At 44.4% G+C, this 220,980-nt stretch overlaps 4 protein-coding genes and 1 long non-coding RNA gene across 10 annotated transcripts; 3 read left to right on the plus strand and 2 right to left on the minus strand.

Moving 5' to 3' along the window:
- Positions 1–63,418: 63,418 nt before the first annotated feature.
- On the plus strand, positions 63,419–93,042 carry PPP2R2D (protein phosphatase 2 regulatory subunit Bdelta). 2 transcript variants are annotated; one of them, XM_040563679.1, is made up of 10 exons: positions 63,419–63,565; positions 63,863–63,952; positions 77,972–78,069; positions 81,228–81,393; positions 83,048–83,160; positions 85,641–85,818; positions 86,904–87,068; positions 88,513–88,682; positions 88,767–88,858; positions 90,879–93,042. In XM_040563679.1, exons 1-10 carry the CDS (start codon positions 63,559–63,561, stop codon positions 91,156–91,158), a joined length of 1,359 nt encoding a protein of 452 aa, XP_040419613.1. In that variant the 5' UTR covers positions 63,419–63,558; the 3' UTR covers positions 91,159–93,042. The 2 variants fall into 2 exon arrangements, with proteins under 2 accessions (XP_040419613.1, XP_040419614.1); XM_040563680.1 differs by lacking the exons at positions 63,419–63,565; positions 77,972–78,069; positions 81,228–81,393; positions 83,048–83,160.
- A 3,579-nt stretch (positions 93,043–96,621) lies between these two features.
- Positions 96,622–104,069, minus strand: BNIP3 (BCL2 interacting protein 3). Its single transcript, XM_040563997.1, has 6 exons — positions 103,892–104,069; positions 102,890–103,073; positions 101,999–102,083; positions 99,600–99,706; positions 99,343–99,492; positions 96,622–97,607 (listed from the first exon to the last, which is right to left on the minus strand). Exons 1-6 carry the CDS (start codon positions 103,926–103,928, stop codon positions 97,556–97,558), a joined length of 615 nt encoding a protein of 204 aa, XP_040419931.1. The 5' UTR covers positions 103,929–104,069; the 3' UTR covers positions 96,622–97,555.
- Positions 104,070–105,920: 1,851 nt separating this feature from the next.
- On the minus strand, positions 105,921–109,552 carry LOC121073200. The gene is made up of 3 exons (XR_005821543.1): positions 109,493–109,552; positions 108,114–108,232; positions 105,921–106,702 (listed from the first exon to the last, which is right to left on the minus strand). It is a non-coding gene; the product is annotated as an uncharacterized LOC121073200 (long non-coding RNA).
- On the plus strand, positions 109,222–198,741 carry JAKMIP3 (Janus kinase and microtubule interacting protein 3). Of its 4 annotated transcripts, XM_040563955.1 has the most exons (25): positions 117,599–117,755; positions 133,286–133,431; positions 143,159–143,388; positions 146,600–147,097; positions 158,220–158,435; positions 160,086–160,205; positions 161,141–161,287; positions 162,199–162,330; positions 162,826–162,861; positions 164,303–164,362; positions 165,414–165,542; positions 167,079–167,207; positions 168,917–169,000; positions 170,885–170,947; positions 171,315–171,413; positions 172,472–172,570; positions 172,660–172,719; positions 174,367–174,432; positions 174,922–174,990; positions 175,094–175,171; positions 177,860–178,063; positions 178,427–178,492; positions 179,772–179,813; positions 180,420–181,624; positions 196,363–198,741. In XM_040563955.1, the coding sequence occupies exons 3-24, from the start codon at positions 143,254–143,256 to the stop codon at positions 180,561–180,563; spliced, it is 2,676 nt and encodes an 891-aa protein (XP_040419889.1). In that variant the 5' UTR covers positions 117,599–117,755; positions 133,286–133,431; positions 143,159–143,253; the 3' UTR covers positions 180,564–181,624; positions 196,363–198,741. The 4 variants fall into 4 exon arrangements, with proteins under 4 accessions (XP_040419887.1, XP_040419886.1, XP_040419889.1 ...); XM_040563953.1 differs by lacking the exons at positions 117,599–117,755; positions 179,772–179,813 and adding an exon at positions 109,222–109,555; XM_040563952.1 differs by lacking the exons at positions 117,599–117,755; positions 179,772–179,813 and adding an exon at positions 109,675–109,913.
- A 480-nt stretch (positions 198,742–199,221) lies between these two features.
- Positions 199,222–215,820, plus strand: DPYSL4 (dihydropyrimidinase like 4). Of its 2 annotated transcripts, none has more exons than XM_040563956.1 (14): positions 199,222–199,542; positions 201,749–201,837; positions 202,275–202,459; positions 203,257–203,421; positions 204,834–204,895; positions 204,993–205,073; positions 206,486–206,554; positions 206,680–206,800; positions 207,511–207,667; positions 209,070–209,211; positions 210,168–210,338; positions 211,775–211,954; positions 213,861–214,032; positions 214,757–215,820. In XM_040563956.1, exons 1-14 carry the CDS (start codon positions 199,222–199,224, stop codon positions 214,846–214,848), a joined length of 2,007 nt encoding a protein of 668 aa, XP_040419890.1. In that variant the 3' UTR covers positions 214,849–215,820. The 2 variants fall into 2 exon arrangements, with proteins under 2 accessions (XP_040419890.1, XP_040419891.1); XM_040563957.1 differs by lacking the exon at positions 199,222–199,542 and adding an exon at positions 200,210–200,307.
- Positions 215,821–220,980: the final 5,160 nt, after the last annotated feature.

Genomic DNA, 220,980 nt, shown 5'->3' on the forward strand with positions numbered 1-220,980 from the left:
CACATAACCCTAGCTGATGCAAGCAACTGCATGAACTTGAGAACAGAAAGCCCTAAGCCCCTGCCTTCCTCCCTGAAGTCCGTATTACCTCCATCTAGACCCTCTACTGCTCAATCTCACCTCACGTACAGCCTGTTCAGTCTTCCATTTCTGCCTCTGATATGAGCTCCACCTCCTTTTCACTCACGCTGTTCTTGTTTCACCTCAGAGCGATATGCTAAGAGTTTTTATTACTTCTCAAACCTTCCACCTTTCTCCCGTTTTGTCCTTTAGCTGCACTCACATGAGCTGCTCTGGGTGCAGAGCTGAGCACCTGCGGCTGGGGCTGCCCCGTGCCGCACACACCACCTCCGTGTGGGAAGGGGGGGCTGGCCCCAACAGCTGCTTGTGGCTCCCACCGGCCCCCAAATCCTCAGGCACCAAAGCAAGAGCAACCTCTGCTCTGTTCGCACATCTGTCAGCAATGGAAGTCATTTGAACACTGGAAGGCAACTGGGTCCTAATCCTACCTTGTCAAATTAGTTCCATTTGTTAAATAATGATCCTTTGTCTTCTGTGTTAATAACTCTCCAGGCTCTGTAAAATAGGTTACCTCTGCGGGTAAGCTGTTTTCTTCAGAAAACCAAATCTCCAAATCCCAGTATTTCCTGTGCTGTTTTGTTCATCTCCCTTCCACACTTTTTTTTTAATTTGTGTAACAGATCAATCAGTTCTTGCCTTATTTTTCAGTCTTTGCATTCCTAAGGACTTGCATAGATATGTAAGATTGAATTGTGCTTAGATACAAAGCACATAATATAAGAAACCTGTAAAAGTAGCACTTAGTTCACATAAGTGAAATAAATATAGCATGGCTAGATCAAGGTTAGAATCTGTAGTTAAAGAAGACCTAGAAAAATGTGAGATTTACATGGATTTTGCAAAAGACAAGGTTAGACAGAGATGCCTGCTGACGGCAGTCAGCACAGTGGAGCAAGGAAGACGTTGCTCTCACTGCAAGCAAAGGCAAACACTGAAATTCCACATTCACTTCTTTTTTAATGAAGAAAATCTTTTCCTCCATTCAGCAGCTTAATGCCAACTATGAGAGCTTAAGAGTCAAGGTTTTCTACAAGTTGTTACTGAAAAAAAGGGCACATGCTATCACAAAATGCGAGTGGTGTATCAGGAGGCAGATTCAATACCTAGGAAGCAGAACAAGCCAACCAAATGGGCAATAGCTTTCTGTGAATGAAGGTCTGTATCACTTCTGCTTATTTGTCTATTTGTGAGTGCAGAGGAGTCCGAGGGCTTCTCCTTGCTGCCCGCTTACAGTTCAGGCTCTCACTTTGCTTAACTTCACTCGGTGAATGCAATGGTTCAGATTTTGAACTCCAGCACATGCTCAGGTTATAGTAGCTCAGAGAAAACAGGTGCCAAGAAGTAAATTTTTGCTAATGCAGCACTAAGTATCAAAATGCACCCCACCTTCTAGATACGGGCATACAGCCCCCAGACACACCGTCAGCAGCCATGACAATAATCCCACCTGACTTTCGGCTCTCCGGGACTTCCCCGGGCCCAAAGCTCCCGTAAGCCAGCACATGCAGGGCTGTGACCCACAGCTGCCCCAGGGGGACCAGCGCAGAGCCCAGCCCAGGGGCTGGTGGCCTGGGACTGCAGGAGCTGGGCACCAGCTGTACCCCAAACTCCCTGGCACCAGGGCACATCTTCTCCCACAGGGCCACCAGAAGAGCCAAGTACAGACACAAAAGTGAGGTTAAACACAGAAGCCCTCGCTGTCCAGCAATGGCCATCACCACCAAACAGCCTGGCAAATCTGCTCTCCTTCTGACGTCTCTGCCCTTGGCCTGCTGACCTCAATGGCCTTACAAGTACCCAGACAAAACCCAGGTTCAGAGCTGGGTAATATATCCTTTACAGCCTTTCAAGAGAGCATTCAGCTGCACAGCCCTCAGTGAGTTAGCAGACTGATTAATTAATAGCAGCCGTGGCCCAGACCTGTAAGGTTTCTGTGTTATTGGCTTCATCTTACTTGCAATAAACACAGCTCTGCTCCTTCCCACCTCTTTTGACCTCCGTAATTATTAACCTGGGTTTAGTATTCCAAAGCAGTGGGTTGCAGGTACCACAGATACCACATTCCTCTCAGCAACACCTTCCGTATGCAAACACTGCACAGCTTGCAATGTGTCTGGAGAGGCTACACATTGGGAAGCTGGCACATCCAACTCTGATCCTGGCTCTTGGGCAGGATATAATGAACGGTGAAGATCGCCAAAATATGTGCTCCTAATAGAGGTCTTGTTAGGAAAAAAAGAGTATAAAGATGTTAAAAAATATTAATATATTGTGATGAATATAAAGCAGAGCCCTAATAAGGAGCTATAGAGGGAGGTAAAGCTTTGTGCTGATAGAAAGCATGCTGGGAAGACCACACATGCTATATGCTCTCATCTGGAACAAACACACAACCTGAAAAAGTCATATTGCAACAGCATAGACTGAATTGCAAATAGATTTCAAGAATTAAAACACAGAAAATGAATTATTTTCCATTTAAAATTTGCATGAGATATGATCCCCACTAAATACAGACTGATAGGTTTTTAGGTGGAAAATGTCATTTGGCATGAGCCTCTCAAGCCATTCCTCACCCCCCATCATTTCTTTAAACTCAGTATTCCACATTTGGAAACAAAACTGACAAACTGTTCTTCTCTGGAGTCACCTGCTATGTAAAAACAATTAAATCCTGTAACAGTCTCTATTTACATACCTTACTAACACAACAGCCAAACAAGCTTAGTTCCAAAACTTTTCTATCAGGTCTGACAACCTCTCTTTCTTCCTCGACAATTAACTTGACTGTGTAAGCACAACTGCCAGTGCATCTGTGACAAAGATGGATAATTAACAGTCCTGGGAGGAACCTGCAAAAGTACAGTCTTCTCTCCTGCCTTTCATGTCCCTTCAAATAACTGCTACAGGGATCCCAAATACAAACAGCTCGTGGTTCCCAACAGAAGCTGTGGCAGGAACTGTGCGCCATCGCTTAGAGTCAGGAGCCTGTGCTCAAGTTCAGAGAGTAACTTGGAGTATGCTTAAAATTATCCTGCTAGAAAAACAGTTTAAAATACACTTGCATTGGTTCCTTGGTATGGTACCAATATGCCTCTTAATGAAGTCTGTAGCTTCTGGACTATGCACAGCTGACTGCTCATTCCACTTTTTTCTTTTATTCTGGACTATTTTACTCAAAGAAATATCACCTGTCAGTAAGCCCCAAACTGTCAAGGACAGGTTCATTTTGAACGGAAATGCTGTGAACTCAACACAAACCCATATTTAAGTATTTTTGCCTAAGAATAATTTGTATTTTCTCACAGAATCATTCAGGCTGGAAAAGCCCTCTAAGATCACCTAGTCCAACCTTTCACCTGGTACTGACAAGTCCACCACTAAACCCTGCTACTAAGTTCTACAGCTACACATTTCTCAAAGACCTCTAGGGATGGTGACTCGACCATTTCCCTGGAAAGCCCATTCCAATGCCTAACAACTCTTTTAGTAAGCAAATTTCTCCTAATATCCAACCTAAACATCCCCTGGTGCTACTTGAGGCTGTTTCCCCTCGTCTTCTCAGTTTTTAATGAATATATCCCTCTTTTCCTGTTCATGGAATTGGTGGGTGGGCTGATTTGGTTCCATTCCTTTGCATTTCAGTGGAAGAGCTGTATATTTAGATGTACTCAGGTTAGAACTGTTAAACCAGGAGCTCTGCGTCTCTTATCTTAGTTTATGCTACACTACAACAGTAAGCGAGTTCCTGGTCTTTGTAGCTGTGCTTATCCCTGACTGTCACACAGCAGATCAGGTACATTTTAATGAATTAACCTACAGTAAAGACACTTATCTGGGGGCATGCTTACCGCAGCAGGATGCCATGGTGTTTTGCTGTGTAAGGTAGCATCATGCCACAAATACTGCATGCCCTGAGCCACAAGAATGCACTGGCAGGGAAAAGAACAGAAGAGGTGCAATAGTAAACTGCTGGTGCCATGGCATGGGGAGGCGGATGGGAGGGAGCTCTGGCAGTGTCACAGGTACTGTTACTGTAAGCACACAAGTGTATGTGGCAAGGAGAGGTATCGCCAACAAGCAGCCAAGCTGAAAGGCATGCCTCAGAAGTTACAGGAAAAAGTGCTTACTAATAAAGTTTTCTTATAATAAATTTCATAGTTGGAAGGTGAAAGAGGCGTCACATGAGACTTCTTGTCCCATGCAGTTTCCTCCTTAATAAGATGTATCACTTCTCTTGGACCTCCAGAGAAGCATCGGATATAGATAAAGGAGACACTGGTTACCTGGATCTGAGGCCAACGAGACTTACAGAGCCACGGAACGGAGGAGGTGGGCAGGGACCTCTGCTTCCCTCTGCCCCCCGAGCAGGGTGCCCAGCCCCACGTGCAGGCGGCTTTGGGACATCCCCAAGGAGGAGCCCCCACAAGCTCTGCAGCCTGTGCCAAGGCTGCGGCACCGCACAGTGCAAATAAAGCATTCTCTGATGTCCAGACGGGTTGTACTGCACAACTCCACTTTGCATCTGTTTGGTTTTGTCGCCTTCAGAAAAATATTGCTTAAGTGCCTTAAGTAGGAATTCCTGAAGGTTATTGGAAACTCCACCAATTCCACTTCTGTCTGATCCAGCGCTCATTATTCATTCAATCAATACACTTTTGTCATGTGCTCAGAACTACATCTGTTAAAATAGCTCTGCATTTTATTCCACAATTGAAATGAAGCCTGATAGGATCGGCTTTATTGGTTTATCTTTGTTATTTTAAAATTAGATTTGTTTTCCATATACTTTCTGGTGCTCAGAGTTTGCTCTGAAGTACATTAAGTTAAACCTTTAAAGAGACATTCTTTATATAACTCTCTTCTGTTAACTCTTGTTCCTTTTCTGTTCCACTATTTTTAAACCATAAACAAACCATTTCATTTCAAGTATTCTAAGTTTTTCTTAAATCAATCCATTTATCTGGTATGAAGGCAAGGGCGCTAAGCTTCTATGTCAGTCTGGAAATTGATTCACCAGTTTGGCAGAAATCCATCTGAAATAGCCATGGTAAAAAGTCCAAGTTTGTTCTCTAGTTTATCTCGCATCCTTATCCATGGATAACAGCTCTGTCCACAGCCATTTTAGCACTCCTGACTACTTTCCTCTTATTTATCACTGTGTATAGCTGAAATTTAAGCCATGGGTCTTGTTAATGAATCAATGAGCTTTATGAATATTTCTCCACAAGTTATTTTTACTGTAAATTTTAAAACATTTTTTATGTCTCTGTAATGCTCAATATGTTCACTGGCATTTAGGCTCCAAAAAGCCAATGGGAAAATTAGATGTACTTTAAATTAGGCAGCACTGACCATCTGGTTTTGGCAGTTGTTTTTTTTTGTTTGTTTGTTTTGTTTTGTTTTATTTTTGTTTTTAAACAGCAGCCACATTGGCTCAGGATATTTCAATAACTGCTCAGCCAAGAGGTCCATCAGTTGTGCTCCTTTCAGTGTCTGGGTTCCGCACAACCTGTACATAGATATCCTATTAATTTCCCTTTCAATGACATCACTAGGCAATTTAAAATACAGTTTTAAACTGTACTTTAAAGTAATTTAACCATTTATCAATAATTTAATCATAAATGATGCAACCTTGGTCATGGCATCCATTACCCAAACCGTGCCTCCTACTATTTTATACCCTACTATAATCTCCATTCATATGAGCAAGGAAGCCATCTTAATACAACTGGGCAGGAATGGTCTTCTTCGGTGTCCTCCCTGCTCGTGCATTATTTGCATACTACGCCTGCTTCTATTTATAAGAAAAGAATCCATAATGACTTGAAGAGATTCCAGGGGCATTGCCTTACTCAGGTAGCAGTCTAAAATAGGACAGATTCCACCCCCACCATCCCTCACACACACAGTAAATTACCATCCTTTCCTTCATTCTTCAGAATTTTATATTTGGACAGCTTGGTTTAATTGCAGCAGATTTGGGGCTTACTCACACAATGGTCATTAAAAAACAACTTTTTTTTGAAAAAAACAGTCCTGAATCAACTCTGTTGACATCTGAAAGACTGACAGAGTTGGACTGATGCAGGACTGCGAGCTTATATGTGGAAATAACCCCATTTGGAAAAATAAGGAAAATTAAGGGGGAAAAGGTTAAATTTCCATTAACGGGTAACTAACTTGTGTCCACTTTACTTCAAGAGCTACAAATCTAGATCTGCAAGAGTACTGCAAGGCAGATGAAGTCCTATTATGTTGCAGCACTGAGAGACGCAAGGTTTGTCAGCTCAGTGAACCGTTAGCTCCTAAAATAAATGAGCGGTTTATTGACCTTTCGGTGATTGAGACAAAACTGAAAGCCAAAACTACCCCGGCAGCAGGCAGGCCACACGGGTGATTGCTCAGCAGTCCCCAGCTCGCACAGAGGGCGCAGCCCTGAAGGTCACCGCGGTGTCTCACTGCGGTGGAACAGGGATCGCATCGGCCTGCTGAAAACTTCTGCCAAGTAACCCAGGGGTTTTACTTTTATGCTCACTTAACTCCTTACTCATTTTTGTTATGACCACATATATCTGCTCCTTCAGCTTCACCGCAATACACCAGGAGCTCCACAGCTTCGCAAGAAATAGGGCCGTTATCTCCCCATCCTGGAATTATTTTCACACACCGCAATTCTCTCCTCTCTCAAGACGTGCCATCCGTTTCAGTGGGAATAGCCATAACACTAAAGTTAACCATGCTCAACTTCAGAGCATTAAAAGGTGCCCAAAACTCAGCATATACCTGGGGACAGCACCTTTGGCAGTCCTGGCCTCATTTCCACATTGGCAAGGACTTGCAGCTGCAGCGTTATATGCATTTCATGGCTTGTGAGCTGTGCTTCTGGCATGCTACATTGATTTTGTAGATAAACATGTATGAATAGTTGTAAAATACATCTTCAAAACACTTGAAAGCAGGGAATTTAAGACTGATTTGGAAAACTGGACCAAGAAAACACCTGGGTTTGGTTGGTTTTCACTGAGGGGGAAAGAACTCCTTGTTAGAACCTAGTGCCTGGCAGGGGAAATATCCTAGTTGTACTTCAGTGTTAGCTCTGCAGAAAGCTTTTAAACCAGTGGTATCAGTTCTGCTCCAAGTGGTCCCACCCCACACAAAGAGTTTGTTTTGTGCAGAGCAAAAACACCAGACTCCACAGCCTGGGGGTCAGGACAGTCCCCCTGGCTCACTGGGCCCATCCTGGTTTACCTCTAGGGGTACACAGTACTAATCCTGCAATTTAAGTATGTTAACAACTGTTTTCTTGCTATGGGCATGACCCTGCCCTTACCCATAGCTTAGGATGCTTAACACCTGTTCTTACCCCATGTGTGGGCTTCGCAGAAGGGACGGAAACCTGTATGCTTGCGTCCTCCTCCTCACCACGAGAAATGCATCTGAGGAGCTGAGTAACCGCTGATATCACAGCTCAGAGATTCACATGCTGGCCCATCCAGACTCAGGTACCGATCTTCTGCTAGCAACAGCAAGCCCCAGATTACTGCTTTCTAGAGTGAAAGGGAACTGGACTGAGTTGCAGCTGTCTTCCCCTGCAAGCCCCTCCTGGCACAGTAACACAGCCACGCGTCCCTGGTGCCTCTCCGCAGCCACAGCACGGCCTTCCCCCGGCCGCCAGCGCTGCTGGCTGCGAGCAGCTCCTGAGGAGGTGTTAGAGACATCATGCCGTACGGCTCCGAGAGGGCAGCAAGGAGAGGAACGGCTCTCCCAGCAGAAGAGGCCACTCTATTTAATGTCTTATACTGCCACCATCTGAAAACTCACTCATTTGGAAACTCGGCTAATGGCTGTCACACACCGTCCATTCCTTCCCAATCGCAATAAAGAAACTTCAGCTGAGGCAATAAAGCAGCAAATACAGAAGGAAACAAAAATGAGCAAAGAGGGGCATGACAAACTGGAGCTGCCGAATACTATTTGTCTCCCTGATTTCACTCACTGCACAAGTTAATAGAAACAGACAAAGGTTTATATCCATTTTATGGACTGGTATGTGGTCATAAAGGTAATTCCTGTTAAATGCCAGTTAAATGCCACCAGTATTCACCCTGGTAATTTCATTCACAGAACTTAGAAGCTTCTCTTTGCAAACAAAATAGTACTGCTGGCTGCCACAGAGTGTGCATGGGCGTTTATGCATAATTTAGCACAGGTTCTCCTAAGAGCAGGAATTACAGGATAGCATGTGGCAGGGTATTAAAATCTGAACCACTCAAAAATTGTCCTTGACAAAGACAGCTGAGTAACCACAAGAAGGGGGAAATGATGCAGTCAATGCACTCTTCAGGCTGACAGAAGATGACTGTCTTTTCAGAAAACAGGGATGCTATTACCTTTGTTTCTCATTTCAGGCTTGGAAAGTATTCAACCACTTCCTGCAGCGAGTGCAAAGAAAATTTTGTTCACAGTTCAAGGCCTGGAGCTCAGGAGCCTGCCTTCTCCACTGTAGCCTAAGCCAATCCACGTAACACGGGACATTGCAGCACACAAAACCAAGCAAGGGCTGAATTTACAATGCAGACAGCACTCCAAACTCCTCGCTAGCACTAAAAATAGCTGCTGACATCAGACAGCAGCACTGGGGAGCTTCCAGCCCGGAGCAGCGCAGGAGCACGTCAGCGTCGCGGTGCCTGGGGCTGCGGGAGGCACTGGCCCCAGGGGCAGGGGCTGCCTGACCCCAGCCACAGGACAGCAGAAAGGGGGCCCCCACAGCAATGGGCTGCCCCAGCTTGGTCAACATCCCTGCGCTGTGCTGAGCTGTGCAATGCCTGCCCGGGTGGCGAGAGCTGAGCCATAAATACAAAGAGATATTGTGAGGCAGGAAGTTTCTCTTCTACAATGCTCAAAAAAAAAAAAAAAAGTGGATTTTAAATATGGAGCTGCTTTGCAAAACTTCGCACCACTTCAACTACATTTGGAAAATCCAGAGGATACAGAGTAGCAAAAGGAGCCCTTAGTTTCACCGGCATGGTGAGGTAGTTTAAATGAGCGCACGGCAGGGCTGCCCTGCTCGGTCCATCACCTCCACAAGCCACCCAGGCACAGCCACGGCCTGGAGCAGAACTGCACCTCCAGGTAGCACACCACCTTTCAGCAGCCTTCCAGAAATTCCAGAATTTGACACCAGTGCAAAAATCTGCTTTGATCTTTGAATGTGATCTTTCCATGGAATGGGGGACCACTTTTATAACCCCCAGCACACCCCATCAGGTGTAAGTGAGACCAGAAACCTCCCGCACGCAGAGGGAGCAAAGGACACTCGGCACTGGCAGGACTGATCTGAGGATGCACAAATCATTTAATTCTGGGTGTGTTTGATAAGGAAATGGTTATCTTTGCAATTCTGTCAGCTTTATGATTGACTTTGACATTTTAATATCCTATTTCAAAGAGTTAATGAATAGGTTGTCTTCAGGGCTTCAGCAAATTGCATAAAAGAGAGGATTTACAAATGAAATCAGGATACAGCAGGAATTCAGCACTGCTAACCTCAGCTCAGGAGTCTGAAATGAGTCATAATTCATGTTGGCACAGTGAATGAATTTCTTTAACATCTCTTTACTATAAGATGCATGACTTTCTGCTGTCTGTTTTTACTGCCTTGACAATAGGACCATCAGCGTCACCTCATGATACACCACTAAAAAACAAACCCCCAGAACTTCTGAAGAATCATTTGTTTTTATTTATTGTCAAGGGAGAGGGAGCTGAGTATTTTCCTTGATGAGAGGTAAAGTAGAGATCTTCTAGAAGTTACTCATCTTATTTTCCATCAAAGAGGAACAACAAATGCAGATTCAAGGGGGGACAGTTTATTTAAAAAAAAATCACCACTCCTGCCAAAAGAAGTCTGACTCTGAACATTTGTATTCATCTACTTTGTTGCCATCTCAATGTTCAAGTGTATTTACTTAGGAGGGCTGAAACAGAGGCAGATTACATGATTTGGCAGATGCTTCATACACCTTTTAGCTAAGGCTATTTTCAGCATGACCCAAATAAGCAACCCTGGAGTCAGTGGGAAAAGCATTATTCAGAGATCTGTGCTGACTGTTACAATAATCATCTCATTCAAGGTGCGATTGACCATCTGTCACTGAGCTTGGGGATTTTTCCATTGAAACATTTATAAATAGTCAATTATTTAAGTGTTTAAAATTAGAAGACATTTGGGAAAGGAGCATCAAGAGACTTGGCATGTATTTCTCAGCATCCTTCTCCTCGCAGCTCTCAGCTGCTCAGCGCTGCTATAAACTCTGGTTATAATAAAGCTACGTCCTCACTGTGAAGACTTCCCCACTTTCCAACTCTTAGAGGTATCCAGCTCTGAAAAAAAGAAAAAAATCCAACAGCCATGTGCTCGATTAGTTATTGCTGTAGAAGAAACCTTGATGAGAAGACAATGATAAAATATTGCATGGGGTAGCTGAGAAATACCAGGGGGAGAGAAAAAGAGAAAAACCACAAATGAGAACTACCTCTAAGCTTGAACTCAACAACAGCATTGGTTTAGCTAGTTGGGTAAGCCACCTTTGCATGAATGTCACTGCAAATGAACGACAGCATCGTTCTGTCCAGAGGAGCTAAATCACATCAGCACTAACGCCAATAACAGCAGGGTTCAGAGGTTTCTCCCCTTCCCAGTGGGACACCTGGTAGCCCGCTGCCTGCTGGAGCACGCTTGCTGCATGTTTCCCCTCGCAGAAACACTGTACTGAAGTTTTGGGTTTGCCCCCAGCACTTGACACTTTTCATAAGGAAGTCACTGCTTTGCTTACCAATGTCACCTTAATTTCTCTTTTTCACAACACGAATCTCTTTTGCTTCAGGATATTTCAAGATTGCCTTCAATAAATATGGATGCAAATGTATTCATTTAGAAGTTGTATTTGTCATTCACTGTTACCACTGCTACAGAAGCTAGAAAGACATTCATCTACAAATTTCGTATTAGAGATTTCTTCACTGAAGACAGGTACTTGATCTTCCAGTACACTTTTTTGCCTTTTATAAAATAAATACATGAAACAATATATAATTCAGTCTTATTTTATGTTCAGTGGAAAGACATCCATACTCTGAGAAGTTACGAGCTACCAACCTGCCTCCTCAGTCTAAGAAAGAAATTAAACTTCGCTCCTGGCAATCCCTTAGAAGTTGCTTTTCAGAGCGTTCCCAGATCACGGATGCCACAAGAACACTTTCCACAGGGCAGGGACTTCCTCACAAGGACCTCCCTGCTCCAGGCTGAGAGACCTTCACGTCTACAGACTCAGGTTTCTGCTAAGCCCTGGGTCACCGCCTTTTAAATCCCACTGCTTCCAACCCTGCTACTGAAGGAGGCTGTCAGCCTTCCAAGGAAGGATGCACCTTTGAAACCAGCAGACAGGGTTCCTTTGTTTAATAACCTTCTTCACCAGCCCAAATGCTCCTTAAATTGGCTCTGTGTCTGTACCAGGCCAAGTGGCCACAGTCCTGTGGCATTATATCCTAGACTGATTCATCCAAGCCCTTCCCAAACATTGCAGATATAAGTAGCTTTATTATATTCTACAGCAAAATCATACAGGAAGCCTCCAGAATAATAAGATCTCAGCATAATCCTGAATTTCGTTATGTACGCTAACACTAAACAGAAGCTTTAAAAAAAATCTACTTTTTCTAAGAGACCAGACAGGGTCAGTGTTTTGGATGGAGACAAGGAAGGAAGCAACCCCAAGAAGAACGGAACACTTCTGCACTAAAACCCTCCTGAATATTAATGAAGCCATCACCAAAGAAGCTCCAGCATTAATGAGTAGCATGATAAAATATGACTTCAGCTTATGACATGTTCAATCGTTCATTTAATTTTTATAGGAGTTGATTAAGATGCCTTCACTTGAATTTTATACTGTTTACTATAAAACATTACCCTTTTCTTCAAAAATCTATTGAGACAAACCACACATTTACCAAGCCGTTAAGTAAATAGTATTAAATCAACAATGCCCAGGATCCCAAAATGCAGGTCATTTCCATGTATATTGATTTTATTTCCATTTGCTACAATAAAAGTTTTGTCTCCAAGCAAAAAAAGCTATTTTATCAAATTGTTTCAGTTCTTGAAATACTGTAGTTCTGCAGTCACTACATAGGGCAAACTTGCCCTAAGTGCTTTCCACCAGACATGCCTCTAAGAGCCAACTGAACCGAGTTATGTACAAAATAAGGCCTGAGTGGATACCTGCCCAGGGGACAGCAGAAAAGGAATAGAGAAGCCATGGCAGGCAGCAAAGCAACGTCAATGAGACACTGCTCTTAGTGCTAAAACGCTTGCAGGACTACTTCTGACACGCCAAGGCTTTGTAGGCAGCCTGCACGAATGCAAAGGCATTTCCCTTTGCGTGGTAGGCTTTGTGGCAAGCAACCCAACACAGGCAGGGCTAACCTTGCTTTCTCCCAGAACGCGTGCCCCAGGCCAGGATGCCAAGGCTCTGCCCATCGCTCCTCCCCAGCAGCTCCAAGCAAGCACCAAGCCCCTCATAGCTCCAAACCTTGCTCCACGCACTATCACCCCTTTTGCATGCTGTGACCCCACAGGAGCACTCATCACCACCAGATAATCTTTTTGTTCCTTAACTAACAGCTAAGGCAGCAGGTGAGCTGGATCCATCGAGCAGCTGGATATCAGTGCCAGAGGACTTGTGTCTTTACCCAGGCAAGTCACATTTTATTTTAGCAGGCATTCTGCCCCACATCATAGGAGAGAGGATCATACCAGTTATTTGACACTGGATCAAATTTGTCCACTCTCCTACTGATTCTCCTCACAGAAGCCAATCTCAGTCTCACATTTCCATTCACTGATCTTTTTTCATAATTAGGTATTCTAAGATGCTTGGAAGAGTCGCAGTTCTCTAAGTGTTCCTCATTAATATGTCAATGTATTATAGTTCTTATTACTTCAGTCTGGCGCTGGGTCTTCAGTAAGGTTGGAGCATACTTCAGGCTAAACAAGTTATAAATATTCCAGTTCTGACTTTGCACCGCTGAGTTACTGCAGGCCATTTAATTTCCTGGTATCTGAAAGCCCATACCTTGAGAATGAGTGAGAAACTAAGGGATTCACGGAGAATACAAAATGATGAAAAGGTCAAGCTTCTGTCACACCTTGCACAACCATAATGAAGCCATGAGATGAACGTATCTTTGTCCTTGCAAAGACAAAACAAAACCAGGCTTGTCCTTTCAAACCATGTAAGAGGAATTTCCTCATTAATATACATCCTGAATTCATATTTGCCCATCACCACTTAAAATTCAAAAGGTATTTATTAGCTAGTAATTCCAATTAGGACGGTCCTGGATGAAAACTATTTAAAAGCACATTTTGTGAGTGTTTGATTTAGTCTATCCTTTTGCCAACAGAATAAAGAACTGCTCACTTTTCCAATCTATAATAATCATTTTTGGTTCAGATACAGTAAACTAAAATTTAATTGCTATACAGCCTAACCCTGTCCACAGGATCTATATTATTCAATATTTTCCAGAGGTTTCACGTACATAGACCCAGCTGCTTTCTTTTTCTGAGTTTTATAAGCTGGTAGTTTATCCTTCATTATAATAAGGACAGCAATCAAAGGAGGTTACACAGCCACTGCCTTGGAACACCATCAGATGCTCTTGTATTTAATCAACACAAAATACATGCAGTAAAGCCACCGGCCAAATCCCAGCCCCATCAGCACAGCACAGCTGCCTGAAGTGCTCTTGTAGTTGAGTGTTACAGCCAAGGGTTTTAGATTCCTCCAGAAGTTTTTCTAGCACAAACCAAATGAGTATGAGGGATGGAGAAGGGATGCTGTAGAGATTACTCCAGGAGCTTCTTTGTACTTAAAAGCAGCCTCACCTTCACTAGGCTTCTACTTGTGGTACACATAACATCATTGCTTCAGAAATGGCCACAGTTTTGTTTATGTTTGGGGATGTGTCTGTGCTCCTCCTTATCCATAAAGTCAGAAAGGTACCAAGGAGACTTGATACAGACAAAGCTGAGGTGCTGCCAGAGGCCTGAACTACGATAGTCTCAGTAATTCAGGTCAACTGACCCCCTTTGCCATGGGAGGTTTGAATGGCAATACTCTATTCTAATTTGAATTACAGTCTGAAAAGCCAAACAAATGTGCTCTTCTGCATAGTCAATAGGCAACAATTCCTAGCACAGCAGTCAAACAGCACCCAGATGTGCTTCCTCTACTCCTGATTCAGCCTCTGTCTTCTATAACCACTGAAACACAACACAGTACTGCTACTGATAGAAAACAGAGCTTTTCAGGCAAAAATATGCCTGGGGAGTAGATGGGAGATAACACTACTGTGCTTCTAAGTAACTGGAGTACTTCCTGCATACTGATAAATGCCAGAATCTTTCAGATTGTCTGACTTAACAGGCTGATCATTTATCTGCCCAAGACAAAAATAAACCAATTAGTGGATGAACAGACTGAAATTCAACCCCCCCCCCCCCTTTTTTTGAATGAACCCCCAGAAACAGAGCACCAAATCCTTGACTGTTCCAGCATTGCCTCATGAATAGCCACAGACTTGCCTCAGAAATTGGACACTAGTGCCTATTCCTGCGTATAAAATGCCTCCTTTTAAGGATTATTTTCAGCTTTGTTAAACAATAATACTGCTTAACAACATTATTGTTCTCACTTCAGTCTTTTCAGCAGCACTGAAACTGAGCAATTCTTGCACCTGTAATTGTCTATGTCAACATGTGCTTCTAGCCTGAGCAACAGTAGGGTGATGCCTTCTCATTCCCACCAACAGAACATCAGCTGGGTGTATCTGCTTCTTGCATGGCACTAGATTTTGATGCTGTTAATTATCAGCAATTTACATGAAAATTGTGGGGCTTTGCCTTTTATTCCTCACCTACACTTAGTACTGGTGATAAAGTTCAGAAAGCTGCCTTGCCATTGCTCTTCCTACCAGAAAAAAACATGCAAGAGATCACTGTAGTCAGAATTTTTCAGTTGACTTCACTGGGCCTTAACAGAAACAAGTGGAATGTTCCAAGTTCCTGGAAGATTCAACATGTTTTTCAAAACAAATACCCAGCAAAATTACCCATTAACGAAAATACATTACTTGCAAAGGATAACAATCAATAACAATGTCTCCCTGAAATCCAGCCTGTTCAAATTAACATTGTTTAAACTTCAGTGTCAAGTATCTGTTGGATAAGAGCTGCAACAGCACTCAGCATTTAGCACTCAAGCTTCCAGTATTAAAATAACCCATCACAGGGAGAAGAAGGGGAAAGAACCATTCTTCAAAAGTTTCCCTTTAGATTGCTTCCAATGACTCAGGTTTTTCATTAGGTACAAGTGCACTAACTGCATGGCAATTGGCTCAATTTCTTGTTTTGTGATTTAGTTAGCTTTGAAGATAAGATGAAGTGCAAGCCGTTTGCAGCTGAAGGAAGAAAAGATTTTATTCCTGAGCTTAAAGTATTCTCACTGAACAATGACACTGTAACCACTGCTGCTTCTTCCACTGCAGCCCAGGTAGCCCTTACACCAGTTGATGTGGCAGGGAACAGAGAAGCTGCAAAGCACAAAGCTAAGCGCTCATGGGCAAAGAAGTTCTTCAGCAGAAATTGCTGCTCAAGTAGCAGACAAGGATCTCAAGTACTTTGCACATTGTGTTCCACCACAGTTGCCTGATAGTGAGCTGATGGTGACATTTCATACTTATATTTCAGCAGCTTAATCCTGGCATAACGTATTTAAAGAACATTTTACAAGAGGCAAGAAAGTGTAATTCAATACAGTAAAAAGCATCAAAGCTGTGAAAGTGGAATGAAAGCACAAATACTGGAAGGGTAAACTGAGAAGCAGCTACTGAGGCCAAGGAGTCTGTAAGCAGCAGGTGGAGCAAGCCTCACCGCGCCCAGAACCACGACTGCAGCAGTTTCTCAAAGTCAGAGGAACATGCTTGTTCGGAAACCAATGTAAATAAAATCAGATTCAATCAGAGACTTTATCTGTGTTCTAGGTATAAGCAAGTTAAGAAAAAAAAAAAGTATTTATTCTGCCAAAAGATATTTTTCTAACTCTAAACCCAAGTTTTCAAAAACAAAACAAAAATACTAACAACAAAAGAATTAGCTTCAGATTTATTCTTTGTACAGAATAAAATTTCTACTAACCCCATGTGGCTAACGAGTACATGCATATTTATCAACTATGCGGGAAGTTTTGCTACATCTGTTATCAGTTTTTACATGATGCTGTGTCAGAGCATCCCGGGTCAAGTAGGTCACAGAAATGACAACCCATATACTGATCCTTCCAAAGCCCTCTCAAGCTCCATTTAGCAGAAAGATCCCGATCTATCCAGATGCCAGAAGCCCTTGGTGCAGCTTGGAGTGCCATTTGCTCAGCTCAGCAAGGGCTGCTCTCCAGCAGAGCATTGGTAAGTACCAGCCACAGGGGGGAGATGAGAGGCAGAGCCTTTCAGTACTTATTTTCCAGGTACAATCAGACAGATACATCACATTCTCTGGCAGCTGCCAGTCTCACAAGGAAAGAATTGAAATTTTCATGCAAGGCTTACTAGTCAGGCTCTCTTAAAATGAAGAAGCTCTATGGTGTTTTTAGACACTTGTGTACTACTGTGATACATGAGGGCTGACAAAACTGAAAAGAAAAAGGGTTTCAGAGAACCAAGCTTTGTCATGATAGAAATCAGCTTAAGAGAGACTTCCATACTTCCACATCCATAATCACTTTAAGCTAACACTGTTTCTGGGCTAACGATTTCCAAAATGTCAAGAAAAGCAGCCCAGACAATGTTTAATCTCTGTTTTCAGAAGCAAAATGACTTAGAAACGCACAGCATCCAGCAAGACTCCCAGAGAAGAGGACATTCTTGGGTGAAAGGGCTCTGGCCAAGGCTTACCCAGCTCACACCGTCTCGCTGCCCCTCTCCCTCGTTGCGCAGAGCTCCCTTGGGCTGTGCATCACTGAGCACCGCTGAAAGACCAAATGTGGCTTCAGTTCTGCCTGATTCAAGACTTAATCCAAAATATAGTCCAACTAAGGTTGCTCTCTGCCAAACTCCTCTCACTGGATCACATCAAACCTAAGCCTGATCTGAAAGAGCTGACCTAACTGAAACCCTCCCATATTTCTAGACTGCACCCAAACCTCAGGGTTTATTGCACACCTGTATGCAATCAAGTCTTCTGGCAGCCTAATCCCTCTCTGCTTGCCCTCCTCTATTCTTGCAACCAATACAATTCAGCTGGAGCAGGACATTTAGCCTGAGGAATTTACAGGCTTTGACTAGATCTTGTGCTGGGAGAATAACCAGATTTACAGAGTGATTGACAAGGTATCAGCAGTACAGGCAAGAAGTACATCAAGAATTTTTTAACTTGTTAGTGGTTTATAGACATATTAAAAAAAAAATGTTAACTCCAAACAGATAGACCTACAGTAATCAGCAAGCCTCAATAAAGAGACAAAGAAGCACCTGATAAGAACCTCAAAATTAGCAAAGTCAGTCTCCCAGCTCTCCTACAGCAAGCAGCTCCCATCCAGGCCAAGGGGGACCCGGCGATGGCCGGCGGGCCCAGCCCTGCCGCAGCCCCGTGTGGAGGCGGCAGTGGTCCTGTGTGCCTGGGAGAGCGGCAGAAAGAGGGAACAGGGCCCCGGAAAGGCCTGAAGCCAAAAAGTGAGGAACTCTCCAACAGCAGAGGGTCCCGAGGCGCCAGCCACAGGACGTGTGCACCCAGCACGACTGGCACGAGGGGCTGCGGGCCGCGCTGCCAGCCCTGCTCCAAGCCTGGGGGCTGCCGGCCGTAGCCCTGCGCTGACCAAAGGCTTCCTGCTCACAAAGGGCTGCACCGAACTCCACTGGCTGCTCGTGCTTACCTTCCTCCTTCCAAACTGCATGTCCCTGATCCCTCCTCCCCCAAAAGTTACAGAGTGCCAGCTGGGACGTACAAAGGAATAAGAGATGAGAAAAACAGCATTTTCTGAAACAAGCACCAAAATTGATGTGCAGCTTTTCAGGAGAAGAACAGCATAGGGATAATGAGGTTTTAAGTAGGTGCCATGGTTTATTACAAATTTATCTTTATTCATAAAATCTCCCACTAGTAATATTCCTGGCTGTAGTAGGGAATACAATATCAAATTAAGTTCCAAATACTTGAGTACAGTCAACCACTAAACCACAGTGCAATCACTTTAACAAAGTGATCCAGCATAATTAATTCTTATTTTCATAAAATAAAATTAATCTTCCAATAACATTGGATCGCTATATCACGTTGGAGATCCTCAAGGTGTTGTGACAGTTTATGCCTTTAATGTACGTCACCACTGTAATTTTGCTTTTAGTACGTAAAGGATGTGGATTGATTTCTTGTTTGGCTGAGTGGCAAGTCAGAGGAGGCAAGGATGGAGGAAATTCAACCAGACGGTCCATTCAGTCCTTCATACTCAGGTACAGATACGAAAGATTAATTGAACAGAGGTCCCACTAACTTGTGTTTATCTCCCAGTGCCATGTCCTTCATGATATCAAGGTCTCAGTGGGATCTCAGAGACAGTTTAATGCAAGTATGACTTAACCCTCAAGCTGTGTATTCAATTTAGCATCAGCGAATGTATGGCAACACATGAAAGAGGGCTACTTGGGGACAAAACCATAGCATTCAGCTCAATGCAGCTGCTGTCTTCTTTGTAACTAGGTTTGTGCTGTGCTAATCAAAGCTTTTTTTGCTTAGTTTTAGATGAAGAAGTTTCTGCATAAACTGTGCTGTACATGTTCCCTCCATCATGATCTGTGACTGCCAGAGCATGTCCAATTATTCCATTGAATTCAGCAGTTTCAAAGGTTGTTTAGATGTATGTGTGCCAACTGCTTCCTTTTGACTTGCTTACTTTGTTGAGGGGTATTAGGGATAAGAAGAAAGAAGCCATCTAATTATTTGTTACCTGCCAGGAAAAAAAAAATGCATACTGAAGTGTCTAGGTTAAATGGGGAATGAACGGTTTTCTCTTTCCTTCAGAAGAAGAGGGAGAGCAATGACAAGGCATGGGTATGAGGAACGCCACATCTCGGGGCAGGGGTTAACAGAAATCTTGTTTAACATATTGATCTGAATTTACAATAGTACCTGTTTCTTCAGTGCAGGGAAAGATCGGTGAAATTTTCAAAACCTTTGCACAGTTTAAATGCAGATCATTGTCATTTGCACTCCTGACAACAGCAGCTTAGTGCGGGTGTTGCCTTCAGAGGTGGACTGGCTTAGGTGTATTGCCATTAAGCGGTGACAATGACATCACCTCCCTTTTTTACCAATTAACCTTTAACTTAGCAGCAAGGTGACAGTCGAGACCTGTTACAGGAAATGGGATAACAGAGCCTTTAGGAAGAATGAGATACTGCTCTCTCTGGCCCTGTTACAACCCCACTACATTGCACGTGCCGGGTGGCGTGGGCCAGATGGCAACCAGGTGATGAGCTCACATACAAGCCCAGAAGAAGAGCAAAACTTGCCTTTTCCCTTCAGTGGGAAATAGTGTATTTGTAAAAACTGCAGGTTTCATTTTTCTTTTTTTTTTCCATTTAGTTTTCAAGTCCACTCCCTTTCAACAGCTAGTTAAAGCATATCAAAATTATTTCTTTCCCTCTAAGAAGTTTTCCAGTTGCATTAACAGATTCTGCTCTACTGAGCTTCTGAAACAAACCGTTGGTGATACGCCTTGCGCATTGCCTTTTCTTCCTGTTGGCTTTCTACTTCCTTGCTCACATCTCTGCTGGAAAGTGTAAGAAATCGGGCGCTTGAAGTGATGACCACTTAACATAGCTGAGGAAATCACTGTATCATGAAAAGTGGAAAAAAGACATTATAAAGAACGAATAGACAGTTTTGTCTTGTCCACTCTTCAGCCAGATCTGGACAAAAGAGAAATATGCAGCACTGAGCAAAGCAGGAAGAGCCACGATGTCGTCCCAGCTCAGACCTTAAGAAACTGCAAATTGTTTTGTCTGGAATTTTAGATTTTTTACTTACATGTTCCATCTTTTTATTAGCCAGACAATATTTTATGTATTTTATACTTATCACTGCTGCTTTCTTGATTCAGGTGTGGTGGAAGAACATTTTCCAGCTCTGGTCACCGCTAAGTCACATTACAAAGCAGTTCAAGTCTACAGAGGTCAACAGGCACTTGTGGCAGAATGTTATTGTTTTTTCAATACCAAAAGTCCTCACCAAATTTGTAAGGTTCAGGGTTTGAATCTGTTCCACCTCACCTATAAGGTAATATAACCAAATGTATAAATATAAAGTCATATATAATATTTATAACATATATATCATATATAATATTTATAATATAAATATATAAATCAAATATAATCAAATGTTTTACTAAGATAACTGACCAGTCATGTAGAGTAACCCAAGCTGACTTTGGTGTTAACAGAACTGGTAAATGGCAAAATTAAGCTTAAAACTCTCTGTCCACATTCGTGGTGTAGGTTTCCTGGAGGTGATGAAGCTGGGTTATAGGAGGTAGACAAACCAATGAACAGTGAAAAATCAGTCTTAAGCTGGCTGAAACTAGGCATTTACAAGAAGAATTCCCTTTGTAGTATTGTTGTAGTTGTTGTTGTTATTATGCATGGCTCAAACATCAAGTGGAAAATGATTGTTTGACTGCTGAGGTGGCTGCTCCCAGGAAGGTATAAAACATCAATTTACCTCTTGGGAATACTTCCAAGAAAGGAAACAAAATAAAATAAGCAGTTAAAAACAGGAGGATGTGTACAAAAGGGATATTTTTAAAAGTTAATATTTTATTACTATTATTGGTATGCTCTTAAAAAATTATACTATATAAAAATCTTCCAAGACACAGAAAGACTGAACTTAAAAGGACACCCAACTTAACAGCAATACTTCCTTTTTTTCTGGTCGTTTCTGTGTTTCTTACTTTTGCTGTAGTTCACAAGAAATTATTCACTGCTTCCCTGTAGGCTTAGCGTTATCCTTCCCATCAGGTTCATTTACTCCTTTGCTTCAGAGGTGAGCTCTGCTCAGATTTTAGATCACTACTTTATCGCTCTAAGGAGGAGAAAGCCCTTTCTGGACAGTGAGTAAGGGACTATTTTGCAGAGGTAGTAACAGGAAAATAAATGTGTCTGGTTGTAAGGACATGAAAAGCAGAGGAGTCAGCACTCCTGGGCTCAATTGAAAGCACAGCATGTGTGTGCAACCCTGAGCACTTTATCTGCCTTATTTAGCTTCCCCATCTGTAAAATGGGAATAGTAGCCTCACAGGATTGTCCCAAATCTTCATTAATTAATACTTACATGAGTTAAGGATCTTTAAATCTCAGATCACATTTAACTACTAAACATATTACTAAAACAAGGAGAAATAAAAGTCAGATATTAGTAGGGTGAGGGACTGAAAGGGACTTAAATCCCTAAAGCACCTCATATTCTCGGTGGGATTACACAGATCTGAACCATCGCCCATCCTGCTCCCCAAGCAGCAATGCAGAGCCACAGCCTCCATGGGCAAATTGTGCCAGTGCCCAAGTGCTCTTAAACACAGCAGAAAACATTTATTAATAACTAAAGAACTCTCCTTTGCTGCAATTTAAGTCTATCTGTTTTCACACTGCCCTGAGTGGACATGGATAACGGCTTAATGCTTTGTTCTGTGCAATATGCTTTTACATAATTAAACACTTCTCATGTCTCTCCTTGGGATTCTTGCCTCTAGACTGAACAACATCAGTGCTTTCTTTTTTTCCTCATTAGCATGTACAAGCATTTTCTTGGGAACTGTCTAGAATAATCCTACTCTTCTGCATCACTGCCCGCGTTATTAAGGAGAGTGTGAACAGGAGAATTATTCTCAGAGTATTCCACAAATTCTTGCTCAGTTAAGCCTTCCCCAGGGTAAATGGTCTTATGAGATGCAGAGTAAATACTGTGAGGATTAGTCTCAAAATGTTTCTCAACTTTGAAAACTAGCATGAGTGCAAATCAGTCATAACCATGCTTGGCCTGGTTAAGTCTCAGGGTTTTAACAAATATTTTCACATAGGAAATGATTTCTAGGAATGATTTTTGGTCCAGGAGTTCATTGCTTATAAATGAGTTTAACATTTGAATAAACAGACTTGGTCCCTCTTAGGGATAAGGCTATATTACTGTTCCGTCGTGTACCTGAGAGGCTGGATCTTGTGAAACAGTGGCTCGAGGAGGGGAGGGGGAGACACAACATGGAGATGCATCTGGATAAATTATTTAATTAAAGGAAGAGAAGGAAGGATAAGTTTTCTTCCTGTGTAGCCATGTTTAACTTATTGTTTGCTTTTCTTCATTAGATAGAAACCATACATGGGTAAATACACAGATTATTAAAACAGTCAAGCTACAAAGAGAACCACAGTAAGTTTCAACTATTTTGTTAAAAACACTGTTTTTCTTCTGCATTCATGAAGTACCAAGAAGTTGACAGTCTCAAACTCTGAACAAGTACTACCAAGATAAACAGGTATTTTAATAACTGGCTTCTATACATGGCTCATTCAGATGGAATGAGGCACGGTCATCTGGAAAGCTTTCTGAAGACCTGCTTTTCCTCTGTTGTAAATTAGTTGGGTCTCTTTTAAAGCAGAGTCCTTATTCTGAAAAATGTTCATGTGCATAGGGAGGAGGAGATCTAAGAGCAGGAATAATTGGACTTACCTGTTTGATGACCCTAAATTCCTGATGCTTATAAACCTACTTTATTTCTCTTTGGTTTTTCAAAAACATAGGACTTAAATTGATAGCAACCTCAGGACTTGCAATGCTGAACAATAAGCAAGCAGTAAGTACACTTGACTTTTAGAGCACAGATTAATATTACTGTGTTCCTTAGCTGAAAATTGCCCTTCTGACAAATTTTCTCTGACTATTTTTCCTCGCTATATTGTCGTTGTCTGAGGGAGTAAGAGTCTATTCTAAGAATTCTTATAATACATTTATCTGGAGAAACTAGGAGTAAAACCTTACTCGAATGAACACCTGTTCTCCTGAGACAGCAGCAAAGAGAAGGTTTTGTCACACAATGAAGTGGAAAATAAAGACAATTTTTTATTCTGATTTAAAAAATCTTGCTAGAAGGATGCACAGTGTTATGTCCTTTCTATAAAGTCATTCTTAGTTTTCTTTCAAAATATTTAGTTTTAGAATATGAAAGAAATGAATATTTGAACATATACAAAAGAAAATGACATTGGAAACATTAAGTACTATACATGTTTGCATAATTATTATATTGTGCAGTAAAATGTCTAATCAATCAGACTTCTCTAAATAAAAGAGCAAAAATACTTCTACATATGCTATGAAGGAAGGAAGGCACTGAATGTAGTTCCACTCGAGAGGTTTTGTGGTTTGTTTGTTTTTTTTCTAATTAGTATAAATTTTGCAGTGCTTTAAGTTTTCAAAGCATGGTTTGAAGTTCTCTAAGTCTTTCCATTTGAACGAATTTGAGGCACTGCGTCAGGGACCTGACACCTACGCTTCACAGCAGATGTAGGAGTGTGTCAAAATATAAAATGATACTTCTGACTACTGACATCAAGAAATAAATAGCATGTTACTCTGGCTCACCTTTACTCACAGGCCACAGCTGCTTTCCATCTTCTGGGTGTTTTGGCTTCTCCAGTGCTGCCACCTGCCCCATACCTTTCTTTTTAGCATCTCAGCAAGACCTTGATGTGCATGAGTAGTGAACACATAAGACACAGAAACCTCTACCTTTCAAATCCTTCTCAAGACTGAAATTTCCTACTCCTTTGCAGAAGATATGTCTGAAATAGGAAAGCGTAAAGAAAGTAAGAGCAAAAGAAAAGAGGGTTTTTTAGCATACATCTCCTGCACGCCAAGAAGGATTGCTCCAGCAGGTCATCCAGGCTACAGCCTCTTGACCCCAATTGAAGAATGATGCTGAGCAGCCACTGAATTGACAGAAAAAGCCTCCAAAGGTCACACTATCATTCTACACAGAAATTTCTCCCAGACTTCAGATCCAGCAGTCAGCTGAACCTGTGTTTGCCAGCCAGAAAGTCAAAGACACAAAAATTCAGGTTATGCTCTGAGATGTAAATGATAGATGAAACTTTTCTGTTTTTATAAAACTACACATTTTATAAAAAATTGATAGTTTTTCTTCAACCTATTCATAATATACATTCTCTAGATTTCCAGTTAAGCTTTTTTTTTTTTTAATCCCTAGGTTGAAACTTGCAATTTTCCTCAAAATGAGCTGTTCAAGAGACCTGATTAGATTAGAACTCAAGCAAACAATGATGCTTGAGTTGACACCATCATTAAAGCTGAGTGTAAAAGTCTGCACTGTAATATTGCCGTAACACCAATGCCTTGCAGTCCTATAATGTGCACTCTCATAAGATGCTTCCTCATGTTGTCCCATAAGTGCAAATAGGATTCATTTTCCTCCTGCCTGGGGACTGTGAAGACGTATGATTCCTGTTATACTTTATCAAATGTTGTTAATAGCATTGCACTTTGTCATACGAAAATGACTCATCTGAAGCTGCTGACTGAAAATACATAGAAGACAAAAGTATCATATCCACATAAGCAGAAAGCACAAATCTCCTGCTAAATTTGGGTGAAACTGGCCACACTATTAAGGAATCAAGGTGGGAATGTGCAAACCAGGAGGAAACTAAGAGGAAGGTTTTGTCAGTCTGTTACACATGATCTGTAAAACACTTGTGCCTCTGCACATCCAAGACTGCAGATACCCAGGAACTGCATTTCTGGATAACAGTCCTGTTATCCAGAAATGGGTTTCTGACTTGAAACACAGATTCTTCAATTCCTTTTGAAGTCTTGGACTTTATTTCTTCGTATTACTCTATTACTAATTTCTCTGTGACAGAACTTGTCCACAATGTTGCTGAAATGTGCTGACCTGTGATATGCTGGGACTGCAGCTTAAGTGAACAAGGATTTTCAGTTTCACGCAGCTTTGTCTGAGTTCACAGTACCACTTTTTATCATTCGCTTCTCATTTTACAAAAAGGCCTATTGCTTAATAAGCAATGTCTTCCTTTTTTTTTTTCATTTTCTTTTTTCCTTCTTGTTGTTGTTGTTGTTTTTTCCTTTCAGGACAAAATGCCACATTGGTCCAGATCTATTAAAAACTCCAGAAACAGGAATAGTGCATATGTGCATCAGCCTCAAATCTAAAACCAGCTGATGTGGTCCCAGCACAGACCAATGCATTGAAAGCACGCCAGGCATATTGTCAGGTTCAAAGCGTCTCTGTGAACCTAGCTGATTTTCAGCCACCTGGGTTCCTGTTTAGATGCAACCACAGTTGAAAGACCATCTGCATAGCAAGATGCTGGAAACGAAAACTAGAGTTCACTAACTAATACGACAGCAAATCTGTAATAGTTCCTACAACAGCCTGCCAAGTGCTGGATTATCGTAGGATCACTTTAAATGAGGCTGTCCAGCTGCTACCCTGACCAGGCAGGTCAGTCACCTGGTTTGGGACCAGAACCCAGATTTCTTATTCAGTATCAGAATTATAGCTAAGGAACGCTTCTGGCCAGCTGAACCAGCACTGAGAAATGTCCTACTCCACATGAAATAAAGGGGCTACACACAAGTAAAATACCACCCTTGGCGATGCTCAACCCCTGGGCGCGTCCCTGAGACACTGTCTGTGGGGACCCGCAGGGACCAGGGTGGGACAGAGACCCCGCACTGCTGCCAGCCCTGGCCCCGGGGCTCCGTGCCCCTCTGGGGAGAGGCACTGGGTCCTGCTGGGTAGGGGCCCCCATCTTAAGACACAAATGTAAAGCTCTAAGTTCAGTATTTTGGAAGGAAAGGAACAAAATCACAAAGGACTTGAAGCAGAGGAAACATTCACATTTTAATTAACCAAAAATAGGGCAGTCACACTCCCACTGACACTCTTTTTCAGATCTTTTATCAACAAGAGTTACTCAGCTATTTTTATCATCAGGATGCGCAAGCAACACTGGAGGTGCAAAGTGGATGGGCAGAGGTGGATAATTTATGCACAGAAAGATAAAAGAGTGCTCAAACCAAGGTGAAAAATGCGCTGTGCTCCTCTCACAATTACATTTTCACTTTTCCTCCCCCGTGTGATGGAGGCCCCCACATCTCCTCTAATAAATAGAAGGAAGGAGAAAGATGGAGCTGTCAGTTTAGTTGCACTGCTGAACTGGGGACTGCGGGGGGGAGTTAAGGCTATGCACGGGGAGAGAGAGAGTCGAAATAAAGTACAGCCTGGCATCGAGATGAGGCATTTTCTTTGTTTAGACTGGAAAAAAAAGATCAGGCAAGAAAGGATAAACCAAAGGTCTTAAGATTTTTTTATTTGTTAAGGTGATGGAAGAGGTGACAAAAATATTTGTGTGATGTTAAAAGCAGGAACCCTGGCAAGCTGGTCCTCACTGACAGCAGATTCTGGGATATTTCGGGATGGCGAAATAGGAGAACGTTACTGCTTCACAGTGGTGCTGTGTCACATTTTTCTTTCTACCTGTAGCATTTCGGTCATGCGCCAGGTAGCTGTTTGTCCACCTCTCCAGCACTTTGGGACCTCCCTGCAGCCCTGGGCTCTTGTCATCTTACATTGTGCCGGAAAACACAGAAATGCCGTTTTGGCTCCTCGGCTATTTGGGAAGCGGTATGAGACAGTCCTGTCACTGCCGTGTGTCACCTACACCCCTCAGTGACTGCCTTCTGTCACGGGGTGCTGAGGCTTGCACACACACAGGCACAGGATCAAAGCCGTGCAGCACAGCTCAGCCCGGGCGTACCGACGGAGCCCGGGGCCCTGCGGACATCCCGAGCTCGGGATCGAGCAGTCGGATACTGCCTCTGGATTTTGTCATCAGTCGGTCAGGCGTGGCAGAGTTAACTCGGCGTGCACCTGAGGTAGCATCCACGTTAGCTTCCCTTCTCATTTTTCAAAAGTGCCCAGGGATAGACAGGGGACAATAAACAGTGGCATCTTGCAGCTGACATGCACCTGCTTTTAATTAGTCTGATGGTGGGACACGTGGAGCAACAGAGAAGAGTGCACCCAAGGTAAGCAGCCTTCTAATTTCTGAGAAACTTCAGGTTTTAAGGCACTGGCAGCAGGAGATCAGTGAATTTTCCCTGAACCACGCAAGCCCCGGCAGTGCCTGCAGACAACAGACTTGAGTGGTATTAATGACCATGAACCTGACTCTGGTCATGAACCCACACCACCCTTACAGCACTGTAATTCCGCCTCTGCCACGAAGAAATATGTCCGTCTCTGACTCCCTCCACCGGGATGGACAGGAGGAGACAGCCTACAGACCCTCTGCCCAGCCAGGTGTCACCCCACCGGGGCCACTGCTGCCTTCTTGTTTCGGATTGAGATTCTTTCAATCTTCAGTTGTTTATGTTTTCTCTAAATTCCAACCGTGCCACGATTTAAATTAATAATTGAGATTAGAAACTTGAAGAGATCTTCTGCAAATGTAGTACTTCCGTCAGTGTTATTTTTAATATAGCCTGCCTTGTATCAAACGCACTTGCAAAGCCATTCCTCCTCAAGTTTGCTGAAGCTTTCCCTGTGGAGCACAGAAAAAACTCCACAATCCCTCAGAAAATACAATTGCTAATTTTATGGTTTACCTCTGCCTCACTTCAAAGTCTCATGCCTTGTACTAAAATACTAAACACAAAAGACTCGTAGATGAAATTGGTCTTTTAAGTTATAAATTACACAAAACATGGTTTTTAATTGGATGTGCAAGAGAACATCTGCAATAACATCTGAAATAAATAGTTTTTAAAAATAGCTTTCCTCTACAGAGCAATTTCTTTGGAACAAATAGAGTAAATGTAATAAAACGAACTTTGCATTTATATATTTATTTCTCTATTTGCATCACTTCAAAAAGTGAAAAATAATATAATTTTATTTTGGGCCCCAGAAAATACAAGCAGAGAGAGTTTTTATGACTTGCCCCATATCACACAACATTAACAGCAGACTAGAAGTAAGCAGAATTGCATTTTCCCCCCCCTCCGTGGGACTCACCCTTGCCCTACCATTAGGCTCCGTGTCTCTTTGGCAATTGAGATCACAGCCCCACCTTGGTCAATAGAAAGCTGTTACCAAATTAATGAAGCCTGCCTCCGGTTCTTGATGAGAACCCAAATTTCTGATAGCGCTTTGCAGAAGGTCATAGCAAAGGCTAAAAAAAAAATTGTTTGGAAAGTAAAATGCAGATGGCATTGAGTTAATATGAGAAGAAAGCGTGTTGTCATTAACGAGATGGGAATAAACGAGAATAGATACAAAGAAACCTGGAGAAGTGGGGCCTGCGACTCCCTGCAAAGACAGCTCTGAAGGCACCCGCTGCCCGGTTCTCCCAGTTTAAGGGCCCAGATCCCAGGCTGGATGCTGGGAATGCCGGATGCTGCATGCCGTGTGCCCCAGGGGGGTCAGCGTCTGTCCCCCAGGGCCGGCAGTGGCCGCGGGGCCGAGGTGACAGCAAGAGGAGCAGGGCTCAGGGACACCTTGCGGGGCGCCTGTCGGGGAGGCTGAGGGCTCAGGGATGGCGTCTGCAGTGGGATAAAAATCCTTCAGCAATTAAAACAATTAAAACAATTAGCATTTGTTAGTAATCGATTAAAGCCATCAGTCTTGAAGATCTCTAAGTTTAAGTGCAATCAGCATGCATTTGATCACACTGAGCAGGCCCAGGAATTGTGATGCAGCAACATATTTGAGGAATTATTGTAGAAAGAAAAAATAGTAAATTCAAATGACTGGTTGGTGGGAAAGAGCACTGGAAAGGTACAGGAAAAATGAGTAAAATGGTAACTGCAACCAAGCGTGTTTTTAGAAAGAAAAAGTGAGAAAAAGAGAAAAAAGAGTGAAAGAGCAGGGAAGAAAGAGAGAAAGCAAGAATTCAAGCAAGAAAACTGAATAAAAAGGAGAAAAAAAGAAAGAAAATGGCTCAAAAAAGAAATTTAACTTTTAAGGTCATGCCCACGATCTTCCAATGTTTCTGAGCTCTCACCTTCCACCCATCGACCTTGGCTTTTAGATTCAGCCACTCCTCAATTCCCTGCTCACTTATTCCTTGTATCTATTACACAGGGCAGAAAATAAAGTTTTGCCAGTATACAGCCATTTTTCTCAGCTGTCATTCTTTAGCCAGTTCCTTTAATTTTGCACGTTTCTTTACCATCTCACAGGTCTTGTTCCTTCAGCACCACACCGACAGGCACCCCTCCCGTCCCACAGCGTGTTGATGTCACAGCCATCCCATCCCTCACACGCTCATTACTTTATTATACTATTAATATAATAGAGACCACTACAAAGCACTTTGCATCAATAAATGTTAAGTCCCTAAATTGTGATTGCTACCTCTTTTTTTTTTTTTTTTAAATATATGTAATAGAAGAGAAAAATCTACCTGGATATAGCATATACATCATACACATACACAGAGATACTTACGAATGCTCAGTAGATCTGCAAATAATATAGAGCAGTCAACAGAGGAGGTGTTTTCTTCTAAATCAAAACAAAGAAAAGAAACCATAAAAGGACCTGATCTACCACTTTTGAAGTCAAAAGAAAACTCTCAGTGACTTCAGTGAAGCTGGATCAAGCTCAAAGTCTGCATATTTCTGTTATCATGAGTCGTGTAAACTCCATCTGTTTTCCAGTCCCTGTGGGGAAATGCCATCTTTCTGTTTTCATTATTCAGTTTGCTCTCTCTGTTGTAGTTTGTACTCAACTCTACCAGTTTTACAAAACACAATATTTTATGGTGCAGTGCTCAGCTCTCTCACAGAGGCCTCAGTTCCTGTGGCATGACTGACATCAAGCATTTTTAATTAAAAAGAAAACTTTATTACTCCATAATCTCCTCTTCCATCTTTTCTCCTCTGAATAACAGGATTCTGGTCATGAAAGACAGCACAATATAGAGCTCTTATTTTTATTTCATTGGTGCTCTCTCCCAGATTTACACATATTAAGCATGCCTGAGATCCTCATCTCCTCCATCCTGACTGTGATGTAAAGTTTTAAAGCTGACTGGACCTGGCTGAGAAGTCATTTGTCTCTGAATGGTGGTAGCGAGGCCAAAGTCCTTAAGGGACATTACAGCCAATGCAAGATGGAGCGGTAGGTCCTCTATGGCCAGCGCCCCCATTCCACAGGACAGCAGCAAAGAGAGATTTTCACTTGATGGCTTCAGTATCGTTGGCTTCAAAGCTCATGGCAGCCAATACTTTCTGCCATCAATTATATCCATGAGTTTGGTAATGGATGCACACAAGCTGAGAGGCTGTGTTCAACAAAAAGCTAAAAAAATAAATACAATAGATACAGCACCACAGACCTGCCTACATTATTTGGGCCAGCAAAACTTGTCCGAAAGTTACATGCTCCTTGTTATGTGTCCTTCCACGTTCCTGTGAAAGGAGTGAAGCCTACTGAAGACTGCAGAGGTTCAGTTGACTGGCAATAGTGACTAATTTAGTCAAATTAATGAAGACATCAGCCTATAGGTAATTTTTGCCCACAGGTAAGAGATGACAGTAATACCTAGCCCTTCCCTGGCACTTCTCATGGAAACACCTGTGGAAGTGCTCCCGCTCCAGGCACCGGGAGCACAGCGCGGGCGAGTGGCTCGCCGAGGCAGTGACAGCAGGGACAGGCTGAGCCAGGGCTTTGCCGTGCCAGGACACCACCTCAGCTTAGGACGTGAGGCATTTCATCCTGGCAGCACTTTCCTACTGGCTGTAAGGACTTGTGCCATTAGCAAACGCGGATCCTGCAGGTTCCTGGCACCAGCAGCATGGTCCCGTCCTTACAGCAGCCTCGTGCGTTAGCTGCAGGAAGCACACCGTCCTGGATCAGGACCTGCCCGTGTCTGTGAGGCAAAGCTAACTCTAGGAGCTGTGGTTAAACAAAGCACATTAGCCCTCAGAAACCAATTAGGTTCTTCATTATCAGTGGAAGGGAATAAGGCGAGAAAGCTTCGTGGTAATCAAGTCAGTGAATAAGGCCCTAGTTCACTAATTCATTTGGGTATTAACAAGTGAAATCTTGCCTATATTGTGATTCTATAATTTTGAAATAATTCCTAAAAGCAAAATTAAAATGCAGACCCAACAGCAAATTTATATATCATTCTCATTTTCAATGACACTACATACAAATTCCTTTTCTATCTAGGTAGTTCTGAACATTGAAAAAAAATCATTCAAACAGTGGTCTTTCAAAGGTCAAGCAAGGATATAATAATAACAGCATGTCCTTGTGGGTAAGGCAGATGGGTGCGTCTATAGGTACCCTCAGCTGTCTTGTAAACTCTGTTCTTTGTTGCTAAAATGAGACTACAGCATATGCCACTGTCTGCACAGTCTTCACATACAGAAAACCTATATATTGCTGTCCACAGCTTGAAGACATTCAAACTGAGCTAAAGAGGGAAGGAAGGAAGTTACCCAGATGTGAGTGAATGCATCAGGAGCAGATTCATTTACATCCATGTCTACATCGTGTTTACATTATCCTCTCCAGCTGTTTTTCTGTGCACAACAATATTTATAAATTACCGTATAAGAGAACAGAATATTAAGGTCTATCACTGGTAAGAACAGCAAGAGTACTCAAGGGTTCATTACAACAACCTAAGTCATGGGGAAGGAAGGTTGCAAATTCTTGAAAACAAGATATTTTAGTCCTTTATTCTTTTCAGATTACTAAGGTATACTGAAATAGTTTCTGTGTATGTTTGTTTTGTAGTATAATGCTTGTCAGAGAGATGCATTAGTGTACTTTGGCTTTAATAAGTACAACAAAATGAAAAGATTTTTCTTCTCAAAACACTGAAAGTTTTGTCATGAAAGGGAAAACTGAATTTTTAAGTAGATGAAATAATGCATATTAGTGAAAAATAACATAGTAAATAACACATCAGCAGTTGCCTTCCATTAGGGTCTGTGAGACGTGCTGTCAGTGTAAGTGCCAGCTCCCCAGTGCCCGTACTGAGCAGGGCCAGCGCAGCAGCATCGCACTCACCACCAGCTCTCCTCCTCACCCGTACCCGGAGAAAACCAGGTTAGCTTACATTTGGTAAAACACAGTCACCAGACACGACAACACTGACAATCTAGCCCAGAGTGATGCAGAGGGGCACGGAAAGCCTACCAAATCTGAAGAACGGGGAAAAAGAAATAATATTGGTGGAACAGCACATATGTCTGTCAGGGTTCTAGAATAAAAATACAAAAGAAAAGACTTGCAAGCAATTGTCTGCATCAGTTGGTGCTGGCAAAGATTGATGACAATGATAAGTATGATGAATTGATGCTGTAATTATGAATATATGAAGTTTTATGAGGAGACAACACATGTGTCACTATTTATACACAGCTGAAAAAGCACTACCAATTTCCTTCAGACTGTCTGCAGCTTCAGAAATTAGTCATTACTGCAGGCCTGCCTTTAGATAATGATTTACCCAATGTGAATGTTTTGCACCTGAAGATGATCTAGACCTCCATATTGAAATGAGGTTTAAAGAGCCAAACATAACTGAAAAGCATTTAAATCCTTTCTTTTGTTTGGTAGAAGCCATTCTCAGGAAATATATTTATATATATATGTATTTTGCAAAACTTTTAAACAGCATCCTGCAAGACCTACATATGCTGAGGCTGTGAAGCTGAACAAAAACAAAAATGTGAAAAGATTTGTTTTTACTTACTAAACATGTACACAATTGAGTAAGAAATTGCAATGCTTGCTGATATGGGAGCTGGAAACCTGGTTTACATACAAATAAATTCTGGATACTATCATACAATACTAATGCAGGCGTTTAATCAGCCCCAGAATTGGGAAAGCATACGAATGTGAGCGCCACGGGGACGGGCGATCAGCTGCTGTTCCAGACTCCACTGAGGTCCCTGCAGGTTTCAGGCCTGCCACGAGCCCTCCAGCACCACATCCTCACCAGGAGGCACCTGCAGACACCGGTTACGTGCCCCAGCACTGGCTTTGCTGCGCCAGACACGGACGGTGCGCAGGGACCTGCAGGGCGCAGCAGCAGTAACTGGGCCACCTCCGAGCGCGCTGATGGCCACCCAGCATCGGGAGCTGACCATCAGGGGGCCCGCGTGGGGTTTGGTGCATCAAACATCCTGAAACCGCACAGCTTTACGTCAGCATCATAGCCCTTAGTTAGAATAAAGGTGCTGAATGTCTGAAGGAATAGACAGGGTACTTGCACAACCGGAATGTCACCAGGTTTCGTACATGTTAGATATAAACATCTTGGGGAACTTGGCATTTTTATAATTGCTGGGTAAATATCAAAACTAAAACTAAATTCACTGATGTCTAACATGTGTTGACATGCAGGAGATTTACCAGGTTCACACTGACATGAAAGCAAGGCTACCTCATTTTCCTGAAAAAATGCGTACTTTATGCAAAGCCGCTGCTTCACATCCTTCAGACTCCAGGCACAGAGCCAGCAGCTTTGGGGCAAATAAGAGTTGCTCCAGAGGCTCACGTTAATGTATCAGATCATGAGCTGTTCGTACCCATAACTGGTACAAAACTGCTTCCTTTTTTTTGCCTTTTAATATCCTATGAGTTTTTAAAGTAAATAATGAATTAGTATTCACATGCTTATGGTCTTTTTTTACTTCGTATCTTATACCTCAAAGAGAATTCTTCTGCTTATCGAAAGGACAGACATATTCCTGCATGACAAAGCAGCTCCTGGGAAGTGCTCCTGTTTGTCTTACAGTCTATGAGGACAGAACAGTTTAATGTTTTGACAGAAGGCGCAAGTGAGCTTCTCTTCAGTGAAGAAGGAAAATAAGCTTAGTGCTAAGGCAAATAGAAAATATTGATCTATCTCCAGGTACTGTAGCTGAAAACCTTTTGTAAAATATATCATCCGCTATCCCTACTGATCAATGCCCTTTGTCTTTCACCAGCTAGTTCTCGGTAGTGGAAAGTTTAACTTTGAGCACACACACACACAAATAAAAAAATAAAAGAAAACACCCTATGTGAGCATCAGCTAAATGAGCAGCACAAGTGCTTCAGGACCTGCATGCATTGGCTGTGCCTGCAGGAGAGCCTGGCCATGACCACCTCGCAGGCTGTCCTCCTCCTGCACTTGCTGCCTTCTGGCAAAGCGACCAAGTAACGTGAGCATCCAGTGCTATTTCTTTCCTTTCATGCATACTACAGCTACATGCATATGGCTACATGCATAGGGTTAGTTATGAAAATCAGCAAAAAACACTACAAACACACAACCCCTGGAAAAGAGGCATTGGTTATATACAGAAATAACAGCAGCTTCCAAAATCCTTCCTGTGAGTGAGGGATGGATAAATAATCAGCTTCCAACCCACAAGTCAGCCCTCCTGAACACTGGTATCAGGCTGCCTGGGGAGCTGAAAGACAAAGCCCCAAGAAGCCGGGAGCCGTCCCGGGAAGCACGGCCCGTCATGAACATCCATAAGCCTGCAACTCGCCCAGAACGATGCCAAGACTGAAATCAGAGCAAAATGAGAGTGCTTGAGTGCCTGGCCCTGCTCGCAGCCAGGCTTTGTGCTGGGGGGGCGGGGGGGGGCCGCGGGATGGCTACCAGCACAGACCCGCAGGGGCACACACAGCCAGCACACAGCCGGCTGATTTATTTACGTAAATCTGCCATCAGTGCCTCGAAACAGGTAATCAACTCCAATTTAAACCAACGCTTGAAACTCTTCCTGTTTATTACAGGTTTACGTGGTTTGGGATGGGAATTTTCAGGCCAGCTTGTTTGTGTCTCCTCTCTGCTTTTATTAAGAGCAGGCCTGTGCCATAATATTATTTTTCATACTCTCGTACCACTGACAGCACATCCATCATTCCTCATAATTGCATCTAACAAATATTGATTTTGACTCTGAAGGAGTAAATAGAAACATTAAAGTGCTTTTGCAGAAGGCACAAACACTAGTGGAAAGCATATTTAACAGACCGGCGAGGATGCACTCCGTGTCCTGTGACGGAGCGTATGGCTGCAGGACAGCAGCACCGATTTACAGTGGCTTAGGAACAGCACAACAGCCATCGTGCTGAGTTGTGCGACCCAGTGCTGTCAATATGGGTGACGCTCAGTCCACGCCATCTCAAAACGCTTTCTCAGAGCTTCCTGGATGGGAAGAAATAAGTGTATTTTAGCCTCCGAAAACCGTTCAGGCTGCTAACATGCGTTGCCGCGCTGCGTGCCGAGCCCAGGGCGCAGCGTGCAGCAGGCGGTACCTGTGGTGGTGCCACCACGCCCCGCAGAGACACAGCCGGGCAGCAGCGGAGCTGGGCTGCCCTGTGGTTGTTACAATGCCCCACTCTCTGTTTCTTCCTCCTGGATCTTCCTCCGGGTGTCCCCTCAGACTCGGCGTCGTGGCACAGCGGTGGTGCCGCAGCCCCCTCAGCACCGGGGGGATGCAGTGCTGCCGTGCGCCGTGCTTAGCTCAGCTCTCACGGGCTAGAAGCTCACAGGGGAACCTTGGGTTCCGTGCCTGCATCTCCTGGTTGTGTACAACCGAGCAGCTGTACCCAGGCAGGGTATTTTGCTCCATGTACAGCTCCTCCTCTGCTCCCCGACGTTACCCCTGCAGCCGTGCGAGACACCGGCAGAGGTGACAGTGCTGCAGCAACTCTTCCCTTGGTCCCCAGGCAGCGCAGCTCTGGCGCCTCACCCAATTTATCCATGTTGCAAATAAAATTTTATTTGGAGAGGTTTGTAGAAACATTCCTCAGCACTGGAAATGGATGAGGCACAGCTTTCAAAAGGTATTGCTTTGCAGGCAGAGGCAGAAATCATAGGATCACAGAAGTCGTTTAGGTTGGAAAAGACCCATGAGATTGTCACGTCCAACCACCACCCAGCAGTACAAGTCCACCACTAAACCACGTCCATTAGTGCCACATCCACACATCTCTTAAACACCTCCAGGGATGAGGATGCTCCCTGGGCAGCCTGTCCCAGTGCTTGACTGCCCTCTCTGTGAAGAAACTCTTGTTGATCTCCAATCTAAACCTCCCCTGGTGCAACTTGAGGCCATTTTCTCATGTCCTATATATCCCCAGTCAACCTTTCAGCCTTAAATAACCTTTTCATAAATGAAACCCAGAAAGCTCTTCATGCATAAGACCAGAAATGTAAGGTTTCTGGCAAAAATAAGCAAATGCAACACATAGGAAAAGAGAGAAATCAATCTGTAAAAAAGGAAATAAAATGTAATTATTTGGAAAATTTAAGACTTTTGTATGGAGAATACCAGTCTCTGATTGCTTAGCATAGCGTCATTGGTAAATTAACCTTGTAAATACAAGGTATCAAATAGCTTTGGTCTCTTTGACAAAAACAAACAAACAAACAAATAAATAAATAAATAAAAGTCCTACAGTTATCCAGTTCCCTTAGACCTGATATATGGGAAGAAATATCAGAACACCAGAATGGAAAATAATCTCCACCTGTAAGTTTTTGTGACTTAATGAAAAATGAAGATGCATGAAGTAGGTGGAAATGAGAATACCTGGTGATACCTTTCTCTTCCAGAACTCTGATTGTGTCTTCACAAATATCTGGGCCTTAGGGGTTTCATTCGTGGTTGTGTGTTGCTTTGCTTTGTTTTAAATGTGAACAAAAATCTTGTAATGAAAAGAAAAATACTGACTTGGTACGGAGCTCTTTTTAGGAAGCATATATGTATTAGTTAATCAGTAGTTAATTAGCAATTAGTAAATACTCTTTATTCAAATCCACCAGCAATTAGCCATATTGCTGCAGATCACTTACGACAAACGTTATGAAAAACAAGTGCCTTGTTGATGCACGGGGCTCTCCAGCACAGGTGCCCTCAGCTACGCGCAGCGGCAGCACACGCACATGATGGGAGGGCTGAGGTGCAGCAGCTGCTGGCACCCCGTAACGGCACAGTCACAGTCACGGTGCCTCTTCGACAGGTACCAGCACCGCAGTCACCTTCATTACACCGCGGCTGGCACACTCCGCTTTCAGAAAGAAAAATGATTTCAATTACGGCTGCACGGCGCTCCGTCCTTTATGAGCACGGAGCTGAAATGACAAGTCAGGATGGCAAAACTCTCCAGCGGGTCCCTGAACCACAAAAACAGCTGTGCAGACTTCCCTGCTCCCGCCTACGGGGCTCTGAGCACAGAGACGCAGCGGGCTGGGACAGCGGCTGTGCTGGAGGAAGGTGCAAGTGGCACCACCCATCACTGCCAGGCCTTTAAGCTCTGTGCTTTTACATTACCAGGACACTATCGCACCCGTATCACAGCCACCATTAAAATTCAGGACAGGCAAGGACTGATATCCGTGGTCTCACCAAAGGTCAAAGTAAAATTTAAAAAAGATCGTTCCCAGTAAGACTGAGGTCACCCTGATACATCTTCATTAGGAAAAAATATAAGGAGCAAATTCCCTCCCCTCGCCTTACTTCATAGTCCCTGGAGCCGAACACAAAGCAGCAGTCAGCTACACAGAGATCTCTCAACTCCGGACAGACAGTGCAGGTTTCACCCCTGCTCTCACCAGGACTCTGGACTCTCCTTTCTGCATTTCCAAGGGGTTGAAATCACCATCAAAGCAAGAGATGCTCTAATGAGCTACTGTTTTGCTTTCTTGATTTTTTTTTCAACGTTTTTTTCAGGAGAGAGTTTAAATTCTGCAGGAGCAACTACTTTCAACAACAACCCTTTGGGCAACACATTCAGGCATTTGTTTCAGCAGGAGATACCCCAGCTGGAGAAAATTTCAAGAGGAAAAGAAAAAACTAACATCAAGCAAGCAGCATAATGGCATGCAATAAATAACATCAGAAGAAGAAATCATTCTAGAGAAACTTGGTTGACTACTGTCAGCTTTACAGAGTGGGAAGATCAAAAGAAAAATTATACATTTGACATGCAGTAAAGTATTGGACATTGTGTCTCTACTGAATCTTGATGGCTAACATGATTCTGACTGTCTTGTACGGGAAATACCACCACTCCGGGACTGGGAGGAAGGCAGACGCTCAGCATGCCTGCAGCACGGCAGCGGGAAGCTTTGCCCAGCAGTCACAGTGAACCACTGCACCGGCTGCAAGTCTCCAGCATCCATGGAAAATTAACGAACTGATCAAGAAATCAGATCCCCACCGGACAAACGCTAGGTAAAAAGAAAGCGTCGGTCAGGTGCTAGCACATCAGGAGAACACTAAAGATGAATACAATAAGTTGAATTTTTCTCTAACAACTAAGTTCTAACGTTAGAATGAAATTCTGAACATGAGACAAATGAACATTAATAGAAGATTAAAGGGGGAAATCAACAAAAGTCACTCGAGAGACAAGAAGTTCCTTCTTAACAAACACGCCCTTTCAAAAACTGATCATTATCTGATACAGCAGCCTCCTGAGTTAGCAAAGGTCACTGGGAGAAAGCCAAAAAGAGATGCAGGAATATCACATTTCTGTGCACATCCTTTTCCCAGAAAGGCCATGAACTGCAGTCTGGAGAGCACAAGTGGAAAAGAACAAGACAGCTGTCTGCAAACATCCATTAGCCAAGAAACCGCATTACTGGAAAGACAGGACATGGCAGAAATGGCTTTGTGCTGTGTACCTTACCCACAGCCACTTGGACCTGGGAAAGGCTTTTATTCCTCTGCTTTCTTGCACGTATTCCTCCAAAATGCCTGGGTAAGTTGGTGAATAACAATCAGGGCATTATATACCTAAGCAAAACAAAAACATGTATTTCTCCATAAGAGCTCCCCCGCAGGCCCACCCGATGCCATGTAGCAGCAGGAGGCGCTGAGCCCGGCAGCCAGCTGCCCCCTGCGTGTGCTCAGGGAGCGTGGAACTGTACTTTTCAGCAGGACTTTCATGAGGTTTTCAAGTGGCATCACCAATCGCTATCAGGCCCTTAAGCTTTGTGCTTTAAATTGCCAGGACACCATTGCCAGGACACCGGCTCCCAGCATGGCTCCTGTCCCCACGCATCCCCTCCTGCCCCCCCCCACGCACATCGATCCCCACCGCCTCCACCGCTTTCATCACTCGAGAAGTGTTTAATTGGAAATAAAGAATAAAAACAAATTTTAAAAACTTTCCCGGGTGAGTTAATCTATTGCAACTTACAGGCTTTGTGATTAACCAGGCACCAAACCAGCACAAACACAGAAAAACACTTGGAGCCCATGCGGCTGTCAATCCGACACAGGGAGCCGCTGTGTGTCCGTGTGCTGAGCGGGCCGGTGCCCCCACTGGCTGTCGATGAGCGTGGTACGAAGGCTGAGCCATGGAAAAGAGGATTTTACAACCGAGCAGCCCAGCAGCAAGATGTTCTGCAGGACACGAGCCGAGGGCGCTGTTCTGTTACAAAGCCGCAGCCCACGGGCTGCCTTTGCTCTCTCATTCTGTGCCGAGTGCCAGGACTACTGGGTGGCATGGACATCCCACCCCGTGGACAGGACAGCTGAGCCCCTGGACAGCGCACGTACCTCTGCTTTTGGGCCCTTGGCCCGTGGCTTCAGCCAAAAGGAGATGAAGAATTCCCATTCCGTTATTGAAGTGTGTGGGGAGCGGGGTCTGCCCGGCACGGGGACATCTCAGCCATGTCCTCCAACCCCTGCCAGTGCTGACGGAGCACTTCAAGCCCCCGCACCAGCCGATCAATTGTGCATTGATTTGCAGGCATCTTTTTGTAACGGCGAGCACAAAGGGAAGGGCTGGGAACCCACCGAACGCAGTAGCTCTGCGGAGGTCGTACCACAGAGGGACATGAGCCTGGCCACACACGGATGTGCAGCGGGACCCCAGGGGCAGGGGAGGCCGTTCCTCCATGCTGAGCACAGACGGCAGCGGTGGTGAGCTCCCCACAGCTCTGTGGGGTCTGCTCTGCCCTTGGTTAACGCACCTCATGGTCGTACGCAGGAGCTGCTTCACCTGCATCTCTTCTGAAGATGAAGCATTGCGAGGAGCCCCCACCCTGTCCCCAGCTGTCTCCGTTTGCCAGTGTCCTTCGTGTGCAGTTTGGGGCTCCGCAATATAAAAAGGGTGTTAAGATGCAGAGCAGGGCAACCAAACTAGTAAAAGGGCTGGAGGGCATGTCCGGTGAGGAGAGGCTGGGGACACTGGGTTGTCTCTGGAGACAAGGAGGCCGAGAGGCGACCTCCTTGCCCTCTGCAGCTCCCCGAGGAGGGCAAGTGCAGAGGCAGGCGCTGCTCTCCTCTCCCCAGTAGTTGATAACAGGGTGTGCGGAATGGCACAGAGCTGCACCAGGTTCAGACTGGACGTCAGGAAAAAGTCCCTTACCGTGAGGGGTCAAACCCCGGGACAGGCTCCTCGCACGGCACTTGGTGCCCGGTTCCTGGCAGTGTTCGGGGGGCGTTTGCACAATGCCCTCAGTAACGAGCCTTAATGTTTGCTCAGCCCTGAGGTGGTCGGGCAGCTGGGCTTGGTGAGCCTTCAAGCCACCTCCAGCACGGAGAGCACCTTCCCTGGGTGGCAGCGGGTGGCTCCCCAGCGCAGCGTGCCCAGCAGGGCCGCACCGAGCCCCCATGAGTCCCTGCAGGGGCTGGGGCCGTGCTCCCCACCCCACCTCGCTGACCAGATATCGACAGCTTCCCAAGCCTCTGAGCCTTGGCACATTCACTTGCCTGGCACCCGGAGGAGGAAGCTGGAGGCACGCACCTCCAGCACGGCACTCCCTCGCTGCGAGACACCCTGGCGTTGCGGATAAAGCAGCTCCAGGAAAGTTCACCTGCAGGATGCTCTTTCCTCTCCTCTCCTTCCTGCTGTTACTGCTGCAGGTGCCTGGGGCTCTTTTCCATTGACATGACCAGCCTGTTGTTAATAGCTCTGCTTTAATTAATCTTGAGGGTGGGAAGAGAGAGAGACGATCTTAGCAGAATCTAATGCATGAGAGGATCATATTTTGTCTTTTGGGGAATTGCAGCTGCAATAAACACAAACATTGAGGTTTCTAAAGGCTGTGTAACAGAAGATGGCCAGAGGCAATCTTACTAACTGATTTCTATGGCTTAAAAACTATTTTTCATCATTGAAGAACATGATTTACTTTCTCAAAGGCATCTGTTCAGAGAAATACCTTGTTTCATCAGTTTTGCTTGCATTAATTCTGACTTCCACTCCCCAGGCTCATCATCTAGCAGAGGCTGCCTTGCCGCGTTGAGGCAGTGTAACCGCGAGATGGGCAGCCTGAAGTTACGTGACAAGGCACGGACAAACGGGGCGGTCACCGGGACACCTCAGCTCTCGGCTGCGTAAGGACATTCAGTTTCAGTATTCTTTTCCTTATCCTGACCACAGCAGCAAGGAGAACTGGATACTTAACAAGAATCAGGAATGAGAGAAATAGAAACCCAGATTTTGACCAAAATTACTGGCCAAATCCAGGGGTGGTCCTCGGAGTTTCTACCTATGTTATTTGAGGGATTCATCACTTTTAAGAGACTTAATTTCCTTGTGGTATCAAATAAAACATTTTTAAAGGTACTTGTACACTGTATAGCCTAGAGTTAGTATCAAGGTTAAAATCACATTGGACAAACACCTTGAGAAATATTGATGAATATGACTTCCTAGCGTGTATGTATATACAGATATAAAGCAGTTCACAGGACAATATTTATCAATGACCACAATAATTACCTATACATTTGACCTTTAATATAGTAAATAAAATAACTGGAATAGATAAAAATCAGAACTCCAAATGTGTGGCCTATCACCAAATCACCATCCATCCTGTTTTCCCTGTTCAGGTGCTGCACACCTGTAATTTGGCAGTTCTTTTAGCTGCTGCACAGGAAATTCTCCTTTTCACAGCCAGCATTATAACATCCATACCAAAAAAAAGTGCTCTGATAATAGGTCTCCAGTGTGCTGCTCCCGAGCAGGCAAAAGTCTCATTAGCTGAATGATAGTTCTCTAGCTGTAATGCCTCTCCTCCCAGTCTGCACCTGTGTGTTAACTGTATTTTAAACACAAATATAGAAAAGAACTTCAGAAAAACAGCAAACAAAAAGCAAGTTTTGTGTTTTGTTTTTTTTTTTAAAAACACCTTTGGAGAGATTTCTTTCTAAAGTCTCACAGCAGACTAAAAATAAACAGAGCATCCACGACCCCTCCAGCTCTGTTTCCAGGCATCAGTACCTGGCACGTTGTTTACAACCACATGCCCCAGACAACAAAACCCGCAGCCGGAGGCCCCGTCTTTTCTCAGATTTCTGGGAAAATCTAAATGCCTGATTTTATTTTCATATCCACCTCAGAGGCATACTAATTAATGATTAGTTATGTTACAGCAAAAGTGTGAGCTCTGCCTTGGGTTGCCAGTGTGCCAGACACCACGCAAAGCCCTGGTTTACCTGAGTAAGGAGCTCCACCTTCAAAATCACACTGGGGGAGCTCGACTGCTGCCGTTCTTCAGGCACGGGTCCCTTTGAGAAAACTCGTACATAGAATCAATGTTTCTTTCCAAATAGCTTCTATATATTTAAAAAATATTAATATAATACGCCTGTATGGGATTTGCTAGCTCAGGGCCAGTACTGCTTAATGCTTTATGACCTTAAGTGATAAAGAAGAGCTTAAGTGGTAAAGCCAGTGTTAAAACAGTATTTGTACATGGCCCCAAAGACTGATTCTCACATGCCTCTCTGCTTAAAAAAAAAAAAAAAAAAAAAAAAAAAAAAAAAAAAAAAAAAAAAAAAAGTCAGGAGTGAATTTATTGAATTTATGCATTTTCTACCTAGAACATAGGGTACAACATCTTACCAAGTTCACTTTCTTGGTCTGATACCTCTGCTTTACCACACCTAACATCCCATTTGCTCTCTTTTGATTTGCCTTTTACATTTCCTCTCCTGTTCTGTTCCAAAATTTTTCTTAATCCCTCCTATAAATAAACACCAAAGAAGCGGCAGAAAACAATCACAGTGGCAGAAAGTCAGTTTCTAGCCTGCTCTTATGGAGGCAGATGAGAACCTTTTCCAGTGCTAAAATGTTAAGCTGGAAGTAAAAAAGCTGCTGCAAAAATCTATATTAAAGCTTTTATCAAATTAATATTTCATTACACATGCATGGGAGAGACTAATCATTCCTTGCTTGTTTCATTCTAAAAAGCTAAAACCAGCTTGTTGAGCTTTAAAATTCCACTTTTTAATAAGAAATATCTTTGTAAATAACTAATGAGAAAAATAATTTAAGGAAATGTTTTTTCCTCAATTGGATTGTTCCTCTTATTGCTTTTTACAGCGTGATGAACAAATATTAAAAACACACTAGCTTCTTGGCAGGTTGTTACCCCAGCTGGAGCAGGGCTCTTTAATGGCCACCCAGTATGGAGCACTGAGACCCGGTGCGTTGCTGCAGGAAGGCAGAAAGCACGGTGACATCTCCCCGTCGAAGGTCTGTCCTTCCACAGGACCCCGGAGCTGCAGAACTGCCCCAAAGCAGGGGCAGGGACAGAAACTGCCCTTCAGACCTGGGTTCAGCCACGGCTCCCAGCCCTTCCCCAGCAAGGAGCAAAAAGTCGTTCAAGGAGGGAGGTGGCAGACGGGACAGGAACCTGGGCACGCAGTGGCTCAGCTGCTCGGTGCTTGGACCTTTTGCTTCCAGCCGTAACACAAAGGGATGTTTCCAGGTGTAGTTAACTCACCGTGCGAGGAAGGCTCCGCAGGGTCTCGGTGCTGACTAGACAAACACATTTGGATGAGATGCTCAGAGCCAATTGATTCACGAGGTCAATATTTAGTGTTGAGGGGTCAATCATCAGTGTACGGCCTGTCTCATTGAAGAATAAGTCCAGTGCTAAACCCATCATTCAGTTTCACCAGGAGCAACAAGTCCTCAGTATCTCTGAGGATCAGACACTTCCCATTCAATACTTAATTTCAAGAGCAAGCACCCAATTTAGCCCAGCTCGCCTGGGAGAATGATGCTGAGCTGGTGCAGTGTAAGATGAAAGCGGGGCTGTCCGCCTGCTAGCCGTGCAGACGAACACAGGTGAGACGTTCTTCAGCGCGGGGCTCAAACACAAGAGACCAACAAGCACATCAGTGCTGCGCCTCCCCTCCTTGTGCCCGAGCATCCTGAGCTGTCTGCTCTCGGTGGTGAACGCAGGGCTGTGCACGCCGCCTCGCTTCCCCCGCAGGAAGGTTTGGCAGCAGGGGCTCGTAGGGTGCTGGGAAGGTGCACAGCTCCAGCAGCACCCGCGTGTGCTCTCATTCCTCACTAGGGTCACTCCCTGTGGCTGTGCCAGCTGGGACCCCACACCCAGCAGCAGACCACCTCACTCTGGGAGACCGCCTGGCCTCTGGTTTGCACAGGGCTGATGGGCTGGCGGGATTTCCTTTGGTTTCCAGGGGCTTACAGATGCATTTCCAGCAGCCAAGGCCCAGGCGTGCTGCTACGGGCAGCCAGGAGCACCCACCCTGGGGACAGCCACGTCCCCTGCGCCAGCTCCCAGCCACAGCGCTGCCTCCAGGTGGTCCCATGGCTCCCCCTGGGCAGGGGGAGAAGGAGGAGATCCAGCAGAAAGCAGCCTACAGAGGTGCTTGCAGACCCCCTTCCCAGCTGTCACAGGTAAGTGAGCAGCCGCAATAATCTCCGAGTGAGTGCTTCAATTCTAAAATTGGATGTTTGGGAATGCTGCTTGTTTTCAGCTATGAAGTTAAATACATGCAGCATGCTGAAAAATTCACCAGCCCACCCTCAGCCTCCCCTCAGACAGTGGGTTGCCTGTGCCTACTGCTCCCACGTGTTACCAAGTAGATTTCTGAGCGTGAAATGAGAGAGACACCGGAGATCACGGCAGCAAGACACTGTGTAATACCAGCATTTCCATCCTGGAGTATCAGCCATGTTGCTAAACATAGATGTAACATTTTAAAGTGCCTTTTAATAATGTTTTAACTTCTTAGTATGCTTAATTTAATAATCTGAAAACAGATTGCTCTACAAGAGAAAATTACGACAAGCGTTCCCAAGACAATGCAGGAAAACCACATCCCATATTATCATGCAGCGGGTACTTGACCACTCCATGCTTGTGTCTTGCTCGGCAATACTGCAGGGTATGCCAAAAAGCAGTATTCTGGGATTCAGTGAGGCTTCTCCACCTTTCGCATATGGTGGAGAGTCATGAAAGACGATGCATGAAGCCAGTAAAAGTGATCTACTCCCTTGGGCTTTGTGGTAACAGGAGAACTAACATGGGGGGAATTTCTATTTGTACAGAAGAAAAATAATTCAGTTTCCAGTAAAGAATAAAAATAAAAGGCTATAAAGAATTAAGGCACTGAATTGTTGCATGTAGCAGCACAAAATGTATCTGCATTACTCTAGAAATATTCCAGAAGTCTAACACTGAGATCTTTTTCCTCGAACTCTAAGTCAGCTGCACAATCTAATGCACTGTAGGATTACAAGAACTGCAATGTTCCAGAAATTCTGGCAAATATTAAAATAAAGGTTTCTCACAAAAAAAAAAAAAAAAAGTTTGTTTTCCAGTGAAAACTACATTTTGATAAATATAGTTGGGGACAAGGAGTTGTTTTTATGTGAATTTTAGAGGTTTAATTAAGAACTTCTTTTTTCATGGAATGGAAAGTATGTTTAAAGCAGAAGGCGGGGATGTCCTGACAGACCTGTTCCCAACCAGTGATAACCGCCGTTCTGACACGAGAGTGAAAATGAAGCCGTCTCCATGAGGGCTAGCAGAACGGCCAGCAAGACCTTCTTGGGTGAAGGCTCAATGCTGCCGCCTGCATGCACAGGCGCAGATCAAGAGGGGCAAAATAAAGGATTAGCTCTCCTCCCTGCTCTGAGCGCGTGGGATGGAAGATTTGCGTGGGCACAACCGGTCGGCAGGGCAAAGGAAGCTGAGCACTGCTCCGGGAGGTCGCTGCCACAGCCACGGTGTGGGGCGAGGTGGGAGCGCAGCTCGAGCCAGCACAGCACAGCACCAGGTGCTGGGAGACCCTGGTGCAGTTCCCCGCTCCACCCAGTGCTTAGATGAGCAGCTCATCCGTGACTTCATTCCCTCTGACAGCTTGAATCAGAAGCATTTTTCCACGTTACAAGTAGGAGGATAAAAACACAGATGATTTGAGATAGAGATGACAGAGAGAGAAAGCAGTGTTATCAATTTAATGAATCTCAGCACTTTTATTATTGCTTTAATTTGATATCTACACAGGGAAGGCTTATGCTTCGAAATCCAACTTCTCTAGACAGCATTTCAGTATTTTATGCTAATCTCCATTTTAATTTTTCTGTAAGAGAAAAAGTCTTCAAAATTGGCTCAATATCATTACTCAAAAATATTGCAAATCATAGTTTGAAAACCAGGAACTTTACAACTTGCTGTCTAAACTCATCTTGTGCCAACGGCTAATGCCAGTACAAAGGTTTTCATTATCTGGCCTGCCTAAATCACAGCATACCAGACGGGCCGAGGTGGGCAGGGACCTCCAGGTCCCTCTGGCCCCCCCTGCCCTAGCAGGACCCCCGAGCAGGGTGCCCAGCCCCACGTCCAGGCGGCTTTGGGACATCCCCAAGGAGCCCCCCCAGGCTCTGGGCAGCCTGTGCCAGGGCTGCGGCACCGCAGGGCTCAGACGTGCTGCTGGGGCTGGGGGGGACCTCCTGTGCTCCGCTCGGTGCCCGCTGCCTCTGGGCCCGGCGCTGGGCTCCGCTGGAAGGAGCCTGCCTCTGGCTTCATTGCGCCCTCCCTTCCGGTATTTACAGGCACTGGTGAGATCCCCCTGAGCCTCCTCTCCTCCAGGCTGGGCAGTCCCAGCTCTCTCAGCCCCTGTGCATAGCAGAGGGGCTCCAGTCCCTTCGTCATCTCAGTGGCCCTAAATTGTAGCATGCAGCACAAATCCAACAGGAGCTACGGCCACCCAGGCACCGAAACCTGGAACCTGCCCCTGTAACCGCCAGCTCTCGCTCCTTGCTGCAGACAGAGCATGTGATAATTCCTGGCGAGGAGCTGCCCTCGTTTAGCACGCATAATGGAAAAGGGAAACATGAGAAGCGTCAAGGAGGCAAAAAGGAATACAAATGGTAGATGTCCTGGGAAATAAATAAATATACATATATATTTATAGCAACCATGTTATCCGTCTTCTCTGTCATGCCTTTTGGTCTCATAGTTATTAATCCATCACCCATTTTTCTGAATTAGCAGATAGCAATTATGCATTCCCTCTTGCAGAGTACAAAATGAGTCCTTAACCTTTAGCCCGTGGTGGAGCGTTTCCACACAAAGCGCTTCTCCTTTATTAGCATTCTACCCACTGGCTCCGTGCGAATACCCCCAAATGGATGCGGAGACGCCTCCCTGTGTTTTAACGTTTCTCACTTTAAAGACAGATGAAGAATCGTGCTCCGGGGAGGCCGGCCCGTGAGGACAGGTCTCGGGAACCCCCCGGAGCCCCCCCGCTGCCGCCCGCCCGTGCGTGCCCCGGCCCCGGCCCCGCGCTGCTGCGGAGCGATCGTGCCCCCGCGCGGCCGCCGCCGGGCTGAGCGGCAGCCTCTGCTCCGCTTAGCGGCCCCCTGGCTTCTGGCAGGCTGTGCGGAGTCGGGGCTTTTATTGTTAAGACTAAGGTTAGGGAAAAAAAAAAAAGTCAAAGTCAAAAAAGTTTGAAAAATCTTTCTTATTCCAATCATTTTCTATTACTTTCTGCAAGCAAAAAGACCCTGAACGCCAAGAATTTACAAATTATCAGATACAAGCGTTTTATTCCTACTCTTTACATTCAGAAGAGAGCAAAGACAACTAGGAAAACAGTGCCATGACCACATCCCTGGGAGCCTGTCCCAGTGCCCGACCACCTCTGGGTGCAGAACCTTTCCCTAACACCAGCCTGAGCCTCCCCTGTCCCAGCTCCACGCCGTCCCCTCGGGTGCTGTTGCTGGTCCACCACGAGGTCTCCCCTCAGCCTCCTCTCCTCTGGGCTCAACAAGCCAAGTGACCGCTCCTCATATATCTTCACCTTGCACATAATCATGTGTAAACAACGAAAAGCAACTGCTTTGTTAGTGCCAAGCAACACCTTTGTGGGAAGGCCGTAATGTCTCCTTCCATCGAGCTCCTGTCAGGACGTGGCTGTACAGCAACAAGGAAGTTTTACCTGCAAACGCTTAGGCTATGGCTCTACAAACACCTTCCCTGCTTTCCTGCCAGCTGTGCAGGACAGTCCTTCCCAGGACAGCAAAGCTCACCAAGAAAAAACAAATCCCCACCTGAGCATTGGTTCCTACCAAACGGTGCCACCTACAGAGGAGTGTAAGGAAGAACAAATCTTTATTTCAGGCTGACACAGAGAAGGAAATCCGCAGCTCGACGACTCATGGTGCGTCAGCTGCCCCCTGTCCGTCCCTGCCCTAGGGCTGCCCCTGGTTTTAGAGCTAAATTCCTCTGGCGCCAGCTAACCCAGTGTCCTGACACTTATTGGTATCCTGAAATAAAAGCAAATTGTACTGCAAGAGAGACCGGGTGCCGGCACAGAGACCGCTGCCCTGTGAATGCACATTTACCTCCCAGGTTTCCTGGGAAAAGGACAGGGAAGGGAACAATTTCCACACCGTGGGTCCAGGTGCCTGGCACAGCTGCTGCAGTTCTCCAGGACAGGGGTCTGTCGGGAAAACCTCGTTCTGTCCCGTCTCTCTGCCCCCCAAACCAGAGGAAATCATTTGAAAAGCAAATTTTAGGCCTTAAAAACTTTCCACTTCCCATGGACAACGTGACCTGCTTTACCTACAAGTAGAGGTTGCTATGAAAACTGGATTAGTTAAATACATAAAGTGCTACTGCTTTAGCAATTAAAATCCCATGCTTCTATACTACCCACGACTTACTGCTAGCCTAGGAAATATGCGCAGATTCCCACCGACCCCTGCAGCAAAGGAAACAGCATCCCACTGCCCGAGGAGGGGCGTGGAGACGAGCCGTGAACCGCTCCGAATTTATGTTGCTCTCTGAACAAAGCGACGCTCGCTGCAGTCGGCCTCTCAGAGCACCAAGCACCAGGGGCAGCGGGTCACATTTCCCCGCTGCAGTTACAGCTCTGGGACAGCAGAGAGCACCACTACACGCGGAAAACAGCACCAAGGTTTTAGGAGTATTGCGTACCTCTGGCTAGAAAGTAAACAAGCAGAACTGCAAACATCACCAACAGCTTTCTTCTTTTACAGAGAGAAGTAATGAAATGGCATGGTTTAGCACCGGTGTCAGTTATGCCACACACACACACACACATATATATATACACTTATACACATATATACTTTAACTAAAGAATATATATTTGTGTATCTACAAGTCTGAGTGTTAAACCTGTCAATGAACCTTATTTAGCATTTACAATTACAGTCACATGTGATCCCAAAGAAGACTGGATGACATTTTTTGACTCAGCATGCTTTGCTATACCAAATAGCCTCATGTTCCCAAGGGAATCACAGGGATCACAGCAGATGATCAAATTTGGTAAAGTATACTAACAAATAAGTATAACAAAAAAGAAAGAGAGAAAGAGAGGAAGAGCAAAAAGGAGCGAGAAGGAAGGAAGGAAGGAAGGAAGGAAGGAAGGAGAGAGAAAGAAAAGAAAAGAAAAGAAAAGAAAAGAAAAGAAAAGAAAAGAAAAGAAAAGAAAAGAAAAGAAAAGAAAAGAAAAGAAAAGAAAAGAAAAGAAAAGAAAAGAAAAGAAAAGAGAAAGAAAGAAAGGAAGGAAGGAAGGAAGGAAGGAAGGAGGGAGGGAGGGAGGGAGGGAAGAAAGGAAGGAAGGAAGGAAGGAAGGAAGGAGAAAGAAGAAAGAAAGAAAAAAGAAAAGAAAAGAAAAGAAAAGAAAAGAAAAGAAAAGAAAAGAAAAGAAAAGAAAAGAAAAGAAAAGAAAAGAAAAGAAAAGAAAAGAAAAGAAAAGAAAAGAAAAGAAAAGAAAAGAAAAGAAAAGAAAAGGAAAGGAAAGGAAAGGAAAGGAAAGGAAAGAAAAGAAAGAGAAAGAAAGAAAGAAAGAAAGAAAGAAAGAAAGAAAGAAAGAAAGAAAGAAAGAAAGAAAAAGAAAGAAAGAAAGAAAGAAAGAAAGAAAGAAAAAGAAAGAAAGAAAGAAAGAAAGAAAGAAAGAAAAAGAAAGAAAAGAAAAAGAAAAAGAAAAAGAAAAAGAAAAAGAAAAAGAAAAAGAAAAAGAAAAAGAAAAAGAAAAAGAAAAAGAAAAAGAAAAAAAGAGAAAGAAAGAAAGAAAGAAAAAGAAAAAGAAAAAGAAAAAGAAAAAGAAAGAAAGAAAGAAAGAAAGAAAGAAAGAAAGAGAGAACGAAAAAGAAAGAAAGAAAGAAAGAAAGAAAGAAAGAAAGAAAGAAAGAAAGAAAGAAAGGCTTATTTTGAACACTGCATGATTTTTAATCTGCCAGATGGAGTGTATTTGTACGAATTTGTATGTATACAAAACTGTATTTGTATGAGTTTTTAATTGCAGCCCACTAACTAGTTGAAAGGAAATCAAAATACAGTACTTATAACCTCAATCAATATTTAAAACTTTATAGCCACAGCTGATAGATAAAACCCTGTGCTTTCTGCACCACAGTGGTTAGCCGAATTTCCCTTATCAGGGTAAATACACAATCTGGGAATGGCACAGTCGGTCCAGCTGGCAGTGTTCTCACCACTGGGTAGCGAAAGATAACATTCTAGAATGCACAGTCCGTAATTTATTAGATTAAACAGTATTCAATTGATACAAACTACCCGAACAATGCTTAGAAAGAGGAGGAATCTATTAGCATTACGTCCTAATTCTCAGCAGCCAGCTTCATTTTCTGTCCAATCGCACCAAAGTGCCAGGACGCAGCATACATCCACGTTACTGTCAGTTCACACGGCAGTCCGAGTATGGTTACCACAGCCTAAATTCTGGAGACAAGGACAAACATAAATCTCCATAAAAATAATTGAAAGAGATAGGGTAAAAGCGCAGTGTCCGTAGTGGAACAGGTAAGGCACAAGAGCAAAGTCACAGCAGCAAACAGACAAGCACGAACTCCAGGCCACCTCAGCTCTCAAAACCAGCAATATGCCACAAATCTGCCACCAAACAGCCTCCACCCCACGTGCTGGCCCTTCCAGATCTCACTCCGGCCGTTTCAGGCACGGGGCTAATTGGGAAGCTCCCGCTGCGGCTGGGTTTGGCAGCTGCCTGCCCCGTACCTGCTGGCTCCTGAAATGTCCCACACACTTCAGGCTGCTGATGCTCATGCTGCTCCCACACTCCTCCTTCTCCACATCTCCGTGCCTTCTGCTGATGCTCCATAGAACGGCCTGGGGCTGGAGGGGGATACAGAGGGAGGAGACAGCAGCAAACCTCACAGAAGCTGCTGAGCCCTTTTCAGGCAGGGACCATTAGGAAGACACCAGCCTTGCCCGGTTCCTCACAAACGACAAGCTTTCCACAGCCAGGGTGGGAGACGGCAGCCTTCAGCGCCAGTTTGCTGCCCTTCCAGGAGCGGTGCTTGGCTCTTCATTTCGCGGGCAGGAGGCAGAGCGCTCCAGCAACCTGCCTGGTTGCCATGGCTTTCCCACACACCATCCGTATGAGCACCTTCTTCTATCGTTCAGCACATATTCTGCATGCATCACATGGCTCTCTGCTTCACAATAAGTTTTGTCTCTCAGAATGCCAAGCAGCTCCACTTCCTACAAAAAAAAAAAAAACAAAAAAACAAAGTCTCCCGTAAAGAGACTTTGCTCCAGTAGCTTTTTAGAAAGCCTGGCTCTCCCTGCTGCTTCCCACATCTTCAGAATCACTGAAGAGAACAGATTTTGCTTTGATTAGAGGAAAAACACCTACTTTTTAATTTTCTATCAGATCGCCCGAAACCTGATGCTGAATTTGGGATAGGGACCCAGGACTTCTGCAGGACAAACAGCTGTGAGCTCCATGTCAGACTGAGAAAAGCAAAGACTGACCCCAAGCTGAGCTGGGCCAACAGACATGGCTCGGCAGCAGTGCTCGAGGCCGTGCTTCCGAACCTGCAGCAGGAAGATGTTTTTTCATGACCTTTGAAACAGTGAAATTATCTCAATTTTACTGCTTCTCCCGGCCTGGGGAGGCTGAAGTCACGCTGCCACATGGGCCCTGGGCTCCCATGGCCGTCTGTGGCCACCCTCTGGGCTGGGACCCTCAGGAAAGGGATTTGGGATTTCTTGGGATTCTTCAACAACTGGCATTTATTACATGCCTAAGATAGTGAAAGGCTTTAATACAGAAGATCTGTAAAACAAGAAGTATGACACCTGCCTCTGACGTGCTGGAAGCAGAAGAACCCAGAGATGGGCCTGTGCGATGTTCGTCAGAGCAGTGAGCCAGGAGCCAACGCCAGCAGCAGAACTGTGATGTGGTTTTGCGGAAACGTGCACCTGGATGCGTCACCACCAAGGAGAATGGTGGCGGCAAAGGCAACCCAGCAAAGACAGAGAACTTGTACCCACCTGCAACACAAACCACAGCCAAGCCCCCTGAAGGCATTTTCCCTGATAACCAACTAGCACTCAAAATACAGAGCCAGACCCTTACTACTATTTTTTTTTTTTTTGGTGGGTAAGCCTTTGTAGCTTTTATAACTTTGAAATATTTTTAATGAATCAATGCAAGTTTAATGGAAAATGATCATCTTTTTCATTGCAGTTATCATTCCATTTGTATTTAAATTTTTTAAGTAAAAATTAGGTTTAAAATAGTTTTTAGAGGAAATATTTTTGTCTAAAGTCCTAATCATATCATTGTAAACATTGTTGCATTTCAAAAAGCTATCTTTTCTGCCTGTTACACCACCCTTCACAGGACAACTTTCGGCCAGCAATGCTTCACAGTCTGCTTCATTTTGGAATTTTGACTTTAAAAAACAAACAAACAAACAAACAAAAGTAGGTTAAAAGCAGAGACAACTTGTGCTACTGATAACACCTGTGTCCTTCTACAGATAGGATATTCCATTTCAATCAGTAATCCTCAATCAAGAAGTGGCTGTAAACATTTTAAGAGCTCGTGGTAAGAGTACAGGGTAGTTCAATAATTGAAATAAATATTTAGCACATGCCCATGTTCCTTTCCTTCAGACCATTGTGTGCCCTGGCTCCCTCCCCGTGTAAACCCCTGCTTAACAGCTCGTGCCATCCTGAGGACACAGACATGCCTCGGCTGGGTGCTGGAGGACAGCAGGCAGCGTCCTTTCTCTGGCTGATCAGCTGAGCAGAAGGACACGGCCAACATCGTGCCACTAGCCACTGCACAGCTGTACCTGCTATGATGGCAGCTCTCAATTCTGCTTAGACCATCTCTGACATGACGGGCTCTGCTGGAGCAGCACTTAAGGACTTCTGCCACACGCTAAGCCCCTGTGATGACCAGCTAGTCTCTCAAGCGCTCAGGCTGTAGGGTAAGCTTTCTCACCACTATTCCTCTTCTCAAAGCCTGGCCCCGCACGTGGCTGTAGCTCCACGACTTCACTGCGATATCACAGAAGTGCTTTGCTGGCTGGTTTTCGGTGGTTACAGCCCTGCACCCACCTGAAGGCTCAGAATTCTGTTCCCTGCCGAGCTTTACAGGTCAAATCCTGACGGTCATAAATAGGCAATAGCATTTCTTTACTTTTTTTTTCTTTTACCATTGTGGAGGACCTCCAACACATGCAAAGTTCAGAGCATTCAGGGCAATACGGGCGTTTGAGGACTGTACGACCATTCGCATCCCAAGCCTTCCCAGCCAGCGGGGAGCTCCACCAGCCTCAGCAGGCACCCAGCGGGCTGCGCGTGCACAGCAGCCCCGAGGGACCGCACGCTCGCTCCCTTCTCAGCAGGCTGGCTCACAAAAGCCCCCTTCACCCAGCAGCACTCGCATTGAACGGAGACCACGCACCGCCTCACAAGCCCTGCCTGGCCAGCGGCCCCGGCCCTGTCTCTAAGCACGTTCCTGCTGTGAGGTTGCGTAACGATGCAGCAAAGCGATCCAAAATACACACGGCACTTCCACAGGTGTGGGATTTAGTCCTCTTTGGACACCAGCAATGCTAAAATGTGCACAGGGCAGATAGACTTAAAAACAAATAATTTTACAATTATTTAAAAGTTCAGCATGTTGAGCCTGTAGTAAGATGTACATGGTGTTAGCGCTATCCACTGGCATTTCAAATAGTCTTTTTGGGTCTTCCAAGCAGACATAGCTCTGGCATACATTAGCTCTACATATTTCAACATTGAATTTGCTCCATTATGTCACTATGGCTTAACCACTCATGTTATTTTCAGTATACCTTTAATGCTTACCAAAACATCAAACATCTTAAAAGGATGATTAGTCTGGAAGCCAACCAAACTTAACATCATTCTGCTGGACACACATTAGGCAGCTTACTTGTCTGGCTGTGAAAGGATTTCAACACTTCATTTAGTCCCAACTCTCTTAAAAAAAAAAAAAAAGGTCATACCTGAAGAGTTTCACTTCACGCTGTCCCTGATTCAAAGACTGATGAGCTGACCACCCCCTGGGTGCTCTGCTTCCAGAGCATGCATTTCCTATTGTAGCTAACAATGAAAGTAGAAGGGCTTGTTAATCTTTTTTTATTTTTAAGACATGAATTTGCTTTGTACAGCCCTTTGGTGCTTTGCCCTCCTGAAATCCTACAATCAGAATGGTAAGAAGATAAAAAAAAAAAAAAAAGAAGTCTTCTATTCTTCAAATAGAAAAGTTGCAGCAGGAAAAAAACGTCATTTCCTACATTTAAGTATATCATCACATATAGGTCTTATAAATAACTATTTTTGCAGAATATTCCTGTGTTCAAATAAATAGGTGTTCTCTGAACTGAAGTGTTTACAGTAGGATTCAAATACTATCTTCTTCAAATAGAAGTGTTTCTTTTTCTCCTAAACCCCCACTCCATCAATCATCTGCATTATTTTTATGCAGGAAGAAATACTTCAGAGTTGAACAAATCCTGTATCAGGCTCGATTTGCCGTGCTGTCAGAATGTAGGTAATGGCTTTGTAGCCTTAAAGTCAAGGAGTGGAGTATCTGTAGCCACACCTAGCTGAAGAAGTGACTCATAACTTGGTTGTGACAGGTTTATAACTTTTCTTCTCCACTGGAAAATGCACAAGTTGCAATTAAAACCTGGGCGAGGCTGGACAAACCCAGAAATGTCTGGAATTATTCTGAAGTTTTAATTGAAGTGGCACTGAATGAAGCAGCTGCGGCTGGGTGGGAATGCGACTGTGACATTTAGCAGAGTGTCACAGAACAGAAATCACAGAAATCACACTTACTATCACAGATATGACTAACTCACTTCTGTGTCTGACATCCATCTTCTCAGAGCTGCGAAATCAAGATAATTCCTACTTTAATCTGGGAGCAGAGAGATAAGCAATTCCATTCAAACCAAATAATAAGTTCCTGTCAAAAGTAACTTGAAAATTAACGTTCTAGCAAGATGTTCGTACTTAACCAGCTGCCTAGGTCTTAATATATCATAATGGGCCATTTCTAGATGAATGGCACATCACAGGTAAGTGACACCGGCTATCCCCAAAACAGAGTCCACTTCAGTTAGAGATGACTGAATGTTCTTCTAATCCACTAACTGAGAACGAAATCTGAAAAGAGCCAGTGACAAAACAGAGGTGTATTTGTTTTTCGTTACATTAACAGGGTTGCGAATATTTGGCTCGCATTTTAAACTGAAAGACTACACTGACACACCCGGTCCCTTCCGATAGCTCCCCAGGTGAGACGGCCGCGGCAGCGCCTGTGCAATGCTGAGCGACTGGAAGTGCGGTGAGCAGCCCCTGCAGCAGGGCGGCAGGGACGGGCTCTGGGTAGGACGAAGCAAAGAAACGTTCGTGTCAAAGGAAATAATAACCTTAAACTTAAGTGACATGAATCTAATTTGAAACAAGACTGAATTCCTCGCCTTTATACAAATAAGCCACACAGCCCCCAGCAGTGCCGAGAAACGAGGACAACTGTGCATGGAAAGGGCAAGCAGCGAAGGTCTTCTGAGGACTTTGAGGACTAGCTGAAGGTGAGAAAAGCACACATAGGAAACAACGTTTAGGATTTGCTGGCACTTTTCTACTTTGACTGAGAAAAGCTGAAATGCAGAAACAGATTTACATCTTCACAGAACATACTATCTGAACTCAGAACCAAAAATGTAGCGTGGCTCCCATCCAAGCGATTATGACCTCATGATATTCAAGCAGAGCAAGTCTGCAGCTATACTTTATGTTCTCTGTGCTTTAAAATTATTTCTATGGGCCACATCAGCCAGAAGGCAAACAGACGCAAAACCACACAGAGTTGCTATAAGAATATTTTGCTAAACATCCAAAGACCCACAGCTGAGGAAGTAACCTCCCTCCAAGTGGAATAGAAAGCAGCTATTGCCCATTCCCGTCAACCACAGTTTCTGCAAAATGGTACCACTGACAGGAGGTGGGAAAGAGGACCCAGAGGAGGGACTTCATTTTTGAAGAAAGAAGCTGAAAAACAAGGTTCCTGTGGGTGCTTTGGCCCAAGGGCCCTGCACAGAGCAGCAACCAGGGGCAACAGCAGCAAAGACAGGCTAGACCATGCTGGTGGTGCAGTAGTGCCATAGCATATGATCAAATTAAGTAAAGAAACCTGCTGTCAACCATGAGTCCACATAGACTGAAAGTACAGGTCAAAACATGAAGGTTATAGCATGATCAGAATTACTGCTGTTCTGCCAGGAAGGCAAGCTGTCTGCTGCACGCTAACAGGTATCTGAGAGGGGAAAAGGGCAAGAAATGCAAGGGTAAGGGCATTCATGATTGTTCCAATCTACATGGATTGGGCCAAAACCAAATTAGGGGATAATCTCCAAACGTGATTTTAGAGACTACCAACTGCTGTTTTACGGAACAGAGTGAATGCACAGAAGGAGAGGTGAACCCTGGCTTGCTCCTAAGTAACGTGCAAGATCTCACTCCAAATGCTGTAGTTGAAAGTCACATGCAACTCTGATACTGTTCACCATCCCTGTAAGAGCAAAGACTTAAAATACATTAAAACCTGTGATCAACTTGAGAAATACAGACTACAGGAAACAAGGAAGCTCATTAAATGTAGACAGTAAAGCAACTATGATAACTAAATCCTTACAGGTGGCATGGAAGCTATTAAGTCCATCCCGAGCATTCACAGCCTGTGGATACCATCACTTAAAAAGGCTCGGAGAAAATCAGGAGAAAGCCAGCACAGCCCCCTAGCATGCTGATACAGGACGACATAAGGAAGAAGGTGGTATCCTTCAGACAGCTCAAGCAATATCCGAATTAAGACAATAAGAATGGACCAAACTCCTGGAGACTAAACATAAAATGCAATTAGGCAGGCCAAAATGGAAAAGAAGTGAGGAAGCAGAAGAAATCCAATTATAAATTATAGCATAATAAACCCTAATAGCCTTTCTTCCAATAGCAATAACCTGTTAACTTGGTTATGCTTAGAGTCTCCGTCCTCAGCGATGCAGACTACCACTCACCACAAGGAATGCCGGGCGCAGGCCATGTTTACAGGCAGGAGCTGCTCAGTACAGAGAGGGAAAATAGCACCCCTTCTACAGAAACATTTCCAAATCTGCACCAGTGTAATTTAGTGGAAAACTCTCGTGGCTCCTCAGCCAGGCTACAAAGAACCAGGCTCCTCTCCCAGTAGCAACATTTTTGACAATGCTGAAGAAGTGTTGTGTACAGAAGTGTTCACACGGTGCTGAGAGGCTGCCGAAAGTTTCTGTTTAGCTCAAGTTCTTTCCTTACAATGCCAGAGAGCAATTACTGGATCACAGCATGAAAAACACAATAGAAAAGACATTTTCTTCAGTCAGGAGGTGATTCAGCTATCAAAGAGTTTCTTTTGATTTTATTTGTGGGAAAAAATCGCTGTGTTTAGCTGTCTAAAGCTGAAGTCCCCAAGGTCATCCTGGCAGTCAACTGCAGCGGAGGTACCTGCGGTTCTGTGCTTCTCCTCACATTCTTTCCTCCCTAAACAGCCTGAAACGCGCGAAGTTCACTCGAGGTCAGTAGTACCGGAAGGCAAGCAGGACGAGAAACTGTGACTAACCAGGGCACGTTTTGCCTTTGCAGCTGTAAACAGGGAGCAAAGCATATGCCATCACTCCTTCCGTTCCCTCATACAGAAGCTATCCATAATATATAAAGGAAATGTGCGGCAGCAGCCAAGCCAGCACTGAGAAAATAGGCCGTGCTGCTTCTTCCTGGAAGAGCTCCCCTTGCCAGCGGAGCGAGTCAGCCGGGCAGGCTGCAGTGCGTCACGGCCCTGCTGCACGGGACACGGCCAGGGAAGGCGACGGCGCTGCCTGCGGGACTGGCGTCGCAGGAGAGCAGGAGGCCAAGAAAAACACCAGCTGAACCACGAGTCCTAGGACACCAGGCTGGGCAGGAGGGAATGGGCCTGCTTTGCTGAGGGCTGGGTGCAGGGAGGGTGGTACAGGAACCAGACACGTCCCTGAGAGCAGGATTTGTAACTCGGCTTGGGACAGGTCTAAGAGCAGGCATTCGGGTCTGGGGGCAGAGGGAAAGGCGACGAGGGCAGCAACTGCCACGGTTAAACATAGTGCAATCTAAAGCCCACGGGCTGAAGTTCGGCATACGTTTATATACCTTATTGATAAACGAAGGGTAAGAAATACAGGTAATTAGACTAAAGACCCGGCTGTAAGGTAACTTTCCAACTTCTAAACCACAGATTTTCTTTGGAGTTTGGAAGAGAGGCAAAAATCCCATGGGAAAATCTGTTGCTTCTCTCACCTAGAACTAATCAGATGTTTTTTATGTCAATTAGCATGTAATATGTATCTATTAGTGAAATCTGATTCCTTATGCCAACCAGTTGTTTCCCTCTTTATAGTAAATGCTACTTCTGTGGCTTGCACTACATTTTTAAAAAATATAAATACACTTTAAACATGCTTTGTTTTCAAGGCACTAGTTGTCAAAGACCAATATCAAAGTACCAGCCAAGAACTGGGGTTCGTTTAATCATAAACAGATAATGGGAAACACGACGAGAAACAACTGCTGGTGAGCTGGCAACAACAACGCTTCACACAGCATATGTCAGGGGGCACGAGGCAGCTGGCTGGGCACGATGCTATTTCGAGAGAACATTTGGAAACATCTCTGTCAGGAGCTTTTCTTGCAAAGTGTGGCAAGAGCACAGCGTCACTTTCTTCCAAGTGCAACTCAAATACACAACAGTAAGCCACTAAACTGGAAACATCCCTGGCAAACACGCTGTGCTTTAATTCTGAGAAGTACACAGAGGTGTTGCACCCCTCATCACACAGCCTGCGCCACACCACTCCCCCTGGGCTCGTGAAGCAGCTTCCCAGCAACTGGAGACAAGTGACAAGTGACAACCATCGGGACTCCCTCCTTCTGGGCAGCCGCCCCTCGGCTGTGGTACACAGCCCTCCCCTTTTACGAGATAAACAAACATATTTGGTGCTGACACTGTGAGCTTCCAAGCAGAAGCAACTGAACAGAAATGTTTTAGGAAAATCCCACACAAGTGCCCAACAACTTTAAACAGGTTTATTCACTGCAAAACAAGCAATAGAACGTATTTGTCTGAATCTTCCTCTGTCAACATATCCTTTTGTATTTTAAGTTCAAAACTTCAGAAAGCTTACAAAAGCTAATTAGTTCTTTGACTTTAATTAACCTATTCTTTGAATATAATGGAAAGCAGGTGCTTTCTGTATACAAATTAAGCTTTAAAAAATAAAAAATTCACAAGAATCTAACAAAAAAAAATCCTGCTCATAAAACACATACATTACAAAATCAACAAATATATGCATCCATTTCAAGAGACTTAATTATTAGCAACTTTAATTTCAGTTTTCAGATTAGCAGAATACCCCCAAAAGAATGTACCCACGCCAACATTTGAATTCTCTCTCAAATTTCACACATTCATTTATATGTTTATGGGATTGAAAGGCATCCAGTTCACCCCAAAAGCACATTAGTGGACAACAAACAAACAAAAAGCAGGTAGACGCAAAAGTACTAAGCTAAGAACTAACAGTGACTGCACAGCGAGGACCCCGGCCCTTTCAGCTGGGAGGAACCCCCAGAGGGCAGCTGGCCCAGGGCTGGCCCACGCTCCTGCTTTCGTCAGGGTCACTTTGAAACAGGGCATGAGGCTGCTCACATCCTCGGCCAGTCGAGACGGGACTTCCCCCAAGGATGGGACTTCCACCCTGTCCGGGCACCACGTCCAGCATTACAGCACCCTCCTGTGAAGAGCTGTGTCCTCGTATCTAGCCTGGGTTTTCCTTGCTGCAGCTGCATTGACTGACTTTGGCCACACACCACCGTGCAGTGCCAGTCCTCCATCCCCCCTGCCTCCATCCCTCCCTGGATGGCTGGTGATATCCAAAACACAGACACGAGTGATATCCAACTGTTTTATTTTTAAAAGTTTATTATTATACATGAAACTAACTATAGTGGCAATTTGACGTACACTAAAATGGCCAATAAAAATACTGTCTGTTGAATTTTTAATTTAACTTTAAAATTGTTAAAACTGCTTAACTGCTTCTTAAAAAAAAAAAAAAACTTAGATGCTGAGGTCATAGATGTGATCCAACAGAAGTAGCTGCTGTCACGATGTAAGCAGACTGAGGCCAACAATGTGACATAAAAGCTTCCCTATCAGTTCAGTAACAGAACAAAGCCAGTGCTCACTTCATGCTGATATAAGATTTCAAGGCATGAGGCCCTGCCTGCATTTGAGCTACAGGTATTCTACTCATTGCATATGTAAATTTAAAATTTGTTTTTAGATATGTTTGTTGCTAATATAAAGTGATAAAACACTATAAAACCTTCAAGACTGAGTTTCTTAAAAATAAAATCAGTACCATTTGGATCCACTAGTGATCTATTCCTTTATTACAACAAAAGTTTCAAGGTATCCACAAAATTATGACACATAAAACATTAGTTTTATATATGTATATAACTGGATAATCACTATGGACTGAACGTGCCAGTCAATCAGAAAATAAAATGGTCAACTTTCAACAGGTAAGTAAGAGTTTTGGTAATCACAGAACTTGCCCCACAAGTTCTCTCTCCAGAGCAGAGATGTGATAACGAATGAAAAGCAACTAATATCCAGTTGCCTTATAAGATTACTTTCCCATACCTACAAAGAAGACACCCACAGAACAGTAAGCTGAAATTAATTTCACTTAAATTCTTAAGTTCTTAATACAATGCATAAGGAATAAACAACACACATGAAGTAATGAATCCATAAATGGACCACATACCATACCTAAAAATTAAATAAAGACAACTTAGTTCAAATGTATTTCTGTAACCAAGGAACTAAGTAACATCAGTGAAAGGTTGCAAGCCGAAAGAAATCTTCTCTCACTTGAACCGTACTGAACTCAGGCAGGTTTCAGAAAATAAGTCCTTTTGCAGAAAGGTGCTGGAGCCCCTCTGGATGAACATAGGTTCTGTGAAAGAGGAACTCCAGCTGCAAAGAGGAACTCCAGCTGCAGAGCTCTTCATTCGTCACTGCTGATCACTAATGAGGCTCTTGCTACACAAGACCACCTACTTCTTTTGTCATCTGCATTCAAGATCACAGCCCACCAGGCCTCCGTTCACCACCCACTTCCTGCATACTTTCTACCACCATGATTTAGGCTGTCTAACAGTAAAGACATGCCAGAACAGCCTGTTACCTTTCTAAGCACTTTTCTCTCCCCCAGAAGGGCTTTAAATCACAGAATCACAGAATGGTTTGGGTTGGAAGGAACCTTAAAGATCATCCAATTCCAATCCCCTGCCATGGTCAGGGACACCTCCCACCGGCCCAGGCTGCCCAAAGCCCCATCCAGCCTGGCCTTGGGCACTGCCAGGGATGGGGCACCCACAGCTCCTCCGGGCAACCCGTTACAGGCCCTCACCACCCTCTGAGCGGAGAATTTCCTCCTAACCTCTAATCTAAATCTCCCCTCTTTTAGTTTAAAACCATTCCCCCTTGTCCTGTCATTATCTGATTGAGCAAAGAGTCCCTCTCCATCTTTTTTATAAGCCCTCTTTTATTATTGAAAAGCTGCAATGAGGTCTCCCTGGAGCTTTCTCTTCTCCAGGCTGAACACCCCCAGCTCCCTCAGCCTGTCTCTGTAGGAGAGGTGCTCCAGCCCCTTGATCATCCTCGTGGCCTTCTCTGGACTCGTTCTAGTAGGTCCCTGTCCTTGTGCTGGGGGCCCCAGAGCTGAGTGCAGGGCTGCAGGTGGGGTCTCAGGAGGGCAGACAGAGGGGCACAACGCCCCTCGCCGTGCTGCCCACGCTGCTGTGGGTACAGCGCAGGTACGGGAGGTCTCAGGGCGCTGAGCACGCTGCCAGCTCCGTCAGCCAGCACCCCCGGCCCTTCTGCTCAGGGCTGCTATCAATAAAGCTTGAAGTCCCTCACGTTCCGAGGGACTTACAGGTCAAAAATCCATCAATACGGGAGTTACGGGAAAAATATATTTTATTTATTTATTTATTTGTGTTCACTTTTGGGGATTCAGGTGTAAAAATTGCACCACTGAAGCTTTCACTATCTATGCGTATCCCCCGGGGAAGTGTCTGCATTAACAATTCAGGGAAAATAATGGAAAATAAACCATCAGATGTACCAAAAACCGGTACTTTCAGAACTTCCCCGCTCTCGCGGCCGCCAGGACTGCGGTGGCCGCCGGGTGCCAGGCGGCTCGGCCACCGCCAAGGGGCGAGCGGCGGCCGCGGCCCCGCACCTGCCCCGGGCACGGCAGAGCCGCCGGGGACCTCGGCGACCTCCGGGACCTCCTCGTCCTCATCTTCATCCTCCCGCTCCCCTTCCTCCCCGCTCCCCGCCGCGCAGCCCCGGGCCGAGCCGCCCCGCACCGCCCCCTCCCCGCGGGGAGCCGTGCGGTGACGTCACGGCGCGGGCCGGCCGGCCATGGGCGCCATTTTGAAACGCCGGGCCCTCCCCTCCCTCCCTCCCGCGGCGGCAGCTCGGCGCGGCGGCTCCCACCCGCTCCCGGCCGGCGCCTCCCCCCGCGGCCCCCCGCCCCCGCCGCACCGGCACCGCGCGACATGGCAGGTGGGGCGCGGGGGGACGCGGCCGCCGCCCGCCCGGCCTCCGCGGGAGCCGCCGCCGCCGCCGCTGCCGCAGGCCGGGCCGGGCCCAACGCGCCGGGCCGGGGCCGGGAGGCGGCGCTGCGGGGGGCCGGGCACCGAGGGGCTGCGGGGCCGGGGCCCGGGGCTGGGGCCGGGGCCCGGGCCGCGGCGGGCGTGGGGAGGGCCGCGGGGGGCAGGGGCCGGGCGGCGGGGGCGGCGGGCAGGGCCGGCTCCCTCCCTTCCCTTCCTTCCCCCCTCACCGCGGTCTCTTCCCCCGCAGGGGTGGCAGGCGGCGGCGGCGGTAACGGTAACGACTTCCAGTGGTGCTTCTCCCAGGTGAAGGGGGCCATCGACGAGGACGTGGCGGAAGGTAAGGGAGGAGCGGGCCCGGCCCCTCGGCCCCCCGCAGGCGGCGGCGGGGCCGCGGCAGCCCCCGGCCATGACTAAGCTGCCGCCCGGGCTTCCAGCGCGACTGCGGGAGAGCCTAACGGGGAGGCGGCGTGGCCTCCCCCTGCGCCTTCGTGCCCGTCGCCAGCGAGGAGAGGGGACGGCGGGGATGGAACGGAGGCAAACGCACCCGGAGCCTGCCGGGCTCGTCGGGTTTCGCTCCTGACGCACAGAGAGCGACAGAGCGTGCAGCTCTGTCATGTGTACTCGTTTTAAGAGTGGAGTTTGAAGGCTTCCTGCGGCTGGGGGGAGGTTTCCTGCCTTCATGGTGACGTGGGGAAGCTACAAACAGGGATGCTGAAGTAGGGGAAATGGGCACGTCTTTACGCCTTCTCCGAAACTTTCAAAGCCCATCGTGTGTGGGAATGAGTACCAAAAAAAAAGGTTTTACTCGGGGGGGGGGGGTGAGTGTTTGAGTGTTTCTCTAGTATGTAGAAATGACACAAAGTTCCTAAGTCCGAGGTGAAGACCCTTTCTCTCTAAATTTTCCGTGTTCAAACCGTTCAGGCTGGAGATCCTGAATTCTGACTTCTGAATTCTGAGTTTTTGGGTAGACCTGTGCGGAGCCAGGAGTTGGACTCGGTGATCCTTGTGGGTCCCTTCCAACTCAGGATATTCTACGATGCTGTTTAGAAAAGGGGGTGTGGAATGAGTATGAAACATAATTCTGTGCTACTTATTAAGATTTTTACTGCATTAATTGAAATTGCTGTATCTACTGTGTTAAGTGAAATAACTAATGACTAGTGTGTGGTTTTCATGGGCTGTGTATTTTATTTTTACTGGATGCAGTAAATATTTTTTCCTTAGTGTCTGCTGCAGGGAAATAACATTGACGGTGTTTTCATTTTCATGCCACTTGTTTTGGCATTCCATTCAAAATAAGAGCTCTGGGAGGAATAGACATGAAAACTACTCAAGAAACTAGTACTCAGACTTGGCCGTTGTTTTCGTCCTTTTATTTTTTACTAAGTACGTTTTGCGCCACGTACTATTGTTTTGAAGTGCCTAGAATTCTTTTGAAAATACATTTAAGTAGCTTTCATGAATTTCCCAAATGGTCTTTTTTTCTCGGTTTCTCTCACTGTGTAACTAAACCTCAGTTCTCCATGTTGAATAAGACGTGCTTCTATGAGCACATTGCTTCCCTGTCAGCAGCTGAGCAACAAGAATTTGTGTAGTGCTGGAAAGCTTTTAGTTTTTGAAATACCAGAATGTCTTAAATCCATTTAATTATTTAAGTGCATAACAGGGTTGTTCAAGGAGGAACTTAGATTACTGATGAGACATATCACCAAGGCCGAGTTCTTCGTTAGAGGGGAAAGCTCTCTGATCTGAGCAATGCTGAGAGGAAGTAGGGGTAATAGTGCTTCAACACTTCTATCCTGGAATTGCCCATATGTACCTTATTAATGCAACTTTTCCTGGTGTGAGGACTGCAGATTGTGTGTGACACTTGTTACATAGGAGGAATTTATTTTTTTCGTGGGGCAATTAATGTAAGTAAGCATTTAGCACCTGTTTTTTTTTTTACTGAATTGGTGCTAGAGTTTTGTTTTCCTACTGGAGTATGAGAACTACTTAGAGATTTTGGGACTCTGTCTATATTTTGATTTCTGCTTTTTTTTTTCCTGTTAATTCTGATTTCAAGGCAAAAACTGAGTGCAGAATTAATGGTTTATTTGCTAGTAATTGTCTGAATTTGGCTCTGCAGTATGCAGTGAGAATGCAATTCTATTGCTAAATTTTTGTTCCCAGTTACGGAGATATTTATTCATCACTGTTTTTCTGACATCTTTTACCCAACCCACATTTAAATGTATTGGATGTGCTGCTGTTGACCTGGGATAGCCTTGCTGCAAATACCGCATACAGCCACTGTGAGTTCCATGTACACTGTTGTGATGGGGAAAACTCACCTTTTTGTAATACTTTTTTTTTCTTCCCCGTTTTGTGAAAAAAAAATAGCTCTGTAAAAGAAATCCGAAAATGGTAACGTGAAATAGCTGTCAGCTGTATTAAATGCAGACATTTTTGCTAAATGTTCCTATGGGCAGTTCATTCAGCAGTAGAAATTAAGATGCCTGGTAGTCAGGCAATGTAACCAGAATCCCGCTTCCTTTTGAACCGCAATTCTAGGATGTGTTTTGTATTCAGTAGTTTTCTCAGATGTATTGCTTTGCCATAACCCCACTAATATTTTTATTCCTTTGCTATAGCTAGATTTGCAACTGTCATCTCTATTCACAGGATTTTGTCTAAGTCATGAGTATAGAAAATCGTTCTCTTTCTTTGTTTTCTGTGTATGGAACTGGCTTCTTCAGTGAGTAATCTCTGAAATCTGCACAATGCTCTGCTCAAATAAATAGAATACCAGTGTTTGTAATGGCCAGATTGGCCATATAAAAAGATCAGGAAAATACACCAGGTTTTGAAATATGTAGTTTTCTAAAGCAGGAAAGTTTAGTTGGACTGAAGGAGGAGGAGGAAGATTGAATTAAAAACAGATACGGAATTGAAGAACTAGTATTGAGGATAGCAACAAGTTTAATCTTTTTTTTGGGGTGGGGGGGGAGAGTAGTAGTTTAAACTTGTGTTGTAATTTGGTTGTTAGTGTAAAAAAAAAAAAAAAAAAAAAAAAAAAACCCTGGGATTATGAAAACCACACTGATTGCCTGTGAAACTTTTTGTTCTTGATTACCTTTTTTGGTAGAAATTAGCTTTCTAAATAAAGGCCTCAGGGTATTTTTGTGCTACCCAAGACCTAATTGTTTTTTGTGATTTCAGTGTTTAATTTGTTTTGCATGCTCAAAAAATACTGTTCTTTTTTCTTGTTTTTTTTTTCTAGCAAAATATGAAACAGCTTATTTAAATAATATACAGATAGTCCCAGATTCCTTTGGGACACATGCACTGCATATATGCACACTGCACATGCACAGACACATGACTGCTTCTGGATGTAATTAGCAGCGTGTATATAAATATATATATTTTTAGTGGGTATTATAAATCTTCCTAATTGATTTGTGCTAGTGACAAGTTGGACATACTTGGGAGGGATGTCTGATCCTTGTCAGAACATGAACCTGTATGCTGTGGAGATCTTGGGTTTCCCATTACTGATGCTGGAATTTCTTTGGGTTTTGCTTCTAACTTCTCCCTCCCCCCTCAAAGCAGTCTGTATGGATTTTTGAATTGTGATTAACTGTTCCCTTCTGTAAACGCTGTTTTAATTCAGTATTGGTAAGGCATATGTTCCTGTTTCAGGTTTAAGGAGCTTTAATGGGTGGCTACTCCACTAAATGAGTATTGCTTTCTTCTCACAGCCTCATTAGCTGAAGTCTTCATCTGTTTTAAGTGTTTTATTTGAAGTCTTTTCTGGAGGAGCTGAGTGTAAAGCCAGGTCTTGCAAATAAATGGTATACCCGGTGACCTGTTGTAATTGACGAGAGCTCCCTAGAAGCTCCCTTTCATTAACTCGCAAGGTATTTCACATGAGCAGAACTCCTCTTGTTCTTCGGGGGGGGGGGGGGGGGGGGGGGGGGAATAAAGTTGTCGTTGACGTTAAGAATTGTCATTGGCTTACAAACATAACTTGTGCTGTTGTAGTGGATTTTCTGCTCATTAAAGACTTTTTTTATCTGCATGTGAAGATCAAAGAAAAATACTGTTTTCTTTTTTTAAATTCTCCAACTAGTGATTTTGATAGCAGGGGTAAACTAAAGGATACCTTGTTATCATCAGTTCAACAAAGTCGTTACTTAGCGCAGTAATGAGCCTGAAGAGAAGTAAATCCACCTCACAAGTTTGTGAGAATGCAGAATATAAGTAGAGAAGAAAACCACGATCTGATAAAAATATATTGGACTATAATCCTGCAATTTTTCTCAAGTCTGGAGACAAGTGCTTTAAAAACACTTTGAGTGTATAGCTGTCTTTACAAATAAGTGGCTCGAAAATGTTCAGGAGTTGAACTGGCTTATTTTTGCTGTTTTTAAAGCTGATTCTGGCATGATGGTGCCATTATATATGTGTGTGTGTATATATGTATTCCAAAAGAGGTACAGCTATTTGACATCTGGTTAAAATTGCATGGAAGAAATGACAAAAATGGTTATTATCTTTCAAGATTTTTTTCTGTAAGAACTGGGAAACACGGTGAGGGAGTCATTATTAAGCCACATGTATTGTTCCCTTTCATCCTAAATAATTGCTTATACCTGAAGATGTCGCTTATTACTGGGAAGGGGCAGAAAGTCAGCTTTAAGCTGTTCTTGTTTTGTCTTTTTTTTGTTTGACTGGTTTTTGTTTGGTTGATTGTTTTTTCTTGAAAAAGGATTTTGCCGTAAGCATAACAGCAGAGGTGGTTTCACGGGCCTGTTCTCGGCTGTACCCAAAACATTAGGCACTTGTTGCTGTTTTACGGCGGCATGCCGTGGTGTGCTCTTACCTTGATCCTTTTGCAGCCTTACCACATCTCTGCTCCCAGAAGGACAGCAGAATAGGCTGAAGAGGCACCATTTGTTGCAGGGACTAAAGTTTTTGATGGTTTCCTTGATCTTTCCTGCCTTGTGTGTTGTACAGCGTTCTGTATAATGCACACAATTACATTAAATCAGCTTTGGGAAATGCTCTGGTGTTTTTTAAATGTGGGCAGAAATAATTCTGCAAACAGTTTAGACCTGAGCCCATGTTACATAGTGGTTTCCTGCTGGAGAAAGTTGTCTTAATATTTTAGGGAGATCACTTCTGTTCTTTCGCGGAACCCACAACCAAGAATTTATCTCCACCCTTTATTTCACAACAAGCTATTCCCTAAAAATGTTGTTCTCAGATAGTAGTATTTAATAATAAGCAGTCTTTTGAATTCCACTTCTATCAGCCAACAATGAAAGCAATGTGTTACGCCACTGGAAAGTAAATTGCACTGTTTTACTGTGTGAGTAAGTAACTCTGGATGCAACAAGATGGCACGAGCGAGAAATGCTGCGTTAGTGAACTTTTGGAAGCTTCTAGTTCTTTCTCTGCTCCCAAAATCTTTAGGTTATGGCTCCTCACAGTGAGGAAGCCCAAATTTACAAGTGAACAAGATATTCTTTAAAATAAATAAAAAATACAGTCCAGGTGATCTTCATTCGAGCGGTCCTGTCAAGTAATGTGTGCGTGGAGGAGAGAATCTGACATGCTGATGGTGAATTTAAACGTCATCTTTGCCGTGTTACCAAATCCTGACTCATTATGGAGGCACATACTCATGCCTGCATACGCTTTCAGCTTGTGTAAGAAAAAGCAAGCATGAAGATGAAGTTAATTTCTGTCTTGCTGAAGTTGAGCTTTCCTGCTCTTTATTCTTGTTGCTGCTTTGCCCTTGCATTGTGTGAATGCATCGGGGCAACCGTGTGCCCTGGGAGCCCGGTGGAGATGGGTCTGATGTGACTCAAAGGACCTACAGCATCGCTTTGCTTGGTTCCGTTGAGAAGAAACTGCAGACTTGTGTAAATAAGGGAGCTGCGCTAACTGTCCCCTCTGAGCTGCAGGCTGTTAAGTCGCTTTAACATCGGTTTAACGTGTGGGTTGGGGGGCAGGGTGCTGGGCAGCCTGGCCTTCGGCACGGGCCTTGGGAGCGGGCTGCCACCTCGCCTTACTGCTCTCCTACCTGTTTGCTCGCCCCTCGTGGGCCCGGTGCCTTAGCTAGGCCTGGCCGCAGGACCCAGACGCTGGCAGCTGCTCAAGGGAAGGGCTCGTGTTTGTGCGCCGCCTCTCAGCGACAGCGCCGGCTTCAGCCACCTTCTGCTGCTGCTCCAAGTGTCCCGTGCTGCGCTGCCGCCCCGCGCCCTTGGCTGACCTCTGATCTATTCAGGGATTTACATTAGTTCAAAAAGCAGGCTTATTATGCGCCGAGTTAAATTCTGCTGGGTATGTAAAGGCAATTCAAGCCATTTTGCAAGTTGTTTGAGTATTAAAGGAGAAAAAAAAAAGCACATTAGACCTGATGGATGCTTTAAGTGGGCAGCACACTGTAAGCTGGAAGAAATTCAGTCCGAGCAAAACTATGCTGTCCTTGGTTTATTCTCCTGACCTCTGATACATTGCGCTTCTGTATTAAGTCTTCAACCACAAAAGTAGAAATCTGAAAATAGTCTAAAAAATTGTATATTCTGAAGAATAGGTTATTTTGAATAACTTCTACATACATTGTCAAGTGATTCTCTATACCTTTAAAGTCTGGCTTACTTTTCAGTACAATCCAAATACAGAATTCAGCTTTCTATCAAATATTAAACTAAGAAACACAACACTGGGAAATATTTTAAGAGATCTTAGGCATTACAACAACAGCCATGCCAGTCTTAGTCCATCCGAACTGCAGGGTAATGTTAATCATTTCCATTGACTGTTCTGGCAGGTGTAGTATGGAGAATCTGCGTTCAGCCAGAAGCAGATGAGCAAAAAGTGCAGGAAGGAGGAGAAGGAGGGGAGTTGTCGAAGACTGGCAAGGAGTGTGCCGAAGCTGGTGACCAGAATCCCGCAGTAACTGCACTCCTGATGGCACTTGCCTGCCCCAACAAGTAGGCAATGGGAGGAGGGCCCGCTGGCAGCTCTGTGCCTTTGCCTTGTGTGATAGCTGCAGCGAACCCAGGGTGAGGAGCTGTTAAACCTTAGGGCAGCTCCCTGCGCCCCACCCCAGAAGCCTTTTGGTGCAAACAGACGCTGTGTGACACCGAGTGGGGGGGGGTCTCTTGCAATAAATGCAAATCAAGTAACAAGCACTTGTAAGGCACTGTGTATCTGTAACTTGTTAAGCTCAGATGCAATTTTTTAACACTTTTTTATTGTTAACAGTTTAACAGGCATTAGGCTTTGAATTTATTCATTTTCTTTGATTACTTTCTTCCCTCTAGTGCATCTCTGGGTATGTTTTTTCCTTTGCTAATCTTACTTGCTCTTTTTACATTCTTGTATTACGTTCTCTCTCATTGGGAACAGCCCAGCAGAGAGGGACTTGGCGGTTCTGGCGGACAAAAGCTCGACATAACCCAGCAGTGCGCGCTTGCAGCCCAGAAAGCCAGCCGTACCCGGGCTGCAGCAGAGCAGGCGTGCCCGCAGGGATGTCCCCCTCTGCTCTGCCCCGTGAGGCCCACCTGCGGTGCTGCATCCAGCTCCGGGCCCCCAGCCCCAGAAGGACACGGAGCTGTTGGAGCAGGGCCAGAGGAGGCCTCGAGGATGCTCAGAGGGCTGCAGCCCCTCGGCTGTGGGGACGGGCTGGGGGAGCTGGGGGTGTTCAGCCTGGGAAGAGAAGGCCCCAGGAGACCTTGTAGTGGCCTTCCTGTACCTAAGGGGTCCTCTAAAGAGGATGGAGAGAGGTTTTTTACATGGGCAGATAGTGACAGGACAAGGGGGAACCATTTTAAACTAAACGAAGGGAGGTTTAGATTAGATGTTGGGAAGAAATTCTTCCCCCTGAGGGCGGCGAGGCCCTGCCCAGGCTGCCCCGAGGAGCTGTGGGTGCCCCATCCCTGGCAGTGCCCAAGGCCAGGCTGGGGGGCTTTGGGCAGCCTGGGATGGGGCAGGGGTCCTGCCCGTGGCAGGGGGGGACCGGGTGGGCTGTAAGGTCCCTGCCGACCCAAACCTTTTGGTGATTCTATCTGATTCTTCATTTAGTTGCTGTGCAGTGGTGGTTCTTTGCCGGTCCTGCCTAGGCCGTGGCCATGTTTCTCACCAGTTGTGCCGTGAGGTCGTGTGTTGTCATTGCCTGTTGCAGAAGAGGTTTCTGCGCGTTCTGCTGTCACGTCTTACAGTTCAGCACAGCATCGCAGGGACATCCCAACTTCTGCTTTCCAAGTTGATTTAGGAGCACATAGCCTGTAGTTACCCCCCCCCCCCCCGTGCACTCCCTTTCATTCCCATCAATTGTAGGTGATCGTGCAGTGTCTCCGGGACCTTCCTTCAGTTGTGAAACAAAATGCTCTCCAGAATCACAGGGCGTGGGGTAGGGGAAGGTGAGATCTTGATTGCAAGCACAGAAATGTTCTTTCTATGTTTAGTTTGCTCTGTTAATCTCCTTTACGGTTTGTGCCAGCTCTCTGGCTGTGGGCCAGGTCCAGTCACTTCCTCTCAAAGCTTGAGCCTTTCCAGAGAGCTTCGTGGTCCTTAAAAACAGCTGTTTGTTTGGATCTCCAGGACGGACCGTGGACTGAGGTATTGTGTATTAAAATGTTTCTCAAGGGGAGGGCCAGGAGGCAGGTCGGCTAGTATGCATTTCTGTCAGTCTCTGGGCTAAATGTGAAGCTGTATTAACTTACATTTTCCAAAAATGTAATGGTAGAGGTCCTTTAGAATGTGAAGCGTCCTTCTTTTTAGATAATGTTTGAAAATGGTGACTGCTTCGCTTCCTTGTCCATTAAGTGCGAGGAGGGAGATTTTGCCAAAAGTCTTCGAATAGCTCCCAAGAAGGAGAGAAGTTGATGCTGCTTGTGTCTAGCAGTCAGTGCTAAGCAGAGCGTGCAGCTGGACCACCTTCCGTCTACCTACCGGGAGAGCTATACTTTGCGGGGTTCTTCAGGTTTTAGGCTGGAACAGGAATGGCAGTGTGCAGCCAGCTTAGAAAGGAAGAGTTCACGGTAGCTAATTTTAGATATCTATTTTAGATGCCTAAACGGAGAGCCGAGGCGTTGATATCAGTGTCAGAAATACCTCGTGTGAGTCCTTTGTGGGATTAGCCTGTAGGCCTCAGCTTGCTCTCCTCGGAGCTGTAACAAAAGCCGGTCTCTGTCATCCCCCGCTTTCACCCCCGGCACAGCCAGCCCAAGAAGACCGGAGGGCTGATACTAGAGAACTTCACCAGGCTTAGGGCAGGGGGCTGGGGATACAGGGAAGTTAATATCCAGCACTGGTGTTAACAGGCATCAGCAGGGGAGGGAGGGGATTGTCCCCCTCTGCTCTGCCCTCGTCAGGCCCCACCTGGAGCCCTGCATCCAGCTCTGGGCCCCCAGCACCAGAAGGACGTGGGGCTGTTAGAGCGGGGCCAGAGGAGGCCACGAAGATGCTCAGAGGGCTGGAGCACCTCTCCTACGAAGAAAGGCTGAGAGAGCTGGCGATGTTCAGCCTAAAGAAGAGAGGGCTCCAGGGAGACCTCATAGCAGCTTTTCAGTAATTAAAGAGGACTTATAAAAAAGGTGGAGAGCGACTCTTTGCTCAATCAGGTAATGACAGGACAAGGGGGAATGGTTTTAAACTAAAAGAGGGGAGATTTAGATTAGAGGTTAGGAGGAAATTCTCCACTCAGAGGAGGGTGAGGCACTGGCACAGGTTGTCCAGAGAGGTTGTGGCTGCCCCATCCCTGGAGGTGCTCAGGACCAGGTTAGAAGAGGCCCTGAGCAACCTGATCTAGTGGGTGGCGTCCCTGCTTGTGGCAGGGGTTGGAACCGGGAGATCTGTAAGGTCCCTTCCTACCCGAGCCTTTTTATGACTTAGAGCATTTATACTAAGTTTTGAAATTTATGATAAGGCTTACAGGACGGTCTCCTGAGTCACTGGGAATGGTTTCCACCACGTTATTATAGAGATGGATGTTTTTAGCCTTCTAGCATGTTTGGAGGTCATGTGCTGCCCGTGGAAGCACTCAGTGCTGTTAAATTTGAGGGTTCGACGGAATCAGTCTGGTTGCCGGCACCTTTCACCCAACGCTCCTTTTACTGTACCAGCTTTGGAAACAACTGGGAGTTTCCTACTGTGCATGCAGGCCATAACTAAGTTAGAACTTCTTTCCAAAAGTGAAACTAAACATTAATTTTTCATGGCTGTAAGGAGATATTGCCAGACACACATCGTACAGTAAAACCATAGGTCTTGCTGCTCTCCTTAGCTTACAAGAGTGCAAGTTCCTGTGGCTGCTTCCAGAACAGGGGAACGGGGGAACAAAGCTGGAGGGAAGGAGGCAGGGCACACCTCTCCATTTCCAAAACGTAATCACAAGGGTGCTTGTGTAGGAGAAGAGTGCGTGAGATGCTGTACGTGAGGAAGTACCGTGCTTTCCTAAGCGTTTGTATATTTTATTGTGAATTACATTGTTAGTATAAAGAAAAGGCTGAAATGGTGCACAGTGTATTTCGAGCAAATAATGTGGGTAGATACTTTGTGTACCTGGGAGAAGTTACCAATATTGTTTCCTGAAACTAAATAGAAAAGTATTCTTCTCGACTTTGAAATAATTGCATATGTTAAGGGGGGATTTGTTTCTGGTAGGACAGTTTACTAACGTCTCAGGATAAAAATGACCTGTGCTAGAATGACTTTCAGATTTTGTGGTAGTGGAATATTAGTTCTGTTACGGGTAAACCTTTGTAGTTCAAGGGTTACCCTAATGTTTAAGTAGAGTGCTGAAAATGTCATGAAACTATTCTATCAAATCATTTTACTTCGGCCTGCTTATCTCAGCTGTTCGTATCTTTCCTTAGTTTATTTCCTCTTGAAATGCCTTTTTTTCCCTGTGTATTATTGATTGATACTAGGATGTAGGATTTCTTTTAATCCTAGCACCGTTGTCAGTCTTGTAGTAGAGTTTAATTCAGATTACATTTCCAGCTAGCTCAGTGCACGCTAGCTTTGTCAGTTTTAGTGCAAAGTTCTTTATCTCATGGTATTTGGTAATTGTAACTGGAAAACCTCTTAGCCAGCCAACCATTTGTAATAACTTATTTATACATTTGCACAATTTAGACATGTATTGGCACAAAACAAACGTGTAATTGTGGAAATAATTAGCATGGATCAGTATAAAGGCTAATAGTAATATTAACCACATACGCAAAGGGGTTTGTGCGGGTGTGTTTTGGTTCTGTTTGAATTTGAGTTCCTGTACATTTTTCCCCAGGATTTTCATGCAGGAAGAATGAGTCGGCTTTCAAACAGTGGCACAATTCCCACATCCGTGTGCTATGCAGGTTGCTGTGAGAGGGCCTTGATTAAACTTGTTTTCATTCTCAAGCCAGCAGACAGTTCCAAATCGGCCAAGGCCTTTGCACAGCCCCCCGTGCACCTTGTGCGTGTAACTCTGTGCCCGTCTGAGGACTTGCACCAGGGAGAGGTGCCGAGCTTTGGGAAGGGGGTTACGGCGGTACGTTACCGTAGTTGTGAGAGGAAGTACATTAAAGAAAGGGGTAAGGTTACATATAAGGCAACCTGTACGTTCTTTCGGCTTACTTGGGATAACGTGTGTGAACGGGATTCCCTGGGAGGGAAGCTGGCGTGCGAGGAGCTGCTCTCTTGGCAGCCATGGAAACCGTTCGGCCTTCTCTTCCATCCGGCTCGGTCGTAGCATCGGCAGGGCTGGTGCTGATGTACTGACGATGTAGTTCTGGTGTTTTCCTTAACCTTCCAAAGAGGGGAACAGAGATGGCACTTGGGTGTGTATGGACAGCTTTTGTGTGATTCTTGACACTTGCCGTTTTAACCCGGAGGTCCGATGAAGACAAGTGTGAAATGGCGCTGCCGTGCTCAGTGTGCAGGTACAGCTGTGACAGAGTGGGTCTTTATGGTAAGTGGAAAGAAGTGTCTTCTCGATCGGTTTTTGAACTGAACAGCCAGTAGTACAAAATATGGCCTAAGTCGGGTGCGTATGGCTAACAGTCACACACACACAGTGCATCTCCTCACCGGGGCGTGTGGCTGACAGAATGACGGTACGGGTACGCCGTGCTGGCTGCGCTGCGGGGAGCTGAGTGCTAAGGCAGATCCTGAACCAGGAGATCGCTTAGCGCTAGTGAAACCCTTAAGCTGTACGCTGTTTTCTGTATGTAATTATTTATTGCTCTAAATCCATTTGAGCGGTTTGGAGGAGGGAAGGATTGCGTGAAGTAGGTTGTGTTTTCAGTACTTCCGTATGCAGTCTGTTACGGAGGCAAATGGCCGTGTACCAGGAATTGGATGCAAAATGTGAAATTAGGGTAAGGAGAATAGGGGAAGTCGTTTTCATTCTGACAGTGTTCACAGTGAAGCCAGAAAAGATTGCATCTTAAAATGAGAAGCAGCTGAGGGAACTGGGGTGGCTTCCTCTGGAGAAGAGGAGGCTGAGGGGAGCCCTCAGTGCTCTCCACTGCTCCCTGAAAGGAGGCTGCAGCGAGGTGGGTGTCAGTCTCTTTTCTCAGGTGACAAGTGATGGGACCTGAGGAAACAGCCTCGAGGTGCACCAGGGGAGGTTTAAACTGGACAGTGGGAAGCATTTCTTCACAGACAGGGCGGTCAAGCGCTGGGGCGGGCTGCTCAGGAGGGTGGTGGAGTCCCCATCCCTGGGGTGTTTGAGATGTGTGGACGTGGTGCTAAGGGACGTGGGTTGGTGGTGGACTTGTCCTGTTGGGTGAGGGTTGGTCTTGATATTGAAGGTCTGTGTAAATGCCCTGGGAGCTTCTGAGGTGGCGGTCGCTGCCGCTGGGCGGCGGGCAGGCAGGTGGGGATGGGTCTGTGCATGGACGGGGAGTCAAGCTAGAGAGACTAGGAACTAGTACCGGAGTTGGTTTCAGCAAGTAGATCAGCTGAGGAGAGATTTGGGTTTTGAGTTCGAACTGTGTGCAGCAGTGGCGTGGGTTTTGTTCTCGTGCTATGGTCTGTGGGGGAGTCGAGATCAGCAATAATCCTGGGTTTTGTTTGTTTTTAACCAAAATTAAATCTTCTCATAATGCTTTAAAGAAAGATAGTAGACATATCCAGAAGCAGGTTGGTAGTGTAATTTTGAAAGCTGGGATAAATCTGTAGAAAATAGATTATTTATGTATTTATCAAAGGAGGTAAATTACGATACCTATACATGAGGAAAAAAAATGTCTGGAGGATCTCTTAATAAAATCTGAAATATGAATGATGTCTCGAGAAAACTGATTAGACTTCCTAATCATTTTCCTGGTAAAAGGGGGGATTATTCAAAGGAGCTTAGAAGTTAGCACATCAAAATCAATACAGGAAAGTAGTTTTCAACTAGTCTCTAATTGCAAACTCTGAAACTAATTGATATCAGATACTTCAAATCCTCTTTTCCTACCTGCCTAATGTAATGAAAAGTTGACGTGGCTAACAAGCACCGGTAGGGTTAAAAGTTTACTTACATGTTTAAGGTGAGTAGTACTTTGCTGCTGTTACCGTATGCCTAAAGTCTGTGACAGATCTATAGGTCCTTATCTACCCTCCCCCTTATTTAGAGATCATTTAATGGCAATTACTTCTTTATTACCACCTCCAAAGATTAATTGTGGCATGTAGTGGTGAATAAATACTGCTTGTTTTTTCAAGGTTTAAGTCCAAGAGAGCTTAAGTTAGTCTGCGCCGGAGGTCCTGCAGTCTCTTACTTCGCTGTCCTGTTCCTTCAGCTGCCGTCAGCCTTGCCTCGTTTGGTGTAGAAATGCTGATGCTTCTGCATGGAGTTGATTCACTGAACTCGATTGGCAAAAATTCTTTTTTTTTTCTTTTTATTTGGCCAGTTCAGCTTCCTGAACTAACTACGTAAATAGTTAGCTCAGGGGAAAGGCAGGCATGCACCTCGCACTGATGGGCGTAAGCTGCAGTGCTACTCCAAGGTAACACCACAAACGAACCGCTTCTGGCACGATTCTTACTCCTGGAAGCGCTGGGCAGGCATTACTCCTTACGTGGGTCAGTGTTCACTGGTGACAGGTAGAATACGTAGCTTGGCTTCTTAAAACAGCGTGCCTTCTCTTCGGTGACTGAAGGCTTTCAAGCTTCTGAAATGGAGAAATCACAGAATGGTTTAAATTGTAAATAAATTTTGACAGGCTTTGAAACGACTTAATTTCCGGGTAATAATGATGTAAATCAAGTAGTTTTGCTGTTGCATTAATATAAATTGTAATTTTGTTTTGTGTTCAAGTCTTGAAACGTCTTGATTTGCTTTCCACATTACAGTGCTATTTTATTTCTGTTCTGTTTACAGCTGATATTATTTCAACAGTTGAATTTAATTACTCTGGTGATCTTCTTGCAACAGGAGACAAAGGTGGCAGAGTGGTTATATTTCAAAGGGAACAAGAGGTCAGTGACATGAAAAACAAAAGTGCTGTTACTACGCTGCTCTTGTGTTGCACAGTCTCACTTCATCTGCTCATGCCGTGAAGTTTAAATGGTTGGGTAGTTTTCTCAGAAGATGGTGTTAGCCATATTTATAAATATCTGCCTCGTGCTGAATTTGGTAATGTAGCTTGGTGGTGGTTTCACCCCCTCACTGCTTTCAAAAAAAACCCTCACAAAACTACAGTGAGTTTGTTATGTGTACCTATTATGCTCAGTATCATAAGTGTAGAATTGCTTTTGGAGTTTCTCCTAAACTTTACGCTTAGGTGGATGTAAGACACATTCTAACGTTTTTGAAAATAATGCAAAAGAACTGATTTATAAAAGAGCATACATGTTAAGCTGCAAAGACAACAGAGTAGCATGGTCCAAAAATTGAAGAATTAAAACATGAGGTGTTTTTTAGGATCCTATGAATCAAAAGCAGTGGTAACAGCTTCATCTCCAGAAACACTTGGGTGTTTTGGTTCAGAGGGTATGAAGACTTCCCCCTCCGGTAGTTAAGCAGATTTTCAGATGGCTCTGCCCAGTGCTATCAGTTGGGAGATAATGCTGTGCTGTATTCTGCCCATTCATCAATGCAGATACATTGCCAAGCCTTTTATATCCAAAGTATTGGAAAAAATACACTAAATGCTGACTTACTGATGAAGCCTTTTGCTGAAAAAGAGTTTTCATGCCTTTTCGTGTCTGAGAGAAATGTGGAATTTTTCTTTTACGTCAGCATTCCACGTGACAACTCCTTTTTTCTCCCCCACCACCAAAGACCATGTATATCCTTCCCTTTGAAGAACTGATGAGAATTTGAACCTTTTCCGGGTTTAGAAATACCAGAAGTGATCGTGGAATTTTGATTCAGCTTGTTTGCGCATGAAGTGTACTGATCTTTAGGTGCTATGCTTCTTTTCCAGCACAATGCCCCTTCTTTCACTGTGTGGTTTGAATGATGCTCAATTAACCAATAGCCCTCCATATTTTGCATTTCATCCTCACTCTGATACTACTTACAGAACGTTTCACCGAAGATGGTTTATCAGTTTTACTCTGAGGATTTTGAGAGGCAGTGAAATGAAAATACCGTTGCTGGAAAAGCTGCTGAAACGTTACCCAACTACACCTAGACAGCACACTGCTCATTTATCATTTAGCCTGCTGTGTAGACTTAACTAAGGCACAGAGACCAAGGTCAAAAGGATCCACCTGCTCAGGATCTCTGACTTCCTTGACGCTTGTTCAGGGTGGAGCTATTATTGGTTGGCTTTCAGCTGTTTGTGCTCAGTTCTGTAACTCAAAACCCAGCTGTCATGTCTTTTCTTTGTAGTATTAAAAAAAAGTCACACTCTTCACACAGGAATATTCAAATGTCTTCTGGGAGCACGTGTGGGCTGTAGGGAAGAGGTGGGCATTAGAGTCCTTTCTCTTGTCATCTACAAAACCGTGGAATTTCTGAAGAGGAGGAAGAGAAACCTAAAATAATAGGAACATGAAAGAAAATAGATAAAATGACTAGAAACATGATAAAATCTTAAACTTATTTTAAACAGTGTAATTTTTTGACTATAACTTCGGATAGTTATAAAATTTTACATACACTTTGTTTTTTGGAAGGCTGAAATGTTGGGCTCTGTGCCCTGAACTCATAGGGCATTATTTCAGTTCCAAGCAGCTGGTTATTCCAAGCAAATACATGAGTAAAGAGTGAGAGCACTGCCCAGGCAACTTTCACAAAACATAGGTAGTTATCTCCATTACTTAACTACACTATTCTGTTTGGTTAGGTGAGAGGATCCTATCTAAAATGATTAAAAGTTAAATGACAGGGAGCAAAGTAATGTAAAGTCTCAGACTTAACTAAAATTCCATACTTGAAAGATTGCAGTTAAAAAAAAAAAAAAAACTCCTCTGTAAAACCTTATCAGAGTTGCAAAGTCAAGCATGGAAATGCAAGTAAGTGTCAGAACAAAGGTTGCCTGTGGAGCCTCAGGTTGGCATAGCAGGCTTTAATTATGTGAGTCACTACTATTTTTTCCACAGTAACGCACTGTCAATCGATGTGCAAGATAGGCTTTTCCTGGGCAACTGATTTTCTTGCCTGCCTTTGGAAGTAAGTGACTTGCTTCTTCTAAAGTGTGATTTCCGATTGTGCTTTGGGGAGTTTGTTTTTTTCAGGTGTTCTGGGCACTGCAGCTCTGCAAGTGGAGCTGGTCTCCAAACATGAGTCACTATCTAATATCAAATTATTTGAAGAGCCCAATAACATTTTCTTCAAATCTAATACTGCAGGTCCGCAGGTACCTGCAACTTTGATCTCTGTTCCTTGGTGCCACAGATGCCAAATGAAAATAATGCAAAGTTCCAGTTCTGTGAGGGGGGGGAAAGAAGTTTTTTAGTGTACTTGTAATAGTCTTTGGTGTGTTACAATAAACTCCATAGAAAGCCTGAGATGAAAATAAGGTAATTCCAGCCTTCAGATTTTCATAATGAAAAAGGTTGTCAAAGCTTAATGATGAGCCTTGATAGCATTTCTGGATGCAGCATGTTTTAAAATGAGTAGGGAAGGAGCTACGTCTAATGCTCATATAGCAGTGACTGTGTGCCGTCACTGTTTTATACAAACATATTTAATTGCACCACGTCCTCTGTCCTTTAACATTTATTTGCTAGTCTGGAAACCCTGTATAATGTCATGTTGTGATGAGCAGAGGATTGAGTTTTGGAAAGGAAGGAAAGGAGATAAGTGTAGAAACTGATCCCATGGAGTTGGTGGTTTAGGATTTAGGACATAGCTGATTTCTCTGTTCCAGTTCTGTTGAAAGTACTGGGGAGCAGCGGTGTAAGCCAGAGCTCTTCCAAATGAACCCAGGAACTCTTCTGCAGACAGCACGCCCCTTTGAAGTGCTTTGATACAAGTAGACAAATATTTGTATAGAAAGTTACTTTTAAAAAGGAAGTCTGTGCATATTGTATTGATGCTAAACTCTAGTAAAAACGTCAGATTGAGCAAGACCTGTTGTAAAAAGTTTACTTTCTAATTGACAATTTCTAGTTGTTACTTTGTATGTACAGTTCCTAATGAACCGAGTAACATCAGCTTCAAGAAATATTATGTTTCCTTGCAGAATAAAAGCCGTCCTCTTTCTAGGGGAGAATATAATGTTTACAGTACCTTTCAGAGTCATGAACCTGAGTTTGACTACTTGAAAAGTCTAGAAATTGAGGAAAAAATAAATAAAATTAGGTGGTTACCACAACAGAATGCTGCTCATTTCCTGCTGTCTACAAATGGTAAGAACACTTTATTTTTGCAAAAAAACCTTCCTGTATGTCATTTGAATATTATCTCATCGATGATCCACTTGTGGGGTTTTTCTGCAGTGTTTTGGGGTTGTTTTAGTTTCTTCCTTAATTACACACAGTGTCTGTTTTGATACCTTGTAAATTACTGACTTCGGAGCTTGGAAGTAATGAAGTAGCAACAGCACAGGCATGGTTACAGAGCTACGCTCTGGGGGTGTGCTGGCCACGTCGTCAATTTACGTGCCCTGGTGCTCTGCTTTTCAGTATGCATTCAGCGTAAGTGTGTTGCCAATATGCTGAACTGTAGCACAAGTCTAAAATTAACTTGATCATCCTAATTTTGAAACTGAATTTTTTGTGATCCCAGATGAATTTAGAATAAAAGCATTTGAAATTGAAACTCTGTAGTTACAATGCTCTTCTGATTCTAAAACGTCGTGTGTGCTTTGAAGAGCTTATGGATTAAAAGACAACGGTCACTCTAGGAGCACATTTGTACCATTTTTTCATTCACATTATTTTCTTTAATTTCTTCCCTTATTGTATTAGCGGTTACATGTATTGCTGAAGCAGTCGGTGCTGTGACTATTAGCACTGTTTCATTTTGATGCATCATGGAGCAAGTTGTAACTGTAAATGCAGAACTGTGCATGAAAAAAACTTGCCTTTGACAGAGGGATGCACTTGTTCCTAACAGTTTGGTTCACCTTTTACCTTGTTCCTAGATGATCTTTTGTAAGTGCTAATGTATGTTCTGTTATACAGAACTTCAAAAGCAGGAATGACTTCTGTCTGCTGGACTTTGAAATTAAATTCATCTATTTTGATCCAAGTCCAGCTAAACTCAAGGCGGTCTCTAAAGTGTGTCATCTTAAATGCATTAAATATGTGTAGTAGTCTTGGGAGAAGAGGTTTGTTTCCAGTTAGCGGAGGATCTCACTCTCGGCGTGTACTTCCTTTCTGCATTTGGACAAACTGCCCCTGGTAGGACCTGGGAAGTACATGCCTTTGGATGTGGAATCCTAAAGCAGTGCGGCAAACCTCCTTCCCAGTTACTGCCTCTGCCTGACTCTTCTCTCTCCTTAAGGGAGTTACTTTAATTCAAGCTATTCTTTTTTTGTTGTTTTTGTTTTATCTCCCTAGCATTTGTCTATTAAAAATATGCTAGATAGTAATAGAGGGCTCACTGCTGAATTTTGGTGATCAGCATGTGAAACTTCCCTTGCAAAGGGTCATTTTGGTGAATGGTAGGCATTGTGCTCTACCATTCAGGCAGAAATTTGTATTTTATTCAAACTGAATGTTATATTAAAGTTAAAAATGAAATTACTTATTTTTCTTCTTCCCTTAAATGGTATTTCCATGCATTTCCCATCCGCACCCTCTAAGTGCATATTTTCTGTTTATTTTTAATGTACTAATTCTGCTAAACTATATTGCTGAAGGCAAAGTCCTTCATGTCTACGTAGGGAAGGTTGTATTTCATATTATGTAGTTGTTTAAAGGACGCCAGTGGGATCCTTTCTGTTGCAAGCAGTAGAAACCTAGATAGATGAATAACACACTTCGCTCGCTCCATTAGTTAGGGAATTTATTTTGAATTTAATTCATTCTCAAGGATGTGAATTTTTGTTGGTTTTAGATAAAACTATTAAATTATGGAAAATAAGTGAAAGGGATAAAAGAGCCGAAGGTTATAATTTAAAAGATGAAGATGGAAGACTTAGGGATCCTTTCAGAATCACAGCACTACGGGTATGTTTCTGCTCTTTGACTTTAAATATCTTTTTGCATGTACTTCTCTACCTTTGTTCAGAGTTGTCAACTGAAATGTGTAGATTAGAAATGGTGCTTTGGTCGGGGTAATTGATAACCTTTTAATTTTTTTAAAAAACGCACTTGATTTTATAGATAAATACATGTATTTCTAAAATCATAAAATAAGGATCCTTTGGAAAACTTGAGGCAAATTTCAAAACTAAGATATTAACTTCTCAATAGTTATTTTTTCTTGGAACATCTTATTTTTTAAATGGATAGGAAACAAACTTTTAAAAATCAAAATTAAGTATTGTCTTAGAGAGGGTGTTTTTGTTAGAGGCCAGCTCCTGGGCATTTGAGAAACCTAATGTGTATATATACTTCTGGAGCCTTGCTATTTGTCCATTTTCATAGTGATGTTACGGTAGGGTTAGTGCTCCAGACTTGGAACCTTTTAAAGCATGAGCTCAAAACCAAAGCAGTCATTTGGGGGTAGGGGATTTTTGATGGATTTTATTTTTGTTGCTGTATCTATAAATAGGAATTGAACCAAGGCTCTCACTACTTCTGAAGCTGTTGTCACTCCTGACACTTGCAGGAACTATGCTGTTGTGGTTTTGTGGTTTTTTTTCGTTGATGTTGTTGCTGATGATGTTTGGATTGTTTTTTTTCTCTTGCTTTGCTTAAATTGAGTATCGAAGCTTTAGGTATACATCAGCATGATGCCTTGTCGTGCTGGGAAAGGTTACCCGCAGCTGGGAGGTAGCTTCCTACTTGGCGTGTAGGAGCCAAGATCTGACTGAGTACTCCAAATAAAATACGTAAAACCAGGGAAACAAATCATACGATGCCTCAGCCCAGTGGCTGGAAGTAGGTAGGGATAAAATTTGGGCTTCTCCAACCCTGCCATTATGTAGGAGTAGACAACCCATCGGGGAGCATGGAAAGTCCAGAACACGGCCAGAATGGTTCTGCTGGACACTGGCTGATACTGGCTATACCGCTCAATGAGCACGTTGGCATCTGCTTCAAACACTGGAATGTTTTTAGGAATCATCAAGCTGAATTGAGAGAGGGAGGAAGGGGGGCAATAAAAAGCAAGAACCACTTTTTTAAAAGTTAGTCTTCTAATTTTGCTGCCCTTCTGGGAAAGGAAGGTTGGGCTGGGCTGCAAACCCTGCCAGGCACATCATCGTACAAGAAAAGGTGATGGAATGAACTAAGCGTGAGAAAAGATTGGCAGAAGGGGGAGGAAAAACTTACCGACAGTTACCCTCATACGTTAAAAATATCAAGTTTTAGAGATCTAGAGCGTACGTAACTTGGCCTATTACAGGTATTGTTTCCATACATCCTTACAGAAGTAGAACCCCATTTGTTTGTAACAAAGTAGACTTTAGGAGGAGTGCTTCAGAGCCTCCTGTGTGTGGAGGCCTTGTCACTTCCAAGTACCGTTCCTGATGACTCCCATTAATGCATCTTCAATTTCACAATTGATAATTGTTGGAGCTAGGAACACTCATGGTCAGATAGGAATATTGCCTAATAAGCCGTAATAGATTAATTTTAATAATTACCTTTTATGATCTAAACAGACTAAGATACAAACATGGTGAAAACAATTACAGAGCTCTTAGATTAATCTGTTTCTTGTTCAGGAAGACAAATTACCCTGAACGGTGTCATAACTCTTTTCGTGGTTAGATGATGTAAGATGGTGTTCTAGTACACACAGTTCAACAGCACAGCATGGGAACGTCCATGGACAGCATTAAACTGTTGACTTGCTGGTCAGTGACAAGGCTGGGGAAGGAGCAAGAAGAAAGCTTAATACACTTGGCTGGGATAAGCCACGTCGTCCTTTGGATCAGCTAGCTGTGAAAATAGAGCGTTTACATGTTCCTGAAATCGTACTCGTTGTTCAGTGAACAAATAGGGGAGGTCCTTTGCAAACTTCTTAACAATTTCACCAGCACCCTCTAAGATATGGAGGTCATTTTTAAGCACTTGTTTCCAATTAACATCATCTTCAAATACCATTATAAACATGTACTATTTTCCTGATGGGTGAGGTACGAAGCTTCCTTATTTGACAGGTAACTTCCAAAGAAGGCAGTGACCCACGTTTTGTGCGAGCGGTCTGTCAAGTCACCATTCATGGCCTGGTTTACTGCATCTCTTGCTCTGAGGATTTAGAAGGTGTTTAGAACTTAATCTATTTATAGAAAACAGAAAATCCAAGTTTTTCTATTAGTGTTTGCCATTAGACAGTGTGCTATTGTGTATCTCTTAGCTTCGGGGTTGCAGCTGTGCTCTTTAATTTCATGGGGGGGGAGGATAAATTTATATTCCTGTTGGAAAACTGGTGGGAGGGTGTCAGTAAGTCGAAACAGAAATAGATGGGGTGAAATTAATGTCTTCTGAATCAGAAATCAGCTTTATGCCCAACTTGACCATTCTCTTTCACATTTCAGGTGCCAATATTGAAACCCATGGACCTAATGGTAGAAGCAAGTCCCAGAAGGATATTTGCAAATGCACATACTTATCACATAAACTCTATTTCAGTAAATAGTGATCATGAAACATACCTTTCTGCAGATGACCTAAGAATTAACCTATGGCATTTAGAAATCACAGATAGAAGTTTTAGTATCCTTTTTTTTGGTCCTCTGTGAGCACTAGGGTACGTGTAAGTTATGTATGTTTAACAGAATCACTTTAATTTTGTGAATTGGTGTTAAAATCTATAGATAAAAATGCAGGATTTAAAAATCTAGAGACTTAATGCAGGGAAAGCAGGCGTATTAGGATGCGCTCGCTCATTCTGAGTGCAAGCATTCTACCAGTGAAAAAGTGCCAGTAGAAATGTTGTAGAGAGCTTGTTTTGTTTGTGGAGTTTATGCTTTAAGTACGAGTTGAAAGATTTGAAAAGTAGATCCTGTGTTACTGTAGATCTTTCCAAAGTTTAAGGTCTCTTAACTGTCTAAAATAACATTTCTCTTGCAGAAGACAAATTTTATTTTTTTCCATATCAAATGGTATTGTCAACTGTAGAAAAAAATTTCAAATCTTTTTGCAAGCCTGTCTATCCAGAACTGCAATAGTATGTCCTCCTCAGGCAAATCTGCAGTAAAACAAAAGTTGCATAAATACATATCAAAACGATCTTATGGAAGTTATCTAAAGCTTTAGATCAGCAAGTAAAGTATATTCAGCGTTTGATAAGAAGTGTTAAAAAGGAAGTTTGAGAGGAATCTGAAAGCTCTATCTGGGAGCTTAATTAATCTCTGAGTTTAATCTTTACTGGGTGCTGATTTGAGGGATTGGAGGCTAGCTTCTTCATAAGAACAATCTTTTACCCCCTTTTTTTTTCTTTTTAAAGTTTTTCTTATGCAAATAAGAGCTTATAGCAAAAATACAAATTAATTCTCTCCTCTTTTTGTGATTTTGTGGATAGATGGGGCTTTTGTTTTGGAGCAAATTCTTTATATCATCTTTCAACTCTTCTTCAGTTACCTCCAGCATCTCCAGAAGTAGATTTGTAACAATGAGGTCTGGTGTTATGGTTCTTTTTTAATCTTCTGCGGTCACTTTACTTTGTGTAGATTGCTGATGGTGGAAATTAAAACCTTGCCAGGTTTTCTACGCTGTATTTTCTACACTTTTTTAGATAGCTACTTGAAAGCAATGATTCAAATGTGAGGTGTTACATACCTTTACCAAAACCTTCCCAGATATTGTAGATATTAAGCCTGCTAACATGGAGGAGCTGACAGAAGTGATCACCGCTGCAGAGTTCCACCCTCATCACTGTAACGTGTTTGTCTACAGTAGTAGCAAAGGAACTATTCGCCTCTGTGACATGCGTTCTTCAGCCCTCTGTGACAGGCATTCAAAGTGTAAGTCAGGATGCACCTGTGGTTTACGGGTTTCTTGCTTTGTTCTCATGTAAGATAGAATGTATAGGTGTTTGCTTATAAATAAATATACCAAGTTCTGCTTATTGGTAAAGAGCATACAAGGTAAGGAGTGGTAGTTTTGTAGAATGGAACATTTTAATTGTCTTGTTCTAGGCCATCAACAAGCAGAAGTGTAGCATGAGACAATTGACGATCTGACTCTGCTCCTGTTTACCCATTTATGCATCATAAACTGATGGGAACAAGTGCTTTTGGCACCAGTGAGACCTGTCTTCTGTCCAGACTCAGTCTTGGTGCTTCTCAAAGGTATCTGCTTATCAAATCCCAGTTCAGGGCAGTTTATTCACCTTTGTGCATTAGCAACTGGGCTGCTGCTGATGATGATCCGTTTAGTTTGTTACCATTTGCAGCTCATAAGATAGAATATAGTCTTAAAAATAAGCACTGAGTTTGAAGTTAGTTTCCAGGGATGAAAGATGAATGCTTTTTGGTCTGCTGAGCTATGTAAACTTATGTAGGTGAGGAAAGCTTTTCTATTGAAATCAGAGGGAACACTGTCAGTGCTTTGCACACAGCCTATTGTTTCTTTTTTTGCTAATGTAACAGTTATGGTTTATTGGTATTACTATTCCTGTGGGTTACCCTACCACACTGATATTTGCAGGTAAGATTTCTATAGTGAAGATCAGGATTTCTTCTTGGTGAAGGGAAGTACTTCTGCAATGTGAAATGTGGAGTGCTAAGCCATTTCAGCTGTGTGACTTAGCGTTGCATCAAATTACATACTAGCATTTTATTTTTTTAACTGTTCGTTACTGAAAAACACCTGTTAAAAGGGTCTATTCAAAAATGATAAAAGAAATTCTGGATAGCTTGTGTCATGAAATACTGACTTCAGAGATTGACTTTCAATTTAAGAAATATTTCTTTCTGCTTTCTAAAACCATACCTTTCATTTCAAGTGTAGATACTAATATTTCCTTTCAAGAGGTTGCATTGTACAACTTCTGTTCAGATCTAAATAAAAGTATGCTGTACAGTAGTCTCAAAATGTGTGGGTCATGCAGTAAGATCTTGTTTTGGATGCTGACATTTTCACCTGCCATTGTCCAACTTAATTTGTAGATCAGTTGTAACGTTTTAACTGCACATGTACTGTTGTTTTTTAACTTTTTTCTCTGATTCATCCCTTAAGACCTGTGAATTGTTTGCTGATGCTGTGCTCCAGTTGAGAATGCTGGAGATAGTCGTAAAATTGCTGGAATGTAACATTGTTTAAAAAGAGACTATTTTTAATAATTTAACAGCAACCTCTTTTTTTAAAGAAACTAGTATCTTAACTTAAAATTGTCAAAGTACTGGTGAACGTTGGAAGCTGTAGAATTTGATGTTGGTTTCATTGGTAATTGTCTTCTATCTACAGTTTTTGAAGAGCCTGAAGATCCTAGCAGCAGATCATTTTTTTCAGAAATAATCTCATCGATATCTGATGTAAAATTCAGCCACAGTGGTCGATACATGATGACAAGAGACTACCTTTCTGTTAAAGTCTGGGATCTCAATATGGAAAACAGGCCTGTAGAGACATATCAAGTATGAAGTTCAAGTTCTCTTAAATACCCTCTTGTCTTCTTTTTCTTTAAATCTCTCTAATATCAATTTAAATGTTTCAAAAAGGTTCATGAATATCTTCGAAGCAAGCTTTGTTCCCTGTATGAAAATGACTGCATTTTTGACAAATTTGAATGCTGCTGGAACGGTTCTGATAGGTAAGTTGTTTTGCTTTGTTTGTTTGTCTCTCAGCTTTAGGAATTTAATTTTGTCCCAAAACTCGTGATATTTAACTTTAAGGGAGTAATTAGCTAAATTCAAATCAACTCGGGGGGGGGGGGGGGGCATGTTTTGTGGTGTGGTGGTGGGTGTTTTTTGTTTTGTTTTTGGTTTTTATGTTTGAAATCTTTTAGGGGGGATAAACACAAAACCATTCTTCAATCTTCTATCCTCCAGTTGAAGGAGTAGAATAAGGCTTAGTCAGTATGTTTCTAATACAAATTCTTGTTGAAGCTTTATATAGTCAAGACTGGCCATTTCAAGTCATGAAAATGTTACTCAGTTTTGTTTTCAAATAGTATACAAGAGCACGCACTCAGTATTTTCCAGATTAAATCTTCTTTCTGTTTTCTGTAGACTAAAACAGTTAGATAATGATTTGTATTTGTTGCAAATCACAGAAATACTTGTCTCACCTGCAAATTGTAGAAGCATTATAATCAAATAGCAAAGCCACTATACTGGCACAATTTGTGCATGTTTCTTGTCACTAGCTATGTATTAAAATGTTTTCAGAACCCATGGGTAAGATCACGGCAGATCTGGATCTTCTGTCTGGATGCTTTTTGTTGGCTTGCCTATGCGGTTCTTGCTTTTTTTTTTTTTGTAGGATTTTTATTAATAATTTCTGAAATACCTAAATTTGTGACTTGTCCACCACCAAATGCTTTCAAGCTGTTAAACGAATAGGTACCAGTTTTGATTTGATAGTAACGGGATCATCCTGTGAAACAAGCTTTGGCCTAATAATGGAGAAGCAAAGATCCACCACATAATTTAGAAGCGGACAATGATCAAGGAAGTCAAATCTGGCAAACTGTGTACAGGAGTCAGTGAAGGAAGTAAAATCTACCTGCGTTGCTACTGGAGTGATATTTGAGATTGCATGTAATGCTATATGCTGCTTAACAATTTTCTGCAGAAACAGTATTAGAGAAAATGGGTTACTGTCAATACCAGGTTGTAAGTGGCTATGAGTTACTGTGGGGGAAAAAAATCATGCTGATTCAATCAGCGTACGAAAAATACTTCTTAGCAATATTTCCATTATCTAATATACAGCTTCTTTTATTCATTTCATATGTTTTTTACTAAATTAAAATGCAAAGAAACTGACACTTATTTCTACATTTTTCAAGTAACTCCAGTTAATCTTTAAAAAAAAAAAAATCAAAACAACATCATCTGATTATGACAAAATAAGAACATAAGTTGTGTTGCTCACCTCCCTTTGAAAAATTCCTTTGGCTCTGCATTCCCTCGTACAATCTGAGTGATGTATGTTGTGTTAATAGTATCTCATTCTGCTCCTAGTCTTTAATTTCTAATGCCATGAAGACAAAAAAAAAAAACTGTTCATTGGAAGCAAGGTACATGAAAGTATTTTCAGACGCAGTTTTTTTTTCCTGCCTTGTTCAAATGTAGATTTAGTACTGTATGGAAACTCTGAATTGTTCCTGACGGGCTGTATCAGATACTCGAGTAAAGGGTTTCTTTTGCTGCTACAGAACAATTTTTTGTAATTAATCCATTGGTATGTTCATGGTCAGCATTTGCAAAGGAAAGCACTCCTGGTTGTCATAGTCTGTTGAAATTAAGTAGTTTACAATTGCTTTGATTCCACTATAACTTTTGGAGCAGCGGGATAAAGGGATGGAGTAGGAATAGGAAGGCCCACTTTGCTCACATTAAGATGAACAAAGCCCAAGACTCTGCTGAGAGCTGGTCCCAGGAGGCACAGGCCGGGAGAATACGTGGAAGAGAAGTTCACGGAGTGGAAGCAGTACTAAATACCCAGCAGAGCTGAGCAAACATACATCAGAGAGGAAGAGAGTGTAGTGCCAAATACTGGTCATGAATTTGATTTGACAGTCACCTTGTGGGTAAGAGATGGAAGAAAGGGATTGAATACCACTGCTGGAAGCCTAGTGAGATTTCCTTTTTTGTGTTTTCCAACAGTGCTATCATGACTGGATCTTACAACAACTTCTTTAGAATGTTTGACCGAAACACGCGGCGGGATATCACTCTAGAAGCGTCCAGGGAAAGTAGCAAACCTCGTGCCATCTTGAAACCACGTAAAGTGTGTACAGGTGGTAAAAGAAAGAAAGATGAAATAAGTGTTGACAGTCTGGACTTCAACAAGAAGATTCTTCATACAGCATGGCATCCCATGGAGAACATCATTGCTGTAGCTGCCACCAATAATTTGTATATATTCCAGGACAAAATTAACTAAAGATGACTTACTTGAGGACAGAGTTGTCTTCTTACATAGTTAAGCTCAGTTGTTATCTGTAAAAGAGAAGGCCTTGTTGTCCTACCAGTGAAGAACATTGATGCACTTACTTCCCTTTAGATAAAGGAGAGAATCTGGCCTGTTTTTTGAGTTCATGGTGTAGTTCTGCCTTCAGTGGGGGTATGGAGTGTCAGTTGCAATTTTCTGAGAAAAACCCTCTAGAAGCAGAATTGATGGACAGTGCTCAATCAGGCCAATACTCAAAACAAATGTATTTATTTAAGTCTGAGCCTTCCTTTCCAGTTTATAGACCAAAAATTTAACACCCAAGAAGAAAAATTGTCATAAAAATGTAATTTCTATCTCTTGCGCTCTTTCTCTGCTGTAATATTTGGGCCTTTCAAAACATATATTGTGCTTAATGCCTGTAAACATTCCTCCTCTGGCCTGTATCTAGGCTTAGGTGTTTTTACCTTTGAGCACTTAGGTAGGTCTTGAGTTGGGTTCATAGACAGGTTTCCATGAATATTTACTCACCAACTGTATCTATAACCACACCTTCTGGTGTAAACCACTTAATAAAATAACAAACTATAAAAAGTGTTTTTAAATCTGATGGTATGTATTCAGTTTTTTTATTTTTTTTATTGCATGTACTGGGATTGTGCAAAATAACCCTAACGGGCAGACTTGACAGTGTTTGTCCCAAACTATTAAATTTTGGCAGACTAATACAAACTTTTTTGTGTAGTAATTCAAATTCTAAATTTAGAGTTTCCTTGAAGGTGTCATTTAATTTTAAGTTGCGCAATTTTTTTCTTGTAAGATGCCATTCGTATACCAAGTAGGAGAATGAAAAGGTTGGTATAAAGATGTCCACAGCCTTAATAGAAAGTGACCACCTTGCACAGAAGGGAAAACAAAATGTGTAACAAATGTTCTTCTTTGGAGATAAAAAAAAAAAAAAATAAAGCTTATCTGATGCCTCTCAACGTTAGCTAGAGACATACCTTATGTGCATTATGTTTTTTTAACCTTTTTAGTACTTGTCATGAAGATACACTTTATTTTAAATATTTGGCATAATGTATTGTATTTCACATTGCTGTTCAAGCAAAAAGGTATCTTGATTATGCCAAGCAGCAACACAGCTTAATACTTTTTACACATTCTGACTTTAACACCCAGATGTCAGAAAACAGTGAGGCTACAAGCTGGTGTTAACTGCATTTGTTATAACCCTGTTCTTGCTAACTGTTTAGTTTTTTTTGTTTTTGTTTTTTTTAAGCCTTAGGTACTTTTTTTTTCCAAAGGGGCCTAAAATGCATCAACCTTCTCTTCACCGTAGGCTAGCATGAATGAGAAATTGTTCCTGAAGCTATTGCAGCACATTTTAGTTCCATCAGGTAGCTAAACATTACACTCTGTAAAATGTGCCTGCCAATTAGAAATTCTTTGAAAAATTAGATCCCTTGAGCTTCTGAAAGGAGATACAGAAGTGTGGTTTACACTCCGTTTTTATTAAAATGAAGGTGTATTATGATTACTGAATCAGAACTGCGTATGCAACAGTAAAATGTCTCTGTTCTTACCCTCTCAATTAATGTCCATAGAGTGCCACTCTTGTTCACAGTAAGCTAGTAAGTACAACTAACTTTGAGGTTCTACAAATAAAGTTTAAATTAAAACAAACAACAAACCCTTATACTGTATATTGGTTGTGACACTATTTGCAAATCTTGAAATGTGGAACTTCTGGGTCATTAACGTGTTAGATTTGACCTCGTTCCTAAAATGCATAATAGAGCTAATACAATGGGATTGTACATACTTGTTCAATTATTTTGACCAAAAAGTTTAATAAATTTTAAATGTTTACCTGGATTTGCTCTGTGTATTTTGACAACTTTTTATTCCACAACTTCTTCCTTTTGTGAGATAATTGGCCAAACTAAGCGACCTGAAAACTTATATTTCCATTTTGAATGGTCATACCTGTAACTCAAAGCCGTCTGTTCATGTTCAGTGATTATCTTAGTGCTGTCTATTTTTATATATTCTTTCAGCTTCAGCAAATGTAAGTGGAAAATGAGTAAAAAGAGAAAGGTACAAGAAAATCATGTTTTATATAATAGATTTCATTATATCCTATTTCAATTAAATAGCTTTTAATGATTCGTTAAATTTTTATCATTTAACTCTACCTAAAAGCTTACTTATTCAGTTGGATAAATTACTGTCTTTCAGATATTTGCTTAAAATCACCATTGACTTCTCTTACCAGTTTAACAGCATTGCATTGCTAGCACATATAGTACCCTGAACAGTTAATTTCCATGAAATAGAGTGTCTTGTAGGTTACCTCTGACACAAGCAGTAGGATTATTGCAGTAGATACAGGGTGGTCCCGTGTGGAGGCAGGAGCTGGACTTGATGACCCTTCCTGGGTCCCTTCCAACCCGGGATACCGCTGTGGTTCTGGCAGTGAATGCCTCAGCCCTGCTGGGGGGAGGCTGTGAGCTGTGCTGCCAGCCACAAGGGCAGAGGGGAGGATTTCTCCTGCGGTTATTTCCCCTTATTTTGCATCACCCATAGTTCCTTTAGTCCAAAGCAGGCGGTTGCTGGAGCCCTGAGGCTGTGCTTGGTGCATGTCCCACCTGGATCCCCGGTGGAGGAGTCCTGGGAGCTGCTGGGGGTCCTTGGCCCTGCGTCCTCGCAGTCAGACAGCAACGTGGTATGGGGGTTTGAAGCTTTGGAAGCAAAAAAGGTAAGAACAGACTTATTTAATTTCTTTTTCAATAGGGAAAGCTTATTGCTTAACAGAGATGGGGATAGCTTTACCTGTCCTTACCTTCGAAGGCCTTATGGGCTGCGTGTCTTATCACAAAAGCTTTTGCAATACCCTGTTGTTCTAGGAAGCTCTATTTCTAAGCTCAAGGGTTAGAGAAATTGTTTCTATCCAACTTTTAACCAGAAGTTTGTGTTTAGTACCCTGTCCAGAGGCATCATCTAGAAATTAAGTAACCTGATGGGCATGCAAGGACTTCCCCATGCAGCTGCCCTGTCCTGAAATTACAGCGTGGGGGTGAGACGTGTTTTCATATGTCCAAAATTATCCCTGCATCACTGAATATGACCTGATGTAGGTGGGCTTGGATTTTTCCTCTCTAGAAGTGTTTGCTGCCGCTTGCTGTTAGCGTGGTCCTGCAGCAGCTCTGAGCCCCCGCCACTGGGCACGGAGAGCTGGGAGCAGGAGCGGGCGCCTTCCCCGAGCAGGCGTTCCTAACCCGGGAGTTGTGCTGGGCTTCCAGCAGCGATAACAATCGCCAGCAGGCTGAATTCACCAGCAGCACTTCAGGCGAGCGGTCACGGAATTGGGCTTCGGCAAGGGGCTGGGAGGGCTGCCCTGGGTGCTGCTCCCTGCCGCGGGGCCCAGCCCCTCAGGCCTCCGCGGGGCGCAGGCTCGGTGAGCGGCTCTACGCCTGCAGATGCTGGCCGGTTGTGTGAAGAACAGCGCTGTACTCAGCCTAGAAAAGTCCAAGGACTAGCTCCTGCTCCCTGCCTGTGGCTGATCGGCCTTCTCTGGCAGAAGGTCTTTGCGTGCCCCTCCGTGCCTCGTTGGAAAAGGCCAGGGAAAAGGCCAGGGAAGAGGCCGGCCGAGAGCCCTGGGGAGAGGAGGCCGAGGGGAGCGGCTCTTCCGAGCGGTGTCCCTGCCTGGAGGCAGAAATCGGGTCGGCTAATCAAGTGGTAGTCCTGGCTCTCTGGAAAAATTGAGTCCCTGGTACTGAACACATGCTGTACTTAAAACACTGCTTGTTTACACGCTTCCACCAGCTGGAGCTGATGGAATCAGGATCTGCTCACGGCCGCTGTAACACCAAGCACGTGTTTGTAACACCGCTGTAACACAAAGCACGGCCGCCTCACAACGCAGCAACGTACAAAGGGTTGGCTCAGAGGCTGTGGAAGAGGAGCGAAGCACCGCTCGCAAGGTGCTGGTAAATACGGACATGGCGTGGTTGAAAGGCACCGAACAGTTTCTCATTTTATTCCTTTAAGCTGTGAAAAAATCTACTTCAGAAATGAAAATGTAACAAAAAAGTGAGGGCAGCTAGGAGTGCACCAGGGTGTCAGCTTGCAGCGGTGAGGACTGCATTACGACTCGGTTTCTGATACCTTTGCTTTTAGCATTTAGGTTCTAACATCGGATTAAAGATTTCCAACTACTGCAAGAACGGCAGCTTACATGGCTACTTTGCAACATCTTTGCAGGGTGGCAATTCTTTTCCTGCCCCTACAGGATTTCTTTGGTTCTGTGTTTAAAAAAAGAAAAATGAAGCAATACTGTAGTTCCTTTATTCATGATGGGTACTTTCATACCATTGCATTTTGCAATGTACAATAGGAGTATTTAAGTATTATTCTAGTGTAGTTTCTGTAAATCTTTCTTTTTAAAATACCAGTAGTTGCCATAGAATGTAAACACGGAATTTCCAGTGCAGCATGTCTTCACATTCAGCGAAAACAAGAACTACTCAATACAAATAACAAATTGTAAGAACCCTGGTTAAATAGAGCGTGAATGTGTACAGATGCTGGAGCTTGCAGGACACCCCATTCACCTGCTGTAACTTAAAAAATGTCTTTATGGGTATAAGGTGTTAAGTATTCATAATGAAACTTTTCCTTAAATTCCAATACAATAGTATTAAAAAAGTCTTATATTTTTCAAAGGGGGAAGAAGCAGTTCATATAACGATCATTCCAATATCAATGTTTTTAATACCATTTTGGAAGAACACTGAGGTTCAACTCAAACTCTAATCAGTTAAAAGGCTCCGACTTCACAGGAGACTTCTCATTCAGAAATTAAAAATCCAATAATTCCTTTTTTTATTGCACAGACACTTAAAAAACAACCACCACATACTGGCCCTCCTACAAGAGGTATGTGATTAAAGTCATGCGAGTGAGAATTTCCAGTGGCCTCAGCAGGATTACTCCATGGAAAATGCCGTACGTGTCTCTCCTGGATTGGGGCCCACAGGATTAGGCCACTGCTTGTTTGTACAGCAGCAATCTAGTCCCACACCTGTGGTGACATCATTTGGCGACAGGACATGGGCTCAGCACCGTACTACAAGGTGCTCAGCAGCAGAACTCCAAGCACAAAAGAAACTACTGCTAAATAAGTGCAAAAACAAAGTGGAAAGTAAATTTATTTTTAAACGATGATAGTACAAAGCAGAACCCGTACTTGCAAGTTCAGTGAGTTTGTTTTCTGAGTGACTTCTAATGACAGCTTACTCCTATTCAAATTTAAGAATCAAAATGAAATTATTTTCTATAGAAACTTCTTACCCATTTGTCAGTTATGTAAATAAAGAATGAAATGATCTTAAGACAGAGCCTTGTCAAGCACTTCAACCAATTAGAGAAAGAGAAATGGAACACTCAATCTACGAGGAACCTTTTTATTTAAATATACAAAACATGATAATTTGGCAAACATTCATTTATTCTCATTAAATAAGATAAAATTACTGAAAAGGCATTCAATTAGTACAAACAAATAAGCAAGCAAACCTTTTTTTAAATCTATACAAGGATGAAGCAAATAGAAGATGCAAATTTATTTTACAGATAAAAAGACTGAGAAGCAATAGGCTGCAAGAAGATCCAGCAGAAAGAACTTGTATTAATTGGGGAGTTAAATATACGCCTTTATAGAAGAAACTATTTATTAGGCACTAAGGTCCAAATTTTAGTCCAGCCTTTTGCGTATCACACTCTGAATGAGTAAATATTGATGGAAGCTTTACCAATACACTAACTTATTCCAGCTGACAGTCTCTCACATTTCACATCTCACACAAAAGTTGAAGAGCTAAGCAGAATCTAAGGAAGGAAGGAACAGCTTCAAGTGAGGTAAAAAGCTTTTTCTGAATTCCTGTATATGATACATAAGGCCACACATTGTTTTGGGCTAATCCCTTATTGTCGTGACTACAGTAGCAGTGACAACCATTCACATCTATGATATATAAAGAAACAGCACTTTAATATTGCAGTGGTGATTCAGCTAGACACTCAACTAAAGCTAAGATTTTGTTTTTAAACATCAAATTCTTTTAGTTTTCAAAGATACTTCACTACAAAGCAATGCAGTGGATGTTAGAGCACGATTCAGATGCATTATGAGAATTGCTCCAGAATACTACGTATGATACGTTAGCTTTAGTGTCTTCTCCCATTCTTACTGAACTAGGAACACAACATTTACAGAACAAGTATACGCTGATCGTGTAGTCGTTGCTAGCATGGATGTTTCTGCTGTTCACCTCCCGTATTCCCCGATGAACATTTTCTTTGCTTTGAAATCACGTTTCAGGTGCCTTCAAAAAGTACTGCTTGAAGCTGTGGTCGTAAGGCGTCTTCCAATGTAAATCCTGAGATCAAGAACATACAGCCAGTAAGCGTTTGATTTCAGCTCAAGAGGAACATACAGCATGTAGGGTTTTTTTCTTTTAAATCAGATTACTAGGTATACAAATTACAGCAGGGGCAGTAGTGCCAGTTTTAATTAAGAGGGCAAATCAAGTGTCTACTATAAAACTCGGTCTTCAGTTGCTGGTACCTTTCTGCATACCTTGTCTAATAATGCTCCCTAAATTCTAAGTCTGAATAATTCTGTGTAAGCTGTTCAGTTTCAGGAATGTAAGAGGCAGAGAGATGCACAGGGTTAACAAGAACACTGCTTCAGGAGCTTTCAGAAGTCAGATATTTTTATCACGTTTTTTTTCTTGTTATCTTAAATTTTTCTACTCATTAAATACATCTGACATCCGTTAACTGCTCATTTTACTGTCATCTTCACATACTTCTTAGCACATTTCTCCAGTCACTATTTCCTAACTTGGTAAACATTTACAGCTGCCCTACATCAGGTCTTTTATTCATTCACTTTTTGCAGCTTGAAGAAATCAGTATTTTAAGTGTAACAATTTTAGTGTTATTACACTAAGCACGTTATAAAGATGTGACTTTTTGTTACTCTTTACTGACCTGGAATGTTGTAATTCCCAGCAGCAGTGGAAATAACAAGAAAGTGTTTACATTGCAAAACTTGCAATGACTTTGGAAGGAAGATTTCAGCATGCTTTTGTTCCATCTCACACAGTTACTTATTTTAATTTTGGAAGGAGCTGAATTACTTTCACATTATTTTTACACTATTATGTGGCTGAGATAAGAATTTTGTACAGGACAGATGAAGGCACAGATTATCTTTAAAATTATGCATATTGCAGAGACCACAGAGTGCGTCTCTCCAGTTACTGTAGCTGTCATATTCTTCTCCTTCCCCCCACTCTTATATCCCCTCACTCTCAACTTCTGTAGTTTTCATTTTTGATAAGGGTTCAGGATTTGCACGAGGTAATGAGAAGAAAAAGAACAGAACCAGAGGTAATTGGAGGCTCCTTGGAGGACAGCTGTCACCTCAGAACTTGTTTGACCTCTCCCCTAAGCCCTCTCATGTGGCACACTGCACTCAAAAAGCAGAGGTCAGATGTGCCTGAGTCCCAGCATTCTTTGTTGATAAAGGAATCTGCCATGCCTAGGTAAAGGCAAACTCTGTTCCTGACAAAAAGACATTTAATCTCTTCCCTTTAGTCTGTGTCCCGTGGCTATTTTTAAAGAATCTCATCTAATCCCTTAATCATCTGGAAAACAAACAAACACACACACACACACAAAAAGCCAAAAGCTCAAACAACAATTCCTGCTTTGTTTGCCATCCCCTGTCCCCAGAGGTGTGGAATTTTAAAATATATTAAGTAATCATTTCTCCTTCACAATTAGTATTGAGATTATACCTCCACTGGAACGGCGTATTATGTATGTATGATAGGACTTCACACACACAATTTCACTCTGCCTTAATTCTTTTAAAAATACTCAGCTAGGAAGAAAAACAGAAAATTAAAATTTGATGGATTCAGCAATACCACAAGCAAACAAGTAGGAAACCATTCCTGAATAACTAACTGTTGTCCTTCTGTGGAGAAGAGTCTATTGCTCATCTCTTAGACAAAGATGGAACTGGGAGTCAGAATTAGGCCTCAGAGAAAAATGGGCGAAAAAGAAAAAAAGCCTTCTTTTAAATAAGAAGTGTAAACTTACCCTAGTCCAATAGCAAGCAAATGAGAAAGAAGCAGAGACGGAAGGAAAACCTTCAAAAATTCTGCTGAGAATATGCCCCCTTTCTTCATTACACTGGTATTTCTCATGCTGAGAGTGGCTGTGCGCCTGGGATGTTTGAAAAGGAATTCCCTAATTTTGAGGAAGAAAATACGATCACAACATGAAGGTGTACATATTTGTACTTGTGGAGATAGAAGCAGTATCAGAGTTCCTCCAGAAACATCGAGAGCACTCACTTCGGTGGGATGTTCTCTGGCCTGCTGGACCAATCCCATATCCAATCTGCATTTTTCTTCAGGAGCCTTTCTACTTCTTTCCTCCTTTCAAGAAAGTCTTCTTCAGACTAAAACAAAGAGCCATTATCAAACCATACACAACTATGACAGGCAGAAAGTTAGTCCTGCAAAACAAATCTTCTGTTCTGCATCTAAGACCATACACAAGACTACCTTTGAAGCTCAATTCTCCCAGCTCTTTGCGTATCACTTGCATCCTTTGCATATCACTTGTATTGAACTATTTAGATCCTAGATAGGGGCACAGAGGGGAATCTGTCTTCACAGCAGGATACAAATGGAAAAGGTCATATCCCGTATCCATATCTCCTATTAGCTTAAGTAAAGGCTACCCTGGAAATAAAGTGCCAAAGCCCTGTATTGCATCCTTACAAAAAGTCTGAAAATAACCCCCATTCACACATCTGAACGACCCTGGGCAGAATAAACTTCTTAAGTCTGTCTGTATTCAAAACTGGATGAATGTCATACTTACCTGAAGATCCTTAATCACACTAATACAAGCCAAGTGAAACCAATTTATTCTAGTAAAGCTACCTGGCTTTTGGGCCAGCATTAGGAATACAGGTGAAGCAAGCCCAGGTTTATCTGCAACATCTGTGCAGAAAAACAAAAACAAAACAAAACAAAAAAACAGTGGCTTTGTTCTCAGTAAATTACAGTAAATTACATGCTGAATGAGAATACGATTTCTTGCTTATTACACATGCATTGAATGGAGCCAACAGATTGTGATAAAAATAGTATCTGATCATAGAGTTTAAATAGCTACACATACACACAACTGTGGAATGGAAATAAAGTTGTCCAGGCAACTATTTCTGACATTTTTTCTAACTTTTGATGAAAAAACAATTTGATCTCAAAATCTAATTAATCACCTTTAAACATATGAATGGTTTTCTGGAAACATAACATAAAAACAATTAATTCAAGGTAACTTATTAATTAAGCTCAAGCAGGTGATCCATTGAGCTAGATTCCTGTAGGAGCTGTAGAGATGGTGAGAAGAGTTTCAGATAAAGTGAGAGGCTGTGGGACCACGCACGTTTTATGTAATTTTGAACTGATTAAAACTGTTGGTAACCCGTGGGTCATCCAGCTTGGAGAAAAGGAGGCCAAGAGGTGACCTCCTTGCTCTCTGCAACTTCCTGAGGAGGGGAAGCGCAGAGCCAGGTGCTGGTCTCTCTCCCTAGTCTCCAATGACAGGAATGGCACAAAGCTGCACCAGGGGAGGTTCAGCCAGGACACCAGGAAAAAAACATTTACTGTGAGTGTGGTCAAACACCAGAACAGGCTTCCTAGCATGCCCCGTGCCTGTCAGTTTTCAAAAGGTATTTGGATAATGCTGTCATTAACATTTTTGGTTTCAATTTTTGGTTAGCCCTGAAGTGATCAGGCAGTTGACCTTGACGATCTGTGAAGGTTCCTTCCAACTGAACTATTCTACGTATTATTGATAAAGCTGTATAATATAGAAACTGTAGGAAGTTGAAACCCCACTAGGTTAAATGCTTTACAAACAGTGTGATCACATAGACTTTGTTTTAAAAAGCTTGTAATACTGGGTAGAAAAAGATAATCATAAAGCTATGGCAGTGCTTTGAAAATATATGTTACTGGTTGTCATGTTTCATTGACTCTAGAAAATCTGGTTGCTGTTAGATTTACATTGTGAGGGATACATGAAACGTATCAAGTTGACAGAGGGGGGGAAGAGGAAACTTCTGTATGGTAAGCTGTCCACAGAATGTTAATGTTCATCTTTATAGCCATAAATACACCTGTCCGTTGGTACCTTCCCTACAGACCTTAATGTAAAATCCAGTTGTCCCACTAACTCTGCTAGACTTAACCTCCCAATCTAACTATCGAGTAGGAAAGAATAATGCCCACTTCAGAGGACAGATGAAACCATGATTAGAGAACATGTCTCAAGATCACCAAAAGCTGGAGTCTTAGGAAGATGTTGACTCCAACTCTCTTAAATTCTAGACAAGCAGTTACCTTTCGGATTATCTATTTCCCCAAAAGCTACATGCAAGTTCTGAAGGTAGACATTTTGACTTGTGGCTGGAAATAAGTGTTTGAGAACCCAGATGTCTTTAGAGACAGAGTAGGGCACCTTAATCCTTCTGAAAAAATCTCAGGTTACGTATTAAAAAAAAAAAAAATCAATGCAAATTAGGTACTTACAAAAATCCTGATTCTGAGAACATTGTTAAGACAGTAAGCTACTGAAGTCTCTGCACAAGAGGTGAAGCTGCTGATTTCCCAATGCTGGTTTTCAAACAGTGACAGTAACAAATCCTTCCTCCAAAGCAAAATGAGATTTTTACCTGAAAGCTATTTTTTTCTCCACTGCTGTGACTCTCTATTTCCAAAGCTCTATGACTGTCTTGAGGTGTCTGGGAACGAGGAGGGCTTGATAAAAGAGAAACACAAATAAGAAAGAGCTCATTACATTTTTTATGACATTGTTTATGGGATGACTAAAAAGCTAGTATGCACAGCTGTCCTGAAGAGCTACGGTGCCCTGACCATAACCTAAGAGATTAATCTGCCAGTGGGTGATACAATCCAGCCACCTCACTCAATTAATCTTTGATTTCCTAACAATCTGACAGAGAGCTTGCTGCACAGCGCTGTTTTTCAGCAGTGCGGAGATATGCCCGTAAGGCTGTATGATTTGGCCCATGTTGCTTGCTAAATAACAATAGGCAGCAAGCAATTGATAGAAGTACATTTTGGTTTGAATTCAACTAGCCAGATAAGACTAGGAGGTTCTGCACCCTGCTGCCTATTTTAAGGCCTTTTAGTTAAATAAACCTTAGGCTGCAGACTTCATAGCCCATCAAAATCAAATACATAAAATGACAAAACTGACAATGTGCCTCAGATGTCTTTTTTTATTATTATGCTCCTAGAAATCTATATACTTTGTAAACTAGACATAAGACTTTTTTTAAGCAACTGTCTAAGAACTCCTAATTAATGAACCCATTACATAACACATTGCTTTTTTACCACCCCACTCTGACTTTTCTGTTTAGGCAGCAGTGTACTGTTTGCACGAGGTCTGATCCTTTGGAATGACAGCAGCACACTGCTCTGCAGGACTTTCTTCACCAGAAGAAGACTGTTGGCTGTACTCAAGCAGCATACCTGTGGGAACACTGTGCATAAAGAAGGCGAGTTTCACTTTGCTTACAATAAAGCATTTTGTTTACCTGTCACAATGCGAACTTTCTCTTGAACTGCTTCTTCCAGATTCATGCTGAGCATCAAGAAGTATTTTCTCCATGTCGCCGTTGTGAATGGAGATGGAGGCCGGTACTTGTTCTTGGCTCGTCGGTGTGGAATTGTTTCCATTGCCATTCCCATTGCTGCTGAAGTGGAGCTCTACCCAGGATCCTGCTCGGCATAATTGAGAACAGAACCAGAATAAACCAAACGGTTTTGCACAAAAGGCACGTGGAGCAGAGGCAGTTGATCCTCCCCAGCGCGACATTACAGCGGGACACGCAGAAGTACTCGCATCTATAGCTCAGCTCATAAACACGACGAAATGCCAAAATGCGGGGGTGCTTCGTTAGCGATCTGGAGAGCCTCAGGGAGCTGGAGAGGAGCCGGCCAGTGCAGCGTGCCTCCTGCTTTGAAGCTGTGAAAGCTGGAAGCTTTCATTTTAGCGCACGGGAAACGCACGATTTTTGTTGTTCAACACAGGTGGCGGCCACAGGGCACAGCCTCCAGGGCTCCCTCTGCCAAAGTCTGCGTATCGATCTGTCGAAAGCATTCCGGTGCCAGCGCCCGACAGCCGCGTTTTGTTTTGGCAGGGAGCGCCTCTGAGCGTGCTGTTGGGCAACAGCGGCCCTGAGGGGCGGTGCGGGCCGCGTTTAGCCGGGGCGGGCGGGCGGTCACACGGCGCCCTGGGGCTGCAGGGGCCGGGGAACAAACAGCCCCTGCTCCCCTGCGGGCCGCGCCGCCACGGGGGCCGTGTGTCACCAGGCAGCCCCGGGAAGGCAAGGGAAGGCAAGGGAAGGCAAGGGAAGGCAAGGGAAGGCAAGGGAAGGCAAGGGAAGGCAAGGGAAGGCAAGGGAAGGCAAGGGAAGGCAAGGGAAGGCAAGGGAAGGGCGCCCCCGCCGCGCAGAGGCCGGGCGGCTCGGGGACGGGCACGGCGAGGCCCGACCGGTCCCGCGGTGACGAACACGCCGCCCCCCCCCCGGCCTTACCCTGCAGGTTCTCCTCCTGCGGGCTGAGCCGCGACATGGCGGCGCGGCGCAGGCACGCGGCGGGACGGCCCGGGGCGCGGTTCTGCGGCCGGCGGAGCCGCACAGCTCTGCCCGCCGCCCCTGCGCCGGGCCTGGGGGCGCCGCGCTGACGGCAGCCGCCGCCCCGGCCTCATTGGCGGCCGCCACGGCCCGCCCCCGGCACGCGGCTGAGGGGCGGTGCGGGCGGGCGGGGCCGGGCCGGGCCGGGGGCGCTCGGCGGGGCGGGGGGGGGGTCGTTGTGTTCCGGCAGCCCGCCTGCAGCTGGCCGCTCGGAGCGCTCGGCTCGGTGTTGTTCCACGGAGGAACTCGGGGCAAATATTTTAATTCCGGAGCAAAATGAAGCCTCTAGCCGCTGGAGAAGCAGGGCCCGTGCGGGTGCGTGCGCTCGCGGTGCTCCCGCAGCCCGCTGCTGCTCCCTGCCGCCCGCGGCCCGCCGCGGCGCTCGCCCCGCGGCACGGAGCCGGGCGGCCTCGGGCACGGGAGGGCAGAGCCGGCTCCTCGCCCCGGCACGGCCGTGGCACCCGCGCACCCGGCACGGCGGCGTTAGGGGGCAAGCGGGGTGCTGGGGTGTGAATACGCCCTGAATATGCAGCGGTAACTCCACAGGGCTCACCGCGGGAGTGAACGTGGTGCCTGCGAGCGTGCCAGCTGGTTTTCGGGCTTGGTGGAAACATCTAGCTGGTCCAGTGCGTTGGTTTTGCCTATACATCATCAGGTTCTTCAGCTGCCCTGGCGTGCCGAATGAAGGAAGCGGGTGGTTGGAGCAGTGCTCTACCTGCTGCCGCTCTGACAGATTTTATTAAGAGATAACTGCTAACACTGTTAAGGACACTTCAGCGTGTGGAGCAGCTTTTGTCATGTAGCTCATTCAAGCGAAGCAGGGTTTGGTATTCCCACCACAGCACTGCCATGGCCCCACGACCTGCGAGCAGCCCTGGCCAGGGAGCTCAGCCAGGGCGAACTCCTCCTGTTCCCACCTAAGACCTCTTTCCCCACCTTGTGGAGGGGGCAGCAATTCCTTTCTGAAACAAAGCGAGGAGAATTGTTAAAACATTGAAAGCTGTTTCCCAAGGGGGGGTCACTAGGTTTAACCTCTGGGTGCACATTTCTGATTTTACAGTACAAGATCGGTATCCTACATGGCACAGAGTAGCGGTTTGAATTAAAAGAAAATTAAATTTCAGTAAGAGAGAAAATGTCATAAATTGGTGGATGAAGTATAATTTACATAGTAAATACTGAAGTGTTAAAATTAACCTTTTGGGAGGGCTACATTTTTTTCTGTCAACAATTGTCTGGCTTTGAAAACTGATTTTGCCAACCACGGGCCAGAGTCTGCTCCGGCTTTGGTGATCTAATCGAATGGGAAAGCAATTTGGTGCCATAGGTGTCGTGGCAGGTGTGCCAGGTGTAACGACATAGGCACTTCCAGTAAAAAACCCCGTGGCAGTGCTCAAGAGCCTGGACAGCCACCCCAGGCACCCCTGGGTGCAGGAGGGATGTCCTGGTTCCGCTGGCCGCCCCGTCCTGGCACACCTGGGTGCCCTGGGTGCCCGGTGACACCGCGCTGCCATGGGGCAGGACGCCGGCCATCACCACCCGGCCCTGCTCCCCAGCTCGGGGCTGCTCACTGACAGCCAGCACCAAGGCGTCCCCCCGCACAAAGCAGCCCCAAGGCTCGCTTTCTCTTCGTCCTGTTTTCTCTTGGTTGACCTCCACTTCAGGAAATCAATTTACTAGAAGTCTTTCCTGCTTTAAGGCCGGTAAGAAATGGGGTCGAGCAAATAGCACAGTGTGGCTGCAACAGCTGACCTCTAGGATCTTTTATTAGCAGTCTGATGAATGTGCTTGTTTTCCTACAGACCTTTATGGCAAATGATTTTTGGTTGTTGCCAGAAAAGCACTCTGCTGTGATCACAGAAAATTGTAAATTATATAGGACGAAATCTTTCAAAGGCTATTGATTTGTTAAGCTGTGATCCTCTTTCAGGTTGGAACCCACTTTAATGTTGTTTAGTTGCACATCAAGAGAACAATCCTGCATTGATCATTTCCTCCTAACCCAGAGACACGGCCCACCGCCTCCACTGACTAAGGAATGCAGTACTTTAGATAGCTATGAAGTCCCACGTGCTGGCCAGACACCTTTAACTTTGCCTTTAGCTTTAAGCCCGTGTTTTTGTACCGATGCAGCAGCTCGCAGCAGTTTTGAGGGACAATTATTTTAGGTCTTCCACAAAAACTGTTTATAAACCCAAAGTGATTATTATCTTAAAGTAGTACAAAAATGAATACAAATGGACTGATTAGAGTTTCCTTGGTTTCTTACTGCTATAAACCAAGGTAATACCCACCAAGTTTCTAAGGGCTATGGCGTGAGGTGTGCTGTCAGCAAAGGGCCGACGTGAAGGCCAGGTCCGGGCCATTGCAGACGGTGACCCCGTGCATGCCACGGTGCTCTGCCTCCCCGCTGCCCGCACGATGCCCCCCGCCTGCACCCAGCACCGCTCCTCAAAGGTGCCTGTGCTCTGAGGTGCCTTTTCTTCTCTCTTCTTCGCTGCCTGCAGTGGCACAGTCATTAACCCGCTTGGCTGCCACTGGAAATGAAATCCGGGCATGTATTTCATGCTGCGCACTCCTCGGAGTGGTGTTGATCATTAACTACTGAGCTGTTCTGAGATCCTCGTTTCGGAGCCGTTCGTGCTTATCCAGGCTGCTGGTGTGAGGAGACCTAATATATGCACACAGCCTATTGGTACGGCTTCTTTATGTCTGGGATTTAAAAACCAAAGCAAACAACGTGGTGAATTTAACAATCTGATTTCATATACAGCCTCAAGAAGGAAAGGAATTAGGAGCTAGGTCTGTACATGATAATCACATCAATTTAACCAAACATTTTTCTAAAGAGATTTAAATGGGGAGAATCTTATGTGGACCCCCTTAGACTGGTTTAGATTAGCTCGGGAGCAGACAATACAGGCCCAAGTGCTGGGCACAGGCTGCAGGGTGCAGCTGGGGTGCCCGAGCCCGGTGTAACCACAGGTGGGAGCCCCAAGATGGCTCTGGGGTGGTGGGAGCAGAGCCAGCCCCCGAGCTCCCTCAAGCCCCCGGAGCTGCCTGCTGCTGGGCACCCAGCTGCTGCCTATTGCTTGGGCAGCCCCGAGGGGCGGCTGAGCTCCAGGGATGGGGCAGGAAGGCTGAGAGCAGGACGCATGTCTTACAGGAGGTCAGGGAGCAGAGGGCAGGAACACAACGTCTGCCCCGTCTGTCAGGATTTGGGAGAAACTTAATGAACACAGAAGTCTCCTTTTGCACGATTTTCTTAGGTTTTAAAAGGTGTTTGTGCTACAGGGTAAAGGACAGAGGAAATGAGATACCCTTATAGGTGGAATAAAACCAAAACTTGGGTGCAGAAGAGCCTGAGTCTTCTATTTGGGCCAATCTTGTTACCTTTTTCCAAGATTTGATTTCTTTAGCTTAATTTATGAGCATACAACACTCTTTCTTGCATATTCTTCTCCCTTTTCTATGCATTATTTCTTACAGCAATTTCTGATGGCCCAGTGACCCAAATCTGGTCACTGGGATCATTCATTCCTTATAGTGTCATCCGCTGCCTTGGCACCCTGGAGAGGTGCAGGAAGCACGACTCACACTGACTGCACATAGGACTGAACTGATTTCAGATACTTAGATGTTCTTCTGCTAAGCCTTGGAAATATCTTTCTCTTTTCTCACTTCTAACAGATGCACACAGACCTGGGCTCGACATCAGAAGTGCAGAAAGCCTGCCTGAGAGGTGCGTGCCGAGGGGCTCTCAGGACTGCTCTTCAAGGTTTGGTGGCTGTGGCCGCATCTTGCTCCTGCCCGGTGCACGGCCCCAGCGAAGCAGTGCCCCAGGCTGTGGGGCATCGCTTTAGGCCCTTTGCCTCAAGAGCTCATCGTAGTGTCTTCTCAGCTAAGAAGGTTTCATTTTGTTCAACTTGGAGAGTTAAAAAAGAAAAAGAAAAAAGAAAAAAAGAAAAAAGAAAAAAGAAAAAAAGAAAAAAGAAAAAAAAAAGAAAAAAGAAAAAAATAAAAAAAAAAAAAAAAGAAGAGCTGCCTTTACCAGAACTCCTGCACTCCCAGGGCTATGCTGTGCATTTTGTACACTGACTTTTACATCTGTCCCAGCACTTACCGAGTGACAGCCTCAGGTAAAGGCTCCTGCCCAGTTTCAGCAGACAGCCGGCAGCTGCTGTGTGTTACCAGCCGGCTGCCCTGCGCTGCAGGTGTGCGGTGTGCTGCGTGCTGGGGTACCTGAAAGAGGTGGAAACCAGAGAGTTAAAAACAAAAACCAGACTGTTGGATTGCTTTTCAGCCTCTAAAATGTGGGAAACTCTGACCGCTTCCACAGTGAATCAGAAGAGTGGAGCATAACAAATTATTCAGCTCTTCTTTTACTTGCTAACTTTGGATTTTCAAAGATCATTAACATGTTTGTTCTGCTTGGTGAAGCAGCGTGCAGTGGGGTGCTTTGGACAAGCCTGTAGCGGATACAGCTGAGTAAATGGAAATTGCCAAAAGAATGCTTTTCCCTAGCACTTGTCAGCTGAAAAACAAAACCCGATTGTTTGGGCGATGTAAACTAACATGGCCTCTTGCTTTACATCACCAACACTGCTCCCAATGTTACTCGTTTTACTCACAGGCTCCCACAAACTGTTGCAGTTCAGCTCTAAACGCAGATGACTGTTTTATTTGCCCAAGGGCTGAGCAGCCCAGTTTGCCCAGCTCCATGGTGCTGGGAGGACCGCGGCAAGGTGGCCTTTCCCGTCTGCAGGGCTTTACTTCTCACATCCTATTTTACCAGAGCTTGCAAAGCCACCTGCCTGTTTTCCTCCATGCTGCCATTTCCACACGGCTCCAAAGCTTGGCCCTTCTCCGTGAGGGTTCCCAGACAAAATCGGGGCCCTGCTGCCTGGCCCCGCGCCTGCATGCGCGAGGGTTGCGATGTGGCACCGTGCTGCGGGGGAGCAGGCAGCCTGCTCGCTATTTTTACCCCCAGATACCCTGCAGATCTTCTCTGCCCTTCTCAGTAATTTGGCTCCTACTTCAGGAGGAGCTCAGTTCAGATGCAGACCGTGCTGGATGCAAACCTTAGTAACTAAGCTGCGGATGCGATTCCTCGCAGCAGTGCCCCGGAGCGAGAGGACCTCATCCCGCACAGGATGGGAGCTGGGCCCGTGCCAGCACTCTCCGCTTGCATTTCCGAAAGGGAGGGCTGGCTGCTGGGGAGCCGGTGCGGTGACGTGCCCGCGCTGCGCTGCGCGCTGCAGTGGCACCGCAATGGCTGCGGGCTGCCGCCGGTGCTGCGCGGTGAGCTCATCCCGCGCAGCGCAGCGCCCAGCGCATCGCCCAGTGCATCGCCCAGCGCATTGCCCAGCGCATCGCCCAGCACATCGCCCAGCACATCACTCATTGCATCGCCCAGCGCATCGCCCAGCACATCGCCCAGCACATCACTCATTGCATCGCCCAGCGCATCGCCCAGCGCATCACCCGGCACGCAGCACGCACCCGCCGCCGGCCGCGGCCTCCCCTGCTGCGCTGCGCTGACTCTTCGCTGGGGGTGTGTACATGGTGAGCAGATTTTACTGTCTGGTTGGTCCTTCTGCTTCTTCCTTCTTCTTTTTTTTTTTTTTTTTCTTTTTTTTTTTCCCTTCCCTGTCCTCCAAATGCTCCCCCGGACTGATTGATGAATCATTTCTCATCTGATTCCGCTGTTCAGAGGACACAGATGGAAAATATAATCTTATGCAGCAGGGATGGATTATTTTTTTTTAGCCTTTTGCAGCGTGAATCGTAAAAAATCCTTTTAAATCTGTCTGCTAGGAACAGCCTACAGGTTTTAAAATGAAGTGCTCTGCATACAAGGAATGGTACTGCCCTCAGGTAAAGCAGACAAGCAGTGTGTGTCATGATGGAGCGTGCCTGTAAGGTTAGTTCTATGTATGTTTATGCATCTATATGTATCTGTTAAATATATATATGTTACATATGAAGCATCTACTACCTATGGGGTTTGTATAGCCCGTTTTCAAATGTAATATTTTGCATCCTATGGCTTTGCCCTCCCCTTCCCCCCCCCCCCCCCCCTTAATACCTAGTTTCTGTTTGCTGTGGTTAATAAACATAGCTCTGATTTGTAACAGCTTTGCCTTAGGATGCTAGCAAACCCGTCGAGGATAATGTCTCTGCATTTCCTTGGTTAAGTGGGCTGTACCTTCCCGCTACAGTTATTTATCAGGATCTTCGTAGTCTCCATCATATGTGATTGAGTCGAAATGCCAGGACCTGTAATTGTAGGTAAACCTCCTCCGCAGCTCCGAATGTTGGTATTTCAGGGTAGTACAAGTTATGATGAATTGCTGTAAGAAAGTAATCTGGTTTGCACGTTCACTAAATAATTCATTTGGATATATCCTATTTTCTGAACTGTATATAATACATACACTGCATATCTTGATAACTGCTTCCTATTCAGCTCTGTTTAACCTGTTAAATTAAAAAATGAAGCACTTTTTTTTCCCACCTGCTTGCTTCCTTAATGGTTTAAAACATCATTTATCTCACCAAGATTTTTTTCCTTTCAAGTAATGTGGTCGTGCCTCTACTAAAACTGCTTAAAATGCAGGCAGAAGTTTTAGAACAAATACACTGAAGTCAGATGGACTTTTGCCCGTTATTTCTCACACCATGATACTTTCAGAGAAGTGTGCACTACAAAATAATAATTTGCTGGCAGGAGCCATTCCCTGCTTTCAGTCTAGGCTCTCAGCCCTCAGCTGACGTGCAGCATTTTTTAACCAACTGCCTATTCTGCACTTCTCTCTTCTCTGTAGATGTAAGTGCACAGTAGGTAAACATTTAAAGGATGCTCAGAAATTGAAGGTTTGGTATAGGAGCTTTCTTAATATTGTACTTTTGCAGTGGACTTTGAGTTTATTTTGTATCTGCTCTTGTCAGCTTTCTGACTGGTAATGGCTTGTTCTTCACCTGGAAACATCAGACTGGTGGAAAGTTTAGCTTCTGCAGCGCTGGATTAGGAGGCAAATTAAACTGGTATAGGGGTATGAGTGCCTTGACTAGAGGAAGGTGCATTTGTCACGAGGGCCCTGGTAAAAAATATAGCACCCCATTTAAGGTGACTGTCGAGAATGTGCCTAAGGCCTGTGGATTACCTTGAAAAACATTAGTCTTGGTTATATTTGTGGAACTGTGTGCCTATAAAGCCTTTCCTTCTGATATGCCCTGCAAGTGATGGTTGTCAACACCTCCTACTTTGTGAGGCTTCAAACAGTTTCCAACTGTGCTGTCAATTTATACGGAGAATAAAACTCTGCTTCACTTTTCTTCCAAATGCATCTCTGAAATATTACTTTTTATTGCAGATGACTCAAATTCAAAACCCTGTCAGGAAATGAATGCTGGCAAGTGAAGGCCTCTAAATAATGATCATTTTTATAACACTTTCCTGTCTTCTAAGCTTTTTACCTTCTCTGGTGCAGCTCTTCACGTATAATCAGCATTAGAGGTTCAGCTGAAAGGGAACACTAAAACAAAAGCAGGTTCTAAAACTTTACATAAATCACTTGGCTGGGATCTAGGATTTGAGCACAGCGATTTCACCCAGCTGCTCTGGCTGTGAGACTCTGACAGGACTGGGCAGCCTTAAGACAGATAATAGCATTTCTACTTACATAGGTTATGGTAAACGCAGCTGAATATTAGCCAATACTTCAGACTTTGAAATTAAATCATTCTTTTAATCCTGTCTTTGTTTCTCCACAACCAGCCGATAGCATTGATCTTCATGCTAAGGAAAAAGGGGAGCTTACTTGTCCCTAGAGCAGCAAGAGTTGGCAATTATTGGTGGTAAAACACTACGCAAATTCCATCAGGGGTCTCAACTGGAAAGATAATTCCCTGGTTTTCCTTTGTCTCTTACAGTCAAGTCCTCTGTAGTCAAACAGACCCAAACCCCACAAGATCTCAGGAATTTAATACAGTTCTGTAGAAATTATTCTCAGGAAGAATGACATCCTTGTCGCGTTTTAACAAGCTTGTCAGTTCTGTACAAATCTGCGACTCGTTGTGTCCAGGAGCACGTGATTAGGGATCTGTAGGCCCGTGGTGACCCTGGACGAAGAGGCAGGACCCCCCCCTCCAGCCGCGGGCCACCCCCCTCCTGCGGCGCGCCCCCCCTGGGCGCTGGGCCGCGGGGCAGTGTCGGCGAGACGCTGCTCAGGAAGGCTTGAGGAAATGTCTGCAGGACACAGCTCGTCTCCTGAAGCACACGTGCGAGCTGCGGGCATGGCGTGTTGGCTTCTCTAGGCCAAAGGGACATCTTGTGATGCTTTTTTGAGCTCTTCTGCTCGTGCTGCGGTCATCTGACCTTGACAAGGTCATGTGCAAATGGGGCTCTTATTCTTCTTTGCGCTCAGGTGATAAGCAGGAGTCAGTCGTAGATGCAGAACACATATTTTCTATCCTTTAAACCACAATTTCCTGGCTCCTGTTTTCTCCTTTCATCGGCCCCAGGCTCAGCTGCCACTTCAGAGCGTGGCCAAGGCTGGGGGGCAGAGTGACACCCCCGCAGCCCCCAGGCTTCCCAGGCTGAGCTCTGGACGTCCCCACGCTACCCGAAGCTGGCATCAGGGCCACGCAGCTGTGAGCCAGACCATGCTGCATGTGGCAGGGGGCTGATCGTGCTGTAGTTCACAGCCAGAGCTGACTGTCCTGGAAGGAGCCTGGCGTTAGCTGCAGAGCAACTGTTGGCTGTGCAAGGCTGCTGCGGCGCGAGCGCTGCTCGGACCAGCCGTCGTCTGTGGCAGTCCTGGCTCCTCTATTTCAAATCATTGGTACAGCTGTACTTGATTCAACATGGGCTTTTGATATCAAAAAGGCTTCTCCTCTTTTTGCTGACTGCTCAGTTTTGTCTTGCGTGTCCCTTAGGTTCATAATAGGTGTGTCCCCTGGCGTGTACTGCAGGCAACGGACAGCATTAGGGAACTCCAGAGGGCACCTACTGTGTTTTACTGGGATGTAAATCTGAAACAAATTCTGCATTAATGGCGCTTAATTAAAAAGAAACTGCACACAGAAGGCCTGATTCTGATGCCACTGAGTCAATGTCAGAAATCCAACTGACTTCCAGAGACTCAGGACGTACCCAGAGGGAGAACTGTGCAAAGCATCTAAGCTGTCTGAAGATTTAAGATTTGCACTTTTAATAGGACTCTGTCACTAAAATACCCACGGCTTTACTTAAAATCTTTTGTTAGATTTCACGTTTTAAGTAATTTTACATTAAAACTATTGTTTGATTCATTTCATACCGGATTCATTGTCTAATTCCCTCCATAACAAATGAATTCTAGCCATGGTTTATAAGGGTGTGTCCAATTAGGATGAGGACAGCGCTTTTAAGGCAAACTTCTTGATGATACCCACTTGCGCTTCATTTTACATCGTGTACAGTATCAGCATCCACAGTCTGGATCCTCTTTTGGTAAAACTAAATCAGAAGGTGTTCTCCAACCCATAACTGCTGCTCACAGCAGGATAACACTACAGTTTGAAGTTCCACCAGAACTTGGATAGCATGAATGCCAGGTCTTCAGCACCAGCTCTTTTCCTTCACCACTCAGCACACATTGCACTGCCTGCCAGTACAGACAGAGCCAAGGCTGTCTGCAAGTAGCATCAGCTGCCACTTGGTCAGTAACTTCTCAGAAGGACAATAGCTCGAGTTATACCTCAGACAAGTGACGTATTAGTTTGTGGGATTACATCTGGTATTGTGCTTGAGCATCTCTAATGAGGACTGGGCGAGGTGATGAGCAACGGCATCTTTCCAGTTCACGATAATGAACTGCAGATAGTGTGGACGGCTTTCCTGTAATCCTTCTAATGTGAATGGGACCCCAAAGTACATCCAATGTTTGGGTAGGACATTTCCAGTCAGAGAATCTCTGCATTTATTTTATTATTGCTGCTAGAGTTGAAGTCAGCCCCTATAGGAACAGAAGGTTTGAACGTGTAATGGAGGCTGCAAACCTAGTGTAAATATACATGTACAAAAATGCTTTGTTTGAAGGACTCAGAGTCCAAGGCAGTGCAATGCATGTCTGAGATCTCTGCTCATAGGGAGCACAGGTACCCACAGCGCAGGGCTCCACATCCCCGTTGGTTGTTTGCTGAAGAAAGGCTGGCAGTCTCAGGGAGGGAAGAGATTCTGTATTTTACTTTTGTTGTTAACACTAACTTTACAACTTGCAAACCATACTCAAAACTAATTAGTTATACCTCTCCTTAATGCACGTTACTGTTTTTTCCTATATATAAGAATACTGATATTTAAAGGTCATGTGTCCACTTCCATCTAATCCTGAGCAAAAGACACAGGTTTCCAGACTTCTCAGATATTAATGACAGATAGCAGAGAAACCAATGTAAATGTAATTAATATGCAAATAGGAATTTCCATCCCAATCAAAGAGGCGGCAATGTTCACCGCAACATATGGCTGCAAAACCATAGAACTGACCGATGGAGTCAAAGTCATTAATGTTGTCTTAAATACCATGTGGAGAACATTTAAAATTGTGCTGTTCTGAACATCACTGAGCAACTTTACAACAGTGTGATTATTTTATTATTATTTTTTCCCCTTTGGAAGGGCTTTTTAAGATGCTAAATGGGAAAAAAATCTATTTTTTTCCTTCTTTTGTGTATGTACCTCTGGAAGTTTATGGTACCGCATCAGAATAACTGAACATTTTCCAAATGGGCTTGTGCCACTTAGGCCGGGCAAAGTGAATTTAACAAAATCAGATCATGAGGTAATTTCATAAGAAGCAGATTCATGATTATACGGGGAACTGTAAATGTAATATTTCCTCCATTAGAAATGATTGATTTCAATAAGTCACATAGGCTACAGCTTTAGGGAGCATGACAGATACGTGCAATGCTGCAAACTCCTGCAGCCGTAGCGCAGGGGCCTGTAGGTTTGTGCGAGGCGCTGCCGAAAGGGCACCGACGGCCTCGGGCGCCATTTCCTGGGGCGGGCACTGCCACTCCGAGCCCCCCGGGGCTGTACAACGTTAGTTCGGTGTAACCCTGCGCTTCATTCTGTTTGCTTTTCATTATATTGGTGTTGCAAGGGATATAAAATTGATCCCACAAAGGTACAAAACCGGGCAGCCCCCATGCCCAAGCAGAGGCTGAACCTGCCCGAGCCCCGCACCAGCCTGGTAGGTGTCTTCCTGCCTGTGCCCTGCCGCAGCCTGGCCCAGAGCCCCTCCTGGGCTTCTGGCTGGCACGCGGAGTGCCTGCATGGGGCACTCAGGGTACAACTTTATGGCATGGCAAGGCCCTGTTGTGGAGGAGCGGCTTGGGTTTGCTTTGGCCATGGTCAGGCACGGGCACCGCTCATCCCAGTGGTGGTTGTGCTCAAGTTTTCCCATGTTTGATGCTGCGGTAACTTGCATGGCACTCTGCCTTGCACCGTGCAGGTGGCCCCACAGACAGAGAGCCCAACCTCAAAGAGATGGGGAAAGGAACAAAAAAAGAAAAAAAAAAAGGAATTGTCTTTCCTAACGAGGCCTACGCCAGGGCAGGTAACAGAAGTGTGGATCCCAGCGGCACATTTCGCCACCGGCACACAGCACCCATTATGCAGTGGAGCTGTGCCGTTGTTTTGCAGGAGCAACTTGAAACTATTGAGAACAGAAAATGTGAAGTAACATTTTCCTTAAGGAAAAAAAAGACAAAAGGATCTGAGTTCTAGAAATGAGGAAAATTATGTAACGCGTGATATATTCAGTTTTGTTTTCTCTGATTTGAAGGCAATAATTTGTAACCATGTACGTCACATAAAATAATGAAGTTATAAATTACTGCTAATCCTGCAACTTATGAACATCAACACAAGTGAAATATTTTAAAATTAAGACATCTTTCAGTACTTCACAGCAATTAATTAAGCAATCCTTTTGTCCCATTCTGTCATAGAAAATAAAGCTTGAATATTAATGGCTTACATGTTTTTATATATGAGCCTACACAAACCAGAGCACTAAATTGACCCATTTTTTATTTTTATGGCTTAGAGATGTCTTCTCTAGCATTTCTTCTAAAAATGGAACAGTCGCTTCCATAACGTTGGCTTTTTATAGATACAGGGTTCATTCTCGCATGTGACATTTTCTTACTCTATCTGAAAATAAATTTCAGCAAAGGAATTTCGTGAGAATCTTGAAAGCATACTAGAAATCCAGTATAACCACGAAAGCACAGATTTTTCTTTGCTTCAAAGGCAAAGTTTCAGATTCTCACCGACACAGGAAAAAAATCCCTAAAAGTTGCTGATAGAGTTATGGTGTACAAGGTGGACAGTAATTTTTAGTCACGGCCTTTGTCACTTTGGAGAATTGCAGTGATGTGCATGCCATGATGTGATACCTGAATTATGAACTGGTTCAAAGACAGGAGTTGACAAGTACTGAGTGTTTGGTCCATAGCAGTAAATATCCATTGTGATTTATGGAGTTTTTGTTGGAAAAATTAAATGGTTAATCACAATGCATCATTTCATTATTTTCTAATACCATGACTCCTTCTTGCATGCTATGTAAGGCCAAATTATCCCAACTATTTCTTGGGAAATGTTTTTTATGCTGGATGGGAAATTTGCTCCCATCTTGTTTGCATCCAAAGCAAAATCAGAGTAAGCTACAGGCAATGGATGTTTGCATCGAGATAGTAGAAAATGCAAAGGGTCCTAAAGAAAAAAAAACTACTACCTTTATCTGCTGTAATAATAAGTAAATAGAAAATATACCAATCTGCCAGAGATTAAAAAGAGTGAATATTGACAATGACTGCTTGCAGCTGCTAAGATCTTTTTCTCCCCAGTCAAAGCAGTTTGGGGATTTGCAGTGTTGTGAACGGTTCCGTAAGGAGCTAAAGCACCGCTGCACCACGAGCTGCTTCCAAGCACACAAGCTCTCTGTTTCTCCATCCGTCGCTGTGGGAAGCGCCGTGGGCTGGGGCCGTGGCAGTGAGCTGCTGGCACGTCCTGCGGCATGGCAGTGATGGGCAGAGCCCCGAGTGCGGTGGGCAGGCGGCTACAGCCCCAGACCAAAGGCACTCCCGTGGCCTGGTGGTCCTGTTGCTCACGGAAGGGTTCATTATATGTTTTGATGCTTTCACCTGTGGGCGTCTTTGTGTTTTCCTGTATTTTACACAAGGCTGGTGCAGTTTGGATTTGCCTGTGGTCAATTGCATTGGTCCTGCCCGTTTGGACTATTTGTAAGGACAAGACCATTGCTGCCAAAGTTCTGCACTCTGCTGGCTCCCAGGCTTGCAGTGGAAATCTCATGATGCCTAAGTGCCCTTAGGATACGTTTGAGCTCAGCAGGAGCGAAAGGCTGGCTGCTCACAGGTGCCCCTTGTTGGGCTGTCAGTTGGCCCAGCAGGCTGGGAGCCCTGAGCTGCTTTTTGGAACAGCCTGGCTGGGCTGGCCCAGGGAGCTCTTAAATGGAGGCAGCTTTACAGCTTTCTTAGCTATCTTTGTGTTGTTTTGTTTGTTTGATTGTTGTTTTTTTGGGGGGCTTACAGTCCTGGCCTGATTAGATGTGGTAATTGTTTATTAAGCAAAAATGTAGTGGGGAAGCAAAGAGCCCAGCAAATGGGAAGTATTGCACGTGTGAAGGACGGGAAGGAGAGGAGTGCTGGGGACATGCTGGAGCCATCCTGCAAGGCATGTGCAGGGGTAAGGGCGTCCCAACGAGTGCCTGGTGCAGGCAGCTGGTGCTGGGCTCGTGCCCTTCTGGGGCAGAGCCAGTGCTGCTGGCAGCTCGGGAGAGCTGAAACTCCGTGGTCTGGCTGGGAAGTCTGGATTTTGCTGGGGAGGAGGAAACCAGAGGAGCTAATCTTTTCTGTTTCTACTCCGCTGCCACAGTCTATAGCACTAGAGAGAGGTGTGTACGGAAGGAAATGATGCGGGCTTTAGGACAGGGGCCTTGTAGTGCGGCTTGATTTTGCTGTGCAGTGTCTCTAGCAGCCTCCTAGGAAGTATAGCACGGCTTGTATTTGCCGTGCAGTGTCTCTAGCAGCCTCTTAGGAGGAGCATCATGAGTAGGGGTGAAATGATCTTCATGGCCCATGGTGCACTCCCTTTTCTAGATCAGAACTGATGCCAGTTGGGCATTTTCTGTTTGTGCAGAGTTCATGGGGAAGAAAAAGATGCAAACAGTTCCTTTCACCAGCTGAAGCTGGAAGGCCGAGATGCTCAGCAGGAGCAGCTTTGCAGAAGCACACTGAATGCTGATGGAAAATCTGAAATGGCTTCTAACAAGCAAAGTGTTTGTTCACTGGCATCGGCCTGTTTATTTTTACTGTCAAGGAGTAGGCATCTGTAACAGAACAAAATTAGTTGCCCTTCTGACCACGGTAACTCTGCCTTCCATCCCTCTGGTCTGATGCTGTCAGAACAGTTTGGGTGTGTTTTACTGTGAGGGCAGTAACAGGTATGTGAGGGGAAAAAATGTTGCTGATTAACTTGGGGGGGTGAATAAACATGAACTAAAGAAAAATAGGTGCTTCTGCTAAAAATATTACTGTCACTTAAAAATAAGTCACTCAGCAGCTGCATTTGACACTGCAGACATGAATGTTTTTCCTTCTGCTTATATTTCTATGTCAATCAACAAAGAGTGATATCAAGTAGTATCAGTCAGCTCGAGAGTAGATGTACCTCCTGGGAAGGGATGTCGACATAGAGATAGACGTACATGCAGATCTCCAAATCACAAATGAAAGATAAGGAGTAAGAAATGCAAGGATTTCTTAAAACAACAGATGTATCTCTGGAACAGTTTGATGGCATGACTCTATACCAGCTCCAAATGAAACCAGATAATTCAGCTGCTAATAAAAACTGCCCTGGAAATTGTGAGACACATTGCTCCTGCCTCCAGCCAGCCCTTGGGCGTGATGCCTCATCTTTTCACTTACTTTAGCACTCTTTTCTCTTTATCTCTTACTTACATATTGCTGTCTATAAGAACATATTTGGTAACTCTGGGCTGTGATTTACGAGCATTGGAAATATTTTCTGTTCTGGTTTTCTTCATTTCAGCCGCGGTGTGGCAGCCCCTGTGCCTGCACTCAGCTCCGGGCACACCAAGTAGGGCTCAGACCGACCCGCTCCGGAACTGAGGCATTTTCAGAGCACTCTGTAGTGACCCGAGACCCCTGCCTGCTCCGGGTGGTTGGCTTTAGTTGCGTTTGGTGCCACAGCCTGGCCTCCCTGACCGTGCCAAAGCCGCCCGGCAGCGGCTCGGTGATGGCCTCAGCTCCTCTCTCGCCTCTTGTAGCTCGCAACCAGCAGCACTGAGCACTGCGCCCACCTGCGGGGTAATTAAAGAATTAATTCTGAACAAAGCCACTGGGTATTTGAAAATGTAGACTGGGACCCACTGCTAGGCACTGGGTTGTAGAGGTAGACCCAACTGCCCAGGGTACCAGGGGAGATCTTGCCCCTTGACCTTCTTGTGAACATGGTTTTAATGCTTGGAGAATGTGCCAAGGAGCTTGGTGTTGGGTATGGCTTGTACGTTTCGGATTGCTATGGCTGGTTTAAGTAATGCCATGCTGAAAAACTATTCTTTTTATCTAGGTACGCGCTCACGTGAGCTTTATGTAGAGTTTAGGTAAAGAGTATAAGCTCTAGGAAAAGGGAAGTCAAATTGTACAAAAGACAAACTTGTTTTCGTACAAAGATTTTTTTTGCCCACTATGTTCTGCACTATGTGCCTGAAATGTTCTGTCTCGTTAACAGCAATAATTACTATTTTGCACAAAGGACCTAGATATATGCTTGTCTGATATAAATCTATTCCTTACAAGTAAGAAAACAGATGGCAAATAGGCAACAGACCACTTCCCCACATGAGCATTTAGGGAACAGTAGGTGATAACGTGCAAAAGCCTGGATGCTATTTAAAAAAAGGCAACTTTGGTTTATCAGTGACTTTTCATTAAACTTAGCTTTGGTTCACCAGCTCAGGGTTGTGAATATGAACATAATTTCATGGGTGCTTAATTCATATTAATGTGACTCATCTATTTCAAGTAACAAAAGTGCAAGCTTGGGTCTCTGAAGCTTTCTCAGAGTTCCAAGCTCCAGTTTGACTCATTTTGAGTCAAATTTTGAGGCATTAATTCAAGTTATGTCCAGCTAAAAATCAGTTATTTACTACAGCAAAATCTTGGGCATCAGTCACTCAGGTGGGATTAGTAGCAATTACTTGTTACAAACATTTAATTATTTTATTTCTGTTGGTTTTTTTGTTGTGTTTTTTTTTTTTTTTTCATATAGAAGTTCAAACCAGTTTTCTTCCACAACTCAAAAAAGTTCTAGGCCATTATTTTTGGAAAATGTCTTGTGGAGTAAATCTTAAGAGCCTTACGTTAGACTGCTTTTCAGAAGTATGTGACTGTCTTCATGGTGACTCATTCACGAGGAGAGGACTGGAAAGGAGCATGTAGAGTCAAAGCTGTTCGAAAATACCACGTTTGGCGGGCTTGCAGTGCCTCTTCGTAAGTTTAATGTGGATTCTGAAATCTTTGTGATGTTGAACTCTGGGACATAGTGTTTTTGTTGCCGTTTAGTTTGGTTTTTATTTTCAACCACGTCTAGTTAAAGACAAAACATGGAAATTTATCTTCAGCATTTGCTGCTAAGTCATCAGAGAAGATAAAGGACAAAGAGGAACAAAATTTACAGGTCCCTTTGTCAATAGCAGGGAAGAAAATTCCCTCTTCCTGGTTCGGTCCGAAGCTTTCCTCTCCCTTCTTGGATCATCTTGCTGGAGCTGACCAGGGCAGGGCAGGGAGAGGTCTACTCCTTGTCCTGCCCAGTTTTTAGGTAATATTTTTTTTGTTTTACTTTATTTTTTTAAAGTGCAAATTGCACGTAAACTGTTCAGAGCTTTGTGGGCTTGGTCCTGCTCTTGAGGTTGTCGCTGGCAGGAGGAGGATGGTGGTGGTCACCGGCAGCATCGGTGGGTCCGGCTGGGCTGGGGGTGTGCTGGAGGCAGGCTGGGTCTTGCCCAGCTTCCTCTGAGGTTCCGTTTCTCCATAAAGAGAGCCTACATTAACAGAAAAGGGGGAAAAATGGCTTCGTTCATATGCTGAACTGAAACATCTCAAATGGGTTTTTCCTTTTCCTTCTTTCTCCCTTTAAGTTCCACCCAAACAGAACAAAAACTTATCGCTTGACATTCCTCCTGGAAGAAAATGTTTAAAAACAGGCCTTTTAAACTCTTATTTTTAATTAAATGTAAGCAACTCTAACACACATTTTAGTTTCATTTTTACATCGTAATTGCAATTTTATCTTAATATTTTGATTAAAATGATTGAGAAATAAACCCAGCATAAAAATTCTTCCATCTGCGAATTTCATCACTGTAACCCTGTGCTTCAGACATTGCCTTTTGCGTACAGTCTTTGAGCTCTCCATGTAAATATAATTCACCAGGTAATCTACAGCAAAGTTTCTGCCCTTAAGGTGTTTGCAAAATGAGTGTGGGAGGGCAGGGGTGCAGCCACGGCCCACTGTGCCTCAGGGGAGGCTCCCCAGGCCATGGAGGAAAGCTGTCTCTGTTCAAATGCAGCCAGCCAGGGCGATGATCCCCACAAGTGGCCTGGGCACACCTTGCCCAGCCCTGCGAGCCGCCGGCTGGGACTTGCTGCCCGTTACGTGCCTGGAGAGCGGGCGGCGTGGGCAGCTGCTGCTCCTCCGGCACAGGGGCCGTGGCTTGGGGAGCTCGTGGGGAGCCAGGAACAGCAATTCCCCCTGGATTCGAGGCACGGATGCTTGTGCCCTCAGAGGCCCTGGGTAAAACCTGTTTTCTTTATCCTTTGATACGTACGCATGCAAAAAACTTGTCAAGCAGTGTGGGTCAAGCCAAAATTAGTTTTCTTGGTTTTGTTTTTTTTCTTTAACGTGTGCTATGAAGAGAAGCAGGCAGGGAAGAGAAGGGTGAGACAAGGCAGAGACAAACTTTGATCAAAGGAATATTTAGCTCACACCAAGATCTTTTATTTCCACCGGGAGGATGTAACAAAAACAAAGCAGTGGTTGTCAGGAGGCAGACTATGCACAGAACCAAGGAGGAAGAAACAGAGGTGTCACAGCCCTTCCTTGGCCCTCTCCACCCGCACAATGGGGCATTGCTGTAGGTAGCGCATCTTTATGGTGGCCCTGGGGGCCCTCTGCCTGCCGGGGGTGTGCTCTGCCTGCCGGCGGGGTGCGCAGGGAGCTCAGGCGCTCCCCAGGGGGCTGCAGCTCTTGCTATTTTAAATTGTGGTTTTGTGGCCCTTCAGGTGAATATTGACTTTTCTTTTTTAATTCACCTTGCAGTCTATCACATGCCATGAAAATTTTCTTTCTGCTTTCTTACCAATTCACCCATTTAATCCATTCTAAAATTCTCAGCTATGTACTTTTTTTTCCCATTTCACGCCAGTGCCTCTATCAGCCCTAGGGCTAGTGTCTCTGCGTGCTGTTAGACCCACAGACATCGGTGCCAGAGGCAGTGGGAGGTGCGCTGTGGCTGTCGGCAGGTGCCAGGTCCCCCTCAGAGCGCTGGGGGTGCCGCTGAGCAGCACTGGGGGTGCCACTGAGCAGCACTGCATGCACGGGCTCTGCCGCACCGAGCTCCCAGGGCAGTCCTCTCGTCACCATCCAGCACCTCCTCGTTGCAAAAGGCCTCTTGTAAGTGCGAGGATGGTGGCAGTGCGGCTGCACGTGGCTTCTGGTGGTCTCTAGGTGGTGTGCTGGCATGCACTGACGCCCCTCGGAGGCTTCCTGCTGCTCCCCTGGGAGTCTTCAAGCTTTTTGTTGTTTCTGCTCTACCCCACGTCTCCTGGCCATGGGCTGTCCCACGGTGCGTGTCTGGTCACGGCCCTTTATTAGAGTGAATATTTGAAGCTCAGTGATAAAACACCCACCCAGCTGTAGCTGATCTTTAATGTTTTAATTGTTTGAACATATTTATGGCTGCAGTGGGACATGAGAGCCGTGCAGCCATCCTTTCTGCACCTCTGGGCTGCGGCTGGGGTCCTCCCGTCTCAGCAGCCTGACGGTCAGAGGGTTTGTAACCGGGGCTGTCCTAGATCTATCCGGATCTGCAGGCTGTGGCCATGACTCAGTTGTACTAGCAGTGAAAGAAACACACGAAAAATCTGTCTGTGTAAATAGCATCAGCATTCTTGCTTTAATTCAAAAATTGAAGTGAAAGCCTACGTAATTGAAGTATATACAAAGCTAAAATGCTGCTGACTTGTCACAGGCTGAACTCTCAGGCAGTTCTTGGTTCGGTGCTTCTGGAAGGAAGCTTTCGGCTTTCATTCTCCATTGTAATGGGGCAGCTATCCATGGGCACAGTTGCACTTACTGCACTCCAAGGGACAGGTTCTCAGGAAGGGCAGTGGCAGGGCTGGGGCTGCGATCTCCCCACGCTGAGCATCCGCTGTGAAAGCCAGCAGTGCCTCACAGCCTGCCAGGCACCACAGCCCTGCTTTTTCTCTTGCACTCGGTATGGGCGATTGTTACCAAACGGGCTTTATGGTGGCACCGGCAAAATCTTTCCTGTCTTTGTTTTAAAATGAGGTTGAAAACAAACAACCGAGTCGGTGAGTCCGTTCTCTGTTACCTGGGCTGTCGGGGAGGGGGGTACCTCGGGTAAGGACAACAAGCCCCAGGGCTGATGCAGCGGCACCAGGAGCACCCCAGCTATTGCCCGGTGGGGGGTGCCGGGTCAGGGGGTGCCGCTCCTCTGCGGGCGGGCAGGCGGCGGGTGCGGGGCTCAGCCCGGCCGTGCTCCCGCAGGCTGCGGGGACCCGGCTGCTGTCGGCTCCGAGGCGGAGCGGCGGGACTCGGTTGCTAGTGCCGTGATGCTGCCTCTCCTCGGACGCGCCGCAGGCAGAGGGTGACGGTTTTTCCTCCTCGCTCAGCCTGCTTCCCGTGCGGGTTTGCGCTCTGTTCTCCCCAGCTACTTCCCGCTGTCCGACGGCGGGCAGCCGGGCAGGGCTGGGCGCGGACACGCCGGCAGGGCCCCCAAATACCTGGCGGAGCGGCGGCACGGGGCGCGGCGCAGCTCCTCCCCGCGGCTCTCGGCGAGCTCCGGGCCGCGGCTGCTGAGTCACGGCCCCGGCAGCCGGGCGGCGCCGCCGCACCGAGCGCAGGTGAGGGGGGCCCGGGGGGCGGCCGGGGCCGGGGGCCGCTCCGGGGGGCCGGGGGGGTCGGGCCGCTCCCGGCAGCCCCCGGCGGGATGGAGCTGGGGGGGCTGGGGGGCGCCGGGGGGCTGGGGGATGCCGGGCGCGCCGCCCAGATGCGCCCCGCGGGCAGCGGGGAACGAGCCCGGGGCCCCTCTCGCTGCCCCGGTCCCCGCCGCCGTCCCCGCCGCCCAAGGTCTCCGCAGCTGCAGCCCGGTGCTTTTCCAGCCCTTGCACTTGTTTATCTGCTGGAGTTGCAGCAGCCTTATTTATTCTGGCTTTTACGTGGCGTTGCTGTGGTTCAGCTGCGCAGTCGGAGGCTGTTCGCTTCCTGAAGCTTGTCCATCTTCCTTCCTGAGGCTACGGAGCTGGGAGCGAAATGGAGGGAACAAGTGGGTATGGGAAGCAGGGAGCTGGCCTTTTGGAAAGCTCACCGGCTTTCCTTACCGCAGAGAAGCTGCAGGTGGTACCTACAAGTAGGAGCGTTCTGGTCACCATTAAAATGCCACATCTGACTTTTGAAAACAACGCTGTTCTGTTGAACTACTGCTAAGATGTAAACTGTTTAGATGGAAAAATAATCCCCGGCTATAATTTCAAATATAAGCATGGAAATCGAACTGGCAGTTGCTTGTAAATTGCAGGTTTGCATTTTGCAAACGAAAACATTTCAAAAGCAAATATTAAACATAAGATGCCGTGAATACATATATGTTTTTCATGGACTTTTTAATAGCTTTTTTAAAAGTTCACAAAAAGCTCAGCAATATCATCAGGTGCTGTGAATTTGATGCTGCACTGATCAGCTCAGCTCGGTCTCCACAGAGGCCTTCCCCTCCCATCCCCCTTTTCTCCTTCCTCTCATCACCAAGCCCTGGGGCTCTTCTTCTTCCTCTCCTCGCCTAGGCAGGGCTGGCCCCACACCTTGGCTCCCATCTCACCATGGCATCTGTACAAACAGCTTTTACGCAAAGCGACAGGAAAGAAGAAATTATGTGATTTCAATACAGAAATGACAAAAAGGAAACCAGAAAGGCAGGGGAAATAATCTCATTAAGTCGAAGGACCAAGAAACTTTGTTGTCTCTGCCCTAATGCCTGGCCTTGCCCTGCCTGATGCACTTTGGACAAGGAAGGTCCAAAACTAAACCAGAAGCACTTTGCTGCTGTGTGGGGCTGCAGGCCAGGCGGTCATTTTGTACTGGGAATCACAAACATTTTTGCAAATTCTTTGAGGACAGAGTTTGCTGCTACCATTAACTTCCTAGTCTTTTGCTTTTGTTTTTTAAGCAGCAGATCAGTTTTAGCTATTTTTTTTCCAAAAGCAAAGGAAAAATGGTGTGCAGAGACTGGCTGATGCCCAGACAGTTGGGACTTTCCAAGACTGCAGCAACTGTGAAGGGCGTCTTGGGAAGGGAGCATGAACCTTGTAGCAGACAGGTCCTCAGGGCCTGCCAACGCCTCGGCACACGCTGATTTTAGAGCAAGCACTCCTAAACGCTACGCTGAGTGTTGATGTTTGTTTGCGTCTGACTTGGACTCCGAGATGATGCCGGTGCTTATTAACAGCCGGGAAAGCCGCCCATCCTCCCCGGCAGCAGCCGGGGCTCTGCTGCCTTGCCATGACATGGGAAGACGTAACGTGGTGTGCTTCCTGTTGGGCGATTTAATTGGATGCGATTTTAAAAACAAATGTGGAGACACGTTAGTTCTGTAGCGCTCAGCTGAGCTGGGATTTAGGTGAGGCATCACCCGAAATGAGGACAATCTCTGTCCTTCTCGTGATGCCGTGGTTAGCTGTGGGGCTGGACGGCCTTATTTATAGCTGTTAGGGAGCGGGATGTCGCCCTGCACGGGGCTGCAGGCTGAGTGAGCTCGGGTCAGGGGGCTGGCTCACCCCTCCCTGCACCCCCGAGCTGCTCGGTGCGTGGGCAGGGCTCTGACAGGGGTGGGGAAAGCAGGGCTAGGAGCCAAACGGTAATCCTGACTGAGACAGCAAGTGAGGATGCTGATGGAGCCCCCTGAGCCTTGGCTTCCAGTTATTTTCTGATGAGCTCTGGGTTATGTGGGGAGAATGCTTTAAAGAAGTGAAACAATGTGCAGATTGAGCTGTATGTCCAGGGCTGTGTACCAATGGTATCTCACTGCGAGCAGTGATGCTGGGCCTCACAAACTGCATGTGGCTGAAAATGAAGTCAAACTGCGGCGATTTTTACTCTAAGCCTCTTAAAAACAACAACAAAAGAAAGCAAAAACCAACCGCAACAACAAACACCATGCACTACAAAGGGTGTATAATTTTAATGATTTTTCTTTTATTCCTTTCAGTATCCATTCCTAGAGCACATAAAAGCTGAAAGAGGGAGGGGGAGCGAGGCTCTCAGTGCTGTGCCCTGGAGGGCTGATGGAGGTGCTGTATGTGCAGCCCGAAATAGCTCTCCTCCATGTTCTGCTTTCCCGTTTTCAGCAGGTCGCCTTGGAGAGTTTGTGCTGCTGGATGTTTTCTTACCAGGGGAGCAGAAGCTCCGTTGCCAGCCACGTGCTAGCCCAGGGAATGCTCAATTTCTTCATTTGTAAAGGATTTACGTATGTATATCCAAAGCAAGGGTTTCAGAGCAACTATTTATTTTATTTTTTTTCCCTCTTGGCAATACCTGGGAGGCATTTGCAGCAAAACCTGTTGCTCTGATGCTTTTGTTACTCAACCTGCTCCCATGGAGGCTACGTAGCGTCGCTGTACCTTTCCGAAGCGCTGTGACAGGTCCTGCTGGCGCTGGATGCCATCAGCTCTGCCACTGTCACCCTGCGGCCGGTGGCTCATGCAGGGCAGGGTGAGGGCTCCGCTCAGAGCAGCAGCATTTGTCTCTCGTGGTGGGTTTGGCTTGTGGTGGTTTGATGGCAGGAGCAGCAGAATGACAGAGGAGTGCTGCCAGTGTCTGCAGTGCGCTGTGCAAAAGGGAAGATTTGTCTGTCTGCTGTGAAATCATGTAACTACCTCCTGCCAATGCCCCTTAATAACGTCAGGTGGCTTCTTGTGTTTGTATTATTGTGAAAAAGTAAATGAAACATTCTTTTCACCTTCATGACATCAGTCATTTATAGCTGCCTGTTTAATGCCTCTTCAAAAAATCACAGGCCTTGATTCTCTTGTTACCTGGCTGTACCTTTTACGTTTCTTTTAGATGAATATTACTGTAATCACGAGTACCTACCACTTATCCTTCTGCAGCATTATAATGCTTTTCATCTTGTTTCCTGCCTCCTGCTATTAAAATCTAATATCTTATTTACCTAGCTGCATGCACAACAGATGTCCTCAATGATGACTTGATCTTTCCTCCTAAACCTCTGTCTGCAGGATATGTCAAAATGTATTTTTAAATATGGATTATCTTGTACTTTCCCACATTGAATTTCATGTTGCTTAGTTACTTAATTTCCTAGTCTGTGGTTATAGTTTTAGTTTTCTCTTCCCTTTTCTTGCTTTATATTCCTCTCTCATCTTGATTGACCTAAATAATCCTCTGTTATCAGCAGATTTTGATATCCCACCCTTTACTCTTTTTACAGGTTGCCAGCAGAATATCAAACACTGCCAGCCCTGGCTCTGGTCCTTGGAGCCCTCAGCTGGGAATCTCTCCATCTCAGTGGTTGTTTCTCCTTTGTTTCTATCCCCCACCCATGCCCAGACTTTGTTATACATCATCTTACTAAACCTTCTTAAGCAGTTAATTGTGTAAGCATCCAACCCTAAAGTATACATTGTGAAACTGAGACTCAGGTTTACGTTCTCACATCCTTTACACATTTACATGCAAGGTTTCTCTGAGGTCGCGTCTGCTGGCCCAGACTCAGCGCAGCCTGTGAAACCCTTCTGCCTGCTGGGAGCAGCTCTCTGCAGGTAGTCACAGTGTGTCTGCCTGGACGTGGACTTCTCTGGAGCTTGTGGGCTTGATGACAAGTGTTTGCACAGTTCTTACCTATATTTTGTCAAAACTTTACCAGGCTCAGGCTGCAGCTGTACGGAGACCATGGCTGTTGCCGTGCGTTACAGTACCCAGGTGCCCAGGAGAGGCATAGCTCCATCCTCCACCACTGCAGACCCTGCTGCTGCGGTGGCAGCAGCGGGCAGGAGGGCAGAGCCCTGCGGTTCCTTGTGCCCGCAGGCAGAGAGCGGAGCCGCCGCTCCCAGCACAGGCTGCTCCCGCTGTGAGGAGCAAGGATCAGGCAGAAAGTCAGAAGCCAGATGGACACATCCTCTTAGCTAGAGATCGGTGCAGCGCAAGCCATGTGAGAGGCGACTTTCTCTGAAGGAGTAAGTGCAGAAGGCTCTAAGGCTGGAAGATCCTGGATTTAAATGCTAGATTACCCAGATGCAACACTAAGCAAACAGCTAGGAGAGAGCTCTCCCCTAGCTGTGTCCTCTCTGTAAATGGAGATGTCTGGGACAGTGTTTCCCCGGTTCTTTTACATAGATTTTTTTGTTTGTTTGGTTGGTTTTTTCACAAAGAAAAGCAAGGCTAGCACTATTTCCAGTCTGAACAAGTCCTTGTGAGGGAGAGGTCTGCATGTGAGTAGGTTCTCCCAAGGTAAGACCTCAGCAGGCCTTGCTGCCAGAAGATGCCACTTGGGACTGAGTGACTTAGTCCTTGGTGCTTTAAGGGCCAAAAGAGCAACTGTGGTATCACAGAAGATTTCCTCTGTAGTGTGTTTTTTTTGTCACTTGGCACTGTGTGGGCTAAGGAAGGGTGAGGAACTTCTGCTGGATGTCCTCCGGATCTCTGCTCCTAGCAGGAGGGCGAGGCGAGGCTTTGCACAGCGAGGTGAAGGGATGCGGTAGGTGAACTCGGGCAGTGCTCAGGGGAATCCTGACAGCCTTTAAACAAGGATGACGGGGCTTGCGGGTGTTTTACTGGAGTCACTGTGAGTGCAGTGGATAGGAGCCCCACACAATGACGCTGGGCACTTGGTGCCTCGGCTGCTGCTAGGCTCCCGTCTGTCACCTCTCGGCTCCTGTCCTCTGGAGGGCCAGGAGACTTTAGAAACTAGAAACATCAATTTTCTTTTGGTGCTGTTTTCTCTCTATTTTTATTTGCATGGATTATACCGCATATCTGAAATTTCAAGTGGACAGTTCCTGTGCTCGAGCAGCATCCAGAGTTCAAACATTGATGACAAATTGACGGAGCTCCAAGACTACAAAGGGTGTTTGGGACCTGATTCCACTTGTGGATAGACCACAAGGTTTTGGCTCATTAATGTTTTATTTTGAAGCCATCTTTGGCTTAGCTGAGAGATGAAGTCTTTCTCATCATTTGTGGTGGCATCAGGTACTTTAAGCTGTCTGCTTTCACCACTGGTTTCTAAGTGCAATTACTGAGAACCTGAGAACAGACACTTTTGTTTGAAGGGAGCTAGATAAAGCAGGTGCTTTTTGTTGAAATAACCCGATTAAGGGATGCATGGCAAATTTTACTCTGTATTTTAGAATGGCAGGACTTAGCTGTACAAGAACAACAAATGTTCTTGTTATACTCAATTATGTTAGCAGCCTATGCAGAAGTGTGCTGATTGACGTCAACACATCTCGAGTTCTATGGACATCTTCAGTTTCTAGCTGGGTTTATATTTCATTTCATTTTTGCCTTTTCATATTGGTCCCTGGATGTCTTTTGATGGCAGTTGGAGCCACGTGTGTTACCTGGTGCCATTAGAGATTTAATTCTCTGCGTGCGTTATCCTTCTTGGTCCAAGTAACAGGAGGCTGTGAAACATGGTATAATTTCTATTGACTTTCTCATTGCACACACATGCATACTTTTTTTTTTTTTTTTTACGTTTCCCTAAAGGACTGGATTCTTGACTTCATTTTAGATGGGTCTGGTTCTGCCATGCTGAAAGGAAGTCTTAAGCCCACTTACTGGTCTGTTGCACAAAACTGCAGAGAAATGGATATCTGCCAGCCAAGCAATTTGACTGGGAAGATTGATGCAGCATCTCAAATCAAATCAGCTTAAAAAAAAGAAAAATAGTAAAAATCAGATTATAGCTTTAAAATTCTCAGCCATGTATATCTGATTAATGCATAGCCACCTATGAGCAGAAATCACCTTGACAAGGTCAGCAGCAGTGAAAAAACACTGCATCTGCATATCCTTAGCACGAAGTACCTCCGGTGACGTGCCTCTGGCCCGGGAAGGCTTTGCTCCACGGCACACGGGGCATGTCCTGCTCCTTGGCGTGGCCTTCCCTACGTGCTCTGAGCATTTCCCTCCTAGTCACCGCTTTGCTTTTCTGTTCAGAGACATGAGCTCTGTTACTGCAAGGTTCAGTAGTCTTTCTGTTCCAGTATCTGGGAGGGTATTTTGCCTTTAGGATTTTATTCAGACATCTTCCAGAGCCTGGACAGAGTCAGGTTTGTTTGTTTCATTTTGTTGTTTATTTTAAATCTTATTAATGTTTTAAATTTGATTCAAAAGATTAAAATGTTTTTCTTATAATTGGAAATATGTACTTAGCCAGACAAAATAGAGGTATTCCAAGTACCGAGTACTTCAGTACTTAGCACGGATTAGAGGATGTGTTGGCTTTATAACACACGTGTCAGTAGGGTTCTTTTCTACTGACCTGAGCGCCTGGGGCTCAGCTGTGACTTACAGGAGCATGTCTGAGTTCCGACCCCAGGCTGATAGATTATTTGCCAAAAAGTGGTTGGTCTAAATGGGCCCTTTGTGTACCAGAAGCAAATGATAATTTAAGAAGTGGTGCTTTCCGTTAAAGCATTCAGCTAGCTCTGCTGTCTGCACCCTCCTCTGCTAATTCCCCGTTTTTCCACCCGCCCTTCCCCAAGCTGTGCCGGTGTGCGGGCTGGTGCTGCCATGGGAGGTGCTGCGCCGCTGCACCAGGACCAGGCGGAGGTTCTCAGGAAAAGAGCCGGGGCCTCCAGGGAGCTGGCTCTGCTGAACTGTCGCGTTCCTGGCTCTGAGGACGAACACCAGCTCCACACCAAAAGCCTCGCTGCCTCGCTAATCCCCAGAACCCATCTCATGCTGGCGGCACGCTGGGCTTGGCGGTCTACGGACGGGGCTGTGCTTGCTGAACTGATGCTCGTGAGAAGTGCCTTTCAGGCAGTGACTTCCCACTACTTTAATTATGGGATCGTTTTAGTGAATGGCAAGTTTCCTACTGACTTGAGTGGAACTTGGCTCAAGTGCCTAATTGACAACCTGGTGAAATAAATGGAAAATGCATGATTTCAGAGGGCTGTGAGTGAGGCCACAAGGGGTTACAGCTGTTCCCGACTGCACTGTTTCTGTCTGGCATCTTCACCCCTTGCATAAACGCAGCCTTTCTAGATATGTAGTGGAGCTACTCTGTGGAGTTGTCCAACAATATATATCTATGTAAATATTAAATCCTTTTCTAAAAGGGATTTTAGAATTCAGATTCTCCTAACAGGCAATTCTATGCTATTAAATTGTGCAGTATCAGGAATTGTGTATTTTGACACTGTCTGTGAGAAGTCATTGATCACTTCATTAATAGGTGAATCATGAAACCTGTGAAAGCATATGAATTAATTAGTTATGCAGAGCTTTATTTTATACAGTGATCCCCGAAGATACTAGTGCTAAATTCAGTAGCAATTCTCAAGTACTTAAAAAAAAAAAAAAGTTTCTGTTATTTTCTATTATTCACTTAAATCTGTCCCCATCTATTTTATATTTCAACACTTCTTAGTTACAGTTCATTTTGCTTCATGTGTGAGATCTTTTAGGTTTCTGTTACAAGCTTGTTGCATCACACACAAACAAAATATATAGAATTGAGACCTTAGTCTGGATATTACATTTCCAGCAGCTTCAGTGCTCATTTCACAGCAAGGTGTGGTAAGCTAAATACTGCAATTCTTATCTCCTCAACATGATTTACAAACAAATAAAGGTTTGGTGCCTAGGAGTGTTTTCAGAGCGACTCGCGTTGTTCTTGTGGCTTTACAGGCACTGAACGTGCCTGGTGTAGCTTCCACGGGGCAGCGGGAAGCAAGTTCTACAGGGAAGTAGTGGTGATGTGCTGCTGCTGAAGTCGGTGCTACTCAAGCTCAGAACTGCTATTCTGAATGTGCAAAGCCTGGCTTTTTAACTAAAACTGATAGTAGTAACACCTTTTGTTTTGTCTCTTGTATCCGTGTATAACTTCTTTTGTGCGACTCTCTCTTCCCTTGGAGAAGACACAATCTTACACTGCTCTCCCGTCTCCCAGTGTGTTTTAAGCGATGGTACAAAGACACGGAGGAAACCCAACAATTAGAAAGCACTGCTCTCACTGAACCTTCCAGAGCTCTGATGTATCAAACTGCTGGCTTCCTTCAGGAAGGAAAGTAAAACTGAGTTAATAACCCCAGAGCACATAAATAAAGACTGGTTCTGGAAATGATTCCCTTCCCTATGCTATTATGTTATAATGTGATAGAAATCTGTGTACTTAAACTAACTCCAGCTAATTGGGTATATTTATATAAAAATACATAAATATATATATATATATATGTATATATATATATATATATATATATATATATAATATTATATATATTATATATAATATATATAGTATATATTATTATATTATTATATATATTATATATAAATATATAATATTTTTATATTTATATATAAATATAAATATATTTATAAATGACTCTGTTGTGTTCATTACGATTTTGCCAGTCCAGTTCCTATACTGAATATTTGTTTAATGCTCCCCACTTCAAATACTAAGAAGCCCCATTGTGTGATACTGAGAGCCAAATGTTAGGTCATGGTAATGTGCTGTTTGAACAGCTTTTCTTTTCTGCGCTCATTTGTCATCTCTAAATTGGACATCACTCTCAGTTTCACCTTCTCTAACAATGTTCTTGCAGAAGCCAGAAGAGCAGCACGTTGCCTCTTCAGTTACTTTAATACAGACCTCCCTTTTGCCAGAATTTACTAAAAGCTCTCTTGGTCTTTCCCAGGGACCCTCTTCCCACCTGAGACCATGCCATCAGGCTCATACGTGATTCCATGAAATTTTGGACATCCAGCCCTCACCGGGACTGCCCACGTCGACCAGATGTTTGGGGGAGAGGAAGGGTGCTAATCCCCAGCGCTGCTGTCTTCGGTGGGTACTCCAGCCTGTCCCTGCTAAAAGGGTCAGAAAAAGTCTCCAGAAAGTCTGTCTGTTTGATCGTATTTTTGCTTTCTTTCTTAATCAGCTTATGGGCCAAGGGGCTTGCTCCCTATTAAGTAAGGTGGGCTGAAATTAGGGAGCAGAATCTCAGCAACTGTCAAGACAAGGTAATTTAAACTAATAAGAAAACAGGTCTGAAGTAATCTGATCCCCAGAGAATAAACTTCGGGGAGGGGTGAATGAACAGCTTTGCATTAGAGCTTGATGGGCATTTAACAACTTGCGATTGATTTTCATTCAGGAGATTTATCTTTCCATTCAAATTCTTGTTTGTTGCTGTTAAATGTAAATTTTTATATCAGTGTAGGACTGGGCACACATCTAGTTATAAAAGAAGCAAAATGTGACAAATAAAAATATATTTTGTTCACTTGGAAAGCCATGGTCAGGCTAAAGAAAGGCTCTGCTTCCCATCAGTGTCCTTCCATGCTGTCCAGTTCCACAATGCTGAGTTTGTTGAGGATGAATCATTCTGAAAATTAGTCTTATTTATGAAATCTAAAATGCAATGTTTTTGTTGCCACAGTAGAGTCTGTTATTTACAAACTCATTTATAAATCGAATAAATCCAAGAGCTGAAATTCTTTTATAACTGTGCTGCAATTAAATGCTGCCTTTTGCTCTCTCAAATCCAGCTGTGTTGTGTGTTCATGCAGAAGAGGGCTGGAGAGGTAGCATTAAATAGTTAGTTATTTAGGGATGTTAATAACATGCTTAAAAGGTTTCTATAAAGCACTTTTGGATCATACGACGCCATCTGTGTTACAGTTGATTGTAGTTAATTATACAGGGATGAATTCCTTGGGAAAATGGATGGCATTGCTCAGACAGTTTGTTTGTGATCAAGATAATGGAATGACACAACATTAAGCTGACAGAATTAAGTCTGAAATGCACTCCTCGCTAATAATGCTAGACAAATCAGTGAAATTATTCTGAGTTGCTCCAGTTTAACTGAGAATTTGGATAGGTGTATTTTTGTAATATTATTATAATAACTTCAATGTATTTTTGTACCTAAAGTACTGAAGAATATCTAAGGAAAAAGGAAAATTATCTTCCTACATAATAGTTACTGTTTCTAACTTATATAATTTCTTTACTTTCAGCAGTTTAGCCATAAGAGATGTAAAAGTAAGAAAGGTGGCCTGCTTAGATAATGTTAAACTTGTGGTGTTAAAATATCAGGCTCTACCTGTTCAGATTTAGTAACAATTAGGTCTTCCAGTACTTAAATTTTATTACTCTCTTTTGTATTTACTATAAACTATTTATTAACTATGTAGGCTATTCATAGATTGGGCAGCCACCTATGTCTTGCTTTAAAAAAACAAAAACTTTAAAATTTATTATGAAAAATCAGTGGTTGGGGTTTATATAAGTGTGCATGTGATGCAGGCAGGTAAACAATGCATGTGTAGCTTACAGGGTTCAGGATTTTGCTTTGGATTCTGTAACTGTGGTCCACCCATCAATGAGTTAAAGCTACCAGTGGGTGAGGGATTAATCTGTGAGGAAAAATTCAGGTCAGTCAGGATTTGACATGCGTCTGTTAAAGCTGTTGTTGGAATTGATCTAATCCTAAGCAAAACTTTGGCTAGACTTCCATCTGCAGAAGCTCATTAGTTCATGGTGGTGGGTTTTGCCTTTTTTTTTTTTTTTTAACCAGTTACTATGTCATCAAATTTAAGTTTTAAAAGTTGTTCCATGCTGGGAAATATTGTGTTTGTTTTTCCCTATGGAAACTGAGATTTACCCTAGAACAGCTAATTGTTGATAAGGATGTGCACTTGGTAGGTGCACAAGGGTAGTCCACAAGGGACTTGCTGGCATACAGAAGCGTGCACTAGCTCTTTTCAGAGTGGAAATCTTCAAGACAAGATGCTGTTTCCTAGTCAGCACGGCACTTGGTTAGAAGTAGGGCCCTGAATTTAAGTCTTCTGCGTCCTGAATTCATACCCTGGGTGCTTGAGTTTTACTTTGCTGTCTTCTGCCAGATTTCATGCACGTTTTGTTTTAAGCCTGAAACTTTCTCAGCAAAAGTGTGGTTGAGACAAATATTGGAAGTTTAAGTTGAGATAACTGCATTTGGTCTTCTTAAAAAAAAATAAACTGAGATGAGTTTGATTATATATTTATAAATATATATATAATACGTATATGTTCATAGTAGCACTAAATTAAGGTTGCATGGGATAATCAGGGATCTGTGAACTCTGGAAAGTGCTCTTGAGTTTCTTATTGGTACAGGTCACTTCTGCTAAAAACGGGGATTCAAAGAAATGAGACTTTACATGGCTTCCCTTTTAAAAAATGGTCTGTCATTCACTTCCTATGCTGGTTTTGCTACTGAAGCTCAACAAAGCACAGTCCAACGCCAGGTTAAGGTCTGAGTATCACGTCAAAACGTACTCCCTTCCTCCTCCTTAATCCCTCCCTTCCCAGGTCTGGCGAGCCCGGGGTGACCCTGCCCTCCCTGCGGCAAGATGCCGCCCTGCTGGGGCCGTGCCGTCCTCCTGGGATAGGGATAAGGTCAGCCCGGGCTGGCGGGACAGCGAACCACCCTAGGAGCTAGTGCCAGCTCGCGTGGAGTTTGGTTCTGTCACAGATATTGCTGCTGGGGTTTGCCCGTGCATGGGCTAGCGAGGCTTGAACCCTTTTCTGCTTGATGGCACAGTTCACGTCCTGAATGTTATCTTGCAACTGCTGTCATGGCAGCTTTGTCATGTCGAACTGCATTAGCCAAATTTGTTTGTTTGTTTGTTTTTCAATTTAGTGTAACATTTAGTTTTCAATGTTAACTAATTTTAACTACTTTTTAATCATGAGAGAGTTGCACAGTAAACTATTATCTCTGAGGCATAAAAAACCAGCACAAACCCAGTACTTTGGCCCAGCATGAAGCAACCTTTCAGAGGATGGCCAATTTTCTTTTATTCAGATCTATAAACCGTTGAAATTTGAAGTGAAAAACTGCGATTACTCAAGAAGAGCTTCCCCGTATCAGGAAGTGGGAACTCAACCGTACCAAACATATATGTCTGTGGCTGAGTTGCATTTTGCGTTTGCATATTGCATTTTCTTTCAATTACAATATTTTGAGGTGTGCCAGAGACTGAAAAAGGATTGTATAAAGCCTTTAGTTATAATAGTTTTTCAAAAGAGAAAAAGAATAGCGTTTTCACAAGCTCATATCATATATTTGAAATGTCCAGTATTTCTAAAAACAGTGTTTTGTTTAAGCTGTTTTGTGTAAAATATTGGTACTCTGGTAGCAATCTATTCATTTAATTCAAGTATGGTTTCAGAAACTGTTAACTAGAAAATGTATTTTCCAATTAGCCTTGATGTCTGAACTGCAAGTCCGGAGGCAAAAAGAATGATGAGCCCTGCTAAAGACACCTTATGTTGCATAATTGATGCTATTTTCAATATCAAACATACCAGGAATCATATCCATATATCCATAATATATTCTCCCTGTATCAAAAATATGAAGACATTACTATAAAAATGTCTCTCAGATTCCCGTCTACAGAACTTGTTGAAAAATAAAATAAAATTCAAGGGCGACATACCTCATGTATCAGAAATGTGTTTTTCTGCCCATTACTGCCCAGGACTGTGCAGTGTCCCACTCAGCTGGGCTGTTTTCTCGGGTTTGGCACCTCAGCGTTAGGTTTTGGGGCTCACCACACATTAGCTAGCTGTCAGAGCGTGGTAGCTGAGAAAGCCAGAACTGGCTGATTTGCATCCCTTCTCCAGCACGACAAACTCTGCTGAGTTCTGTGTAAGTACAATGATGTTGGCTTGGAAATATTTTTATGGATATTTTTTTCTCACAGCATTTGGGAGAAATATTCTTTTAAGACTGGCATTTGTCCACCAGTCCCCAGATGGCTCATGTGTGCACAGGCATGCACCAACAGACACCACTGTTCAGCATTACAAGACCATGACTTTTTTTGAAATACAAATAACTACTTTCATACTTTACAACAATGATGCTTGTTTCATTGCAGACACAGAAGCTCATGGTTGCCACTAGAAAGCTGCCTTACTCTGCCCAGTCTGATTTCCCATTATTATCCATCGGAAAAACAATTCAGCATATGCCAAAAGGATGAATGGTTCTAAACCGTGTAAATCCCGCTCTGATCTGTAGGACAATGAATACTGGAGGGGTCCTTTGTGCGTCTCGCCAGTTCTTGAAAATAAGACCACTGCCTTGGGGTTTTCTCCTTTGATGCGTTATACTGCTTACATCGACCTGACTCTGAGGGGTTGTGGCCAGGAGCCCCGAACCGAGCCGATTCTGCAATCATTTCCTCCTCCTGCGGTCTGCCGGCCGTGTGACACCTGCAGCCACAGGAGCTTCTCCCAAGGGGGAGAACAGAGCTGGGATCCACTTTTCCTCCATGGTTCGTGGCCATCCTTGGCAGCATTTTTATCCTCTGTCACGTCCCAGTTAGGAGAAGACGTGCCACCCAAGGGCCGGGAGGCCGCAGCTCGCGGGGTCGTGCAGGGCAGATAGGTCCTGCTGCCTCCTCCAGCCGCGGGCAGGGCTGCCTTCTCGCCCCAAATCAGAACCTAGTGCTGCCTGAGAGAGCATGGGGCTGGGCAGGGCATGGGGCTGGGCAGAAAACAGAAGGCAAACTGCCCGATGAAACCTCCCGAGGAAATGCAGAGCAGGAGAGGACAATGCCTCCCGAACTGGTCTGCTCCCTGGGAGTAAATTACAGGCTGCGTGGCAGAGTGAGTACGTGCTTGATGCCTGTATGTCTTTTGTTTATTCTTCCTGCGGCTCTCTTCAGCACAGAAAACCAGTGATAAATGAATGGTTTGGGTAACATGTTTATTGATGCTTTTGTTCTCTCTGACACAAAGTCTGTTGTAAATACTAATAACGATTTTTTTTTTTTGCTGCTGCTTTGCCTTCAAAATCAATGTTCTTGCAGGTGAGCAGTAACTCAGGTTATGTTTCTTGGTTTTCCAGAGATAAATGAATCTTGTCAGTAATAATATATATCATTCACACTGTGTTTTAATCTTTTTATGTTTAGAAGCTCAAGAGCCTGAGTGCTTCTTGTCTTTAAAACTAATGTCTTTGAAACCAGTGGAGTTTCACGAGTATAGACTAAAATCTTTGTATCACTCACTAATCATTCATTAATTTGCATAGAATTAGACGAAATTAAATAATTAAAGTGAGCATTTAGTAACACTGGAACTCCCAGTCCTCAGCCCTAGGCTGATTTCCCTTCCCTCCTCTCCCACTTCTCCAGGAAGGACAAGGATTCGGGTTTGTAACCAAAGGGGTGGTTCGGTCCCTGTCTTGTGGGGAGGAAAGTGTGAGCCCCCGTGCCCCAGCAGGGCACCCAGCAGGGCAAGGAGCACTTCCTCCTCTGTCTTTCTCCGGTATCTGCCTTTTACATTTCAGGAGGGATGTGCAGGGCACCCACCAGCAAGGTCTGAGGTCCGATACATCCAGGAGTAAAAGCAGTTGTAGCATCGCCGACGGGTACTGCCACTCCTTGACCAGTGACTCCTTGCCTGCTGATTTGTAACAGCACATGGAGATGCTACCGCAACCACCTCCTCCGCATGCTCCTTCCCACTTTGCTGTTTGTATGAGTACATCTGCAACTAATGCAGCCCATTTTGTCTTTGTGACAGGGGAAATGTGCTCTTTGTCTTGTGTGTCTTCCTCTGAGAAACCTTCCCCACAAGTTTTTGAGCTCGGAAGCGTGGTGTGCAGGGCAGCTTTCCCATTGTTCTGCAGCTCTCACTGTCAGTAGTACATTTTGCAGACAGATCATTACCAAGGCTGATCAAATTCCTATTATCCAGATCTCTTAATCCTTGGGTGTTTTTCTTGGCTACATTCAAGTTTTATCATTATGTCCTTTTAAGGACAGCTTTAAAGACTTAATTAAAATAGTCCTCAGCTAATTTCTGTGTGGTTCTTTTTGAATCAAGTTTATTACTTTAAGTACTGGCAAGGGAGATGATTTTTCTCTAAGAAAATCTCATTAAAGCTTTAGCATTCCAGTTTGGAAGACGTTCCTCATGCTGGACCCCTTGCCCACGCTGAACTGATGGGAGTCTATAGGATCTGAAAGTTTGCTCTGTCTCCCTCCATTGTCACCTGGGATTTGGCATGGGCATGTTTACATGAGCCACAGTGGAGGTGTCAGAGGAGAAATTCTCCTGGCCCTGCTTTCTGGGGAATGGATGCGGGATGTTAGTGGCCTGTTCTGGCAAAGCTTGGCTGAAGGTGAGCACCTGGGGCCTCTGACAGGCCTCCAGCTTACCAGGTCTGAGCTGCTTTTATGCTTTATCTTCAACGGTTTTGTAGACGCACTCAAAGCAAACGTTGCAATACAAGCCTTTCTTCCTTGGAATATGCTATTTTATTTGTGTTTGTTTGTTTGTTTGTTTGTTTTGTTCTGTTTTTAGTAGAGAAAAATCATATTTAGGCAGATGCTTGGTATGAAATGTGTTGACTCATACAGGAAAACCTCGGTAATATTTTCAACAAAAATTAAAAGCTCAAACTCTGAAAGCAGGAGGACACATTAGCGCCACTAATCCTATCTCAGGCAGAGTTCCCATCAAGTGAGCTGTGCTTAGAAACCACCGGGCCCCTGCCTCTGCAAGGGCAGTTTCAGGATGGTGGCTTCTCCGTGTGGTGCTCCCCAGAGGCTCTGAGCCAATGCCAGCCCGTGCTAGTGAAATAGCTGGTCTGTGTGCAGGGTATCTGGCTGCCTTGGGCTGTTACTGCACAGTCTCCCAGAAAATCAGCTGCTGGGCTTGTGCTCCTCCCAGCATACCTCTCATTACTTTTAGCCTTTCAGCTTACTTTCCTGGTTCAGTTCCTTACTTGTGTTTTCTGTAAACAAAGAAAAATTCCTGTAGCTTTTGCCTGTTGAAAATAACCATTCTGATTTAAATTATTCTGACAAATCACTGTATCATTAAATTTATTATTTGTCTGACATTCACATATTAGCAATTAAAATCTTGTACTGTGCTGCTTCTCATTTCCTCAGGTTGTGAAATAACCAGACTCCACCTACTACATCTGTCATTACAACATATTGTTTAAGAAAATCATTGTAATATGCAAAAATGCTTCATTCATCGCAGGAAAATTCAGTGCCTGTGGCTATAGACTGCCCCATTTTTTTTCTATAAGAAGCCTCTTTTGTAGGGTAATTGCTAATGCATTGCATCTTCGTATACAAAGACGCATGAATTTTAAACACTAAGAACATCTTTGCATTCTCCTTAGAGATTTTTCAGGCTACGTCTGTAAATTTTTATTTATTTTAATTTCTTTGAATGACCAAACACTTTTTTTTTCTATAGAAACTTCGAGGCTACAAAGGCAAGCACCACAGAAAGAAACAACCATGTTTCTCCAAGTCTCGTCTCCCCATCTCGCAGCAGCTTTGCACAGTTACTCCCAAAATTCAGCCACTTCCCCCATCAATTTCACTCCCATTAATTTTTTCACTGGTAACTTAAAAATGAAAAATTGACAGTTGAGTCAGCTTTGCCAGAGAAGCAGAGGCAACTGTTTCTTTGCATGTGTGTTGCTGTTTATCCTTTAAATGTGAACGAACTGGATTTTCACACCCATAGCCCATAATCTACAGACTGAAAAATTGCATGGTATAATTACAAAGTAGCTTGTGCTGCTGATTTTTTTTCCCATAGTGCTTTGACAAAGTATTTTTCTATAAGAAAAACTCCTGAAAGTATACAAAGTATGAAAGAAACATTGAGGGAACATCCGTGTTTTAGGATGGCACTTCTGTTCCACTGCCCTGGTGCCAAACAAAGCCTCTAGGACGTGGCATTTTTGTGCAGAATTTCTTGTCATCCTTAGGTTTCTATTAAATTAAATCTGTTCATACTATCAATAAGCAATGAATTAAATACTGACCAGAGGAAGAACTGACAGCAGCCTGGATGACTTGTTCAGCACGTAGTGATCAAGTACAAAACGTTAATGGACTGTCAGTCTGCATCAACAGCTGTGAGGAATGAGTCAAATGAAGCAAGGACAAACTGTGATAATGTCAGTCAAGTTCACCTCTGTGCACGCAATTCACAGAACATGGGAATTTCACTTGATTTGATTAATAGGCTAATTATTTATTTTTACATAGAACTCTCATAGAATTTTCTGAACCATAGGATGGATGCAGCAATAAAAATAGCATTAACATATATAAAAAAATCACGTTCCTCCCTACCTTCATCTGCCTTCATCTCAGACTACAAATTTTTTGGAATGAGTTTGTGTTGTCTTATGCCACCTACATCTGGCAGTTGTACTATACTTTTATTATGCTTATCAGTTCCAGGACATTCATTGTTGTTTATTCTTGTTTCAGTTAAATAATTCTGGAATGTAGTTTTAGAACTGTATTTGTTGTTATAGCAGGTGTTTTGTTGACAAATCTGAAGTTATCATTGCAGAAGTTTTGTATGTTGTGTAGTTTATGAGTGTGTTGGGATTAGTGGGTTGACACAGAGTGCAAACGATATTAATAGATAAATTCTATTAAGATGGATCCACTTTGTCCAGCTCTTCCCTGTTTAATAGAAGAATTTGATTCTCTCAGTTCTGTTTATTTAGATTTAGCACAAAGCCATTTAGTGTAAATAAAACTGCTACATTGTTGTCAGACTTAGGTAAACATATATAGATAAAAGTTGTTGTTTTGATGATACACCACGCATGCTGGCATGGACAGCTTCTGTTGCCTTTATATAACCTCTGCTTGCTTCTGTATCTTCTTACTATTTGTATTACTTTTATTACTTTTACTATGAATTTCTTAAATTTGTTTGGAGGAAAACAAACCTTTTTGTTCTGTAAGATTTTTTTTTTTTAAGATCATAAAATCTTTCTGCCTACACTGAAAGTGGTTTTCCCTGCTGTAGCTGTCTGCAAGCCATGATGGTGCCAGGAGATGGAGCTAGGACGTCCCTCCAGAACGTCTGTAGCCACTGTTCTGTGTGAATTCAAGTGCAGATGAAGAGATGAAAAATGTTTATAGTTTATGATTTAAATCTTATGCTCTGGACAGGTGTACGCCAAAATATTTTTGCAGCTGAGCTCTGTCCAGCCCTTGCTTCAGGTCAGGGAGAGCCACTTTAGCTGCCTGATGCGTACCTCATGCTTCCCAGAGTATCCAGCTGTCTGCTGCTCCTCCTTCCAGGTGCAGTGATGGTTGGAGGAGTAAAAAACATCTTTAAAACTCGTGTTTTTAATGTTTTTTGTTTGTTTGGTTGGTTTGGGTTTTTTTTTGTACCTTTAAAGCACTGCTCAGGTGGTAATGAGCAGGATGCTGTCTGACTTGACCTCTCTTAATGTTGTGCGACAACAAAATGGTGAAGCAGCCTCCATCAGAAGTGTTTATTTACTATAAACCAGCTGATCTGTATGAAAGGCAGTTGTGGGGAAGTGGTGCGCTGCTGGCCGTTGGCGTGTGTGAGCGCCCCAAACCGCTTCTGAGCGGAACACCTTGAAGTCCTGCGAAAGACGCTGAAGCCCGGCTGTGCTCTTGGCAGTGACACCCGGCTGTGCTCTTGGTGGTGACAGCAGCCTGTTCACGGCACTCCTCTGCTTCCCTCCCTGCAGGTGAGTGAGAAGATGTAGCGGGGCGCGGCGAGGAGGAGCAGCCGCAGCGCCGGGACGGCGGGGCCTGCGCCAGCACCCCACCACGCCGCCTCACCATGTCGAGGAAGGGCGCCAGCAGCCGTGCCCGGGGAGAGAGGCCCGAGGCCTTGGCCGCCCTGCAGGCTGCCAATGAGGAGCTCAGGGCGAAGCTCACCGACATCCAGATCGAGCTCCAGCAGGAGAAGAGTAAGGTGTGTGTCTTCCTTTCCTTTCCCTCCCCCAGTGATTAAAACGAAGGCAGCCTGCTCTGTCTCCTTCCCACCACTCTTTGCCTGTTGCCCCACACATAGCCAGCTTGTACCTGACTTCAGAAATAAATACTTGGGGCGATGCACATGAGCAACAGGGACTAGCCTTCTGTGTAAAATGATAGAGCCCCTTCATGTCATGTTTTATATTGTTCCCCTTGTATTTAAGGCAAAACGCTCCCCATCTCTAAACCCAAGGGCACAGGGTCGCGGGTCCCGGGCAGCAGCGGTACGCACGCTTGCTCTTGTGATCGGGGAGGAAACAAAGTCCAAAAACCACGTAGCTACGTGCCAGCAGGAGACCTGGGAGAGTACAGAGCTGCTCGAAACAGGTGGCATGGCCACGGCGGTGGGCTGAAGCTGTGCACCCTTTTTGTTTCTCCTACTAGAATTTTTTCTAGCGAGTACTTACCTGTGTACGAGAATGTGTACCATGAGGACTTTGAATACAACTTGGTGGTGGTCAGAAGTTCCCTTTGCTGGTTCTTCTCTTTTGCACTGAGGCTAATTTCGTTTGGAGGTTGTGCTCAAAGTCTTTCGGACTGCCAGCAGCCCCACCAGGACTCTGAGCTGCCTCTTCCACAACCCTCAGCACCTTTCTCAGCAAGGGCAGGGCAATGTTATTTGTTCTTCAATAATCCCTAATTAGTTTCCACTGATAAACTTTTGTTTTTCTGTTTTTTGTTGCTTCAGAGCCCTAACAGAGAAATGCATTATTATGCCAGGGACAGAATTACATCCTATATTTTTCCATTAACTTGCATCATAATTTGGCACTGTAGCCTATGATTCTAATTTTTAAGGAAGCTTCCAAAGGCGGTGTTTGTGCGTGTGTATATATACTTATACACATACACGCACACGCATATTTTAATAGAATATCTATTAATAATTTTACTGTGAAGCAGAGTTTACGGCTTTAAGACTGAGGACCCTATTTTCCTTCCCTCAGCCTTCCCCAGTCCCTTTAGATATAAGGTTTCTCATCATAGCTTTTCTTGACTTCCTGGTTTTAAAGTGAAATATCGTTTTACCCTTCTGTGGTCAGATACATTTTGTTATTTGTAATGCATAATTTATTGCTGAAAAAGCATCTGATAAAATGCCATTGTTTTGTGCTTCCCAGTAGCTCTCACAGAGCTTTTTATACCTTGCATATGCACGTGCATACAGCACAGTTCAGATCTGTGTACCTGAGCATGCCAAAATAATGGCACCTGGTTTCTTGCATATTCTTTAGGGGATGTGGTATGAGACCTGCAGATACCAGCTGAAAAATAGACTCAGACTTCCTCTATAAGGTGCTGGCTATTTCCTGAATGTTTGTTCTGTTTATAGCACCTGTTACTGACACGTTAGTCTGCTTTCTGAGCATATACTTCATGTAGTGTTTGGATATTAATGGTTAGCTCACTTGGGTTTTGTGCTTCTTGCATAAATTTATGATACTTACGTGTTCACTAATGGATCTAGGTCACTAAACTGGTCAAATTAAAGTCTATAAAATTTCAAATGCTTATTATTAGTTTATCAAAATAGGATGTGATGCTAAAAATCATTATTGGTGCCTAGATTCATCCTCAATATCAGTAATTTCTAAAGTGGCAATGATATGATTTTGTTTCTCTTTTTCTAAATATACAAGTATTTCCACTTATGCTGATTTCTAGTGAAAGAAATGTCTTCTACAGAGTTGTCAGGATTCTTTTTCCTCTTTTCGCAAATTACTTTTTCTTTAGAAGAATTATCCCAGTTCTCTGTAATGTCACAGTTCTTTTCTTTACACCTGCAGTGTTCGGTTCTGTGGAGTGCTCTCATATGGGAAACAGATTTAGGCATGTTCTTAGCAAGAAAACGTTCCTGTGTCATCATAGGAAAAAAAAAATACATCTTTACTAAAAATAATTGACCTGAACTTTTTTTTTTTTCCCCAATAAACACTTCAGTAAGTAATTATAGTGTTGTTAATATCCACTTTTTAATCTTAGCATTTAAATATATGCACTGGCTGCTCTGATAAACATCCTAGGGCAGAAAAGATAGAGAGAATTGATGTGCACTCCCTGCCTCTGAACAAGCCTGCTCAAAGGAGATAGTCAGTTATGCAAACACTTTAAATGCTACTGCAAATACATGCTGGGAATATTTTCTAGTGCAATGCCTGCCACCATGCCACATCCACTTCAATAAAAATCTGAGGTGGATCGTATTTTCCCCTGACACGTGTGGTTCTCATTTGTACCCCAGGGCAGCACCGATGACAGCCTACCAACTTTGCCAGCTCTTCTGATGTGCATGCACAAATGTAACCTCACAGGTATATTCACTACTACATAAGTCAGAGTTGAAGAAAATAAACTTTAAATTAGTGCCTCATTGAAGTGCAATGGTTCATAGCCACATCCACTCGGAGGACCAGATTGTATTTTAAGGGTTTTAGTCATCGTCACCCTTGGTTTTGTTTATATGGAGCTACACTGGCTGTGTTAATTACAAGGTAAACACTTACTGGTGCTTCTGGGTCATCTGTGAGAGAGGATGGATCTCATTAGGGCTAAGGCAGAGATGTTCCCAGAGTATTTATGGTATACTTAGAATCAGATTTACAACCCTGAGTCCCCCTAGCTGCACTGCTAGGTGTGTTACTCAAGATCCCCACAGGTACCTGCCAAACCATACAGTGGCCACCATGACCACACGCTGAAGGTGTTTTCCACAGATTGTAAAAACCTTGTCCCTGTGGAAATGTTGTTGCACGAGGTTCTGTAATGTGTATGTTGTTCACATGAAATTCTCCAAGAAAGGAAATTTCTCCTTTTTAAGTTTGCAGCATGAAGGCAGAAGGAGTGGTGAAGTTTGTCAAAGTGGCTGTGAGCAAAGCTTGGTGATCCTATTTTTACCTGGAACCTCTTTAAAAAATGGATGATTAATATGTAATAAAGCATCTAACGATAAAGCATGGACAAAATGTCAAATTTGTGCTTCTGCATGTGGTAATAAGAATTCATCGGGCAGGTCTTTCTCTCTAAGGCACAGTCATACAACAATGAATTCTGACATAATAAAGTGATCCATGCCATTTTTAGATTACCTCATAATTTGTGGCAATAATTTTGTTGATAAAAACACTGCTCTTTTTTGATTTTGCATGTAGGTCAGCAAGTTGGAAAGAGAGAAAAATCAGGAAGTTAAGCAGATCAAAGAACACGAACAGCATAAAAGTACAGTGGTGGTAACAGAGCTCAAAGTCAAACTTCATGAAGAGAAAATGAAGGAGCTCCAAGCTGTTCGAGAAGCACTTCTGAGGCAGCATGAAGCTGAACTACTTAGAGTAATAAAAATTAAAGATAATGAAATCCAGAGACTACAGGCCCTTCTCAATGCTGTACGTGATGGGGCTCCTGACAAGGTGAAAACCGTGCTGCTTTCAGAGGCAAAGGAGGAGGCCAAGAAGGGGTTTGAAGTTGAGAAAATAAAAATGCAGCAAGAAATTTCAGAACTTAAGGGCGCTAAGAAACAAGTGGAAGAGGCTTTAACTATGGTCATCCAAGCTGACAAAATTAAAGCAGCAGAGATAAGGAGTGTGTATCACCTGCATCAAGAGGAAATCAGCAGAATTAAGAGGGAGTGTGAGAGAGAAATTCGCAGACTGGTATGTGTTGCTATCTGTATCTATGTTTTTAATAACACTAATGTTATTGATAGCAGAAAAATGAACATTAATGCTGGACTGCATTAAATGCATGAGGATAGGCAACCAAATTTTTGCAGCTTGCTTCAAATGAGTTTTCTATCTGCTAATAGTGATGTCAGAATGTGTTTTCTTTTAAACCTGCTAGGATGTTTTGTATGGAACTTTTTATGTCTGTCAGTGCCTATTAATATTGCTCATGTTTCAGATATGAAGAACAGGCCTTTAGTTACCAGCTGCATTAGGGTAATTCTACAAAATACATATGTTTCTTGGTCTACAACAGGGCCTATTAGCCCCTTTCCCCTCCATTTCCCCACCATTTCTTCCTCACCGATTCACTTTCATCCCTCCCTTTCCCTGCCTTTGCTAATTCCTGTAAACATCCCATAATAAGCTTTATGCAATTTCAAAATGCTATTGCCTCTGCATCCTATAGTCTAGAGTCCTATAACCTGGTGACGATGACTCCCATCACTCTACAAGGTGTTCAGGTAGTTTCTTTCTCTCTGTGTCCCCCTCGGTGGCTTTCCCCCAGGACAAGTGAAGCGGTGATGCTCCTCCTTTGGTGGTTACTGGGGTTCCTTCCCTTCATTGCTCATCTGATCCCTGCTGGGTCGTCATGTATGCTGATCACCTAGTCAAACTGTTTGAGTCTCAGGTACAACAGTTTGAATCTCAAAGGCTACACACCTATGGCTTCAGAGTATACCTCCAATGGGCTTTGAAACTAGTTGGGGATGTTAAAATGGATCGTGTTCCTTGAAAAACAGGAGAACTCCCTGCAGGAAGGAAGAGGGAAGTCTTTGCATGAAAACCTGGCATGCCACCACCACTTTCTGGCTTTTAGAACAATTTCTCCCTCACTGGCAGCTTAGGTGCTTGCCTTGCAATTCACTCAGTCTTTTGAGCGCAGCACAGCTGATTTGCAGGACTGTCTCTCTTAACTATTGCTGTCATTCCCAAGAACAGGGGAACAAATGTAACACCCATACTCCTGTGAGGTGTATTTTGGGTCTTGTTTCAGTATTTATTTGATGCTATCATCTTTTTGGGTTTGCCATGCTTTTTTATGGTATGCAGTGGCTCAGGATCAACTCATTAATGTCCCTTCAAAGTCATTCTCATTTGACTATTGTACAAATCCTAAAAAAGCCAAACCAAACCAAACCAAATCAAACCAACCAACCACCATCAACAACAAAAAAAACCTGTAAGTGAAAGCATGGCACTGTAGCCATGCTTCAGTGAACATCCTGCAAAACCTCCCCACCGCAGGGGTGGTGCAGCACCAGCTGTGTCCTGGCAGACCAAAGTGACTGGTCTGGCCGACAGACCGTGTGCTGCTCCCCTAGTCAATTCAGCATTGCATACCCTTTATTTATTCCCTTGGACTCTCAGACTTCGGGTAGTTATTTTTGCCCTCATAGAGTATTTTATTTTTATGAATAGGATATTAAAATAATTTATAACCAACTGATCTGTTGATACTGGAGAAATATCCTGCAGTGTAAGTACTTTCTTCTGTAAACATACACTACTAGATACATTGATTTAATACATCAAAATGAAAGGGTGGCTAATGTTCATCCTAAATAAACTTAAAGCATTACATGAAAATCCATTCTAATGGCCTCTAATGTAGAAGCCATAAAATAAATATGTTCTTAGTTATAAAGAATAGAGTGGTTTGAAGTTATGTTTTCTAAATTGCCTTTGAAAATCAAAGTTTTTTTTATTCCTGCTTGAAAGAATGAAATTATCTAACTGTACTAATTAAATTACACAATGCCATCATTTTAACCAAGCCCTGAGTGCTTCCTGAATGACTTTAAGTACTCTCGGTTCCATTGACTTGACCATAATTGATTTCAATGGGAGCTGTTGGCTCCTGGCACCTTGCAGGGAGGGCCCTGATGTTTCGAGGGGAAAGGCTGGTGTCACGTCCTATCATAAAAGCTCTCTTCTCTATGAAAATGAGGCAATTAACGAAGCAATTAGGCTAATACCGAAACCAGTGCATTTTTCCTCTGTTAAGATAGAGGCCATCAGCAAAGCCTGTTCACTAAGTCTGGTCGGGGCTGCCATGATATACAGAGAAATGCAGAAGAGCCCGGTGTGAGCCACTCTGTGCAGCAGAGCAGCGCTGCAGGTCCCAGCCCGGTGCCCCCGAGGAAGCCTGGCACCCCAGGTCCAACGCTGTGCCTGCTCAGCCCGCAGCGCTCCCCAGGGCGTCCCGCCGTGCGCGGCCAGGCAGGCGTTGCTCCGCGCGTAGCAGGTGCGGGGCATGAGGCTGTGGACTTAGCAGTCGACACCACATCTGCCACCGGTACTTACCAACAATATTAGTGTTGTATCTTTAAACTAGTCGTGTTCATTAAACTGCCCCTTACCTGCTACGGCTCTGTGCAGATGGGGAGCTGTGCCCCGGTGTGTGCAGCTCAGCTCAGCCCCGCCGAGGAGCCAGATGGATTTCTGCCCACTTGTATCTGGCCCAGTGCTTGTGCATATTGCATTGCCTCTGGCCCACGACTGGGGATTGCACGCTCATGTAGAGGCTGTGGCAGACATCCAGTTCTGAATTGTTAATAGTTTCACGTTAGGACTGTAAAAGCTCCGTGATTCATGTACAATGCATTATTTAGTCATTTAACAAAGAGGGGAAGTGACCTTCGAGCAAATTGCTATTTCACTTCTTGAAAAATACTGCTTTTTTGTTTTATCAAAATGGAGAAAGTATATTCGTTCATGTTTAGGTCTGCAATGATATTAACCCTTCAACATATAATAATCATCTGAAGTTATTTGTGTCTGATAGGTACCATTTTTCATTTTCAAGTTTTTTCATTTCCATATTTACTTTCAAAGTACATCTGACCTATCTTAGGTGCAGAATGGAAAATACTTCCATACATAGTCAGACAAAGTCTTTTGAAAAGGTAAGCTTACATTATTCCATTATCTTCCTTATAAATTAAAACTTTTTTTTTCCATTGTACAGACAAATACATTTGTTAGTGTCTCACTTTAGAAAAATGTGGAAAAATATTAGATGATCTTTAAAGTAATGTGTTAGGAAGATACAGTATATAGCAAAAAGGAAATGCACAACCGTACAAATTTACTTCTGGCAAAATGGAGTTTATGTTGTTCTTCAACATCTTCTTAACTTCAGGCTGAATTGTTTTCCCATCTTTTGTGGGATTTTTGCCAAGGGAATGCAGGATATATATGCTCAGGCTTTCAAAATACCTGGTTTTACTGTGAACTTTTCCGTTTTTATGACTTAGTAAGTCATCAAAGCTACAGCAGAGCAAAACTACAACAGTGAATTAAGTTAAATTGTTGGATCAAACCAAACCCAGCACTAGTGAATGACCCAAAGCTAGTGAGCTCTGTCCTTGCTACGTTCCTAAGGGGAATCCTTGCATCCTTGCCCTCTCCAGAAGAGGCTGGTCTTGGGGAAGGCACGGCTACACTGCAGCCAGTCAAACCCGCTGTGCCTGCGTTGTGTGCTGTTCTCCAGCTCCAGCAGGAAAACTAAACCCAAAGTACTCTTGTGGTCAAAATGATGCTTTCAAATGCAATTGTAAGCTGGGTCTTCCCTTCTGCTTATGGTCTCATGCCATGACATGCCACTCGGACACACGCAGCAAATAGGCTGTTAATTAGAGATACAGTAATTGCTGGTGGCAATTTTGTAGTTTTGTACCACCAGCACTGGGAGGCCTGCAGACTGTAATGGCTACCAATGTGTAATATTTTTTTTGGAAACAGATCCCACTCAATATTTACCAAACAAACGTTCTAGCTTTTTCTTCTAGATACTTTTCAGGTGACAGGGATGACTATTACTCATTGGTGCTGACAGCTTTAGACCAATCCCATACAGCAAAGCTGAGCAACTATCAGTCCTGTGAACATTGCAGGAAAGGAAATGATGTGTTCTGCAAAAGCGTGTGTTCAAATTGTTCTGCCCTTGTGTTTTCTATTTGCACACACAGCTTGTGCTGTTTGTGTCTGTGAAGTCTGGGTGTGAATGTCTACAGAGAAGTACAACTAACCCAGTTAAGCTATTCCTGTCTCAGAAGCTTAAGAAACGTTAATGTAAAAGATGAAAGTCACATTGCGGATGGTAACAAGTAGGTATGGCAACAACCTCCTTTCTACAGAATTTCTAATTTTAGTAAACTTTTTTCAGTTTTTAATTTGTGTGTTTCAAAACAGCTTAAAATGCTGTGTGAATGTATTTAATTACATTTGTATGGTCTACCTCTAATAACAACCTGCCCTGTATCAGTGTACTCACATCCAGGGAACACAACCCTTCAGTCGTGAGAATGCCATGGAATTAATTGGCCTCAAGTTTTGCTTAGTGGAGATGAAAATTCAATGTGGTAAAGAATATTTAAATTTTACATAAACATAAATTGGTCAGAAGTGAGAAGTGTTGAACATCAACACTGCGGTCTCCTTTCCTCCTGCTTCTTTTTTAGGGGGACTAAAACAAAAACGAGGAAGATTGAAAAAATGAGATTTGTTACAGACTGGAAAGCATTTATTTTCAATTGAAGATAAAACTTAGTCGATAACGACTACTAAAAGGTTTAATAACCTAATATAAAGCCATTGTACATTGAGACCTCTGTGGCTTCTTTATGGTAAGCCAGCACCAGGGACAAAGAGGAGAGCAATCTTTCAGTACCCTTCTGAACTGGCATGTCTGCAGGCACTTCCCTGAGATTGCTCTGCTAGGCAGTGGTAAATTAGTGAAGATGTGACAGTTAAAGGACCATTCCTCAAGAAAAGTGTGTGTCTTTTTAAATATTAATTTTATCGGTGATTGACAGTCTTTTTCTTCTCCTTTTTGTTCCCTTATATGGAAAAAAATCACTATATTTGGTATTATAAAGGCATCTCAACAGTCGTTCTACACTGAAAGCTAGACAAATTATTCAAAGGGATTAACTCTTCCTTGCAAATCATTTGTAGTTAGAACCTCATTTACACCAGTGCATTTCTTATTCCAACTTAGCCCAGACTACTGAAGGGTAGTGTTGTTCATTAAAAATTATACAACATTGTTGTGGGAACCTATTTGTCTGTAATTTAACTTGGCTCACCAGTTGGAATGATTTAGGGAATCAGCATGCAGTTGAAACCTCTAAGTGGGTTAGTGGGTGAACATGGGTGAGGTTTTCAAAAGCACGCGATGGAATAATTTTAGCAGATCGCTCTGTTAGCACCTAGCTATCAGTTAAATATATGTGATGTACCATACGTGTACAAATTTCTCCTGTGGGTGACAGGAGTAATTTCTCCTTCTATCTTTATGCAGTTATTTCTCCCATTCAATGTACCTTGTTCTTCAAATTTGGTATTACATTTAATTCTGTTACATTTTTGTTATAAATTGTTTGAAAATAATTGTTATTATTCATTGAACAAATTTTCTCTTAGTGATTTTTTAATATATTTTAATATAAATCCAGAAATATCTAACAATTTAAGTAGCTTCACTTGTACCACTATCAATTTTGTGTACTGCTGTTCACACCTAACACTATAAAAAGGAAGCCAGTCTTCAGAAATAAAAGCCTTTAGTCGCCTAGTGAAGGAAAATTTTTTATTATTTATACCCTGAGTGGGAGCATCAAATTCTGATTTCACCTGCACCACTTAACCTTTCTGCACTGCACAGTGTAACGCTTTGGCTCTTTCAGCATTGTTCTAGAGATTTCAGGGGAATTATGGTGATTTGCAGGATGCTGGATCCAGCTCCAGCTCATTGCACTAATTGTGATCGGGAGAAGCTGGAGCATTGCTGCTGCAGTGCTTGGGTCAGAGACACTGTTCCCGCGCATGCCTGCACGGGGGAGCAGGCAGGAGCCACTGCGGTGGTAGGGCTGCAGCTGGAAATGTCACCGTTCCCAGGCAGCAAAGGACTGTACGCGTACTGCAGCGCGGTATTGTCAGGAAATGGGCATGTTGCATTTCCTGGGCATGTTATAAAAATGCTGTTTGGTTCAGTATAGCTGGAATTCAGGCAGTCTGCAAACAGAATCCTTCTTTGGCCACTATTGTAGCTGAACCCTGTCGCTGAACAAAGTTTTTGTTGATGGATATTGCATGTGCCCTTGTTCAACTGCACACAGATGAAATATGTTGTCTCCTCTTGTATTTGACAGCTTGGCAAGGTTACTGGAGTCGTGGTAATGCACTACTGACAGTGAATGCCTTTTTACCATGGTCAGTTCTGGAAGAAGATGTTACAAGAGAGGTTCCCTGGGTGAGAGCCTGGTGGATAGCCCTGCACAGCTGATGGACCGCAGCTGCCATGTGGCAGCACGGCGCTGGGGCAGTGCCAGGGGTGGTTGCCGGCGTAAAGGGGTAAAGGGTAAAGGGGTAAAGGTAAATGGGTAAAGGTTTTGTCTGCCTTAATAGGCAGACAAAGCAATGGGATAGCCACAGCTTTATTCTAAGGTCATCTAATGGTAACTCTTAAAACCCATGCAACTGGCAAGACTCAGGAAATTCAGAGCCTAGAAGTGTAGTTTCACCTTATGGCTAGCCATGCTACGCACAAGAGGATACCACAGCGCCCAGCCATGCTCCCCCCACCCCAGCATCACGTCCACCCACCTCTCCTGAACCAGACTGTGCACACACACAGTGAGCCAGCTCAGTGAGCTGCCTTGGCAGAAAATGGATCACGAAAGTGAAAAAGAAGAGTTTTCCCATGGTCTGATACCCTGAGCCAGCTCACGCTGTCGTATCGCCTAGCTCTGGTAAGGAGCTTGGGAGGGAGTGGCAGCGTGTGGGACCACTGCTTCTGGTGGTGCTTTGCTCGTGTATTGTGGCATAGCTGCAGTGAGAAACTTTCCTCTTGACGACTTGCTGCTCTAGCAATGCCTCTAGCAGCAACGTTAGCATGGAACGCTCTTGGCTTTCACCTCCTCCCTCAGCTACAAGATAGGTGCAGCGGTCTGTGTCCCCGCTCTGCTAACGATCAAACGGGCTGGGGCATTCCCTGCAGCCACAGCATAGGTGGGAAAAGGGCACGTGGCTGTAAGGAGAATTTTACTTTTCTAAAAATATATTAAGTGCTTTTCAGAGTGCAGTTTATTACTGCAATATACGTTGTAATGACACAAGATGTTACAATTGTAAGAGGGAGAGGTAGTAACACTTTCCCTTTTTTTTATTTTTTTTTTGTCCGTGCTGAAGTAAGAAAAATTTTCCTTGGTTACAAGGAATATGAAAGCTCATTGTGCTCCTGCACTGTGTGTGCTGTCGTCCCACCATTGGCAATGACAGGACCCAATGCTGATTTGGAGCTGCAGCATTGTATGACAGCCTGACTCAGATGTGCAGGAATATTAACGGAGTTTCAGCACCTCAAGTTACATACGCTGACTAGTCAGCAGCACCAGTCTGCAGGTATGCTGCTGCTCTCTCCCAGTCTATTTGTAAAATACAAATCCTAGTAGTTTATATAAATGTGCAGTATCAGAGCACCGCATTTGGCAGGCTGGCTGACTTCATATAGCTGGCTGTTGCTGATGAGTGACACGCATCGCAAGGGCAAAGAGGCAATTGCATTTATTTCTGTGGGAGTGCCAGGGAAAACGTTCAGGGAAATGCAGAGGGAGGGTGAAAACGGACACCCGTCCCTCATGGCCGGCCTCCCCGCGTGCCTTCTGCCAGGCCAGCCCGGCCGTGGGCACCCAGCTCCCTGCCCTAGGCCTTCAGGGAGGTGAGGACAGGCAGATCCCGGTGTGTGCCAACTGCTGGCTCTGCACGGCACCTGTGGGGAAATGTCTGCTGTGTAGCAGCTCCAGCTGGAAAGGGTTTTTCTCGTTTGCATTTAAAACCCCTCTCTAAGAGTGACTGGCTTTTTTCCACCACGCGCCAGTACCTTCAAAGGCAGATTCCTGCGGCGTGCAGCCACGCTCCCGGTGGCGTCTGCGGGATTTGCAAAGGCCCAAGAACATCACAAGGAGAAATTTCCCAGCCAGGGAAACCTACACATGGATTTTACAATCATCGTGGAAACAATACATTTTAAAAGAGCCATAAGGGTTAAGAACAGCAAAACGCGACGCTGTGCTGGGAATTGCGCTAGATAGCACAAGGAGGGAATAACAAATTTAAGTTTGCATGGGATTAGGTTTGCATAATTGATATCTGCTGTGCTCGCAGGCTGGATATTAATTAGCACTCCTGCATAAATATTCATTCCAAGTCAAGGCAGCCTGCTAAAACTGAAGTGGGAATATCCATGGCACGGAGCAAGGCATCTTTCCAGGTGATTGGGTGCTGTGCTCACATGTGTGCACTGCCACTGTCTGGTGAGTGCTCCTGCTGTCTGAGCTGCCAGACAAAAGGTGGGGAAGGAGGAGGCACGGCCGGGACCAACGCTGCTCCCGGGGCGCGATGAAGCAGGCGGGTGCGACAGCCGGGGGGGGCACGCGCCGGGAGGCTGGCACCTCTCCCCGTGAGTTCAGTCCTTTCCTGTCTTAACGTTTTCTTAATGTTAGCAATGATGTGAAGAAATGTGCTAAGTAATATTTTCTGGTGAAATGCTTCTTTCAATTAGTATTATTTCTATAATATTTCTATAATAGTATTTAATAGTGAGATGGCCAATTGTTATACATATTTCATGAATATGAATTTAATCATACGAAGGGAATGTGAATACTGATGTTTCCTTAGTTGTTCACCAAGACTGTTTAGTTTATCTTTCCAGAAGATAAGCCACCAGTGAAATACCTTGTTACAAAATCTTGCATTTTCTGCACTTCCTTTGTTCTTCTTAATTTAAAGTGTTGCCTATGTTGTACCATGTCTTTGCTTTCATAAAAATAGGAGCTAACTAACCAATATTCTTCTTATTAATAATAATAATTTGACAAAGTGTTACCTTTGTGTTTATAGATCCATTTAGATTTCTACTTGATTATATATTTAGTAGAAGGACCACAGCAGATGTCTCTTTGTTTGATTCAAAGTTAGTATACCATTGGCTTAATGGAAATTATTAAAAGCACCCTTAATAAAATGGCACCCAAAATACTTTTGATTTGCTGCATTTCGTGGAGAGAATCTAAAATTTTCATAATTGTGAATTAAGATTCCATGTAGTGCTTATGTATTGTCCTACCCCGTCTTTTGGCAAAGCAAGCGTCAAGGAGCTGGCTTTTCACCTCGGACAAAGCAAGAGGGCACTCTCAATTGTAACTTGGTATTTCTCCAGCCCCCCCAAGCAGCTGGGGAAGGCAGGGCTGCCTGTGCAGCACGAAGCCTCAGGAAGCACCGCAGCTCTTGCCTGAGACCTGAGCTGCAGGTGTGGCGTGCTCCCACCGTGCATGGTGGAGCACAGGCAACCGGTGGCGGTGCACTGCCTGCAGCCCCTCCGGAGCCTGCACGGGGGTCCCACGCCACGCGACGGGGGGACGCCGCTCCCCAGCCTGGCACGTCCTCCCCTGCCTCATTTGTCTCCCAGCTGTGAGCAGGAACCTAAATCTACCTCACGGAGTAATTCCCTGATGCTGTTGCTGGAAGAGCATGAACAGACACCACTTGCCTTTTCCCTGGACGGGCATTTTTGCAGTATTTAAGAAGAAAGTCCTCTGAGTGATCTTTTAATATGCTATGCCATTTTTTGCAGGTTTACAGACAAAGCTATCAAAAAGAGATGAATGTATCAAATGCAGTTCTCACAAGGCAAAATGTTCTTATTTTGAGCAGGCTACATTTTAAGAACTGTCCACTGAAATTAAATGGTAAAGTCTCAAAACCTGCCCAAAATCTAATGTGTACAATATGCATATATGGTGTCTGAAAAGCATCAGTGAATGTCTTAGGAGATGTGTATGATCTCTTTCTCCCATACAATCATTCTCTGTGAGCACATTTGGCAACCCAGCGGTGTGTCAGTGTAATTAATACCTTATATTCATGTATAATGTATAGGAATGCAATCCAGCTGGAACAAGCCTGAGACTATGTTGCAGTACTGTGCTTCATTGCAGACAAATATTTCAGGCTGTGCTCAATAATTTCTCTATATTAGACAGGGCATAGGCCACCCTTGTTTGAACTCTAAAAGACTTCAGGGTCTGATCCTGGTGCAAGCAAATAACGCGTGCACCCACCCTGCAGTGCAAGGCCTCTCTGCTGCAGGTAGCTCGCAGAACATGGATGGATTTGGCTCAGCTCTATAAAAAGGAAGGCTCCAACTTCCACATCAGCATTCAGAAAAAATCCAAATGCTCTGTCCCTCAGAAAGTATTCCTGGAGCATCTGCAAACTCAGTGTACCTCCTCCAACAGCAGTGAGCACAGTTCTCTGAACTCAGCTACCACTATAGAGACAAACAGAACAGAAGAGACTTATAGCAGATAACAGCTGGACATTCGCCATTTAAGCATTTAATGATTTTGCATAATGCTTATTAGACAAAAGCAAAACCTTTCACGGAAAGGAGACAATTAAGCAAATTACTCAGATGGGAGGCTTTTGGAAAGAAAATCAAAAAATTTCACATCCTTTCTATATTTTGAGAATTAAAAAGATGTCCAGGTTTTAACTGCCTTTCTTTTAAAATTACTTATTAAACCCAATTTTCAATCAAAATGCATCAAAATTGTTAAAATCTTTGACTAGGGTAATCCATATTGGGATATGAATTGTTTATTTTTTATTATTTCACATTTTTTTGTTGTTCATTTGAGTTAAGAAAGAAGGTATTTTGAAATGGTACTGAGAATGTGGGTTATCTCCTAATCATTTTAATGAAGAACTGCTAAAAAGGGATGTTTTAATCTGATGGCCTTCAAAAGTGGTTGGACACATCTTGGTATGAATAATATTCCTGAGTTAGTGAAGCAATTCAATGTGTATGTTCACTTTCAAATATTCATTGCTGTTATATTTTCAAGAGGATGTTTTGTTTTTTACATGTTGAGGGGTGTTGGCTCTGTGGAACTGTACTGTGGCTGTGTTTGGGGTCAGTAAGATGCTATGTTGTTGTCAAGATGCTGCACGTGTGTGTGATTGTGTTCTGTTCTCCTTATAGATGGAGGAGATTAAATTTAAAGACAGAGCAGTCTACGTGCTGGAAAGAGAGTTAGGGGTTCAAGCCGGGCATGCTCAGAGACTGCAGCTCCAAAAGGAGGCTTTAGATGAACAACTTTCCCAGATCAAAGAGTCTGATCGGCATCTGAGCAGCCCCAAGCGGGAACTTCCTTATGCAAGTGGTGCAGGAGACGCTTCAGATCATTCAGGAAGCCCCGTAAGCACTTTCACGTGGTTTCACCTAAACAAACGAACAAACAGAATGACAAAATGACACAAAAGGACAGAATCTTGATGAGTGCACCTTTGAGCAACAGCTTTCCCATAGTAATTCAGGGGAAATGGAGAGGCATTAATTTCTCGCTCTTGTTCATTAGCCAAATCTTTAAGATATAAAATTGAACCAAATTATGGGAGAGCTTTTGCTTTTTTGTTGTTTTGTTTTCTGGTTTCCTTTGTTTGTTTTTCTTACCAGGGTGAAAATTTTCTTTTCTTTCTACTCTTTCTTACTGTATCATACTTCTACCACCTGCCTTAGTTTGACACTTTGACACAATTTTTGCCAACAAATGATGCAAATGCTTTTCTAACCAAGTAATGTATGTGTGCTAGCTTTTGGAACTGCTATCAATGTATTTTGTAAGCAGATGTACAAGGCCAGTTTACAAAAGGAAACGGGTGAAGGTAACCAGTGCATGAACACTTAGGAAGTCCTGCTGTCCTCCTGGAACACCTCCGTTAGCTTGTGTTTTCATGCTGCTACGTGCTCTTGCTTTCAGTGCACCAGAAAGTAAATTAAATACCTGTTAACTTATTCTCTCCTGTTTCTTTTCTACAATGCAATATCCTAAACATTAAATTTTAGTTGCCCTTTCACAATAGCTTTTTTAATATTACAATGGCACCTTTTTGCTTCTGCGTTAATTTGCTAATATTAGAAAACTCAGTTAACTGACCTCATATGTCTAACGTATGCAGATTTTCTTCATTGCTGATTCTCATCAAGATTTCTTTTGCAACAGCCTTAATTTTCTCAGTAGAAGTGTAAATATTTATACATGAGCAAAGCAATCTATTTTATTCTTTATTCCAAGCCTCTCCTGCACCTGTTGAATGAGGAATCCTAGACCTCCCGAACCTGCCACCAGGACTATGGACACTAATTTCCTTGTTTTGATTTGTGCTCAACTTCTGCCAAACATCAGAATAAGTACTAAAGCAAAAAAAACAAGTACTAGGAAAAAAAATAGTCTGTCACACTTGTAAATATATATAATTTCTCTCTGATTCTGAATGAGAACATGTCTGCCTATATTTCTATTCATTTATAATTTGCTTTAAGCATTTTCACTCAGATAAACTGCTACCCCATTTGCTTTACAAGTGACCCTTTAGAACCAAATAAGGGCCACAGCTTTATGGAAGAAGAGCTTATGCAATGGTATAATTGCATGGATTTTCCCCATTTGTACGTCAGTACTTTTAATATCATTTTCTTATAACAAAGTCCTCAGAGTGGGTGATATGTCTGAAACACTCAGTTCAACAGTGGCATACATTGGAAACATTGCCTTGATTTTTGATATTTTCTTTTATATTTCCAAGTTTAGCATTTGTGACTTTGTATTTACATATACATACTTCTGCATTTGCATACTTTGTTACATTTTCACTCTTAACTTTCCATTGGTCTCATCTTGCAGCTTTCAGTGATCAGTTCCACTAAGGCATAGGCACACTCTTCCATAAAATAGTTTTGAAATGTCTGGATTCAAAATTAAAAAAAAAAAAAAAGTTTGAGTTTTGAAACATGTTGATATTCCATGTACACTTATGAACAGTTATTTGCAGTTGATCTTTGTTTTAGGAACAGCAGTTGGATGAAAAGGATGCCCGGCGTTTCCAACTTAAAATTGCTGAGCTGAGTGCAATCATCAGGAAGCTGGAGGATCGCAATGCGCTGCTGTCGGAGGAAAGAAACGAGCTGGTGAGTCTCAGCGATGAATGCACTGCAGTTACTGCTTGTGAAGACATCGATATGGCAGGGTCTCACCAGTGCCAACATCAAGCTATTTTCACCTTTGCTATCCAGAAATTGTTGCAGGACATCTGCAGGACCCTGTGCATATGGGATGCAGGAAAATTCAACAATTTTGTGTTATCAGTTCACGGTATTTCCCTGAGCAGCCCAATCAGTCAAGCAGCATGAAGGACCTTATCAAACCTGTTCCTAGGTGAATGTTGGGTGTCCCGCATGCAAAAGATTGATGTGGCTGAAAAAGATAAATTGGTGAATGGAGAAGGATGCTGCTGGTGAAACTTAGTGTAATTAGGTTATGCTTGACCCCTCATCTGACTGAAACACAAAGCTGTACCAGGAGTCAGGAAGAATGCTCTTTAAATGCTGGATGGCATTTGTCCTGCTAAGCACAGCATGCCCTTTGTAGAACTGAGCCAGAAAGTAGCACATGGGAAAACCCCAGATCCACTTGACTTGAGGAGAGTGTTAGACTAGCAGGTCAGTGCTGTGATTCACACTGCTCTTAGTGTGAATATTAAACGAGAGAATTGCTGGGAATATACATGGGAATAACTAGCTCCTCCTTATATTCTGTATTTGGTGGTACACCACATCACATTCATGTTTGCTTATAAAACAATGAATTTTTAAGATGACATTGGCAAGAATTATTATTACTTTAATAAATTCCCTACGTGGTATATTTGTTCCACAGGTTGTATATCTGATGAGGAAGGAACAATCCTCTATACTATAGGACCATACCAAGAGTTTCCTGATTAATGCTGCTTTGCATTAAGAGAAAGTACTGCTATTATGGTAGCTAAAGCAAACAATTAATATATTTGATTAAAAAAAAAAAGAACAGCTCCTGAGGTGTTAATTCTCTCTTAATTTTTCAGTTAAAACGTCTTAGAGAAGCTGAAAGTCAGTATAAGCCCATCTTGGACAAAAATAAACGCCTTAGTAGGAAAAATGAAGAGTTGTCACATGCTTTGCGTCGAATGGAAAATAAATTAAAATTTGTAACACAAGAAAACATAGCAATGGTAAGTGACTGGGCTGTAATTGTAAGCTCACATAATATACAATATAACATAATCTAGTGCTCACGGGGCTGATGAAGTCAGACATTGCCACACACTTGAAAGTTTGACAGGAACCTTTTCTCCTTTCCGTTGTTTGCTATTAAGTTCTGAGTGGTTTGTGGCTTGAACTTGTTTTATGATATATGTTTTATTTAACCCTAGAAACCAATAGTTCTGAAGAAAGGCATTTATGCAAGCTTTGCGTGTTTCGATCAGATTGCTGCCCAGTCACTGATTGCTAAATTATAATGTGAGCACAAACTACCTCACATCAACTTTGACTTTTGTGCAATAATCACCTCATAATCCCTAGGAAATCTGCACCTGTGATTCTCTTCCCTCTTGGTTTTAAATTCAGTGTTGTTAGTGACCAACAGCTGGTGCTAAGCAGTGCTGACACTGTGTGGATGTCAGCACTTGTAGGTGACCGCAGCCCCTCATCATCTCACGGGGTGCTGCAGTTGCGGGACTGCTGCAGATGAAAGCTGGTGAGCAACCCAGAAAGTAGTGATGTTGATCCCAGCTCTTTCAATTCCTTCTCCAGCAAGAGAAAGCCATCAGGCTCTGGGCAGAACTGAAGGACAGGCGTAGCTGAGCTAGCCTTTGGCAGGCTGGCAGGCAGCGTGCGATGGCCCCGTGTGCCTGCTGTCCTTCCCGGCCACTGCCAGCTCCCCGCGGCAGAAGCTGAGGAGCCAGAACAAAAACACATTTGCAATCTGGGACTATCGCTCAGCAAAACAGGGAGCAGGACAGCTGCTAGAACACCCAGTAGATTAGGTGCACTTCTAGCTGTGAAAGGGATAGGTTGTATACTGTTCTTTGGCAAAGCTTCCTGATCATTTCATTTTTTTTGCCATATGGATTTCTTTCAGAGGCAAAGAGCTGGAACAATAAGGAGACCGAGCTCTTTAAATGACCTCGATCACAGCCAGGAAGAGAGAGAAGTTGATGTTCTGAGACTACAGGTTATTGAACAGCAAAATATCATTGATGAACTCTCCAAGGTAAGGTATAACATTGCTGCACTTGCCTGAGGTTGACTAAGGTCATAGGGAAAGAAAAGGAAGCCTAACTGAGGGTGTACCTCGGGTATTGTAAACTAGCTGGCAGAGCTAACATCAGTGACAGTATGGCAGACATTGCTATGATTAGAAGTAATTGAACTGAATCTGGGTTATCTGCGGTATTGTAGCTGGAAAAATCCTTTCAACCTACATTGCAGTTGCATGACTGAGCCATTGCAGCACCTCCAGTAGATATGCTAGCGACCAGATCTTGCACCAGCAAAACAAAGTGTCGGAGCTCCTTTAGCCAGAGACAACATCAGGCCTAAAGGTAGCCACTGTGTAAGAAGGGGACATTCTGCAGTGTTGTGTTTTGTGGTTTTTTTTGTTGTTGTTTTTTGGTTTTTTTTGCTTCTTTGCTAACATGCACTCAGTTCTCCTCAAGATTTTTCTTTTCACTTATTGACATTCTTTTTTTTTTTTTTTTTTAATCAGACCCTGGAGACAGCTGGCTATGTGAAGAGTGTCATGGTAGGTATGAAGCTAACTTCATCCTCATCTTTGTATACTTTAAACTGTTGCTCATTAAAAGCATACACTGTATAATAATTTCTATTGTCGCTTTCTTCTCTATTTGGACAGCAAGCTAACTCAGTGTCTTTCTCAATGTCGATGTTATAAAAGGCCCTATCAACAGAAGTTGTTCACCAGAGAAAAGAACAGTGACAGTGGAGAGTAAAGCTCTGTTGAGAGAGGAAGCTTTCTTCTGTCACTAGGATGTCTGCAGGGGCAAAAGTCAGCATGGCCGGCATGTCCCGACAGTTGATAGGAAGTGTCCCTCCTCTTTGGGACAGCTCTGTCATGTTGGAGTTGCATTTTTTTAGTCTGATTATCGCTAGCTTTGTCTTACCCATACTTGCATCTTCTCAGTCAGTGCTCTTGCACATCTCATTCCTTTGCTATAGTTGGCAAAGATTTTGTAAAGTTTAGCCACTCTAAAATGTACTGAAAAACATGTACTGTTTTGTTCTTCATTGCCAAGCATGCAGCAAAGCTTATGCTGTCAAGTAAAGCAAAAAAGTTTTTGATTATCTCCCGTCTAGTTATCTACCTGATGATTACACTAGTATTTGCCATTGGGCTGGTGGGAGGGGAACATTATCAATGCCCCATAGTACCATCATGAATGGGACCAAAAAATGGTTGAGATGGGAGATTAAGGGAATTTTCCTTTTAAGAGTTTACTGGTTTTTGATTCTGGAGCTTGCCTATATTTGCAATCCAGAATAAAGAATTGTTTTCGTTACTGTTAAAACTAATATCACTCTATGAAGAGAGTCATAATTTTCACCAAATAGGAAAAATGTCAGGCAACAATAAATGCTCAACCCCTTTTTCCAAGTCACTGAGAACCTGCAGATCCTTAAAGAATTCAGCCAAGGTTGGTTTATTTTTATTTTTGTTGTTTTTTGAAAGTGTTTATTTCTAGCAGTCTCAGACTTTTGTGTAGTTTGGGCAAATTGCATGTATGCTTGCCCCAGGTGGCAGTATAGCTGGAGTACAGCCAAAGCCAGGTGTTGGTCTTAGCTTCTTGCCCCTGGGCAAAAAGCCCATCTTCCAGAGAGGAGCTGTAGTATGGACCTGAATGCACATATTTGTTCATGGAGCAGCTCTGAAATGAGACCTAAGCTGTCAGTGTGCTGTGCTGGGTATAATAAGGGTTTTTTTTGCTATTTTGATTTTTATGAATATGAAAAGCAATTGCCGCTTCTATACTGCGAACTGGGAAGATGTTGGAGTAAAATTAACTCCTGACTGGTGAAAATGTTATTTTATTTAGAGGCAGTGGCCAGCACTGACATTACTGTTCTTTGATTGCCTACTAATTCTGATATGATTAATATAAATGATATCTCTCTGAAAACAGCTCGGCTCTCTGCAAACAGCTAATGTGTGTATCTGATTCTTTCAGGAACGTGATAAGCTGTTAAGGTATAGGAAGCAAAGAAAAAAAATGACAAGAATTCCTAAGGTAAAAAAATTTAAAAAAGCTTGTTTTGTGACATGCTGATGGATAGATATGGTATTTTCTGAGAGCGAGATGAAGCGTGCTCCTCTCTGGCCTTTGGGGTGTAGAAACAGGATCTGTGGCATGGGGCAATGACCCCCACTGTACACTACACAAAGTTAGATACAACTTCAGAAACTTTGAGGTGCTAAGCTTAAATTTGGATCAAGTGGTTTAAGGACACTTGTAGACAGAGTACTATGATAACTCAGAAAAAATCTGGTAGGGGTATTTCACCCAGATGTGGTGCCTTGCACCCGCATTGCCCATCGGTGCTGGTTGCTGCCCTCCCAGCAGCCAGGGCACTGTGTGACGAGACAGATATTATGAATTAACACATCTGAAAGTGACCTCTCAATGGCATTGTCTGAAAATACTTGTAGGTTGTAAATAATTCATTATGGAGTTTAGTACTATGCAAGAACTGCTGGTTACAGACAGCAGCTACTGAACTGTTAGAGCACAGAAAATGTTAGATAGTGAATGCTTGGCGGAATGCTAATGTAAATATCAGCATTGTAGGGTATAATGCCAGGGACCTGAGGGCACATTGTACTCTGCCTCTGAAGAATTAAGTCTGTGGTGCAGCTACTGAACCTACAGCTAATGAGTTGGGATTGATGTGAGATCAACTCCTTCGCTCTATTGTGGAGCAAACAAGCGCCAGGCAGTGCCGAGGGGTTGGGCACATGCTGATGCCTGCAGACAGGAACCGGGCTTTTGAAGGAGAGCTAGGTTTTGTCTCCTAAAAATATTATCCAGTGCAAATTAACACAAAAAGCCAAAATCTAGAAATGGTGGTGCAAGCCATTAACTAAAAAATCTCTTCAAAAAGCTGTTTGTAATGTCATCTTTGACTTTCAAATGTTTAAAAACGTTGAAACATTTGGCACAGAGTTTAGAGATGTTTTCAAGCTCGCGGCCATCTCCGCCGGAGTTGTGGGACGGTTTCAGCTGACTGTGCTGCAGGATGTACAGCATGGGTGGGCTGCACTTACACCTTGTCTCTGGCCAGAAGCCGGTTGTGGAGACGTTTTTCGGCTATGATGAAGAAGCTTCCTTGGAGTCTGATGGTTCCTCCATCTCGTATCAAACTGACCGAACAGATCAGACGCCGTGCACTCCTGAAGATGACTTGGAAGAGGTATTCATCAAAACTAAGCAGTGATGTTTAACTACTTATGTGTGGTTTTAAGCCCTGCTATTGCTTTGGAATGAAACTCCTGGGCTGTTCCATTAGGTCAACTCTGACTGGAAAATTAAAATTTGGTGCTAAATTTAATGCTGTGCATGATGGTTGATATTTCTCTGCCTCGAGTCTTTGGTAACTTCACAACTTTTAGCCAAGCTGGAAATATTATATCCTAATAGTGTTGGATTTAGAATGGGTGTATGGGTTAGAGGTCCAACAAGACTGAGAAGCTGGGTGACCCTGGGAACCCTCTATCCACATTGAGATTTGCTGCAGGGCTGTGCATGTGTAGTCTTGGTTCAGGTTCTTCTGTTTGTTGTTGTGACCTTGGCACAGAGCACAGCCATAAGTGATAGTGCTTGTATTCCTTGAGTGAGAAGTAAGCAGTCAAATAAAACACAATGTCTAGAGGAAAAGCTGTCTCCTTGCAAGTATATTGAGGTCGTGACTTTTCTGGAGGCTCTGAATGGAGACTGTGCAGAGGCAATACAAATAAAAGGGATTATTTCCATTTTTTTCCAGGGTTTCCCTACAAATGCACTGCTGAGCGTATGTCAGATCACTGCCCTCTTACATATTCCTAGGTTTAACAAGAATCTTGTAATAAACGAAAGCTTCTTAATAATGACATGCAGCCATTTCATGCTATGATGGCTGCAATTTTTGATCTGCCATTTTGTCTATTTCATGGGTTGTAATTAGATCTGTTATAAAAGGGAACCTAAAGAATTTATATCTCTATCATAAAAAATACATGACTGCTTACCAGGTATGTGCTGCACTGCATGCACTGCAGGAATTCTGAATATACTTTTCTATGTATGAGTCTATTTATTTTTCATTTCTCTGTTGACATTTTTTCCCCTGTTCAGATAGTAAGAAGTTTATGCATGCAGCCAGCAGTATAATTTTATTTCATGTTGAATGACATATTCCAGTCAACCTGGCATGAAAGCATCCACTGCTGGATATTGTAAGGACAGTAAAGAAGATGAAGGGTGCTCTTCATGTTGATGTCACCTTTTCTACAAGCATTAACTCTAGATTAGTGTTTTAATAATTGAGTGAGATGTCAGGCTTGGCTTATTCTCCAGGTTGGAAACCTTTTGTTGCTTCAAGAAAGTTGTCATTTCACCTTTAAATGTGGTGACTTTGCCTCGTACAATAAAGGTGATTCAGTCGTTAGTAGGTTACATGGTTGGCAAGTTTTTATCTTTACCAGGCAAGGGGATTTTTTTTTTTAATATATTACATTTTCTTGAAGTAAGTGTATGCAAGAGATGTTTAATGGATGGAAGAGTAATATTTTGAGAGCACATGAACAAGATTCTCTTCCCAAATTGCATTTTAAAAGTAATAATTTCAGAACTTTTTAGAGAAAGCAATCCACTCTGTTGGTGGCTTTGTTTGTTTGTTTTAACACTCTCATTGCAGGAAAAAAAAAAAAAAGGAACTGGTGCAATAAATAAATGTTTTTAACACTTCCAGGGTATGGCCAAGGAAGAGACAGAACTGCGGTTTCGACAGCTGACGATGGAGTACCAGGCTCTGCAACGAGCATACGCCTTATTGCAAGAACAGGTCGGAGGAACATTGGATGCAGAACGAGAAGTTAAGGTCTAAATGGCTTATACTACATGCAAATAAAGGATTGTAATTGTATGCAGCTTTCTAATTTTACCTGCTCAGGTTGTTTTCAGACCGAAGTGGCGCCAGCCAGCCCATCCAGCACGTCGCCAGCTGTGAGTGCAGGGCGGGTGGGTTCGGCCGTGCAGGCTGCCAGCGGGCGGTGTGCTCCCTACTGCCAGCTGGCGTGTCCTGCCTGCCGTGGGCACGTGCTGCCTCTCTGAAGAAACTACAGTTAATATCTTATAGTCTTTTCACCCTGATCAGATTAAGACAAATTCAGACAATTTTTATGGGAAATCCTTAGAATTAAGCTCTCTTTCTGTAAAAATTTAGTGTGGATGGCCTTAAATACGTAATGCCTGGTATTTAATTCCTGTGGATTTTGTCAGATTGTGATTGTTCAAAGAATGTTTAAAAGGCTTACAGTTGAGAGAGATTAATTTTCTTAATTAATTTGCAAAGTGTTGCTGTTCTGCCTGCCTGTCTGTCTCAAACAGCCCATGTGGTTCCAACCATATAATGTGTCATTTTATTATGAGGTACAAAATGTTATGTTTGTTACGAACACATTGTACATTACAAGAACTTAGTGTGGCACATAATTGCCTGGGACAAAGAATGTGAGGGTGAATATAGTGAATAAAGGGACAAATTCTGTTGTAAGCTAGCACTCTAAAGTCTTAAGAGAAGTGCAACTGCAAAATCTTAGTTTGGCTCTAAATCTATTGTGTGCAGGCATTGTCCAGAAATACTTTGTGTAGTTATGACAATGCTGGGAGATACCCATATTCCATCTAGCCCAGTCCCTCAGATGGAAGGACCCAGGAGCTGTGGCACAGCAGCACTGTACAATCAAGCAATTACGTGTGTAAAAATGAAACAAGATATGGCTAACCTCCAAAGTGTCTTGATTTTACTTTTTCTATAGTAAGACAAAAAGAGTACAATGCAGGTAATGCAAACAAATAACATCATTTGCATTGCAAAGAACAAGAAAAAAAGCAGATAAATAGTTTGAGAAAAGTAAATCTTCTGTGAAACCATACTTGATGAATAAAACAGCTAATGATAATTCCTTTTTTTTCTCCAGCAAACATGTAGGAAGGCATTGGCTGTTTAAGTAAATGTGAAGCTACAAGCATGATTGAAATTACATACAATACAATAAGATCAAAAGATAGGGTACTAAATGTACAAGGATCAATGCAGTTCATCAGTTTGTACCATTACATATGTAGGGTCTGTTCTGAGCTATTTAACACAGCAAAAATGTAAAAGACGCGGGTGTGTCTAGAATCCTGGCATAATACTTTTCATTTGTTTTCATGGAGAAATGAATCTTTGCATTACGCTGACTTTTTTATACACCCTGTTCTAGAATAAGGCAGTTTACTAACTGCTGACCATCATAATCAGCTGAAAGAAGCCATTTATTTTTTGCTATCCTAATATCTACCTGCTAGGATGCTGTTTATCTTGATTTTAAATCTTTAAATTATTATCCCATTTTACAGACCTCTTTCTGTGACTAATGACAAATTATGTCCTTAGCTGCAAATTTGTTCTGCCATAGAACTTCAAAAATCATTTGTTAGAATTACTTATGTTTTAAGTATTCTCTGCATGTGTGTTAGCTTTTGGGTTTTAGTTAAAGTTTTATTTACTTATTTATTTTCTTTTTCGCTCATATCCTACAGACACGTGAGCAGCTCCAAGCAGAAATACACAGATCTCAGGCTCAGATAGAAGACCTAGAAAAGGCCCTCGCTGAGCAGGGTCAGGTAATGCACGCAGCCAAACACGGGTCCTCTCTTCAGTCTTGTTCTGGGTGCAGCCAAAGTGCTGGGGCTGGCCGGGGGTCTAGAAATGTCCATGGTACTGAAGATGCCGATGACACTTCAGTGTTTATGTATGTGTGGAATAATCTTGATGCTACTTTTCAGTAACTGTCTCATTGCTAACTGCAAAACACAAGTGCCAGGGAAGCAATTACAGTCTCTGTCAATGTGTTATGTAGTGACCTAGCCTGCAAAACCCCCACTGACACTGCATTCCTTATTTAGGAGACATTAATGTAACCTGCTGAGTACTGTTTCAGTAACTGTGTTAGTTAATTGGAAAGACATCTCTTAATACCTGTGGTCTAGTTGGTTTCAATGAGAGCCTAGCATGCAAAGGCTTCTGAAAACCCCACTCTGTATTTACATACTTTAGTATCTCAAATATTGGTCCCCAAAGCCCTGGGTCCTCATCAGTTCCTCATCAGTGTTTCCATGCTAACTCCCACTGAAATCAACAACCATTAATGACCCATATGCACTTCTGATCTCAGTCTTAATGCCTCACTTTGTTCGATGCAGTGGAGGTAACGATGGACAGTAACTGCGTGAGAGATTCTGAGCAGCTCAAATATTACAGTAAGGGAAAGCAAAAATTAGATGATAAAGGAGTGCCTAATTTAGAGACACACATAGCTATGAAGTCAAAATAAGTACAATACATCTACAGGACACTGAGAGCTTCTCTGCATGGCCAGAGGGTAATTGAATTCCCATGCTCTTTGTCATTGCTGGAAGTCCTACAGCGCAGGGTCTGACATCCAGCTGACAGCTGTGACTGCAGACCAGACTTACTCAGACAAGGAAATGCAAAAGTTCTGCTTGAGTAAAAGTGGCTGAAATCTTAAATATTGCAAGCCAAGAGCAGAAAACAACAGACACAGACAGGCATTCCACACTAATCAAGCAGGTTACGAGCACATGTTTTAAAATGAGTATTTTTGTTTCAAAATAGATTTATAGGTAGATGAGCATTTAAAGTAACTAAGCAGGTAAGCTCAACGTGCTTTCCTGCAAGAAATTAATCCAGGGCCTCTACAAGCAACAATTAATGCATCTGCATCTATCCCCTAATTGTCACGAGCTTACTTGCTCTGTTATTTTATTATGCATCACTTCAAAATTAAACTAGTGAATACCAGGTCAGTTCCATTATCAGTCTGAAGATGTATATAACCACTGAAAAAGCATTACATTAAAGAGAGGGACCAATTGTGTTTGTCAAAAAGTTGGTCCACTTTAAAACATCACAGACTACCAGCATTTTTGATACCGAGGAGAAAATCAGGAAGGTAAAATAAAGGAAGAATGTTTATTTTCTAATGAAATATTTATTTAGCATGTGTAAAAGTAAGCCTTCTTTATGAATGGAGCTTTCCTTGTAGCTCAATAAGGTTTTGCTTTCTGAAAAGGAGGACAAAAGCAGATGTTAACTTAGAAAGCTGTTAAACATCCTAAGAGGAGGAGGAAATGCACAGTAAAGGCTGTTAGTTATTTTCCCTGACGTTCAGAAAGATGTAACTGTTATTCAGTGTAACTGAAATTTAATAGTAACTGGATAGCTAGAAATATCCCTATTAATGAAAAACATTTTTTAATAGAAAAGGTTGTTTTAATCACTGGAGTTTTTAAATTCCATTTGCACGCTACAGACTTTGTTAAAATAAGATGGAAAACTTGAGATTTCATATCATAGGTAATACCAGTTGCAATTTCATATGCAATGTTATTCTTCTATATATGTGTGATTTACTGAAATATTTGCTACTGTGCTTGTTCTAAACATTGCCAGTTTCACCTGTACTTAATGATCATTTGTTTTTCAAGGACATGAAGTGGATTGAGGAGAAGCAAGCATTGTACAGAAGAAATCAAGAACTCGTAGAAAAGGTGTCCAATGCTGTAATTTGTATTATTTAAATAATAATTGTTGCTTAAGGAATGCAGAAGGTGCACTGTTTTAATCTGTATCACACAGCTCTACTGGAAATAATTCACATGTGATAACAAGATCCTTATAAATTCAGCAGAGAAAGTGGGTTTCTGTCATTCCCTACTAGCCCATAAGATTTCATGGTGCAAGGTCATGTCAGGACAGTGCCACCCCAGCACTGGAGCCGTGGGTCCCCGTTGTGCATGCAGTGGTGAGGGCGGGCTGCTCGCTCTGACCCTGGTGTTTCCCAGGCATGGCGGATGCGTGGCAGATCCCGAGTGAAATTCTATAAACCATGCTAACACATATTGCTTTATTTTACAGATAAAACAAATGGAAGCAGAGGAAGCTCGCTTAAAACATGATGTCCAGGATGTTAAAGATCAAAATGAGCTCCTGGAGTTCAGGATCCTGGAGCTTGAAGTGAGCACATGTTGCAGACGCTGTCCTGCCTACCTGCTCTGGGCTGTGCTAGCTGAGGCTGGGGAGCACCGTGGCTTTGGGAACTCCTCCAAAGTTATTCTAAAGAGCTGCATTGCACTGAATGAGACCAAAGGGTTTGGTACAAAGTGCTAACAAAGGAAAAAGAAAGAATAACATAAATTATTTTAAGAGCCAGAAATTGGATTCTGATAAAAATACACATTTTACTACACGTGATTTGTTCTGAAAATGCAAAGAAATAGAATTAGAATGGAACATCCATGGAACAATGGAATCAGAATGGAACATCCATGGAGAAAAAAAAGCAATAAACAGTTTTTCATTGCCAAAAGTCATTGCTGTATTCCAGCTCTTGCTAAACTTGCAGAGAAGGCATCATGTTGCCTAGACTTCTCCATTTACTCTGTCTGGCCGTCTGTTTTCTATATAATTAACTATATAAACAGAATCTTTAAACTCTTGGAGACAGTTTTCAAAATTCTCCAAAGAGAGAAGAAGAAAAAGCAGCCACTTACCTGAAAAAATATAAATGCTGCCTAGTTTTTACTAAGTATATGGGTGCAACTAAGTGTATATATATAAATATATGTGTGTGTGTGTTCAAATACGTTACGTAGTCAAAATAATAGGTAGGTGGTCACGGTCAGTCCCCAGTGAAGAAGCACGGTGGGAAAATGTTAGCTCTGTTAGTGTGTAGGTCTACCCTTGCTCTACAGTCAGGTGGAGGGCTTCCCCAGCAGCCCCAAGTACCATCACTAAAGCACTTGGTTTGCCCAGAGAAACAGCTCTTGTTCCTGACTGTTAGCGTAAATAGCTACAGGCTGCAGAGGAAGGGTTTTGTGCTCTCTGTGTAAGAAATAAAGTCACTCTGTGATAGCATTGCTTTGTAATGTATTCATTTAGAGTAGACCTTCTTGGTATCATGTTTATGAAGTTCTTAGTGAAGTTGACATTTATGAGATACAATAGTATTTCAAAATACTGTTGCATATAATAATAACAGTAATACAATAATCAGACAAATATTGTTATTTCAGGAGAGAGAAAGAAGATCGCCTGCTATCAACTTTCATCACATTCCTTTCACGGAGGGGAAAAGCCCTCTCCAAGTTTACTGTGAAGCAGAAGGTGTAACAGTAAGGGATTCTCATTTCATATTTTCCTTTCTCTAAATTACTTCAGACTCTCTGTTCTGACTCTTTGTTTTCCATTGCTCTCTTGTTAGGACATAGTAGTAGCAGATCTGATGAAAAAATTGGACATTTTAGGGGATAACGCCGTAAGTGTATGTTCCTTTAATATATTGTGCATGCTTTGGTAAATATTGTCCTTACATTAATGTAGCAAAGCTTTCTTGTTTGTTATTGCAAAAGCTGTCTTCAGTGTCATCAAAGTACTGAACTACAAGCTAATGTTTTCTGGCTTTTAAAGATTTTTTTTAGTAGCCTTCCTACAAGTGCCATGCAAGATCTTGATATCACAATATTGCTTTTAAATTGACAATGATTTTGAAAATATTTTGAAATTTTGGTGTTTGCTTTTTTTTCTTTCTTTTCTAGCCACTGTTTACATGTGGTTTGTTCTTTTGTTTACTCTGCAATAGCTTTACGTTTGCATTTTAATAGCTGTGTTTTAATTTTGTCTAATACCATAAACCTCAGATAGTAACCAGGATATTAAACAAAAAGTTACAATAGCAGCCTGAAAAGAAGCAGCAAATAGTAAGCAATTTGAAAGTGTTTCTCCTTTATCAAATCAAAGTGATTAATTATGTGCACTCACATCTTATGTATTTACATATATATATCGTACAATTTTGTTCTTCTATAATTTTAAATAATAAAATAATTACGTGTAAATTCAAGGACCAGTGAGTAAGAATGATCTTGGTAATCTGCAGAAAGATAACACCCATTAATCCGTTGGGGCCTGTAGTAACGTGGCCTTCAATGGAACTATGAATGTCAGGTTAGTCCCATGCAAAGTGTTCTGCAACAGCACTCCAAATAGGCAACTTGAAGACAAATGGGAACAGAAAAAGTGATAGCTTTTCTCACATTTTCTTTTCTCTTTCTTTTCCTGTTTTTTTTTTTTTTTTTTTAAAAAAAAAAAGTTTCATTTACGCAATAGACAATTATTTACGTTTTGCTCAGGGGTTCTCAGAAAATGTCTTCTCCCATCCTTGCCGAGTGGCATATTCACTGTTCCCAGCCTTGTGCATTAAATCCAAGTTTGCCATAGTTACCCTTCTTATTCAGTTTAAACAATTCTGTGATACCCACAGTGGCAATGACAGCTAGCAGAGACAGACTCGTCCTCCTGCGTCTGACACTAGAGGTGTGGACTCAGTTCTCTGGATCTGAACCCAGACTGGAAGGATTCACTGCTACTGGCGTCTGGTCTGGGGTGAAATAGTTTCACTATTTAAAAACAAACAAGCAAACAAACAAACAAAAAGCAGAGAACAAAAACATGAGTTGAAAAACTAACATCTTAAGAAATGATTTTTCCAAAATCATTACTGTTGCAAAGTAAAGCTTGTGTATTAACTTACTGTGCATATAACGAAACTTAAGCTTGCATCTGTTTTCTTAATAGCACATCACGCTAAGCTTGATTTTTGCCTTGTGTAAGTGTGTGTTTATTCCTTGTTGGGGAAAAAAAAAAAAAAAGATCCATAGTCTGCATCTTTTTTTTTTAAATGCCAGAATTTTAGAAGAATTAACTATATGTATGAGCAAAATTCAGCATTAACAGCTAGAATAGTTTTTTTTACAACAACGTTGCATTAGAATACTAATTTTATTTGCCTTAGTTTATTGTTCCTCGAACATATTTAATTTCATATTTATTTAATACAGCAGTGGCCCAAGTAGTGGATTAATAGCAAGACACTGGGATTTGTTGTAATTATATTCTGCTTTTGGTGCAGAATCTGACCAATGAAGAGCAAGTAGTTGTCATACAAGCAAGGACAGTTCTCACATTGGCTGAAAAGGTAATAACAACTTCGTCACTGGTCAGTAAACATACATCACGAAAGCATCTGACCCTCTCAGAATAGCTTACTTGAAGACACTGGTGATGTAAATAGTATTTTTTTTCACAAAATGCCGTGTTTCCTTATGTGGAACTACACCTTCACTATTTTTTTGTAAGAATAAAGGTAACATTCAGGCAATATAGACAGACTGTTTATTTTAATTTTTTATATAATTAGAAAAATTATGTTAGAGGGTAAATGGCTAGGCTTTGAAATAATGCTTTTATCCATCACCAGTTTCTAGAAAAGAAAAGGTGTAGTAATATAGTTGGTTTTTCCTTTCTTACTTAGTGAATTTAACTGAATTTTTAAAGTGTGTACTGACGTACCCTAAAGTTACAGTGAAAGCCGAGTACGCAGCATGCTACCTCCTGCTAGTTTGACTGAAGCACCGATCAGCCACAGTTCAGGCCTTTACCTGCCGCTCTCTGTTTGTGTGCACAGTGGCTACAGCAGATAGAAGTGACTGAATCCGCACTGCAGCAGAAGATGCTGGACCTTGAGAATGAAAAGGTATCAAAAGCTGATGTGAATGAAACAGCGAGAACGACAACAAGAAGAGCAATCACACTACTGCCACTGTGGTTGCACTGACTTGATCTTCCTTGTGTCCTAGGAGCTGTTCAGTAAGCAAAAGGGCTACCTGGATGATGAGCTCGACTTCAGGAAACAGTCCTTGGACCAGGCTCACAAGGTGAGAAAAAACAGTCGTGACTGATTTGTGCCATCTTGATTACTCCACCTCATACAACATCTGTAGTCTGTTGTCTGTAGAAAAACTCTCTGCTTTTGACAGTACTGCCTGTGGAGTGACCCAAAGACTACACAGGCTGAATTTAAAACAAATCCTCTATACCCTGATCTAATAACAAGTTCCTTATGGACTGAGTTCCTTGTATTTGCTCGGTCCTTCCAGGTTTAGAACCTAAATATAAACTCATTAAACACAAATCTTAATTTAGCAGAGATTGTGGTTAATGACAATGTTTATAGTGACTTTTTACCTTCCAAAACAGAGATTCTAGCCTAGACTTTTACTTAGATCTTAGATTATGGTTTCTGCTACCAAAATATCTGGAGATAGTTTTGTGATTCTGCACATTTGAAATGACTCAGCTTTTAGGTCAGGTTCAATGAGCACATTAGCTGATCCTAACCCATTTCAACCATCTCTTCAGTCATCAGCTGTTTTATTTCCTTCAGTTAAAGTACAACATATACTCATGAAAGACATAGAAGCATACATTTTAATATAGATTTAGCTTATTCTTTCAGTTTCCTTTAAATCTTTAAAAATGTGTCTTTAAAAATATGTCTTTAAATGAAAGACATAGAAGCAATGGCGTTTTATGCTTGTTTTTTGGAAAACTATTGCCAATTTGGATGTCAAGTCATTTGGGAGAGCTTTTATTCAGTATGCTTTCTGGTCTTATACGGATGATTTTTAGACTGGTTTTGCCAAATGCTTAGCTTTACCTGGAGCCCATTCCTTGCAGAGTGGAAACCCTGGGAAATATGCAAGCCGTCCATACCTGTAGGCTTAGTCCCACCATGAGATCATCTCCTGCAGCCCTGAGTGCTTCTGAGAGTGTTTGATGCAGCCAAGGGCTGAAACTGTGGGATTTATCTTCAGAATTAAGCCCTGACAGTGGTTAGCACCTGAGTCCATAAATACGGGTAGGAAAAAATCATATGGCATTGCTTGAAGCTCCTGATAATATAACAGGGCCAGCAGAGAAGCTCAGTCACAAAGCCATGGTTATAGATTGTGGCACTACATGACATCCCTGTGGCTTATGGCCTGTCACTCTTTCACTTTACGTGTCCTGTCAGTTCTGGAATCCTGAGTTTGCTGAAGGATCCAAGAAAAATTGTTGCTCCTTAGCTCTGCCCCTTGTGGAGAAGGAACAAGCATAAAGAACTATGTCTCAGTACAGGCAGAATTAGCTGAGGATGATTTGCATTTTCCTGTATTCTTTAAATGCATCATGTGGGCATCCTCGGGCAATGTAATGGGCTTTACTCACATGCACAAATGCAGCCTGAAAGCAGCTAGAAAGCTTTGTTCTTCCCTGAAATTCTAGTGGCAAAAGCCATTTTGATTTGAATAATTTGTTTCACTTCCATGTTCCCTTTGTGCTCCTCAAGATGAGAAGCTGCTAATCTTCCCCCCAACTACAGCCAACAAGATTACCAGCTGTAACCGCTAAGCTTTTTGCACGGTTTTCACTCTGCTTCGCTGCTGACTGAGGATTTTGCTACAAGAAACACTTCTCTTACATAAAGACTGCTGGAACAACTGCTTTGGAGGCAACGAATTACCTGACTCTTTTTCTTTTCTTTACAACTCCATATAATCAGAGAGGTATAATGGTGGTGTAATCGAGGTGCAGGGACCAACAGTAAAATATGTTCCAAACTGAGGAGTTTTGTTACAGCATTGGCAGTTAACAAATATGCTGCTATTATTTTTAAAAGTGGAGCAGAATCTTCTTGTAATGTCCGACACAATCTTCCCTGCAGAGACACTGCAGTTACTTTCAGCTATTATCAGTCTCTGCAGCTCCTGCTATAATGTGTAATTCTTAATTATTCTTGTAAATGATGGTATTCTTCTGTCCTGACTCTGCTAAATCATAGTAAGAAAACACCACCAGCAACCTCAGATGGAAAAAAGTGTTGATTTTGAATTGAGCTGAATTATCACAACAGACATCTCTGGCAGCCTGCCTATGGTTCAGACCATACTGTTGCTGTCATGTTCTCCTGAAGCCAGAGAGGTGAAAGACATCACCGGCTTTGGAAAGAGTGTGCGAAGGTGCCATCATCTTCTGCTTTGTCTCTTGCTCTATGTCAAACTTCCTGAAAAAGATTTCAGCTTGGTTTAACTTGTGTGAAGGAAATAGCGTTTATCTTGGACTTTGAGGCAGAGGATATTACCTGGCAATGTCACCTGCCCTAGGAAGATGCTGTGGTTCTGGGGAAATATTTTCACACCATTTTCCCCACTCTTACATTTCTCACTAAATCTGGAGGGTACCTCCACCAGTGTGCATGAGAGACATCTTCTAACGCAGTGCAATAAAAGTTAAGTGTGCACTGGGGCTGCAGCCTCAGACTGCGGGAACAAAGCCCAGCTATTAGGTGTTTTGTATTTTTTTTAAGTGGCAGATTTGAATGGGACCAGATCCCGACAGCACAGAGGTAGCATGAGGTGTTTACCCTGTGGACTATTTTCTGTGCTGTCCTGTGCAGGAGACTCAGTACACTACCCCTCCACCTCTCCTGTTGTCTTACTGCAATAGGATTTTCAGTTCCTCACAAAATCCTCAACCAACCAGAGACGAGGTTAAGCTGACAGCCTTATATTGTTTTTGATTAGCAAATTCTGGAATTAGAAGCCATGCTCTATGATGCCCTGCAGCAAGAAGCTGGAGCCAAAATTTCCGAACTTCTTTCAGAAGAGGAGAAAGAGAAACTGAAGAGCGCCGTAGAGCAGTGGAAGCGCCAGGTCATGAGCGAGCTCCGGGAGAGGGACGCCCAAATCCTGCGTGAAAGGATGGAGCTCATTCAGCACGCACAGCAGGTACAGGCCAACACGAGGGCAGGGTGACATTCGGGATGGGACTGTCCCCCAGGTTGAAACACAATGAGCTTGTGAGCTCCATTCCTTCCCTTATAGAGCTGCACCAGAAATGTCTGGTGTTGGGGCCAGACTTCGATTTGCCTTAGAAAGTCCCTGAAGTCCCAGGGCATTTAATTGTCATGGATTTGTCACACGTGGTGCGTGACTGCTCATTAATCGAGGACTCATCTACAGCTTAAAACACAAATTCATTTTTTAGAAACAGTATATACAAGTCATATCTCTGAAAATAATAATACATCTTCTGGGTACATCTGTATTTGGTTGGTTAATAAATATTTTTTTTCTATTTAAATCTGACAGAGAATTAAAGAACTAGAAGAAAGAATTGAAGGCCAAAAACGGCAAATAAAAGAGTTAGAGGAAAAGGTAAGACAATTGAAATGAAGCAGCTGTTACACGTGTATGTGTCTATATCTTCATTTCATCTTTGCTAAGAAAAAACTTATAAAAAGTGATGTCGTGATAACATTTATTTTTATCATTTGTGTACATCCTATTACTGTAATTCTTTCTAGTCCCACCACTGTACATTCAGCCAGGCAGCTGTAATGTCCAAAGCTCTCATCCAACCCACACAGAGGTGCCTTTCTCATGTGTCCCTAAGCAGGACTGTTCCTTCCTCCCCTGGAGGCTTCAGTTCTATGTCCAGTCTTGGATGAAAACAGCTAGCTCAGAGACAAGCCAAAACCAGTCACAAAATAAGTGGGCTTCTGCAGCTCTTTCATTCCCCACTCTATTAACACAATGTGCTATGTGAGAGTGCTCAGGGAGACATTTTGCATTTGAAGTAGTTCATCTGAGAAGGAAAGGTTAAAAGCCTAAAATCAGTCTTTTCTTCCACTGTCCTTCAGTAAAGCCCTAAACAGAGGACTTTATGCAATTTATAGCACTGGGCGAGGATTTGGGGGTCCATCTACCTGGGGAAGTGGAAGGACAGAGCTGCTGCAATGGCAGGCTGAGGTGGTCATGTGTGTGTTTAGTGGAGGGATCTCCATCGACCTTTTCTCCCTCCCACCTTCAGCACATGCAGATGCAATGGCCCACATCTCTGGGAAGGGAACGGGGATGGTCCCTCTCTTCCGCTCACCTGCAGCCACTTCGGTCACTGTCACTGGAGAGAGCCGGCTGGTTAATGCCATCAGGCTTTGCTCTGGTCAAGCTATAACTGCTGAATTCTACCCTAAAATCACCCTCGTGTGAAATCATCTATTTCTAGAGAAATTGCCAAGGAGCAACTTGTTCAGGTGCAATATGTGTTGAGCTGAATGTTCGCCCAAAACTAAGCTGAAACCTTAGCAGTGCCTCTTTTTTGAAGTATCAGAAGAATTCAGCTAATGTTTTTCCTCCCCGTCTTCATTGGGCTGCTTGGCTGCATTTGGGTTGGGCTTCTCTGGGGTAGGGGATGTGATTCTCACCACACATGGGGTGTCTGCTTGAGTGATGGAGCAGAGCCTCTCGTCTCTCGGAAGTCACCTAACAGTTTATATTTCTTCTCAGCAGAATGATTTGTTGCACTCTGTCTGTAACCATCGCTTATTCTCAGCTAAACAAACTGTAAAATCTTATTCTCTTTCTTCTCTTCCATTTTTTTCCTTTCTTCCCTCCCCTTTTCAGTTTTTGTTTTTGTTTTTATTTTTCTCTTTAGCTTTCATTCTTTGGTCATAGTCCTTCAGGCCAAATGCAGAAGGTAAGCCCTTGGATTACACGTGGTGTCCCCTTCTCTTACAACGCAACAGAGCCTTCCCAGTGCTCCTCAAGCTGCTTCGTCACGGCCCGCGGGGTCTCCTGGGCTCCCCAGATCACCTGAAAATGGAAATCTCTGAAGCCTTTGAAATAATGTGATACCTGGGTACTAGCAGGCTAAGAGTTTGTCAAACAGAATTTTCTTCCTCTGAGGGAAAGGACAAGGAGAGAGAAAAACACAGCAGGCTTCAAAGCAAGGAGGCTTCTAGGAAATCAGGGTGTAGGCTCAGCCTGTGTTTGCTCCCCTGCTTGCTGTCGGGGTTTCTTTTTTTGCTCCTAACTTATTACTCTTTCTCTAATGTAAGCAGGAGCAAAAATGCCCATACATTTGTGCTTGGAGCGGTGGCAGAAATTGCCATGTCATGGATGGCATTGGAAGGGTCCCTGTAACTCATGAAAGTCGACAGAGTACAATACAAATCCTTTTTATTAGCTGTATAATTCAAACAGCTATTTACAAATATAACCCTTACGGATTTTTGTGCATGTTATTTTTGACTGGATATACTTTTCTTTGATCCATGCTTTAATATATTTTTTCTTGTTTCAGCCTACTGAGGAAGCTGGAATTGGTTCTACGGTTACTAACAGGAAGACAGCATTGATTACCAAGATAGAAAAAGAGACATTGCGATTTCAGAAAAAAAAACACACAATATATCTCATATTTTGCTACTGGAGGTGGCAGAACTAATCTTTATGGCCCTTTTAGACTAAAGATGAACTATCTTGGCTATGTGGAAATTTCTGCACAGGTGGAGTCTGCACCACTGAAATCTCTGACTGCATTTTCAAAAGCTGGAACTAAGCTGTCAAAGAAGAAAGCCAAAAAACCCCTCCCTCTATTAACAGTTACAGGCTTCTTCTACGGAGTCCTGTCTGTTGCTTGAAATAACTCTCAGCTTTACGTAAGGAGCAGTATACTAATTCAGATAAACTGAATATAATTTGGTTCCCTGCTGAGCAGGTAGTAAATTGCTTCTCTGTAGAAGTGACCGTGTCCTGTTTTATATGTCAGTCATTTATATTTGTGATTCATGGTTATTTAAGAATCTGTATTGAAAGAAGATTTTAGAAGGAGATCCAGAGGAATAACTCACCAAAAGATAAATGTGAATGAAAACAACGTGTTTTGTTCCAAGTTATTTTGTCATAACACAGGGTCTGTCCAATGGTTTGTTGAATATCCCACAATCCCAGTATTAGGGGAAAAACATGAAGCTCCATTTGAACCCTTCAGGAACTAAAGTTGTAATTGTTTTAGAGTTTTCAGTAGGCCACATCCCACAGCACAATGAGAAATCTGGCACAATAATTTATAGTTTGCCATTCCTGAATGATGCCAAAAGGCTTAATGTTGTCCCAGCAAAAAGCTCAACTTGAAAAAGAGTGAACCTGGAAATACATTATCCCTGGTCCCAGCGGTCTGAGCTGTGGAAGGTGACAAAAGGCAAAAGGAAGCACAAGTGCTGCAGAGCAGGAATACCAGAAGGAGGGGCTCAGGAGCCAGGAAAAGAAAAGTGGATCTTCTACAAAAACAGGTGAAGGAGGAAAAATCCAAAAGAAATCCAACCAGTATACTTTGCCAAATGGGAACTGAACCTGAGTGCACAAATCTGGATTTGGTGGTGAATGCTAAGAACTTCCCTGATTACATTGTTCCTACAATCCCCAGCAGCACAGGATGTTGGTGGAGAACTCTGCCTGTCCCTTGGAAGCATAAGGCAGACAGCAAAACCAAAGAGCTCCTGACAGGTAAGATGGATTGATTAATAAAAATTGATTTATTATGTAATTCTATAGGCTATATAACTTTCTTCATAACTGGATACTATTAATCTGTCTCACTCAAATGAAAATATTTATGATGATAACAGAGAAAATTTTGAGTTGACCAAGATCTTTATGTAAATATTATTTGTTTTACTTTAGTCTGTAAATTAGGTGTTGAATTTCAGTATGCTAACTTTATTTTTTTCAAATCACTGATCACTCAACAAAAAGTTGCTATTTAGGTAATGAAATGCGCTGTCAAATTTGTATGAGCATCAAGCAATCGTACTACATTTTAAATGAAATAGATAAAAATGTTCATTTTGGATTGAAGAGACAAATATTATTCAGATAAGCTTTCCAGTTCACCATTTCTCTTACCTTTTATCTAACTTATGCTGGTAACAAGTTACTTGCCTGGTAAAGATGATGGGAACAGTAGCGGGGTCACCCTAGCACTGCTGAAGCTGTCTTTTTTGGCATCTGAGCTGGAAGTCGCTCAGCTCAATAGAAGCTACTTCAGTACATTTTCCAGAGAGCGACATTGCCTCTTATTGAGTGCTGTAAGGCTAAGCATATATATATATATACTGCTCATAGGACTTGCTTCTGCTTCAGAGGAGGAATTGTCTCTTTGTACTTTAGCCCATCAGGTTTTGTTTGTTTGTTTGTTTTTGTTTTTTTTTTGGTGGTGGTGTTTTTTTTTCCAATACTTTTTCTAAACAGAATGTCTATCGAGTCTTAGTTTGAATATCTCTCTGACCTTACCCTGTTTGACTGCATATTATTGCCATGCCTCTCTGGAGAGGAATTCTGCCTTTAAAATCAGTCAGATGCAGAATGTCTGTGTATGGAGGGATGCATACAGGACGTATTAGAAACTATTTGTCTTTAGTGGTGCTTGCTGGAAATAATCTGTGCTCAGTGTTAGATTTGATGATGCACACTCTCCTTAGAAAGCTGCATGTGTACATCTCAGTCCTGTTGTTCTTTCAAGAGGGGTCCAAATCCTTCGCGTCTGTCAGTGTCACACTGGTCTCCAAGGGGCTGGCATTTCCTAGTCTGTAAGATCAAGGAGTTCCACGTATTTAGTAACCTAAAAGAGAAACTCAATGGACTCAAAGAACGAAAATAATAAAAAATCAGGAAATAATTGAGATGAATCTACATGACAATGGAGGGCTTTTTAGAGACAAAAACAGTTTAACAAAGATGACAAGCAAAAATCAGTAACGAAGACTTACCCAATGGAAATCAATAGAAAGCATACAAGACAAAACATAAATATATGAATCTCTTTAAGTATCTTGTTAGATTTGCAATATTTAACAAATAAAAGTGGTTTGGATTGTCATTAGTGCCCTCTGAAAATGTTTGTTGAAACAACTTTCCAGCAGAAAGTTAGATTTCAAGTAAATGCTTTTTTCTTTAGGAATGTGTGCTTTAACAAGAAGCACTGAGCTCCCGAGTGACGCCCTAGCACGTCACCTGGCATCCTGGGCTCGGTGCCATTGCCAGCTCCCAGACGGATAAAGCCCCTCCGTCCCCTTGCCAAGAGCTCTGCCTTCCTCTGAAGCCCCACGCTCGCCAGCTGCGTGGTTTTCCGCAGGCAGTATGTTTAGCTATGTGTGGGTACAGGGAGACACTTGGGGGTACACTTTGTGGGAACACTTTGAGATGTTTTATAAAAGCACGACTTGGGCACCAGGTTGGTGCGCTGGCTGTGGGCTGGCTCAGACCCCTGCGAGGCTGGGCGCTGCTGCAAGGCTGCGGGATGGCAAGGGGGAGACAGGGCCTGGGCCTGCTGCTCCTGGGAGCCCCGTGTTCGGGGCAGCTTCAGGAAGTTCTTCCAGGCACAGCTAGCTTAGCCGTTTTTTAATGGACATTCCAGTTGTTTCAGAGACTGTGGACTTCCAGAGGTAGGTGGCACTAGCATATTTCTAAAAACATGAGTTGTCAGTTAAGCTAAGAGAATTTTTTTTCTTGACATTAACTTTATATTTCTAGAAGGGTTTGAGTATCCCAAAATCTATACTTTTTTCCTGTGATCTTAGTTTTGTTTTTTTTTTTAAAATAATAGCACTTATTAAAACTCTATTTGATATTTATTTAAAATAAGTAGCATCTGATAAATATAATTCAAAGATAATCAGATATCATCTGATGTCAGATATCATCTGATAAATTTAATTCAAAAAACATCTGATAATTAGAATTCAAAGAATTCTATTTGGAAATTGTACATTATTGTTCTGTCATAAAAACCTGTTATTTCTTCTATTTGAGGCATAGAAATAAGATTTGCTGCAGTGATTGTTTGCTGACAAATGCAGTAATTAGTATCTCCTTCTTTCTGAAATATGCAAATGACTGAGGATTAGGCAGTTAGCTAAACAGAATGCATGTCTTCCTGAAAACTTGGACCTGAATGCACCTAGCCTTCTGCTTCTGGATATTATGTATAGAAGGACACACATCTGTGCTTGTTATGTAGTAAGTAGAAACACATGCAGACATCTCAGGAGTCCCCCTGTCTCCCCACCCCACTCCACCGAAAAACCCAAACCACACACCTGAGACGTGACTTGCTGAAGCCTAGGTTTGCAAAAAGATTTGGACTTGCACACACGAGCTTGTATTTGAATGCATGGGCTCTAAGAATTCAGCAGCATGTGTCTAAGCATGTATTCAGTCGAATCCTAAATTAATGTTGAGAATTACACTCATTTTTTGTGTGTTTGTCCAAAAGGCTGAGTGGTTTCAGGTGAAAACCTGTAAGATGCTGCCTAGCAGAAGGAAACCTGTCCCTCAGGTTGCAACAGCCCAGGAGATGATGCTGTTGGGCTTCACAAGACAATTTTCCCTGCTCCCTGTTTGCTGCCTACAAGCTTCCTGCCCAGCTCTCCCTCTGAGGCACTACCTGATGTTAAACTGTACTGAAGATCAGCACAGATAAAAATGGAATGACAAAGATAGGTCCTGTGTCTGCCCCTATAAGGAGATATTCCCTCCATGAGGAAGGATCACAGCTACCCAAAAGGAAGGTGTGGGGAGCTGGGGGTCGGCCTCTTCTCACAGGTAACTGGTTATAGGACTAGAGGGAAGGGCCTCAAGTTGTGCCAAGGGAGGTTCAGGTTGGAAACGAGGAGATATTTCTTCTCAGAAAGAGCAGTCAGGCGTTGGGACGGGTTGCCCAGGGAGGTGGTGGAGTCACCGTCCCTGGGGGTGTTCAAGGAGAGGTTGGACGTGGTACTTGGGGACATGGTTCAGTGGTGACGTTGGTGGTAGGGGGGTGGTTGGACCAGATGACCCTGGAGGGCTTTTCCAGCCTTAATTGATCTATGATTCTGTGATCTGGGTGGTGATCCAGTTTGATTCATGACTGCAAATGTTTCCTGTTGGTAGTAGAAGAAAGTTATTTAATTACTAGTTTAATTATTTTAAACTTAAGTAAAATATTGAAAAAATAATATTAGAAGTTTATATTTTTTTTTTCAGTGACAGAAGGCAGGAGAGCAGACCTCAGTATAAAAGATGGGCGCCGTTTTCAATTTGCACACGTGGCATGTGTGAACATGCTTCAGGAGTGTGGGGAGATGCATGTCCTCCCAAATCCCCCATGACTGTGACCAGTAGAGAAACAGCTTTAGGTTCACAATGAACAACAGTCCCAGAGAGTAACCCATACACTTTCCAGATCCTCTAACCATTGTGTTTCTTACATCAGTATGCTTTCATTTTAGGGGTGGTCTTAACGTTTTAAGGCAACATGGTGTTATTTCCTACTGTAGGCGCCACAGATCACTTAGAAATACCAATTTCAAATCTTCAGCATTTGACCTTTTATTCAGTGTGGGTAGTACCTATGAGTGTCTTCACACCAGCTGCACTGCAGTGGGGATGACCTGAGGCTGGCAGGGGGCATTTCACCCCAGTGAACGCCGAGGGTTTTCCCATTGGGGTCGCCTTCTTTTACACCAGTGCTGGATCTGTCCATGTGATCCTGTTCCTCTGGTAGATAATTGCTTTTCTTTAAATCACTCTATTGACTGCATAATCAAATTTCTCTTTTTTATTGATGTGCTTGAGTTGTCAGAAGAGATTTTTTTTTCAGGTCAGCAGCACATTTTTCCAGAAATTATCCACAGGGGAGATGATGAGCTACTAGAGCGTAAATTTTGCTTTATTGTTCTATCAACCACATCCTGTATATTTCCATGCGTTTTGAAAGGGGTCGTAAAAGGCTTACTTCACAGGGGTACAGAGATAAGGCTAATGAGTTACATTATTAGAATACCAATTGGGAAGTCATTGCTGTGCAGAATGACCCAAAACATCTTTGTTTAGCATAAGCCTGTAGAGAAGACACAAGTCTTTAGGAAGCCCCCACCATGGGATGAGCAGGAGAAGATAAAGCAAAAGATTCAAAGTCTGATTGTGTTTACTGTGTTGTATAGCTTGTGTAACTTGATCCCAGTAAAGAGCAGAATTTGGTTCAGTAATAGCAAAGTGATTTCCTGCAGACTGATAATAACCAGCGTACATAAAACGTAGGATGCCTCGTTGCACATTATTTCTGCCTTAATATTTCAGGAGTTGATATAGACTGCAATACATAGAAATGACAATGTCAGTCTGAATTTGCAGTGTCTGGAGATGAGATTAGGTAGAGGTCCACAGGCAGGAATAACGCCACTGATGGTGCTTAAGGACAGTTTAAGCACAGAGCGGATTTGAGGCATGTCTGGAAAGCTATTTGATCGTGGAGAGGTTTCAGTTCATAAAGCAAAAGGCTGCAATTTACTGTTTTGCTAATTCCCACTGGAAAACAATTGGAAACAGACCTGCTGAGATTTTCCATGTAAGTAGAACATCTGCTTTATGGTAGTAATCTGAGATGCTATTTCACAGCAACAGACCCTCACACAGGACAGATTTGTTGCTCTAACCTGGACACAAATAAACCCAGAAAATTCAATAGCATTATGTAATTTTCAATCAAACGCTCTTGGTTACAAAATACAGCCAGTTAAAATACTAAGCAGACAACAGTAAATTTCTGTAATGAAGCAGAACCCCAAAACAGTAAAAGGCTTAGAATTAACATTGCTGAAAAATATTTTCTACTGACACGTCTATTGCTTTTAAGATCAGCTTGAAGTCAGACATTTCAGTAATATGGGTGGATATAGTTTCAATACTCTTTCAGGGAACTCTGTTTTTATTTTGTTTTGAAAAGATGTTCACATCTGATTGAGACACAAGCAAATAGCCCCAAGCACAGGGGTGGGACAGGGGACTTTACCGGTGCAGACTGAGGTGTGCAGGACGCCTGACCGCAGTGTGGCCAGGCTGGGGCTGGGCTGCAGCCAAGCTGCTGGAGTACTTCCATTACATTTGAATAGTGCAAGGTCTGTTTGACCCAGTTTTGCTTTGAGATTCAAGAGTAAAATTAGCTCCAAACCCAAAAATGAATACAACCTAAACCGCATACTTTTTATGTATTTTTCTCAGAAAGCTCAGTGAAAGCATGGAAGTCATCAAAATGGTCAAAGCATGCGAGTCTCATATGCAGAGTCCTGTTTTGTGGTGTGGCACTTGATATATAGCACATAATCCATATGAGTTTCCTTATGTTTGTGATAACTAGCAGAGAGCTTTCTCTGAATGTAAACACTTGGTAAATCTGTGTACTGTAGTGGCAATTCCGTGCAGCATCTGCTTCCCCTTCAAAGCCTCCTGATCTTAGAGCCCATATTTTTCTTGGGAAATCTCAATTTCTGCTCTGTTGAGCTTTCATAAAATATGGGGTTAAACACCTTAATTAACATTTAAAAGAGCCCTTAGATCTGTTGAGAATTTCCACAGCTGTTGCATTTGAGGCAGTGACAGTGTTTGTTGGTGAAGCATTGATGGTTTCCATCCGCAGTGCGTGGTGGGATGTCCTCTGCTCACAGCTGTGCTCCGCGCTACAAAACTTCCCACGGGTGGAGAACAGAGTCTGGAATTTGGAATAAAATGTCCACAGAGACCTTTCTGCTTGAGCTGACCATTTCTTGGCACGCTTCACAGATTAGACACACTCTGCAGTGACAATTTGTTTCATGTGTATATCATATTAGTGATTTAATTTATTATTAACCAAAAACAAGCTAGCAATTATAACTGAGATACCCATTCAGTCCTAACTTGGTACAGAACCGAGAATTGTGTTGTAAAAGCCTGGTCCACTGAGCTGTTTTTAAATATATACATGGCCTTTTTAACCATTCATTTTCAAAAGTACACCCAGACATCATAGGTTCTGTTTTTTTGTTTTGTTTTATTTTGTTTTGTTTTCTGTTTTTGTTAGGCCTGAAACATTCTTCCCCTTAATTTTATTCTTGCAAGGAGACATTTTTAGAACACAGTAAACTCAGTAGTATCCTGAAGAATTAATTAGCTGGAAAATCTATTTTAAAGTGAATTCTCTTTTGAAATGCACTAAATTTGTAAATGGCTAACAGTGTGTATACACACCCCCACCACATATGTATATCTATGTAGATGTGTATGTATATATGTACAAAGATATATACTATATATATAGCATTCATTTACAGGACTTGTAGCAGTCAAAACCTTTTGGGAAGTTGTTATACATAATAGCAAAGAAAGAGAAAAAATATATATATTTTTTTGAGTTTACTGTAGTATAAATTAGCTGGAACCTCTCTTCGGTACCTGCCAAGGACCTCATCCTCTGAGCCCCATTTCATGCTGGTAGGAAGAAAACAACGGAATTTGATCAGCTGAAATAAAATTATTTTGACCAGTCTTCTATGTTTCATGCACATCTTTAATAATCCCCTCTACAGAGAAATCACCATGTTATATTAGCACTACAGACAGTCTTTGCAAAGAGGCAGAGCCCAGGCTAGTTTTGCAAGGCCGTACTTAGTGTAATCCTTAGCCTCCAGCTTTCCTAATGGCATTAAAGTGCAGAAAAGGGTCCCCACAAAAACAGCAAAACTTTAACACCTTTAAAAACTTTTAAAAAATATAAATCACACCTGGTGACACATTGTGGCCTTTCCAGAGCTCTTGTGGTAGTCTGACAGAGCTGGGGTTGCCCCGGTCCCTGCCCAAGGCTCGGGGCTGCTGGAGCTGGGTGCCAGCCCGCAGCCCGGGAGCTTCTTTTCCAACCTGAATGATCCTGTGGTTGTGTGATCTGTGGTTCTGTGATTCTCCTCCAGCCCCATGGAGCCTCTGGGCTTCTGCAGGGTTCCCCACGGCACCTTCTGTGCCTTCCCGCAGCTTGCTGCTTCCTGCTGGGCGTCCAGGAGCCTACTGATATTTATGTCTGATCGGAGGGGGAGATCCTCAAAAAGGCTTCAGCATCAGTCTGTCAGTACTGATCAGAAAAGCAATTATTTAAATTAAAGGTTTATGTCAGTAAAAAATTAAAAGTGAAATGTTTGTTTCCTCAGAATGATCTGAATGGACAGTGGGGAGAGAAACAAAAACCATCACTTGGTACTGTTCATGAAACCAGATGAAATCTGAGGTCAGTCAGGGGACGGAGGCGGGGATGTCTGAGCATGTCCCTTTCCCTTCGGTGGGGAACGGAGATGCTCAGCAAAACCCTTAACTATTATCTGGAGGACTGGATTTTGAGTGTAAATGCAAATTAGCTAGATTAAACTTAGTTTTTATGACAAGTTCACAGTGCTGTTGGCCACAACTTTTTGTGAATTCTTGCTCTTTATTTGTAAAGGTTTCATGCAATACACCTGAAAAAGTGGTACAGCAGTTTGACGGTATCGTGTGGTGGGAAGACGACATTGTGTCCCTTCTAGCACTAGTGTGTGTATACAGAAATACAGAAAGGTAAAAGGGTTTCTCTTGAGATGTATCATGGAGAATCACGGTTCTATTGATTTGTGGTTGGATAATAATAATTGAGAATAATGAATATTTGACTTGGTATTTAGCATTATTAACTATTAGCATTATTAACTATTAGCAAGTCGTGTTACCAAGCCCTTAAACACCCAGCTTTATCTTCTCAGCCTGGTTTCCTAAAGACACAGAAATGTGTGTCTGCCTTCCCAGGCCCAAACCAAGTAGTTTTGTCAAGTAATTCCAATTAAGGTAAATTCCTACAGATTGTATGAAAAGAGGATGGTGGCTGAGAGAGACAGAGGTTCAAACGAACGCACTTATGGACAGAAAGCTTGTGGCAGGTCAGTGGGCACAATGCACAGCAAAGCATAACAGAAAAGCAGGCCCTGGCAGTCCTGCTGCTGCTAACTGTGCTGCTTTTGGAGGCACTGTCCGAACGCAAGGCGAGTGTAGGACAGCCGTGGGCGCTCAGGCTGACTGCCCAGTGGCAGCTGTGCAGCCAAGCCGGCTGCTGGCAGCTTTCAGGCTCCGAGGGCAGGCAGCGGGCAGCGCGCCGGGGGAGGCTGAGCTAAAGCAGGATGGCCCCATAGGGGCTGTGCAGGGAACCTCGCGTCGGGGTGCTCGTGTGTATGGGATGCTGCTCTGTGACCGCCACTCGCCTCTGCTGTGCTGGGTGGTACCCGACACCCAGTTTTTCTGGTGAACCCAGTGGACCACGATGTCTCCTTGTAACTCTCATCTGCTCCAGGGTGGCACAAACGTAAGGGCTTCTTCCATACGTGTGTTGTGGCCAGCTTGCCAGATCGACCCTAATCCCTGTGCATGCACCTAGGTGTGTGCACTGAGCCCTGCGCACCCCAAACCCACTGCCTTTGCTGCATACATGCAGACAGTCCTCAAGGCATTTATGCAGTGGGGTGATATGCACAGAGATTGTGTCCGCACTAATGGTCAATTAGAAATCCCAGGCAAACCTCCTCCAGGAAAAGAGGACCTGTCTAAGAAAGTAAGACCTGTGATGGCCTTATTACAAAGATCTGTAGAGGCAGATGTAGGAAAATTTGTTGTGTCAATGGCTTTTTCTAGAGAAAGACTGTCCCAGTGGCCTGCTTCACTCTTGTTACAAGTAAGAAAATACCCTAGGGATATAACAAATTGATAAAATGAGAGTTACAATGACCGTCAAGGAGATCCCATCACGCATTAGCAATGCTGTGACAGTCACTAAGGTAAGAAGACTGTAAAATCCTCACACGTTGTCAGATCAGAGCAACCCAGTCAGCCTGTGCTGACCGTACCGATAGAGTGACTGCAGAATCCTAACGGCTGGATGTGTATAATCTAACAGATTTATGAGAGTGTTAATTGTAGCTGTGTTCCCTAAAAACTGCCCTGAAAAGGTCATCTAGAGAAGATAATTAGTACAATGTGGTGAGATGAGGCAGCTGCCTTCACGCAGGACCCAGAGCATCCCTCGCCGGGACTGATACCGGGGCTGACGTTTTGCCCTGATTTCTGGCCGCGGGGCTGCTTGCTGCCCAGCAGCCGCGTGAGCTGCGTTCGGGTGTCAGCCTGCATCCCCTGCATGAGCTCCGTGTTTGCCACTCGGCCAGGCTCTGCACCGCTTTGCACCGCTTCCTCTGGGAGTGGCAGCAGCTCATCTGCTGCCTGTGCCCTCGCGCTCTGTAATTAATGTTTGTGAGTAACTGGGTGCTTGACAGAGAACCGTGTTTCTATCATTTCTGTCTTCCAGAGGTGTTTGAATGATTTGTTCCCATTGCATTTCTCAGAGCTGATTCAGCACAGAATATGTGAATCGGGTGGATCTTTTTATTACCTGCCAGGCTGTGCAGCTACGACTTTCAAACAGCATGGAAGCTTTGGCCGTGAATTCGGGGGGGAGCACATGATCTCCTAGGGCGGTGGAAGGGACTTGGTCCCCTTGTGGCAATACCTGGGTACCCATCGATGTATGTGCTCGGTCCCAGGCCTGAGCAGCGGGTATTTACAGCTGCCCCTCTCCAGCTGCCAAGGCAGACACAGCTAGAAGTGATGTTACATCTTGCTGCCATCCAAAGGCTCCTTTTCCTGCAGCTTAATTTTGGAAGTTCAAACAATCAGTTACTAGATATTTGACCAGGCTGTGTGGAACTGAGTGGCTTCCTCACCAGCAGTTGTCACAGCAGTCCCCCAGACACGAAATTCCCAGTCCTTGTGCAGTGCCTGGCTGCCTGGGGAGGCATTCCCACGTAAAGGCTTGATTTCCTCCGGGGCCTCTTGAGCCCTCTGGCCAAGGCAGCAGATGGATGTATGCACTGCATAAAGGATTCTAGCCATAAACTTATCACTTGCACCTTAAAGTAGAGATTTCTGTAAGGGCTAGGTGTTTTGAAAATCCACATTGTAAGTGTCAGAAGATATACTTTTTTTTTTTTTTCTTACTTGGAAACAAATCCATACTATTTATGCACAATGATGTACATATATATTATGTACAAATAGTTGTATTATGGAATGTTTTATGTATAACAAATTAAATTTGATAGCTATTTTCCAGTGCCATGACAGTTATCTAATGGATTGGTCTTCTAAAAAAGCATTCAAACATCACTTACCAAATGCATGAAAATTATATGCAAATATTTTTTTAGGTGGATAATAATTACAAATGCACTCATAAGCACCATATGATACAAAATTCAAAAAAAAAAAACTAACTAACTTTGTAAATTGTGAATTTTGCTGTTCAAGAACCACCCTAACATCAGCTCTGTAGTCTCAAAGCAGTTTATTTCAGTCTGACTTTGAGCTTTTGGGTAACCAGTCTGTGTAACTGCCTCATCTGCCCACTATAAAGCCGTTTCCTTAACCCCGTACATTCGGGCTTAGGTGCTACCAGACAAGACGCACCACCAGGTTTACCCTTGGATTGAGACGTTGGATGTGCAGAGTGATGGGGGCTGGCAGGTGCCTCCTGAGCTGCAGACAGATCCGAGGCAGCAGCACGTCCATAGTAATTCACTTGCACCTGGAAAAGGAAAGGTTGTAAGACAGCTTCCAATTATCAATAATTACTTTTATAGTGATAGGGATTTTGCTGTGCATTAGATACCTAAAGGAGGAACTAACGGTAACCATGAGGCCAGTATTTTGGAGAAGCAATAAATGAAGGACTGTGGAGACGCCAGGCAGGGTCAGTGGGCAGGGCGCCAGGACCGGTGCTGCCCAGCGAGGCGCAGGGCTGGATGCAGCCACTGCTGCTCACGCTCCCTCGATGGTGCCCGAGGGCAGCACCGGCACGAGTCCCAGGCAGGCAGGGCTGAGGGCTGCAGCTACCCATGTGAATGCCACCGGCAGCAGGGGTGGCACCAGCAATTAACAGGTGCCGGGTTTCTGAGGGGCAAAATGAACAGCTTTCAGTGCAGAATCGGCCCTCACTCTAAAACAATGCGTGATGAAAACAGATAAATTCAATGTAACCTGTTCTGGTGTGAGTACAAGATTCAAGCCAAGGTTTCATATGCTGCTTTTTGGGTGATACAGAGTTTTAGGTATAGATAATTATAAATCTTCTTTTCATTTTCTATCACACTCTCCTTCAAAATCTAACCTGAAATAAAAATGCTACAGAATTCTTCTCATATATATATATATGTACATCTATGCATAAAATGAAGAGTATCCAGTTTGTTGCCAAAAAAAAATTATCACTTAGATATATCAAATAAATCATTCATAAAGGGAGGAAACAGCTTTGAAAAACCCTGTTATTAAGCATGAAAAGGCCAACACTATTTTGGCCTCTAGCAGAAGTAATTTGCAGTGTATCAGATTTCCTCACATCTCCACCAACAAAAATGGGTAAGTGTAATCGTGCTGCAGGAGTGCGTGGCTTTTTGCACCTACGCATCAGAGGGATGCTGGTGCCAGAAGCCCCTCTTTGCCTTACACGTGGGTCTGTTTATGGTGAGGCATCGAAAAAGGAGTGAGCAGGAGCGGCTAAAAGCTGGACGTGCTGGCTCTTACCCTCCTTGGTGAGAGACTCAGCAGAGCGCGCAGTGATGGGAGGGGAAGGAAGGATGGCAGCTCCTATCTAGGTCAGGTCCCTGACACCGCTGCTCACGTTAGAGCTGCTTTGCCTGAGCCCTGAGCCCCGAGCCCCAGCCCCAGGGGCGGCCGCGTGGGCCAGGGGCACTGCCCAGACCAGCCCCGCGCAGAGCCCCGAGCCTGGGTGCAGCTCTTCGGGTCCCAGCCCTGCGGAGATTTCTGAATGGAAGTGCTTTTCTGCTTATGAATAGTTATTTTGCCTTGCATATGTTCACAAGGTTTATCAACATAAGCTGATACGTTGGGTGATTTTTTATTCATACAAATATCCAGTTGGTATAGGAGACTATTCTAGCAGGGGAAGAAAAGCCAGAATTTGCAAACTGGTATGCTCGGGAAAAAAATACCTGACGAACATTCACTGGATTTCTTGCAGAGTACTCTTAAATGCCAAAATCAAAATAAGAATTAAGAATTTAATAACAAATTAAAGACAGTACAGGCTGTTAGGTGCTGACTGCTGAGACACCTGGGGCTGACAGCTGACCTGCGTGCCACAAAAGCCATCCTGCTACCAGCTGGGCAGGTCGGGAGGTGGGCAGAGGCCCCATGGACAGCAGGGCAGGCTCGGGAGGAAGGCGGCTCTGGGAGCTGTAAGTTCAAACTGGCCTGGCCCACAGAACTGGAGATTTTATTTCAGCGTTAGGCAGGAAGATGCTCTTGTAGAACAGTCTGAATTTATGCTGAGGCTCATTTTCATAGAGAAATTAATTCTAGAGAATTAAACTAGGAAAACTGTATGAGTGGTGTTCAACCACTCATCTGGCTTACATAGTCAGATATTAGCACAAAATAACATCTTAAAAAGAACATGCATATTTTCCAGCCTGTGGTTGTAGTGTAATTTGCGTGAGTATTGGAAGACCCATAATTATTATTAGCCTGATCTTAAGCTAATGTAGATTGCCATAGCTTCATTGCATCTAGCACAGATAGTTTCCTCTGTCTCAACAGAAAAAAAGAAAAAAAAAAAAAAAGAAGAGAAGAGAAGGAAAAAAAAAAAAAGAGGTCTTCCCCCCGCCTCCCCGGGAGGAGCTGCCCCTGCCATCTGCCACGACGAGCACGCTCACAGTTCTGCGGGTGCCACCGAGTCGCAGAGCGGCAGAGGTTGGAAGGCGCCTCTGCAGACCGCCGTGCCCAACCCCAAGCACACCTCGCTGCTGAAATCTGCCCAGCTCGAGCAAAAATCGAGTCAAACTTCCAGCCAATTGAAACTTGCTCTGGCATTTCAGCCAGTTATTAATCCTGCATAACATCAGCACACTAAGATATACTAAAGTAGTAACTTAGCTAGCTGAATAAAAGCCCGTGTGTTTCAGTTATCTGTCTGTTATTCCCTGAACATCTCTCATATTTTCCCCAAGAAACTGTGACATACGCACGCACGCTGCTGGTGGTGTCAGCTCCCGGCCATATGGCCGTCTGCGCTGCTAGCGCGCGGCCGTGCTGGCTGCAGGGGCAGCGGGACCATCTGCTGGGCATCCCCCGGGAACGGCCCTGCCCAGGCACTGCCAGCCTCCTGCTGAGCTCTGCGAAAGGCAAGGGCGTGCGAAATGGGGCTCGGGCTTTCAGCTCTGGGTGCTGTGTTTAAACAAACCCCCAGTAAACCTCCTCAGTACCTTTTGTAAATAAAGTTACATACATGTATGTATGTGTTCTTCAATTGCAGGTAAAAGGGATACGCATAATTACAGGCTAATTAAGGCAATCATTTTTACAGATTGGGGGGAAGTAAAAGTCTCTTTGGTAGAAGATTGCATGGTGTGAGAACAGTAACTGTGTTCCTTTTAAAATAAGCAAACATCAGCCCTCTAGCCAGTGCCAAAGAGCAGCAGCCAGCTCCCTCTGCCCAGCACCTCCTGCCCCTCCAGCCGTGGAAGCTTTTCCATTTACCTCACTGGGCACGGGAAGGACAGCAGTCAGGTTTTTTAATATCAGTATTTCCTGCACCTCCTCCTGCTGAAAAGCCAGCTACAACTCCACCGCACGGCGTGCGTTAGCTCTTTGCCCCTACCTTGGCCCAAATGCAGGTGCTTTGTGTGGGCCAGCTGACAAAGCTGCTGTGCCTTCCTTCTCTGGTCTGTGCACTATTGTTTATTCTGCTTCCCATGCATTTGCCCTAGAAATACCCTTCTGTCTGACATTTGGCTAAATTTAAAGCTGCAAAGAACGGTCCAGGAATGGAGCACATGGAAGGGCAGGAGATCAGCTCGCATGCAAGGGCGGGATGTCGTTTTGTGGCATCTTTCCTCCCTTGAGGAGGTCCGATTTGGCTCCTCTGAGTATTTAACTCGTCCTTGCTGTGACACAATTCCTTCCTCTGCCCATTGCACTTACATACAGCTGTCTGTGGGGACCAGCTCTCTTTGAAGTGGCTTATACCGCTGCGTTGTCTCTTTGAAGTTCCCAGTGCCTGGCAGGAGCATTTAGCATCGAATATGTTCCTGGCAACAGACTGAGATGTGTGCTCAGGCAGGATAGCCATTAAGTCCCTGGTTTTGGAAATGGAGAGGGGGATCAGCTCTACTGGGTTTTGTTTGTTTGTTTGTTTTCAGAGAAAAATCACAATTGGATAAACCAACTCCAACTGTAGATAGAACTGAGAGCCATGTAATGCCACCTGCCAAACCTCATAAACTGGAAATGCTGAAGTGCTTGGGACTGAAAAATCACCTACTGGAGAGACAATCGCAGTTGTAGTTAATTCTGATGTTTATTTTATTCTATAGGTACCTGTACTGCTTCCGCAACTTATGTTGAGTTTATAAGCGAAGAAGAAAATCCCTTGATACTGAAATCCTAAAAAACCTCCAGATGATTGTACATCAATCGTCCACTTTAAACTGGACAGTGTGAACAGCAAAGGGAGCTAAGCTACAAAAATATAAGAAAATGAATTATTCATAAAAGTGTTATATTTGTACTGAAGTAGTATGACAAAACATTTTAAAGCAAAGGTTATGGATTTTGGTATCAGCATATGATTATACTGTAAGAGTGATTTAACTAATTCCAGTTCTACCAGATATGAGCATCTATACTGGAATTACGCAGACGTGCTAAATTTTTACTTCCCCGTTTTATGCATAAAACGTTGTTAAATCCTAAGTGTCCATTTTGAGTTCTCCTTAAACATGATGTCTTAACATACTTCATTGACTTGGAAGAACTGCAAACAATAGTATGTGGTAACTACCTGCAGTCCAAGACATTACTCGACTCTGGTGGAGACGTTGTTGGCTGGAAGTCTGCTGGAGCGTCCCATGCTGGCATCTGTCGAAATGCCTTAACTTACCGCCTGAACACGGCCCCGGCGCTCCGGGGAGCACAGGAGCACGGAAGCTGCTATCAGTGTGAATATGCAGGATATCTGCTGCGCTGTTCAGGACCTGGAACAGCGAGGACCAGTGTCTTTGGAAGTTGCTCGGATACATTTCACCTCGGTTTACTCAGGCCATGCTTCTGCATGTTGTGTATATACGTCGAGAATTTCAGTTCTGCTTCCCCCTAAATTAGGCTTTCTTAATCATGTTTTCTTTAACAAAAAGCTAACTGTATAGGACAGATACATGTGTAAATAAGGGATTATGCTTATGTATATGTTAATATTTACATGTAAAGAGTTATGTACATAGGAAAGAAAAAAATGGCTCAAAGAATGTTTTAAAAAAAGTTTCTTGTGTTTAAAGGCACAGACGGGACATTTACATAAATGTGCTATTTAATTTCAACATAAGCGGTTTTTTGCTCAGTTTTCCGTCACTTTTATGTTGATCCCATCGGGGCTTGGTGTGACAAGCAGGGCTTTGTGCAGCTCACAGGGTCCTCGGCCGCAGTGAGAAGCCATCCTGGCGAGCGGAGCCCTCACCGGTGAGACGAGCTGCACCAGACCTCGGCTGCTGCCTTCTTACGCATGGCTCCTGCGTGGCTCCTAAAAGCACGGTGGTCTCAAAGCCATGGGGCCGCGGGAGGGGGCATTCCCCGAAACTGGGCTCTGTCTCAAGGCGTTCCTCCTGCAGCCCCCCCATGGGTGCAAGCCACTGGGGCCCAGCCTGCCCGAGCCTGGCGAGCGCCTGCTCCGCGACCAAGCGGCCGTAAGCCGCAGCCACCAGCCCTGCTCCTGCGTGCACCCTGTGAAGATGCCCCAAGCCTCCTTCAAACAATGGCAAGCCAGGGGGGCAGACACAAGACAAACCACGCGTATCACCGCTTTCATTACCGATCTATTACCATAGCTATGTTTGCCTACTGGAATTTGAAAAGTACGTATAAATGCAGTAGCTCATAAATGTAGACTTTCTGAAGAAATGCCAAAATAGTCATAAATGTTCACAGTCCAGGTAACGAAGCACTTGGGTTGATGTGAACCACGAGTTGTGCTGACCGATTACAGCATGTGCATAGCAATGCGGATTTTTTTGATTACGTCTAAACTAAAATCCATTCGAATTGCAGCTTACTTCGTCAACAACCGTATGTTGTGCGTTTCAGGCCTGTACTTCTTGTTCAAGCTGTTGAAGGACTGTGGCTATTAGTTAAAGTATTCTGCTCTAGAAATATCTGTAGCCTTCAGTGTATCCTCGAGTGCCTTACGCAGCTCGTGAACAAAACTACTGACAGTGAAGAGGAGACGGGAGTCATTCCTGGTGGTCTGATGCCAAATCCCCTGGCGTCTCCAACGCCACCGCTGAAAGCTGGCAGTGGGCAGTGTGTTTTAGCACAGTAATGGATTTAGTTTAGACTCAGGAAATTGTATTGTGAATATGTGCATTAAACCATGTACTTACGTATTGTACATTTTATAAAAAGGAACTATTGTAAATTTATGCAAACTGTAAACCAGAGACATTTTTTTTTTCTTCTCCCCCCCTATGGCCAGTGTGCCGTGACTTGTGTTCTCTAAGATAATCTCTGAATAACCATACCCTGAATACGTAACGTTTGGTTCAGTGCTGAGACAGTAATTGACAGGCCTAGAACAGGGCTGGATTGATCAATTACAGAATTTTACACATATTTTTGTATTGTGATTCATATGATATATATCAAGAGACTTTCTATTCATTTGTAAAATACATAAATTATTGTAAGCTTTTAATAAAAAGATCTGTTTTAAACCTTGAACTTAGACAAATCGTTTTGTTTCTTCTCCAGGTTGCAGACGAAAGCCTTTGGTTAGTTACAGCCACTAAGCGGGTTGGTTGTTCGGTTTGTCTCATTCTCACGCCCTAGCTCTCAGCGCCGGGGCTTTACCTGCGCGGCCGGTATCACGACAACGCGACGGCACCGCACGAAGGATCACGACCGAAGCGCGCTCCCGCAGCCCCCGCAGCGTGAGCTCCCCCCGCGCCCACCCCGCGCCCACCCCGCGCCCCGGCAGCCAGCCCCGGCGGGGCGGCGGCGCTCGGCGGGCAGCGCAGCCCGGCCCAGCCCGGCCCAGCCCGGCCCAGCGGCGGCCGCAGCTCGGGGCGCTCCGACCGGCCCCAGGGGACGCACCGCGGGGAGGGGGCCGGGGGCCGGGGGGAGGCCGCGGGATCGGGGCGGGCGCTGCCCGTGCCCCCTCCCGCCGCGGCCGCCCGGTGCCCGCCATGTCGGGGCGGCGGGCGGAGGCGCTGCCCGCCTGCTTCGCGGGGCTGGGCGCGGGCAGCCCGCGGCCGCGGCAGAAGCGCGGCGGCATGTTCTGCAGCGTGGAGGACGCCTTCGACAACAAGACGCTGGACTTCCCCTCGCTCGGCGCCGGCCGGCCCCGCGGCCCCGGCCCCGGCCCCGGCCCCGGCCCCGGCCCGCCCGGCGCCCCGTCCGACGGGCACGGCGCCGCTGTCCCGGCCGCCAGCCCCGGGGGGGCCGCGCCGCCGCTCCGCTGCTCGGAGGCCGCCGCCGCGGGAGAGCCGCCCGACGGCTGCCGGCAGGTAGGTGAGGGGCGCCCGCCGCACCGCGCCACCCCAACGGGCCCCGCCGGCGGGGCTCAGCCGGGACACGGGCTGGGCCGGCTCCCTTCTGCGCCCCCCGTCCCTTCCCCGTCCCGTCCCGTCCCGTCCCGTCGGGGGCTCGGGGGACTCCGAGCCGGGGTCGGCGGCAGCGAGCGCCGTGCCCGCGGGGCAGGGCTGCGGAGCGCTGGGGACGGGGCTTCCTTAAACTGGAAGAGGGTAGGTGTAGATTAGATGTTGGGAAGAAATTCTTCCCCCTGAGGGCGGCGAGGCCCTGCCCAGGCTGCCCCGAGGAGCTGTGGGTGCCCCATCCCTGGCAGTGCCCAAGGCCAGGCTGGGGGGCTTTGGGCAGCCTGGGCTGGGGCAGGGGTCCTGCCCGTGGCAGGGGTGGCACAGGACGGTCGCTAAGGTCCCTGCCACCCCGAACCGCTCCGGGCGCTGTGGTTCCCCCCGGGGGCACGGCTCCCCTCGGCGACGGGGAAGCCCCCGGCGCGCAGACGGCCCCGCACGGCCGAGGCGAGCGCGCCCCGGGTGCCGCCGGCCCCGGGCTGGGTCCCGCAGCGCCCCGGCCCCGCAGTGCCGGCAGCGCGGCCCCGGGCCGGGGGGGGCCGAGGGGGAGCGGGGGGAGCCGGCGGCGGGGGCGCGCAGGCGCGCACGGGCGCGCGCACGGGCGCGCGGGCACGGCCGGGCAGGGAGGCAGGCAGGAGGATGTCGCAGCCGGGCAAGAAGAGCATCCCCCGCAGCACGGTGAGGGCGCGCGGCGCAGCCGCTCCCGGCGGCCGGAGCTCGCCGCTCCCCGGCTGCCGCCCGCCCCGGGCCGGCCCCGCACGGGCCCTCCCCTCCGCTCCCCTCCCGGCGGCGGCGGGCGGCCCGCGGGCCCTTTGTCGGCCCGGCCCGGCGGCTGCCGGCTTTGTCCCCCCGGCCGCGCACGGAGCCGGGGCCGCGGACAAAGGCGGCGGGGGCGCGGGGCAGGGGGCGGGGGGCGCTGCCCCCACCGGACCCCGGCAGCGCTGCTGCGGGGCGATTCCCTCCTTCCCCTCCTTCCCCTCCCTCCCCTGCTGCCGGGGCTCGGGGCAGCAGCAGGACGCGCCCCCGGCAGCTCCGCTCTTCCTTCCTCTCCTTTCTTTCCTTTCTTCCCTCGGCCGCCCCCCGGCCGCGCTCCCGGGCGGACTCCGCGGGCAGCGGCTGCGGGGCCGGGGCCGCCAGGGCGGAGCCTTCCCGGGACCGGGATTGCGGGGCCGGGAGCCGAGCGGGGAGGCGGTGAGCGCCTTGGGAGTTGGGGAACCAGCAGCGCAGTCGTTGGGTAGCTTCTCCGTGCGGCAGTGAGGGGCTCTAGAACCAGACGCCGGGGGTTTTCCAGGCTCGGCGTTGCGGCAGCGCACGGTGCCGTGCGGGCAGCCGTGCGGGCTGTGCCTCCTGCTCCTGCGTCCCTCCGCGGGGTCTGTGCCCCGGGACGGCCCCTTTCGGCCCTTAACGGCACCAGAGAGCAGGGAAGGAGCCCCTCGTTCTGCTGCAGTTCCACGTTTACAGAAATGCAGCTGCTTTCTGATTTTTCTGGTTAAAGATCTTGTAAGGCTGACAACCGTGCCACAGTCTTGCTTTGAAATGAAGCAAGTCCTTGAGGCATTACCAGCCTTTGACAAGACTGGGAAAGCTAATTAGGGAATGCCAATAAATTACCGGGTTAATAAGATGCACTTAACAGCCCTCACAAGAGGCGCTGATGGAGGAGTCAGATGCACGGCTGAGCTTCGGGATGTTGTCTTGCCACACTGGTAGAGCCGCTGAGCACCTCACCCGGGCAGCCGGTCCCGGCACCCGTCACGGGTCCGAGGGGGCTCCTGCCCGGGGCTTGCTCTGCACGGGCCCGGGGCCAGGCCCCACCACAGCGCCCGGCCGCTGGCGTGCTCCCTGCGAGCCCTGCCTCCGGAGCTGGGCGCCTGGGCTCTGCGGCGTCCCTGTCCTGGGCTCGTGCCCTGCATCATGGGAGATCGTGTCTTGCTCTGAAACTGTATGTGGACTTTTCTGCAGGGTACGGCTGGGCTTTGGTATGGAATACTTAGGATATTAACCTAAATTTGGATCGTTAAAGCACAAAATGTTAAGTCCTAGACTTCATAAAAGCTCATCCTGAGCAAAGAAGCATCTAAATAAAGCAATCTCGAATTTTTATTTGCTTTTCCACTAGAGCGATCAGCTTCTAATCAAGGGAGGAAAAATTGTCAACGATGACCAGTCATTTTATGCAGACATTTATGTGGAAGATGGTTTAATAAAGTAAGTTAAAATTTTGTGTTTTTTTTTTTGTAACAAAATTTCCGGGAATATTACAGCATCATTTAATTTGAACAAGGTTCCTTTCTGTCAGTTTTTCTCGTGGAAATATGTCCCCTATCTGAAAAACAAGAATTTTAGAATATGGCCAGGCAGTGCCTAGTGTGCCCCAGCGGCGTTAGGCAGCCCCGGGGCAGGGAGGGATGCGGGGTTTGGTTCGGCAGATCCCGGTCCGGTCCTGGAGCCGACAGCTCCTGACCGTGCTCTGTCGGAGCAGAGCTCTGCCCTGCTCTGGGGACAGCCTGGCAGGGAACGTTCCCCAGAAGAGCCGGGGAAGCCCACATGAGCGGGCCCCACCAGCAGGGCTTGGACTGGGCTCTTTGTACACCCGCACTTAAAAGTTGCTGCCACTTACCAGGGCATCTTAATACTGTTTTCAGACAAATTGGAGAAAACTTGATCGTTCCCAGTGGGGTGAAGACAGTTGATGCCTACAGCCAGATCGTTATGCCGGGCGGGATAGACGTGCATACAAGGCTGCAGATGCCTGTGATGGGGATGACCTCTGCTGATGACTTCTACCAAGGCACGAAAGCAGCCCTGGCAGGAGGAACCACAATGATCAGTAAGACGGAGCGGTGTTTGAACAGACTTCTAAGTAGAACATCGTGTAGTGAAATACATGGGGCCTTTTGTCGTGGCAGAGATTATTTATCCTCAAAGCAGAGAAATGTTAATTTTTGCTATAGTAATCAAAACATCGCAAAACTAATTAAAATGCATTATGTGCCTTTCAGTATCTGCCTTCCTTTGCTGTACACATATATTGCAAACATATAGCTGTTCCTGTTTTACCTCATAAGACAGTAAAGCAGAAGAAAACTTTAAACACCTTTTTATATATTTTTTGTTATGTATGTAGAATAATTTTTATTTCTGTTTTGTTCTTATTCTTTTCCCAAAGCACATGGTAGTATTGGCCCGAAGAAGCAGTTCTGAAAAAATCTGCTGTCGTTCTGTCCCATTGTCAAGCCAGTACTGCAGGGATTAAGAGCAAACACAAGAGGAAAAGCAGAAAGGGATGGGCTGTGCATGGCTGCACGTGGGGAATGCCCAAGGGAGCTGCGCAGCAGTATGCAAGGCCATGCTTTGTCCTCTCAGCTTGCCATGTGGTGGAGGCTGTATGAAAAAAAAGGCATAACAATAGCCATAAATTAGTTAGTCTGTTTCTTTTGTTTCACTTTTCTGATACGTTTATCTGTAATCAAAGCTATAAAAGCAAATTACTATGAAAATGTCTCTTTATCATAGCAGTAAAGTCTTGCACAGAAATACCTGTGGCTGTTGTAATCTCCAGGTGTTTCTCTAGTCACACAGAGCTGTCCCTAGAAAGCATACCAATACTCTGCAGTATTTCCTCAGTTGACCACGTGTTCCCCGATCCCGGAACGAGCCTTCTTGCTGCATACGAGCAGTGGAGAGAGTGCGCCGACAGCAAAGCCTGTTGTGATTACTCACTGCACGTCGACATCCCTCGCTGGCACGAAAGCCTCAAAGAGGAGCTGGAAGCCCTCGTGAAAGACAAAGGTAAAGCACAAAGAGCAGTATTCTGACACACCCCCACCCCCACCAAAAAAAAAAAAAAAAAAAGAATATTGCAGTATAGGCACATAAGCAAGTTCCCCCAGGGTAAGCTGTGACAGTGCTTCTCTGCAGTAATGCTTTTATCCACTGATAAATGCGTACGTGCAGGGGACCTTACTCATTTGCTATTGAGGTGTGAATCACCCATCTTTTACCATCTAGGCTAAAGATGTAGACAAGAGTATTTACACTGGATTCATACCCTAACATATTTTGCAGGATCTTGTTCATGTGCTCTTACCTTTGGGCAATTTATAGCCCAGTATTGAAAATCTGTTTTGGAAACTACATAAATTATATCAGGCTTCCTGATTCAGGCTCCCTCACTTACAGACAATATTTAAATAAAAACATTTGAGACTGGACTAACAGGCCCAAAAGCTTTAGGGTTTTCCCAGAGATGTCATTTGTGTTTCTAATTCCTGTACATCCTAAAGTATCCCTTGGATATAGCTTACCAAAAAGCTGGCCGTGTGTCAGGAATTCATGCATTTCATTAATACTTAATTCGATGTTTGGAACTACATTTTGCTTTCAGATATGCTAATGTAGAGCTAAATGACTTCAGTGTAATTTGCAGTCTTGCAAGCAAGGGCTTAATTGGTCAATTAACATAGAAATTTGCAGTGAATTTCCCATTAAAATGCTGAGCGGATGAAGTAATGTAGCCATTCAAAGCTTAAACCAGATATTTTTCATATGTATGTTCCCATGAAATACAGTTTGTTTGCAATTTGATCGTAGTTTGGGATTAGTTGTTGCCTTTATCCATATAAAAAACTGTGGCAATTGTCAGGCTTTGACGCCATTCTTCATGTTTCATGTTCGACAGAAATGAATCAAGATTGTGTGCAATGCTGTGTGCAGAAATGCTGTACGTCTATTTGTCTAACTAAATGCCAATGTGCTAAATAACAGTGCTTTAAAACAAGAGAGTCTCATATTTTGTTGTATTTTGTGGTCTTGGCACTAATGCATTAATTCAAATACGTTTAGAAGTTGAAAGAAACCATAAATTCAGACCACTTCTGGAGGGAAAATTAAGTTTGAAAGCAATGCATTTATTTCTGTGAATTTGGATCGAGTTACAGAGAGTATCTAAAATCAGAAATGGACGATGTGTGTTTTTTTTTTGTTCAGGTGTATCCAAACATAGGAGTGTATTGTCTCTCGTGACTCCCAAAACGTGGGGTTCAGCTCTCATGAGAAGAGTTTCAGTGCTTAGCCTTGGTTTGCTTTCAGCCTAACCCCCCCTGCACAAAGCCACCTGAGTCGAACATCTCTGCTCAGCCCGTACCAAGGTGCTGCGTTCTGAGCTGTGATAATAAATGCACGTGTTGTTTTCTTTTTTCAAGGCGTGAACTCCTTCCTGGTTTTTATGGCTTATAAAGACAAACTTCAGTGCACTGATGCCCAGGTAATACAGACAGCCAAAGTGCAATAGAAGTAATTTTGCACTTCTGAGCATAGACCATAATTTATCTGATACTGGGTAACCCATTCTCTCTTGACAGATGTATGAAATATTCAGCATTATTCGAGACTTGGGGGCCATTGCCCAAGTGCATGCTGAAAACGGAGACATCATTGATGAGGTACAGTAATTACGTTCATTTAAATTAAAGGTGGAGCAGAGTAACTTGATGTAAGGCAAAGTGCTGACTTCAACAGATAGGAGACAGACTCTAATAGACGGTGCCAGCATGCTTTTAGCATTCATTTGATGCTGCAAAATCAACAGAGATATGTCCAAATGAGACAAAGAGGAGCAACCTGCAATTGCTTTGGGAAGAGAATCAGCATGCACTTTTAGTGTGTGCTGTCCACTGCTATCACCTGGATTGTTCACCTTTGAAATCTCTAGCAGGGCAATCTCTCATTCCTCTTTGCATCTTGACACCAAGCCTGAAGAGGTCAGGGGAATCCAGAAATGGTGTCATCCGTCACCTGCCCCTTCTCTCCTCCACCCACACGCTCCTGGTGGGATTTGGTCTCCAGTATAATCTGAGTACCAAAGCTTTGGCGGGAAGGGGCTGAGATGAAATCCTGTTGTGGTAGCATGTGCAGACACAAGAATGTGCAGGAGGATCTGGAGCTCCTGCTAAAATCAACAGCATCCTTCCAGTTTTTCCCATGCACTTGGGTTTCATCACAGAAATCTGTTCAATAGTTCCCAGATAGCAGCCTCTTAAAGGTTGACTGACTGCCTTAAGTGATATTTTATCACATTATTTATCTTGTTTAGAAATCTTGAGTATGCTTAGAAGACTTGAGGACTTGAGAAGGTTAAAGAGTTTTGCATTTTTTAAATAATCTACATTAGACGTGGTAATATATAATCTCCAAAAATGGCTTTCAAGAACTTACTTGGTATTGCAAACTGTTCATTATTTTTCCTTTTTAGCTTTAGAGAAGAAAGTCCTAGGTAAATACTGCAAATAGTTGATAGATGTAGAATTAGACTTGTGGTTCCTTTTAGTTTACGGTCACTTAAGTGTTCAGCATGGTGTGGGAGGAGAGTTTAAAATGAAAGCAGAATCCCAGTCCTTGAAATGGGTTTATCTGAACAAACAAGTTAGAGGGCAGTTCCCACCCCCATCTTCTCTTGTTCCATGGGATTCTCTGAGCAGCTTCAGCCTAGGCTCAAGAGCCCAGGAGATACCTGCTCCTTTTCTGTAGCCGTGAATCATTTTTAGCATAGGCTTAGAGTAAGCAGCGGTGGGTCTGAAATCCCAAATCTTCCAGAACTGTAACTGGGTTTAAAAAATAGAGAAGGTCCAAAGGACATGTAGCAGTTCCCAGTCCAAAGATGTTTCCACAGCATAAGGTGGGCCTTACTTTCACTCCCAGCAGTTGATGGATTGTCATAGATATCATGTAATTGTATTCATTTATCATTTACATGTATCATGTAATTGTATTCATGAATTGCCATCATCCACCAGGCACTTCTGAACAAGGTGAGTCCCACATCACATTGCTCACTTGTTCATCGTCTTCCCCCTAGGAGCAAAAGAGACTGTTGGACCTTGGGATTACGGGGCCAGAAGGGCATGTCCTGAGCCGCCCCGAGGAGGTAATGTCAACAGCTTTTCCAGCAGAACTATTCAAAGCTGCAGACCAGCCACTGCTTGTGGTGGTTCAGCTTTGACAGAGATGTCTTGAGGTGTTTTCTGCTTGTATTCGTTTTTGTGTCCGCAGGTTGAAGCAGAGGCAGTGTACCGGGCCATTACAATAGCAAAACAAGCCAACTGCCCCTTGTACATCACAAAAATAATGAGCAAAGGTGCAGCAGATGTGTTAGCCCAAGCAAAGAGAAAAGGTAAAGCGCTATTTAATGTTTGCACACTAATTAAGCCTATTCAAATACGTCCAGGAATGTCATGCTAGCTGCAAGGTTTAATAACTCGTTAGCACCTGAGTTCTCTCACATTTTAAGGGTGCTAAAACTTGGTGTTGGCTTTTCTTCACAGAGTATGCCAGAGCTAATTGCTCTGAACTGAACTCAAAAGATGTGAAGAGATGTGCTTGAAACTGACACCCGAATCCGAGTAGATGCAGCAAAAAAAAACAAACAACAGCTCGCTTCTGATCATTTCTCATGAACTAAATGAAAAATGGAACTGGAACAAACTCCATATTTAAATGGGGTGCGCTGGGGAGGGCTAGCAATGTTCCTACAGGGAAGCAAGGTTGAGCAATGTCCTGAGAACACGGTGTTCTGCAGCCATGGCTGCCCCCAGCCAGAGAGCCTCCGATTTGATGTAAAGAAATGTGTAACGCTTAGCAGATAGAAATGTGCGTTTTTTTCTAAGGGGAAAAGAGATGCATTCAAAACTTGTTCTGGCAGTGCTTCCCAGTCATCTGAGATAATCTGAGGGATTAGTCTATATTTAAAAAGCTGAAATACTGAGAGCACCGGAGGTAAATGAAGCCATCCTTATTGCTAACCACGGTATTTGTCTGCGCTGTGTGAAAGGAGGCTCAAGGGCATGCAGCACGTTTGCAGTCCCTGATACCATTGCTCTGCAGGCACTGTTGTGTACGGAGAGCCCATCACCGCCAGCCTCGGCACCGACGGCTCGCACTACTGGAGTAAGAACTGGGCCAAAGCCGCAGCCTTCGTCACCTCTCCTCCCATCAGCCCCGACCCGAGCACGCCGGATCGTCTCACCTCCCTGCTGTCCTGGTGAGTTCTGTGCTGGCGCCTGTGATGCTTACACCCTGCCCGGCTGGGTATGTGGAGGAGCGGTGCAGATGGGATTTCCGGAGGGCACCGGTAGCACCGGTAGCAGGCGGGCAGCCTGCACGTGGGCACGTGGCGTGCGGCACGGCCTGCGCCTCCCTGAGCCCGCTGGAGTGCAGTCAACGTGCGGAAACCAGCCTAGAGACTGCCACGCTTCTCCGTAGCAAAAGCGTAAATCTTGGGTTGTTTTTTCTAACAAGGAGCCAGGCGACAGTCGTGTGGCTGCTTTGAAGGAGAATCTAGGTTAGGCTTTGATGAAGCCGGGTAGCAGCTACCAGACTTCTCCCATATAAATCAGTCTCACACGACCTGCTTCCATCCTCAGAACTGCGATCGGGAGCGCGCTGCGCCCTCCCTGTCACCCGGGGGGCCCAGGGCACGGGGACTCAGCGGCCAGCAGTGCTCTGTCTCACCGTAGGCCACAGAAATCTACCTGCATTAGTTTAGCTTTATGGTAAATTGAAGGGTTTATCAGAAGCAACGTTAGGTATTCACAAGCTTTTAAAATCTGAAACATAAACAGGGCATGTTACCCTGGACAGCTGTTTTCAATCTATTGTTATACAACAAAGCCCATCATGTCAGCATGAGCATCTCTGGAACAGTTCACAAACACGACAGACACTGACAAGTCAGCAAACAAATGGACAGGTGAATAACAATGGCTGCATGTGCTCTGTCTGTATCCAGAGATGCAACTGTGACTGGAACTTTGCATTTACATGCAGCATGCATCCATACAGTACTACGTAAAATGTAGTATCTTATAGGACATTACATTTGGTTTTATCCAGAATCTTGTTTTATTTAACCATATCCTTGCTTTAAGAGATATTTTAGCACCATATCAAAAGAATGGTTCTTCTTAGAACCACCTTCATATTAAAACAATATGAGGTTCAAAATGAAGGTACAAAGATTAAGATGTTTACTAAACAGTAAAAGTAGTAGCCAGTTTATGAGAAAATATCAAAAGCACATATGAGGCTGCTGTTACTGTTCTTAGAAGATTTCAGTGCTTTATTCCTGTACAAATTAGTAGAGTGAGATGCCTCTGTGTACTTGTAAAAATTGCCTTAACTTATCTGGACTTTCAGTGGGATTTAAAGATTGGAAGTCACCGGCCTGTGCAGCGTTTATTGATTAAATCAATGTACAGCAAACAGGCGGAGCACAGAGCCCGCAGGCACTTGTGTCACACAGTCTTGTAGGCAAGGGTGAACTTCACCCAGGGAGAGCAGCCCTTTCACAGGAAAGGAGACACACTTTCACAGTTCCCAGAAGCCCATTCAAAGCCACTGTCGTTGTTTGCCTCCTCTGACCACATCTCTTCTGTTTGTCCCAGCGGCGACCTGCAGGTGGCGGGCAGCGCTCACTGCGCATTTACCACCGCCCAGAAGGCAGTGGGAAAAGACAACTTCACCCTCATTCCCGAGGGAACAAACGGCATTGAAGAACGAATGTCAGTAATCTGGGAGAAGTGTGTGGTAGGTACTGAAATAACTCTGATTCCTTCCTCCACGCGAACACAAGTAGATGTGAAGAGTGCTTGTGTCAGATGATGTCAGATTTCTCATTAATTCAAATGAGCCCTGAAGTGTGACATTGTCTAGACTGCTCCTTCAGAAGAGCTTGATAATGGGAGAGAATGTGACACTCGAATGCCTTCAAAGTGTCTTCAAAGGGTTCGGTGGGGGAATAACCCCCCCGCTTCAACTTGCAGTCAGGAGAGAAAGTCTTCCACAGATTTCTGTAAGGGGAGGACGTGATGTTGCTCTTCACTAGAGTTCGCAGGAGGCCCGGGGAGGTTGGAGGGGACAGGGAGCATCCGTTATACCTGCAGGAGGTTCCCGCAGCCCTGTCCCACACCGCTGCACGTCGGTGTGCTCAGCCCCGTGGGCCTGCCGCCCCCCAGAGCACCCCCGGGAATGCATCCCGTGGCACGGAGAGCTTCGTGGCGACTTCCTGGAGGCAGGGAACCATGCTGAAGTCTTACGTAGGCTTTGTTCTTGAGGAAACAAAGGAGTTCTTTAGGAGTTGGACTCAATGATCCTTGTGGGTCCCTTCCAACTCAGATTTTCTATGAAATATAATTCTGTAGAATCATAGTGTGGCTTGGGTTGGAAGGGACCTTACAGACCATCGAACTCCAGCCCCCTGCCATAGGCAGGGACGCCACCCGCTAGATGAGGCAGCTGTTGAACGTCTGAGTGGTCCATTTCCAGCTGTTTAATGCTTCAGCGGAGCTTAATAACCATCGCGGGGACAAACATCTTGAATTAAATACTGTGGTCAAGACTGTGGGATTTTTGTCGGTGTACAAAAGCGCTAAGAGAAAAGTTGCATGCAATCTCTGTGTTTGTATGGAAAGTGCAGATTTGTTTGTGGTGGGCCCGCCGTGCTTTCCCATATCAAATGGTCCTTCCTTCCCTCTGCTGTCCAGGTCTCAGGGAAGATGGATGAGAATGACTTTGTAGCAGTGACCAGTACAAATGCTGCCAAAATCTTTAACTGCTACCCCAGGAAAGGGCGAATTGCAGTCGGCTCTGATGCAGACTTGGTCTTGTGGAACCCCAAGGCGACAAAAATTATCTCAGCAAAAACCCACAATTCGGTAAACTAGCTTTTTAAGTATTTTATTGAGATGATACTATAGTCAGAAGAGAGCAGTAAAGTAATACACTTCTTCAGATCAGAAAGATTAGTGCATTCACCAAGGGGTGAGTAATGTAGATAAGATGATGAAGGACCCTGCATTTGATTTTTAAAATGCAAGCAAATAAAAATATCCCTTGTTTACTGTAGAACTGGAGAATTTGTGAGGGGCAGGATTCTGACTGAGTAGCTGGGTGATTGAGCTGAGACAGTCTGCCTCTGGAACACAGATCTTATGATTGATGTGCTCGCTGCAGACTGGAAAAAAGGTGTTGACCTTGTTTTGAGTCCTAAATCAAAAGAAAGAGCGTGTCCAGTGAAGGCAGCATGTGGAGGCCTGAAGCACATGGGGGAACAAACCCCAACTCACATTAATTCCTGTTTGGTCAATGTGAACTTTTAAGTTCCAATTTAGAAAACAGATAGTGGTTCTTTTAATACCTGTGCAATGATTAAAGAAAACAGCTGTTCATAGCATAAAGCCATTTTGCCACCAGAGCCAAACGCCAACATGCCCCAGAGACCCAGGTGCCCTCCCCTCAGGCTCTGGTCCTTGGCAGGTGTTGCTGGTCGGCAGAGTGAGTCAGTCAGAAAAAGTTCGGGGTGTCTCTTAGTGGCATTTTATCCGTGGTTTTCCAGGCTGCAGACATCCCCAGATTAATTTCCAACATGAGTCTCGGGTAGAAAGCTGTAGTTGAAAGTGAGCGATGCATTTGAGGTGGCGTGAGGTGAGTTAAAGATGGAGCTGATTTAAACTAATGTAGAAACATTTTTTGGCACAAGGGTTTTTATTGAAGAAAATTATCATTATTACTGAAATATTTTGGTGTTTTCTTTAAAAAATAGAAGCAGTTTATTTTTTTGTCCAGAAAATTCTCTTATGCTTTTTCAAGATGCAGCATTTTTTCATGGTAAAGTTTGGGTTTTGGGTAGTTTGTTAGTGATAGTAATGGGAATATTTGAAAAAAGTTGGCATGATTTTGCATTTCCCATAAAATTCAATTCTCTCACATTTACTGTGGTAGAAGACTTGCAGTGTCTTGGAAAAAATTACAGGAACGTTGTCACCAGATGTAGAACTGCAGCAGAGCTCTTCTGAGGTTTTTAAATAATTATTTGTTAGTGTATAGTAAAAATCTGGTTTGCTTCAGGAATGCCACAAGTCTTTTGGGCAAGTACTGAATCTTCTGAGGATTTAATTTTTCTGTTCCACTTTGCCTTAGTTCATCCAATTAGAAGAACCTTATTATTTGAAATATAAAGGCTTAAGTTAAGTACAACTAATTGTGCATGAGGAGTAATGTACAAAAACGCATGCATGTGTAACTGGATAGACTGTGACCTCCTTTTCTTAAATCTTAAATTTACTTGACAACCTGGTTTGTTTTTTTCCAGAATGTGGAGTACAACATATTTGAAGGCACGGAGTGCCATGGGGCTCCTACTGTGGTCATAAGTCAAGGAAAAGTTGTTCTTGAGGATGGGAACCTGTTTGTCACCCAGGGGTCAGGTCGCTTCATTCCCAGAAAGACGTTCCCTGATTTTGTTTATAAAAGAATAAAGGCAAGAAACAGGGTAAGAAGACTTCATTTGCAATACTCCCATATTTTCATTGCAGTCTCCCTGCGTTATTGTACTGAAGTCACTGTTCTGGTATGCCCGCTGGTGCAATAGGCAGCAGAAACAAGAGTATTGTTAATGTTACTCCTCCTCATACCTTGGAAATCTGTGATGTTATCATGTAACTGCTTTGGTGTATGGCTTGGCACAAACTACTTCACAATGCCTGTTTTAGTATTATAACTGATCATACTAGTTTTATTAGCATTACTTACCTATTATAAAGATATAGAGCAAAAATATGACTTCTACCAAATCTATTTGTTTTGCATTGAGGTAGAAGGGAAGAATTCATCTCTACCTGTGCTAGAAATGATTACGTTACTGTATTACCAATCTGCTGCTTTGCTTCTGTCCGTGACTAATAGGGGTAGCATTCAGTAGTTGCTGGAAATAACTAAGTCCTTTACAGTGTGCTAGCACAGCTTTTTTAGGAGATACAAAGACATTCAAATGTATACAAATCTCCTTAACGACTGCACCCTCCTTCCCTTTTCCATGGGTTATTTTAGACATTTTCATTATGCACTGTAGATGAATGCAGTGCAAGAATCACAAACCCCAAGCTCACCAACAGCACTGGCAGTGGCAGCAGTGGTCCCAGTTTGCCTCTCTGGAGTCCCTGCTGCAGTGGAGTCAGGGGAAGACCCCCAGGAGAGGGCAGGACCTTGTGGTCCACCTCCAGTCCCTTCAGGCAGTCCAGCAGCATCGACAGCTGCAGCACAAGAAGCCCTGTGCTGTCGGCTCCATCTCCCTGGCACTCCTAGCAGCCTCTGCATTGCTCTCACACACAGGGATGCCATGCGGGCTGCCGGGACAAGGAGCCCCTGGGCTCCTTGCTAGCAGTCAGGTTGTGTCTGTGTTAGCTTTGAAAGAAGACACCCTGTGCCGCTATTGTGTCCTAAAGGACAGAGCTTGCTAAATATAAACTCTCACTTACTGAAGGTCCGTAGTCTCCTGGCTAGATGATAATTGAGTGTCAAACCAGGCAGTTAGTGATTTCTTTGTTAAGTTAATTCATTTGGGCAGGCGCACTTGGTACTTTGCAAACAACCAGACAGTCTGCCCATGCCATCTCTTGATCCTTGATTTAACTGGAGCTTTGGAAAAGAGCTAGGGTCAAGAGGAGTGCTGTAGAGCACTGAGCAGAGTATTTTCTCTACAAGGCAGTCAGCATGAAGATGAAGGTGACGTATGAGAAAAATTGCTATGGAAAACTTTATATACTTGTTGATTACCTATCAGTCTGTCCCTTCTTATTTGAAACCCAGCACTTCTCATCTGCAAAACAAGCCCATTCTGACCCTGTGGCTCCCAAATGACTGCCACACTGTTTTGCCTGTGAGGAGAAACAGCCTTAAGCACATTCTGGATGAAGTACTGGTAATTAAGGCTTTTCCCTGTGCCAGCTGTGGCTTTTCTCATACAGGTCTGAAGGGACGGAGTGTGGCAGGACACGGCAGTGGCACCACGCCATACCGCCTGGGGCGCGTGCTGCTGGGACGCTGCCACCGGGGCGGAGCGGCCGTGGCGTGGTGGGCGAGGGGCTGGGCACCTCCTGCCCGCCCGCCTTTAAGGGGAACGGAAGGGGACCTGTGGGTGAGACACCGGCATGGCAGCTGGGTGCCAGGACTGAAAGAATAAAAAGCAGTTTTTATGCTTGTTTCACAAAATGCAGGTAACCCCTTGCGCAGTAGTTTTGCAGGACTAACCTTTAAGTGCTTTTCTTTTTGGGGTGAGTGCAGCCAGGGGCTAGTGCGGCACCGCTGCAGCAGTAGGTGAGGACCAAAACCAGCTGGGATCCCGTTCGGGTTCGCCAGCGTTTGTGTGTTCCTCACGCCTGCTCCTTCGCTCCCCGCAGCTGGCCGAGGTGCACGGCGTCCCACGGGGGCTCTACGATGGGCCGGTCCACGACGTCGTCCTAAGCACGAAAGCCGTGGCGCCCACCACGGCATCGAGGATGGTGGCCTGCGCGGGCAAAGTGCCGCCCGTCCCCGTGCGCAACCTGCACCAGTCGGGGTTCAGCCTGTCCGGTAGGTGCGGCCCGGCGCAGCGGGACGGGGCCCGGCGGCGCTGAGGAGCCGCCACGCGCGTGGCCGGGCCTGGCTGGAGGCACCCGGAGCGGGAGGGCGAGGTGGAGGCCACGGGCGGTGGCAAGGCCCTGCCAGGCCAGGCAGGGGCTGTGTGTGGTCAGGGCTCCGGGGAAGCGATACATACCTGTACGACAGCTGGCTTGTTCAGGCTGGTTCAGTTCTGAGCTTGGACTGAGTCGTGTAGCTCCATCCTCAGGAACCAGCAATAAAACTTCCTCTGCCTTCCCATGTAGGCAGAGGGTGCTTCAGCACTGCCTGGCACAGCATCCCGTGAAAATCTGCCCGGCAGCATTAGTGACCTTGGAAAAAATTACACTTTGTCTTAAAATAACTGCCATCATTTTGTTTTCTTGGCTGGCTGAACTCATACAGGTGGATCATACAGTGTTTAATAAATCTACAGGGTCCCACGTTTTATTGCATAGAAGCTGTTTATTTACAGGGAAGCCATTTACAACGTCCAGAAAGAAGCAATAAAAAATAAAGGCATTCAGGCAACCAAAGTCATTCCAAACTGTACTGTGATAATACAGCATCCAAATTAACGTACATTGAAAATACTAGCACTGCCCCAAAGCGAAATACTTGATGACTGGTGCATTTAAAGCAGCGGGACCTTCACAGCTTGTGGATGTTACAGCCACATGCCTCTCCTTCCCCGCAGGGTCGCAGGCAGATGACCACATTGCCAGACGTACGGCTCAGAAGATCATCGCCCCTCCGGGCGGGCGCTCCAACATCACCTCCCTGTCCTGATGCCGCGCTCCTGCCCACTGCGCCCGGCTGCCTGCGGTGGTGCCTCCTGCCCACGGCAGCCCCACGGCAGGGGATCGTGCCGGTGGTGCTGGGGCCGAGCCAGGAAAGGCACGGTTGGTTCCCTCAAGCTCAGGATGAAAACGAGGCATTCTTCAGATACCCTGGGCCCCTTCTTCTCTTAGGTAGAAAATAGACGAAGCCCACCCAAGAGATAGTGGTGATAGTATGCCCATCTGCATTTCTCCCACTCCGTAGAGCTCCCAGTCTGTATTTCTTACCTAGATACTCAGAAAGCCCTTAGCATATGCATGCCAACACCTAGAAGTACGTTTTAAAGTGTGTTCAGCGGTGCTGCTAGCTGTCTTGTGACCAGGATGACCATGAAGGTGCATTTGGCTGGAATATGCCCCTTTCTGTCGCTATGACTGCCCTTCCTACGCCAAGGACTTTTTCCTGAAGAACACTTTCGTACACAGTGAATCAGGGCTGTTGTGCTTGCAGCTCTCACCAGGCAGCTCTTTACACCATCTCCTTGGGCAGCTCGGGCATGCTCCAGGAGCTGTCACTGATGAGACGGCGCAGCGGTACGAGCCCACAGCGTGGCCGACTCGCCCTGTAGCGTCCCTGGGGCTGGTGCAGGTGCCGTCAGGGCAGGCCAGGGTCATGGCTGTGTTTGTGGGAGCCACAAGTCCGGTCTCCTGTAGTCTTGTTAGGCTTGTTTTTAAAGGTTATTTATACAGTTTTTCAAGTACCAAGTGTATGTCTTACAACCAATAAAAGGCTCATTTGAAGGCCAGTTGCTTATGACAGACTTTTTTATAAAGGCTATTCTACCCCGTTTATTATATTCAAAGGTACGTACAGTAAAAGTGAACCTCTATGCCACAAAGCTATGCATGGACCTCTGACAGAATGGATCACCATTTGGTTTTTGTTCCTTGCTTTGAATAAAGTTTGTTGGAAATCCTGAAATGATGGAAGTGGTTGACCGGTCTTTGCCTATTTTTGTGTGGTCTTCTTGGCTTTTTATGCATGAGAGTTTGTAAAATTGATTCCTGACGTATGGGTTTCTGCATACTGACAGTAAGAGTTCAGTGTTTTTGTTTGGTTGGTTGGATGGTTGTTTTTTTTAGCTTGTCTACTCTGACCTATATCTCATAGCCCCATGCAATTACCTTTAGGAATTTCTGTATCAAATACAGATGAACATGCAATTGTTCAGATATATTTTATTTAAAAGGAATAATCTATTTTTGTTTAATGGTTTTCCCTTTTTTTGCCTGCAGTTGCAATGAGGCTATTGAACATCTATTTATTTTCTTCCTGAATTGTGTTTTGTTTCTTTCTAATAAAAAGCATTTTCTTTCTAAAAACTGTAAAATCCAGTCATAGAGAAAACACTTGAATTAATTCCCAAAGCTGCGTGCTGCTAAGAAGCACCCCCCCCCCCATCCAGCAAGGATGAACGCAGCCAGTAACCCAGAACACAGGCTTGCGCCCCTGGGTTTCCCCAGGCCCTGCACAGCCCCAAATCCTGCTGTTCTTAGCCGGGGACTTTCTGCAAGCGCTTCCTTGGCAACATTCCTTCCTTCCTTCAGCGGCCAGGCTGCTCGTTGTAAGGGGCCAGGCCAGGGGGACCATGGCAGTGCCTGCAGACACCGTCCCCTCCCCGCTGAGCCCTGCGGGTGGGGTTGGGGCCAGTGCCCCCCTCAGCCCCGTCAGCTCTGCTGCTGAGGACGGGTTCGCGTTCGTTCCCTCTGTGGGGGATATTTCCCAAAGAAGTGTCCTGGGGAGCGGCAGAGCCCGCAATGCTGCAGGTTCACCCCAGCCTCCGAATGCAGCAGCGGGGGCTAAAACACTGAGCGTGCCCCCCTGGGATGTCTGACGGGTCCTGCAGACCCAGCTGTCTGCAAACGCATCCAGAGCCTGCAGGAAGCGAACCCACCTGGGGCACAAGCAGTCTGCGTGGCCTTAATTCCCTCTGACAGCGTCGCTGCAGGCTCTGGGTCAGACGCTTCCAGGCGCTGGCTCAGCCGGCGAGACAGAGCTGGCGTGCCTTCGCCGTGTGACGCTGGAGCTCAGGTCACGGGGGGCTGCTGGGGGACAGGGACCCCCGGAGAGCATCGGTCCAAGCCCCGGCTCCAGCGGGGCAGCCGGCTGGAGGCAGCGCCGAGCCAATGCCCGGTGTTTGGGGATGATGTCTCGCCTTCTAGCAGAAGAGCCGCGCTATGTTCCAAAAAAAAAAAAAAAAAGTAAAATTCAAAGACAATTGCCCAGCTGCAAGCGAAGCGGACTGTACAGGGCATGAGCCTGCAGGCACCCAGCGGGGGAACCGGCCGAAGCCCGAGGCTGCAGGACACGGCTGCAGAGGCACCGGGAAGCAGGGCTCACGCTTGTAGGGGGGAGCAGCCCAAAGCACGCAGATCAGCCGGCAGGCTCTTTCCTGCTTTTTCCCCAGCTTGCAGCATACCTAGCCATGAACCACCCTCTGGTGGGCAAGCGGGCTCCTTCCCAACCCATCCAGCGCAGGCGGCTTTCGTTCAGACCCAGCCATCCCAAACGGCAGCACAGTCACCCCGAGCAGGTAGAAAGGCAACTTGGGTGCTGAGCATGGGCAGGGGCATCCCCCTTGTTCCGCCCTGAGGACGAGCACCAGCAAACGGTTTGCAGCCTCTTAGGAGAAGCAATCCCAACCCAAGGGCAGGCCGTGGGGAGACGGCAGGCGCTGCTGCTGCGGATGAGCGACTGGAAACGCTCCTGCGGCAGGCGGGTCCAGCGGGCACTGCGCTGCCACCGGGATAAGCTGGGGAAATGCAGCACCGCTCACAGAGCTGCTGCCGCGAACAGAGCTGCTCATTGCCCGGCTGTAAGGTACTGCTGCTGCTGAGCTTCTGCAAGCGAAATGCAGCACACGCAGCAGACTGGTGGTATGTTTTGGCCGTTACACCAACTGGTGTACTTTGGATGCTAAACAACTCCGGTCTGTGACGCGTAAACAAGAGAGATAATTATAGCATGCACTTTTTACAAGTTTTAGTGTTTTCCTACAGAGCAATAACCTAAAAATGACTGCAGAAACTTGGCAATGCTAAAAACACACATTTATTACTCCACATATGCAATGGCTTCTTGCAGTATCTGCAAAAACACAAATTTGTTGTCATAACTGAAATCTTCAGTGACACGGCAGTATTGTCATGCAATAAAATTACAGAAATGTATGAACTTAACATACAGAGATATGCTTTACATATCCAATTTACACAGAAATAATTAAAAACTATACCCTACCAAGGCATCAGGATTTCGGCACTGTCCAACGTCAAGTTCATATTATTGGCATTTTTGCTATTATTACTCCTATTCTCTTTTTGGCAAGGTATAGAGCAATAATAAAGAACTGGCAACAAAAGAAACATCCGGACCTGATCTGGCATTTGTTTTCTATGCAAAATTCCCAGTGAAGTCTGTGTAATTCAATGGAAACACTTAAAAATATGCAACTTTGCAGAACTTCAAAATACAACAGAGATAAACTCTTATGGCAAGGAATTTCAGGAGAATAATTTATAGGTGATGCAGACTTTTCACAGCAGATCATGGCACACCCTGTATAAATCTGTCATACAAAAAATACGTGTATTTAAATATCTATATACAGAAAATTATTGTATTCTGGTTCTAGTGGAGATGTAAACCAGAGCTGGATCAACTTCCAAGCTCTGCGTTACGGGGTTTGGTAACGGTAGTGCTTCACGACTTCACCATGAGTTTTGCTTACACCTGGAGCTGAATCAGGCTCTAAAGCAACAGAGGGAGAACAGAAGGACAGAAACGGCTCAGAGGACTTCAAAGCAACACGGTTTTCCTAGGAACCAGCCCTTCCACAGGGTGTACACCCCACAGCCGCACGCCGAGCCCTGCCGGCAGTGCCTGCGCTGCTGCCCCGGCACAAGCACCCCGCACGGCCGCGGGCACCGCGCTCTGCTCCAGGGCAGCCCCACGCTGCACCCAGGGCATGGGCTGGGCACGGGGCCGCACGGAGCCGGGCGTGCAGGGGACGGCAGCACGGGGACGGCAGCACGGGGACAGCAGCACGGGGACAGCAGCGGTGCAGCCGATGCGAACCCGCCCCAGCCCACGCGCCACGGACGGCGGTGAGAGAGCGGCCCCGACACCCCGAGGTGACAAACAACGCCCTGCCCCACGGCAGGAATTGAGGTGACAACATACAGACACAAACAAACAGCAACAGGGAGCAGGGCACAGCAGAGGTGACACATTAAAACCCATCCTGGGCTTTTTTACAGTGAAGCAAACAGGTATCCGTTTATTACTGTGTTTCCTTTTTACAATTACTCGTTTCTTTCAGTTTCGTCTCTGGGGTCTCTGCATAAGTAGGCATCAATAAAACCCGTTCCCCAACTGGGCAGTAGTGAAGTGTACGTCCATGCAGTATTGGAAATGAGTACTCAAATTATATCGTACTCACGGTGTCTCGACTACACGGCACAGTGATCCTAGAAGTCTACGTTGTGTCACCTGTTCCCAGTAAGCAAGATCTAGAAGTTTCTGATGTGAGGCAGAAATGAGAGTTCCCAAACATGTTTCCCTAGGTGTTTGCTGGATTTCAGCAGTGCTTTCTGGGCAGCCAGGATCTGCCCCCAGATCATTTTGTCTTGGGAGCAGCCATGACATGGTGTCTTCCCAGAAGCTTTGCGGGTCACTGCTCAGCGCAGCTGAGGGCATTTTTCCCCACTTATACAGGAAGCGGAGTGCTGAAAGGAGAACATAAATGACCAAGACAGGTTCTGGAGTGAGGCACTCCGGTTTCTGGGAAGTGAGCCAGCTCATGTCTGCACACAGCAGCGGGATGTTAAGGGCCATTTGTAACATGTCCTAAAGAAAGCGATGAAGATCTCTGATGAGACACGTCCTACAGGACTGCAGACATCTCCTCTGGCCTGAGAGCTTGCGGCTGAACAGGATGTACCTGTACCTCCCGCACAGGGTGCATTTTGGTCCCCAAATAAACGTTACACTCCTCGTTGATCTCAGAGTCTCTAAATTTGTCATTATTTACAGAAAGAAGCTAAATAGTGAAATGGAATTTAATGAAAAGAACCATTCATACCGGTGAAGTAAACCACCTATAATTCATACTTCCTGAACAAAAACATCTCGTGACCCTCATCCTGCTCCTTTCACACCCACCTGGCTCCTGGCAGGCCACGAGGCAGGTTTCCAGCCCCTCGCGGCAGCAGGGTTATGAGACTATTCCCACCAGAAGCCAGACAGAGCCCGTCTCGACGTGGTTCCGTGACTCGAGACTGAAGTGCTGTTCCCGTGATCGTGCTGCTCACACCCAGCGGTGCTGTGCCGCGAGAGGTGCTCAGCACAACCCCGCCACCGGGGCAGCCGAGGCAGAGGGCAGCCGGTGCCGAACAGCCACAGCCGTGCCGCCGGCTCCGCGAGGAGGCTGGGGGAAACGCAACGCACGCAGACAGTACAGGACCGAGGAGCAAGCCGGCAGGTCCCGCCGTACATCCAAATGTACAGGGCTCGCTCCGACGCGCTGGAGAGCCCAGTTCCGTGAGCTGCCCGTGTCCCCGGCACCGCGCTGATGCCCCCCAGGCGCAGAGCGACGAGGATCTCTTCCAGGGAACCGGGGCTGCCGCGGGGAGAGGTGCCGCCAGCGGGCCGAAGGCACGTGGGACCCATTTATCGACGTGGCTCGCTCAGCGCCTGCCGCCTCGCCCCCAGCCCCACGCACGGGACCGCACCGCTCCGTGGAGCCGCGGGGTTGTACTGCGCAGATGCTGATCGGATGCACCGTGTACCTGGCGCTGTCCTGAACACAACTGTGCCACTGGTATAAAAGCTTTGGCTTCCCCCAGCCCCCCCCTAAAAGTTGTGCCTGCACACCTGAACACGTCTATTGAAAGACTTTTGAAAGTTTGGTTCTGCACAAACATAGTCACTCACTGATTTCCACATAAAACTGTGGAAAATAAATGCTTTGTGTCTTTTTTTCATATAAAAGAGTTTTAAACTGGTTAAGCCATTCTATTTCATCCACTGAACACAAAATTTGTCCTAAAAGAGTCTGCATCTGTTAAAAACGTTTTCTAT

This window comes from Cygnus olor, chromosome 7 (genome assembly GCF_009769625.2).
Source record: "Cygnus olor isolate bCygOlo1 chromosome 7, bCygOlo1.pri.v2, whole genome shotgun sequence".
Classification (NCBI taxonomy): domain Eukaryota; kingdom Metazoa; phylum Chordata; class Aves; order Anseriformes; family Anatidae; genus Cygnus; species Cygnus olor.

Coding starts and splice junctions, on each gene's coding strand:
- PPP2R2D (XM_040563679.1), top strand. Junction 78,070..81,227: donor TATTTCAAAGGGAACAAGAG/GTCAGTGACATG, acceptor GTTTCCTTGCAG/AATAAAAGCCGTCCTCTTTC. Junction 81,394..83,047: donor TTTCCTGCTGTCTACAAATG/GTAAGAACACTT, acceptor TGTTGGTTTTAG/ATAAAACTATTAAATTATGG.
- BNIP3 (XM_040563997.1), bottom strand. CDS start 103,928: ATGTCGCGGCTCAGCCCGCAGGAGGAGAACCTGCAGG. Junction 103,074..103,891: donor GCAGGAGGAGAACCTGCAGG/GTAAGGCCGGGG, acceptor TATGCCGAGCAG/GATCCTGGGTAGAGCTCCAC. Junction 99,493..99,599: donor CCAGAGAACATCCCACCGAA/GTGAGTGCTCTC, acceptor CCTCAAAATTAG/GGAATTCCTTTTCAAACATC.
- JAKMIP3 (XM_040563955.1), top strand. CDS start 143,254: ATGTCGAGGAAGGGCGCCAGCAGCCGTGCCCGGGGAGAGAGGCCCGAG. Junction 158,436..160,085: donor CAGATCATTCAGGAAGCCCC/GTAAGCACTTTC, acceptor TCTTTGTTTTAG/GAACAGCAGTTGGATGAAAA. Junction 167,208..168,916: donor ATGCAGAACGAGAAGTTAAG/GTCTAAATGGCT, acceptor CATATCCTACAG/ACACGTGAGCAGCTCCAAGC.
- DPYSL4 (XM_040563956.1), top strand. CDS start 199,222: ATGTCGGGGCGGCGGGCGGAGGCGCTGCCCGCCTGCTTCGCGGGGCTG. Junction 201,838..202,274: donor GTGGAAGATGGTTTAATAAA/GTAAGTTAAAAT, acceptor TACTGTTTTCAG/ACAAATTGGAGAAAACTTGA. Junction 205,074..206,485: donor ACGGAGACATCATTGATGAG/GTACAGTAATTA, acceptor TCTTCCCCCTAG/GAGCAAAAGAGACTGTTGGA.